The sequence below is a fragment of the Saimiri boliviensis genome, chromosome 14, assembly GCF_048565385.1.
Source record: "Saimiri boliviensis isolate mSaiBol1 chromosome 14, mSaiBol1.pri, whole genome shotgun sequence".
Classification (NCBI taxonomy): Eukaryota; Metazoa; Chordata; class Mammalia; order Primates; family Cebidae; genus Saimiri; species Saimiri boliviensis.
Genome location: NC_133462.1, coordinates 78,598,953 through 78,887,310, shown reverse-complemented (window position 1 = coordinate 78,887,310; position 288,358 = coordinate 78,598,953). Strand labels below are relative to the sequence as shown.

At 42.9% G+C, this 288,358-nt stretch overlaps 5 protein-coding genes, 1 long non-coding RNA gene, 1 other non-coding gene and 2 pseudogenes across 11 annotated transcripts; 6 read left to right on the top strand and 3 right to left on the bottom strand.

Moving 5' to 3' along the window:
- The first annotated feature begins 25,332 nt into the window (after positions 1-25,332).
- Positions 25,333-25,831, top strand: LOC101038722 (high mobility group protein B1 pseudogene; annotated as a pseudogene).
- Positions 25,832-63,489: 37,658 nt separating this feature from the next.
- On the bottom strand, positions 63,490-98,701 carry URB2 (URB2 ribosome biogenesis homolog). The gene is made up of 10 exons (XM_003940765.4): positions 98,589-98,701; positions 97,097-97,235; positions 92,910-93,086; positions 87,106-90,433; positions 81,195-81,355; positions 78,760-78,870; positions 76,981-77,223; positions 73,358-73,445; positions 69,691-69,830; positions 63,490-64,949 (listed from the first exon to the last, which is right to left on the bottom strand). Exons 2-10 carry the CDS (start codon positions 97,220-97,222, stop codon positions 64,752-64,754), a joined length of 4,572 nt encoding a protein of 1,523 aa, XP_003940814.3. The 5' UTR covers positions 97,223-97,235; positions 98,589-98,701; the 3' UTR covers positions 63,490-64,751.
- Positions 98,702-98,794: 93 nt separating this feature from the next.
- TAF5L (TATA-box binding protein associated factor 5 like) lies at positions 98,795-130,328 on the top strand. Of its 5 annotated transcripts, none has more exons than XM_039464315.2 (5): positions 98,795-99,032; positions 110,261-110,405; positions 114,518-114,622; positions 122,052-122,776; positions 128,847-130,328. In XM_039464315.2, the coding sequence occupies exons 2-5, from the start codon at positions 110,264-110,266 to the stop codon at positions 129,642-129,644; spliced, it is 1,770 nt and encodes a 589-aa protein (XP_039320249.1). In that variant the 5' UTR covers positions 98,795-99,032; positions 110,261-110,263; the 3' UTR covers positions 129,645-130,328. The 5 variants fall into 5 exon arrangements, with proteins under 5 accessions (XP_039320249.1, XP_039320250.1, XP_003940813.1 ...); XM_039464316.2 differs by having other exon boundaries at positions 98,809-99,032; positions 110,199-110,405; XM_003940764.4 differs by lacking the exon at positions 98,795-99,032 and adding an exon at positions 99,269-99,316.
- Positions 130,329-146,140: 15,812 nt separating this feature from the next.
- Positions 146,141-189,317, top strand: ABCB10 (ATP binding cassette subfamily B member 10). The gene is made up of 13 exons (XM_003940794.4): positions 146,141-147,005; positions 155,608-155,808; positions 157,480-157,682; positions 163,131-163,265; positions 165,728-165,874; positions 166,891-167,026; positions 173,694-173,789; positions 175,007-175,216; positions 178,057-178,136; positions 179,913-180,093; positions 184,416-184,459; positions 187,354-187,388; positions 187,850-189,317. Exons 1-13 carry the CDS (start codon positions 146,489-146,491, stop codon positions 188,079-188,081), a joined length of 2,217 nt encoding a protein of 738 aa, XP_003940843.2. The 5' UTR covers positions 146,141-146,488; the 3' UTR covers positions 188,082-189,317.
- On the top strand, positions 171,614-171,762 carry LOC120362101 (U4 spliceosomal RNA; annotated as a pseudogene).
- Positions 189,318-193,264: 3,947 nt separating the features above from the next.
- Positions 193,265-197,904, bottom strand: LOC141581199 (uncharacterized). Its single transcript, XR_012513725.1, has 3 exons — positions 197,668-197,904; positions 195,917-196,032; positions 193,265-193,373 (listed from the first exon to the last, which is right to left on the bottom strand). It is a non-coding gene; the product is annotated as an uncharacterized LOC141581199 (long non-coding RNA).
- Positions 197,905-197,981: 77 nt separating this feature from the next.
- Positions 197,982-284,738, top strand: NUP133 (nucleoporin 133). Its single transcript, XM_039464189.2, has 26 exons — positions 197,982-198,272; positions 200,843-200,961; positions 205,975-206,078; positions 207,832-207,939; positions 208,893-209,027; positions 210,832-211,002; positions 213,363-213,518; positions 213,844-213,914; positions 219,158-219,305; positions 221,962-222,109; positions 229,272-229,429; positions 232,827-232,918; positions 240,650-240,813; positions 241,984-242,078; positions 246,630-246,854; positions 250,670-250,792; positions 252,429-252,528; positions 253,068-253,319; positions 254,289-254,422; positions 257,807-257,965; positions 260,386-260,521; positions 266,469-266,587; positions 268,489-268,569; positions 270,146-270,210; positions 273,399-273,487; positions 276,861-284,738. Exons 1-26 carry the CDS (start codon positions 198,091-198,093, stop codon positions 276,995-276,997), a joined length of 3,471 nt encoding a protein of 1,156 aa, XP_039320123.1. The 5' UTR covers positions 197,982-198,090; the 3' UTR covers positions 276,998-284,738.
- LOC120362098 (U2 spliceosomal RNA) lies at positions 210,050-210,242 on the bottom strand. The gene has a single exon (XR_005578095.2). It is a non-coding gene; the product is annotated as a U2 spliceosomal RNA (small nuclear RNA).
- On the top strand, positions 284,638-287,470 carry ACTA1 (actin alpha 1, skeletal muscle). The gene is made up of 7 exons (XM_039464188.2): positions 284,638-284,738; positions 285,596-285,736; positions 285,842-286,166; positions 286,272-286,433; positions 286,518-286,709; positions 286,822-287,003; positions 287,082-287,470. The coding sequence occupies exons 2-7, from the start codon at positions 285,608-285,610 to the stop codon at positions 287,223-287,225; spliced, it is 1,134 nt and encodes a 377-aa protein (XP_039320122.1). The 5' UTR covers positions 284,638-284,738; positions 285,596-285,607; the 3' UTR covers positions 287,226-287,470.
- Positions 287,471-288,358: the final 888 nt, after the last annotated feature.

Below are 288,358 nucleotides of genomic sequence, written 5' to 3'. Positions count from 1 at the left end.
GGTGCACACAAACTCATTCATTCATTCATTCATTCATTCATCTATTCTTTCATTCAACAAGTGTTTGTTAAGCACCTATTATAATATTTTCAGTTGGAAAAAAAGGAAAAGGGAGGCAGCAGCTATTAGCATCATTCAGTCTGTCAGAATTTGTAGCTGCAAAATTCACTGAGTCGTAGTGAAAGCAAAGGGTTGTATCAATAGATATAAGGGGCTTACATGCACTCTGCAGCCAGGAGTGGGCCTGACCACCTGGAAGGACTGCTCCAGCAGAATCTCCCCACTTCCCTCTGAAAGCTCCCACTCCTCAACCAGCTTCATCGCCATAACCTGGGCTGCTGGAGCTCGGGCCCAGTGCCAGCAGCTACCCAGAAAGACACTCTCTTCTTTCCTGGCACTTTTGTCCCTGCCTAGCATGAGCCCTAGTCCTGCTCACCAGCTGCAAAGCAGGCCAGGATGTTAAGTCCTGACTTTGCCTTTGGAGAACTGGAACTCATAATGTGGGATTTTCCCTAAAATAGAAAAGATATTCAAGCGATGCTGGCCAGTAATCTAAACAAACTAACTAACTAACTAACTAAATAAATCAGGCAAATGTGTGAGGAATTGTCTGTGGAAAATCCTTTATTAAGAACTGCTCACCAATTTATTTGAAAGTCACCTTCTGTTAGAAACTTGTGACACAGTCTTTTATTTTTATTTTTATTTTTATTTTTATTTTTATTTTTATTTTTGAGACGGAATTTCACTCTTGTCACCCAGGCTGGAATGATGTTGAGCATTTTTTGATGTGTTCCTAGTGGTCATTAGTGAGTCTTCTTTTGAGAAATGTTTATTCTGATCCTTTGCTTCTTTTTCCGTCAGGTTATTTGCTTTCTTACTGTTGGGCTGCATGAGTTTCTTACGTATTTTGGATAGTAACCCCTTACCAGATGTTTGAAAATACTTTCTTTCATTGTGTAGGTTGTTTCTTCACTTTGTTGGTTGTTTCTTTGGCTGTACAAAAGCTTTTAGTTTTATGTAATTTCATTTGTCTATTTTGAGGGGTTTGTAGCCAAAAAAAATCATTGCTCAGACCAATGTTGTAAAGTTTTTCCCTTAAATTTTCTTCTAATGGTTTCATAGTTTCAAGTTCTACAGTTAAGCCTTTAATTTTGAGTTGGTTTTTATATAGGATATGAGATAAAGGTGTAATTTCAAATGCTAACTTTAAAAAAAAAAAAAGTAATCACTGTAAAAAGAAAACAGGCCACTGGCTCCAAGTAAGCACATGAAGGAATACTGCCACCCCACTCCAGCCAGTGCCCCGCCCCAGCCAACATGCATGTACCCCACCGAACTGCTGTAGCTGCTGGAATGTGCCTGTGAGCATGGATCCTGCTTCTACCACCCCAGTGAAGTGCTTTGGCAGACATCCCCAACTGGAGTGTTATGGCCAGTGGACCGAGAACGCCTCTTCCCTCCAGTGCAGCAGGTTCCTTACCTCAAGAGGCCAGAGAACAAAGCCAGGGACCCAGCACTAGCCCCCAAGAGTTGGAGCACACAGCCTCAGCATGCTGAACTGAGCCTTGGCCCCCTGAAATCTTCCATAAATGAAGCCAGTTCACTGAGTCAACAATCAAATTCCCAAGGGAATCATAGAAAATATTTTTTTTTAAACCAGCAACCTCAAAGATTGAAGGAACATTACACAGAGCTCAAAGATCACTTCTGCAAAATAACTCAGTCAGACCATGTACAAAAATCAACTCAAGATAGATTAAATACTTAAATAGAAAACCTAAAACTATAGAAACCCTGGAAGATAACCTAGGAAATACCATCTGGCCATAGGCCCTGGCGAAGATTTCAGGATGAAGACACCAAAAATAATTGCAGCAAAAACAAAAATGGACAGATAGGACCTAATTAAACTAAAGCACTTCTGCACAGCAAAAGAAACTATCAACAGAGTAAACAGAAAACCTACAGAATAGGAGAAAACATTTGCAAACTATGCATCCAATGAAGGTCTAATATCCAGAATCTTCAAGGAACTTAACTAACAAGTAAAAAACAAACAACCCCATTAAAAAGTGGGCAAAGGACATGAACAGGCACTTTTCAAAAGAAACACACAGCAAACAAGCGTATGAAAAATGTTCAATGTCACTAATTATTAGGGCAGTACAAACCAAAGCCACAACAAGATGACATCTCTCACCAGTCACATGAGCTAAAAAAAATAAAAGACGCTGGCAAGATTGTGGGGAAAAAAGAGAATGTTTATACACTGCTGATGGGAATGTAAATTAGGTAAGCCATTTTGGAAAGCAGTTTGGCGATTTCTCAAAGAACTTAAAACAGAAAATACCATTTGACCCAGCAATCTCATTTTTGGGTATATATCCAAAAGAATGTAAATCATTCTACCATGAAGACACATGCACATCTATGTTCATCACAGCACTATTCACAATAGCAAAGACATTGAATCAACCTGAATGCCCATCAATGGTAGACTGGATAAAGAAATATGGCACATATACACCATGGAATACTATGCAGACATAAAAAAGAATGAGATTATGTCCTTTGTAAAAACATGGGTAGAGGTGGAGGTCATTATTCTAAGTGAAGTAATGCAGGAACAGAAAATCAAATACTGCAAGTTCACACTTACAAGTGGGAGATAAACACTGAATATTTACAGACACACGAAAGGGAACAACAGACACCATGGCCTACTTGAAGACAGAGGGTGGGAGGATGGTGAGAATCGAAAAACTACCTATCAGATACTAATGCTTATTACCTGAGCAACAATATTCTGTACACCAAACCTCGATGACATGCAATTTACCTACATAACAGACTTGCACATGTAACCATGAACCTAAAAGTTAAAAAGAAGAACCACTTTGGCTTGCTGAAAAAAAAGAAAACATTAATTTGTAAGAAAAATATCAACAGAAAAGAATTGTGCAAAGAAAAAAGAAAAAATAGTCACTATTTCCATGCTATCCATTGCCACTCTTACTCTTAATGATTTTGTCTGTGTTATTTCATATGGTTTATGCATGCACATGAATATATAATATACTTTTTTTACTCAAATGGGATCATGCTATATCCCTTTACAACTTGCTATATTCATTTCACAATAATTATAAAAATATTGTGTTAGTAAATGCATATTTACCTTATTTATAAATATTGTATCATACAAATTGTCAAAAATACATGAAAGTAGAGGAATTATAGTGTAATAAACCAAAATTGTGAACTCAAATTTGACAATTATGAATATATACATAGTCAATTCTGTTTCATCTATATTGTCACTCATTCTTCCTCCTCTTATTTGGGAGTTCAGTCAGGGTGGTGTCAAAAATATTAAGGGAAAAATATTAGAGAAAGTTACAGAATATAGTCTCAAACCCTTTTAGAAGGCCTAAAGGTTTTATCTATATTTCTTGGCTGAAGGCAGCCTTCTCCCCTTAGTTAAATAAATTAGAGTAGAAACAAAGGAACATGGGAACTTTACCTAACTAACTTGTTTACTCATGCGATCTTAAAACTAACCTTTGAGCTGGATGGTGCTGTCAGGGTGGGGAGGTCGACCAGGGAAATTACCCTCTAACGGTATTTGCTTTGGGCTCAGAACCTGGCCTTTAATCTCTCTCCATGAGTATGTTGACTTAGAGCCTCTGCTATTAAATCCATGATGAATAAATGTGAAGAGGGCCAACTAGTTAGGGTCGTATCACTGTGATCTCTCTCTGTGAGTGGCTCACGACCCCTTAGCCCACTCATTCACTGGAAATTCATGTCTGAGTACATTTATTCATCCATTGTGCAGCTGGGGCCTGTGGGACAGACCCTGACACTCTGGAATATTTAGAAGCAAACCCAGGCATCACCTCATTTCATCTGTGAACATATCTGTAGATATCTCCAAAAAAGGGGTTAGCAAAGGGTCAGATAAGATCTCTATTGCAACTACAGAAATCTACCATTGTAGTGCAAAAGCAGCCATAGACAACATGTCTACAAATGGAGAGGGCTGTGTTCCAATCACACTTTATGTAACAAGCTGTGGGCTGGATTTGGCTCGCAGGCCATAGTTTGCCAACCTGATGTTCTAAAAGATGAGAAATTTTTTAAAATCACAATCACAGTATGATCACATCTAAAAATGCTATAATTCCCTAATATTGTCAAATCTAGTCAGTGTTTACTTTTCCCTGATTGCATTATAATTTTCTTTATAGCTTATTTAAATCAGAATCAAAATAAGATCCACATATTTCAATTATTTATTATATCTCCTAAATCTCTTTTAACTTACAGTTTATGCTCCATCTCTCTTTTTCCCTTTAAGTTTTTTGTTGTTGTTGTTGCTAAAGAAACAGTCTCATTTGTCTGAAACTGTAAAGTCGGGAACTTTAAAACTGTGAAGTTTGAAACTTTGGAACTGTGAAGTTTGAAACATTTGTGGAAACTGTGAAGTTTTCCACAGCCTGGGTTTTGTTGATTATATCTCTGTGATATTACTTAAAATGTTCCTCTGTCCCCTGTATTCCTTTTAAATCAGCAATAAGGTCTAGAGGCTTGATCAAATTGGATTAATTGTTTTCTTTTTTGCCAGGATGATTTTGTCAAGTGGTACAAGATGTCTCATGGTCTCTCTCCCTGTGACACTCTCAGTCACTGAAGGTCATTGCTTAAGGATATCCTAAGTTTGCTATTTTGTCTTCATTTATCAATTAAATTTATTTAAAGGGAAATTTTCTTTTTTTCCATTATTTGGTTACTCTGAAGTAGAGATCGTATGGAAAACCAAAATAGATTTCTGACTTTTTCCTTTACTTACTTTGGAAATAATGAGATGGTTCTCTGAAACCCTCAAAGATGACTCAACAAGGTGGGTTTCTGTTTTTTGTATCATATGAACCTATAGATTTTGACATTGTTTTTATTATCTTTATTGGTGCTAAAACTGTCTCATCTTTAGTCAATGCAAAATTACTCAGGCTAGCTCTTCAGTTCTTTTTACATAATTCTAGTAATATTTAATAGCTTCTTTCCTTTTCGGTATGACAAAATTTCCTTGCCCATTTATCTCTGAACCTGGAACCGACTATTTCTCAAAAGAGCTCTGATCCCTTTTAGTGATAAGCAGTATTTAGAGAACAAATCTAGATGGTAGAGGATTGTTCACTGCTATTGGGTTGGTCATTGTTTCTGGGCATTTTTGGTGGACAAAGCTAAGACGTGTTTTGTTGAAGAAAAAAATGTATCATAAGTTCATTTTGATTTATCTCATTTAAATTCAAAAATAACAGGGTTTTTATAGAACCTCACTGAATTCGTTCCTCCCATTCAAGGATACCAAAAAATCTCATTTCAAATCAACACCATAAATTACTTTTCATACTATAACACACACAACAGTCCCCAAATAACAATATGAACGCTATCATCAACAATATGATTACTAAGATAGTTTCACATTTTAGAGTTGTGGGAGTTTTTTGTATTTGTTTTGTTTTGCTTGTGTCTTCTGCATATATCTCCATGAGGGATATACAGTCAAATTATTGTTTTAAAGCCATTTGAAATACTCACTTTTGGAAACTATGTCCCATCTAAAAACAGGTTTATTTGTTTGATTTTGTTTTCCATTCCTATGATTGCTTTTCTTTTATTCATTTAACTTTATTTTAGAATTTTTCATAATATTCACATGATACCAAAATTAAGTATACAAAATAACATATATTTAAAGTAGATAAATTTTTGTCTATGTTTCGTCTACGCCATGGTCCCCTCTTTTATAGATAGCCATCCATCTTTTTTAAAATATAAGAAAATGTGTACTTTCTTATTCTCCTTTTCTTGGTTGAATAACCTGCATGTGTCTTCTTGTATTTTTGTCACTGCATATTTGAAATCAATTCCCAAAATAGAGATTAATTAATTAAAGGGAAAATGTCTATGCAATATTTGTTAAGTGTTGCCAAATTCTCTTATAAGGATTGTGCTTTTTTGCATTCCTGCCAGCAATACGTGAGAGAGCCTACTTCTAAATATACAATGTTGTCAAGCTTTTAGGATTGTTTTCTGACTCTGGTAGGTGAGAAATGACATCTTAGTGGGGTTTTCAAATTCACTTGTCTAGCAAAGGATTTCAAAGTGAAAGCTGAACTCAGCACCTCATCTACCTCTTCAGCTCTCACTTTCTTTATTAGGCATCCCTCACCCTTACCTTCTCCCCAGATTGATCCACATTTTAAAAGCTCTGTTTTATCCATCACTGAAGTTGTTTTACAATGCGACATAAAAATAATCTTTTAGAGTTGAAGTCAAGGTAGATAGTCTGCCATATTTTAAAAACAAAAGATTTTTCTGTCTACAGATCTGTGGGTTGCTGTGGTGTTTTTTTAAAACATGGTTCTCTACTATCTCTATCAGTATCCCTAGGAATAATTATTTAAAGTACAGGGCTTTTGAGAGGCTGAAGTGGGAGGATTGCTTGAGGGAAAGAGATCGAGACTAGCCTGGGCAACATAGCGAGATTTCACCTCTACGAAACAAAAAAAAAATTTTTAATTACCTGGGAATGGTGGCACACACATGTAGTCCCAGCTACTTGTAAAATAGCTTGAGTCCAGGAGTTCAAGGCTTCAGTGAACTATGATGACACCACTGCACTCCAGCCTGGATGACAGAAGGAGACTTTATTTCTTTTTCTTTTTCTTTCTTTTTTTTTTTTTTTTTTTTTTTTGAGACGGAGTTTTGCTCTTGTTACCCAGGCTGGAGAGCAATGGCGCGATCTCGGCTCACCGCAACCTCCGCCTTCTGGGCTCAGGCAATTCTCCTGCCTCAGCCTCCTGAGTAGCTGGGATTACAGGCACGCACCACCATGCCCAGCTAATTTTTTGTATTTTTAGTAGAGACGGGGTTTCACCATGTTGACCAGGATGGTCTCGATCTCTTGACCTCATGATCCACCCGCCTCAGCCTCCCAAAGTGCTGGGATTACAGGCTTGAGCCACCGTACCCGGCAACTCCATGTTTTCTAAAAGGCCTAGAGAGCATATATGGGCTGCGTCTCCTCTTTCCTTTTGTGTTTGTCATTTTGGCAAATTACTGGAAGATGGCGGTTCCGGCCAAAAGGCAAAGTCAGCTTTCTAACTGTTACCAGATAACTAGTAATCTTGGTAATTGCAGCATTTTGATGGTAACTGCTAACTGTTGCATGGAACCTGGAAAAGGGAGAAAGCACATTTTGCCCAGTTTATCTAGCACTTCCCAAAGTAGAGGGAAAATGACTCTGAATTCAAAAGTGCTAAGAAATTATAGTTACCCCAACAGCAAAATCTATAGCGGCACTGAGATAACGTTCCATGGTTTTCCCTAGACTGGATGAAATTACCCAGAAAAACTCCCTTGGCTTTGATTCTCTGCCCAATCTCCCAATTACTCTTTCAGATAACTCGCTAGGGAGGAAGTGTTTTGCACAGTGCATCAGGATGCTTTTGTCCATATAAATGCCTAGCTATTTGTCTCCCAGCTCATGCCCTCACTCCCCAGTGCAAATCAGTGGTCTGGGTTCCACTCCAGTCTCTGGGGCCTTAGTTGGTGTGACTTACTCTCTCTAGAGGCTGGTCTTGGACCCGCATCACCTCTAGGGTGCCTCAGCTGAACTAGCCTATCAACTTATTTCTTTGCTCTCAGTTACAACATTAGAGAAATCCCAGATCACCACCACAGAGATTAAGAAAAAAAAAAATGAAAAAAAAAAAAAGCACTATGAGACAGCGCAGCTATTTTGGAAACAGTGCAAATACAAATGTCAGTAACCTTATTTGCAAATAACCAGGTCAATTCAAAAGGGCTGTTGATGCGGTAATTACAAGCCTCTGCCATCCATCACCTGGATCTGAGATACACGTGCACTGCTGCAAGGGGAGGCCTCTCATTGCACCTACAATGCTGGAGGTTTTTTCATTTAAAAACCTCATCCCCTCACCCTGCCGAATGTAAACCACACTCATTTATATTAGCGAGGATTTTCCGTGCCTCTGGGTTTCTTGCTGGCGTCTCTCAAGACTGCTCCTCATGTTAGCTAGGCTGTGATATGCTTCCAAGCAAAAGGAGCATCTCTGCAGAAACAGATGTTAACCTCCCCAGGCACAGCGTGCCCTCTCCCTGTGATATGCTCTCTCAATTTGCATTTGTGCTGTCAGTCAAGGAACTGCACAGAATGACAATTGATGCCACCAGTAAAGGAAGTTAGGATGGAGGTGAAGGATGGGGAAAAAGAATAGAATCATTAATGAATGACTCCAGAGTGGGAAGTGGGCTTTCTCAGCTCACATAAGCTTTTGAACTCAAGCAGGGTTAATTGTTTCTGTGCCAGCCCCACGGTAGCTTTCATCTCAGGAGATGGAAGTGAATGAGTCTTAATTAGCCAGCCTGACCTAATCTCATAGTCAGCTACATACAGGACATCGCCCAGTTTGTTCTCAGTTCTTCCAGAATGAGAAGAACTACACACACACACACACACAGAGAGAGAGAGAGAGAGAGAGAGAGAGAGAGAGAGAGAGAGACGGAGAGACAGAAAGAGAGAGAAACTCAGGAAAGTGTATAGTTATCCCCTCATGGAAGGGTGTGAGAGGAAGTGTTGGTATTGTCACTGTAATGCAGCTGAACCCAGCCTTGCTTGAGGCAAGCGTTATGTGGGAGCGGTGGGGTGCACCCTGGGTTTTTTGCTGAGAGACAGCCTCTGTGGTGTAGGCTGTGTTCAGAAGTTTGCTCTGGAGAAGCACCAAGAAGGGAGAAAGGGAGGGAACAGAAGGGGAAACTGAGCTGTGATACGGTTGCAACAAATGACTCATTCGACCTCACGATGGCTCTGCAACTGGGATAGCCCACCAAGGTATCCTAGAATAAGACTAGGGCTGGGCCTCTGTACCCAGCGTAGGCCAGCCATTGAATGTGGCTGTCCCCAAGGAAGGGGCATAACGGGGTACGTCGGCACTTCCTTCAACCAAATTCTCAGAGAGGGATTCAGGTGGGGACTCTCAGCAGTCAATCTCCTGCTGGTCTTTACCTAAAGGCGGGACTGGAGGGCCCTGTGGCTTCTGCCCTACAGCTGCTGGCCCGTTAAGTAGCCCAATGTGCAGGTGGGTAATTACCTCACCAGCTCACCTCCTGCCAGCTTTCTGACCAGAGCAGAATCTAGAAAGGGTTCCTGTAATCAGCAAAAGGGTCCAGCTGCTTGCCACTTGTGAAAAGAAGTCAAAATAATAATGGGCTATGATCAAAGGAAGTGAGATTTTTCATATTATCCATGCTACAAGGGGAAGAGTAGAAAGCAATTTTACTTTTCCATTTGTGGAGGGAACACAGGTTGTTAAAAAAGGGGTTTGGAATGGAGAAGAGGAAAGAGGGTGCAGGAGGTGCCAGGTGGCGTGACTTGCTCCAGTGGCTCATCTTGAGTCATTGTTCCATTTGGTGAAGGGGCTGTGCCACTGTAGATCCTGTCAGCTAATAAATTAATCACAGTCAATCTCGTAGTCAGTCTTCAGCCGGGAGTGGGTTCCAGCTGTGAAGTAATCTTTTGTTGGAGAGGGAATTCTGGAGGTGTCTGGTCCCTATCAGGATCTGACTCCTGAGGCTTCTAAGGAAATAGATGACCAGATAAGAGAGGATGGTGTGTGCTTACAAGCATCTAGGGGGCGTATGCCTGTAATTCCCATGTCTTGGTAGGCTAAGACATGGGAATTCCTTGAACCCAGTAAGTGGAGTTTGCAGTGAGCCAAGACTGCACCACTGCACTCCAGCCTGGGTGTAGAGCGAGATAGCGTCTCAAAAACAAACAAACAAACAAACAAAAAAGTTATTTGGCCAGGCCCAGTGGCTTACGCCTATAATCTCAGCACTTCGGAAGGCCAAGGTGGAAGAATTGCCTGAAGTCAGAAGTTTGAACCAGCAACCTAGTGAGACCCTATCTCCACAAAATAGTAATACTGTTAAAGTTTGCCAGGAGTGGTGGCGCACACCTGTGGACCTAGCTGCTCAGGAAGACCACTTGAGCCCAAGAGTTCAAGGCTGCAGTGAGTCATGAACGTGCCACTGCACGCCAGCCTGAGAGACAAAGTAAGACCACGTCTCAAAAAAAAAAAAAAAAGTTATTTTGTAAAGAATGAGGAAGGACTCATTTGCAAATGTGAGTTTTCCTGTGCTGTGGCTTACTTTAAATCCATCTCAAGCTACCAGCAGAGAAGGACCACCCAAAGGGTTTCTAGGCTCACGTTCGTCCTAGAAAGTCCGAGTAATTGAAAAACAAAGCAGTTGAAGTTCATTCCCAATTTGCTGCCCTGCTAGGAGCAGAAAGAAGGGTTTTAGGGTGTTCCTGCTGGTTTCGGATGACACAGATCCCTGCTGTCCTTGTGGGGCAAAGCAGGCTGCCCAGCGTGAACCTTGTGGTTTAGAGAGGGAAGAAGGAAGCAAAGGAGCAGGAAGAAGCAGCGCAGGAGTTCGGGTAAAGTTCCTGGCACGGCACGCAGGGCATTACCTGCTCACAGTGGCTGCGGAGTCAGGCAGCAGCAGAAACTTCAGTCTCCTCATTCCTTTACACAGTTCTATCCCATCCATGCCTTTATTCCCACACCCTTTCCCCTCCTCCCTCTGGCCACCTGGGGTTTCATCCTGAATGCCATCATCCAGACCCTTCCAAGGGCACTGAGTACACAGTAGCCGCCCGATAGACATTGGTAGATGGTATTTCGGTCCCACGGGCTCTCCAGGTTGGGCCCAGAAGAGACCACAGGATCTCGTCATCTTCCCTCTTTATATTGTCTGTGGCCAACCCGTATTGGCTCCTCAGATGGAGCTGATGTTCACTTAACTTTTCCTCCAAAACACAAAACAACAACCCCCATAGTGTACAAAGTCATGATTTATTGCCAACCTCCCTAAGTTGTGGCCACATCTCAGGAATATGGGAAAGGATGAGTGGGAAGGAAGCAAATGGGAGAGGTTCCTCAGGACCAAGGAGTCCTATTTTTTTAAATGATGGGAGGCTCCACATGGGTGGGCTGCCTGTCCCGTATGCAGGACTTGCTGAGGGCAGGAAGAGCAGGATCTTCTGAGGAGTTCATCTCTAGGCCTCAATCCTTCACTGAGATCAGGCTGTTTCTCTAGGATTTTCCCGTTGTGGGGGGTGGCAGTAAAGGTGCATGCAGGTGGCCTTGGCCATGGCTTTTTTCTTTGCAAAACAAGTTATCAGTCAATGCAGCAAGGCTGCGGATGACTGAGATTTTTCTTTTCTTTCTTTCCTTCTTTCTGTTTTTTTTTTTTTTTTTTAAATGGAGTTTCACTCTTATCACCCAGGCTAGAGTGCAATGGTGCTATCTCAGCTCACTGCAACCTCTGCCTCCTGGGTTCAAGTGATTCTCCTGTGGGCTGAGCTTTTTTTTTTTAACCAATTGAGAGACTGGAGAAATGAAGTGTGATGAATTATTACCTGCAGTATCTCTTTTCCAGGTTTTCTCATGAAAGAGGAAAGATACACATGCCCATGCACATGCAGACACACACACACACATTCACAAATGTGCATACACATTTTATGTAAAAGTATTGTGGTCAGAAAACACACACAAGTTCTGGAGAAAAAGCTAGGCCAAAAGACCTGAGACCAGGGCACACAGCTGGCAATCCCTGCAGCGTGGAGTCTCACCCTGTCATTCCTATTGAGTACTGCCTTCAACAAGTCAATTAACCTTCCTTCCTTCCACTCCCTAACCTTCTAAGTAGAAAAGAACAATGTGGATGCAGCTCAGAGGGGTGTCAGGAGATTAACCTACATCTTCAAAGGGCTCATGATCATTAGAGTGCTGTGGAAAGGGTGGACGCTGTTATTTTTATTAAAAGCTGGATGACTGCTCCTGAGCTCTGCCTGCACTACCACCTTCCCCAGGCCTCTGTGGAGTCTGCTGAATACGGGGGTGAAGCTGTTTCTGAAATGTGTGAAATGGAAATGTCCTGGGCCTCTGTGCTCTAAGGTTAAGCAAATGTTCTCTGCAAATAGCACTGGTTTGGTGCAATGTGGAGGCACTCGTACTTACTGATAAAATGCTAAAGAACAGAAATGGCATTTGGGTGTGAAATCGAACTCTCAAGGTGGTGGTAGGGTGGTGATGGGGGAAGGAGATAACATTTAGCCAGCGCCAAGCGCTGTGAAAGCTCCCTATCCAGTGTGAATGGAACTGGCATTTTGGTCTGCTGAAAAGTCAGCTGAAGCGGGGAACCACACAAAGTGATATACGCATACCTTAAGCGTTTTGCTTCAACTTAAAATATGGAGATGTGCATTTCTTTACCATCTATTGATTAAAGGTCAGAACCCCTCCTTTAACTACAGGTCCCTGACCAGCATCCCAAATCATTATTCTTGTGTAAACCACCTATGCAATCCATCATCTAAGACCTCCAGTTTAAGACTCGTTAAAGCGGAGCAAAAACGTACAGATACGTGTGAGCAGTGGAGAGTCTTCCCTGATGTTTGCTGTTCCCCCAACTCTTTTATAGTTGTCTCACATCCACATAATCTGATAGTAATTTATTTTAGCCACTTGCTTCTATGGAGACTCTCCCAAGTGTTCGAGTTACTGTTTCATAAAAACAATATGCTCTCTTTTTTTGCACTCGTATTTCATAGATTTGAGTAACATTGAATTAAATTACATATTATGCATTGTAGTTACAATTACCAAAACAGGTTTGATAACAGATGCATCTGATTTTGGAATGCCTCTGTCTCAGCAGGTGAGGGTGGGTGTGTAGAAAGGGCACAGGGGCCATGGCCTCCTCTCTGGCCTCACTCAGGAAGACGGAGATGGTTGAAAATGACAAGTGCGTTAGGTAGAAATTGGGTAAAGAGAGCTTCTATTTGTGACTTACTCTACTGCATGTAATCCTTATGATGAGTTTGCTACTATCATCTCTGTTTTACAGCTACAGTATTTGAAGTCCAGAGAAGTTGGATACAGCACCCAAAGTCACACAGCTAGAGAGCAGTTAATCAGGGTCTGTTTGGGCCCACATGCAGGCTCACCGAGGACTAAGTTTCTTTCAGGGAGTGATCTCTTCACTTGCAGCCTTGGATTTTTGAAAGAACATAGAAGTTTACATATTGACTTGGAAATGTGAACAGAAACCTGGTCCTTCAACTGTGGCGATTGTTCCTTCTAAATCAGCGGTTCTCAACGTGTATCTCCTGGAACAGCAGCAGCAGCAGTTAGAAACTTGTTGGAAATGAGAAATCTCAGGCTGTATCCCTGATCTGTTGAATCAGTTCTGAGTCCAGCAAGCTGTGTTTTCACAGCCCTCCAGAGATTCCAATATGTGCAGATACATTGTGATATTATATATTATGATACATGTTGAGACCCACTGCTGTGTATATTTTATTAAAACATACTGCTTTGTATGTTTTATTCATTCATTTATTCATTGGAAAAATGCCTATTGAATGCTGTGTGACAGATAGGGCCTGGCGATAAAACGATGAATGCAGAGAGGGCACCTGCCTTCCTGGAGCTTACATTCTACGACGTGCTTGATTCTCTACCACTGACCAGGTCCTGATGCTCCAGGCAGGCCCAGCCCGCAGCCTGCTCCACAGACCCCGGAAGCTCTTCTCACACTGCCAAGCAGAGAACTGCATCTGCTACTCATGGAGTCATCCAAACAAACTGTGTTCCTTACTGTCCTGGTAAGAGGCATCAGCTTCCATTCCTTTCTTTTTATGTATATTGTGATCAACTATGCCTAACAAAATTTACCATTTTGACCATTTTTAAGTGAACTCTTCAGGGACATTAACACATTCACAATATTATGTAACTATCACCACTATCCATTTCCAGAAATTTTCATCATAACAAATAGAAACTCCACACTCATTAAATAATAACTCCAGGGCCAGGTGCCAGTGGCTCATGCCTGTAATGCCAGCACTTTGGGAAGCCGAGGCGGCCGGATCACTTGAGATCAGGAATTCGAGACCAGCCTGGTCAACATGGTAAAATTCCATCTCTACTAAAAGTACAAAAAAATTAGCTGGACATGGTGGCACATGCCTGTAGTGCCAGCTACTCAGGAGGCTGAGGCAGGAGGATCGCTTGAACCCAGGAGGTGGGGGGTGCAGTGAGCTGAGATCGCACCACTGCACTCCAGCCTGGGTGACAGAGTAAGACTCAATCTAAACAAATAAAATAAGACTTTAAAAAATAAATAAATAGTAAACAATAACCCCCACTCCCCCCCGACACACACGGCTGCAATCACCTTCCTACTTTAGGTACCTCAATAGGTAGAATCATCTGATATTTGTTCTTTTGTCACTGGCTTATTTCACTTGGCATAATGTTTTTGAGGTTCATCCATGTGGTCGTATGTATCAGAATTTTCTTTCTTTCTATGGCTGAATAATATTCCATTGTATGTATATACTAAACTTATCTGTTGGTGAACACTTGAGTTATCACTATCTTTGACTATTGTGAATAATGCTACTATAACTTTTGACGTACATTTTTTAATTGAGTTGTTTGATTTTTGGGTTGTGGTTTTTATTTGCCCTTTATATATTCTAAATATTATTCCCTTATCAGATAAAGGACTTGCAAATATTTTCTCTCATTCTATAGGTTGTCTTGTCACTCTCAATAGTATTCTTTGATGCACAGTTTTAAAATTTTGATAAGTACAACTTATGTATTTTTTATTTTGTTTCCTGTGCTTTTCGTGTTATAGCCAAGAAATTATTACCAAACACAAACTCATCGTATTTTTTCCATTATGTTTTCTTCTAAGAATGTTATAGTTTTAGCTCTTGAGTTTAGACTTTTGATCAATTTTGAGTTAATTTTTTAATATGGTATAAGATATGAGTCCAACTCATCACTTTGCATGTGAGTATCTGGTTTTCCCAGCATCATTTGTTGAAAAGACTGTCCTTTCTCCATTGAATGGTCTTGAAAATCTTGTCAAAAAACAATTGACTGTAAACATGAGACTTTATTTCTGGTCTCTCTATTCTATTTTATTTATCTACATATCTGTCCTTATGTTAGTACCACACTGTTTTAATTACTGTAGCTTTGTAGCAAGTTTTAAAATCCCAAAGTATCGTATCTGAAACTTTGTTCTTCTTTTTCAATATTGTTTTGGTTATTGGAGGTCCTTTGAGATTCTATATGAATTTTAGTTTTTCTATTTCTGCAAAGAATGCCCCTGGAACTTTGGTAGGGATTACAATAAACCAATCACAAAAGGACAAATACTTCATGATTCCACTTATATGAAGCACCTAGATCATTCAAACAACAGACAAAAAGTAGAATAATGGTTGACGGGGGATAGGAGGAGGAGGGAAATGTTAGGAGTTACTGTTTAATGACTACAAAATTTGAGTTTGGCAAGATGAAAAGAGTTCTGCAGATTGGTTGCACCATAGTATGAATATACTTAACACTACTGAACTGCACAGTTAAAATAGTTAAGATGCTATAGTTTATGTTATATGTATTTTATCAGTTTTTAAAATCCTCAGAAAGACTGGGCAACATAATGAGATCCAATCTCTACAAAAAAGTTTTTAAAAATTAGACCAGCATGATGGCTCATGCCTGTAGTTCCAGCTACTCATGAAGGCTGAAGTGGGAGGATCACTTGAGTCCAGGAGGTCAAGGCTGCACTGAGCCATGATCGTGCCACTCACTCCAGCCTAGGTGACGGAGTGAGATCCCATCTCAAAAAGGAAAAAAAAGGTCCCCAGAGACCAATCACTGTGGAAATTTACTAAAAGATGTAATTTGGAGAAAAGATTCATAAAATATTACTGAATATCTTTTAAAAGTATATAGGCAGGGTGGGCATAGTGGCTCACTGCTGTAATCTCAGCACTTTGGGAGACCAAGGCAGGAGGATCACTTGAGCTCAGGAGTTCAAAACCAGCCTGAGCAACATAGCAAGACCTTATCTCAATTTGTTTTTTTTTTTTTTTAATTAGCTGAGCATAGAGGCACATACCTGTAGTCCCAACTACTCGGGAGGCTGAGGAAGGAAGATAATTTGAACCAAGATCGCACCATGATGCTCCAGCCTGGATGGGAAAGCAAAACCCTGTCTCAAAAAATAAAAAATAAAAATAAAAACATATAAGCAAATTTATAATTAATATAATCACTGGGCAAACAATTGATTTTGTTAATGGAAAAATGCATATAGAATATAGCAGCTTAAAAAATCTGCTAAGGGCAAACACAGTGGCTCACACCTGTAATCCCAACATTTTGAGAGGCTTGAGTCCAGGAGTTGGACACCAACTTTACAAAAATAATTAATTAATTGGTTAATTAATTAAAATCAGCTAAAAAAATATTGTATTACCAAAAATTAATTAAAACAATAAAATTCCTTGTTGGCAATATTTTGTATAAATAGTTATCCTATCACATACTACTATTATACTGGTTTTTTTTTTAAATCACAATTCTATTATAAATTGGTATTTTTTTTTCTAGAGAACAGTTTGGCAACATGTAATAAGGTCTTAAAAAATGTCTAGCTCTTCCAACCTTGTTATTCCACTTTGGGGAATTTATTCATGCAGCCAATAGTCACTAAGCATTTTCCTCTATGCATTAGGCACTGTTGTGAGTACTGTGAATACAGTGGTGAAGTCCATATAATCCCTGCCCTGAGAGCTTACAATCCTATAGAGGAAAAGAAAAACATTTATTGTTGTAGTGAATATATATTTTCCATGCCTACAATCCAGCTGGAGCAGGAGAATACGGTTTGGAGGTAGGGAACCTGAGGCTGTTTCATGCCAACTTCCTAGAACTAAAAGGAAAACCCTAACTTTCCACATCTAAGTAACAAAAAGACCAGAGGCTACTCCCTTTACAAACCCCCCATCTTTTCTGCACAGCAGTTGGGAAATTGGCTTTCTTCAACCAATCAGACTGATTGCAGGCCACGTCTTTGTTTGCATTGAAGCATAACTTTGTGACTTCACCCTAGCCTCTGATTGGTTGCAAAGGGAACCAATCAGATGTTTGCACAGGAGTGTGACCTTTGTAACGTCACTCTGGTTGGCTGCTTTCTGCAACCAATCAAACTGATTGCTGACTTCCACTTCATTTACATGAGGTGAGCATGAATTGGCCAATGGGAAACTTCCAGGGGGTATTTGGACCCAAGAAGATTCTGTATCTGGGCCCTTGAGCAGCTGCTCAGGTCTGCTCCCACACTGTGGAGTGTACTTTCATTTTCAATAAATCACTGCTTTTGTTCTTTTGTTGCTTCATTTTTTCTTTGCTTTGCTGGGCATTTTGTCCAATTCTTTGTTCAAAATGCCAAGAACCTGGACAACTTGCAGCCACAACCCTCTACCAGCAACACATGCTTCCTCTTTGTGTTAAATGTACTCCAAATCTTCTTTAAGAAACACCTCTTCTGGCTGGGCACAGTAGCTCACACCTGTAATCCCAGCATTTTGGGAGGCCGAGGCGGGTGGATCACATGAGGTAGGGAGTTCGAGACCAGCCTGACCAACATGGAGAAACCCTGTCTCTCCTAAAAATACAAAATTAGCCAGGTGTAGTGGTGCATGCCTGTATTCCCAGCTACTCAGGAGGCTGAAGTAGGAGAATCTCTTGAACCTGGAAGGCAGAGGTTGCAGTGAGCCAGGATGACACCATTGCACTCCAGCCTAGGCAACAAGAGTGAGGCTCTGTCGAAAAAAAAAAAAAAAGAAAGAAAGACCCCTTCCTCATTTTCCACCCTGTGAATGGATGGTCCACTCATCCAGCTACATCTATTTCAAGTCTATTACTGTATTTCACCTGCCAGCCACTATGATTGGTTCAGAGATAGCACATAACTCATTTGGAGCTAATAAGATGAATAAGGATGTTTTCTGGGGCTTGTGGTAAAGATACATTTTCTTCTGCCGTATTTTGTAAAGGTTCGAGGCTTGGCGCTACTGTAGGCATCTCCAGTCCCTGGGCTGTGTCAGCCTAAAAATGAAATAACCCCTGGAGAAAGCCAGGGCAAAGACATTAGAGAAACGGCCAGATGGTGTCCTCTGAGCCTCAGGACTGAAAGACCTGTAGCCAGCTCTAGCCTTGGACTTTCAGTTATGTGAGCCAATATATCCCCTTTTGTGTATAAGCCAGTATGAACTTCACATTGTCACCTACAACAGAAGGAAAACCAACTTACACACATTTGGTATCTGGATGGGGTATCACAATAGTGACAGGCATTGAAGTGGTAAATCAAAGGATAGTATAAGAGGGAAGTCTAACCCAGACTTTAGAGGGGTAACAAAGGCTTTCCATTAGTAAATGCCATTTTAGTTGAGACCTGAAGCATATACCTAAGGAAATAGCTAAGAAGAAAAGTAGAGCAATTTATACCAATTATAGCAAGCTTGTTTCTAAATATGTATATATATAGGAAATAACCCAAATGTTCAACATTAAGTGCATTATTAAGCACACTATTGCATATAAATATAATGTAATACATACCAATATGGTGACAAGCCATGACAAATGTGTGCACAAGTTGGATACGTAGTAATACTCAGTCTGGTTTTGTTAAGCCTCTCAGCTCAGTGGGATATTAGCTCAAAGTAGTTTAATGTTTTTCCAGTCACTGCTCTGTCAATTCCCCCCTTTCTTTGCCTTAACAATATTTTTGGCAGAGCCGTGGGTTTCCAGTCACTTTGAGTTATTCAAATTCCAGGCTCAGATCGGATTTCAACCTGAACTCATCCCTCCCCCACAGCTCGGGGGCCTGTTCCCAGGGAGGATGTGGGCTGCTCTCACTGGCTCCTCACTGCCGCATCTTGGAAGGCAGGTGTGGGGAGGAGCACGGGTCTGATTTGAGGATTATTATTCTCTTGAATCTCACTTATTCTCAAGGCCTAATTCCCTTGGTGGTCCAGACCAGAAGAGGAAGAGAGTTCAGGACTCTGCATTGAGAGTGGCCTCTCTTGCCCCCAGGCTTACTGTGGCCTCTGTTGTCTGTCTCCTCCATCCTCTGGCTCCTTGTATGTGGGGCCAAAGCAACTGTGTTATCCCCTCCCAACTCTGTGAGTTGCCTCCAGCATTGGGAGGGGGTACTAATAACCTCTACCCAGGCCTTGCTTACCCCTTCGCCTTTAGCTGCTCCTATAAGCTTTTACCTCCAGAAACTTCCAGAGAAGAAAGTGCCTTTTTGTAAATTCACAAGTGCTGCACGGCTCGAACTACAGACCAGTCTTTTCCAACAATTCTCCAGTTGCTGCCTCTCCTGCTGACTGTATCGTTATGGGACTGCTGGTTTATAGTAAGTCAGCAAGGATCCCTCCTGGAGAGAGGTGGTCATCTTCCCTTTAGGCAGGTGACCTCAAGCTCCACAAGGAATTTTCTTATGAGTCGCTTCTAAAGTTTACGTTTTGGGAAACTGAATAGGATAGGCAAGCCTCCAAACTGGAGCTTTGCCCAGAAAGGTTCTTGGCTTCACCCAGGGAAGAAGTCAAGGGCGAGCCAGTGGTGTTAGACAGCAATCCTTTACTGAACTGTATTGCTTTTTGTAGAGCAGCACTACCTCACTGGCATCATGCCCTGAGCCAGCAACATGTGGGCTCTTGGCAACTGTACTTATACTCAATTTCAATTATATGCAAATTAAGGAGCAGGTGAATGCAAATTGAGGGGTGAGTTATTTAGAACTTTCTAAGAAAGGATTGATAACTTCCAGATTGTTGCCACGGCATTCATAAACTCTCACGGTGCTGGAGAAAGTGTCTCATGCTAATGAGCAATGAGGGCAGCTGGGGATCACTTTTGTCTCTATCTGCTGGCTCCTGATGTTTCTTTCGCTTCATCCTGTCTGAATCAGATCCTGTTTGGGTCAGCAGATTTATGACCAGAAAACAAGTCTTTTCTGGTCTCCAACCTCAAAGGCTCGTTGCTCTGAACTTTGGACACTTCCCAAGGCCCAAAGACTTTCAACTTTCATTCTCCCAATTGTTTCCTCATATGGGTTGGCAGTAAGGCGGGTAGTTGTTGGAATGATGGTAGGGAGGAGTAGTTCATTGCTCTTTTCTTCTAGAGTGTCTGATCTGTAAATTCTACTCAGTAAAATTTTATTTTCAGATGTTATTCTTTTCACTGGCTTCTCATTCATAGTCTCCATTTCTCTCATAATTATATGCATGTTTTCCTTTGTTGGAATTCACTCCACATGGCTGGCAAAATATTAGCAAAATATTAAGGAAAGTTATAGATTAGTCTCAAACCATTTGGAAGGCTGAAAGGTTTTACTGGGGCAGGCTGAAAGCTGCCAGCCAATTACATTAGCATAGGAAAGAGAAAGAGCCGATAAAAGGCTTTCCCAGTTTAAATCTGTTTAACCCACATCCCTTTGTCTCTACTCTGTTTACTCATGTAAACTTTGTGCTGAATGGTCCTCTCAGGGGGCTATCAAAGGGAAATTACCCATTAATAGTGTTTACTCTGGACCTGGAACCTAAAGATTTTATCGTTCGTAAAACCACTCTTTTAACCATGTTAATTCTCCACAAGCAAGTTGACTTAGAATCTGTGTTATGAAATCTTTACTGGATAAATGTGTGGATGTACAGGGGGTCTTGGTTGATTGGCTGCATTGGTCTCTGAAAGCAGCCAACGACCATCCCTAGCCCACTTGAATCACTGAACCAGCTGTGAGAGTGCATTCATTCATCCATCATTGAGTCAGGGTCTGCAGGACAGGCCTCCACAGGCGGTGGTTGATGTTTCGTTCCTTTACATATTTTAGCATATCAATCCCATTTATAGTATCTGTTTTAATGTTTTTGTCTGATAATTTCATCTTATTATTTCAAGGTTTCTTATTGACTGATTTTTCTACTGATTATGTGGCAAATTTTTCTATGTCTTATAAATCTAGTAATTTTTTATTGATGTAGGCATTTCTTTCATTGCTGAGTGCTAGATACTTTTTATTCCTTTACAAATTGGAGTTTGTTCTTGTGGATCAGGTTGGCCCACTCAAAGCTTGTTTTTAAGCTCTTATAAAGCAGATCTAGAGTAGCCTTTATTCTAGGGCTCATTTAGTCACATTCCTAAGACATGATCTTTCTGGAGTCTGTGCTAAGTGGGATCTCTGTAATTCAGTGAAGTCTCTCTACCCTATAGCTGGTGGACATTCAAATGATTCCCACTTCTGCATAAGTGCTGGAAACTTTTTGGCTTACAGCTCTCTGGTAATTGTTCTTTTCCTAGAAATTGTTCTTTGCCTTACCTTGTGGAGTTTTATCCTAACAATATTCTGACTGGTTTTTCCGAGTCAAGGGGCCCCTATTCAGATTTCTGGAATTCTTTCTCTGTGTAGTCCTCTCCTGTCTGTTCTCTGCCCCACATTCTAGCTGCTTTGACCTCCATGAATTCTGATATCTTCTGTCTCAATTCGGTGAGATTTCTAGAATCTGTTTGAGTTCCCCTTCCCTGGACTGCAGTTCAGGAACTGCTTCCAGGCAGCAACCCTGAAGGACTGTACAACTCAGTCTCCCTGCTTGCCTTCTCTCAGGGCTCACAGTCCCGTACAGTCTGTTGCCCATTGTCTGAATGCCATTGTTTCACATGTTTTGTTCAGTTTTCTAGTGTTCTAGCTAATTTTGTACTCTTCTTTTTTCTCATGCCTATAAGTGTAAGTCCCTTTTGATGAGAGCTAGGAAAAAAAAAAGCCAGAAATATGATAAGTTGATAGGACTTTATTTGGGGATGGGGGTGTGGTAAAGAAAATTACAACATGGTGTTTCTTAGTATGAGTATTAGTATTGAGACAGATGAGACTAATCTGCAAGTATATAAAAGACTTTCTTATAAAGAGAAGCAGAAATGAGCTGAGGTTCTTCATGCCCAGCAGGCAGATCTATAGGTAGGAAGGGCTGGACCAGCTGTTCTAAAACTCAAATGCAAAGAGAAACATTTGGGTGTTTGTTAAAAGGCAGATTCTGTGCTTCCTGCAGGTGATCCAGTGGGCCCCCCTAATTTGTACTTTTAACAGGCACCCTAAGGTGGTACTGATGCAGTTGGTCTGTTGCCCATTCTTGGAGAAATATCAGCTGAGACTCCTAGGTAGGGAATCCTCATATGAACCCAGACAACTCCATCTCAGGCACACAAGTAGGGCCCTCTATGGGAATAAAAGGCTAGAAGGGGAATCATTATGGAGTGAAAAGAGAGATGTCATAGAGGAAGCAATTGGCCCTCAGGACCAGGTAGAAGTGTAAGGGATATGGAGAGTGGGAGCAAGAGGTGACAGGGTATTGGCTACAAGAATTGCTTTCCCTTGGCCAGCTGCATAGACCATCTATGGAAGGTGCACCTTGGGATTAGGTAGCAGAAGGCCTCCAACAGGGAAAGCCTCAGACACATGAGCAAGAGCAGCCCTGAAGAAAAACAGCTGGAGTCAAAGCAGAATGAAAACCTCACTTAGCTGGCTGCCCATCAGCAACTACAAACACTGATTTAGATGAACCTTTTGCCTCTGCAGTGATCTAGCCTTTCCCATGAAATACTCTTGTCCGTTTCAGTGAGCTCTCTAGGGACACAATTTCAGCTTTGTAGTGATTCACGGTGGGCTGTTACATTGGCCAAATTGCCTTAGTGCTATATTGTTGAGCTCAGTTGAAACAGAGAGAGCTGAGTTTATCTCTTCATCAGGGTTCCTGAAAGCCCAATCTCTGCAAGAATTCTAGATTCAGGTCGCTGAGCACTGCTCAGAATCCTTTATTAATTTCCTTTTGATGTATCACCAGCAAAAGTACAATCTTCCTACCTCTGACCAAGCCCATTAGATGCCACTAGCGCTTAAAGCCCAGAAAAAAGCCTTTTAACTCCAGATGAAGGAACTACACCAGAGGCATCCTTAGAGACAGGGGATGTGTATTCTGACAAGCAGGCCCCCCACACTGTCCCTCAGGGCAGGACATGCACTTGGACCAATGGGGAAGGAGAAAACATGGAACGTTCATGTTAATTAATAATAGTCAAGAGGACGTGAACAGTGGTTTAAAAACGGAGCAAAGTCTTCCTGGCTTAGTTTATGTTCTTTGGTGACTGAGAACAGCTCACAGTGCCAGAACATGACCCTCTTCAAAGGGACAGGCATGAAAGAAAGAAAATCTCATTTCAATGGAGAACCAGGCTTTTGTGTGAGAAGTCAAGGAATCTCAATGTCTTGGACTTTTTAAGTCAATTGCAGTTCCGTGGTGGAATATCTCAGAAGAGTCACAGAAATCTTATTCTTAAGAGGGTCAATAAATTAAGAAGGAGACTTTCTTAAATGAAAAAGTTCACTTTGTAGAGAAGAAAAACTGTTTTTAGTTAATGCATGGTTATTGAGTATCCACAGATTATTTTTCTTCTTTCTGTGAATGAGAGCAACATTTTCCAAATGAGTTTTGCCCAGCATTCAACCTTTGAAATGCTCCATAGGCAAAGAGTTTTATCTTCAAATATCAGGGGAACACAGCCTACGGTCTCTTCCTGTGAACAGTCATTATGTACGTATTAAAGATATTGGGTAGTCTTGTAGCATGGAAATTTACTTAATTAAAGAAAAACTTTCTGGGTCCTAAACTTAATTGATAATGGAGTCCCTTTCTTATATGATCTCTGATAACATCCTGAAGCTCTTCTGAGATCTGGAGTACCCTCAGAAGTGTTAATAAATCCCAACAACAGAAGATGAATCAGACTCTTTCATGCTTGGTCAAAACATCATCAAAGGTTGGCTTTAACAATGAGATACCATTCCACACCTATTGAGATGGCCAAAATAAAAAAAAAAATTACTGATAATGCCGAATATTGGAATACATGCAGAGCAATACAAACTCTCATCAATTGTGGATGTGAATGCAAAATGGTCCAGCCACTCTGGAAGACAGTTTTGTGGTTTCTTAAAATATTATGCATGCATGTGTGTGTGTATGTGTGTGCTGTATCACCCAACAAATCTACTTCAAAATATTTTTTAATTTTTTTGATACATAATAGTATATATGTAATAGTACATATTTTGGGGTACATTTATGGGGTATTATTACAAATGTAATACTACATATTTGTGAGCTACATGTGATTTCTGGCATAGTTATTTACAGGGTACACACATAGAAGGTATAATGATCAAATCAGGGTACTTAAAATACTATTTTTGCTACAACAATGAAAACTTACATTCACAAAAACTCGTCTGTGAATGTTTATAGCAACTTTTCTTACAACGGCCAGGAGTTTCAAACAATGCAAATGTTATTCAATGGGTGTGTGAGTAAACACAATGCTTTACATGTGTACAACAGCATGCTACTAATTAATAAAAGAGAGCAAACTATTCATACACACAACATAGATGAATCTCAAATGTATTGTAGGTGAAAAAAATGCAGTTCAAAAAGTTGTACATGGTATAATTCCTCTCGTGACATTCTAGAAAAGGCAAAAATACAGGAACAGAGAACAGATGGGTGGTTGCCAGGGACAAGAGGGTCTGAATATATAGGGAAAGCAGAAGGGAATTCTTGTTTTGCTCTTATCGTCCAGGCCGAAATACAATGAGCGATCTCACTACAACCTCTGCCTCCCAGGTTCAAGCGATTCTCATGCCTCAGCCTCCCAAGTAGCTGAGACTACAGGCGCCCATCACCACGTCCAGCTAATTTTTTGTATTTTTGGTAGAGATGGGGTTTCACCATATTGGCCAGGCCGGTCTCGAACTTCTGACCTCAGGCGATCCACCCACCTCAGCCTCCTGAAGTGCTGGGATTACAGGTGTGAGCCACCATGCCCAGCCTGGAATTCTTTAAGGTGTTGAAATTGTTCTGTATTCTGCCCGTGCTGTTAGTTTCAAGACCCTATGCATGAGTAAAACTCATAAAATTTTACATCAAAAAAAGTAGATTTTACTCTATGTAAGTTTTTAAAATTAAAATAAAAAGATGATGCTGTTGGCAATATTTATCTACACAAGGGTATTTTAACCCTGTAATATCATTCTAGGAATTTACCTATGAATAAGTACCTAAAGATTCATGTACCTGGTTACAGAGCAAAGAAAGTGCGGAGCCTGCATCTGGCTCCCACTCTCACAGCCATTGCAGTACGTCGAGCTTCATAGGGACAGCGCCAGGGCAAGGGAGAGCTGGACTGGCCATATAGGCACTGGGCGACTCTGTGCCTCACTGAGGAAAGATAACTAAACATGGGCAAAGGAGATTCTAAGAAGCCGAGAGGCACAATGTCATCATCTTCGTTCTTTGTGCAAGCTTGTCAGGAGGAGCATAAACAGTACCCAGACGCTCCAGTCACCTCCTCAGAGTTTTCTCAGAAGTGCTCAGAGATATGAAAGACCGTGCATGCTAAAGAGAAAGGAAAATTTGAAGACATGGCAAAGGCGGGCAAGGCCCTTTATGAAAAAGAAATAAAACCCCATCTCCCTTCCAAGGGGAGAGAAAAAAACCTGTTCAGGAAACCCAATGCACCCAAGAGGCCTCCATCAGCCTTTTTCCTGTTCTGTTCTGAGTATCGCCCCACTATCACAGGAGAATATCCTGGCCTGTCCATCGGTGACGTTGCAAAGAAACCGGGAAAGATGTGGAATGACACCGCTACAGATGCATTCTTTTCAGATGCCTTCTCAAAAGAAGTCTGCAAAGCTGAAGGAAAAATATGAAAAGGATGTTGCTGCATATTGAGCTAAAGGAAAGCCTGATGCAGCAAACAAGGGAGCTGTCAGGACTGAAAAAGAAAAAAAAAAAAAAAAAAAGGAAGAGGAGGAAGGAGATGAAGATGAAGATGACGATGATGAATAAGTTGGTTCTATCGAAGTTTACTTTTCTTGTCTTTAAAACATTTAACCTCCCTGTACACAACTCACTCCTTTTAAAGAAAGACATTGAAAATGGAAGGTCTGTAAGATTTATTTTTAACTGTACGGTGTCTTTTCTGTATAGTTAACACATTACTGAATGTGTCTTTAGATAGCCCTGTCCTGGTGATATGTCCAATAGCCACTAACCTTGCCTGCTACAGTATGGGGCTGTGCACTGGCATGGAAATTTACAGCAGGTTGTTGTTGGTGCCCAGCACAACTCAGTGGTAGTTTTTTTCATTGTCCGTTGTTTCTGATGCAGCTTAAATGAAATAATTTTTGTTCTGTTAACTGGACACCACTCTGTAATTGCAAAAAACAAAAAAATTACAGTTATTTTGTTGACATTTTAAATGCTTCTAAGTAAATACAATTTTTTATTAATGAAGATTCATTTGCCTACGTATTCATTCATTTCATCACTGTAATAGCAAAAAAAGAAGAAAAGACAAGAAAAGAAAATCATCTAGGAGGAGTCCATACATACGGAACTGCTTAAGTAAACTTCTAATAATAAAGGGCAAAGCGGTCATTAAAAATAACAAAATACTCAACGTCTGAACTGAAAAGTGAGGAAATATTCCAAATTAAAGGAACCAAAAAGACAATCATTGAGTACAACGTGGGATCCTGGACTGGATACTAGAGAAGAAAAAGGACTTGAGTAGTAGGACAACTGGCAAAATTTGAATATGGCATGTATATCAGAAAATTGTATCATGTAAACATCGATGTCTTGCTTTTGATCATCGTAATGCAGTTATGTAAGATGTTAATGTTTATGGAATTTGGGGAAAGCATATGGCAATTGTCTAATTTTTTTGTAAGAGAGAAAGTAGCTTAAACAAAAAGCTTTAAAATATAGAAAAATAAGAAACCATCATAATAAGACAGAAACTTACAAAGTTTCAGGTTTTACACCCCAAGGGACGTAAGACACAGAAGACAAAGACCAAGGGCTGCCTGGGGGGGAAATGTACTAAGAGATACCTTTGGGAGCTGAGCTATGAGAACTAAAAGGCATAGAATAAGAATGATGCAATGGACTGTGGAGACTCGGGGGAAGGGTGGGAGAGGGGAGGGATGGTGACTGCGCACTGGGTACAGTGTAAACTACTCAGGTGATGGGTGCACCAAAATCTTAGACATTGCCACTCAAGAACTTATTCATGTAGCCTAAATAAATAAACAAAAGGCATAGTGTTCTTGTAAAAAAAAAAAAAAAAAAAAGATGGCTTTGGCTGGGCATGGTGGCTCATGCCTGTGGTCCCAACACTTTGGGAAGTCTAGGCAGGCAGATCATCTGAGGTCAGGAGTTCAAGACCAGCCTGGCCAACATGGTGAAACCCCATCTCTACTAAAATACAAAAATTAGTTGGGCATGTTGGTGTGCACCTGTAATCCCAGCTACTCTGGAGGCTGAGGCAGGAGAATCACTTGAACCCAGGAGGTGAAGGCTGCAGTGAGCCGAGAATGCGCCATTGCACTGCAGCCTGAGTAACAAGAGTGAAACTCTATGCCAAAAAAAAGAGAGAGAGAGATAGCTTCAAAGCATTTGTGCAAGGTCATCAAAGAATCTCAATGGGGAAACTAAGTATGCAGGAACTCTCTGTACTCTTTGCAACTTTTCTGTAAACTTCAAACTACTCTCAAATGACTATTATTGTTGTTGTTATTAAACAGCAAAGAAAGTAAAAAGATATCCTCGTAATGCTAGGATCCCGAAGGGCTACACTCTAAGTGCAAGAACAAATCAGAAGGAAGTCTGTACTCACCCAGAGAAGACTATGAAGAAAATTGCTGCCTCATAAATTGGCATTACATGAATGGGGAAAAAAAACTTCTCAGGGATTCCTAATTTCATGATATTTCTCAGATTGTTCTGTACCCCAAATCCATACCATTTGTGTGGCTAGAAAAACTTCAAACTGAGTCTTTTCAAAAACCAGTTTCTGAGTCAATAGTATCCATCTAGGCCAAGCACAGGGGCTCACATCTATAATCCCAGCACTTTGGGAGACCGAGGCAGGCAAATCACCTGAGGTCAAGGGTTCAAGACCAGCCTGGCCCACATGATGAAACCCTGTCTCTACTGAAAATACAAAAATTAGCTGGGCATGGTAGCTGGCGCCTGGAATCCTAGCTACTTCGGAGGCTGAGGCAGGAGAATCACTTGAACCTCAGAGGCAGAGGTTGCAGTGAGCCGAGATTGCACCATTGCACTCCAGCGTGGGCAACAAGAACAAGACTCCATCTAAAAAATAAAAATAAAAAAAATAGTGCCCGTCTAGCAGATACAAATCTTCTCTGAAGGAAACTACTTTCAATAGGGGACGCAAAGAATTCCCACAGGTAAAATTCCAACAAACATGAAGTCACAAAAAATACTTAATAACAAGAAAACAAATCTCCATGAAATGAATCCAGGAAAAACAACAGAATCAAATCCACAAGGACTTTTGAAATTTAAATTAGACATAGAATAAAAAATAATATATGCAATATTTTCAAAGAATAAAAGGTTGCACGGCCAAGATTTGGAAAATTAAAAACATAATATATATATTTTTTGAGACAGAGTCTGTCTGTCTCTGTCACGCAGGCTGGAGCCCAAGCTAGAGTACAGTGGTGCAATCTTGGCTCACTGCAACTTCTGCCTCCCAGGTACAAGCGATTATCATGCCTCAGCTTCTCACGTAGCTGGGACTAAAGGCGTGTGCCACCATGCCTGGCTAATTTTTGTATTTTTAGTAGAGATGGGGCTTTGCTATGTTGGTTAGGCTGGTTTTGAAATCCTGGCTTCAAGTGATCTCTCTGCCTCAGCCTCCCAAGGTGCCAAGCACGGTGGCTCCCAGGGGCCCCCGGTGAAAACATGATCATCGAAATTAAAAACTCAGTGTTGCTTTAACAGCGGATGAGACACAGATGAAGGGAGAATTCATGGAATGAAGAATAATATGAAGAAATCATATCGAATGAAGTATAAAGAACAAGAGACAGAAATTTTGAGAGTCAGGCACAGTGGTGCGTGCCTGCAGTCCCAGCCACTCGGGAGACTGAGATGGGAGGATCCCCTGAGCTCAGGAGTTCCAGACCAACCTGGGCAACATGGCAAGACCTCATTTCTAAAAAAATTCATGAACACAAATAAATGAATATTAAAAATACAATAGATTTTTTTAATTTAAAAAATAAAAGAGCCGGGCGCGGTGGCTCAAGCCTGTAATCCTAGCACTTTGGGAGGCCGAGGCGGGTGGATCACGAGGTCAAGAGATCGAGACCATCCTGGTCAACATGGTGAAACCCCGTTTCTACTAAAAATACAAAAAATTAGCTGGGCGTGGTGGTGCGCGCCTGTAATCCCAGCTACTCAGGAGGCTGAGGCAGGAGAATTGCCTGAACCCAGGAGGCGGAGGTTGCGGTGAGCCGAGATCGTGCCATTGCACTCCAGCCTGGGTAACAAGAGTGAAATTCCGCCTCAAAAAAAAAAATTAATTAATTAATTAATTAATTAATTAAAGAAACTTTAAGTATGATATGAAGGGTACTACACATAAGTGTGAATACCACTGAAGGCCATGTTGGAGTCCAGCTCCCACAATTGTGTCATTCAAGTCTTCTATATTCTTACTGATTCTTTTTATCCACTTGTTCTGTCAATCACTTGGAGAGGAATGTTGACGTTTCCAGCTGTGGTTGTGAATATATGTATTTCTTCTTTAGTTCCATCCTATTTTGCTTTATGTATTTGGAGCTGTGTTTTTCCTTATCTACACACTTGAGGTTGTTATAGCTCCTTAAGGAATTGACCCTTCCATCATTATAGAAAGGCTCTTCTTATCCCTAGTAAAATTCCTAGTTTGGAATTTGATGTTAATATAAGCACTCCTGCTTTATTTACTGTTCTCATCCATTTACTTTTATCCTATATATGTCTTTATATTTAAAGTGGGATCATCTGCATTCCTTGGCTCGTGACTCCCTTCTACCATTTTCAAAGCCAGCAACAGTGGGCAGAATCTTTTAGGGAGCTATTTCTCTGGTTCTGAGCAGCCAGGAAATGTTCTCCACTCTTAAGCCCTCGTGTGATTAGACCGGATCCACCTGGATAATCCAGGCTAATCTCCCCACGTGAAGACCCTTAACCTAGAAGACCTCAACCTCTGCAAAGAGCTTTATGCATGACTGAGTACTCTAATCTTTCTCTCTTTCTGAGGTCCGAGCATGAGACTGTGCAGTCACACCTTTGATTTAGCACATTTGAAATTCGGTCCCCTGGTTGCTTTGTAACTTACAACCTTGAAAAAATTATTTTGCAGATTACCTGGATTTTTCTTGTCAGGTAGGAGTGACATGTTCTTGCAGTATCCTAAGCAACTGTGGAAACTCTACATAATATTTAGTGAAAGCATTTTTTAAGAAACAAGGAAAAAACAATGATTGTGAGGTGAGTGAGAGTAATTGCTAGTCATAACAGAGAAGTTGGTTACAAGACATCCAAATACATAAAGGGAAAGATAAGACCTGTGATGGACTTTGTTTTTTAACTTTTTGATGAAAAACAGAAAAAGCCAATGTACAAAGATATGATTCCTGGTTAAATCATCCCCAGGCCCTCACAAAAATTGGCATATTTGATACCACCTGGTAAGCAAGATAAACGGACTCTGGAGTACCCTTGGCTCAGGTGACCTCCATTACCAGTCATTAGCACAATATGGTCAGAGATTAACACAACACGTTTTTCTCTCTCCCACCACCATGGGCACCACCACCATCCGAAGGCCGAGGCCAGGGCAACTCCAGCATTTACACTCAAGGGCAATATGTATTGGGAGCTAGCAAAATCAATCCAAAGATCTAGGGGGAAAAAAAGATATCTTCTTTGGATCCTGTCTCTTGCCCTAAATGGCGAATAAACATGTTTCTAGTTCAGTATTTTAAAGGGCAGGGATTTGTCTCTGTCACAGAACTGGAGACTTGGAAGAAACTCCAAATGTAGCTCCTCACCCTGGGGAAAACCAGCATAAAGTAGTTTGTGGGGCATCTGTCAAGACGACAGGAACAGTGCCCTACATATATATGGAGAAGATGTGTTCCTCCCTTGAGTCTGGGCTGAGCCTATGTGTAAGAACTATTTATTCATTTATATGGTATCTTTTTCTCTTATTTTTTTTGACATTTAATAAAACTAACTAAAACTTATATAAAAGATTTTAGTTATTACATGATCTTAAGTAATTTCTACATGGTGAGGTTTTTTGTTTATTTTGTTAGAACTCCTGAGACACTGTTGGGTCAAGCCAAAATACCAAAGAAACAGCATCAAAGTGAAAGAGCAAGTTTAGTTTCTGCCAAGCTCACTCCTCTCCGACAAGTCACAATTGGAGGGTGGGGAGCTGACATAAAACCAATAGGTACTTCTCTCCCATTGGTGTGGAAATTTTTCTGGTTTTTTTTTTTGCATTAACGCATCTGCTGAAAATATCTAGCACTAGGGAGACTGTCTTCTCACAGAAGTTCTGAGGGATACACGATCTTGTACATATGTTTACAAAACTGAGGCCAGCGAAGTGTGAGGGTTTTTGAGGTCACTTGGATCTGTGCACAGCAATCATTTGGAGGATGTGTCTTTGGTTCCTTATTTGTACCTGTTTAAGTCTGACCTTGAATGGGAGTCCCAGAGGAGCAAGAAAAGCAAGAGAAAGAAGATACAGAAAAGAATCCAGCATCCCTGTGACATCATGAAGGGTCTGCTTGCTGCTGACCAAAATAAATTGGCTTAGCTGTTGAAGTTCCTGACACGTGTGGTCCCATGCCTGTAGGAAGAACGCACGCCCTGTAAATGAGGAAGAGAGAGCCTGCTCTCTGCCAAGATCTAGTTGCACGTGAACCTGAATCCTAACACAACCCAGCAAGATTAATATTGTATCCCATTGGGCCAATACTAAAACCAGATCACAAAGGTTAAGTAACTTGTTTAAGGTCATGCAGCCAGTAAGTAGCAAAGCAAAGATTCAACCCCATTAAAGCCTTACCTCCTTTGAGGGCACCACGCTGCCCTCAAAAAGACACATCCTGAATGAGGATGTGTCTACCCTCACTCTGGGAAGCAGCTCTACCCGACAGATAGAAAAGCAGAATACAGTTGACCCTTGAACAACATGGGCTTACACTGTGCAAGTCCACCTAGATGTGAATCTTTTTTTAATACAAGTTACACCAAGTGCACCTGCCTCTCCTGCCTCCCTTTCCACCTTCTCACCTCCCCCTCTAATACCCATGAGACAGCAAGACCAAGCCCTCCTTCCCTTCCTCCTCTTCAGCCTACACAACATGAGGATGAAGGGCTTGATGATGATGTTCCACTGCCACTGAAAGAATAGTAAATATATTTTCTCTTCTTTATCATTTTCTTTTCTTTTCTCTTCCTTTCCTTTCTTTTTCTTTTTTCTTTTCTTTTCTTTTTCCTGAGACAGAGTCTTGCTCTTTTGCCCAGGCTGGAGTGCAATGGCATGATCTCAGCTCACTATAACCTCCGCCTCCCGGGTTCAAGTGATTCTCGTGCCTCAGCCTCTCAAGTAGCTGGGATTACAGGCGCCTACCACCAGGCCTGGCTAATTTTTGTATTTTTAGTAGAGTAGGGGTTTCACCATGTTGGCCAGGCTGGTCTCGAACTCCTTACCTCAGGTGATCTGCCCACCTCAGCCTCCCAAAGTGTTGGGATTACAGGTGTGAGGAACTGCGCCCGGCCTTTATGATTTTCTTAATAAAACTTTGTTTATTCTAGCTTACTTGATTGTAAGAATATGTGTTAATTGGCTGTTTATGTTATCGGTCAACAGTAGGCTATTAGCAGTTAAGGTCTGAGGATCAAAAGTTACGGGAGTCTTTTCAACTGTGTGGGGGTCAGTGCTCCTAACCCCACATTGTTCAAGGCTCAACTTGACAGTTCTCTATGGGCCTCACTAGGCAGGTCAGACTCAGCCTTGGGAAGCTTTGGTGCCTCTGACTATGCTGTCTTCACCTGTCCTGTTCCAGGCGGTCTGTCAAGCAGTCAATATTTCTTCAGAAGACGTAAAATGCTGGTTTTGTCCAAGCCCTCAATGAAGAAACATAAGCACAGAAAGTTTCAACATCTTGCCCACGGTCACCTGCTTTTAGGGAGGGAATCTGTCCTGGGGCCCTTGGCTCCTGGGCGCCATCTAATGCCTCTCTTTCCATGTGAGAACAGAGTCAGAGCATCTCAAGCTTTGGGCTGGCTCCTGCTCACTGTGAGTTGTCTACGTCAGATTGAGTTGGGAAAAAAATGTCCATTCAACGTAAAGACGTTGCGTAGTCTCAGTTTTGCAGTTCCTGCTGCAGTAGATTTGAGATGCCTGAGATTTGCAGAGAGCCAGTACCTGTGAAACAGAATTCTGCCTTCCTCCTTTGGTCTGGGGAATGGACATGTCAGCAGGGACCCACCCATGAAGCACAGACCAGCCATCAGGTGGTGCCACTGGAACACCTCTCCCAGCTTCTCTGCCTACCTGAGTCCCACCCATTCTGTGAGGGCTAGGTCAAGTCCTCGCCCTCCTGATGTCTCCCTTGACTACTTACCCCTTTCCTGTGATTCTTCCATCCTCTGAAATGGACAAGCCCTCATTATAGCTCTCATCCCTTTGGCAGTAAATCAGCCCCTTCCATTGTTGTCATGGCTCTTCTCCTGAGGCCTGAGGCTCTTGTTTGACAGTGAGCATGACTTTCTGAGCCAGGGTCATGCTTTACACATTTCTGGTCCCTGTGGATCCTAACACATGGCCCCCAGAAGGAACTCCTACACACTTGTTGATTAGACCCTTGCCATTTTCCTTGGGCACTGAATCTAATTCAGTATCTGCCAAAAGTTAGGCACAAGAAAAAGGGCAAACAGTTTAGTGGGGCATTGGTGTGGCTCCCGCCACCCCCTGGTGTGTGTGTGTGTGTGTGTGTGTGTGTGTGTGTGTGTGTGTGTATGTAGGGTTTTGTTGTTGTTGTTGTTTGTTATTTTTGATTTTGTTTTTGGAGATGGAGTTTTGCTCTTGTTGCCCAGGCTGGAGTGCAGTGGCACAATCTGGGCTCACTGCAACTTCTGCCTCCCAAGTTCAAGCAATTCCCATGCTCCAGCCTCCCTAGTAGCTGGGATTATAAGCACCCACCACCATGCCTGGTTAGTTTTGTATTTTTCATAGAGATGGGGTTTCACCATGTTGGCCTGGCTGGTCTTGAACAACTGACCTCAGGTGATCAGCCCGTCTTGGCCTCCAAAAGTGCTGGGATTACAGATGTGACCCACCGCTCCTGGCCTGTTTTTTAGATTTTTTGAAACGGGGTCTCACTCTGTTGCCCAGGCTGGAATGCAGTGATGCAATCATAGCTCATTGTAGCCTCAACTTCCTGGGCTCAAGCAATCCTCCTGCTTCAGCCTCCCAAGCAGCTAAGATTACAGGCACAGGTGTATGTAAAACCATGTCTAGCCTTGATGTATGTAAAACCCTCAGAGCTGGCGGCTCAGTGGGGCTTGGCAGTTTTGCAGCATGGTGAAGATACGCAGAGACATACATCAGCTAGTCAAGTTCAATTTCAGCTCTGCCTCTCCAGCTGGGTGCCTTTGGGCAATACCTCACTTGAGTTTCCTCCAGTGTAGACAGTAGATATTAATACGATTCACCTAATAGGCCTAAGGGAGTGAATGGGCTAAGGGAGATAATCCACAGAGCAGGCTGCACAGAGCAATGCATGATCAATGTTAGCTATCTTGACTTTTCTTCCTTGCATTTACCATCATTTGCATTTGCATATTCATTTGTGTGACTCTGACTAATAGCTGTCTTTTTCACTGAAAGACATGGTTGGTGAAGCCAGGGACTGTGTCTGTTTTGCTCACTGGTGTATCTGCAGTAACTCCCAAGCACAGTCTGGCACCCAGTAGATTATTGGCAAATATGTACTGAATAGGTAAGGATATGAGGAATAAAAGGCACTTAATACATGTTTGTTGGATTGTAAAAGAACGAAGTGCTCTGGAAATGGCTGGTAAGGTTGTTTTTCAACCTTGGTGCTGGTTATAGCATGCAACCAGGGCACCTTCCAGTGCATATGTGTCAGCAAAAAGTGCACACAATGACAAGTACACAAAACAGCGTTTCTAAAGCCACACGACATTGCGAGAGATGCTTGATATCTCAGGATCCCAAAATGGGAGACAACGGCTGGCAGGGGTCTAATTTTAAGAGGCTATGCTCTCAGCTGGTGACTGAGGCCGAGGGAGGACCCTGTGGGACTTTCTGTGCCTCTTCCAGGGGAGGGGACTAAGCCTCTGTTCTCCCTGCCCAGCCCTGTCCCCCCACACGCCTGTTCCCCTGCCCTGTGACTTTCGTGAGGGGCCTGTTTTGAGAGACTTCATCGGAGAATGTTGGCAGGTGGTGTTTTCCTGGTCTGTGCTGCCTTCTCTGACAGACATGCTTTTCAAAGCCCCCTCCACTCTGGCCTCCAGGGATCTGAGCTTGGCTGGGCCTTTTTCACTCGGATGAGCTTTCATTGTGTTTCTAGCAACTACACTGTGGTGTAGCGATTAGAGCCACCAATTCTGGAGCCAGGCTGCTCCTCATTTGCAAAATGTAAATAATAAAGTTAATAAGATTTGCCCATAGGGTAACTATATTAAGTAAGCTACTCTACCTAGAACATGCCACTCACACAGAAAGTATTATATAAATGTTATGTTTGCATACATTATAGCACTGCCTAATAATTAGGCAGAAATAAATGCCTAATAATTACAAAAAGATGATTATAATCACTGATCATTATTACAAGTTTATCAGGTTCTTCGTTTTGCCTCCTTCTCCCTCAAGTATTCCTTGTTTACTGGGCCCACAATAAGTGCAGGGCCTGAGCTAGCCCCTAAGGCAGATGTGGAAACCTGTCATCCCTGAAGAGGAACAGTAGCAAGCATTTGTTGAACTGTCAGATGGCATTTTAAACACTTGGTACTGGGCCAGACATGGTGGCTCACGCCTGTAATCCTAGCACTTTGGGAGGCAAAAGCAGGTAGATTGCCTGAGCCTGGGGAACATGGTGAAACTCTGTCTCTACTAAAAATACAAAACATTAGCCAGGCATGGCAGTGTGCGCCTGTAATCCCAGCTACTCAGGAAGCTGAGGCAAGAGAAAATCACTTGAACCTGGGAGGCAGAGGTTACAGTGAACTGAGATCGCACCATTGTACTCCAGCCCGGGCGACAGAGCAAGACTCCATCTCAAAAAAAACTAATAATAATTAAGGGATGGATATTACCAGTCCCATCTTACATGCAAGGAGAATGCAGCTTAGGGAGGCTCAGTATCTGCCCCCTCTGCAGCAGTGCATGGCAGAAGGGACCCAAGCAGGCTGCACAGGGGATCTTCTATGATGGAAATTCACACAGGGTGGAGGCAGAGCACCTGCCTGGAAAAGTGACTCTTGAACTGAGTTTTGAAGGTTATACAGGAGTTGGCCCAGCAAAATGGGTAGTTAGGATAAAGTCAACCTATGCAGAGATAAAAACACGTGCCAAGAAGTGGAAGTATGGGGTGGGCCCATACCTGGAAGATGCCAGTGTGTCTGTGAGGTGTAAGACATGAGGCTGGAGAGGTAGCAAGGGCCAGGCCATTCTCTAGAAGATTCTAGAACAGTCCAGAATTTATTCTCAGGGGCTAAATTCATTTTGTGTGTCCCCTAACCATTTGAAATAGCCAAAATTCCAATCAAACTCATTAAAAAAACCAACAACTTTTCATTATTTGTCTTTTCAGAGGCCAGAGGTTAAATCTTAAAACTATCTGGCCTGCCTTTGACCTTCATGGGAAAAACTAAAGTACTCTGTCTCCATAGGACTAGATGTTCGTCAAATCCAATTAGCTCTCCCAGCTGCACTGCTCACCAGGAGGCAGGGCTCTGCTGAGGACAAAGAGAGGCAGAGGAAGCAGACCATCCCCAGCCCCGCTTCCTGCTGCAAATTAAGCCAGGCATCAACTGTGCCGAATCACCACCTGGCTCCTGCCACAACAGCAGCTGCAGCCTGTTAGCGCTGAAAAGTTTCTCTCCTAACCATTCCCATTAGTGTGACCAGCGAGGGGGAGGATGAGCATGTGCCTGTGTTCAGCTGGGCGCTCTCGCTCCTGCTGTCTCTTCGTTGGGCTCTGACCTCCCGGGGCCCGGCCGGACATCCAAGCACCAGAAGCCAACATAGGCCTGCTGCCTCCCAGAGTTGTGCGCCCAACTGGGAGACAGGGCAGCAGAAGGGATTCTCAGCCCTGGCCGCCAAGCATTGATCAAGGAGCTTTGGATTCAGAGAGACTGGGTAAGGCGGCCCCTCTGGGTCTGTAAAGCACCACTGCGATTCCAAAGCACAGCCAGGGGCAGCGCTTCAACAATCTGTATTCACCAGCTGTCCCGCACATGTGTCTTTGATAGGACATGTGGGAAAGAAGTTAGCCCCTTCCAGCTCCCAGTAACCAAATATAGTCCTTTACATATCTCAGGGTAAGGTACTCTGTACTTTTTCAAAGTGCTTTCACATACCTTGTCTCATTTGAGCCTGTGAGCAAGGGGAGGAGGCCACCAAAACCCCAAGGGGCACTGAAAGCCCCGATGCCTTTAATCATGCAGCCAATTAGAGGCAGAGTTGGAGCTATGCATCTTGTCCCCCTGACTCCTGGTCTGATATTTTTCATGGCCTATCATGTAGCCAGACATAGATCCTATTAGTATGATTATGCTCTCAATTATTTAATATTTCTGTGTTGCAATGCACCGCCTATGTGGAACTGCCTGTAAGCGGCCATCATTGACTTCCCCAGTGAATCTGCTCCCCCTCTGTGGGAGAAGCTGCAGAGTCATTGCCTCTAACCCCTTGCAAATGTAAAATACCTTTGCAACAGCTGAAAAAAGAAAATCACTGATGCCGACAGAATCTCTTTCATTCTCATAGACTAGGTAACAAAAGGGGAAGAAATCATGTCAGCTGGAAGGCCTGGGAGAGATCGATTTGGGACTGCTAGAATCGCAGGAAGTTTTTGTTGAAGGATCAGAAACCCATGCGAGCCAACTCAAGCAAAAGGTTTATTGAACAAGTTACAGAGCGATCTAACAGAACCCAGCTGTAGGAAGTGCAGCTGGGTCTCAAGGAAACCAGAGAATGAATGGCAGCCGTTTCTCAAGCCATATCATCTCTCATCTTGGCTTCTCTGCACACCTGCTCCCATACCCTCCCTATGGACTGGCTTCCCCTTGCTGTTCAGGGTTTCTGCTCCTTCACAGCTTCAGTTTGCTTATTGCTTTGCATAAGTAAGCCTCACCATGAAACTTGGCTCTACATAACTGTACTTGGAGCCTACAGCTAACCAAGTCAGTCCCCAGATTTGGAAGCATCCCTATTCCAGATTCTCATGGAGAGGGTCTGACTGTTCAGCTAGGCTGGCAGAGCCCACCCCCAAGTCCACTCATCTGATTTCAGGGAGGATTGAGTCACATTGAGATGCTGCCTAGGTCTAACCCGTCAATGGGGATGACAGGTAAAGAGACCAGTCACTTAGAACTGAGCCTAGACAAGCACTCAGATGATGCTGTCCCAGGAAGAAAGGCAAAACCTCACTTCTGAAAGCCACTCAACAAGCAGGGCATCAAAGCGTGTTGGAACACAGGTTAGAACAATAAATAATAGGCTGGGTGTGGTGGCTTATGCCTGTAATCCCAACACTTTGAAAGGCCGAAGTGAGTGGATCACCTGAAGTCGGGAGTTCAAGACCAGCCTGGCCAACATGGTGAAACCCTGTCTCTACTAAAAACGTAAAAATTAACTGGGCATGGTGGTGCATGCCTGTAGTCCCAGCTGCTTGGGAGGCTGAGACGTGAGAATTGCTTGTACCCGGGAGGCAGAGGTAAGCCAGATGGCACCACTGCACTACAGCCCGAGTGACAGAGTGAGACTCCATCTGAAAAAAAAAAAATGATAAATAATGTGTGAAAGACCAGGACACAGAATCTACTGGACCACATTCTCACTGAGGAAGTGGGTGTCTAGAGCAGTGATTACATCATTCTTTTAACAGGTGAATACGTCAAGCAGGGCAAAATACCTCATTTCCCAATAAACCTCACAAGAAAAAAAAAAGCCCTGCCAGATTAAACAAGAATATGAATCTCTCCTAGATGAGATTTCGAAAACCCAGATAAGTAAGAAAAATGCTAGACCAGGACTCAGAAATCCTGAGTCTTCATTCAGGCTTTGCTGTGAATTTTTCATCTGGTGGCCCTTCCTTCTTCATCTAGCTAACTGTTAATCAAGACTCAGCTCCAAGGGCTGAGGCCAGCGACTTACTCCTGTCATTCCAGTGCTTTCGGAGGTCAAGGCAAAAGAATTTCTTGAAGCCAGGGGTTTGAGACCAGATGGGCAACATAGTGAGACCTCTCTCTACAGAAAATTTTAAAACTTAACATAGGTGTGGTGGTGTAAGCCTGTGTTCCTAGCTACTCGGGGGGCTAAGGCAGAAGGATGGCTCGAGCCCAGGAGCTGGAAGTTACAGTGAGCTATGATGGCACCACTGCATCCAGCCTGGGAAACAGAGCACGTCTCTGTCACAAACAAACAAACAAAATGCTCAGCTCCAGGGAGTTCCTGCTGTGCTCCCACAGGAACATCGACATGACTCCATCATAGCAGCTGCCCATTGGCCTAAAATTGCCTACCATCTGTCTCTCTCACTAGAAGTACATTCCTCTAGCACGGAGCCTCTATATCCTCAGTCATACCCCCATGCTTTCTGCCATACTTGACATATTATTGAGTACTATATCGTTGTATATATATATATACAATATATATAGAACTCAATAAATATTTTTCAGATGAACTGATTGTTAGACGATATTTATCTGAGCTGCAAATAAAGGCACACACACTGTTGTCTGGCTGAAAACATTGAGCCCTTTGTGGTAGGAGATTGGGTACCACTTGATAAACAGTACCGACCACAGGGACAGCCAGTGCTCTAGAGCACAGCCAGCCCCACCTGGGACACTGAGGAATCCACCTGCCATATATGAAAAGAGATAAAATTTTAGAACCTTCCAAATGTAATATGCTAAGGAGAAAAGCCCTGCAAACTGAGTCACGTAACATGATCCTTTTTTTCCCTCTGGTGTGTGACCATTGCTCCCTGACTTTTGTTGAGATGTTGTACGTCAGCCAGACTTCCTATTCTTCATTCAAACCTACACAAAATGATGTTGGAGACCTTGTGGTTGTTATCTCCTTACGACAGGATGTTAAGGCACCCCCTTAGAGTGTAATCAATAGCAGTCCATCAAGTCTTATACCTCTATGTTAGCCTCTGTATGGAAAATGTTGTGATTCTGTTCAACACCTCCATTTTTGACCTCATAAGCGACCCTCACTTTTCCCCACACTGGGACACCAGGAGCAGGGATCACAGTTCTTTGGTGTCCATGTGTCCTGAGATGGATGGCTACCCTCACAGTGCACTTGAATAAACTCTCTTAACTGGATCCTGAGTCTTTTGATTATTTTAGATTGCCAAATATTAGGAAGAAAATGTATACATTCTCAAACTAAAAATAAACAACCACCACTGATGCTTTTCAAGACGTATTTTATTACAAAGGAAAGTTTGAATGTAAAAACAAATAGCAAAGCAACATCAGCACAATGGCAGAGTATGAAGCCCCAAGCTTTTGTCCACCCAAAACTTTTTTTTTTTTTTTTTTTTTTTTTGAGACAGGGTCTCACTCTGTCACCCAGGCTGGAGAGCAGTGGTGTAATCTTGGCTCGTTGCAATCTCTGCCTCCTGGGCTCAATAGAAACATTTTTTTTTTAAGTTTCTGCTTTTTTAAAAAAATATTTCTGTTGAGCTCAGGAGGCAGAGGTTGCAGTGGCTCACGCCTGTAATCCCAACAGTTTGGGAGGCGGAGGCGAGCGGATCACTTAAGGCCAGGAGTTCGAGACCAGCCTGGCCAACGTGGTGAAACCCTGTCTCTACTAAAAATACAGAAATTAGCCAGGCATAGTGGCAGGGCACTTGTAATCCCAGCTACTCGGGAGGCTGAGGCAGGAAAATCACTTGAACTGGGGAGGCAGAGGTTGCAGTGAACCGAGATCGCACCACTGCACTCCAGCCTGGGTGACAGAGTGAGACTAAGTCTGAAAAACGACAACAAAAAAAAACATTTGTAACAACTTTAAAAAGTAGTTTAATGTTTATAGCAACCAGTAAGGGCTGAGTCCAAAAAAAGACACTTCAAAACTGTAGCAGGTGGGCAGTGTTGTCCGGGAGACCATCGGTGTCGCCGCTGCTCTCACCATGCCTGGGGTCCAGTCTGCCCCAAGCAGCACTCCTCACTCTCCCCCTGGGCAGAGGCCCACAGGCTGCTTCGCACCTGGTTCTTCCACAGCTTACCTGGCTCAAATCCCAGCATCGTGGATTCTGGAAGTGGAAATCAGGATGGAAACTTGTTAGATAAGTGGAGCCTCTTTGGACCGAGATCACTTCAGAAGTATAATTCTGGAAGTTTTGTCACCCAGACCTCCTGAGGAGCCCAGAGGCCCTCTCCCATGGAACTGGTCCATGCCCAGGCCAACCACGACTGCAGATCCAGCAACCTTGAGGCCACCCAAGATGGACATCCCAGTGATGGAAGGAAATAAGCAGCTGCCATGACCCGTCATCTCAAAACCCGTGACTTGAATGCGTTCACACCCACTGACTTCTAGAGGGCTTTCTATTCCTCTGACAAAGTTTTTAAAACCTGTTAAATACAGGCTTGAGCTGGAGACATCAGTGGTTTTTGAGAGACATCAGTGGTTTTTGATAAACATCGGTACAAAGCTTGCCCTTGCGTGGAAGAAGCCATTTTGTACTGCTTTGAAGCTGGACTAAATCATCATGGCAGTGATGTATGGGGAACCTGATTTCCTATTTTTTCATCATTTACTCTAGAAAAGAACTTGGAGAGGTGCTCAATGACTCGCTGACATGATGACTCTGGCCCTCTTGATGGCTGGCTCTGTGCTCCAGCCTTGTCACTTAGGGGACCCAAGATCTGTTTGGGACCTGGGTACGGGTAGAAGCCCAACTTGGTGGGGATCCCTCTTCGTAGGCTGAGTGTGGAGTCCCTTTGCTTTTTGGGACTGTCCTACAGCCAGTTCTTTGTGCGGGGCCTCTTAGGCCAGTGCCGGTAAAGGCGTGCTCCTCTTTCTATGCCACAGAACAAACACTAGTCTTCCAAAGCTTTTCTTGCACTTTAAAGTGAGGTTAATTTCATTCCAATTTGGTTAAAAACTTCCTAAGAGAGAAAATTGAGTCTACTGATTTTGCATAGGTAAATGGATGCTAAACTTTTTTAAAGAAGATGGTAACAGATGATAGTCTTGAGCTTCCTGTGAAGCCAGTGTGACCGTATTTTCATTTCCTTGTTCAGAGCCTGAAACATCTGTAAGAGGAGGTGAAAGAATTCAAACTTTACTGTATGAAAGCATTTTTCACCACAATAAGCCTCATTCCTTTATGCAACACATAACCTCACTGAGGAAAGGAAATAGGGAAAATGCCTTATTTCCCCTCACTGTGGACAAGTTCAGTCATTGTCTTGAACACTGTCTCAAATACCTGTTTTTGGTTTTGGATAGTATCTTGTCTGCATAAGAAGCTGACCTTTCCATAGAAAGGCCCTGGAGTCTGAAATTATCAGAAGAATTAATTTGTGTCTTCTAGTATGATCTCTTATATTGACCATAAAAATTCTTACTACTTTCTTTTTTTTGAGTTGGAGTCTCGCTATTGCCCAGGCTGGAGTGCAGTAGCACGATCTCAGCTCACTGCAACCTCCGCCTCCCAGGTTCGAGCAATTCTCTACCTCAGCCTCCTGAGTAGCTGGGATTACAGGTACCCACCACCACACCCAGCTAATTTTTGTTTTTTTTTTAGTGGAGATAGGGTTTCACCATCTTGGCCAGGGTGGTCTTGAACTCCTGACATTGTGATCCACCCGCTTCGACTTCCCAAAGTCGAGGGATTACAGGCAGAAGCCACAATGCTCAGCCAAAAATTCTTAGTACTTTCTAAAAAAAAAAAAAAAAAAAAAAAAAGTGTAGAAAGTCCAGGAGTGGTGGCTTACACCTGTAATCCTAGTACTTTGGGAGGCTGAGTGGGGTGAATTATCTGAGGTTAGAAATTTGAGACCAGCCTGGCAAACATGGCAAAACCCCATCTCTACTAAAAACACAAAAATTGGCTGGGCATGATAGCACACGCCTGTGGTCCCAGCTACTCTGGAGGGTGAGAGAGGAGAATTGCTTGAACCCAGGAGGCAGAGGTTACAATGAGTCAAGTTCCCACCACTGTACTCCAGCCTGGGCAAGAGAGCAAGACTCTGCCCCACCCCCCACCCACACAAAAAAGAAATTACAATCTGATTATCGTCTAGATTTATCCCATATTGTCTTGATTGGAAGCCAAGAATAAACCAAGGAATTTTAAAGATTCCTATCGGCAATGCAAAAAAGGAAAAAAATGCATTATAAGAGTCATAATATCATTAAGATTAAAAACAATTCAGGATGGCCCCAATTTTTTTGATACCTCTCAATACCCCATGAATCTTTATAAAGAGAATAGTGTGTGATGTCATGAATAATGTCCTTGACAACATCTTTACCAAAAAAATACCATGATGAGTTTCACACTCATGCAATTTGCAATTCACCCACTTAATCACATTCAGCATAAAGTCAAATAATGTGAGTTTAGGAAATTCTGTATGAGGCCAAACCAACGTAGTCTCATTCACAGCTCTCTAGAGAACTGGTTTGAACCAAGGTTGCATGTGTGGGTGTCTGTGTGTGTGTGTGTGTGTGTGTGTGTGTAAGAAAAGATGGATTGTATTTTCTTCAGGTAGTTTACCATACATATTTTAATAAGAATTATACAGAGAGTCATAGTTGTGATTTCTGAGATAAAACCTGAAGTGCAGGTAGTCTATGTTGCTAATTAAAAACAGAGCCCCAGGCTGAATGCAGTGGCTCATGCCTGTAATCCCAGCACTTTGGGAGGTTGGGGCAGGTGGAATTACTTAAGCTCAGGAGATTGAGACCAGCCTGGGCAACATGGTGAAAACTCGTCTCTATGAAACACAAAAATGAGCCAGGAATGGTGGTGCCCACGTGTAGTCCCAGCTACTCGGGAGACTGAGGTAAGAGGATGGCTTGAGCCTGGGAGTGCAGAGTTGCACTGTGCTCCAGCCTGGGTGACAGAGCCAGGCCCTGTTAAAAAACAAAACAAACAAAAAAAAACAGAGCCTCAGAGAGAGATGGAGGTTAAACTTAAAGAATGAATAAAGATGTACTTGGATGGGGTCACCCCACGTAGATGTTATAATTTGGTTTTGATCAACAGGAATCAACATTATCTCATAAATATTATTTTTAAATGTCAATAAGCAAAATTCTAACCTATTCTAACCGATTTTAAGAGAAATATGTAAAATGCAAATCTATATGCCAATGCTATTTTGGTTTCCTTCCATTGTCTTCAAAACATAAAAAGGAGTGACTCTTACTGTTTAATTATAAATAGAAAAAACATTTTAATCTTAAAAATAATGACTAGGACTTGCAATCATATTATAGGTAAAAGCGAATGAGACAGCTCCCTTTATAGCTTTGATTATGCAATACAGCATTGTGGTTTGAAAGATTTTCTTCTCTTTTTTTAGTGGAAATAAAGTGCCTTATAAATGAAGATTTTTATTAGGTGTTGAAAAAAAGTAAGAATAAAAAGAATTTGGAATAAAGTGGGATTGGTGAGAAAGAAGTATTAGTAGAACATACACCAAAATAAAGTTGTCAAATAAAATATTACTTGGAATGTCAGCTAGGTAATATTCATCATGTAGCTTAAAATATAGAACAAAATATTCAGATGTTTCTATTTAAGTCAGAAATAAAATGAAAAAACTAATGTGCCTACTACCATAAAGTTAAAAAGTCACAGTTTGGCTCATCAGAAGATATTCCTGGGTTTCAACATAAAAGCAAAACTAGTAAATCCATTTGAGAATCATCTATGATCATTTTTGTTCATGAAATGGTTTGCATAATATAGAAGGAAATTAATGGTAGCTAAGATCCAAGGGATCCGCAAAAGTGAAATATATCAAGTGCACATCTTAATGAGAAAGAAAATGAAATGATAATTAGGGAGAATGAGCTGATGTTTTCAAAGGACTAATTACAAAAACCGGAGAAAGTTCACTGAAGAAAAATGTGAACCTGTATCAACTTTGTAAGCAGCATTTTTACTGCTGTTGTGTATGGTAAAGAAATTGTATATGGATGTTTAAATTATGATGCTGATTTTAGGCAAATTCTTTAAATTCAGTTTTAACTAGCATTAAAATAATTGGGTCAAAATACTTCCCTTATAGCCTCATTCACATAGTACCTTTGTAATTTTAGCTGAATGGCACATTAATTTTCATGGCATCACTAGAACGTAAGCTCCATGAGGGCAGACTTGTCTATTTGCTTCACTACTGTACCCTTTGCACCTGTAACAGTATGGTACATAATTGCTGCTCAAGAAGTATTTGTTAAACAAATTAGTGCATTTTCTGTAAGAGATGTCATTTAGACACAGAAGTAAAACTGGGAAATAAGGTTAACCCTGGGAATAAAACTCACAGTGAGTAGGACATATGAAAAGACAATAGCTGTCTGTAAAAATAACTTAAAAGATTATTTGTACATATGAAAATGAGGAAACTTAGGGCTCCTGAGTATAATCAGATATAGGGTATAGTATCAGTGAGACATGATATATACATGATTGTAACCAAGAAAATACAAGCCTATTTTTTTTTTTTACATGTTGTTAGAAAACTATATCTAATGGAATAGAGTCCTGGGGAATAGGGAATAAGAAGCCAAAAAAAAATTTTTTTCCTGAGACCAAGTCTCACTCTGTCATCCAGGCTGGAGTGCAGTGGCAGGATCCCGGCTCACTGCAACCTCTGCCTCCTGGGTTCAAGCAATTCTCCTGCCTCAGCTTCCCAAGTAGCTGGGATTACAGGCTCGTACCACCATGCCCAGCTCATTTTGTATATTTAGTAGAGACAGAGTTTCACCATGTTAGCCAGGCCGATCTCGAACTCCCAACCTCTGGTGATCTGCCCTCGTCGGCCTCCCAAAGTTCTGGGATTACAGGCATGAGCCACTACGCCCAGCCAAGATCAAAAATTTGTTATTTCTCTGGCTCCTTTACCAGTAAAAAGATAAGCTCCATGAGGGCAGATATAATTTTTTTTCCTGTTTGGATGGAGGATAGATGGATGGATGAATGGATGGATACATAGATGGTTGGGTGGGTGAATGGAAAGAAGGGTTAAGACAGGCGTCCCCAAACTATGGCCTGCCGGCCGCATGCAGCCCCCTGAGGCCATTTATCCGGCCCCCCGCCGCACTTCAGGAAGGGGCACCTCTTTCACTGGTGGTCAGTGAGAGGAGCACAGTATGTGGCGGCCCTCCAACCATCTGAGGGACAGTGAACTGGCCCCCTTTGTAAAAAGTTTGAGGATGCCTGGGTTGAGGGAAAGAGGGATGGAGGAATGAATGGATCAACAAGGGATTCATTCGATCATCTATTCATGTATCAAAGAACTTGCCCATGCTAATCCAGTATGATTCAGGAGAAAATCATTAAGTCTGGCAGATAGGGGGCTCCATCACCAGAATGATATACTCTATTTTAGAAGAGAGGCAGGCCATTCGGTTTTACCATGCCTTGGTTCCATTAACAAACAGATACTGAGGACTTGCTATTGAACAGTTCTCAAATGAGACATCAAGACTCCTGGGAGTTCATTAGGATACAGGACCAGTGGCTGTGATAAGAAAACAAAAACAACAGTGGGGTGAACAGGGAAGAATTCTATTTCTCTCCTGTACGTATGTCTAGAATAATATGGTGGCTCTGCTCCATGAAGTTACTCCACAAAGAGTCAATGTGCTCTTCAGGTTAAGTTAAGCTATGTTGCAGGAAAAACAACCCTGAAATCTCAGTGGCTTAACAATGAAACACTGTTTGGTTCTTTCCCTTCTCATGCAAATGGTTGCTGTGGATATGACTGGTCCTTTGGAAAGCTCATTCAATAGTGATGCAAGGATCCACATTGATTCTGCCTTTTTATCAAGCACAAGGCTGAGAGGCAAAGCCCAACCCCAGGCAAATTCAGCCAGGAAAGCAACAAGAAGTGCGTTTTTGATTTTGATAGTTTACTACTTACATAGGCCATGAAAGGAAACACAGCCAAAGGTGCCCACTCCAGAAGTCCTTGTCCCACACACTAAAAGGATGGCTCTGAAACAAGGCCCAGTGAATATAACATGAGTGGTAGGACACTCAGTTGCAGAGGAGCTAATTCCCAACTCTAACCATTTGGTTTTATAGTCTGAAGCTTTATTCTGAGAGAGATGGTGCCCCACACCTCCTCGGAACCCAGGAGGCAATGGGAAACTGTGTAACAGCTGAGCAGGGTGACAGGGAGCCTCTTGGGGGTTGGGGGTGGGGGTCAGAGCAGCTCACACAAGCCTGCCAACTTCTTGTGTTCTGAGAGGGTGGTGAAGCATTCTGGCAAGACTCAAATTCACTGCAGGGCAAGCCACTGCCTAGGTGGTCAATGTGAATAGCACGAGTTCACCAGGGTGCCTGTGGAGCCATGACCCACACCTGCATCTCCATCAGCCCCACCTGCATCAGAGGAGAGGATCAGGCTGGAGAGTTGTGTGTGCTCCAGCCCAGAAGCCATCTCTGTCACAACTGAACACAGCTCTGCCTGACTGACGGAGGGGAGTGGGGGAGTTCGAGGATGTTTAGCAAACTAATCAATGTGTCTGCCTCAGCAGGTACAGCACTCAAGGCATGGGACCCAGGCTGCTTCTCCCTGGTCATCAGCCATCCCCCAGGCATTTTCAAGGTGGCTGCACTCCAGAAAGCCTGAAGCACAATGTATTTCCCTTCTTTTTGAAGGAATGACCCTGAAGGTGTGTGCATTACTTCACCTCACATCCCGCTGGCCACATGACCACAGAGCAGCACCGTAGACTAGGAAATACAGTCTTTACGTTTGGTAGCCATGTGCCTGGCTTAAACTTCATTACGCTGGAAGAAGAGGACAGATCTCCAGGGGACAGTGTGTAGAACTGGTCACAGGTATGTTGGGATCCCTTGTAAGGTGTTCTCCAGGTAATATGGCACCCATAAAAGCTAAAATATTGTGCAATTTGCAATTTATATATCTCTCATTGTGTTTCATTTTGACATGGTTTCAAAGAAAGAGTAGAGCCTCAGGTAGCACATTCAAGAAAATGAACCTAATCTTGGTGGAAAGGCCTACATGAAATACCCTTTAGAACAATGCAGCTCCTTTCATATAATATCATCCTCTGCTAACAAACCCCACAACGACATATCCAGCTTCCCAAGGATTCTGAAACCAGGTAGAACTGGTGCCTTAGTGAAAAGCTTCAATAGTGCAGTCACTGTTGACGAAGCTTGCCCATGGTGAAAACTTACTTTGTTTCGTTATCATGATATTGTGAGTTAGCTCTAAGTATCTAGTTGATACTGATTTACTGATACAGTGAAGTTTCTAAAACTGCTAATAAGCTGAATCGAGTCCCCAGGAAACAGGGACTCTGAGTCAGGGGCCTGCCACACCGTAAGCCCTGCCTGTGCATGCAGCCAGCTAGCTTCCCTCTAAGTGGTTTCTATAGCAGGCATGTCTCAGAGCAACAGACGGTGATTCTGATACTGTGCAACCTCATAGCCTGAAAACACATGTTTATACCAGAATGAGTTCCAACCAGAAGCCTCACTGTAGAGGCAGAGCATGTTCATACAGCATCCCTTTGGGATAGGAGGCATTACTCAAGTCACGAAGAATCACAGAAACTCTTAGGGCAAACAAGCACAGGAATTCCCAAATGCGTTTTCCCCAGCTCTGAAAACTAGGACCATTCCGGCATTTCTGATTTGACATCTGATTTGAGATTCATTGACCACGGGAGAAAAAAGAAAGAGATCTTGTGGTAACACAGTACCTTGGAAATAAAATATTGAAGCTTTACCAAAAACCCAAGTCAGAAATACACTGCAAATATAATAAAAGGTGTACAGCACCCTGCCTTTCACTGTTCTTAAATGATCTTTTCATGTTCTGTGGAAATTATAAACAGCTATTCTCAATAAATGTGTAATTTGGATGAAGAAAAGCCCAGAGCTGGCATAAAACTCATCTCTATCGGTAGGTTTTCAGATGTTTCTAAAATGAAATAGAGCAGAAACAATTTCAAAGCTCTGAGAAAGTGAGCTGTTTCAAAGAGGCAGCAAATAAAAATGAAACACCTGCAAATCCTGCAGAGAGACATGTACAGCATCATCAGCCTCTGGCTTCCAGGCTCAGTGGTGGGTATTTTGATTCCAGTAGATTGTGTCCACATTAGAAACTCCGAAAGGGTTTCTCTTTCCTTCCTTCCTTCCTTCCTTCCTTTCTTTTCTTTTCTTCCTTTCTCTTTTCTTTCATTTCTTTCTTTTCTCTTTCCTTCTTTCATCTCCTTCTTTCCTTTCTTTCTTTCTTTCTCTTTCTTTTCTTTATTTCTTTCTTTTCTCTCTCTTTCTTTCTGTGCGAAAACATTTTTTATTGCTTAGAGCTACAGATAGCAACTCAAGCTTAATGAACCGATGGCAAAGACCATAAAGAGATAGGTAGCTAAGGTCAGGGTTTTCCTTAAATTTCATTATGTATTTTATCATCACTGATTCTGCTGTAAACCCCAGCTTCTGACCTTTGAGACTAACTTCAGTGTCCACGGAGACAACCCACCGAACCCTGTCTCCAAGCTCTGTGATGTCCTTCTCCTGTGCCACTCTGTCACAAGTGGGCAGAATAGATCTTGTCTGAGTACCTCGTGTTGAGATTCACTTGGGGTGGTTGGCAAAATATTAGAGAAATATTAGGGAAAGTTAGATTAGTCTCAAACCTTTTGGAAGGCTGAAAGGTTTTATTGCAACAGGCTGAAGGTGGCCAGGTCCATCACTAGGGAAGAGACAGGGACAATAAAAGGCTCTCCCAGTTTAATTCTGTTTACCCCACATCCCTTTGTCTCTATTCTGTTTTCTCATGTAAACTTTGTGCTGGAGGGTCCTTTCAGGGGCAGATCAAACAGGAATTACCTGTTAATAGTGTTTACTCTGGGCCCAGAACGTAAAGCTTTTATCATCCATATAACCACTCTTTTATCCCTGTTAATTATCTACAAGTGTGTTGACTTGGAACCTCTGTTATGAAATCCTGACGGAATAACTGTGTGGATGTACAGGGGGTCTTGGTCGATTGGCAGCATTTGACCCTCTGAAAGCAGCTGACAACCATCCCTAGCCACCTGAATCACTGAACCTGATGTGAGAGTGAACTTGCTTATCCATCATTAGGTCAGGGTCTGCAGGACAGACCTCCACAGGTGGCGGTAAATGTCTCACCTAGAATCACTCCAACCTTGACATTTTAAGACATCAGCACCCACTTTCCAAACAAAACCTCCAGAAGAACCATACCTAATAACAGCCTTCTCTCCAGCTGCCTAGATTGCCCTCATCGAAGCACACAACGTACCCTTCACCATCTAGTTGTTGCTTATCTTTAATACTAACAGCTGCTAAGAACGTTTCTTATGGCTTTTGATTTAGTGATGGTGGAGAGGGGGAGGTTTAAATATTGTTGGTTTTATCTCATACTCCCTTAATCTAAAATAATCCTTTCACTTTTTCCTTTCTTTCATGACACTAACTTTTTGAAGAGTTTCAAAAATGCCCCAATTCTGGTTTTATCTAATTGTTTCCTTGTGATATCATTTGCCTTGATCCTCCACCCCCTGACTTTCTCAAAGTTAGGTCTACAGCAGTGCTGTGTAATAGAAATTTGTAAACCGGCCTGGCACAGTGGCTCACACCTATAATCCCAGCACTTTGGGAGGCTGAGGTGGGTGGATTGCTTAAGTCCAGGAGTTCGAGACCAACCTAAGCAACATGGCAAATCCCCATCTCTACAAAGTACAAAAAAAAATAGCTGGGTGTGGTGGTATGTGCCTGTAGTCCCAGATACTCAGGAGGCTGAGATGGGAGGATCCCTTGATCCATGATCACACCAATGCATTCCAGCCCAGGTGACACAGCAAGACCCTGTCTCAAAAAAAAGAAAAAGAAAAAAAAAAAAATCTGTGAACCACATATATCATTTTAAATTCTCCAGTAGCCACATGTGAAAAAATGTAAAACAGGTAAAGCTAATTTTTAATAATTAACAGTAACTCACAAAACATTAATTTAACACAATATTTTCAAATTATCAATGACAAGCTGGGTGTGGTGGCTCACGCCTAGAATCCTAGCACTTTGGGAGGCCAAGGCAGGTGGATCACCTGAGGTCAGGAGTTTGAGACCAGTCTGGCCACCATGGTGAAACCCCGTCTCTACTAAAAACACAAAAATTAGCCAGGTGTAGTGGTGGGTTCCTATAATTCCAGTTACTTGGGAGGCTGAGGCAGGAGAATCGCTTGTAGCCAGGGCAAGTGGAGGGTGCAGTGAGCCAAGATGGCACCACTTCAGTCCAGCCTGGGCAAAAGAGTGAAAGTCCATCTCAAAATAAATATATATATATATATATATATATATATATATATATTTTACATTATTTCCTCATCCTGAATCTTTAAAACTTAGATAATACATGCTTACAGCACATCTCAGTTTGGGCTAGCTACATTTCAACACTGAATGGCCACACCTGGCTAGCAGCTACCATATTGAACAGTGCGGGTCTACAGGCTTGATTAGATGACAGGTAAAGTTTTTGGCAGTGATACATCTTAGGTGGTGATATGCACTCCATATTACACTGCCACAGACCACTACTTAATGGTATTAGGTTTACTGTTAACAGGGACCGATATTTCTCTAATTAAGATACTTTGCTCCCTAATTGCGCTCAGTAAGTAATCCTTGGGATACTTCTTTGGCACCTTGCAAATATTTACGGAACAAGTTTAAAAAAATTGACTATAGACTGGAAAATAGAGGGTTTTATGGAATTTGATTTTTCTTAGGTAGTAGATGGGCATTATGGGATGTAGGAGAAATGTCCTCTACTAGGAGCAGAACGAAGTTTTTAGGAGTGAAATATAATGTTGGCAACTTCTTTTCACATGCATTAGTGAAACATATAGTGTGTGTTTGTGTGTATGTGTGTGTACAGAGAGAAATAAGACAAATGTGTCAAATAGTAACAATTTTTGAATATAGAGTATATAAATGTTTATTGTACTATTTTTTCAACCTCTATAATTTGGAAATTTTTCACAATAAAAAGTTGGGGACAAAATTTTTAAAACAATAATAACAGCACTTATTCTCTATCTGGTACTGTACTGAAGGATTTTTGTGCATTTCAAATCTAATCCTGGAAACAACAATACAAGGTGGTTACAATTATTACCCCATTTTTCCTGACAATGAAACTAAGGTACAGAGAAGTTAGGGGTTTTCCCAAAGTTACACAGATAATTTTATCAATGACCAGTGAGATTCAAATTGAGCATATCTAACTTGGAATGCATGTTCCGAATAACAAAAGTATGTTGCCTCCTGAGCATTCAAAAGAAATATTTCAAGTTCAGAAGTCATTTTACTAGGTCTTGTTAAGCTCAACTTTTATTCTAAAGACCAAGCAGCATGGGAGGTGAACCCAGAGAGACTAAAACCCTAATTCAAGACCCCAGATGACAAGGCCATGCACCATGACTGTAGTCCCGGGCATCTGCCTGTTCACAGGACCAGATTCACTGTGTTCTTACATCAGGAAACCTTGGCACGGGCTCAGTCTGTTTCCAGGAACCAGACCAATGGTTTTCTCCAACCATCCACAAAGGGCCAGCACAAGTAATTTCAAATACATCTGGCTCTTGGGCAAGGTTGTATTTCAGCTCACTTCTCTCATTGGCTGCAGAATGATGAGGATGATGACAGCCACTATTTATTGAACCCTTATTGTTTATGTGCCACACACTGTTCTAAGTTCTCTTCACATACCACCTACCTTAATTCCTTCAACAACTCTGGGAGGCATGTTCTAGAAAAAAAAATGAAACACAGATGCTGACGATAGTATGTAGTGCTGAGATAAGACAATTCCGGAGTGCTTACTTCTCACCACTGCATGGCAGAGAGCTCATGTACACTGGAACTGAGCTCCTGGGTGGCAGCCATTTTGTCATATTCCCCACTGGGAACCGGCAGGACAGGGGGGATGGCATCAGGGGAGACATTCACACCCATTGGACACCTTCTGCTGCTGGAGTTCGATAAAGCCCTTTAAAATCCACTACGTTGTTCAAGGTGCAGGACCACATGGAGCCAATCATCATTACCTCCATTTCACAGAGAAGAAAATGCCATTCAGGAAACTAAGTGACTTATCCAGAGTCTTACAGTTATGAAGTGGTTTCTGCTATGTGAAAAAGCTAATAAGTGTTGGTTAATGAAAGCATGAATTAATGTATAAGCATACATGTAATTTCATAAATTTACAAACACATATGTTTTAAAAGCCATACATACTTACGAAAGAAAACCTATGGCCCCAGTGCCCAAGGATCCTCTGTCAATAGAGGTAGCTCTGATGCTGGGGCCTGCAGGGAGCCCCTGGCAGAAAGGAGGGAGAGAGCTGAGGAAACCAACAGGAAGAAAGACGAAGGACCCAGTACCAAATTCGCACATCTGAGCAGGCACAAGAAATCCAAGGCAACACCAACTCACCACAAGAAATCAGAATCTAGACTAGAACGTGGGGCAGGTGAAGAAAGGAGGACCCGTGAGCAGTGGTTCTGTTCACGAGGAGGGACTGGTACATAGTTCAAAATCTCTACCCATGCCACCAGGCCGTGGTCTGGGCCACAGGGCCTGGTGGCATGGGTGGAGATTAGAATGTGAAGGGAGCTAAGGAAAGGCAGGCTGAAGGGAGGGATGTGGTTTGGCTGTGTCCTCACCCAAATTTCTTCTCGAATTGTAGCTCCCATAGTTTCCACATGTTGTGGGAGGGACCCAGTGGGAGGTAATTGAATCACGGAGGTGGGTTTTTCCCACACTGTTCTTGTGGTAGTGAATAAGTCTCACAAGAGCTGATGGTTTTATAAGGGGAAACCACTTTTGCTTGGTATTCATTTTCTCTCTTATCTGCCACCATGTAAGACGTGCTTTTTGCCTTTATGATTGTGAGGCTTCCCCAGCCACATGGACCTGAGTCTATTAAACCTCTTTTTCTTTATAAATTACCCAGTCCCAGGTAATTTATATGCTGTCTTTATCGGCAACATAAAAATGAACTAATACAGGGGGCAACCTACCCCTGACTGGTAACTTTGGAAAACCAGGTGAAAAGAGCTCCCTGTGAGCTAATTTTAAAAGGCACCTGCTGTGGGTGACAAAGGTACAAGACTCTGTAAAGAGAGCTCAGGTCAGATTCTGGCCCAACTTGTTCCCTCTGCCAGAAACCTTTGAGCAGTGCACAAAACATACACTTGTACAAAGCAGCCCTGAAGTTGAGCAGGTAGCTGGAGAATCTGCATCGTATAACTCCTTGCCCCACTGCAGAGCCTCTGGACCTCACCTGTCTCTCATTCCAGCTCTGTGCAGATTGTGACCTCCTACAGACACAACTGGACTGCACCAAGCCTCCTGCCCCAGTTCTCCTACCGACTGAGGCCTCCTCCCCACTCTCCCACCAGGTGCCCAGACAATGCAGGCACAGCCCACAGGACCAGGGTGAAACATGCTCTCCTATGAGCTCTTTCTACGGTTGCCGCCCATGCCCCTGCTATTCCTGCTCTCTGAGATTGAACTCCATAATAAAGTAATAGCGCCTATGTCCTCTGTCTCTTACTTTGCTTTCTAGAAGCCTATGCTAAGGTAGAATAAATGGAAGCCATGAGCGCACTCAGAATAGTGCACATACAAGCAGAAACTAGCACGGGGTCTCAGCCGGTTCGTGGCTCCCCTAAAGTCCAGCTTAAAAACCTCAGCCTTCAGGAAAAAGGTAGAAGCTACAGTTCCTAAGTAGAAGCATATTAGCATTTTCTTGTTCCTGGACACACCCCAGGTCTCTGATTCTGAGGGTGTTCCAAAATTGAACATGGAGAAGGGGACTCAACCCAGCAGAGGGCAGCCTTCAAACACTTGCGAGAAGCCCAAGCCTGGCCAGAGTGAGGCAGCCGTCAGGTTTCTGAAGAACTAGATGAAGATTTAAAAGCAATTCTGAGATGAGAGAGGGTATTTTGCTCCCCCCCCCGCCACCAACTCTGGGTTTTGGGCAGCCATCTCCTATACTGCTTATACAGTCTTTTCACAAAAAGTCATTTGCATCTTAGCAAGAAGTTACAAAATTGGTCAATAAGATAAACAAGGGCTGGACGCGGTGGCTCAAACCTGTAATCCCAGCACTTTGGGAAGCCAAGATAGGTGGATCACCTGAGGTCAGGAGTTCGAGACCACGTTGGCTAACATGGTGAAACCCTATTTCTACTAAAAATACAAAAAATTAACCAGGCACAGTGGCACACACCTGTAATCCCAGCTACTTGGGAAGTTGAGTCAGGAAAATCACTTGAACTCTGGAGGTGGAGGTTACAGTGAGCAGAGACAAAACCATTGCACTCTAGCTTGGGCAACAAAAACGAAACTCCATCTTAAAGAAGAAAAAAAGATAAACAAAAGGTTAATTACAAAAACTTGCATACTCCAGAAGCCCACAGGCAAGAACAGCTATTTATTTCCTCAGCTCACAGCTCTGTCTGCCTGGCTGCAGGTCTGTCCAATGCAGGCAGCCATCTGAATCACCGCACCTGCTCCCACCAAACAGCAAAAGAAAATACCACCTGGGATTTGGACAGTTTTCCATAAAGCATTCCAAAATGAGTGTTCCAGAGACAGAAACGTTTGCCCTTTCGGAGACCTTGAAAGGAAGCTTGGCAGTTCTCCCCATGTCTTCTAGGGAGGGAAGAAGAATCCCCCAGACTGATGACCCAGCTGTGATGAATATGCATTCAAGCAGCTGGAGGAAACCATTAGCAATTGCTGCATGCACACATAAGGCGCCAGCCTTGGACACTCATGCTATCATTTGACAACCTGCAATTAAAAGTGGCATCCAAATGCCACCCTGAGAATCCCAGAAGAAAGTGGACATTTAAGTCTACCCAGTGCCCTTGCTGCATGCAGACATGCTGTGGATGGACAGCTGCTATTCACCAGCCCAGCTCCTCCGGAACTTCCGATTGGAAAGGGAGTCACCAGACCCTGCATTTCCAGCAGGACAAGCCAGCGCCAGCAGCAGAACGTGTCACCGGAGCCTCATCAGAAAGTTGGATCTGGCAGGGCTGGGTCTCTAGTCCCAATGACGATCAGAACTAGGTGCCTGGCAAACAGGTGCTGAAAACCTCAGCCCCCGGGCCATAAAGCAGCCCTCCTGACATTTGCTGGATTAGAGATGAATACATCTGGAAATTGAGACAATCAGGAAGTTAAAAAGTATAATGCTAATGTCACATTTCCCGATTTTCTGAAAACGTAAGCTGTGGGTGTTTAGTGAAACAATGATGCATTGTAAAAGAGAGCATCAGCAACACCTGACTATGGTAAATGGCAGCCTCCGTAGTCAGACCACGCAGCTGCACACAGTGCATGGAAAATTTAATTCACACAGTCACTTGTTCTTCAAATATTTATTCTACAAAGACGCATTCATTGACATTTATGGAGGCAGGCGGGTGGAGCACAGTTTTCAAACTGTTCTCTGCTGGAAGCCCAGTGTTCCCAGTGCATTTTTCATCCAACAAGTATTAATTGAGCACCTACTATGTGCCAGGTGCCCATTCCAGCTCCTGGTTGTGAGTAGCACAAACAGGATCCGTGAATATGCAGAATTTAACTTCTGCTGGCAGAGAGGACACCAGACAATGTGAATAAGCAAAACACCTAGTAAATCGGAGAGCAATATATACTAAGGAGAAAGTAATGAAGCAAGGAAAAGGGGACAGGATGGTCAAGGCAGGTGGGTGGGATTTTAGATGGAGTTTCCGAAAGAGTCATCATAAGCCCGGGCTCAGTGGCTCACTCCTGTAATCCTAGCACTTTGGGAGACCGAAGCGGGCAGATCATCTGAGGTCAGGAGTTCAAGACCAGCGCAGCCAAGATGGCGAAACCCTGCCTCTGCTAAAAATACAAAAATTAGCCGGGCGTAGTGGCACATGCCTGTAATCCCAGATACTCAGGAGGCTGAGGCAGGAGAATCGCCTGAACCCAGGAGGCAGAGGGTGCAGTGAGCTGAGATTGCACCACTACACTCCAGCGCGGGCGACAGAATCAGCCTCTGTCTCAGAAACAAACAAGAAAAAAAAAAATGAAAAAACAAGAGTCATCACGGAGAGAGACTTTCAAGGAAAGTCCCAAAAGAACAGAAGACCCTGGAAGGTGCTGCAGAGCCAGGGAGGAATGGGGTGGGAGAGGAGGAAAGAGCTGTGGGGGAAGGAAGGGAGGGGAAAGAACGGGGTGCGGGGTGCGGGGGAGAGGAAGGTAGGCAAGGAGAGCTGGAGGGAGGGATGGGGGAGAGGAAGAAAGGAGGGGAGGAGGCAGGGCTGGAAGGAAGGGGAGGAAGAGGAGGAACATGGAGCAAGAGAGGGCAGATCCAGACTGGTGGGGAGAGGGGCAGGGCAGGCTGTGCCAGGTGATGGGGCTCTGGTCGGCTTCAGCTGTGATTACCCTGTTTTTTATCTGTCCAAAACACTGGTGTTCTAGATCAGATTTTGCTTTGTAAAAATTCTTCACAGCGGGGCATGGCAGCTCATGCCTGTAATCTCAGCACTTTGGGAGGCCGAGGTGGGCAAATCATAAGTTCTGGAGTTCAAGACCAGCCTGCCTAACATGGTGAAGCCCGTCTCTACCAAAAACATACAAAAATTGGCCAAGCATGGTGGCACACACCTGTAGTCCCAGCTACTCAAGAGGCTGAGGTGGGAGAATCGCTTGACCCTAGGAGGCAGAGGTTGCAGTGAGCCAAGAACATGCCACTGCACCCCAGCCTGGGCAACAAAGCAAGAACCTATCTATCTCAAAAAAAAAAAAAAAGAAAAAGAAATTAATTTTTTGAAAGAAGACACTGTGGAGGTTTTAAAGGAACGTGGAGGTACAACCTCCAGGACTATTTGGAAACAATCTCTAGGATGGGTGACCACAGGCAGTAAGAGAAAAGAGGGAAGACGGCTGCGAGTGAGAGCTGGGACTGAAGGAGAGGTGGACGGCACGCTAGACGACCACGTGAGGAATCGGTTCTGTCCTCCAGATTTTCAGCTCTATTCAATGAGCAGAAATTGGCAAGTTTGAGAAGGACTTGCCCAGAGGCGGTGACGTTGGGGAGTGGAAGGCCAGGAGAGTTAGGAGGTCTAGAGAGAACTGTCAAGAACTAATCCTTGAGTGCATCAGTATTTTAGGGGAAGGGAGAGAAAAACGTAAGCAAGGGCATCAGAGATAGTCAAGGCCCTAGAGGGTGTGGAGAGCCAGCAGGGGCTCTGACCAGCCAAGGGTGTCTAGCGATGGTCAAGGACCTACTACACGTCGGGGAAGCCGGGTGGCTGAAGTTGACCCAGTCATCTCTCTGAGGGCAGTTTCAATGGAAAGGATGACCAAGGAGCAAAGGTAGACTCTTGTGATTGTTGGGTAGTCAAGAGAAGAGGCTGCTGGAAACGTGGGAGGATAACAGGATCGATATTCAAGATAAATTAAGAGTATTCTGTGTGTGTCTGTAAACAGCAGGGAAAGTGACAGCAGAGACTCGAGACAGAGGGCTATGGTTAGACGGCAAAAGAGATTGTGTGCCTGGTTTAATCTGTAATAAAGCTCAAAGAGGGCTTAGAGAAAATACCAGTGGAGGCTGCATGCCAAGTCAGAGAATACCAGACGCTGGATGTTACCACACCCACAGTTGTCTCCACAAGAACAGCCATTCTCCGTCTTTGAAATGGCCACAGCTGGGAAGTGCTGGCCATGCCCTCCAGCATGACCTTAAGGTACGGGAAGGCGCAGGGCTGTGTGCTGATTTGTGACTCCTGTGGGTGCTTCTTTATCACCACTTTGGCATCCAGCCAGGCATTGCTGCTGGGATTTCTCGCGGCCGGATTTTTCTGAATTTTTCCTGTGCTTCTTCCCCCAGGCCTCAGCACTCTCTCGCCTCTGTTGAGCCTGGTCTGTGCCCATTTCTACTGAGTCACATCCCCCGATCCTCCTTTGTAATGAGAAACCACTCCCACTACTAGCTGTTTTCATTATGGAGCATCTCACAAACCTCTTCCTTCCTCTCATCCACAACATTTATGTTCTATGATCAACCAGAACTTCACATTAAAACCATTATAACAATCCAGTCTCCACAAGTTCGTAACATCCCAAAGCTATGCTGCCTCATCGATGCTTCTCCCTCCGATGAAAACAGAGATTCTCCTCCCAGTAGGTGGACCCAGCAGAAGAGAGAGAACAGGATTGTGTGGAGACCCAATCCCCATGACTCCATTCCTTTCTCCCACAACAGAGCTGGCCCTGGAATTGAGCTCGGGTAGAACAATCAGGGGACTCCAAAGCCGAGGAAGGAGGTACCAGACCTGGAGATGCCAGTGAGTCACAGCGGTCATGGTAGCAATGGAGAACAAGCTGGGTACAGGGACAACAGGGCAAGCCAGAGAAAGGACATTACAAACAGGCTCATTGGGCCAGGCATGGTGGCTCACATAATCCCAGTACTTTGGGAGGCTGAGGCAAGAGGATCACTTAAGCCCAGGAGTTCAATTCCAGCCTGGGCAACATAGCAAGACCCCATCTCTAGCTAAAAGATTAGCCAGGTGTGGTGCCATGCCTGTAGTCCTAGCTACTCGGGAGGCTGAGGTGGGAGGAGCACTTCAGCCCACGAGTTGGAGGCTACAGTGAGGTAGGATCACACCATTGGACTCCAGCCCAGGTGACAGAGTGAGGCCCCATCTCTTTAAAAAAAAATGAAGGAATAGGAGTGTTCCTTGGAGCAAAGGAAGCCAGGAAGAGTCCAACAAGGAGGCTCAAGTGTGGTCACATCAGTGACAACAGATGGGCAGGGGTGGCAGTCTTGGGAACGTGGGGCCAGGACGTTTCACAGGAGTCCCCATTGTGGACATGAGGCTACAAAAAATGTCAGCAGGAAACAAGAGGGAAGGCTGGGAAAGAAGTGGGGTCACCAGCAAGTAGGAGTGATTAGGACGGGTGGCCCAGACAGGCCAGGAAGAGAGCGCAGAGAAGCCAGTGAGCGGGGATGGCAGAATGGGGTCGGAAGGACATGGGGACAAGAGGGCACAGGGCAACAGAAGTAATGTCCATTAGAGAGACACGAGAGAGAGATGGCCGGGCGTGGTGGCTCACGCTGTAATACCCGCAATTTTGAGGCCGAGGCAGGCGGCCCACGAGGTCAGCAGTTTGAGACCAGCCTGGCCAAAATGGTGAAATCCCGTCTCTACTAAAAATACAAAAATTAGCTGGGTGCGGTGGTGAGCACCTGTAATCCCAGCTATTCAGGAGGCTGAGGCAAGAGAATCACTTGAATCCAGGAGGTGGAGGTTGCAGTGAGCTGAGACTGTACCACTGCACTCCAGCCTGGGCAACAGAGCAAGACTTCGTCTCAAAAAAAAAAAAAAGAGAGAGAGAGAGAGAGAAAGAGACACGAGAGACATACAGGCTGAGGGGAAAGGGCGAATATCACGTCTCCCTCCAGCCACTCACCTTGTCTGCTGAAGAGCTGGAAAACGTAAATGACAAAGTAAAATGAAAAAAAAAAAGGAGCGTGTTGAGAAGTTGCACAAGGGAATGAGGAATCAAAAACGACACCGCTGCTGCCTCTCAGTGGCTTTTATGAGACATAAAGCAGAACTGTGTGCGCTTATCAGACAAAAGAATTGAGGCTATAGCCTGGCACGCCGGCAATACATCAAAGTAACCTCTATGAGTTATGAGAAACCAGGGCCGGGTGCAGTCGAGAACGCCTGTAATCCCAGCACTTTGGGAGACCAAGGAAGAGAGGACTGCTTGAGGCCAGGAGCCCCAGACCAGCCTGGGCAGCAGAGTGAGACTGTCTCTACTAAAAACTTCAAAATTAGCTGGTTGGCGTGGTGTGCACCTCTAGTCCCAACTACTCGGGAAGCTGAGGCAAGACGATTGCTTGAGCCCAGGACTTGCAGGCTGCAGTGAGCTAAGACTGCACCACTGTACTCCAGCCTAGGCAATAGAGCGAGACCGTCTCCAAAGAAATAAAAAAGAGAAACCAGGAAAAAAAAAAAAAAAAAAAAAAACTCCACTCAAATCCCTTCAAAGTACACAGCCCCTCCTTGCAGTCTTTTCTGGAGCCTTCACATCACTCCTTAACACTGGGTAGTTTCCACAACTACTGTAGGAAGCTGAGTCTGGGGAGCTGCAGAAGACAGGCTGGGAAGGAGATCCACCCACTGTGGTCCCCAAGCAGCGGTCAAGGGCAAGGTCGGGAAGCGGCTGTGTATTGTCTGTGCCCTGTTGGGGGCCCCCTGATGTACTACTGTCCAGGGCCACCTAAGGCAACATCCCAGGCAGAGTCACCCCACTGAGCCTTCTCTCATCCAACTCCCCTTACACCCAACCCCTCCCTTCAGGTGTTGGCTCTCAGCCAAAACCAGGCTGCCACATGGATTCAGGGCAGGCATTAAGGATCAGCACCCCAGACCTTTCCAGGGGCGCCTCTCACCGCCCAGGCACGTCTCAGCTCGAATACCACCTCTTTCTCCAGCTGCCGAACTTGTCTGCTTTACTGCCAACCCCACGACCACCCTCTGGCCTATTTGTTTCCTGGCTTGTTGGCAATGTCCCTTGCAGGAAAGCTCCCTGAGGACTAGGGCCATGTCTCCGTGCCTGGTACAGACAGATGATTCATGCAGCTCTGTCAGGTGACGAGGGGTCTGGAGTCACAGCAAGCCTCAGAGGGACAGGCTCTCTGAAGCCCAGCATTTTGCCGTCCCCCCAGCTGAGTCCCCAACTCTGACACGTGGAAAGCTGGCTGGGCCAAATCTCTTTGCCTGTGCAGGCTATTCTAATCAGATAAAAATGAACAACAGAGCCTCCATATTTGCCAGTCGGAAAAATGTTTCTTCTACTCTATGAATTGGCGAAATGGAGTTAAAACAAATTCTTTGCTGAGAAGTGTTCAGAGTTCAAATAGAAATGATTGTGAGGAACCTGTGACCACTTCCCCAGAAATGGGAACACAGCAGAGAGCCCTTCAGAGCTGTGCAGGGAGGACACGGAGGCCCAGCCTTCTCTTCCTCCTTCCCTTCCTCCAGGGCTGACTGCCTGGCAGCCCATTGCCGACTCCCTTCTAAAGGCCCTGCAGTGCCACCCCCAGGACGCCTGAGGAACTGCTCCATGTTTGTCAGCTCCCCCAGCATTCCCAGGACGGGGGGAAAGGACTGTCCCCTCACCTCTGGCCTTCGGGAACGTCCAGCACAAGAAAAACTAGCCACAGCTCCCTGAGGGCCTCAGAGACAGTGAGTTTCTGGTCTGGGTACTTGAAGCAGGGGCAAACCTAAGACCTTGATTTTAGCTCCGGCTTGTTTACAGCTCCTGTCCCTGGAAGGTCACCCGCTCACACCAACACCCATCTCCAATTGTGAACGAGAAATAGCGCCACCGGCCTCTCTTAGAGGCTCCTGCAGGGAGTTTAACCACAGAAACAAAACTCTGTCAACACGAAACGTTAAGTGAAAGGATGCCAGACCAGCCGAACCCATTTCTGGGTCCGCACGCACAGTCTAGATGAGGAAGGGAAGGGAACAGATGAAATGCACAGCGCGTAAGGCAGGACTGTCCCCTAGCCCCCACAAGACAGCACAGGAAATAAAATCAAATGTGGGGCTTCAAACACAGGTGATTTCTCTTAGGTTTCAAAAACATTCATTTTATATTGTCTGCTCCAATCACATCTGCTTGAAAATGTAGTGTAAAAATAAAAGGCTTTGCTTAAGGATGATCCTTCAAATAACTTTAAAAGTCTACATTTTTGACTAATTAAGAAGGGAATTCCAACATGAATCCCACAAAGATAGTGAAGAAGAAAAATAGTAAATATCCCAATTGAGAAATGTGCTATTACAGAAGATAATTATATAAACATAATTTACATAAGAAATAAAAATGGTAAATATGAAAAATGTATAATCTCTTAGTAATTAAAGAAATCTAAAACAAACTATCTCTCTCCTATCAAGGAAGCACAAAGAAACAAACAAAACTCAGTAACATTAAAGTTGACTCATTGGTGGGAAAATAAATTAGTACACATTCTAGGGGGTAATTTGGCAATATTTATATAAATCCTTTAAAAATTATGTGGTTTTTTGACAAATGATACAACTCATGAGAATTCATCTTGTGGAAATAGTTCAGCTGCAGGTACCACCTATAAAAGGGAATTTGGAATACCTATGTCTAACCATGGGGTACTTATTAAATAAAACAATATTATCTACTCAATGGACTACTATGCATCCAATAAAAAATACATGTCCAATGTTTTCACTGACCCAAAGTTACTTAAATATTACACAGGAAAAAAGGTGACTTTAAAAAAATGCATTTATGACTCAATTTAGCTAAAATATATTTATTTCTATGTACAGCTATATACATACACATAGTAAAAGGACTAAAACAAGACACTCCAAGGTGACAACAGAGGTGGTCTGGGTAACTGAGACTATGAGTGCGTTTTTTAAATTATGCCTTTATTTTTCTTTTCTGAGGTTGCTATAATAAAAATACACTGCTTAGGTAGTAAGGAAAAACCATTAGGATTACTTCTTAAACTGAATAGGAAAAAAAAAAATTCCTAAATGAACTTCACAGGGCTAACACAGAAGGAACAGGCAAGACCCTGGCACCTGTGCTAAAGATCACCCACCTGCCTGAGGTGCCCGCTATCCCTGCCCAGAGCAGACACCTCAGGCCACAGACAAGAACTCCCCCCCGCTTCTTCAGAAAGCATACTTAGAGGGAAGGCAGAAAAAGTGACATTTCAAAAATACTTCCCATGTGACTTGAAGAATTTAAAAGGCAAAGATATTTAAACAGGGATGAATTACATACCCATGTACCCCAAGTAAAAAGCCAACTTTTACATAGTTCCTAGTGTAGACTAGGGAACACCAAACTACTGAGCCAAGACTAGAACCAAACACAGAAAGGTTCCAGGAGTAAGACATTTTTCTATTGAATTAATCTCATTCCAGGGTCTATTTTCATGATTCTACCATAATACTTACTGCATAAAACTATGTATTAAAAAATAGTAAGAAAAACATGATATAAAATACGTCAAAATATACCGCATAAACCCCAAAGGATTTTCCATGCATACCAATATTACAAATTAGAACATCTGAAGTCTTGCATTCTCCAGCTCTTTCAGACCACAAAGCCAAACAAAGCCTCACTCGGAACAATATCCCTGGTGGCACTCCTGTCCCATGGCCTTAGGCGGTATATCTTTTCTCTCCTTCATGTTTGGCCTTGTGGTACTTGAGATAGTCATTATGTAGCTCCTTAAAGACGTCTCTCACTCCCGGCTGCAGGGAGGCCCGCAGGAACTGGATGTCAGGCTCAGTGCAGAGGTCCAGGATGAGGTAAATGCCCTCCTGCAGCAGACTTTTCACGGCTGGATATAAGGTCACCTGGGGAAAAGGCAAACCTCTGTGAGAACAACTGGGGGCAGAGATCAAGCCCCACTTCCTGCCGACAATGTCTTGGGAAGCACTGACAAGTAATTTCAAAGTGGTCTCCAACTTGAGAAAAGATTGACATTCACTTTAAAAATATAATTTTGTTGCTAAGTCAAATATTTAAATACACATATTTTTTAAGTTTGTATTGTGGGGAAATAGAAGCTAACTCAAGCAAACATAAATCTGGAATAAAACTCCAGGAAAGCACAAGGGTGGCTTTGCTATTCAGTAAATGATGCTTATGTGTTTACCAGGGGCATTTTAAAAAGCTGGAGTCTTTACATTTAAAAACCTTCTAAGAAGATAAGCTGCCTGCCCATTGTGTCAAATTTTTCTACACTGTCAATCACCTTGAAAGCTCCGCCAACCTGTGGGACAAGGACAACAACGTGCACTGTGAGACCATGACCCCATCTCACCCCAGGGCAAGGCGGCAGGTTCTAACGCTACCAAAACAGACCGCTGATAAGCCCACAAAAGTAATGAGATCACATCGTATCACCCAAGAGCAGAAATGATTCATGATTGCCATTTAATAGATTCTTTATTTTTGTCAAGAAAGCACAATATGCACTTAATTTCTAATAGCCCTGGAATGGTTGAACTGGTCCTCATGCCTAAAGCTGCCCTTCTCCCTGAAGCTCAGGGTTAACTAAAATCTGGAGCACAGGAATGGGGGTGGCAGCCATCTCCAACCTGGCTATATCTGATGCTCCACCCAAACTTCCAGAGAAGAGACTCAGACTAATATCAAAACAACCAAAACGGCCGGGGAAGCAGGTTCTCCTTGCTCTTACCACATCCATTCAGGTTTCAGCCAAATGTGGGCTGAACAGAGTTTGAAACCCTAGTAACTGAAACTAAAAAGCAGTCGTAATGAAGAGGTCTGGGAACAGATGGTGGTGACGGCTGCACAATATTAGAATGTATGTAATACTACTGAAGTGCACACAGAAAACAGTTAAGCTGGTCAAACTCACCTTATACTATATGTAATTTACCATTAGAAAAAAACCGAAGCAGTGGTGAAGTACCAGCAGACAGGCCAGGAATTTGGCTGATCATCATTTTTGCTACCCTGATAACCTGAAAGAGTTAATGCACCTCTGCAAACGGTTTCTAATGAGGACATATTTATTAACCAGAAGAAGTTCACAAAGGCAACCACTGGGAAGTACATTCCTAAAGAGGCAATTTGTTTCTGTCTTTAAGATGATGCTATTCTTCAAAGTTATGATCCTTTTCATGTGACAGTTCAGAAATTTCTGACAAGTGATCATCTTAAATTTTACCATTTTATAGAGGATAGGAACATTCAAGGACCAAAGACAGGATGGAACGTCTGTGAATTTTACAGCAAGCTAATTGGGAGGGAAAGGAAAAAAACAAAACAAAACAAAAAACAGACAAAAATACAAACAAAGTCCTTGATCATACTGGCAGGGTGAGGGCTTTGTAAGTGGACTACTTGTTCATTCATTTAATTATCGCTTACTAAATAAATAATTCCACTTCCAAAGGTTAAAAAATGAGGCTCCGTGACCACCCCAAGGTCACACAGCTAATAACTGGCAGCACTGAGACTTGAACCCAGGCAGCCTGAGCCCAGAGCCCATGCTTTGAACTACCGCTTCACACAGTATCTCAGCAGTGAAAATGCAGCCAGTCAGCCTCCAGCAAAAGCTCTGGGGGTAGGAAGGAAGGCCAGCAGGTTTCAGACAACATAACCACTTTAAATCTTTAGGTTTCAGATTACTTATTTCTAAAACGAGGAAAAAAAGTCAATTTCTACAACACTAAGATCACTGGCCAACAAATGAAAACATCACTAAGTAGCTTTAAAAAAATCTTAGGATAAGCAGCACAAACTATTTATTCCAAGCTATCAACATACAAATGGTCCCTGACTTCAGACAGTTCAACTTAACACTTTTCGACTTAACACTTTTTGAATTTACAAAGGATTTATCCAGATATAACTGCATCATTAAGTCAAGGAATAATCTGGACTTAATCATGGTTCAGCTTATGATTTTTTCACTTTTACAATGGGTTTATCAAGTACTGAATGCATTTCAACTTATGATATTTTGAACATAGTATGGTTTTATCGGGACATAGCCCCATCCTAAGTCAAGGAGCATCTGCAGAGGACATTGTAAATTTGGTCTAGGGGCAAAAAAGAAGATGAAAGTAACCATAATTTCCTGCATGTTTCCACAGGGACCCATTACTCCTTGGAGGAAAGAAGATGAGCAGGCCTCTGCAGCTGCCCCTTCTCTTGACTAACACATCTCACCAGGTCGTCTTCCCTGACTACTGACAGGTCCCACCAGCAATACTCAACTCTGCAGAAGTACAAGGAAAATGCAAAGGAGATCTACTTAGCATTACATCTAGCATTTAATTAAACTTCAACACGCTGGTCTAGAAAGATTTATGGCTCTCTCAGTAGAAGCCTCTAATGCATATGGAATATTTTCTTCATTACTAAATTTAAAAACAAATGAAAGATAAAACATAGAATATGGTGCCAGTGGATTCTGGAAGGCTATGGCCCTAGATAATTCCCAAGGCCTTTGGCTTTCAAGATTAAAAATAAAAATATAACTGATGAGCATGAATTACACATGAATAATGAGGCCAGGAAGCCAGAGACTTTTCATAAAGTAAATCTCAGAATAATTAGTGACTTAAGGGTTCAAATTACTGCTTCTCTTCTTGGACCTTAGTGAAGTGATATGACTATGTCTCATTTCATTATTCAGTAAGACAGAAAATAATGCCAGCTTTTCTTTCATCAAAAGCTTACGTATTAATGACTGATGTGCTTGGGAAATACCAAGATTCCATAAAAAGGCTAAATAACTGACTGCAAGGAAATCAAACTACAAGCCCACATCTTGGTCACAGAACAACTGGAAGCGGTGCTCTCAAGATCCACGGCTCTTACCAGGTGTGGGCCCCACACAGCCCTGCACTTGCACGGCCAGACTGCCCCCAGCCCCTACCCACAGGACAGGCACTGCCGTCTGCCCAGGTGAGCCAGGCCAATGGGGTAGAAATTATTTAGTATTCTAGATTTACCTAAAACAGGAGCAGGGATGAAAACTGATGCAGCTCCAGGTTTTCAGCCCAACTTCCCTGAAGAAATGCTGACATCTCTACCCTAACAAGTTTACTTGTGATTTTACTACTGTTCTTACAAGATTTACAAAGGGGACCTGGATATTTTCTAGACAGATTGAATACAATATAAATGTATATCAAATATATACAGAAGACTGACAGAAGAATACACCACACTTTGCTCAAGCCTGTCACAAACAATTTAAACCAAGATTTATACAGCCTAGATTTACAAAGTTCTGTAGTGAACTTAACTATGGCTCACACAGGGTCCCGTGGAATTTTGAAAACAGCACAATGACACTTCAATGTAAGATAACTGTTGAACGGCCGGGTAAGGTGGCTCACACCTGTAATCCTGGCACTTTGGGAAACCAAGGCAGGTGGATTATCTGAGGCCAGGAGTTCAAGGCCAGCCTGGCCAACATGGCAAAACCCTGTCTCTACTAAAAATACAAAACTCAGCCATGCATGGTGGTGGGTGCCTATAATCCCAGCTACTCGGGAGGCTGAGGCAGAATAATTGCTTGAACCCAAAGGACGGAGGTTGCAGTGAGCCAAGATCATGCCACTTCACTCTGGCCTGGGTGAAAGAGCAAAACCCCATCTCAAAAAAAAAAAAAAAGGGGGTAACTGATAAATAATGAATTATCCAGAACACTGAATTAAAAGGTCAGATTAATTTGGACAAAGATATTTTTCCTTAATCTATCTGAACAACTACTGTATCTCCACCTTGTCTGAAAGCAGCTGAGTCACATGAATGACAGACCCCCAGAGTAAAGATACATGAACCCTCTTGCAGTTGAGGGGACCCCGGAACCCTGAGATCTAGAATCCCTCTTTTTATTCTTTCTTTCTTTTTTGTTTTTTTGAGATAAACTGTCGCTCTGTTGCCAGGCTGGAGTGCAGTGGCATGATCTCAGCTCACTGCAACCTCCCTGGTAGAACCGCTCTTTCTAGTCTCCATTAAGCTTGGTCCTATGAGAGCTCCTATTCTTGGATCTGGGTAACATTTCCTCTCCTTTTATATGACACAAAAAATAGACCCCAAGGTTTGCACTGGAGCAAGACAGATATTCAAGCCTTTTCTGTATACAAGGCACTGCTGAGCCTTCTGTATGTCATTTCATTTGGTCCTTAAAAAAACCCTGTAGGAATGCTGCTAAATACCTTTAAATGGGACTCCAGAGACCGGGGAGGCTTAGGAAGGAGGAATGCCTGAGGCCAAGAGTTTGAGACCATCCTGCACAACATAGCAAGACCTCATCTCTACAAAAATTTAAAAATTAGCAGGATGTGGTAGTATGTGCCTGTAGTCCTAGCTACTTGGAAGGCTGAGGTGAGAGGATCATTTGAGCCCAGGAGTTCGAAGCTATAGTATGCTATCATCGTGCTACTGCACTCCAGCCTGAATGGGGAAGCAAAACCCTGTCTAAAACATGCACACAGCAACAGAGAACTGTCATACCCACAATACTGCTTGCCATTTTGGTTGAGAAACCCTGCTTAAGAACCATAAACAGAAGCACTTGGTGAAAGACATCGAACCCAATTTTACCTTCTGTACCTCCAACACGTACTGGGCCACCATAAATGGGGAAAACACAGTTAACTCCTCAGCTTGTGTGGCAATGTGGCTGTACATCCTTTCAACCAGGCGTGCACACTTCAGAACCACGGGCAGGTCATCTGTGCTTCCTACAGAGAGCAAAGTGTTCCCCAACCAATTAGTTCAAAAAACGCACATTTTAACTCTTCTATGTTATACTCTTAATATGGGTGAAAATTATCTCAAGTGTTACATGTTTTCCCAGACTCTTTAATTGGCTTATTTTGCAAACAAAATATGGGAGAACAGGTATGTTCAAATAGTTATCTACACAACAAAGGGATGGACACTTAAAAAACTGAAGTGTGTGTGGTTGTTTTTAAGAGTCTAACCAGAATAGTAATCAATATTTTTAAGATAAAATCTAGAATTACTAAAAAAAGATTGAGTTCTACAAGAAAAGCATAAACTGGAAAAAAATTGAAAATTATCCTAAGGGGAGAAAATCATTTACTGACGTCATATGATTTAAAAAATGAGATACCCTGAATTATGTCTTTGCCTCCTTAAGTTTCAGAAATTGTTTCTGTATGTGCCTTTTATAGGTGGACAGACATAGGACTCAGTTATCATTAGTAGACATTTATCTGTCTTCTTAGATTTACTTATGATTCCTAGTTCTTCCCACCATATGGTGTCAGGATCATCCAGGGATTCTTAACAAACTCCTCCCAGGAATCCTAATTGCATGTGTGTCTCCACAGCTTGAGTTACAGCCCATGGGGAAGTTCTCTCTGCCATCAGTCAGCATCATGGTAGGCACAGTTTTATTTATTTATTATTATTGTTTTTTTGAGACAGAGTTTCACTCTTGTTGCCCAGGCTGGAGTGCAATGGCACAATCTCAGCTCACCGCAACCTCTGCCTCCCAGGTTCAAGTGATTCTCCCGCTTCAGCCTCCAAACTGGGATTACAGATGTGTGCCACCATGCCCATCTATTTTTTTTTTTTTTTTTTTTTTGTATTTTTAGTAGAGACAGAGTTTCACCATGTTGGCCAGGCTGGTCTCGAACTCCTGACCTCATGATCTGCCTGTCCTGGCCACCCAAAGTGCCAGGATTATAGGCGTGAGCCACCACGCCAGGCCTAGTAGGCACATTTTTATAAAACTCCAGAAAACACAAATGAATCCATAATGGCAAAAAGCAGATGGCTGACTGGGGCTGGGACCAGAGTGGAGACAAAAGTGCAAAGAAGCCGCCGGGCGCGGTTGCTCACGCCTGTAATCCCAGCACTTTGGGAGGCCGAGGCGGGTGGATCACGAGGTCAAGAGATCGAGACCATTCTGGTCAACATGGTGAAACCCCGTCTCTACTAAAAATACAAAAATTAGCTGGGCATGGTGGCATGTGCCTGTAATCCCAGCTACTCCGGAGGCTGAGGCAGGAGAATTGCTTGAACCCAGGAGGCGGAGGTTGCAGTGAGCCGAGATCGCGCCATTGCACTCCAGCTTGGGTAACAAGAGTGAAACTCAATCTCAAAAAAAAAAAAAAAAAAAAAAAAAAAAAAGTGCAAAGAAGCAAAAGGAATCTTTTGAGGATGATGGAATATATTCTACATTTTGATTGTGGGGATGGTTTCATACATACATAAAACCCATTAAATTGCATACTTTAAACAGATGCAATTTGTTATGCATACATTGTACATAACTCAATAAAGATGATTTTTAGAATGCATGATACCTTTTTTAAAGACCCTGAATAAGCATACAAACATTTTTTATGTATGCAATTTTTCTAGATCAATGTAATTGTGTGAAATTATGTCAACTGTTACCATTCATGTAGCACTTCATGTAGTATTCAACAGACAATATACTCTGGTGATATGTTTTAATATCTCACATCAACTGTTCTCTTTTCAGACTGTTTAACATATACATGCTATTTGCAACACAAATACATGGCACTTGTCATGTCGGCCACCAATTTAATGTGTGCTCATTAAAAAGAGCACACTGAATACCAATAAAAGAGAGAATAAAAGTTAAAACTCTACTCAGTTAAGCCACAAATACATCTGAGAACCAGGTCTTAACAGACAGTATGATGAAGCCACACTCACAAGAACACTGTACAGAGTCCCAGAAGTGTGATGTACTCCTGCGCTTCCTCAAATACATGACAAAAGACATGCCTGTGGCAGTGTGACCAAGCTGTGCTCCACCCCTGCTGAGCAAGGCCCCGGCCTTTGGTCCAGGCAGACATGACTGCAAGAACAGGGATTCTTTCTTGCTGAGCTGGGACATGACTGGAGAGGCCTTGACACAGAACTGCAGGCAGCCACCACCAACTGGCTGAGGCTGGCATGGGAGGGGAAACTTGTTTACTAAGGCTGCTCCTAAGTCAATTCACAATATTAAGCTGACATGCTCTGCATCAGACAAAGAAGTGAAATACCTAACCGTGCCACTGATCCCAAAACCAGGCAGAGGAAGTGAAGCCTAGTGTTAATGATGCCCTTTCCCTTTTCTCAAAAGTTGTCTGGTTAAAGGGCTACTGCTTAAGTGTACAAAACTGAACCACAATGATAGGAGAGAAATTGAGCAGCACTCACGTATTTCTAGTTAGTCCAGAACTACTGTCACAGGGTCTTCTGACACCATCAAAGTTGAGTTATGGTCCCAGAACATCTGAGCTGACACCCTAACCTACTGCTTAGCACATTAGACAGTAAAGGACTGGTACGTGTTATGCAATTTCAAAATACTGCAATATAAAATAAAAATAAGTGCAATTTTTTTTTTCTGGAGATAGAGTCTCACTCTGCTGCCCAAGCTTGGAGTGCAATGTCGCGATCTTGGCTCACTGCAATCTCCACCTCCCAAGCTCAAGCAATTCTACTGCTTCAACCTCCCAAGTAGCTGGGATTACAGGTGTCCACCACCACACCTGACTAATTTTTGTATTTTTAGTACAGACAGGGTTTCACCATGTTGGCCAGGCTAGGTTTGAACTCTTGACCTCAGGTAATACACCCACCTCAGCCTCCCAATGTGCTGGGATGACAGGCATGAGCCACAGCACCCGGCCAGCAATTTTTAAAATAATAAAAGTCTCCCTCAAATTAGAAATTTAGCCAGAATCTACAAACTTCAAAGGTGAAAAATGAATTGTACACATAACATACTATAATGCTACTGCCATATGGCAGTTCGTATTTCCCTAGCAAACAAACACACCCTTGCCAAGCTGAGGCTGAACAGCGGCGGAAGGACCTCATCCCTTTTATGAGATTGCTCTATACTTGCCTGTTCCTCTTCATCTCCCTTTTCAACTATAAGCTCCTTAAGGGCAGGAATGGAGTTGTAGTCATTTTTATATCCCCTTTATATGATATACATGCTCAGCAACTATTTCCTAAATCTGATTTTTTTTCCCCCAGAAAAGGAACTATGTGAATAAGGAGATGCCTGATTCATCCACTGTTTTACATACAATAAAATGTGACCACTGGAAATTTAAACATAGAAATTATTTAGAGTATTCACTTGATATCAATGCTTCTCTTATTTAAACACAACTGAGTAGTTTTATTTTCAGTAACATGTGGCTAGCAGCAAAACCCCATGATAAATACATTTGAAACTGTATCTGATGTTACTCAAAATTACCTCTGTCTTTCTGCCGCCCTTCGCGCATAACTGAAAACACCAATCTATTGAAAGCGTTCAGGAAAGAAGGGATGGCTTTCAGCATTACCTGTAATGACAGATAACGGAATGTAAAAGTACACACGTGATTATTTAAGTTTTTCTACTTTAAAGGAGCTCATACTTATTTCCCTCTTAGCCTTGTCTATCGGGACACTCAAAACAGTTGTGTGTGCTCAGGGGTAGCCACATCCTTTTGCCTAGGGGTGCTGGTATCACTGTTCACCCATCTTGTATTGGACTCTTTGACCCTTGTTTTAACTATCTGGGACACAGACTCCACATGGTATAACTTCAGGAGTCTATGGGGCAATCCTGGTTTGGAATTTGGTGAGTCTATACCTTTCACTCTAAGCTGGTGCTAATCCAGTCTAGAAATGGGTAGAAATAAACAATAGGAACAGTACTAATCAATATATTCAAGTATCATTGGTACTAAAAAAAAATTACGTAAAACAAATGCACTTAAAATGGGGACCAAAGCCTCTTAATTAATAGTGGTGAAAAGGTCTGCTTGAAAACTTCATCTTGAAAAATGAGATTTCAGCCAGGCACAGTGGCTCATGCCTATAATCCCAGCACTTTGGGAGGCCAAGGCAGGTGGATCACCTGAGGTCGGTCAGGAGTTCATGACCAGCCTGGGTAACAAGGTGAAACCTCATTTCTACTAAAAATACAAAAATTAGCCAGGCATGGTGGTGGGTGCCTGTAATTCCAGCTACCCATGAGGCCGGGGCATGAGAATTGCTTGAACCCAGGAGGTAGAGGTTGCCATGAGCTGAGATTGTACCACTGCACTCAAGCCTGGGCGACAGAGCGAGACTTCATCTCAAAAAAAAAAAAAAAAAAGAAAAAAAGAAAAGAAAAGAAAAAGAAAAATGGGATTCCAATGACAAAACATGCTTCTTTTATATTCAATCATCTTTAGGTCTGAATCACAATCATACACTGTCATCAACAGAGCACCACATGCCACATGTGACTACATACATTAAAATTAACTAGAATTAAATCCAATTAAATATTCAGTTCCTAGTCATACTGGCCACATTTCAAGTGGTCAAGACACCAGTGGCCACTGGTTACCATGCTGGACAATAAAGACACAGCACACGCCCACTACTGCTGAACACTGCTGGACAGCGCTGCACCACGTATTAGAGTGAATAGAGAGGAAATCAAGTGTTGAGATTATTCTCTTTGGTATAATTCGTCCAACAAAATTTTTGATAGCATAATACCACATTCTTCATGTCAAATTATTGACTTTTTGCAGCATGTTCAGAAAAAGGTGATTTTTGCAAAAGTATTTCAGCGTTTCATACAGTTCCCCAAGGACCCTCTCTCAATCCTTTGCTATCATACTGATGGGAAACACACAAATCCTTTTGGAACTATCTGGGTTCACACTCTGGCTCCTTATGTAGTCTTCAACAAATCATCTAGCTTTTTTCTATATGTATGCACCTCAGTTTCCTCATCTGCAAAATGAGGATGATAGGTTGTCATGAGAATTAAATAAGCTAAGCCATGTACAGTGCTTAGAACAGCATTCGCTGCTGGTGGTTCTGCTGGGTATGCTGGCTGTGATGACTTCTTGCTATACCCTTTAGAGGCACCTAAGAGGATTCTAGCTGGATGTTTATGTCAGTGTGGGCCTACTATGCACACAGCTGACACTGATCACTGGTCATGCATCAGGTTCCCTACCCAACCCCAGTAAGATGAGAGTGAACTATGATTAATCATATCATTTTTACTGTAATGCCACATCATTACCCTTGTCAATTTTCTACATTTATTAAACAATCTAATTCCACTAAATGGTCATCTGCTAATGGTTTTGTGGAAGAATCAAGCTGCTTTCTAATATTATTTTCGTCAACCTCACGAAATCTTGTACCTTTTGCAAGATCTGTAATTTCAGTTTGCAATTTATGTGCATTGCATTTATACTGTACAGTCACATACAAATCCAACATCAGCCAAGAGATTTCATAACAAAGATACTGACAAGATAAACAGGGCCAAAGGCAATTGTTAATGGGGGAAGGCTTCAGAGTTAGACCCAATTTCATGAGTGTTTAGCTTACTAGAGAATGTTTTTCTTAAAAACCGTACTCCCGGCAGGTTTCTATCCTTAGGACATCAAAAGACTTAAAAATATCTGAATACGCATGAATATATGACACACAGCCATGCACTACAAAACAATACCCTGGTCAAAGGCACACTGCATAAACAACAGTGGTCCTATAAGATTATAAGATTGTATTTTTAATGGAACTTTTCTCTGTTTAGATGCACAAATACTTACCATTGTGTGACAACTGCCTGCAGGATTCAGTACAGTCAAGTGCTATATAGGTTTGTACCCTAGAAGCAACAGGCTATACCCCATAGCCTAGGTGTGTAATATGCTGTACCATCTGGGTTTGTGAAAGTATTATACGATCTATGGTGTTTACACAACAAAAATGCCTAAGGACACATTTCTCAGAACAAGTCCCTGTCATTAAGCGATGCATTAACTCTCTTATTTATGAGTTCCTACACATATAGTCAGCCACACATATAGTGGTGGCACCATGAAAAGAACACTGCTCAAAGATAACAACAGTCTCGAGTCTAAGGTTTAGACCCAGCTAAGTAACTGGTCAAATCATTTGGTGGCAATGAGCCTCAGTTTATTCATCAATAAAATTGGATTACCACCTCTTTCACAGGCTTGCTATAGGAGTGGAGCATAACAAATGTTCACTAAATGTTAGTTGAACTGCAATTTTTTTCTGTAGGACATTTATCGCTAGTTTCAGTTTAACTTAAAAAGGAGCATACTCTCAAACTGGAACTCAGGATGCCTCATTTCCTACATCCATTTGAATTATAAGCCCAACAAGAGATCTATACAAGTGAGTGACTTATTTAAATATGTGGTGAGCAAAAACAGAATAATTTCTAAAGAGCTCCCTTAAATAGCACAGATTGTATATCCCTTATCCCAAAGCTTTGGGACCAGAAGTGTTTCAGATTTCAGATTTTGGAATATTTACACATATGAGATATCTTGGAGATGGGACCCATCTAAATATAATTTAAAAATTCATTTTTGTTTCACCTTATATACATTTTATACATGGCTGAAGGTAATTGTATATAAGCATTTAAAATAATTTTGTGCATGAAACAAATTTTTGACTGTGTTTTGACTGCAACCAATCACATGAGGTCAAGAGTGGGATTTTCCACTTGTGGCATGATGTCAGCACTCTAAAAGTTTCGAGTTTTGGAGCATTTTGGTTTTGGGATTAGAAATGTTCAACCTGTAATATCCAAACACTATTCCAAGCACCAGATCCAACGAAGAAAAACATCACTAGAAAAGCACAGTACGAAGGTCGAGTGTTTTTGTGCTTGAGAAACCACTCAGCTCTGAAATTTACTAGAACAGAAAGTTTGCCTAGCAAATCATTAATTTTATTATTATCCTGCAACAGTAAAGCTTTGCTGCCATCTTTCTATAGACTTAAAAGTACCCTGCTCACAGAGGAAACGCTGCCTGACGCTGTCTCCCTCCTTCTCACCTTAGGATGACACTGGAGGATTGAAAAGAGCACGTTGTGCAGCCTCGGGAAGACGCTTCCAAACTCCAACGGCTTCAGATGGTCCAAAGGGACAGTGAGCAGGATGCTGAAGGCCAGGCTGACGTGGTGGGGGTTGCTAATGGCCTCCTCCCCCTGCCGCAGCAGCGCAGCCAGGACGTCTAGGACAGGCTCGACCACCGTCAGGGACACAGGCTGCTCCTGACAAGCTTCTCGGTTTAGGAGCTAAAGGGCAAGATGAAACAGAGAAAAAATGAAAGTACTTCTCCAGGGAAATAACACAAACACTGCAGCACTGAGTGACTGCAGTAAAAATGTGCTCCTAAATCAATCGATGTGGTCAGTGGGCAGTTAAATACCATTTGTTAAATTTCTGACAAATCAGTTCTAGCTGAAGATATTCATCTACTGCTGATCTAGAAAACAAAGAGAACAGGCCCAAGAAGAAGAATGCTCAAAGTCTTACCTACGTAACCTGGGAGAGCTCACCTGTGACCCTCCTTCTGAGACACACAGCAGCACTGGTGAGACCTTTCGGGTCCTGTCTCTCACAGTGTTCACTGTTCTGCTGGGTATTCTGGCTGTGCGGGCCCCTGCTCCACCGTTTGGGTGGATGTAAGCGGATTCTAGCCTGGTGTTCTTGTCAGTGTGGGCCCACCACGCACATCATCAACACTGTGCCCGCTCGTCAGCATGGGTCACCTCCTTCTACAGCCCACATGCCTCTCCTGATGCTCACCACACACACTTGGTTACAATGACCTCTGCTATCGACCAACGTGGATGCTCAGGAAAATGATGAGGCAGCCAAATTGAAAACGAGAGAGAACATTAAGTCTGTTTTTTAGGCCCTTTTGCCCCAGGAATATGCTAACCCAGGCCAGTTCTCTCAGGTAGCAACAGCTAGAATTAGTGCAGAAGATGATGGTAAAATACATACTGCTCCTTCCCATCTAAGTGTAAAAACACTCATGTCAGGGTTTTCAGAGGGCAGGAGACAGTCCCAATCTGAGCCAGGCTTTTGTTCTAGTGAAACAAACAGCCTAGCAACAACTGGACACAAATTTTAACATTTGAGTAAGATTGTAACAAAATAACCTCCTATCTGCAACATTGCTATGCCATCCTATAAAGCATTTAATTCTCACCGTATCATAGGCCTTAAACACACACACAAAACTCCTACAAATAAATGAGTACATTAAACTAATCACAACATTTTGTGGGGACAAAGAAAGCCCAGAATTCCTTCTATTATCATCTGATTAAACAGGGATCTACAATGCACCTATAATCCTGGTGACTTGGGAGGCTGAGGCAGAAGGATCACTTGAGGCCAGGAGTTTGAGGCTGCAAAACACTATGTTTGCACCTGCAAACAGCCATGTCACCTTAGCCTGGACCACACAGAGAGACCCCATTTCTACAAAAATAATAAAACATAAAATTTTAAAAATTAAACAGCCTCCACAATAGCCTCCCTTTATCATTACAGCCCTCTTTTTACTGCCTGTCTGATGCTTCCCAATGCTACTAAATGTCCCTTAACAGCACCTCCCTTCCACTGCTCCAACTATTAATACCAATGTGTTCAGGCAAGACACACAAACCTGGCATCCTGCTCACTGCCGTCCTCAGGAAGCAGCAGCCCACACATGCTCTGCATAAAGCCACATGGCAGCAGACCCCAAAAGGCTGACTTCTGTCTTTAAGGCAGAGGGAGGGGAGGAGCTGGAGGACACCTCTCCAGAGGGTACTCACTGTTAAAGCCGTGACTATCTGGGGACATGCACGCCACAACAGACTTGCTTTCTCTCCACCGAGTGGGCAGTTCAGTAGCAGCCTCAGCAATGTAACAGCTGACACAACAGCCTGAGGAAAAAGAAAAAACTTAGCAGGAGAGATAGCCCGTTCTCTCCTAAGAACTCTGCCTGAGGACGAAGCCTGTTCCCTGGGAATGCAGCAATGGAGTGGAGCCCTTGAGAGCCCTGGTGTCAGGGGACATGGACAAGGTGTGCTTAGGGTTAAGTCCTGAGGGGGACGCCCTTCACATCAGCAGGCAGACAGGAAGAAAGTAAAGACGATGGGCAGAGCTGCGGCAAACGCAGGGTCTCTCAGCAGTGTCTCACTAAACCGAACACATAAGTGGGCCAGGACAGCGGACTGCACGAGGGTCACACACTGTGACCTAATCAGAGAGAGCTGTGTTGTCAAGGTTCTGTCCACGCAAAGGATGCTGGCTGTTACTTCACTGAGCAACAACGCATGCTTACAGATAGGAGGGGCGGGAGGAAAACATGGGAACAATGAGGTTAGGTGCTGTGGTCACAGGTGTCACATGTTGACATGATGGCAGTATGGCCCAACTGGGTCACATGTTTCAAAGTGGATGGTGGGCGTCTTAAGCAAAGAATGAGGAGAATTTAACTTTTTTTTTATTTTGAGACCACGTCTCACGCTATCACCCATGCCGGAGGGCAACGGCATGATCTTGGCTCACTGCAACCTCCACCTCCTGGGCTCAAGTGATTCTCCTGCCTCAGCCTCCAAAGTAGCTGGTATTATAGGCAACTATCACCACGCCTGACTAATTTTTGTATTTTTAGTAGAGACAGCTTTTCACCATGTTGGCAAGGCTGGTTTCAAACTCCTGACCTCATATAATCTGCCCACCTTGGCCTCCCAAAGTGCTGGGATTACAGCATGAGCTACCACACTGGCCAGAATTTAACTTTTATACGTATCAGTATTGTGAATAGGTAGTACTTAGTATTTCACATAAAACCACACATTTATAATTTGAGAAACTTCCTCTTTGAAAAATAAGGTTTTAAACAATGAGGCATGGGCTGAGCCCGACCTTTACTGGGTGCCTATATGAAAACACTGACCCAGTGCCAGGCATTTCACACTGTCAGTCAGTTTCTATTTCAGCCTCACACCAGCCTCTTCTCCCCTAATGCTGTGTAGCACCACAACCCTAGCCAAACTCGACTTCCGCCCTTCGCTCTCTTCCCTTCCCTGCTCCCTCTCACTATGCACATCCCAAGGTCCTGTCTCCACTCCCGCCCTCCTGTCCACCTACAGGCTGTACCTCCCTACCAGGCCTGCCTGCTGGCACTTTTCCCTGTCCGTCTTCTCACTCTTGCACATCCCCTGCTCCTGGCAGCCCAACACGCTTCCTGCACTGTGCACACCTCCCCTACCCTCCCCCCTGCTGCCCCAACCAAGTCTCCTGCGTTCTTCAGTGCACGCTGGAGTCACTTCTTCCAGGAAGTCTCCTGACTGACTGGTCCAAACAGAAATTTGGGTTTGTTTCCTCTTGGCTTGCTGAAGGGAAGCCTAGAGGCCTGGAGTCCTTCTCAGAGCTGTCGCCCAATCATGCTGCAGAGGCACATGACAAAAAGGACCAGAGAGAAGACCAGGTTCTCCCTGCTGCCGCCCTTAGACCTGACCTACACCCCTCCCTGTAAGCTCCCAGATTAGCCTCTTGAGCTCTTCTCCTGTTCAAATCAGTACCCAATACCAGTGGGCTATATATGACCAGGAGTCACCAAGCCATTCATGAGGCAGAATATGCCTAGACCAGAGACCTTGGCTGGAGTCTCTGCCCCACCGACCACTGGCTCTGTGGCCTTCTTCCTTGTGTAAGCGTCGGGATATCTGACTGGTTCAATGCCCAGGGGCACTCAGAGAAGCAAATCCCAGCACGTGAGCTCTGTGCAAAGGCACTCAGCAAATGCAACAGCATGCAGGCTGTATTAGAGACTTCCATGGGAACTGAAGCGGGTAGGCTAACCTAAGCGCTTCTCAAATGCTGGCATGAGGGCAGTATGGCCCAATCGGGCCACATGTTTCAAAAACTATGGTGCAAAAGGTCTTCAGCAAAGAATGAGCAGAGTTTAACTTTTTTACGCATCAGTTTTGTGAATACGTAATACTTGGTATTTGACATGCTAAGACCACACATATGTAATTTGAAAAACTTTCTGTTTGAAAACAAAGGCCTCCCTACACTGCAGCCTGGGCTGTCCCAACCACAGCGCCCTCTCACAGCCTCCCTCTTCGCTTAGAGTCTTTACTAGTTAGAATGTGTTTGTTTAGTTTTAGGGGTGACACCTCAACTCACATCAGTTTTCCCATTTGAGCTGACACGGTTTCTGAGCCTGCCACACAAGGAGGGAACAGCCACCCACCTGTACGTCTGCTTTCCACATGTTACTGACGTCCAGTCCCTGGAGAACACACTGCGTCACCAGCCTCAAGTCCTCTAGTGTCCCAACCTCTAACATTTGGGTGAACAAGGCTCCCAAATGAGGCTCAATATCCTGAGTGACCTGAACAGGAATTTCAGGATCTGTGTGGGAAAGAAACCAAACCTGTTAAGATGTGACAGATGGGACAGGTGAAATAAATTACCAAGTAGCCATAGGATGAAATTGTGCACAGCTGTGGCAGTCATCAAAAATCACCAAGTCGGGGCATGGTAATACAAGCACTGGTGGAAAAAGCAGGTACACGTTATTTATCGTGATGCCATGTTCTCACACACAGCTGTACCTGTGCAGTGTGTATACACACACAAACACAGAAGATGACAGCCATGCTTAGGAGGTAAGCTCCGAACCACAGAAGACAGGTGGCTATTACTTTGTGCTGTTGACCCTTGAACGTTTGAACTGCACGGATCCACTTATACGTGGGATTTCTTTGGCCTCTGCCACCCCTGAGACAGCAAGACCAACCCCTCCCCTTCCTCTTCCTCAACCTATTCAATGTGAAGACGAAGACGATGGAGACCTTGATGATAATCTACTTCACTTAATGAACGGCTTCTTTTCTCTAGCTTACTCGATTATAAGAATATATAAATACAGCCGGGCGCGGTGGCTCAAGCCTGTAATCCCAGCACTTTGGGAGGCCGAGGCGGGTGGATCACGAGGTCAAGAGATAAGAGACCATCCTGGTCAACGTGGTGAAATCCCGTCTCTACTAAAAATACAAAACATTAGCTGGGCATGGTGGCGCGTGCCTGTAATCCCAGCTACTCAGGAGGCTGAGGCAGGAGAATCACCTGAACCCAGGAAGCAGAGGTTGCAGTGAGCCGAGATCACGCCATTGCACTCCAGCCTGGGTAACAAGAGCAAAACTCCGTCTCAAAATAAATAAATAAATAAAGAATACATAAATACATATGTGAAATACGTAGTAATCGACTGCTCATGTTATCAGTAAGGCTTCTGGTCAATGGTAGGTTATTGGTAGTTAAGTTTTGGAGTGTCAAAAGTAATACATAATTTTTTTTTTTTTTTTGAGACGGAGTTTTGCTCTTGTTACCCAGGCTGGAGTGCAATGGCATGATCTTGTGATCTTGGCTCACCACAACCTCCGCCTCCTGGGTTCAGGCGATTCTCCTGCCTCAGCCTCCTGAGTAGCTGGGATTACAGGCACGTGCCACCATGCCCAGCTAAATTTTTGTATTTTTAGTAAAGACGGGGTTTCACCAAATACATGATTTTTTAAATAGAATTGTTTCAGAATGATATACATGGATTTTTTTTTTTTTAACTGTTCCAGGGGTTGGTGCCCTAACCCCTATGTAGTTCAAGGGTCAATTGTATTTTTTTTTTCTGTTTTGTATTTCTTTTATAAAATTGGTAGGGGCGCAAGAGTGGGTGGTATTTTAAACAGATGGGAAAGTTAAAAAGATTAAGAAACTCACTTTTTAGGACTGCATGACTGTCAGGAAGTCACCCGGCTGTTTCCCATCATCCCCAGTGTCCCTGGGCCCACAGTTTCACAACAACGCCCAAAGCCACTTAAGGCCCTTTATCACCTGACCCCAGGTCATCTTTCCAGCCAGCACTCAGCCCCATCTGACTATTCCACATTGCCAGAATACCTTCCTGCTTTCCTGGCTTTGCTTACTGTTTACAGCACTGGGGGAAAGGGGACCAAAGGCTTTGAGAAGTAAAGATCTAGGTCTGAGTCTCCCACAAGCAGTAAAACCCTGACTCATGATCTCCCTCATCAATGAGGCTCCCTTCCTGAGCCTCAACACCCTCACCAGTGAAGTGGGCATAACAGTACCAACTCTTGTGACTGGCAAGTTTAAAAAGACCACAAAGCTCACAACATAGTGCCCTCACATGAAAGGCTCCCATTTCCACCTGCCCTGACTACCCTTCAAGGGCCACTCAGGCTAGGCCTGTATGTGGCCTCTCTGCCCAGAGTCCCATCGCTCTGGTTCGATTTATGGCATCTCCCCCACCTTTACCCTATGATTGGTGTGAAGGTCTGTTTACTTAATTACAAAGGCCAAAATCAACACCTCACTCTCCTCCAGAGCAGGATACAGGCTCAAACATATAAGAAGCATTTTAATTTTTTAAAAAATTTTTTTGGAGACACGGTCTCACTCCATCACTCAGGCTGGAGTGCAGTGGCACAGTCATGGCTCACTGCAACCTCAACTTCTTGGACTCAAAGGGTCCTCTCGCCTCAGCCTCCAGAGTAGCTGGGACCACAGGTGCATGCTACTGCACCCAACTAACTTTTTGAAGAGACGGGGTTTTGCTTTTTTCCAGGTTGGTCTCAAACTTCCAGCCTCAAGTGATCTCTTGCCTCGGCCTCCCTAAGTGCAGGATTATAGATGCTAGCCACCACTCACGGCCAAGAAGCATTTTTAGAAGTGTTGGTTTCTGTAACTGAATTCAGGTCCTCTGCTCTAATGTCAGAAGGTATCTTTATAAAAGCCCACCTCTGAACCACCCTCGAGGAGGACACAGGGAGGACTCCATGGCTGGGGCACCTGTACAGCCCCTCCTCACACTCTCTCTTTCCCTGCCTGAAGCCTTGGGCCACTCCTCACTTGGCATTTCTTCTACAGCACTCACAACTCTGGCACTTCCCTGGACAGAGCCTAACAGCTCGGGTGGAAGAGGCCTGGACACCACACCCCAGGCCAATGAGCTGAGGGCACAATAGTGTGGCAGGCTGGCCTGGCCCAACCTTGACCACGCTGTGACCAAGGGGCTCTGTCCCTGGGGAAAAGATACCAGAAGTCCAGGGACATACAGTCAGGACTTAAAGATTGCCTCAACTCGGCAAGGCGTGGTGGCTCACACCTGTAATCCCAGCACTTTGGGACGCTGAGGCAGGTGGATCACCTGAAGTCAGGAGTTTGAGACCAATCTGGCTGACATGGTAAACCCCATCTCCACTAAAAGTAAACACAAAAATTAGCCAGGTGTGGTGGTGCATGCCTGTAATCCCAGCTACTTGAGAGGTCAAGGCAGGAGAATCGCTGGAACTCAGGAGGCAGAGGTTGCAGTGAGCAGGGACCATGCCACTGTACTCCAGACTGGGTGACAGAACAGGACTCTGTCTCAAAAAAAGAAAAGAAATAAAAGAGAGAGACAGATTGCCTCAACTCATCAGGGTTGAAGAGGAAAAGGAGGTCAAAGTATTTGTTTAACTAAGGGGCACAGGGGCAGAGCTTCAGACCACCAGCTGCCGTTTCTCGGGCCATTGATTTAGAACACCGTAATTAGACTTAATAAAAGACTCGATTTTTGCTCCCATTAAGAAGGTGAATACCGTTCCCTAAAAGAGTCACTGACACGGTAAGACAGAACAATGTAATATCAAAGCCTATCAGTTAATCCACAGTCAAGCCAGAAACACAGAGGTTACTGAAAGGGAGACATCAACAGCGTGATTTGGGCCACGGCACTTCAGTTCTGGTGCTTGCACAGGCAGACCAGGTGACTTCACTTTCCGAGAGAACCCATTTAACCCTCATGTACTGAAAGGCAGGCCCGTGGCCCCATCCATCACAGCTTCTCCACCCAGAAACACAGAGGTTAACTTGTGCTCCAAGGATCAGATTTGCCTGATTTCCAGACCTCACCTTAAAAGACTGACCTGACCCCAACCCTTTCATTACCACCAAAACAAAAAAAGGTCCCCCACAATTGCGGCATGTGCCATCCCGAAACAGAAGACATCTCTTCTTGCCTGTTTGTTTTTTGGGAGGAGTAAAAGTGTATTTTATTTGTATACCCTAATAAAGGTAACAAATCTTAACCACCTTTTACTATATTTACAGGAAAACCTCAACTAACTCTAAATGGGCCTCCAAAGACATTATAATCTATCCCCTGCTATGGCAAGTTTAATTAAACCATAGACAAGTATTTTGATGTATTATTAAAATGCAACATTAGTGGTATAATGAAAATAGCAACAACCACAACATGTTAATACAATGATTATTTTAATTTTTGCATGCATTTCTAGCCCTTGTCTGCATGCATGCATATTTTACATAGTTGTAATTGTGGCCTATTTAACATTTCATATTGTACTTTTTTTGCTTAATATTTTCTAGATATTTCTAGCTCATGTCTTCATAAGAGTTTTGACAATTTTTTTTTTTTTTTTTTTTTGGACACAGAGTCTCACTCTGTCACCCAGGCTGGAGTGCAATGGCACGATCTCGGCTCACTGCAACCTCCACCTCCCAGGTTCAAGCGATTCTCCTGCCTCAGCCTCCCGAGTAGCTGGGATTACAGGCGCGTGCCACCGTGCCCAGCTAATTTTTTATTTTTAGTAGAGATGGGGTTTCAACATTTTGGCCAGGCTGGCCTCGAACTCCTGACCTTGTGATCCACCTGCCTCAGCCTCCCAAAGTGCTGGGATTACAGGCATGAGCCACCGTGCCCGGCATCAATTATAATTTTAATGACTGCACGGTAACCCATTAACCTTTGACCAAGGGGACTGTAAAGGTCGACTCTGTGCAGGAAGACATGAGCTCTCGCTTCTAGGCTGTGTATGGGGTCCTAGTTTGCTGCCTGGAATACTATGATGACATCGAAGGTGAGCCTTGGTCCAATGAGTACCTGCACCTGGCAGCATCCTAATATGGGGGGAGGGCAGAGGGGCGGTGGGGGAAGAGAGGGTCAGGGGGCAGCGGGGTGAACTAAGGAAGGCACAGTCCTGCCCTCAAGAAACTGTAAAAAGCTCTTTAGAAATTAAGTAATTTGTACTTTTTAATTTAAAGTTTACTTTATTGGCTGGGCACTGTGGCTCATGCCTATAATCCCAGCACTTTGGGAGGCTGAGGTGGGTGGATCACAAGGTCAAGAGATCGAGACCATCCTGGCTAACATGGTGAAACCCTGTCTCTACTAAAAACACAAAAATTACCTGGGCATGGTGGCGCATGTCTGTAGTCCTAGCTACTCAGGAGGCTGAAGCAGGAGAATTGCTTGGACCCGGGAGACGGAGGTTGCAGTGAGCCAAGATCATGCCACTGCACTCCAGCCTGGGGACAGAGTGTGGCACAACAGTGTGGCTCAAAATAAATAATAAATAGTACATTTTATTTATTTATTTTTGTGAGACAGGGTCTCACTGTGTCACCCAGGCTGGAGTGAAACGACAGGATCAAGGTTCACTGCAGCACCAACCTCCCTGGGCTCAGGTGATCCTCCCACCTCAAACTCCATGGCCAACTTCAGTATTTTTGGTAAGATGGGGTTTTGCTATGTTGCCTGGGCTCAAGCAATCTGCCCCTCAGCCTCCAAAGTGCTGGAATTACTGGTGTGGGCCACCATGCCTGGCCCTGTTTTGTACTTTTTTTTAAGTTGGCAGATTTTTATATCTTTTTAAAGTCAACTTATGGCATTGAAAGTCTGATACTAAGAGCCTACTAAGGACGCAAGTATCTATGTATCTCACTGCAGCCAAGAGAAGCTAAAGGCTAAAAAACTGAAGAAGAGTAGATTTCAAAATTGTAAACTTACACAGAACAACCTCCAAAATAAGTGAGCAACTGAGGCACAGAGTAACCTACAGAGGAGGCTGCTGTTTGCACAGTAAGTAAGGTAACAGTGGTAAGGGCAATTGCTTAAGTGTGCCTAGGATGTAAATAAAAGGCATGAAGGTGTGGGTGCTGGGCCTGGGAGGGAGATTGTCTCACTGTCTGCATGTGGTACCTTTTCAACACACCGCGTGTTTGCTTATGCCCGGTTCCAAAAAGGGGAGCAGTGGAAACTAGGCCTCTATAACACAGAATTAACTCAGGAGAAAATACTTTACCTGCAAGAACTTTTCTCACAGAATGAAACATGGAAGTAAACACGGAGTCCTTTTTGGGATGGAGCTCTGGGGCCAAAAAGAACAGAGTCAAAAACTGCAAGGCTGCTCGAAAAGACTGATCATGTCCTGCGAGAGCTGGCAACTCCTGCAGTATCTGAGAGTAAACACCCTGGTAGAGGGCAGCATGAGAGAGCAGTGTCCTGTCCGTTACTTGGGAAATGTTGGCCTCTCCATCCCTGCAGTGCTGGCCCAGGTCGGCTTCCAAGAGCATGCTGACAGATGAGATGAGGACCGAAGGCAGGCGGCAGCCCTGGGCCCCTGGCACTGAGCAGAGCTGCAGCACAGCTCCTGTCTGCAGCATGGCCTGCTGCAGCAGCTCAGACAGAGCTGCTGGGGCCTCCTGATCCAGCTTCTGCTCTTTGAGGAAAGGTCCCAGGACATGGCACAACCTGGTTAAAGACACCAGAAGGAGCTGCCTGCCCTGAGGGTTCTGATTTTCCAACCGTTTGCCAGAAGCTGCCTCCATGTGTGCTTTGGAGCTAGAGAGGAATGCGGTGATTTTTCTAAAATTGAGCACCAAGCTCAGCTTCATTTGGATGAGCATCTGCATTAGCTCCTCTAAGAATGTCCCTATCACTTGGAGGAATTCCAGCCAAGCGGGATCATCCATCTCAATAGGGAATCTACTACTAGTTCTGAACAATGAGGTCAGTACAATCTCAAAAATATCACTAACATACATGATCTTGAACACAGACCGAACACTTTTCCCCCTTTGCAGGTAACCAAGAAGCTGGTAGCAAGTCATCAAGAACTTGAGAGCCAGTGAGGAGGAGCAAGAGCATCCTAGTTTGGTGACAGCCATGGACAGTAACAGAAGAAAATAATGCACATGATAGGGCGGCAAGAGGCTGTCCAGCTGTAAAGTAGACATCACTTCCAAAAACCCCAGGATGCTTTCCAACTGTTCTCCCGCCAGCTGGATGGGGAAGTCACTCTTGACCAGGGATAGTAAGTTCTGGGCAATTTCTCCTCTAGGTTCTATACCTTCAGGTCCAACTTTTGCAAATCTGTTTTCCCAATGAGCCACAACCATGTGGTCCTTTTCAAAAAGCCAGGGAAGCTGCTGACTGACAAGATCTGAGTCATGCTGGGCACCAGAACACAGAATGCTGGAACATCTTGCAGCTAAACACATTAAGAAAGCAGAATGAAAGGACTGCATCTCTGGAAAGAGAGGGCTGTTAAGGATAGCTCTGGATATTTTTTGCAGTGTGATGTATGGCTCTTCATCTACTGAGCCGTCCTGGGCTCTGCCCACTGGTAAAGTTCTCAGCAGGACACTGGCCAGGTATCTCACATCATCTGGACACAGATAGGATATTAAAATGGTGAGATTTGACACAATCAAGTGCCAGTGTGCTACAGGGTACGTGAGTCCACTCACCGTCCCTACTTGGCTGTCCCAGGAAGCTGTCGTTCTTTGATTCAAGTTTTTTCTGCCAGAACCAATAATAAAGGCGGCATCACACCTCAAACTCTGGAGGGCTTCTTCAGACCAGAAACTAGTTTGCATTAAAGTTCTTTTCATTTTCTGCAGGTACAGCTGTTCTAAGCAGTATCTACCAAGAGAGTTAAACTGAGCTGTAAACTTGTCTATCTTCTTCCAATGCTGTGTTTCTATACCTGGGAGCAATGAAGGGAGGTCCGAGATCTCCAGAGCAACACCTGTAAGGGCCCCAGACATAGAGTGATATTGGCTACAGTTCAAACTGAACGTAGCATCCACCTGGGCCCAGGTGTAAGCGAGCAGGAGTGCAGAGTCACTGACCTTCTGCAGCCACAGCTCAAGCTCTGGGCCTGGGGGGTCTAGAAGGGCCAGCAGGGGCTGCATGAGCTCCCTCAGCATCCTCTCCATCATGCACTGTGTCCGTCTGATGATGGGCAGGGGCGTGCTGCTGTCCAGGCTCCTCATGTTGAACATGATGCAATGCAGTAGCGAGCTCAGTGACAGTGACTTCAGGGCCATGTCAGCATCACTCTCCAAATAGGGCAAGACTAAAGACTGGAATTTCTCCAACACAAGGGACCACGTGTCCAGGATCTGATTCAGAGGCAGCTCCAGGAGGCACGCACAGAGCACCGTGGACGGGCCTGAGGCCAGAATAGGCTGCCTCAGTGCCTCAGCAGCTGGACGACAGATCACCCCCAAAACCTCTTCAAACAACCGTGGCACTTGTCGGAGTTTGGCATAAGTCTGGAAGACAGTATGAATAAGCGCTTCCTGGGCTTTCTTGGTTCGAATCTCTGTTACTTCTGCATCGATCCAAGCTGAAGCCAGCAGGTCATCCAGGTCTGGCTCCAAAATCAAATGATTCAGTGATATCAAAGTCTTCAGGCAGCGGAACCAGGCCGGTATGGGTGCTTGCACATGGTTTATCAGCAGCTCAGCCACACGGCGGTAAAAGTGGAACTGAACCTCTTCATGCCGAATCCTGTCGGCAGCGATGTTGTAGATATTGTTGTTGGCCACTGAGTTTAGTAGCTGTTCCACAACCAAAAGTTCTGTGGTCCAGTCTGATGTGGACAGGGCTTTTCTCTGCTCCTCCTGCAGGTGTGAAATCTTTAAGCAGCCGAACAGCCTGGGGAGAACCTGGAAGCAGAGAAGCTGATTTCCCTCCTTGAAGTAAGAATCTAGAAAGAGCTTATACAACAAAGCCACTGAGTTGGCCACAACCGAGGTATGAAGGGATGCTGCACAGTAGCCAGCATCGACCAGCCTGGTGAGCACGGTGTCCATGGGAGCCAGAAGGTTCTTCAGGGCTCCTGTCTTTGTATCCCCTTGCTGCTGGTCCAAGAGCTCCTCCTTGTAGGATGACAGCAGCTCAGGCTGAAAAACTCCTCCTCGGAGCATGGCCTCAATCTGACTCCTGATGTCCCGGCTCAGCACCTGCCTCAGCTGGCCCTGACCAGCCTGCGACCATGTGCCCCCGGAGAGTAAGTGCCTCAGGACCAGGCCTGGTTGAAGCAGGTGAGCAGTCACATCCCCAAAGGCACGTCTTGGGTTGACCTGCTGCTGCTGGATCAAGAGATAATGGCCAAGGGCCAGGTGAATGACCTCAAACAACTGGACTACCAAGGCTCCTTCCGGCTGCCTGCAGGCCGACCAGCAAAGGTGGCTCAGCAAGGCCACCATCAGCTCCTGTTTGGCCGTGTAGATGACAGCAAGAGCAGGTGTTGACAAGATGCCCTGGCAGCATCGAAGGACAGCACAGATGTTTCTTTGGGATCCCGAAATAGAGAACTCAGCTATTCTCTCATTTATGATCTGCACATTAAGAAAGAAAGAAAATTCATTACTTATCTTAGACCCATACATATGCAAGAAAAGTATTTAAAAAAAAAAAAAAAATCAACAAACTCACCCATTACCCTCACCTTGGTAGGAAATACTGTTATGTCAATGAACTTGACATAAGCTTAGTGCATCAAAAACAAGGCAAAGCACCTGTTTTAATTCCTCTACCTATCCATCTTCTACCAATGCAAACCGAAAAAAAATCCATGCCTTTGTAAATTTACTGTCCCTTTTTTTAAAAGCTGGGTTTTAAAAGGCTTAAGTGTCAAATATCACTTTCCCTTAGATCCTAAATCTGCAATTGAGCTTAAATGTTACCAGGCAGGGAGTCAGTAGCACTTGAGTTATGACCTTGTGGTCCAAAATACATGTTTATAGGCCAGGCGTGGTGGCTCACCCCTGTGATCCCAGCACCTTGAGAGGCTGAGGTGGGCGGATCACTTAAGGTCAGGCAATCAAGACCAGCCTGGCAAACATGGTAAAACCCCAACTCCACTAAAAATAAAAAAAAGTAGCCAAGTGTGGTGGCGGGCACTTGTAATCCCAGCTACTTGCGAGGCCGATGCAGGACAACTGCTTGAACCTGGGAGGCAGAGGCTGCAGTGAGCTGAGATCAAGCCACTGCACTCTAGCTTGGGTGACAGAGCAAGACTCTGACTCAAAAAAAGAAAAAAATACATGTTTATAGTCAATTGTACTTTTTCTACTTAAAAAGCCAAAGCAAAAGGCACTCTTTTAAAAAGGAAAGCAGCTGGGTGCAGTAGCTCATGCCTGCAATCCCAACACTTTGAAAGGCTGAGGCGGGTGCAGATCACTTCAGGCCAGGAGTTCGAGACCAGCCTGGTCAACATGGTGAAACACCACCTCTACTAAAAATATAAAAAATCAGCTGAGCATGGTGGCACAAAACTGTGGCTACTCGGGAGGCTGAGGCACAAGAATCACTTGAACCCAGGAGGCAGAGGTGAGCCAAGATCACACCACTGCACTCCGCCTGGGTGACAGAGGGAGACTCTATCTCAAAAAATGTTTAAAAAAGGGAAGCAAATGTTATGTTACTACTGCTTATTATACAGCAAATCTATTGTCTACTGCTCTCAAAATTCCAAAATTCACAAACACCAGAAATTTTGAGAACCAGGCAGATTCTATAATTCATTCAGAGGTTAAGTGACTTGCTCTCAGCCTTATGGAATCTGGGAATCAAACCTATCTCAGGTGCTAAGTTATCAGTGCCCTAATGAGATAGGTATTATTATTTCCATTCAAGTAATTGCTGGCCATGGACTCTTAAAAGTTAATCTGGAAAAGCTGTAACAAAGATGATAAATCCTTAAATGTCAATGCACTATTACGGTGATATCCAAATTTTTTGTTATATAGCTCATCAATTCTTCCTGCACTTATACTCAATAAGTATAATTTATTTATAGATTATACACATATGCTACAGTACTAACATTTTATATAACTATAAAGCATATATAAAAATAAAAATTGAGTAAGGCTTTTTAAACAAGGAGACATTTTCTTCCCATATTCCAAAAGACCATTTGAAATAAGCCACTTTGGTGACCACTGGTTTATCATTTTAAAAACTGACCCAGTTTGGAACATAATCTCAAGAACCGTTAAAGTCTATGTGCCATCAGGCAGCTCAGTCTTGGTTTCTCTCCGTTCCCACCCTCTAATGATTTTCTCTCTGCCTGCACACTCATGAGGGTGAGGCAGTGTGATGGCTTCACAACCCAGGCTTTACACTCAGGCAGAGTGAGGTTCAAATCCCAGCTCTGCCACTAACTAGCCATGGGACTTTAGGAAAGTTAAACTTCTTTGAGCCTGGCACACATTAAGTGCTCATTAGTAGCAGTTTTTATTCTGTCTAGCTATTCTCATGGTATTTAAACACACTCCATTTTGACAATGAAGTTCATACTTCTGATCCGAGACTTCAAAATCACTTTCAGTCAAAAACTGAGGAGGTCCCCGGGTTGCCGGCCAAGCCACTAGTGGCACTTGTGGCTCAAAGGCCATAGTAAAAAATTAAAATTAAAAAAAAAAAAAACCCTTTGAGGGAATTCCTGTCTGGTTTTTGGCCTTTGATCTCCCTCCAGACCAAAAGAAAGGTGAAGAAGAAGAAAAACAAATCAGAGTAGCATAACTTGCTAGCTACCTTTTCCAATTAAAAAGGTAATCAATAACCTGTTTATGAAATAGTTCTAAGCTTTATTTTGAATATTAAATAACAAAGGGTTTAGCATGGTATAGAGTATATGATAAGCATTCAATAAACAGTAATTATTGTAATTTTAATATTACATCCTTCTCCCCTACCTTGATATTTCCTGTATCTTCACAAAATTGACACTAAAACAAGTTTCCAGCATTAAGAAGAAATCAATGGAGATGCATCCAATGCATATAGAACAACAGAAGAGTTAATTACCTTGACGAGGGAAATCTGAAGGTTAATGGTCTTTCCATTCTTGAGGAGATTCTGCAATTTTCTGCTATGTAAAATGTTATCTATATAGATCCAAAGCCTTTCAACAATATCTTCCTTCAGTTCAAGTTTCTTCTTATAAAATGCAACCAATGATTGTCTTGCCCAATCAAGTAACACCTGAATTTGAAGGAAACACACACTGAAAATAAATTTATTTGCTAAGAGAGAAAGATAGTGCCCGTCATAGGGACATTATGGATATTACCAAATCCAATCACCATGGGGAAAAAAAAAACTTCTTTTAAAACTTACCTTTAGTAATATGACGTAAGTGTTTTGGTATTTTTAAATGTTTATTATTAAAGGATAATGAGGGTAAGACAACAAATTTGTCTTCAGCAAGGGCAAATAAAAAGTTTCAGGTGAAACTCAAACATGTCTTACCCCCTTTGCTGAGGTTATACAGGCATATCTCATTTTATTGTGCCTTGTAGATACAGATTCTGCATTTTACTAATCTGAGGTTTTATGGCAACCCTGTGCCAAACAAGTCTACTGGATCCTTCATTCCAACAGCATATGCTCGCTTCGTGTCTGCCACACTTTGGAAATTCTCCCACTATTTCAAACTTTTTCATTCTTATTATAATCGTTATGGTGCTCTGTGATCAGTGATCACTGATGTTACTACTCTAATTGTTTTGGGGAGCCATGAACTGTGTCCTTCTAAGTCAGCAAGCCTAACCAATAAATCTTCTATGCCTCCTGAGTGCTCCATCAAAATGCTATTATCCTGAAAGGGCTATTTCCCCCTCTCTCCCTCTTCTCTGGCCTTCCTATTCCCTGAGATAAAATAATAATGAAATTAGGCCAATTAACGCTACAATAGCCTCTAGGTGTTCAAGTGGTAGGAAGAGCTACTTGTCTCTCACTTTAAATCCAAAGCTAAAAATAATTAAAATTAGTGAAGCAGTTTGCTGAAAGGTGAGACAGACCAAAAATCAAGCCTCTTGAGCCAACTACCCAAAATGTGAACTGAAAGTGTTACTCCAGTGAACACACAAATGATAGAAAGTGAAACAGCCTTATTGCTGATGTGGAGAAAGTTTTAGTGGTCTGGATAGAAGATCAAACCAACCACAACATTCCCTTAAGCCAAAGCTTAATCCAAAGCAAGGCCCTAACTCTCTTCAATTCTATGAACTGAGAGAGGTAAAGAAGCTGTGGAAGAAAAGCTAGAAGCTAGCAGAGGTTGGTTCATGAGGTTTAGGGAAAGAAGCCATCTTCATAAATGTGCCAGGTTGAAGTTATCTAGAAGATCTAGCTAAGATCATTGATGAAGTTGGCTACACTAAACAACAGATTTTCAATGTAGAAAAAACCATCTTCTATTGGAAGAGGCCATCTAGGACTTTATTTTTGTTTTTTGTGTTTTTTAATTTTTTTGTGTGTGAGACGGAGTCACACTGTCTCCCAGGCTGGAGCACAATGGTGCGATCTGGGCTTACTGTAACCTCCACCTCCCAGGTTTAAGCAATTCTCCTGCCTCAGCTTCCCTAGCAGCTAGGATTTCAGGTGCCTGCCACCACGCCTGGCTAGTTTTTTGTTTTTTTGTTGTTTTTTTTTTTGTAGAGACAGGGTTTTGCCATGTTGGCCAGGCTGGTCTCGAACTCCCAGCCTCAGGTGATCCACCGGCCTCAGCCTCCCAAAGTGCTGGGATTACAGGCATGAGCCACTGAGCACAGCCTCCACCTAGGACTTTCATAGCTAGAGAACAGATGTCAATGCCTGGCTTCAAAGATTCAAAGGACAGGCTGACTCTCTTATTAAGGTCTAATGCAGCTGGTAACTTTAAGTTGAACCAATGCTCATTTACTATCCCCAAAACCCTAGGGCACTTAAGAAGTATGCTAAATGTACTCTGCTTATGCTCCGTCAATGGAAAAACAAGGCCGGAATGACACCACATCCATTCACAGCATAGTTTACTGAAGATTTTTAAGCCCATATTGAGACAGATCAGAACAAACAAGATTTCTATCAGAAGATTACTGCTCTAGGGTGACCAAGAGCTCTGATGGAGATATACAAGGAGATGAATGTTGTTTTCATGACTGCTAACACGACATTTACTCTGCAACCCATAAATCAAGTACTTTTGACTTTCAAGTCTGATTATTTAAGAAACACATTTCCTAATGCTACAGGTGCCATAGTGATTTATCTGATGAATGTGGAGAAAGCCAAACTCAAGATCTTCTGGAAAGAATCACCACTCTAGATGCCAGTAAAAATATTCATGAATCATGAAAAGAGACCAAAATATCAACATTAACCGGAGAGTGGAAGAAGCTGATTCCAGTCCTCATGGATGACTCTGAAGGACACTTACATCTCAAGATGTAAGTGGAGAAAGTAACTGCATGTACACCGGAAATAGCCAGGGAAACAGAAGTGGAGCCTGAAGGCGGGACTAATAAAACCTGAACAAATAAACTGTTTCTTAGAGATGAGCAAACAAAGTGGCTTCTTGAGATGGAATCTACTCCTGGGGAAGATGCTGTGAACACTGCTAAAATGACAACAAAGGATTGAGAACAGAACTTAAACTTAGTTGATAAGTAGTGGCACGTTTTGAGAAGTCCAATTTAGAAAGAAGTTCTCCCATAGGTAAAATGCTGTGTCTTTCACGAAAGGAAAGCCCATCAACACAGCAAACTTCCCTTTTGTCTTGTTTTAAGAAGCACGGTCACTCTATCCTTCAGCAATCACCACCCAAGTCATCAGCATTGAGGCAAGACCCTCCAGGATGAATGATGATTCCTTGAAGGCTCAGATAACCAATAACCAATAACATTTTTTGGCAATAAAGTATTTTTAAATTAAGGTACATGTATCTTTTAAGCATAATGCTACTACATTCTTAATATAGTATAAACATAAATTTTATATGCACTAGGAAACCAAAACACTTGTGTGACTTGCAATATTGTGATCTTAATTTTATTTCACTAGTATGGAACCAAGCCTGTAGTATCTCTGAGATATGCATGTACTAAGTTTTAAAAGTTAGAACAGATCGTATAAGAAAAAAAAAAGAAAAAGAAAAAGTTAGAAATACAACTGCTCAGAATAACCACATAACAAATCAGACACAGAAAGCAAAAAAGCAAGAAAGAGTTGAAAGTCTGGGATTTGCATCCTGGCATCCCCCCCATTACCTGCAGCTTAACCTCTAACACTATTAATATTTATACTTCATCCAGGAGATAGCCAAAAAAGCTTGAGAAATTCTAACAAAATGCAATGCCTTTCTTGGTACCTAGCCTATTTCTAAAATGGCTTTATACTAACATTTCTCTACTTCCCAACCTTCAATTTATCCATTCTGAAGATTTTTAACAAAGCACCAGCCAACTGCTTATGAAAGATCATTTTGGATTCATAAGCAAATGCAGCTACTTTCAGAAACTAACTTCATAACTTAATTCCCAATGTGTTCATTAATGCATACACATTAATGCATATAATATAATGTCTCCAAACAAAAGAAAAGCTAAATTCAATGGGTTTATTTATTTATTTTAAAGAGACAAGGTCTTGCTCTATCACCAGGACTGAAGTGGCACAATCATAGTTCATTGCAGCCTCAAATTCCTTGGCTCAAGGGATCCTCCCACCTCAGCCTCCTAAGAAGCGGGGACCACAGGCACATGCCACCATGTCTAACATATGTGTGTGTGTGTGTGTGTGTGTGTGTATATATATATATATATATATATATATTTTAAAGTTAGAGGTTAAGCTGCAGGTAATGTGGGGGGGAAGCCAAGAAACAAATCCCAAAACATAATGAGATCCCAACATAAAGGGATCTCACTATGTTGTCCAGTCTGGTGTAGAACTCCTGGCCTCAAGTGATCCTCCTGCTTTGGCCTCCCGAAATAGAGATTACAGGCATGAGCCACTGCCCCCAACCTAAATGAGGTTTTTTAACAGAAAAAAAAAAAAAAAATTAATGAAGTATCTGACTCATTACTTATTTCATTGACATCTCATTTACCTTTCAACAAAGTTCCCTCCCCAACCTTTTCTCTATTTTTTAAATTTTAACCAATTGCCAATATGCAATTATCTTGATAGACTACAAAACTCATATAAAAATATGAGTTTCACATTAAACTTACTTGTTCTTTATTTGGAAGAAAGCACTGATGAGAAATCCAAGCAAAGTGAGCTAGTTTTAGTTTATCTTCCCAGGAAGTTGTCTTGCTTTTAAGCTTAAGGGAAATGCCAGAATAAACAGCAGCCATTGCTACAAGTTATCTACAATTTTGAAACAATGAAAAAAATATATGTTATAACATGGTCAGACTGAGCAGGCACCAGAAAGTCAACAGTATTGCAATATTGCACTTATTGTTCACCTAATATGTATTCTTTTAAAAGTTTTTAATGAATCAACAGTTCGGTTGCGGTAAATCTACATACAAGATACTAGACTCCATGAATTTTCAGACAAAAGCATGACTCCCTGAAGGCTCAGATAACCAATAACCGATAGCATTTTTTGGCAATAAAGTATTTTAAAATTAAGGTATTACATTTTTAAGGTATGTAGATGAGATACAAAAGCAGGCAGAAGATACATGGTACACACAGAAGATGGACTATATATATTCCAGCTGTGATCAAACATCACATCCACAAAGGCGAGTGTGCAGGAATCCAAGAAGGCAAAAATCAGTGTTTACGTTACTTGTAGAAAGAGTCATTCATACATTGTTTCCAGTTGAAAGAGGAAAAGATACATAAGCAATACCTGGAGAAAGTAGTATGTCTCCAAGTGAAAAGGAAATCCCCAAGGGAATATTGTTATTTCAGCTGCAACAGTTACCTCCCACTAAGACTTTTATTCATTCATGTATAAATTTACAATGCACAGCACACTTCAAAAAAGACTCTACAAGAGATACTTGCACAAGGAAAAGACTAAAAATACAAAACAAAAACGTCATGAAGTCTCGGGGGAGCAAACATATCAAACACCTACAGTTACTATAAAACTGGGTACACTTGGCTTTGAGTTTCCTGAAAGTTATAGTAAAAAGGAAGGTTAAGCCGTTTTCATTTTAGAAATTAAATCATCCTTTACTGCAGAGAAAAAGAATCAAGTGCTGTCAGTGTTCCCATTTTGTCAAAATGTCCAAAACGAATTCAACGATGCCTGACTTCTAGGTTGAATACCACAGACCGCCACTGAGACAGCTACAAAGTGCATAAAAAGTGTTTGTTGAACTGGCTGCAAAGACGACCAAGATGCTGTTCTCGGCTACGCCAGAGTTCCGCTTTCCTGGCCTCCAGCCGCCTTTACCCGGCAATGCAAAGTCCAGGGCGCACAGCAAAGCCCTGCCAGCACTCCCTGCCCAGCAGAAACAGACAAAGCAACAAGGACCAGAGGAGAGCATTAGGAGCCAGGAGGGAGTTCGCCTTCACAGATGGAGCGCGTCCAGTCGACTCTCGCCCAGAGTCTGCTGGCGACACTGGAACTGGGCCGGGTGGGGGGCCCCGTCGGGGCCCAGCCTCAGGTAGGGGCTCTCCTCAGGACTAGCGCCGGGTGGGGGGACTCACCTCGGTAGAGAGCTCCAGGTAGAGAGCTCACCGAGGGTAGGGACTCACCTCGGGACCCGGGCCCGGTAGGGGGCTCAGCTTGAGACAACCCCGGGGAGACGACGGAGGACAGCGGCGGCGGCGACCGTCCCGGTCCCGCAGCCCCACCACGTGGGCCCGGCCCCCGCGCTTCTTCCGCCCGACGCCGGCGGCGCAGCGGGGAGGGGCGGCACGCACGCCAGGCGTCGCCAGCCGAGCGCCGAGGCGCCTCGCCTATTGGCGGAGACGGTTGCGCGTTGGAGGCCCAAGCGGCCCAGCCCGCGGCCCGCTCCGTGTCAGTCAGTCATGGAGCGGCTGCCCAGAGCGGCGGCGGGGGCGGCGGGGCGCGGGGCGCGGGGGCCCAGCTGAGCCGGCCGTCGGAGCGAGACCCTGCGGCAGAGACGACGGAGGCGGAAGCAACCCGATCCCGGAGGCGGCGGCGGCGGGGGGAGCCGGAGCCGCCTGGGATGTTCAGTGAGTGCGGGGCGCTAGGGCGGGGAGGGTCGGGAGGGTCGCGAGGCGCGCGCGCGAGCGGGCGGGGACCAGGGCGGCGGGGCCTCGGCCGGGCGCGACTCGGCTCCCGCCGGCGGGCGGTGGGGGTGGGGCGAGTGGGGGCGGGGCGGGGGGGCGGCGGGCGGCTCTGCGCGGGCGCGGCGGCCGCGCCTCCGCCCTCGGCCTCCCGAGTCCCGGGCTGCGGCCGGCGGCGTGGCCTGCAGTCGGCGGCTACACCTGGACGGGCGTCGCGTTCCTGCGCAGGGGTGGGTCCTGCGGGTCGGATGCTGGGCTCGGGGAGGAGGTGGCGGGCGCCCGCGGGGCAGGGATCTCAGTGCCCGGCAGCCCGGCGGGGAGCACGTCTTCACGGCTCCTTTGCATGTAGGGGAAAAGGAAATGTCTTTGCGGCGAAGTCGGGATTCAACTTTGCACATGGTGATCGTGCGTGGGTGGGTGTGGAGTCGGTCTCCGCGTGTGACACGGGGGAGCCAGAGTTAGACTAGCTGCTGCGGGAGCGTGCCGACCTGCAAGGGTGTCTCGGTGCTCTTTGCCTCCTGACAGCAAGGTAAGGCTGGTGCGCGCATGGCGTGGGACGGGTTCACCACCTCCAGCTCGCGAAGCTGCCAGGCTTTTGAAAATGTATTCGATAAGGCGTTGGTTCGGAGTGAGTGGAAGATTAGAAACGGTGGTGTCATTTTATACTTAGCGGAAGTGGAGTGCAGAAACGCTGCATGCAGTTCTCCCATCAGTTGTGAAAGCCGTTGTCCTGCGGATCTCGCAGTCTGCTTGGTTCTGGGATCAGAAGGTAAATGCTAGTCCCATGCGGTGTTTGTCTTAAATTACTGTACCTAAACTGACCTTGCAGATTGGAATCTCGGAATGGTAACTCCGGCGAAGAGACAGTTGGGAGCGGTGCTGAGAGGAACAGTAAGGGCGGAGCATGTTTTCTATTAGGCGATTCAACTGTGCCAACACCTGAGTTGGGGGTGTAGGACAGGACACGGAGGCTGTTCTCCAGTTCTTGATCACAGCCCTACTTCGAAGTGGGAGTAGGAAAGGGAGTTTTGTGCTTAATAGATTAAATAGGTTAAATGTGCTTATTAATAAGTTAAATAGGTTAAATGCATCTAGCCACATGTTAAACTTTGGAACAGCTTAATGTGGTGGATAGGGCTTGGTGACAGTAGACCTAGGATGGAAACCGCGTAGCCGTCTGTGTAACCTCTCTGAGCTGTAGTTTTCTCATCTATAAAACCGGATGATGAGGAATAACTTAAACGTGGAGTTTTGTTTTATTTTAAGAGACAAGGTGTCTCTGTGTTGCCCAGGCTGTTCTCGAACTCCTGAGCTCAAGCAATCCTCCTGCCTCAGACTCCCAAAAAAGGACCTTTTTAAAGGTACCCAGAAAAAGAATGATGTATATGAAAATGGCGCCGGGCGAGGTGGCTCACACCTGTAATCCCAGCACTTAGGGAGACTGAGGCGGGCGGATCACGAGGTCAAGAGATCGAGACCACTCTGGCCAACATGGTGAAACACCGTCTCTACTAAAATACAAAAATTAGCTGGGCATGGTGGCGCACGCCTGTAGTCCTAGCTACTTGGGAGGCTGAGGCAGGAGAATTGCTTGAACGCAGGAGGCAGAGGTTGCAGTGAGGCGAGATCCCATCACTGCACTCCAGCCTGGCAACAGAACGAGACTCTGTCTCAAAAAAAAAAAAATAGCTAAATGTTAGCTATTATGATTTCCTTTTGGCAAAATACCTTCTAGGTTCCCTGAAGTCTGAAGTTTTTTTTTTTTGTTAAATGGAATATGTGCTAATTTTTTTTTAATGAATTATAAATCCTTCTGGCCTTGAAAATCAGTGTTAAGCTAGAAAATTAAAAAGTGGGTTTGTTTCAAGTATTTTTCTTTGTCATCAACAACAAATTAGATTAGTGTATCTTGGAATGGTTTTCTTGCTCCTGCCTCTAAATGTGAGGTTTATGTGTGCTTCTGCCACTGAAACTAGGTAAAGGCCTCTCTTAACTACTCAGTAATTCGTTTTTGGTTTTGCAAGCACCTGTGTTAGCACCTATAAAGGACATCTCTGGGGGGGAAAAAGGGGGGTTTGTTTTTGCTCGTTTTGCTGGAAGGGGACTCTAGGGACCATCTGTTAAACCAGCATTACTCAATGGACAGTACTAGAAGTCAAGTTTCTGTTCTATGTTCTATGTGGCTGAAGACTTCTCAGGTAGTAAGTGTTCTGATCATTCTCAGCAAGCATCTGGTAAGCACTCACTGTTGTGCTCCCTCAGGAAGCCCCTGGTCATGTGTAGAATCCTTTGAGCAGCAAGATGCTGTAGAAGGGAAGAGCGCAGACCCTTCAGCCACGTGGCCTGAATTCCCATCCCGGCACTGTAACTTCTTTGGGCCTCACCTTTCCCATCTGAAGAATGTTTCCTACCTAATAGGTTTCTTGTGAGCTTAAAGAAGACAATCTAAGCCGGGCGCGGTGGCTCAACCCTGTAATCCCAGTACTTTGGAAGGCTGAGGCGGGCGGATCACAAGGTCGAAAGATCGAGACCATCCTGGTCAACATGGTGAAACCCCATCTCTACTAAAAATACAAAACATTAGCTGGGCATGGTGATGCGTGCCTGTAATCCCAGCTACTCAGGAGGCTGAGGCAGGAGAATTGCTTGAACCCAGGAGGCAGAGGTTGCAGTGAGCTGAGATCATGCCATTGCACTCCAGCCTGGGTAACAAGAGTGAAACTCCGTCTCAAAAAAAAAAAAAGAAGACAGTCTATGTAAAGCACTTAATTTTAAGTGCTTGAAGTATCTTAGCACCCGGTATGCTCAGTAAGCCTTAGGTATTTGTAGTGGTCATATATGAAACAGACAAGAGTTCTACTATAGAGATTTGTTCCTGAGTCTGTATGTGGAAGGGACTGTGATCAAGGAAGCTTTTAGGAGGAAGAGATGACTAAGCTGAGCTGCAAAGTATGGTTGGAATATAGCCAAACCAGGTTGTAGTGCCAGTGTGGCAGTGCCTCCAACTACTGGAGGACCCTGAGGGGAGAAGGTGGAGTGGGACTCACTGGTAGAGTAAGAAGAACCAAGGATTGGTCCAGTGAGGTAAACAAAGGCAGATCAGAGTAACCTGGAAATGACACAGGAGACACTGAATTTTTCTATTCTTCACACTAGCGGAGGCCGTAGAAAGTCTTGTTTCACTCTTGTCTCCCAAACCAGAGTGCGATGGCACGATCTCAACTCACTGCAACCTCTGCCTCCCAGGTGCAAGTGATTCTCCTGCCTCAGCCTCTGGAGTAGCTGGGACTACATGCACTACCACACCTGGCTAATTTTTGTAAGTTTTTAGTAGAGATGGGTTTTCACCAGGTTGGCCAGGCTGATCGCCTGACCTCAGGGGATTCACCCGCCTTGGCCTTGGTGATGAGATTACAGGCACCAGTCACCACGCCCAGCACCAGTAGAAAGTTTTAGAGATAACATAGATAACATCAGATTAGCTTTTTGGCAAGATTATGCCTTTAGTAATATAGTATTATGTTGAAAGTAGGTTCAGGTGTGGTGGCTCATGCCTGTAATCCCAGCACTTTGGGAGAATCAGTTGAGCACAGGAGTTTGAGCCCAGCCTGGGCAATATAGTGAGACCCTGTCTCTACCAAAATAATAATGATAATTAATTAACCAGGTGTGATGGTGTGCATGCCTCTGGCCCCAGCTCCTGGGGAGGCTGACACAGGAAGATCTTTGAGCTCAGGAGGTCAAGGCTGCAGTGAGCTGTGATTGTGACACTGTACTCCAACCTGGGTGACAGAGCGAGACCTTGTCCCAAAATGAAAGTCTTCTATTTTACTTTTATTTCGTTTTACTTTTATTTTATTTTCTGTTAAAATTAAAAAGCAAATCTTGGCAGTTCCCTGTCTGCCTGTGATTTCAAAAGGAATATGGCGGTAGAGTTGGGTATTTTAATCCAAATCTCAAAGCTTAGACAGCACTTACAGAAGACGTGAAGAAACCAGGCAGTCTTCCCTCTTAAAAATTATCTTCAAATATGTATTGTATATGCTTTATCACAAGCAGGGTTTCCCCCCAAAAGCATCACGTTTGGGCTCCCCCGTTACAGGGCACTCTTTCTCAGACACTATTTTGAACAACAAGGTGCTCTTTGGGAAAGACATAATGGGCTAGAACAACGGGAACAACCTCAGCTGGTGCTACTTTGGGATATTTATTCAATCTTACCAAATAAGTGAAACAAAAAAATAGGAGAGATTCAGTCATTATTCCTGATAGGGGTGTGGGGTATCATGAAGTGCAAATGTTAAATGCAAAAACTAATTTTTCCAGATCTCAAAAAAAAAAGTGTGTCACTGTGTGCATAAGGTCAAAGGATCGAGACCATCCTGGTCAACATGGTGAAACCCCGTCTCTACTAAAAATACAAAACATTAGCTGGTCTTGGTGGTGCGTGCCTGTAATCCCAGCTACTCAGGAGGTTGAGGCAGGAGAATTGCCTGAACTCAGGAGGCGGAGGTTGCGGTGAGCCGAGATTGCACCATTGCACTCCAGCCTGGGTAACGAGTGAAACTCCGTCTCAAAAAAAAAAAAAAAAAAGGTATTCGTGGATAGTTGGAGTAAACTTGTTTTGTAAATAAATATATTGCCTTATATATTTTAGATATGTGTAAATTAACAAATTATAGTTAGACATTTGATTTTCATCTATAACCCTCCAAGTTTTCTCTTTTTTTAAAGTTGACTAAAAAGTTTTCTTTTTTATTTTCTTATTGCAAGGGTTAGAGTTAGACGTTTTATAGAAGGAAATTAACTGCTTCTCTGTTTCTCTGCTGAAGCAAATTGTCTTTTCCCTTCTTATTTTTTAATTAAAAAAATATTTAAGAGATTTTGTAATTAGTAAGCAGAAGTGTTATCAAAACAATTCAGTTCCTTAGTTGCACTAGCCATATTTTCACTGCCCAGTAGCCCTGTGTGGTAGTGACTACTGTTCTGAACAGTGCAGACTTAGAACACTTCTAGCATTGGCCAAAAGTCCTCTTGGACAGTAGTACTGCTCTAGAATGAAAAATTGCAGATGATTCCATCCACTCTGAGACACACACACACACACACACACACACACACACATATAAATGTTTTAATGTCATTAGACCATCTCCAAATCCTCATGTACTGCATTTGAATTCAGTTTCAGGAACAGTGATAAGCATAGGAAAACATGTTACCCCTTATTTTCAGAACAGGACATCCTATTTCTTTCTGCAGTGGTGTTTGCAAATAGAGCATTTGTGAAAGTTTTCTTTATGTGGTCAAGCATAGTGTGGTGAAGCACAGTAAGTAGTGTAGATAGCCATTCTGTAGATTGTGCCACACTCTTCCATGTTGATAAGATTTTGTACAGAAGCAATTTTTCTATGCTGTAATATAGTATTAAAAGTAAAAATTCAAAAAGATCATGAGCTTAAAATAAACTCTCAAGAATTCCAATAAGAAGCTAGATAACACTCACTTTGTTTTTAAGATGAGTTTCAAAGATAAGAAAAGCCCTGTCCTCAGGGAACTCTCCATCTGTTTAGGGAAACTGATCAAGAGTGATGGCAAGAGGGGACAACCTGCATGAGGGTTGGGGGTGATTTTGGCTTGGGTGTAACATAATTAGATTTGTCATATGCTCTGGTAGAGTCGGGCATAGTGTCATGCACTGGTAATTGTAGTTACCTGAGAGGCTGAGCTGGGAGGATCAGGAGCCCAAGAGTTGGAGCCTGGGCAATACAGCTAAACCGCATCTCTAAAGAGGAGAAGCAATTTGCGCATCGGAAATGGTTCAGTTGCACTAGCCACATCTGTTTTTTTTTTTTTTTGAGACGGAGTTTCTCTCTTGTTACCCAGGCTGGAGTGCAATGGCGCGATCTTGGCTCACCGCAACCTCCGCCTCCTGGGTTCAGGCAATTCTCCTGCCTCAGCCTCCTGAGTAGCTGGGATTACAGGCACGCGCCACCATGCCCAGCTATTTTTTTTGTATTTTTAGTAGAGACGGGGTTTCACCATGTTGACCAAGATGGTCTCGATCTCTTGACCTTGTGATCCACCCGCCTCGGCCTCCCAAAGTGCTGGGATTACAGGCTTGAGCCACCGCGCCCGGCCGCCACATCTGTTTTTTAAGTTCAGAGAGAATTCCCATTTAGAATAGGAGTTGGTGTCCTCTTCGAAGTAAGGGAGAAAACAGAATCTTAACATGACTGGCTTTTTGAGTGTTTTGTTTTCTTTTGTTTTGGTGGTTGTTTTAATGATGGATGATGGCACCATTAAGCTGGCTAAGAAAACTGGGAGAAGGAAGAGGTATTGCAGGTGGAAATGTCTGTTAATTGACTGAGTTCAGGAAGGTGGTCTGACTGTAAGTCTTGCATAAGTGGTGAGATGAAGTAGGGAAAGCAAAGAAGCAGCGGCAGACAGAAATGGGAGGGAAGAGCCACCAGAGAGGCTTGCAGTGGGAGAGGCCAAAAGAGTTTCAGGTAGAAGGTGAGTTCAGCAGCATCACATCCAGCTGAGAGATCATGAAGGGTGGTGCTGGAAAGTGACCAGTTAGATCAGACAAGCGTTAAAGAACCCAAGTCTCAGTAGCCCACTGAGGTCAGAAGCAGGGTAAGCTGGCTGGGTGGAGACTGGTGAAGGTTTAGAATCGTGTAGGTGGAAGGCTCTAGGGTAAGTAGTTGATGAAACAAGACTTTTAGAAAATCATGGAGGTCACAGCTGATGTTGGAGAAAATCCATTTCTCATGACATCTGTTTGCTGGATTTCATGATTTCCACCTTCTTTCTACCACTGCTGCCATCCCCACCAAACCTCTACATTCTTCACTGCATCCTGAGCCCCAACTACGACCTTATTCATGTGCCATTTTATTTCTTAGGACACCATGGGAAAAAACACAGCTTCTAGTTCAAGTGTATTTCTGTCAGTCTGAGCAAAGATGGAATATAAAAGGCTATCATAATTTTTAAATTCTGTGAGGTGTGACTGAAACTGAAAGTAGTATGGTTCATTTATTTTTCAGCTGTGATTTATATTTTCACAAAGCTAATTGAATACACTTTATCATGATGATTAATGCAAAGCTAGAGTTTTAGGTCCTACTTAGACTGATTTTTTTGAAAGGTATGACAACTCTTTCATTACTGTTGAATGAAGAGAACTAATAACTTGAGTTACCTAATAGACACCTTACAAAAAATACAAAAATAATTTTTTTCATCTGTTTTAAGCATAGATTTACTATTGGAAAAAAAATACAGTTACTCAAAACAAACAAACAAACAAACAGTGGCCAATGGTCAGAAGCCTCAGTTGAAGAGCTGATTTGAGGTTTGTGTAGTGAGTTTGCCTGAATTTATCTTGAACTCACCCCTACTCAAAGCTGCCATCTTACTGAGGCAGGGGGAGGGATAAGGGAGACAGGTAGTATTCTTCTGGCATTTCATGGAACTATGTAGTGCTTTAACCTGTGACGGTGGGTGAGGGTACCTCCCGGCACTCTTCTACGCACCATGTACATTAGAGCCTAAGGTGGGTGAGGGTGGAGGGGTAGGATGAAGCATGTAACCACTGAAGAGATTGACCAGACCAGAGTTCCACAACGATAGCATCTTAAGGTGTGCCAGGATTCCGTGAATCTCCACCTCCCCCTATTTCTGTAGTTGAATGTTAAGTGCGGCTGTGGTTTTCCCTGCATAGTTGTTACATTGAAATGATCATGTGAGATTTTATATAGCAACTTTGTTGAAGTATCTGGCAACTGTTAATATATGAGAATAGATAGATATCATCTCAGAATTCTTTTGATTTCCAGAAATACTAATAATGTGATGTGAAGAACAGAGTATTTGACATCTGTTTTTACCTCTGAAAGTTGAGTATTTTATGTAAATTGAAAATTATGAGAAATTCTGAAATGTTAACAAAGCATAATTATATCTAAACCCAATTTAAGTTTGAAAAATGTCATAATTATAGGAAAAGCTAGGCAGGTAACAAAATTGCAGTGTTCGTCTCATGTATGAGCCTCTCAAGAGACTTCGATCTAGTTTAAAAAAATTTTTTTTCTTTCCATATCCCTTTTTGGTTATTAGTAGTCTGGAAATCAATCTGGGTAGAGGGGACCGATTTCTCTCAGGTTCATTAATTATCCATGTCACTTGAAATATATGTGTATTGGAATAAAACCCAGCTAAGTTGATTGGGTCGTGCCTCTAGTATTTGAGTTCAGTGTGGTTACGCAAGAGCGTCACTGCCAGAATTCCTGCCCTTAAGACCCATGGCCCTACAGTTGGCTCACTGTCCACCCTCAGGAAAGCTCCCTTATCATAAATCGTGGTTTGGACTCAGAGAAACTGCTATTTGGGGCAGCTAATTTAAGCACATGTGTTAGACTCACTATTACAAACTATTGTCTAGCAATCTTAAATATGGTCCATGTTGACTATCATTCATGTTTACTCCGTTCTGTTTACTCTTTCATAACTTCACATCTTTTCCCTTCCTCCTAAGACACATATGTATATTGTCCCACCTTGAAGACACTGTGACATCGCAAGGTCTGTTTTCCTGAGCAGTCATTCCCGTGTCCTTCACACACAGGGTTTTTTCCTGTCAGAGGCAAACTGGTAGATCAAGTCCCATCTGATTTGAATGCAAATGGACATACATTAAAATGTATATCCATTCCCAAATTAGCAAAAGATTGGCAGTGTTGAAGCCAGAAAGGTTTCGGTCTCAGCTAGAGTAGGGAATTGGGCTTGTTTGGGAATGTCCGCAGACTAGGAGCTCTTGTAGTTAGGTGAAGAGCAGCTTTATAGTAAGTGATGGGAAGAGGCACTGATTGGGTTGATTCGTCTTGACTTTGGGCCACACTGGGAAAGGGCAGTACTGTCACAGCCTCTGTGTGCATGTAATTTTTTTTCTCTAAATATAACACTGAGCTGGAATCTGCAGAGCTGAAATAATATATACATATTCACACACTCGCAAGGGATTCTTATGTACAGCCAGGTTGGAGGATCATTGATAGAGCAGTGCTGATCAGTGGCCACAGATAATGGAGCAGGGACCCCACTCTTAAAGTATCGGAATCCCTGTTTTAGCAAAAAAAAAAAAAAAAAAAAGCCCAATTAAAAAGTAACCTAAGCCATCAATAGAGTGAAAGGATAATACACCATACCCAACCAAGGTAAATTTCATAGCAAGGAGAGTTCAGTATATGGAAATTTATTATTGTGTTTCATTATGTCACTGATTCACAACCACAGTGTTCTTCTTTTTAACAATCACAGACCTAGTACCCCTTCTGTGTAACAAATATTTTAACTCTTTGGCAATCTAGAAATAAAATGCACAGATAATGTAATCCTTCTGTGCATACAGTTTAAAATATATATGTCTGTATACTTGTATGTCTCTAGCCTTCACAGTTTGTTCTGTTGTATAACTTGTAGGGAATTGAAGAGTAGGTCTTCAGAGTATATAAGACCAGGCGTGGTAGCTCATGCCTGTAATCCCAACACTTTGGGAGACTGAGGCAGGAGAATTACTTGAGACTCTGGAGTTTGAGACCACCCTGGGCAACATACCAAAACCCCATCTCTACTTAAAAAAAAAAAATAGTAAAAATAAATAAAAAACAGATTTCTGGAAAAGGTGGAATTTTACATCTTAAAAAAGAATGGAAGGGCTGGGCATGGTGGCTCACACCTGTAATCCCAGCACTTTGGGAGGCCAAGGCAGGCAGGTCACTTGAAGTAAGGAGTTCCAGACCAGCCTGGCCAATGTGGTGAAACTGTGTCTCTACTAAAAATGTAAAAATTAGCCAGGCATGGTAGCATGGGCCTGTAATCCCAGCTACTCAGGAGGCTGAGGCAGGAGAATCACCTGAACCAAGGAAGCGGAAGTTTCAGTGAGCTGAGATCTTGCCACTGTACTTCAGCCTGGGCAATAGAGCGAGACACTGTCTCAAAAAAGAAAGAATGGAAGAACTCTCAAAGGAAAATTCAAATGCATGTAACTGAAACTGAAAACTTAAACACATCCAAATAAATGATCAAAAACAGATCTCCCACACAAAACAACTGGGAAACCTTGATTTAGAGAATGTTACTTTGGTAGGGATGATTGTGTGTGTATGGGTATATGCAATGCATTTCAAAATGGGCACCATATTTTGGTCCTGGAAGGGAATGTATGTTTTACATGACAAAAGTGAACCCACAAAATTCATCAAGCTGTCATTGGTCATCTGGACTTTTTATTTCTGGCAAAGTAGTGTTTGAAGCTGTGGCAATACTCAGGGCTCCTGTCGTTCTTGATAAACTCAATAGTCAAAGGAAACAACGCCTCTCTTTTTTTCTTTTTCTTTTTTGTGAACCCACAAATTAGCTTGAATTATTCAAAAATAATTTACTTCTGTTTAGTTCACTTCCTACCACTTTCCTTTCTTACAGGAATTTATGAGACATATACATATTCTCTTAGTATTGTGCTGCCTTTCTGTACCTGTGGTTTAAATAAAGAGTGAAAAAGGTAAATAATATTATACAATTAAAATGAAAACACATTTTGCAACTCCCCTACTTAGAGCTGGCAGCCTTTTCCTTGCTATTAAGAAAAAATATCACAACCCCCGTCACCATTGTTAACTTCATACTTTGTTAACATCTATTTATCTAGTTTCTGTGGTCTTTGATTTGGTACTGCCTCCTGCCTGCTTTTTTGGCTGGTTCACTGCTAATTAACACCTCTCTCAGAGAGTGGGCAGGAGAAATCAAAGGCCCTAAATTTCAGACTGACCCTGTTTGCTTTTTGTTAGCTTCTCTAACGAAAAGTTTCATGGGGCTGATTGGAATCTTGGTATTAAACAGTTTAGGGGGTGATCTAAGGACTTTGTTATCGATGCTTTTCCTCTTTTCTGTAATTGAATTTGGCTGTATTGTCATTGAAGAAACAGACAAAGTGGAAGCTTATACCACGTTGGTATTAGGGAACTTAGATTTGCGTCTTTACTAGGCCACTTAGCCACGTGGCTGGTCTTCCTCTCCCTTGTATCCTGTCCATCTGCAATGGTGCAGTTGGATGGGTTGCTTCCACAGGCCCCTGATGTCTCTGCGTCCTGTGGTTGCCTCCCTCGAAGGTCATGAAACGAGTGCGTACCGAGCAGATTCAGATGGCAGTGTCCTGCTACCTCAAACGCCGGCAGTATGTGGACTCAGATGGTCCCCTGAAACAAGGACTGCGGCTGTCACAGACTGCTGAAGAGATGGCGGCCAATCTCACGGGTAATGATCGGGGCTTGTCTGGTGGGGTGAGCCTGGAACAGGAGAACTCACGTCAATATCCATGTGGAAATACTTTCCTTCTTCTCAAGATAGTGCCAGAGAGCAGACCAAAAACCTCAGTGAGCTACATTAAGTGAATGATGTTGGCCTCAGAGACCCTGTCAGTCATTCAGAGCCATGCTCACATGTCACTTCTAATAACCTCTGGTTCCCCTGGCTAAGTCATTTCTTTCCTCAGAACTCAGTTACTTTATCTGTACCTGATGATATGTGCAACTTTTTCCTTCTGTAAACAATTAACCTTCAAGACCCTTAGGGCCAGGATCTCCCTCTGTCCCCTTGTACAGATTCCCTCTCCTCCAGCATGGAGCCTCGCATGTGGAAGTCAGGTTCGTTGAGTGAATTAGTACTTCAGGATCTGTGGTTGGAATATTAGTATTGGAGACACATTCCTGAGGTTTTTAAAATTTGTTTTTGTTTTTTGTTTTGGGATCAGATTCTATTTTAGAAAAACTTGAGGTGACTCCATCTGGACTGACAACTACAGTCATCTCTCAGTATCCATAAAGGACTGGTTCCAGGACCGTTCCGTGGATACCGAAGTCCACAAACACTCATGTCCCTGATAAGACGTGGTATATTTGGCCTAGTAGGTTACATCTACACACATCCTCCTGTAGTCTTTAAATCATCTCTAGATTACTTATAATACCTAATACAATACCTACATATTACCTTGTTCACGTGGATTCATCATAGTATTCAGTACCTGGTAAATTCAAAATTTGCTTCTTGGGACTGAATTTTTTTCCTTAAATATTTTCAGTCTGCAATCATTTGAATCCATGGATGTGAAACCCATAGATGCAGAGGGCCAACTGTAATTGTTAGCTATTTTGTGAGTTTATGTTTTTATGTAATGTATTTTTTCTTTCTTTCTTTCTTTTTTTTTTTTTTTTTTTTTTTTTTGAGACAGGGTCTCTCTCTCTATCACCCAGACCAGAGTGCAGTGGTGCAGTCACAGCTCACTGCAGCCTCAACCTCCCAGGCTCAAGTGATCCTTCCATCTCAGCCTCCCAAATAGCTTGGACCACAGGCATGCATAACCACCTGGCTAATTTTTTTGTTGTTGTTGTTATTCTTGTTAGAGATGAGGTCTCACGATGTTGCCCTGGCTGGTCACGATCTCCTGGCCCCAAGTGATCCTCCCACCTTGGCCTCCCAAAGTGCTGGGATTATAGGTGTGAGCCACTGCACCCAGCATAACATGACTTTCTTTTACTCAACTTATTTACTAGAGATTCTGAAAAAAAAAAATGTTGCTGGGATGCTTTAGGATTATTATAAACTACTTTAGTGACTGTGTGTGGAGGTGGAGTTAGCAATGATTTCTGCAGCTCAGCCCCGATTCCCTTTCTTATATGCTCAGACTACATCCTTCTCTCTTCTTTGTTCTTGGACCTTCTGTGCTCTTCCAAATATCTGTCACCACCTGTTCCATTTCTTAATGGTTTCATCCTCCATCTTAGTAACAGCAATTGCCTCAGCTCCCTCTTTTCATAGACCTTCGAAGTCAAGGACCCAAGGTTCATTGGCATTGCTATAGGAAGAGAGTGCTAGGACAGTAACAACCTGAGGATGCTCCCAAAGGAGTGGGTTCTGACTCCCTCTGAAACACTAACAGAAGCCCAGTCAGCAGTCTGCATTCACCTATTTCAGGGTCAGATCCACCCATTCTTCATTTCCTTCAAACTCCTCGGAGATACCCTTGATCAAAACAGGGCCAGATGATGGCCTTGGTATAGAATACTAAGTGCCTTATTGTTCAAATAGGGGAGTTCATTCACAAGGCCTCTGTCCCACTGTAGAGTAATTCATTCTGAACTTGCTATCCAGCCGTTTAAAAAAATCTCCTGCTGCCCTGCATCCTTTGGAACCAGAGAGCAGTAATTCTTGTTGTTGTTGATAGAAAGTAGGAATGAACATTATTAAGCAGTCTTCCAGAACTTTGCTCATCTAAGTTGTCTTAGTTTCAATAGGATAGCTTATTAGGAGAAAGCATTGTTGCTGGAAAACCACCAGGAAAAATGAGAAACATGAAATATGATTATCAGAAGATTCTGTCCTGGATTTTTCCATCAATCAGGTAATCAGAAGAATCTGTCTTTATTCAGCAGACATTTAGTGAACATCTGCTTATAGGCCAAGTGCTGAAAAGTTCCGTAGATAGCTACGATTTGACCCTAGCTCTAAGAAGCAAAGTGTTCTAGTTGGGAACTGAGGCAGGTAAATAAGTGATGATAGAAAAGCATCAGGTAGAAAGTTCTGTGAAGGAGGAGGTTCAATGGTAGCAGAAAAGATGATCATCCAAATTAGGCTGGTAAACCAAGGAAGTCTCCCCAAAAGGTCTTGTGGTTCCTGATGTATATTTGGGGGTCAGTAAATAGTCAAAGGAACAAGCTGAGTTTCAAAGGAAACCGAGACATTTACCAGGGAACAAATTGGAGGAGGGTATCCAGGTTTTCACATGTGAATTTTAGAAAAATTAGTCCAGTGGCAGTACTGATAGGGCCCAGCCCAGAGTAGAATCAGGAAGAGTAGTTAGAAGGTGCAGTCCAGTGAGAAGTGAGGACAGCCTCAGTTGAGGAAGTGGTCGTGAGAGTGGAGAGGAGAGGATACATTTAGGAATCCATAGGATGTAGTGATAGAATAACTAAAGGTGGGGGCAAGAGGAAGGAGAAGGAGGAGTCCTTCCCCTACATGTGGGCTTGCAGCAAGTCCTCCATTTCTGGCTGTTTCTGACTTCTCATGGCACAGGTTGACTTTCCTCTCACCTGTGTTTCCCTTTCTGCGTGTTTCCTGTTACAGCTCCTCAGTCCTGCTGTATTCATCGTCATTTCTCCATCCATATTCCATTGTCCAAAATGCATTAATGTTTCATTCAGGACACTGTTAAAGGTGGCTTCACTTGGTTTTTAGTCACCTTCTTTCCCCAGTGTTCCCCACTCCTTCTGTAAACAGGAGGAGAATGGTTTTTGTTTTTTGTTTTAAGAAAGCATAACCTCACAGATGGGAGGTCTGTGAGTGTGTGTTTACATACTGAATATTGAGACTTTCCCCCGTGCCAATTCATCTGCCTAGAATGCTGCAGCCAGCACACATGCTCCAGGAAGGCAAGTAAATGATCCTTCGCTGGTGAGTCCAACTTGCCCAGGAAGAAAGACCAAAAGACAGTGATGTTAGGGCATTGGTCACCCTGGAGGATGAGCCTCAGCACCCCAAGTTTCCATCAGCACTGGAGTGCCTCACTGTCAGACAGCCAGGGGCCATTGGACTCTCGAAGTTACATCTCATAAGAAGGGCAGATGGAAAGAAACGGAAGAAAACTTCAAAAATACCTTGTTTCTAATACTTAAGATTCAAAAATCATATCCTGTTGGGGGGAAAAAAACATTGAGAATGAAAAAAGTTGTCCATTAGATACATGATAGTAAGAAATAAAAAATCATTAGGTATTATAAGTAATCTAGGGGGAGATAATCAGTAAAAGGGTTGAAAGGTGAGGAAGGTTTTCAGAAAGTTAGTAAAAAAGACAAGAAATGGAATCATGGGAGAAAAAAATTAAAGGATTGGTTCACGGGATCCGACCTTGAAATTGTAGGAGTCTCAGAAGATAGGAAGGAATTATCAAAATGTTTCAAGAAAATCTCAGAACTAGAAGACATGCATTTCTAGATTGAAAGGGCCTGCTAAGTGCTCAGTACAATGGTTGACAGTGGACCCACACCAAGGCACCTGTGAAATGTCAGAACATAAGGTCAAACGTTTCCTGATGAATCTTTCATGAGTTTATGCACCTGTCCACTCTCTTTCACCTTGTCATGTGCTTTATGCCTTTCCTTCCTTGGCCCTCATTTTATTGGGCTTCAGGAGGGCGAGGAGAGAATCAAGTGTCATCAGTCATATTTAACCCAGCACACTTTGGAAACCTGCTGAAATGGCAGTTGCTGTGCATGCACACACAGCACCCTCCTCCACCCATCCTGCCACATACTGGATTAATAATCATCTCTCTGTTTCCTGCCCTGCCTTGTGTATCTTCTTCTCTTTAGTGCAATCAGAATCTGGTTGTGCCAACACAGTGTCTGCAGCCCCTTGCCAGGCAGAACCCCAGCAATATGAAGTACAGTTTGGACGACTGCGGAATTTTCTCACCGGTAAGTACGCAGCTCTAGAACCTTTTCTTATTAAGAAACAGAGTAAGCTGGGCGTTTGAGACCAGCCTGGCCAACATAGTGTAACCTCGTCTCTACTGAACATACAAAAAATTAGCCAGGCCTGATGGCAGGCATCTGTAATCCCAGCTACTCTGCAGGCTGAGGCAGGAGAATCGCTTGAACCTGGGAGGCGGAGGTTGCAAAGAGCCGAGATCACACCACTGCATTCCAGCCCTGGCAACAGTGCGAACTCTGTCTCAAAAAAAAAAGAAACAAAGTAATACAGACCAACACGGGGCACACTGCTTATGAGTTAGCCCTGCTCCACAAGGAGCAGTAAAAAGAAAAATTAAAAAATAAAGTATTGTAAATTTCCCTCAGAACAAGCTATCTTCCACGATTGGTGTTAGGTACTAGGGATTCGAAGGTACTTTTAGCACAGTTCTTGCATTCAAACTTATGGTCTATTAGAGTTCCTGAGAGAGTTCAATCGTGAGGTTTAAGTTTACAAGGGCAGAGCTCTGGGTGTTTTATTCATGGCGTTCAACACAGTGACTTGTGACTTGTATTGAATAAGCAAAAGCTGTCAGCTATGCAGAGAAACATCCTTAAATACAGCACATTTGAAATGTACGTTATATCGCTACTAATAACATAGTACATTTCACAATGGTCTTTGCCCCTTATTTCCAAAAGTGCAAGTAAATAGTCCTTATGAATAAACAGGCAAAAATACTAGAAGTTGTCATTTAGACCAGTTTCTGAGTGGGCAGAATGACCACTTGAGATAAGAATAAAAATGTACTAGGCCGGGCACAGTGGCTCATGCCTGTAATCCCAACACTTTGGGAGGCCAAGGTGGGTGGATCTCCTGAGGTCAGGAGTTCAAGATCAGCGTGGCCAACATGGTGAAACCCCATCTCTATTAAAAAAAATTTTTTTAAAGGAGAATATAAAAGGTACTGTACCCTCTGTTAGGAAGAAAACCATTAAGAGCCCAGAAGATAAGTGGGAAAGGGATGTGAATATAAAAATTTACACCAGGATAACTCACTTTAGCAATCAACTGAGTCTATTAATACTTCACTGCAAAAATCATTGCAATTCTGTAATAATAAAATTATGCTAATGAGTTTATTTTATTATACAGCTATGCTTCAATGATTTTTTTAAAATGTATGTAATGTCATTAGGGTCATCTGAGTGTCACTCATAATGGAAATAAGTCATGTCCATGACAAGAGCCATCTCACTGTCATGAGTCAGAATATATCACTATTATAATTATACATGTGGTGATTTACTTTTTTGTCTGTTTTCCTCATTAGACTATATGCTCCATGAGGGCAGGGACCATATCAACATATCTTATGACAATATCTACCCTGGCATGTAGTCAGCACTTAACATAAATATAGGTTGAATGAATGAAGGAGACAGGCTCAAAGAAGCCAGATAATTTCCTTCTTTTTCTTTTTTTGAGACAGGGTCTTGCTTTGTTGCCCAGGCAGGAGTGCAGTGCCATGATCTTGGCTCACTGCAGTCTCAACCTTCTGGCATCAAGTGATCCACCCATCTCAGCCTCCTTAGTAGCTGGGACCACAAGCGTGCACCATCACACCTAGCTAATTTGTTTTTATTTTTTTGTAGAGACAGGGTCTCACTGCATTTCCCAGACTGGTTTCAAACTCCAGGCCTCCAGCAGTCCTCCCATCTTGGCCTCCCAAAGTGCTGGGATTATAGACACAAGCCACCACACCCAGCCAAGACATTTCTTCTCTACCAGCTTCCCTACCCATAGTGTGGTGAAGTAAATCCATCATTGAGAGATAAATATCATATTTTTTTAACTGTGTAAAATAACTTTCTAAAAACTGAGTTAGAGTTGCTTAAAGCCTCAGAAACCAATGCCAATGATAAAAAATATCTTTACATTTTTATCTCTGAATGAAAAAAACCCTTCTTATTATAAATTCAGTTTTTCTTTTTTTATCCTTAGTAGAAATTGAGCACTGCACTGAAATATTCAACATTTATATAATGTGCAGAATTAATGGGACTTCCTTCTTTTCAGTTTAAACATAATAGACTCATTTTACTAAAGCCTTAATCTTCATGATTTTTCACAAGATTGTTTGGTCAGAACTTTATATTTCAAAAAATTATAATCTATCGACCATTTCCTTTAAGTTCTTGTTTTGTTTCAGAACTGAGAAAGTTGTCTGTTATTTTGTCTCTAATTTAATTCTTTAATCTTTTGGTTTAAAAGATCATTATTTAAAGGTGGTTAATATATGTTGATCACTTTGTACTGCTTCTCCTGGAACAATTTTCTGTACCCTCAGGTCTCTGAAGAGCAGTCAACCAAATCAAATGAACAGTTATTTCCTGAGCACCAAGATAAAGTAAAAGATATACTCATTAATCTATTTTGGAAGCAGTCCTAACGTAAAAAGACTATAGGTAAAAGTTTTTAAATAAAATTTGAATATCACAGAAGCACTTTCACAGACCAGTATGAGATCAGTTGCTGAATTATATACATATAAGAATTGCATTCAAGTCAGCACTTGAAGAATGGGTTGAGTTTCAGTGGATTGGAAGAGGAGGAGGAAGAAGAGTGATTTGGTTAGGAAATAACATGAGAAAAAAGGCAGGCTTAACAACTGTACAGAAACAACTAAGGCTTTGTTAAGAATGGGGCTTTCAGACTGGAGATAAATGAATATTAGTTTGAAAGCAGTTTGTAAAATTACTTGTAAGAGGAATGGCAGGGAGACTGACATGTTAATTAAAGTGCACATCAATCTTGAGAAATGAAGTGAGGAAGCACCAGAATTTGATGGCATTGTGGAAATAGAAGGCAGGGGCTTTATTTCATAGTTAAATTACCAAGGTGGAATCTCCAAGGCTCAGGAGTAAAGGAGGAATGGCTCCTGACAATGGCTCAGGAGTGGAGATTAAGGTTTGAGACTGGAGTGGAGATTAAGGTTTATTGAATAGGAGTAAGTCAGAAGAGTTTATATTTTTTAACTCGTCATGGCAGTGGCATCCTACTGCATAGCTTGCAGTGGGAACTTTGAGGCTAGGATTTAGGAGAAAGGTAAAGCCTTGTGATAAAGAACATGCAGCATCAGCTACATGAAGATGCTTATTAAAGTTTGAAGAAATGATAAAATCTCAAAGGAAGATACTAGGGAAGGGTTTATAAGAGTATCTAAGCCTGTTTCCACCTGAATGTATTTTTCCTCCATAGGTTGTTAATGGATGAGAGACTCTGTGAGCTCACCTATTGCTATAGGCCCTTTTCTTCAGGAGGTGTAGTGGGAAGAGCACGGACTTAAAGTGAAATGAGCATTTGAGGAATAACAGGAGGAAGAGGAACTAAAAAGGGAATTATGTTAAAAGCAGGACCAAGTAGTGCGAGATTTCAGAATAAAGGACAGAGAAATACTAGTCAATAGATAGGATCTATCTGAAGAGAGGTAGAGGAGAATGAGGACTGACAGGATTAGTGTTTAATTTAGTATCCTTTTTACTACCAATTTCCATGAACTCCATGAAAAACTCCCATTTTTTTCTCATTTACTGCCAGTACAGTTCAGCACCAGGTAGGCATTCGTTACATTTCAGTGGGTAGATAGAAGGAAGAAAAAGTATACTTTCAGAGGATATGTTTGTTACTTTTGCAGCTAGAAAAAAAATATATTTTAAGTGAGCACACTTTCAGTAAAATGTAGAGTGTGTTAATGATTGCAAGGAACAGAATTAAAAATGGGAGTTAGAATTCTGAATCGCACCTTCTTCCAAATTGATCAGTTGTTTTGTTTTATACCCAGCACACTATTCTCTTCAGACAAGAGAGAGCAATTAAGCAATTTTGAAACTATGAGCTGAAGCAACAGTGAATTTCAGTAAGTTTTAACGCAGTACATCACTATTTGTTGATAGCTAGATTTTTTTTCTAAACTTAATTAAAATGCCTCTCATTTTAGAAAACAAGCCTGAAATTATGTTTCTAAGGCATTGAAAACAATCCTTCATCCCAATAAAATACAAAAGAAATAGGATGAATATATAGAGGTTTACTTTAAGGAATTGTCTCATGCAGTTGTAGAGGCTTGGCACGTCCAAAATCTGGACAGGCCAGCAGGCTGGAGACCCGGGAAAGAGTTAGTGTTGCAGTTCAAATCCAAAGGCTCTCTGCTGGCAGAATTCTTTCTTCCTAGGGGAAGATAAGTCTTTTTCTATTAAAGCCTAAACTGATTGATGGATTGATTGAATGAGGCCCACCCAGTTTATGGAAGGTAATCTGCTTTTACTCAAAGTCTACTGACTTAAACGTTTTAATCTCATCCAAAAACAAAAACAAAATCCTTCACAGAAACATTTAAATATTTGAATATCTAGGTACCCTGCCCACTCCCTCCCCCCACCTCTGCAGTTTGACATGTAAAAAGTAACCATTGTAAGTCCACCCCTTGTTAATTTGGCACCTGTATGCATCTCCTTATTCCATACTTAATCTCCAAATAAAGAGAATAAAAAGTTCATGCTCCACCTAACCTGATAGCATTATCCTGTGTACAACCAAAAAACACACTAACCTTTTCCCTGGAGGAGAATGCAAAGTTCTTGGATGATGTTTACTCCTCTCTGTGATACTCCATAATTTAGATACTGTGGGGTAAAATTAATAATACTTAAATAATACTTAAAATTAATAATACTTAAATAATAATACTTAAATACTATGATATGAAGTCTGGCTCCACATGGCAGCTCACACCCTTATCCCAGCACTTTGGGAGGCTTAGGTGGGCACATCATTTTGAGGTCAGGAGCTCAAGACCAACGTGGCCACCATGGTGAAACCTCATCTCTACTTTAAAAAAAAAAAAAATACACACACACAACACACACACACACACACACTAGCTGGATGTGGTGTTACACACTTATAATCCCAGCTACTCAGGAGGCTGAGGCAGGAAAATCACTTGAACCCAGGAGGCAGAGGATGCAGTGAGCCAAGATCACACCACTGCACTCCAGCCTGGGCAATGTAGCAAGACTCCATCTCAAAAAAATAAAGTCAGTAATCCAATGTTATATGATAAGGGGAAAAGAAAGGAAAGAAAGATATTTGCTTAATATATATCTATATATAGATATGCATACCCAAACATTCATAACAAAGTAAGAAATATAACAATTAGAGTTCTTGTTTCTGTAGCTGATCACATGGTAGTTGCTATATTCGTGGCTGCCTTCTTCCGCTACCCATTCTGTATTCCCTTTGCACTCAACTAGCAAGCTGACGTGGTTCTTTACCTGGTGGGGTGACCCAAACCTTCATTCTTCAGGGGTGTGGGCCATTGGTAGTCCTGTATGGAGTGTTGTCATTTTCATTGACTGTAATCATGGGGCAGGGTACAGAGATGTCCTAAGGGATCTTCTTAAGCCAGACATACTCCTCCTTACCCCCATTGTCTAGTAGTTCCAGTTCCTCTTGGTCAGGATCAGTCACCCCAGCCAACACTGTAATTCCCTTCCTTGCCTGTTGATTCAGAGATGTGAGAAGAAAGGGGCTGTGTGGCTATCTTAACTTCCAGTTTAGTGGAATTATTGTAATTTTTCATCTTCTAAATAATGTATTTGAGTAAGGATACATTTATTCTGAAATGCATATTAGGAATATTATACAGATTGATTTACCTTGTGATAAAGTAAAATAGGATATTAAGCAGAGATCATATGCAGATATCTTTTATCATCAAATTAGGGAGCAGGATTCTCTGATGCAGTGTTCCTCAGTCTTAAACCCTATATTAATAATGCTTTTTCATGAAAAAGAGGTTCCAGAACATAAGTGCTGGCTTTAAACATTTTTATTTTAATTTATTTAAATATGTACAAACCTTATACTAGATATAAAATGTTTATGCTTATTATATTTCTTTATGAAACCCAGACTTTTTTTTTTTTTTGAGACGGAGTTTCGCTCTTGTTACCCAGGCTGGAGTGCAATGGCGCGATCTCGGCTCACTGCAACCTCCGCCTCCTGGGTTCAGGCAATTCTCCTGCCTCAGCCTCCTGAGTAGCTGGGATTACAGGCACGCGCCACCACGCCCAGCTAATTTTTTGTATTTTTAGTAGAGACGGGGTTTCACCACGTTGACCAGGATGGTCTCGCTCTTGACCTCGTGATCCACCCGCCTCGGCCTCCCAAAGTGCTGGGATTACAGGCTTGAGCCACCGCGCCCGGCCCGAAACCCAGACTTATTACGGATAAGGGAGAAGCAAAACCCAAAAGCAGTGAAGTTGAAAATAACACTGAGTGAATATAACGGATGGATTTTGCTGGAACTAACTTGCTACTGCAAACAGGCATCTGGATACCACCGGTGACTGTGACGCGGGCTTGGCTCAGCTCAGCCCCCCCGGGGGGCTTCTGCCCTGCACTTGGCCCTGCTTTCTCCCCACTGTGTATGAATCATGTCGAAACCTTTGCTCTCTCGCAGCATGCCTTGAGCACTTATTTAGGTGTCAAATAGACCTCTATTCTTTTATCATTAGCCATGACTTCAAGCTGTACACCTTTTAAATAACATTCTCTTGTCTTACAGTTTAATGGTGCTAAAGTCTCAAATTAGTAAGTAGTTTAGTCTTAATGACATAAATATTTCTTATTTGTAAAGTATCACTGCAAAAGAGAAATTTAAGTTGTGAACCAACAAAATCAGAGTGAATGCACTGACGAGACAATTGTGGATGAAGGCTGTCATGTTAACATAGGACACGCCAGCCTGTGTAGCCAGGCATAATAATGAACCCACTAAAATAAGTACTTTGATTTTACTTCAGATGATGGATGCCAAATGTAATCACAAAACACAAATTCTAGAGCACTGAAATCACTTGTCAATACTTACTTGTTAAGCCGACATCCAGCTAATTCTGAATATATTTGTGTTAATTATTTTTTACATTATCATCAAGTTTTAAAAAATTGTGAAGAACTGAGTCTTCCAAGAATATGTCTAAGTACCCTCAGATATCGGAGGTCCTCAATTTGAAGAAACACTAATGTATTGGGAAAAAAATACTAAACCTTGAAGACCTGGGTATAAGCCACTATACTGTTGTGAACTCTGGCAAGCCACTTAATCACTCTGGGTATTAAGTTCCTGGGTTATGCCCAGCTTCAAGGCCTGATTTGCTAGACTTTGGAGTTCATGCTCTTCTTTACTCAATCAAAAGGCCTTTGGAATTCCAGAATCCTGTGTTGGGCTTATAGTTCAATCAGTAATCTTAAAAAATGGGGTCCTGGCAAGAGAGTGTTACGTGCCAGTGGGTCTCTCAGGAGGAATCACATTATTCTGTAAGATGATGCTGATTATAAAGGCCTCATTTTCTTTCATTATAGATTCTGATTCCCAGCATAGCCACGAAGTGATGCCTCTCCTCTATCCTCTCTTTGTCTACCTCCATCTCAACCTGGTCCAGAACAGTCAGAAGAGCACAGTGGAAAGTTTTTACAGTCGCTTCCATGGAATGTTTCTGCAGAACGCTAGCCAGAAGGATGTCATTGAGCAGCTACAGACCACTCAAACCATCCAGGACATCCTGTCTAACTTCAAGCTTCGAGCATTCCTAGATAACAAGTACGTGGTCCGTCTCCAAGAAGACAGCTACAACTACCTTATCCGCTACCTCCAAAGTGACAACAATACTGCCCTGTGCAAAGTCCTCACCTTACATATTCATCTTGACGTGCAGCCTGCCAAGAGAACAGACTACCAGCTGTATGCCAGTGGCAGCTCCTCCCGCAGTGAGAACAACGGCTTGGAGCCCCCTGACATGCCCAGCCCTATTCTACAGAACGAGGCTGCCCTGGAAGTCTTACAGGAGAGCATTAAGCGCGTCAAAGATGGGCCTCCCTCCCTCACTACCATCTGCTTCTATGCCTTCTATAACACAGAGCAGCTGTTGAACACTGCAGAAATCTCCCCTGATAGCAAACTACTTGCCGCTGGGTTTGATAACTCCTGTATAAAACTTTGGAGTTTACGATCCAAGAAGTTAAAATCAGAGCCCCATCAAGTAGACGTGTCCCGCATCCATTTGGCTTGTGATATTCTGGAGGAGGAGGTATGAATACCATTTTATTCTTCTCTGCACCTGCTTTCCTAATTTGCTTAGAATGTCCTTACCAAACACGATATATCTTGGAATGGACTTCCTAGTTTTCCTCATCATACAGCTAAAGCCAGACTAATGTCATGTAACCTGTAGCCGTTGAATTCCTGCACATGCCTAACCTAAGACATAAAAACAATTTTTAGCAACATTAACATTATTAGTGAATGGTCAGTATTTATACTGTATGAAATGTGGATAACAACACTGAGCCTAATGAAAGACCCTTAGCTAATGTTTTCTTTAGCTGAGATTTGCAGTAAATATGCACTTACATGTGTGCACATTTGCTCAGGTATAAATAATCAGAAGTCGGATTACTAAGTTGAAGGGCCTGCATTGTAAACTGTAATGAATATCACTTTACCCACAGAAGGTTGTGCCATATCAGTCTCAGCAGCAGTAGTGTGAACACTGGCATCCCTGCACCCTCGCTGCACTGGATGGTATTAGCTTTCTGAGGCTAGTGCATATTCTGTGGCTTGATGTACCCCAGGGTACTCCCAGACCCCACTTCAGAAGTAACACAGGAAGTAGAGTTGCCAGCTCCCCCCGTCAGTCAGTTTTCCCTCTAGTTTCGTTTGTAACCATTTAGGACAGTCACTGAAAAGGGCAGGCACAGCTTGGGTTTCAGGTCACCAAAAATCACTACCTTAGAAAAAAATGTGGGCCAAGGAAGACAGAAATTAAACTTCAGAGTTAACTTGTCTTCAGAGTGTTCCTGCAAAAGCTGTGGGCCAAAATATTTTTGTCTTATCACCACTGTAATTCAGGTAGTTCTGCCTCATGTTACTTTGGATGCAAAGTTTTTTACAGTGTTGAAAAATTAAGGAGCAAAAAAAAATCACTCTAACTAAATTACAGTTAATGATAAGGATATCAAAAATATTTGGTGCACTAAATTAAGCCATTGTTTTCCTGTTCTTGTTTTCTGAGTCTGCTTCCAATTAGGATAGCCTTTGAATTTTTTATTCTTGCAACTGAGACAGTATAATTGAAGGATTTCCTTATGATGAGTAAAGAGTCTAGATTCCCACGTAGAAGCTTTAATTTCTAGAATTTTATAGTATTCTCGAAAATATTTTTTATTACATTTGTATTTGAATTTTCAGACTTTTCTTTTCTTTTTGGGAGTTCTTCTGATAAAACTGAGAAATACTGCCTGCATTTGCTCTTAATTTTCTGTAACTACAAAAAAAAAATGTATTTATACTGACCTTATTAGCTTTGATGATACAGAGTTTAGAGATTATTCTGGGTATTAAAAATTAATATTAAGGAAGATAGCATTATGACATCTTAGTAGACCAAAATAAAACATTTTAAGACTCTGGCCACTACTGAAAACTAGCTCTGTGACTTGTCCTATGTATATTTCTGGACATCAGAAGTGTATCCGAAGACTCAGAAGTGAGGAACAGCATGAGGAATTCCAGGAACTGAAAGAAATTAAGTATGGCTGGATTTAGGAGAGGGACTAAGACAGGAAGTGATGCAGTGACACTGTCTTATACAAGCAATTACGGCAGCCAAACTAGGGTAGTGGCAGTGGAAAAGAAGATGTGGACTAAGAAGAGCTCAGTTATTAGGTGACTGTAGGGGAGAGGGAGAGGAAGCACCTCCGCCTCCTGGGTTCAGGCGATTCTCCTGCCTCAGCCTCCAGAGTAGCTGGGATTACAGGCACGCACCACCATGCCCGGCTAATTTTTTGTATTTTTAGTAGAGACGGGGTTTCACCATGTTGACCAGGATGGTCTCGATCTCTTGACCTCGTGATCCACCCGCCTCAGCCTCCCAAAGTGCTGGGATTACAGGCGTGAGCCACCGCGCCCGGCTGTTATTCTTTTTGTAGGAAATATCCAGATAAGCACATCCATAGAGACAGACAGGAGAGGAGTGGTTGCAAGGGGCTGGGCAAGGAGAATGAGAGTGACCGACAATGGGCGTGGTATTTCTTTGTGAGGTAATGAAAATGCTCTATATTAGATAGTGGTGATCATTGCACAACTCTGTAAATGTACTAAAAAGTCATTGAATTGTACACTTTGAAAGAATTAATTACATAGTATGTAATTATATCTCAGTTTAAGAAAAAACAGAAAAACAATAACCAAAATCTTCTATGTAAGCATAAAATTTCCTATGTTAATTATGCCAAATAAAACTGAATTCACAGCACTGTCCTGTAGCTTCTATTGTTGCCCACTTGGAGATCATCTAGGTTAACCTCTGGAAAGGTGTTAAGTGGCATAGCAGTCCCTTGCTTTTCACCTCGGCATGAGCAGCCCTCCTTCTGTTTCAGACACTGAGGTGAAGAGTGACACCTTCATTCTCCATCTTTTGTTCTGTATGAAATGGAGGTAGAAATGATATCCAACTTTTACCCCCATTGATTGATACCTATGTATTTTTAATATTTGAGTAATGTGACAAAACCACAGAGATACCAAACCAAGGATTTGCTCTTCTTTCTTTTCAGCTGTGTGTATGCAGCTACCTTCATCACTACCAGCACCCTCCCCCTTAACTCAATAAAACAGCTGTGTGCAATTTCATTTATATGTCATATGTCTGGTGGTTTTCCCGCCAATCTGTTCTTCCTTAGGTTTGAAAAGTAAAGAAGACAAAATTAGCAATACTCAATTCTATAAACGATGTATAAAATTTTCATCTGGATTAAGGCTATCCAATAGGAATATAATGTGAGCCATTAAGTAATTTAAATTTTTCTAGTAGCTGCATCTAAAAAGGTTAAAAAATTGTTAAAATTAATTTTAATGATGTGTTTCATTCAAACTAATCTGAACAAATTACCATTTCGGCATGTAAGCAATATAAAAAATTATTCATGAAGTCTGTTATATACATCTCTTTCGGTCCTAATTTTTAGAAATATGATGTGTATTTCACACAAATAGCACATGTCGATTCATGCTAGCCAGTACCCAACTTTTCTGTTCTAGTTCAGGCTGCCATCATCTCTCACATAGATAACAGTGATTCACTTGCTTCCAAGTCTAACCCAGATAGTCTAACTTCACAAGTCCAGCCAAATTGAATGTCTTCCTGTTCCACTAACAGCTAATTAGAGAATAGATGGAGGCTAAATTTCAGACCCCAAGAAAGGACCCCTGGTTTGGGGGAAATGTGAGTGTGAGCTCCGAGGTACTTGGAGCCTCCCAGTCCAGTCTAGGAGCAGACAGCTATAAGAAATCTGAGGTTTTAGGGCCCCCATAGTCCAGAGTAGGGGCAGCAAACTACAGCACAAAGGTGCACGAGATGATACTTGATCTCTTTGTTTATGTTTATTTTTCTTACTTTTTTTTTTTTTTTTTTTTTTTTGAGACGGAGTTTCCCTCTTGTTACCCAGGCTGGAGTGCAATGGCACAATCTCGGCTCACCGAAACCTCTGCCTCCTGGGTTCAGGCAGTTCTGCCTCAGCCTCCTGAGTAGCTGGGATTACAGGCACGCGCCACCATGCCCAGCTAATTTTTTGTATTTTTAGTAGAGACGGGGTTTCACCATGTTGACCAGGATGGTCTCGATCTCTTGACCTCGTGATCCACCCACCTCGGCCTCCCAAAGTGATGGGATTACAGGCTTGAGCCACCACGCCCGGCCTTTCCTTACTCTTTAAACTTCTATTTCATTTATGTTTCATAATGTACATAATAAGATTGATTATTACATGAATATGCTTTACAAATCAAACATTTCTATTTGGGATGGATACCCAATTACTGTGGGGTATTCAGGCTAAATTGTAGGGTATGGTATTATCCTGTTGGCAGGAGAGAGAATAGAGAACCCATGGGGCTAAGCCCTCCTGAATCAGCTGCTTGACTGCGCTGAGGCCCATGTGGGACTGGTTGAGCCACACAGAGAATGTGGCTGGGTTATTTTAAGCTGTGGTCCTGGCAGAGGGCTGACAGTGATAGCCAGCAGGAATGTTCTGGTTTCTCCATTCCTTGGTCTACAGAGTCAGCCAGGCACGTTTCCACCAGCCCGGGACAATGATCAAGATCCCTGGGGGGTGCCAGCTGCACTCCCAGGTCATGTACCTCTCTGACTGCAACTGTGATACCTTCACCACTGAGGAGGTAAAGGCCACTCCCGTAGCTTCCTGTTCCAAATGAAGATCACTTATACCTCAGAGATAATAACATGTCCTTTCACAGTTAACTTTCAGAAGATCTTTGTTTAATTCATCTGGTGTCATTTTTGTTCCCATAGTCCTTATATAAACTTTCTGGTGTAAAGCAGTGAGTCATCCTTGAAATTTTAAAGTGTTGCTGTAACTTCTTTGGAAAGGAAAATTATTAATGTTCTTGGTAGCACTCAGTAGAAACTTAAGCTCCCAAATACTTATGTATTTTTAATGTTGATTGTTTGGAATGGCCATTTTGAATATTCATCAACATAAGTGTTTATTATCTCAACTCTTCCTTAAATATGTACACATTGGAAGCATTCATTTTATTTTGAAATTAATCATTTTCAAGTAAGAAAAAAAAGGGTGCCCTTTTGTTACACAAGAACCTAAGGCTGCTGCAATGAACCAGCAAAGCTGACTGGTTCAGGAATCTTCATCATGCTCCTTTATTCTAGTGTTTAAATGAAACTCATTTTAATTGATGAATTCTGGGACAGAGACAGCTATAGTTTTGAGGAGTTTATCTGTGAGAGAATAAAGGGAAATGAATTTTGAAAACAGATGGTATACTTGTGGGGAGGGGACCGGGAAAGGGGACTCTTTGAGTATCATTAGTTTGCTGTCTTTTCTGTCCTGACACACAGGAAATTATTTCAAAGAATCACATGAATCACTTGGCTTTGCTTAAAGCACTTCTGAATCCATGCCTTGTTTTGTTACTTTGGGGGAAATGTTTTTTGAGATCCTCCAGAAAGTCACTTTAAAAACTTCATTCTTATTTATTTTGAGGCACCAAGCAGTTTGTGAGTTTGTAGCTGGTCACCAGGCAGGGGGACTACGTGATTTACTAGTAACTGTACCTTTCTAGTTTACTGTTAATTCTTAAACATCCAGGTTCTGTTTTGGCTAAACTCCTCTGATAATTCTGGGTTTTGTTTGTTTGTGTTTGTTTTTGTTTGGGGTTTTTTTGTTTTGTGGTTTTTTTGTTTTTTTGACACAGGGTCTCGCTCTGTCCCCCAGGCTGAAGTGCAGTGGTGCCATCACAGTTCACTGGAGCCTCAACTTCCCAGGTTCAAGTGACCCTCCTACCTTAGCCTCCCAAGTGTCTGGGACCACAGGCATGCGCCACCATGCCCAGCTGATTTTTTCAATTTTTTAAATAAAGAATCTCCCTATGTTGCCCAGGCTGGTCTCCAACTCCTGGGCTCCAGTGATTCTCCTGCTTTGGCTTCCCAAAGTGTTGGGACCATAGGGTGAGCCACCATACCTGAACCAGTAGTTGTGTGTCCATCTTGAAATGATACCACATCTGCCTTTATGTGTTGCTGCCTCCATCATTAACCCCCATCATGGGAGCAAGGAACGTGTCAGGACTTGACAAAAATATTGTTGTCAGTTAAATGAAGTAAAAACAGGGAAGTATGGCTTATAAAGCAGCTAAAACTGATGGATGAAGGGAATGCCTATAGAACAGAAGAATCTGAGAGCCTCACACAAATTGAAAAGTAACTTTTCAAATGGCTTGCATCGGAATTAACCATATAAGCTATCCTCAACTGAAGGGTAAGGTCCACAGTCATTACTTTGTAATGGCCTTGCATTTCTGCATCTTTTAATCTGCTGTAGTCTGAGCTGCAAGGTGAATTTAAGGAGAGCAATTTGTAAGTTGTAAGAGACTTCATATTCAGTTATGAGTTATCTTCCTGGGGTAGTGTTGAAGGGCAAAGCCAATGTCATTTGCTGGATAGATGCTACTTCCCTAGCAGTCTCCATTTTCCACTTTTTTTCCTCCTGGATTTGTTTTCCTTGTCAGATCACTGAACATTTTTTTCTTGTGTTTCTTTTCCCACCCCACCCTGATGTTCCCAGGATGATGAGGATGATAATGCAGGCACAGAGATGAAGATACTGCGGGGACACTGTGGACCAGTGTACAGCACGAGGTTCCTCGCGGACAGCTCAGGGTTGCTCTCTTGTTCTGAAGACATGTCCATCAGATACTGGGATCTGGGGAGTTTCACCAACACTGTGTTGTACCAAGGACATGCCTATCCCGTGTGGGATCTGGACATCAGTCCATATAGCCTGTACTTCGCCAGCGGGTCCCACGACCGCACCGCCAGGCTGTGGTCATTTGATCGGACGTACCCGCTGAGAATATATGCAGGACACCTGGCAGATGTGGACTGTGTCAAATTCCACCCTAATTCAAACTACTTAGCTACGGGCTCAACCGACAAGACCGTCCGGCTGTGGAGCGCTCAGCAGGGGAACTCGGTGAGGCTTTTCACAGGCCACCGTGGCCCCGTGCTTTCTCTCGCCTTTTCTCCCAACGGTAAGTACTTGGCATCTGCTGGCGAGGACCAGCGGTTGAAGCTGTGGGACTTGGCCTCTGGGACCCTTTATAAAGAGCTGAGAGGCCACACAGACAATATCACCAGCCTCACCTTCAGTCCAGACAGCGGCTTGATTGCCTCTGCCTCCATGGACAACTCGGTGCGCGTCTGGGACATCAGGAATACTTACTGCAGTGCACCTGCCGACGGCTCCTCCAGTGAGCTCGTGGGCGTGTACACCGGGCAGATGAGCAACGTCCTGAGTGTGCAGTTCATGGCCTGTAACCTTCTTCTAGTGACTGGAATTACACAAGAAAATCAGGAACATTAATTTTTTATCTTTGGAACGGACTGGGGTAGCGGTGGAAAGCCTCCAGTTGCAGTCCTTTGATGAGCTGAGATTGAATCACTGACTGACTGTGAAAGAGCCCCCTTCTCCCCTCTTTCCTGGGCCCTCATTCCGGGCAGGTCCGCCTTCACTCAGCACCCCACTATCGCAGGCCAGGGTTGGGGAGGGGGACAGAAGCCAGGCAATGATGAGTGATCAAGAATTAGGATGCCCTGGAGGTCACTCACAGGTTCTCACGGAGACCCTGCCATGACCTCACGCATGCAAGCACCTTCCTGTCTCTGTCTCCTTTTCCCCATCTGACCGGGGCTGGGTTTGGTTAGAGGGCGGCTGCAGAGCACCCTCAGAAGAAGTGGCGCCACAGGGGTCATGCGTGGTCCAGCCCTTGGGTGGGAGGAAAGGCTTTGTTGGCGGAGGGATGTGGGTCGGGAACAAGGAAAGGGGAGGGGATGATCCTGGCAAATAGTCTTTCCTTTTCCTTAATTACAGAGAACCAGGATTTTTTTAATTATTGTTATTATAATTATAATTATTATTATTATTGAGAAGAGGAAACCTAGCACTGGCAGAGGGAAACTTCTCTGCTTTTATCTTTCAGGTTTGACTCCTGGCACTGGCTTTGATACTTGGAATTTTGAGGTTCAGGGAATTCAGAGAATTTGGTAGCACAGTGTACTGGGAGAAAGGGAAATTTCAGGTGACAGATTGGTCACCCTGGTTGACATGTTTCTGGAAGTGGGTGGGTGGGTTTGACTGAGAACATTTTGGGCTCCTGCAGTGATGGTGGGAAAGAAAAATTCTTTCCATGGCTGTACTTCTCTTAATAATTCTCTCCCGTCAAAAGAAAGATTATGACAAAAGAATAATTTGAAGTAATAAGTAACAAGATAGAATTAGAAAACTCTTGAATTTCTGAATGACCATTCAGAGGTGTGGCTTTTTCCACGTCGTTTCCTCCTGCAATGAACTGCTCCCACATCCTGCACTGCAGCGCCAGTCTCACGAACACTTTGTGAAACGTAAGTATGTGCGCACGCATATCAAACTATGCTCTGAGGATAAAGCAAGTTCTAATTTGTGGAAAAAGGATTAAATATTTCTGTTTTCTGAAAAGAGTTATTTTGTATTTTGTTTTCTATTAAAATGTATTTAGTTTCAAAAAAAAAAAAAAAGTGTCGGCATCTCATTTCAACTCTAAGGACAGGCAGGTGAGTATTCTGTCCTGGGACGGTGTGCCTCTCACCTCTCATCAGGGCAATAACGTGTCGGTTACCTAGGCCACACTATCTCCAATGAAGGTACATTTTTACCTGTTCTTCGGTTCTGTTTAGCTTACTTTGAATCATGATTCCCCTTAGTATTCACTTGGATTATTGATGGCATTTAATGCTGTTTGTACATCCAAGATTGATAGTTGCTGACTGGAGACAACATATATTTCACCATCTAGAGTCATTTGATGAGATCCTACTTCCCACTTCCTTTGAAATCCCACTACAAAATCTCCAAGGTGCACAAGAGCTGGGTTGTTTAATAAACTCAAACTATGAGATTCCAGATAAAGCAGTTCCAGATAAAGGATTCATTTAAAGTAAAGTGAACTGAAAACAATTTTCTTGGCCAGGTGCAGTGGCTCACGCCTGTAATCCCAACACTTTGGGAAGCCAAGGCAGGCAGATCACCCAAGGTCAGGAGTTCGAGACCAGCCTGGCCAGCATGGCGAAACCACCATGCCTGGTTTTGGTTTTGGTTTTGGTTTTGGTTTTTTCTGAGACAGAGTCTCACTCTGTTGCCCAGGCTGGAATACAGTGGCATGATCTCGGCTCACTGCATCACCTGCCTCCCAGGTTCAAGCCGTTCTGCCCCAGCCTCCCGAGTAGCTGAGACTACAGGCGCCCACCACCACACCCAGCTAACTTGTATTTTTAGTAGAGATGGGGTTTCACCATATTCGCCAGGCCGGTCTCAAACTCCTGACCTTGTGATCCTCCCGCCTCCACCTCCCAAAGTGCTGGGATTACAGGTGTGAGCCACCGCGCCCAGCCTGAGACCCTATCTCTACAAAAACATTTTTGAAAATAGCAGGGCATGGTGGCTCATGACTGTGGTCCCAGCTACTTGGCAGGCTGATCTCGGAGGATCACTTAAGCCTGGGAGGTTGAGGCTGCAGTGGACCATGATGACACCACTGCACTCCAGCCTGAACAACTGTGCAAGACCCTGTCTCAAAAAAAATTTTTTTTATAAAAAAAGCACTAACCAAAGGGGAAAAGATGGATTCAATTGTAAAACATCTTACTCCAAAGACACCACAAAAAGAATGAAAAGGCATGCTACAGAACGTGAAAAGATACTTGTAAAACATGAGCGGCAGCAACCTCATGTGTAGAGGGAGCAAGCCCAGTGGGATATGCTGTGGTTGTGGAATGTTCTGCAGGTCTGCTCCTTCCTGTAGAAAGCGATGTGAGGAAGGAACTGTTCTGTTGTTGCATGCCTTCCTGTAGAATGTGACTGCAGGAGGGGAATGTTCTACAGCCCTGTCCTGTCCTATAGAATGTGATGTGAGGATGGGAATGTTCTGGAGTTCTGTCCCATCCTGCAGAATGTGCCATGAGGATGGGATTGTTCTGTACTTTCTGCTGTCCAGCAAAATAGCCACTAGCCATGTGTAGCTACTGAGCACTTGAAGTATTGCTAGTACAAGTGAGGAACTGATTTTCTTATTTTATTCATTTAAATTTAACACATTAGGTCAGTGGTGGTGGCTCACACCTGTAATCCCAGCACTTTGGGAGGCCAAGGTGGGCAGATCATCTGAGGTCAAGAGTTTGAGACCAGCCTGGCCAACATGGTGAAACCCCGACTCCACTAAAAAAAATACAAAGATTAGCCGGGTATGGTGGCATATGCCTCTAATCCCATACTCGGGAGGCCAAGGCAGGAGGATCACTTGAACCCGAGAGGCGAAGGTTGCAGTGAGCTGAGATCGTGCCACTGCACCCCAGCATGGGCAACAAAACAAGACTCCGTCTCAAAAAAAAAAAAAAGAAGCAAAAGGAAATGAGGCTTGGAGAGAGGATTTGGGGTTGCAGACAATTTCAGGCAGTTGAGGGGAGCAGAGAAGACATTACTGAAGGTGGTACAGAAGCAAGAAGTAATTGTACTGTCTGCTCATTGGTTTTGTTTTGGTTTTATTATTTCTTTTAATGAAGGTTCCTAGAGCAGGGGCTTTCACACTTGTGGACTTCAACCCACACTTTTAGACTTCAACCCACAGTAACAAATCTATTTCACGCTATGTACTGGCATACACACATGCTGCATTTACCGAATCTGAGACTCCTTTGATTAGAAGATGCACCATTATTTTAAAACTGTCAATTAGATGATGTAGAATGCTTTCTCTTCACCTAAAAGTTATATTTTGTGTTAGTGTCTGGTTTTCTTTGTTTTGTTCTAAGAGACAAGGCCTTACTAGTTGTCAAGGCTGGTCTCGAATTCCTAGGCTCAAGCACTCCTCCTGCCTCAGCCTCCTTAGTAGCTGGGACTACAGATGCACTCCAGCACACCCAGCTTATTTTATGCTTATTTAAAGCTTTTGCTTTTAGAGCATACATCATTTTTATAATATAAGTGAAATCCATTGGTATTGGTGTTCCTAAAACTTCACACCAAGTCCAGTTTTTTGAGTTGGTCATCAGTGTCTAACTATTCCCCTCTGTTCTCCCAGAAACCTTGATCTTAGCAGAAGGTGTCAACAGAGACTTTCAGGCTTTATATTCCTTCCTTAAATTGTCATTGAATATTTTTCTGACCAAGTTGATGAAGACGGCAGTGGTGCAATCCCGCCACCTAGACTAACAACCCACTTCAGATGTTACAACCACCCTCTGGCAAGATGCCATCCCTTTGTAAGTCCTATCCTCTCCTGATTTCAGAAATGTTTCCCCAAATTTTTAAATTACATATGAGACTCAACAAAGGGTAGTATATATAAAAAACATTTCTGGCCAGGCGCAGTGGCTCACACCTGTAATCCCGGCACTCTGGGAGGCCAGGGCAGGTGGATTACTTGAGAGCAAGAGTTTGAGACCAGCCTGGCTAACATGGTGAAACCTTGTCTCTACTAAAAATACAGAAATTAGCTGGGCACAGTGGTGCACACCTGTAATCTCAGCTACTTGGGAGGCTGAGGTACAAGAATCACTTGAACCCAGGAGACAGAGGTTGCAGTGAGCTGAGATTGCGCCACTGCACTCCAGCCTGGGTGACAGAGTGAGACTGTCTCAAAAAATATATAAAGAAACCATTTCTAGGCCGGGCGCGGTGGCTCAAGCCTGTAATCCTAGCACTTTGGGAGGCTGAGGCGGGTGGATCACGAGGTCAAGAGATCGAGACCATCCTGGTCAACATGGTGAAACCCCGTCTCTACTAAAAATACAAAAAATTAGCTGGGCATGGTGGTGCGTGCCTGTAATCCCAGCTACTCAGGAGGCTGAGGCAGGAGAATTGCCTGAACCCAGGAGGCAGAGGTTGCGGTGAGCCGAGATCGCGCCATTGCACTCCAGCCTGGGTAACAAGAGGGAAACTCCGTCTCAAAAAAAAAAAAAAAAAACCATTTCTATGTGAGATGTACTGTGAGGTAAAATTTTTAATATTAGTCACTGCCAACTAATTAATTCCATGGCCCGTTAGGCCATTATGTGCAAACTGGAAAGGGCAGTGGGGACCAACTGAATACTGATAAGCAGCATGCAGAGTGGAGAGGCGGGTGGGGACAGGAGGCTGGTAGTGGAGTAGGCTGGGCTCAGAAGTCCTGGGGGCAGGCCTGGCCTTGAATTACCAAGGCTCTTCCTCAGTGTTATATGTGGGAAGAATGAAAGAAAAGAGACAGGGAGCGTAGGTTGTTAAAAAAAAAAGCTTATGAACCCATTCAGTCTACACTCACTTTAGCCAATGTGATTTATTTTGGTTCACTCAGATTAATATTTATGCATCAGGCTTTGTTCACAACACTCAGCTTTGACAACAGTCTTTTTTTTTTTTTTTTTTTTTTTTTTTGAGACAGAGTCTCACTCGGTCACCAGGCGCCAGGCTGGAGTGCAGTGGTACAACCTCGGCTCACTGCAACCTCTGCCTCCTGGGTTCAAGCAATTCTCCTGCCTCAGCCTCCCGAGTAGCTGGGACTACAAGCGTGCACCACCACGCCCAGCTAATTTTTTGTATTTTTAGTAGAGACGGGGTTGCACCATGTCTGCCAGGATGGTCTCGATATCTTGATCTCATGATCTACCCGCCTCGGCCTCCCAAAGTGCTGGGATTACAGGCATGAGCCACCATGCCCGGCCAACAACAGTCTTTTTTAAACAAGAGGTTGGCTCAGGCATTGTGGCTGACACCTGAAATCCCAACACTTTGGGAGGCCAAAGTGGGCTGATCACTTGAGGCCAGGAGTTCAAGACTAGCCTGGCTAACATGGTGAAACCCCATCTCCACAAAAATTAGATGTGGTAGTGTTGTGCCTGTAATCTCCGCTACGCAGGAGGCTGAGGCAAGAAAATCACTTGAATCTGGAAGGCAGAGGTTGCAGTGAGCCAAGATGGTGCCATTACACTCCAGCCTGGGAGGCACAGAGAGACTGTCTCAAGAAAAATAAATAAATAAAACAATAAGGTGGTGGGCTCTAGAGAGTTCAACTGATGCTGGCTATTGTCTGGTAAAAGTCACAGTAATTCTAACTCCTTTTGCCTGGACTTGATTTTCTCATAGCTCAGCACGCTTTGCTTTCAATCTGGTCTAGGAAAAGCATAGTATGCACAATTTACTCTCTGCAGCACTGCAGACACCGAAGTCAAATATTATGTGCACATCTATAGAAAGAAAGCTGGGTTTTTTAGGGAGGAAGGGAGAGTGTTTTCATTGGCTTGCTGAGTTTGGGCTAGTGCAGGGGGAGGGATCCAGTGTTTATTTGCAGAGTATGGAATGCTAAGGTCTGAAGAGGTGGCATGTGCTGTTGAATTCCAGCTCCAGTGAGGTGTGCCATGGCATTGGGTAAGTTCTCAGCCTTCCCTGAGCCTGTTGGCTCACCTATGAATGTGGACGTATTTATACCTACCAGGTGTGTTGACAAGGTTAAATGACAAAGAATATAGGCCTCACCCATAGCACATACTCAACGTTAATATTTTCCTGCTTTACAATAACTCAAGTCATCTGGGGAAACTTCAAAATGTAGAGGTGGAGCTGTGCCACAACAGTGCTAGAGGATAGAGCGCCAGCTGGGCTTGACTTGGCCCTCTCTGGGATCTTGCTGTCCTTCCTGACCTTGCTGGCTGAGATCCACCACCATATTCACTCCCCTGGTCACCAGATATGTCAGGCTTTCTGCTGGGCAGCAGGGATTCAAGAGCAGAACGGGCCCTGGCCTCTGGTTCTGCTGAGCTGCAGTCTCACCTCCCTCCTTTCCTCGGCGCTTTGCTCTATGCTTGGCTATGCAAGAAGATGCTCAGTCTCAATTGACAGTGGGTTCAGGAGGTGGGGAGAGTGGCAATATTTTGAGAAATCGAGTGAGAAAATGAAGAAAATGGTTAAAATGGTAATTATTATGTGATTATATTTCCGAGAATAAAAAATTTAAAAAAGATAAAGCACCCTTCATAGGTATGCATGTAGTTATTATGTAAAGCCCTCTGCCCTTAATCACATAAAAAATTAAATTCAAGTCTGAGGGGAGAAAATATTTGAAGTAGCATTTAAGAGGGTTAAACTTTTTTTTTTTTTTTTTTAGAAATGGGGTTTCACCTTGTTGGTCAGGGTAGTTTCGAACTCCTGACCTCAGGTGATCTACCCACCTCGGCCTCCCAAAGTGCTGGGATTATACAGGCATGAGCCACCATGCCCAACCTTAAGAGGGTTAAACTTTAATAGTTAAGTGGCACCATAATGTAACTCAGAAATAGTAACTGAAAAGTCTAATCTCTTACTAAAAATATGGGAAAGCCAACAATTTTGCTTTGGGAAAACGTTAAAATGAGAAGGTCATTTGAGGTAATGAAAATTGATTTTGGTGATATTTGTGCAATACTGAATATATTTAAAACCACTGAGTAAGGCCGGGCGCGGTGGCTCAAGCCTGTAATCCCAGCACTTTGGGAGGCCGAGGCTGGTGGATCACGAGGTCAAGAGATCGAGACCATCCTGGTCAACATTGTGAAACCCCGTCTCTACTAAAGGTGCAAAAAATTTGCTGGGCATGGTGGCGCGTGCCTGTAATCCCAGCTATTCCGGAGGCTGAGGCAGGAGAATTGCCTGAACCCAGGAGGCGGAGGTTGCGGTGAGCCGAGATCGCGCCATTGCACTCCAGCCTGGGTAACAAGAGCGAAACTCCGTCTCAAAAAAAAATAAAAAATAATAAATAAATAATAAATAAAACCATTGAGTTGAATTTTTTTTCTTTTTTTTCTTTTTTTTTTTTTTTTGAGATGGAGTCTCTCTCTGTCACCCAGTCTGGAAGGCAGTGGCACGATCTTGGCTGACTACAACCTTTGGCTCCCTGGTTCAAGCGATTCTCCTGCGTCAGTCTCCCTAGTAGCTGGGATTACAAGCATGTGCCAACACGCCCAGCTAATTTTTGTATTTTTAGTAGAGACAGGGTTTCGCCATGTTGGTCAGGCTAAAAACTCCTGACCTTAAGTAATCCACCCGCCTCAGCCTCCCAAAATGCTAGGACTATAGGCGTGAGCCACCGCACCCAGCTGAGTTGTACATTTTAAGAAGAGGGGCTGGGTGCAGTGGCTCATGCCACTGCACTTTGTAATCCCAGCACTTTGGGAGGCCAAGGCGGGCAAATCACAAGGTCAGGAGATCAAGACCATCCTGGCTAACACAGTGAAACCCCGTCTCAAAAAAAAAGAAAGAAAAGGAATTGTATAGTATGTGGATTTGATCTCAATAAAGTTGTTACTCCCCAAAATTGAAAAAGTAAGATGCCTATAATTGGCAACAATTCAATCATGCTTATTGAATGAGTGAGAAAATGAATGTATGGCAAAAGATAGCTATTCATTCATGAAACAAAACTGCAGTCTGAGTTCCTTTTGACTTTGAGGAGACTTCAATTCAACCTGGAGGACATTTAAGGATGAATTTATTGGAAGAGGGCCACAAATATTAACTCAATGCACCAGCTTTTGTGTTTTGAATTATTCTTGTTTCTTTTGATATTTTTTTAAAAAATGAGACTTATGCTTCTAAAAGTATGTCCAGAGTTTTTTTTTGAAAGGCAGTTTTTAAATGCCTACCTACCCAGTGCCATAAAATGCTCTTTCTTGATTAAGCTAATATTACTGGATTTATGAATGTTTCAAAGTTTGTGACTATCTATAAAACAAAGTTTGAATCTGAATTAACTCACAAGTTGTTCTGATGGCTCATAAATTTATGTTAGTAAAATACTTTTGCCTCGCAGAATAAAACGAGGCCAGGTGAGCTGGCTGATGCCTGTAATCCCAGCTCTCTGGGAGGCTGAGCTGGGAGGATTGCTTAAGGCCATGAGTTCGAGACCAGCCTGGGCAACATAGTGAAATCCTATCTCTCAAAAAAAGAAAATTAAAAATTAGCCAGGCATGGTGGCATGTGCCTGTAGTCCCAGCTACTCAGGAGGCAGAGGTGGGAGTAGCATTTGAGCCCAGAAGTTCAAGGCTGCAGTAAGCCATGATTGTGCCACTGCATTCTAGCTTGTGCAACAGAGTGAGACACTGTCTCTAAAAATAAAATTTACATTTAAAAAAGAAGAATAGGCCAGGCCTGGTGGCTCATGCCTCTAATTCCAGCACTTTGGGAGGCTGAGGCAGGTGGATGGTCTGAGGTTAGGAGTTCGAGACCAGCCTGGTCAACATGGTGAAATGCCATCTCTACTAAAAATACAAAAATTAGCTGGGCATGGTGGCAGGCGCCTGTAATCTCAGCTACTCAGGAAGCTGAGGCAGTAGACTCATAGCTTGAACCTGGGAGGTGGAGGTTGCAGTGAGCCAAGATTACACCATTGCACTCCAGCCTGGGCTACAAGAGCAAAACTCCATCTCACAAAAAAAAAAAAAAAAAAAAAAAAAAAAAGAATAAAATATAGGTAAGTATAATGAGGGATAAGATACTACAATTTCTGCAAAGCTAAGAAGACTAAAGCAACTTGGGGAGATATCAAGCTCTAAGTAAATGCTTAGAAACACAGTGTGCTGTACACACGGTACTGTGCTACTTCAATCACTACCTTTGTTAAGGGCTACTTATATAAAGGCACAACAGATAATTTTTTAAAAAAACCTGCCTCCTAAAAGACAGAAAACAGTCTTCTTAATTAGAAACATTTTTCTTTAATTATAAACCTTTTCAAATCCTAAAAAAAAAAGTTCATAGATTTTGGTACTATTGAGAACCTGTCACAACTGAAGTTCAGCTCACTCTTTGGAGAGCCCTCTTTATTCCTTATCTTCCTCTCTTTCTCAGCCATTTCCCACATTGTTTTCAAGCTGTATGTCTTGTCTTTTCTTGCTGAATTCCCAAATTGTGATCATCGCTTAGTATCTGACTTGAGACTCTGTTAAGGATAGGGTCCTGCTTCCTGAAGCTCAGAGAATGGCAGGGTCAGGTTTTGGCGTGTGGTTCCCAGCAAGGGTGCTGAAGACAGGCAGCTCCTCCCTGGCGTTCTGCCCTAGCACAGAGTGCACCATAGGTCCTATGAATGGCTGTCCTGTGAACAACGAGAGGACAGAAGGGAGCTGTGCAGGCTTCCTTCCAGCTGCAGACGCCAAAGCACACAGAGGGCCTGCTGACTGCAGCTGGGGAGTCCTGAAATGGCCTTGCATTTACGTGAAGTGCCCATCCAAGCCATGATCCAGAACAGTGCCATTAAAAGGACACCTGAGATTGTCTCATTAATTGTAGCACAGCCTCTCGTCAGTGTCTCTCATCCCACTCTGCTGAGCTCTGAGCAATATTTAAATGAATTGGAGGCAAGCCAGGAGTTATTTTCCCTTCCCCTTTTCTCCATTTTCTGACTTATTCTCCCAGGGCTGTCGGTTCTTATGACACAGTTTTCACAGCCAAAGGTCAGTATATTTCTTTTCAAAAGTCCTGTAGATCCCACTCCTGGCATCCTTTCACCTTCTGGTGAATGATGAAGGTGAAATAGAAAAGGTGAACCTTTTGGGAAGGAGGAAACACAATTTCTCTTCTCTGCCAGACACTTCATTTCCTTGCTGCCACACTGTGGCAGCAAATTTGCCCTTAAGTTACAATCAATGTTAAGCCAAAACAAAGCTAAGGTAAACTGCTAATAGACTGTTGGGCTCTGGGACATTATCAGAGGGAGGATGGGAGTAGACTCAAGAAAAAAGAAATCGCCGGGCGCGGTGGCTCAAGCCTGTAATCCCAGCACTTTGGGAGGCCGAGGCGGGTGGATCACGAGGTCAAGAGATTGAGACCATCCTGGTCAACATGGTGAAACCCTGTCTCTACTAAAGGTGCAAAAAATTAGCTGGGCATGGTGGCAAGTGCCTGTAATCCCAGCTACTCGGGAGGCTGAGGCAGGAGAATTGCCTGAACCCAGGAGGCGGAGGTTGCGGTGAGCCGAGATCGCGCCATTGCACTCCAGCCTGGGTAACAAGAGTGAAACTCCATCTCAAAGAAAAAAAAAGAAAAATAAAAAAAAAAGAAAAAAGAAATCAGGGGCTGGGCATGCTGGCTCAGGTCTTGTAATCCTAGGACTTTGGGAGGCCAAGGTGGGCAGATCACCTGAGGTCAAGGGTTCGAGATCAGCCTAGCCAACATGGCAAAACCCCGCCTCCACTAAAAAAATACAAACTTTAGCTGGGCGTGGTGGTGCATGCCTATAATCCCAGCTGCTTGGGAGGCTGAGGCAGAAGAATGGCTTGAACACAGGGAGTCAGAGGTTGCAGTGAGCTGCGATCACACCACTGCACTCTGACAGAGTGAGACTGTGTCTCAAAAAAAAAAAAAAAAAGAGGGCCGGGTGCGGTGGCTCAAGCCTGTAATCCCAGCACTTTGGGAGGCCGAGGCAGGTGGATCACGAGGTCAGGAGTTCAAAACCAGCCTGGCTAAGATACTGAAACCCCATCTCTACTAAAAACACAAAAATTAGCCAGGAGTGGTGGTGGGTGCCTGTAATCCCAGCTACCCAGGAGGCTGAGGCAGGGAACTGCTTAACCCTGGAGGCAGAGGTTGCAGTAAGCCAAAATTATGCCACTGCACTCCAGCCTGGGCAATAGAGCAAGATTCTATCTCAAAAAAAAAAAAAAAGAAATAAAGAAAAAATTATGTCTCACAGTTCTGGAGGCTGGAAGTATGAAATTACGATATCAGCAGGGCTGCAGAGGAGTCCTTCTGTGTCTCTTCACAGCCTCTGGTGACTTGCTGGCAATCTCTGGCAATCCCCTTGGCTTGCAGCCACATAACTCCCACCTTTGCCTTCCTCATCACATGCGTTTTCCCTGTGTGCATCCGTCTTCGCATAGCTGTCTTATAAGGACACTCTGCTCCAATATGACCTCAACTTATGTGCACTAATTGTATCTGCAATTACTCGATTTCCAAATAAGGTCACATTCTGAGGTCCTAGGGAGTTAAGAACTTCAACATATTTTATTTGGGGACACAATTCAAACCATAACAATCTTGTTTGGGCTCTTTTGGGAGAAGGTGAGAGAAATGTAAAATCTGAAGATGCTGAAGTCTTCACCTACAGTGCACTCACCTGCCTAAGTCACAGTGCTAAGAGGCCAAGTTACAGCCTCAGCATTCACTGTAAGCACACAGCATGTGAGTTACCAAAAGCTTCAATCCTAACCTCTTCAGAGAAGTTTAGACAGCACTCCTGCCCCATGTGAATTCCATACCTTTGCTGTGCACACTTCACTGAGCTGCTTGCTTCATCTTCAACCACAGTCCTGACACCCTGCCCTTGACATGATGAGCTGCACTCTTGAGTTGAAAAAAAAAAAAATGGCCCAGCGCAGTGGCTCAAGCCTGTAATCCCAGCACTTTGGGAGGCCGAGGCGGGTGGATCACGAGAGGTCAAGAGATCAAGACCATCCTGGTCAACATGGTGAAACCCCGTCTCTACTAAAAATTCAAAAAATTAGCTGGGCATGATGGCACGTCCCTGTAATCCCAGCTACTCTGGAGGCTGAGGCAGGAGAATTGCCTGAACCCAGGAGGTGGAGGTTGTGGTGAGCCGAGATCGCACCATTGCACTCCAGCCTGGGTAACAAGAGTGAAACTCCGTCTCAAAAAAAAAAAAAAAGTACCAATAAGGGTCACATGTACCTATAAGGGTCAAATGACACCCCCAATCAGCTTACAAACTCCAACCAGAGAGCCTTTGTTTTGCTTCTTATGCTATTGTGTACCCGTTCCTGCTGCCCACATGGCTCCCTCCCTTGCCACCCTTAGAGAGGGACAAGCACCAGCAGGTAGAATTGCTCTTGAAGTAATCCCAACGCTTCTCAAGTTGCATCAAAAGAAGTTCCTTTTGAATTCAATACCTGTTAGCCACTAAACCTATTAAGAATCTATTCAGAGGGCCGGATTTTACCTCTTGGTTTAGTCACACCTCCACCAAGAGCCTTTTCTGTCATTCCTGTGGGCAGGACTTGAACTTTTGTTTGTTATTCTCTTGGCATTAATACGCAGCCCGTTCTTGCTTTACTCTGGTATTTTATTAATCCAGTCACATCTAACTGGCTTGTTTTATTCTTTTCCAAACACGCCTTAGAGCATTTGGGTTTTTTTTGTTTTGTTTTGTTTTGTCTTTTTCAGAGGCCAAGGAACTTTACCCTAATTTCTAAAGAAACTGAAGAGCCGGGTGTGGTGGCTCATACCTATAATCCCAGCACTTTGGGAGGCCGAGGTGGGCAGGAGTTTGAGACTAGCCTGGCCAATGTGGTGAAACCTCGTCTCTACTAAAAATAAAAAATTAGCCAGGCATGGTAGCGCCCACCTGCCTCAGGGGGCTGAGGCAGAAGAATTGCTTGAACCTGGGAGGTGGAGGTTGCAGTGAGCTGAGATTGTGCCACTGCACTCCATCCTGGGCAACAAAGTGAGACTCCATTTCAAAAAAAAAAAAAGAGGCAGTGAAAAGTTATTCTTATTTTCAAGTGAGAAAAGAACATCATAGAAATGCCAAGCAATAATTCATATATATATGAATTATATATGTTATATAAACATACATATATATATATTTAGAGTCGGTTATCTTTTTGTGTGTGTGTGTGTGTGTGTGTGTGTGTGTGTGTGTGTGTGGTGACTATATAGGTCCTGGTGATCCTTCTGCTAATATTCATTCCCCATTGTGCTGTTAAAAGCCATAGCCCTTCTTTTTTTTTTTTTTGAGATGGAGTCTTGCTCTGTCACCCAGGCCGGAGTGCAGTGATGCAACCTCCGCCTCCCATGTTCAAGCCATTCTCCTGCCTTAGCTTCCCCAGTAGCTGGGATTAGAGGCACCTGCCACCATGCCCGGCTAATTTTTATGTTTTTAGTAGAGATGGGGTTTTGCCGTGTTGGCCAGGCTGGTCTCCAACTAGTGACCTCAGGTGATCCAGCTGCCTCAGCCTCCCAAAGTGTTGGGAGTACAGGCTTTTTTTTCTTCTTCTTCTTCTGCTTGAGACAGGGTCTCACTCTGCTGCCCAGACTTGAATACAGTGGCTTGATCACAGCTCACTGAAGCTTTGACCTCCCAGGCTCAGGAAATCCTTCCACTTTAGCCTCCCAAGTATCTGGGACTACAGGCACACACACCACCGCACCCAGCTAATTTTTTACTTTTTTATTTTTTATAGAGGTAGATTCTCCCACTGCACAGGCTTAAACTCCTGGTCTCAAATAATCTTCCTACCTCATCCTCCCAAACTGTTGGAATTACATGCGCGAGCCACCACACCTGGCCAAATTTTTTTTTTTTTTTTTTTTTTTTTTGAGACGGAGTTTTGCTCTTGTTACCCAGGCTGGAGTGCAATGGCATGATCTCGGCTCACCGCAACCTCCGCCTCCTGGGTTCAGGCAATTCTCCTGCCTCAGCCTCCTGAGTAGCTGGGATTACAGGCACGCACCACCATGCCCAGCTAATTTTTTGTATTTTTAGTAGAGACGGGGTTTCACCATGTTGACCAGGATGGTCTCGATCTCTCGACCTTGTGATCCACCCGCCTCAGCCTCCCAAAGTGCTGGGATTACAGGCTTGAGCCACCGCACCCGGCTCAAATTTTGTTTTTTAATCAGCTACACTTGAGTTATTTTTCTATTGACTGGAGGCCCTAGAGAGCAATGGCAGAAAAAGCCGGTGGGATGCCATTCTGGGGAAGGCAGGAAGGGGAGGCCAGTCTGGCATTTCCTGGCCCTTGCAGCAGCAGGTGTTTTCTGGAAAGTGGGTAAGAGAAAGATGACGCTTAGGTCTGGGTTAAAATTGTCACTTTCTCTCTAACTGGGAGGGTGATGTTCACTGATGCTTCTTCAGCTGGGCTCAAAGAACAGGCAGCAGGATGCATGATGAGGAATGATCCCACTTCTTTTCAGAAGTCACTGCATAACATATTTGCTAAAAGGAATATGCTTACTCATAAATATCAGTGGAGTTGATTTCACACTACACCTTCAATTCTAGAACATCCACACTGATGAGAGACTAGCTTAAATTGTAGTCATTCTGGAGGCAGGAAAGTGAGGTGGGGCGGGGGAGGTGGGACTCCATGTACCCTGGGTTTAAGATGTTGGACTTTAGAGGATTACATGCTTACTGCTCACTTCACAAGCACATTTTTTTTTTTTTTTAATGAGACGACGTCTCCCTCTGTTGCCAGGCTGGAGTACAGTGATGTGGTCTCTGCTCACTGCAACCTCCATCTCCCGGCTTCAAGTGATTCTCCTGCCTTAGCCTCTGGACTAGCTGGGACTACAGGTTCGCACCACCACACCCCACACTCTACACCCAGCTAATTTTTGTATTTTTAGTAGACACAGGGTTTCACCATGTTGGCCAGGATGGCAGGTGATCCACCCAACTTGGCCTCCCAAAGTGCTGGGATTATAGGCGTGAGCCACCGTGTCTGGCCCACAAGCACATTTAAGTGTTTACTTAACCCCTCCCACATTTTCTATTATTGATCCTTCCCCTTCAATCCTTACCTACCAGGACCATATACTTAAGGTACTCTCCTAGGGGCAAAATTTAAATATGTGCTAAGAAGTCTCAGTAATCAAATAATGCAAACTTTATTTAAATTGAAAAATCTTTAAAAGTCAGATTTTATAAGATTTCTGAAAAGAAAATGGGATAGTTTTCATCATGCATCTTGCTAACTTCTCTTTGTTTTTTGAGACACAGTCTTGCTGTGTTGCCCAGGCTGGAGTGCAGTGATGTGATCTCAGCTCACTGCTGCCTCCACCTCCTGGATTCAAGCGATTATCCTGCCTCAGACTCCTCAGGTGGGCGAATCACCTGAGGTCAGGAGATCGAGACCAGCCTGACAAACAAGAAGAAACCCCATCTCTACTAAAAATACAGAATTAGCCAGTAGTGGTGGCGCATGCCTGTAATCCCAGCTACTCGGGAGGCTGAGACAGAAGAACCGCTTAAATCCGGGAGGCGGGGGTTGCGGTGAGGCAAGATCGCGCCATTGCACTCCAGCCTGGGCAACAAGAGCGAAACTCCGTCCCCCCCCAAAAAAAAAAAAAAAAAAAAAAAAAAAAAAAAAAAAATTGCACTAAAATGTTTATGTTGATTATTGAGGTTTTTTGTTTTGTGAACCTATATCATTTGCAACGGAGGCCAGTACCCTGTCCAGGTCCAGGAAAAATACCTACGAGTCTGCAAAAATCTACCCACCTTCTTCGACCACGACTCACTGTGCCCCAGGTACAGATTCCCCCAACCATGAAGTCTCCATAAAGTGTCCCAGTTTTAATGTCCTCTCCTGTCTTTCCTTGAACGTGTATTAAGATACATTGCATTCTGATTGGTCTTCTACACTTCTGGCAGCGAGAACGCCTCCACTGCGTCTGCCTTCAAATTTCTGCTCTCGTTAAGAAACCATCTCTTCCCTTCTCAAAGTTACGCACATTTCACTATCCGCCAACCACCTCCTCCACACGCCGTCCACAGGTGAACTGACTCGTACTGAAGTCCTCTCAGTACGCCCTCCGCACCTCAGCCCTGTGCTTGGCAGCGAGACCGGTGACAGGGCCGCTCCAGCACGGGTCTCCCGGGCCGCGGACCCGCCCCACGCCGGGTCCAGCACGCTGTCCTCCCGCCCCATCCTTGTGCCGGCCATCGTGTGGTCGCGTCTGCGCGCTCCGCTGGTCTGCCAGCGTGAGAAAGAGCTCGTGCCGCTTCCAAGTTCAGACCAGAGGGGACGGTGAAGCGCGAAAAACTCCCCGCGCGCAGTACGCAGGCGCAGCTGTGCTCCAAGGCTTCCGGGGCCTCGTCCCGGGAGGCGCGCCAGGCGCTCCTCAGCTAGCGGGCAGTTGGGGGCGCTGCGGGGAGGGCACCCGAGCGGGTGGGGGGCGCTCGGAAGGGTGGCGTGCAAGGTCAGGGTCGCAGTCCCTGGGGTGGCGTGGAAGGGCGCGGCACCGCGCGGACGAGGATGGGACCGGCGCGGCCCGAGCCTGCCGGCACGATAAGGCGGGTGACAGCCAGCGGGGAGGGGCGGGCGCCACCGCGTCCACGCCCTTTACTCGGGGCCGGGCCTGGAGGGTCCTCCGGCTTTGCGCGCTCCTGGCCGGCGGACTGAGGCGTACGGGTTGGACGCGGCGCCATGCGCGGCCCCCCTGCCTGGCCGCTGCGGCTGCTCCCGCCACGGGGCCCGGCCGCTCCAGTGCGGCTCCTGCCGGTAGCCTGCGTGTGGGCCCCGGCCGGCCGCGCCCCCGGGTCCCTGTCGCCTCTCACTGGCCTGAGGCCGGCGCGGCTGTGGGGCGCAGGGCAAGCGCTGCTCGGGGGCTTTGGAGCCACGCGCCGCTGGAGGAGCTGCTGCCGGGGAGGGAGTCTGGGCGGCTCAGGGGGCGGCGCGGGCCTCGCGCGGCTCCTGAGGCTTTGGGCTCCGGCCCCGGGCAGCGGCAGGTGCGGGGCGTTCCCCAGGCCGGCAGCTCCTCGGCTTCCGCGCGCAGGGTTCCCGGGCAGTCCCGCAGCCACTGCCTGGGCGGGGAGCGAGGCCTGGCGGCGCGGGCCGCCGGCGCCTCCCGGGGACGACAGGCGGCTGCGCCCCGCAGCGGCCGGACTCTCAGAGGCCCGGAAGCTCCTGGGGCTGGCGTACCCTGAGCGCTGGAGGCTGGCAGGTAGGGCCCTCCCCGGCCACTTCCCTCCCTTTCCTTCTCCACTCGCGGGATCCCGGAGCACCGAGGGGGACACAGCCGGGCCGCAGAGCGCCTGTCACCACCGCCTCTCCTGGGCCACTCTGAACCCTGGAGGAGGGAGAGGATAGCTCACCTCAGAGTAGCCCTGTCAAGGTTTCACCTTAGCTGGGGACTTCATTCGCAGATTTGTGGTACACTTGTTTTCTTGTTGACACACATTATACATGTCACTATTGGAATCTTTGAGTCTGCTCCGCCACCAACTTAGTGGGAGCATCTGTTTCGGCTCAGGCAGTAAAATAAGCTGGACGTTTGTCCTTCGAAAAAAATATTCTAGCCAAAAATGTGCCTATTTTGTTATTAGGCATTTATACTATTTATTTTATTTATTTGTTTTTACCAAAAAAAAAAACCCCATTATTTGCTTTAAGCGAGTCAAGCAGTCACCAGTGTTTTTACAACGGAAAACAAAACTTTCAGACGTATCTCACGTGCTGTAAGCAGGAAGTTACAGCACTGTGTTCAACAGTCCACACCAGCCAGTGATCTGTTCAGTAATTGAGTATTTTTTAAGAAACCAAAATGAATGTTTTTAGAAACAAAATTTAAATAGTTTTCTATAGCTCCTCGTTTTTTAGTTATACTTGGAGGAATGTTTAGACGCAAGGACCTTGTAAGGTCTAAAATGTTTTAGATTTCTCTAAAATAAATCTTCATCCCTTCCATAAACATTTGTTGAGCCCTCATTCTGGACGGCCCTGGGGTTCCATTGCTATGCACAAGGAAACATGGTCCCTGCTTCTGCTGGGGCTTCCAGCTTAGTGGGGAGAAGCATCTGTGAAATACTCGTATGTAGAGAGGTAAACCTGTAGGCTGTAGTGATTTGGGATTTAGAGTACATTTGCACAGTAGAGGAGAGCAGTTAGAGTGACAGCTTTTTTTGGGGTGGGGGGAGAGATGGAATCTTGCACTGTTGCCTGGGCTGGAGTGCAATGGCCGATCTTGGCTCACTGCAACCTCTGTCTCCTGCGTTCATGCAATTCTGCCTCAGCCTCCCAGGTTGCTGGGATTACAGGCTCACACTACCATACCAGGCTAATTTTTGTATTTTTAGTAGAGACGGGGGTTTCAGTATGTTGACCAGACTGTCCTGGAACTCCTAACCTCGTGATCCACCCGCATCGGCCTCCCAAAGTGCTGGGATTACAGGCATGAGCCACTGCGCCCAGCCAAGGTGGCAACTTTTCATCTGCCACTTACTGTGAAAGCTTAGGAGAGCTCTTGGTATCACTTGAGTATAAAGAGAACTATTTTATTGTTCAGTCGGTTGAGTGTAGATTTTCCTGTAAAAGATCTTTTCCTGTTTCTTCCTTTTAAAAACATTTGAGACTAGGAGCTCTCATTGGACTTTGAGCTGCTTGAGACGGGGCAGTTCTCTGATTCATGTTTCTGTGTCCAGTTCTTAGCATGTGCGCAGCACAGAGTAGGCACTCAGAGTGCCTTAAGAGAAGAAATAAATGACCATACCACCAGGCACAGAGGGAGGCCTTAAGAAACCCTAAGCATCATAGGGTGCACCCACCACTTCTGTATGTGACTCAAAGTAAGTGTAAGGAAATCCAGTTCTGTTTTGTTTCTGAAATATTAGATGTCAGGAAGGGTGTTTAGGTGTCAGGCTTTGGTGGTGCCTGCATGTGCCCAGTCCTGCCTATCCATGACCATTGTTCCTGTGACCCCTCACCCTATCCCCAGATATCCTGCCATGCTAGTATGGTGACAGCCTTAAACAAGTCAAGACTGCCTCTTTTTTTCTTTCTTCCATTTGTTTTTCTTAGATGGGGGTTTCACTGTGTTGCAGAGACTTGTGTTGAACTCCTAAGCCCAAGCAGTCTTGCCTCGACCTCCCGAGTAGTTTGGACTACAGACATATGCCACCACACCCAGCTTGCACCTCTTTTTAAGAACAGGAGATACTTTGTTTCACCACACTGAAAAATTATGAATATATAATTTGAAGAAACAAGCCTAAAGTTGGCACAGTAATTTTTTTTTTTTTTTTTTTTTGCTTCTCAAATAGATAAGTGCATATTGTATGTTATGAGGAAATCTGATGAAAAGCCCTTGTTTAGACATATGATTTCCTGAGAAGTCATTCTATATTAAAGCCAGTTTGGATGGTTGTATTTACAGAATTAAGAGGAAATAGGGGTCATTGTTAATTTGTAATTTTAAAAAAATGTGTAATTTATCATTCTAAGAGCAGCCTCAGATGTTGGCATATCTCTTTGAAATGCTGGAGATAAAGAGCAATTGTGTGTGGGGTGTGTGTGTGTGTGTGTGTGTTTGTGAGACGGAGTTTCACTCTTGTTACCCAGGCTGGAGTGCAATGGCGTGATCTCGGCTCACCGCAACCTCCGCCTCCTGGGTTCAGGCAATTCTCCTGCCTCAGCCTCCTGAGTAGCTGGGATTACAGGCACGTGCCACCACGCCCAGCTAATTTTTGTTATTTTTAGTAGAGACGGGGTTTCACCATGTTGACCAGGATGGTCTCGATCTCTTGACCTCGTGATCCACCCGCCTCAGCCTCCCAAAGTGCTGGGATTACAGGCGTGAGCCACTGTGCCCGGCCGTGTGTGTATTTTTTAATTAAAACATCAAAAACACTAAGCTGAAAAGGAATTCTGGTGTTAATTCATTAATTTTTAGAAAAACAAGTACAAAAATCCTTTTTCAAAAACACAGCTTTATATTTTAATAATAATACCTCCATCTGTCTCAACATTTTGTAAACTGTGTGAACAGAAAACTTTCATAAATAGTTTGTATCAGAAACTTTAAAAACACAGACTACCATGAAATGTGTACACACCTGTGCCAATAGCAGTTTTAGCGTAAGTGTATTTCATTCCTCTCCTAAAGGAAGGCCTAAGCCGCCCTTTGTCTCTTGGGAGGAATTTGCAGCTATCTTCATACAGAAAGGTCCCTTTTCACTGATAACTCTCTATCTTATCACTTTGGCCAGAAGGAATCTTAAAAGATGCAGGTGCTTGAGGAGAAGGGATGTGGACTGATGGGATAAGTGGCACTTCATCAGAACCCTCTGGCTGTGCCTGGCAGATAGAGGAGGCTCTGACTTCAATGAGTTAGGGGCAGGGTTTCAGGAGCAAGTGTGGGCCCGTAGGGTACTGTGAGATTAGAGCAAAGCTGCCTCCTGGAGGTTCTTTATGTGGGAGGTTTCAGGGGTGGGGCAGCATGCCTTCCCCACATCTCCTGGGCAGGCTCCTCATTAGACAGTGGACTGTACACATCTGCCCCCTCTGGTGCGGTGTGTGCAGTTGGTGCATGTGTGGAGGACTCGGAAGGGCTCCTCTCACTTCGATTACTGACAAGGGGTTGGTGTGTGCTTTGTGATCAGGACTACTCTGTGAACCTGAAACCTGCTGGCAGCTTTAGCTGAGTTTATAGTTATATTTATGAGGATGGACCATGAGTGGCCACAGTGAATATAGTGAGAACAGCAGTGGGTACAGTAGGCAAGGAGGCCAGAGTAGCTGCTTCCTGAATCCCAGTCAAGAGAGAGATCCCACAGGGACAGTACCCTTGGGGGCCAGGGAGGATGAACCTTTGAAATTGGAACTGCCCCCAAAGCCAGGAATGTGCACGTGCTATGGAAATACCTTGTATCGGAGAAAATGTGAGCACTCTGTAGCTGTGCTGTCACATCAGGTTCCAAAAGGACAGTAGAGAAAAAAATGTAAAATATATTACTAGTTTCTTGTGTTGATCATATGTGTATAGTATTTTAGATACATTGGGTCAAGTAAAATGTTATTAAAATTAATTTTACCTATTCCTTTTTTAATGTGGCAACTAGAGAAGTTTAAATTACCTAGGTGGCTCCCATCATATGTCTGTTAGAGTCCATGGTGAGCCCCACTGTGGTTCATGAGGTAGGTACCCCAACTCTGGTTTTTGTTTTTTTGTTTTTAATTTTGTCTTTGGGGTACCCCTAGCTCTAGAGCATGCTGATAGCATGGACAGAGTCTGATCTCGCACCAGACACATGGGGGCTTGGATATTTGTTCTCCAGATTTCCAGAACCTAGAGTCTTTGGCTTCTTCCTCTACTCGCTTCTCATCTGTCAGGCCCTCATGTCCTCAATTCTCTGCGACTCCTGTGTTCTCCATCACACCACGTGCATCTGTGGAAATGTGTCCCAGACTCCAGCAAACCCAACATGTCTAAAAACCAAAGTTACCTTTCTCGGCAGAGCATCTTTCCTCTTGTGTCTCTTAGCTCAATGAGAGAGACTGCAGTGAACCTTTTGACCCTGGCAAGAGACATGGGCCATTCCTGTAATGATAACAATAGTAATAAAGATGATAGTTAATATTTCTTGTGTACTCAGCACTGGGCATTGTACCAGATGCTTTGCACATGGTTTACTGATAATTCCATGAGGGAGGGATTGTTTTTATTGCCATTTTACAGATGAAGAAACTGGGCACAGAGAGATGGAGTGACTCATGCAAGGTCAAACAGCTAGATTCAAGGCTTAAAGGGAGGATTTAAGATGGTGAATGCCTAACTTAGGAGGGCCAGTTCTGAGGTTGAGTTAGTCAACTAACCCTCATCTTATACTAATTTTTCAGAGAGGAAAAATGCTCATATCCAACCAGTCATCACGTCCTAGTTCTTAAAAACATCTCCAATCCTCACTGTCCTTTATCCCTCTGCTACCAACCTACTTCACCCTAAGTTTGCTTTTCACCCAGGGCACTAGAACAGTGCTCTGTTGGCCTCTCCTTTCACTCTGTAGCCAGAGTGGATCATTTAAAAATGCAAAAATGACTATATCATTCCCAGTGTAAAGCCCTTTTAGGCCTGCCTTGCCACAAAATTCTTCTGTTTTATCATCTAGAGCCTTCATTTCATTTCTCAGTTCTCCTTCCTGCGGATCCATGAGGTCTCTGCCCCTGCTCCATCCTGCCAGGCTTTCTGCTCCCTTCCCTGACTCCCAAGTGAGGCCGGTCTGCTTCCTCTCTTTGGGATGTGGGAAGATGCGGAAGACAGACCTTGCCGCAGAATGTGGTTCTGCGTTGTGTGAACTGGTAGACCTTGCGTAGGCTTATTTTCTCTGTGCTTGAGATTCCTCTCTGAAAAATGAGGATAAAAAGAGGATGAAAGGAAGGATTTAGGATGATGAATATCAAATCCTTCAGCTAGTGGTGAGGACTCTGGAAGTGTTGCCTTTTGAGTGCTTGAATGACAGTGGGGGTAGCTGTACCTGCCTTTACAACCAGATGGTTGCTATGTTCAGCAGTGGGCAGGTGGTAGGCACACCTTCCTCCACCCACCCCCAACCTCTGTCCTATCCAGCCCTTTTCTCCCGCAATCTGCATTTCAAATTTTCCTTCCCCTTTCTTTTGAAGGATATTTCTTTCCACCTTTGATGCCACAATTCAGTAGAATGAGATAACAGAAAGATACTTGAAGGTATCTGTCAAGAAATAGATAATGGTAGAAGTTGCTGGGGCTGCCTCAGGCAAGGGTGGGGGCAAGCAAGAGACTTAACTGTGGAGAAAGGTATGGGAGAATTCAGAATTGCAGTGTGCTCAGTTGTGTCCAGGGCTTGTGGTGGAATCTGAAATGATGTTTATGCGGCAAGTCTAAAGTATTCATTAATATCAGAAGACAATGGTATGTAGTCACATCTTAGTTAACAAGAAGCCAGTTAACTAAAAGCTGAAAAAGATCTGTAATTTTACTTTTCTTACATTCAAATTGGGCAAAGAAGCAAATGGCAATAAAACAAGCTGATAATTTTTAAATTATTACTAAAAAGTAAAACTGTGAGGGGGATATTCTGAAATTAATTTGGATTCAACAAAATTACTTCCTCTTTGTAATCATCATTACTATGTGAGAACAAGACTCAGAATCATAATTAGGGGGCATTTCATTCATGTCACGCAGATTCTTATTGTAGAATCATAACTGATTTAGAAAACTGACGCGGAGGGAAGAGGTGGACCTTTATATAGCAGGTCACATACATTATGCTTTAGGAATTATTCACCGAGGCGAAAGAATAGAGATTAGCTACTGGTGAAGGACAAAAAGAATTTTCTGCTGATTCCCAAATTCGCTAGGATGACTCCTTCTGGAACTGCCAGTTCATCGAGGCGGAGTTATTCGGAACCTCAAGTTAGACACTCTCCCTATCCTTTGGGCCCTCAGGCCCCCTTGGGCACTGTTGTAAGAAACATGGTGCTTTGAAACAAGACCCCAGGCTTTACGTCAAAATAAAGTGGCTCCTGCCCAACTTCCTGTTATTCAGTTAGATTGTGATTATGGGTTTTTAAGCCAGGCATATGGACTTTGTGAGCTGCCAGAACTCACATTTCTCTTTAGGCTGTTGAAGAACTTTGATCTGATAGACATTGGTTCCGTTGCAAAGGTTCTATCTATTGGTTTATTCAACAAATAGTGATTGAGATTTTCCTATGTGCCTGTTACTGTAGGCAATCGGTGACACACCAGACCAGTCTTTTATGTCCTAATAGAAAAACTAAACAACTGAAACATTTAGAATGCTGAAAGGTGAAGCATTTAGAACACAAATGGAGAGGGAGTGAGGCGGGCAGTGTAGGGTGTCTGTGTTTCAAGTCAGGCTGTCAGAGCAGGCCTTTTTGGGGAGGGGACTTTAGAATAAAGACCTTAAGGAGGAGTAAGAGCAATTGTTTGAAATGTTCCCCACTTAAAAGACTCTTGTTTTTCCTAGAACTCTGTTAACTAAATGTCAGTTGGTACTGAATTTGCTCTGCACTCTTTATTAAGGTTATATAAAAGTAACACTTTTGGCTGGGTGCGGTGGGTCATGCCCACAGTCCTAGCACTTTGCAAGGCTGAGATGATGGGAGGATTGCTTGAGGCCAACAGTTTGATACCAGCCTGGGCAACATAGTGAGACACTGGTCTCTATCTTTAAAAAAAAATGCATTTCTCTTACTATGAATGCAGTTATCTGTTATATGCTATTACTAATTGGGCTTTCTTTTCTTTTTTTTCTTTCTTTTTTTTTTTTTTTTTTTTTTTTTTTTTTTTGAGACAGAGTCTTACTCTGTCCCCCAGGCTGGAGTGGACCAAAGCAGCGTGATCTTGGCTCACTGCAACCTCCCTGGGTTCAAGTGATACTCCTGCTTCAGCCTCCCAAGTAGCTAGGACTACAGGTGCGTACCACACCTGGCTAGTTTTTTGCATTTTTTTTTAGTAGAGACAGGGTTTCACCATCTTGGCCAGGGTGGTCTTGAACTCCTGACCTCAAGTGATACACCTGCCTCAGCCTCCCAAATTGCTGGGATTACAGGTGTGAGCCGCCATGCCTGGCCTGTTCATAATGGATTTTCTAAATTATTTTTTTATTTTTATTTTTTTTTTGAGACAGCGCCTTCCTGTATCGCCTAGGCTGGAGAGCAGTGGCACAATCATGACTCACTGCACTCTCAACCTCTGGACTCAAGTAATCCACCTCAGCCCCGTGACTAGCTGGGACTACAGGTGCTTGCCACCACCCCGGCTAATTTCTGTGTTTTTTTGTAGAGATGGGTCTGATCTCACACTCCTGGGCTCAAGTGATCTGCCTGCCTCAGTCTCCTGAAGTGCTAGGCCTTTTTGGGGAGGGGGCTTTAGAATAAAGACCTTAAGGAGGGGCAAGAGCAATTGTTTGAAATATTCCCCACTTCAAAAGCTCATGTTTTTCCTAGAACTCTGTTAACTAAATGTCCAGTTGTCACTGAGTGCGTGAGCCACTTTGCCTGGCCAATATTTACTCTTCTGATAAGACTCTATCTTGTTTGCCTGTTTTTTATGTGCATGAACAATTGTGTTCATATTTATTTTCATATCATGTTGATATTTCCCAAAGCAATAATATAATATTAAGAAGCAATATATTACATGTGTAATGGATCCTTGAAACTGTTTTACAAAAGTTATCTAGAGTGGGTTGTTTGTTTAAAGCCTACAGCACCTTGTATTTCCAGGCGGTCTCCCATCCAAGTAGTAATGAGGCCTGACCCTGCGTAGCTTCCAAGGTCAGACAAGATTGTGTGCGTTAGGAGTGTGTGGCTGTAGACAGAGTGTAATCAAGGGCTTTAACTGGGCAGCTTGATCTTCAAGTTACAGTGCAGTTAGATGCCAAAGAGTGTAGTATAGCTTGAATGGAGGAAAAATATGATCGGAGATGAACACCAAAATCAAGAGATGGGAAAGGAGGGGCTGATCAGAACGGGTTTCCATAGTTGCCTCCCAGTTTTTCTTGGTGAGGAAGAGTTGATTAGCCTAAGAAATAATTTTCTCTGCTTCGGGTACGATCACTCACTCCCTTAGTGCCCCTGCTTGTTCTCACCTGGAACTATTTGGTTCTTCCCTTGAGTCAGGGGTCAGGGAGTAAAAGGGAGGAAACTGCTAGAGACAGATCAACCCGTACTCTGAAAACAGCTTATTTGGCAAGGAAGCCTCCAGCACCCTAGCCCCTTTACTGAAGTGCCCTGAGCATTGAGAGCATTTGGTTGTTTCCTAGCTGCAGTTGGATTTCTCACGATGTCCAGTGTTATCTCCATGTCCGCCCCTTTCTTCCTGGGGAAGATCATCGATGTCATCTATACCAACCCCACTGTGGACTACAGTGACAACCTGACTCGCCTCTGCCTTGGGCTCAGTGGTGTGTTTCTGTGTGGTGCTGCTGCCAATGCCATCCGTGTCTACCTCATGCAAACTTCAGGTAAAAGTCTCTCTCAGGGATGTGAGTCATACCAAAGATGATGTGGAGTCCTGTGGGTTTGTTCGGGCTCAAATCTCATGTGCTCCAGGCTCCATTCTCTTCCTTTCTTCCTGGCATCCTGTTAAGTGGGGATAGCACCCAGTGACTGCCCACGTGTTGGAGTTATAGATTATTTTAGATTAAGCACTCTCTTTTGAACTCTTCTTTTATAGTTGGAATTGAGCTCGTGTCTGTCTTATGGGAGGTTTGAAAATAAGGTCCCTGGCCATGCAGCTAGACTTCTGAGACTTCCTGAAGGCTTCAGAAACCCATTTACATGCCCCATGCTTGTGTTTCTCCTTAAGTAGCAGCTGGGATAAAAACTTTGTCAATATTTCTGTGAAGAGGCCTTGTTGTTACAGGCAGGTCACTGCCACAATAATGAGAGAACCCGGGACACCAACTCCAAGTCTGTTGCTCTCCATTTAGTTCTGTGGATAATTAACCAGTTCTTGTCATTTGAAGGTTCAATACAAGAAAGGGTTTCCAGGGAGGAACAAAATGAGCTTTTGGAGGTTAATGTAATACAACTTCTTTATAAATAATATTTAAAAATCTCATCCAAGTGTGATACTCATGCCTGTAATCCTAGTATTTTGGAAGGCTGAGATAGGAGGATCACTTGAGCCCATGAGTTTGAGACCAGCCTGAGCCAAATAGCAAGACTCCATCTGTATAAAAAATAAAAATAAATTATTGGGTGTAGTGGCACACATCTGTAGTTTCAGCTACCCAGGAGGCTGAGGTAGGAGGATGGCTTGAGCCCAGAAGGTTGAGGCTGCAGTGAACTATGATCACGCCGCTGCATTCAAGCCTCAGTGTTAGAGCAATACCCAGTCACCAAAAAAAAGAAGTAAAAATTTTAAAAGCCTCTGAGACGGGTCGGGTGCGGTGGCTCAAGCCTGTAATCCCAGCACTTTGGGAGGCCCAGGTGGGTGGATCACGAGGTCAAGAGATCGAGACCATCCTGGTCAATATGGTAAAACCCCGTCTCTACTAAAAATACAAAAAATTAGCTGGGCATGGTGGCACATGCCTGTAATCCCAGCTACTCTGGAGGCTGAGGCAGGAGAATTGCCTGAACCCAGGAGGCGGAGGTTGCAGTGAGCTGAGATTGCGCCATTGCACTCCATCCTGGGTAACAGGAGTGAAACTCCGTCTCAAAAAAAAAAAGCCTCTGAGACATGTTATATTTATTTATTTATTTATTTATTTTTTATTTTTTATTTCATTTATTTTTTTTTTGAGACGGAGTTTCGCTCTTGTTACCCAGGCTGGAGTGCAATGGCGCAATCTCGGCTCACCGCAACCTCCGCCTCCTGGGTTCAGGCAATTCTCCTGCCTCAGCCTCCTATGTTATAGTTATTTTATCCCTGTATCCTCTCATTACTACCCACAGTCGGTAGTTAATAAGAGAAAAGTAGCATTCATTAGTAGTGCATGACAGTTGTTGTGCCAGGTTTGGGAAAGTCTCTTTCCACCCATGGGATACAGTGCAACAGACATGCTCAGAGGCTGCTTTGCTCAGAAGGGTTACAACTCCAGGCCAAGCTGCTGCACAGTAGGTGGTTGCCCCATAATGGTAATGGATGTCTTTACTCCAGGTGAGACTGTTTGTGTTTGCTTTTGCAGGTCAGCACATTGTGAATAGGCTGAGAACTTCATTATTCTCCTCCATTCTGAGGCAGGAGGTTGCTTTCTTTGACAAGACCCGCACAGGAGAATTGATTAACCGCCTCTCATCAGACACTGCACTCCTCGGGCGGTCAGTGACTGAAAACCTCTCAGATGGGCTCAGGGCTGGGGCCCAGGCTTCTGTAGGCGTCAGTATGATGGTATGTTGGCCTGGTTCCCCTTGGTACCTTCCTGCCAGGGCCTGGCTTGCACCAGACCTCTCAATTGTGAGATGAGCTCAAAGTGATCAGTTTGCATCATTCTGTAAGTGCCTAGAGCCAAAAGTGCTGTTGTAGAGGCTGCTGGGACGTGGGCATTGCCTCCACATGCATGGCCTCTTATACCTTCATTTCTACAGGATGAATGATTATCTGGAAAATGGATTCTTGTGTTACTGTTGGGTATTCTGAGATGTGTGAACCTGGGGTATTAAGGCAGAAAAGAGCATCAGGTAGAAGGAGCACTGGGTACTCCTTCTGTGGAGTGTACCAATCAGTGGGTAGTACCAATCTATGGACTAAATTCCATTCCTTGGTATGTATAACTCGACCTGTGTTCTTTTAAGGAGAGTGCTTTTCACTCCCAGAGCCTTTTTTCCTTCCCTTAACTGGGTGGCTTGTGCCTGTCCTGTCTGCTTGCCTTTCTTCTTCAGCAAGTGTTTCTATTTAGCCCAGTGCTGCAGGTCAGTAGAGAAACAATGCAAGCCACGTATGTTATTTTAATGTTTTGGTAGCCACATTTGAAAAAGCAAAAAGAGCCGGGCGCGGTGGCTCAAGCCTGTAATCCCAGCACTTTGGGAGGCCGAGGCGGGTGGATCACGAGGTCGAGAGATCGAGACCATCCTGGTCAACATGGTGAAACCCCGTCTCTACTAAAAATACAAAAAATTAGCTGGGCATGGTGGCACGTGCCTGTAATCCCAGCTACTCGGGAGGCTGAGGCAGGAGAATTGCCTGAACCCAGGAGGCGGAGGTTGCGGTGAGCCGAGATTGCGCCATTGCACTCCAGCCTGGGTAACAAGAGCAAAACTCCGTCTCAAAAAAAAAAAAAAAAAAAAATTAAAAAAATGAAATTAGTATCATTGGCTTTTTTCTTTTTCTTTTTCTTTTTTTTTTTTTTGAGACGGAGTTTCGCTCTTGTTACCCAGGCTGGAGTGCAATGGCGCAATCTCGGCTCACCGCAACCTCCGCCTCCTGGGTTCAGGCAATTCTCCTGCCTCAGCCTCCCGAGTAGCTGGGATTACAGGCACGTGCCACCATGCCCAGCTAATTTTTTGTATTTTTAGTAGAGACGGGGTTTCACCATGTTGACCAGGATGGTCTCGATCTCTCGACCTCGTGATCCACCCGCCTCGGCCTCCCAAAGTGCTGGGATTACAGGCTTGAGCCACCGCGCCCGGCCAATGGTCTCAATCTCTTGACCTCGTGATCCACCCGCCTCGGCCTCCCAAAGTGCTGGGATTACAGGCGTGAGCCACCGCGCCCGGCCTTGCAAATATATTTTTGTAGAGGCAGGGTCTCTCTGTGTTTCCCAAGTTGGTCTCAAACTCTTGGCCTCAAGTGATCCTCCTGCCTCGGTCTCCCAAAGTACTGGGATTACAGGCTTGAGCCACTGTACCTGGCTGAGAGCAATTTTAATCATGTTTTATTTAAGCCAATATAAACAAAATATTGTAATCTCAACATGTAATTAATATAAAAATTATTAATAAGATATTTTACATTATTTCTTTCATGTTATAGTTGACCCTTGAACAATGCAGGGGTTGGGACACTGAACCCCACACAGTCAAAAATCAAAGTATAACTTTTGACCCCCCAAAAACTTAACTACCACTAGCTTACTGTTGACCAGAAGCTTTACTGATAGCATAAACAATCAATTACCATGTATTTGGTGTGTTATATATATTATATACTATGATCTTATAATAAAGCAAGCTAGAGAAAAGAAAATGTTATTAAGAAAATCATAAGGAAGAGAAAATATATTTGTTATTTATTACATGGAAGTGGATCATGATAAAAGTCATTATCCTCATTGTCTTCACATTGAGTAGGCTGAGAGGAGAAAGAAAGTTTGTTTTTACTGTCTCAGTGGCAGCAGAGATGGAAGAAAATATATGTATAAGTTGACCCATGCAGTTCAAACCTATGTTGTTCAAAGGTCAACTGAATTTCCAAATCTGATCTGTATTCTCTACTTATGAAGCATCTTAATTCAGATGTTAAATTTTCATTGAAAGTACTTAATCTGGATTTAGGTTTTATAAAATGTACAACTGAAAAAGTAGTTTGACACACTCAAGTTTTCCAGACATAATAGTTTGACAATAACTGGATGGAGTTTAGGCTTTTAAATTTAAATTAATTAACCCTAAATGCAATTTTTAAAAGTATCTCAGTCATACCTGGCACATTTTAAGTTTCCAGTAGCCGTGTGAGGCTATCGTTTTGGTCAGTGCAGTTCTAGACCTATGGAATAAGAACTGTAAATAATCCTTTCTCACAAATGGAAAGCTTGGATTTTGTCCTCTGTGTCCCACGAAGCATTCAGTTCAGAGAGGAAGGGTGTGTTGCCTATTTGATCAGACTTATAGAATGAAAAACAGATTTGAAATCTCATGATTTCCAGCTAAGACAGAAGCAAACCTCTAGAAGAGGACCCTTCCTGAACTAACATGCTGTTTTTCAAATATGAATAGTTTTGGGGATCAGGAAGAATTCAAGCTGGGAAAAATCACTTGGGGTACCTCTTTTTTTTATTTTTTTAAGAGATGGGGTTTCACCATGTTGGCCAGGCTGGTCTTGAACTTCTGACCTCGTGATCCACCCACATTGGCCTCCCAAAGTGCTGGGATTACAGGCATGCGCTACTGCACCCAGCCTGGGGTACCTCTTTCTGTTACAAGGAAAGGGAATTCAGTGTAGGTCAGATGAGCAATTCAAAAGGTTTGTTTGGGCTGCTGTAATACCACAGACTAGGTGGCTGGAACAACATAAATGTATTTCTCATGGTTCTGAAGGATGGAAGTCCGGGATCAAGGTGCTAGCAAAATCGTTTCATTCTGAGGCCTCTTTTCTTGGGTTGTAGGCAGTTGCCATCTGGCTGTGTGCTCACATAGTGGAGAGAGGGTGCTCTAAGAGTGTCTCTTCTTATAAGGACACTAATCCTCTTGGATCGTGGGCCCACACTTACCTCATTTAGCCTTAGTTACTTTCTTAGCGGCCCCATCTCCAAATACAACCATGCTGGGGGTTAGGGCTTCAACATGTGAATTTCAGGGTGAAACATTCCGTCTATAACAGCGCCTCAGGAAGTGGCTTCACGTAGGATCTCATCTTTGGCTCTAGAGAGTCAGAAATGTGACTTTGTTTCTTCTACACAAACTTATGGACCTGACTTAGGAGAAGTCCAATTACGAGAACCTCATACTGTGTATACCATGCTGCCAATTTATTAATTTACGTAGTGGGCCTTCCTTCCTACCATTAAGATGTGTTTCTGCCATTACAATTTTTTTTTCAGTTTTGTTTGTTTTGTTTGTTTTTTGTTTTTTGAGAGAGGGTCTCAATCTGTTGCCCAGGCTGTAGTACAGTTGGTATGATCTTGGCTCACTACGGCCTCCATCTCTCGGGCTCGAGTGATCATCCCACCTCAGCCTCCTGAGTAGCTGGAACTACAGGTGTGCATCATCATTCTGGCTAATTTTTGTATTGTTTGTAGAGGCAGTGTCTCACCGTGTTGCCCAGCCCACTGGTTTTGAACTCCTGGGCTCATGTGATCCACCTGCCTCGGCCTCCCAAAGTGCTAGGATTACAGGCATGAGCCACCATGCCCAGCCCATTTCTGCTATTCCAAACACTTCATTATGGTGCCAGGACCCTGTATTAGTCATCAGAAGGTTATTCATTAAGTATGGAACCAGAGTGAAGGGATGGGGGTGGTTCTGGGACAGTTCTGGGAGAATCCTGATGGACTGTGCCTGCCCTACACAGAGTATACCTGTTCAGTTGGTTCTTTTGAGATCAGTTGTGTTCAGGCCCCAGAAGTGTTAGACTTGCCTGTTGGTCTTGTGTCCTAATGGTGACCATCAGAGATAAGATTATGCCCCCCTCCAGGCTCACCCCAGGTGTCCTGATGGACTTGTCTTCCCAGGGTGGAACATTCCTATACACATCTGCTTGCTCCTCTGTGAAGGTGCCAAGCTCCTTTCTGCCTCAGGGCCTTTATCCATTGGCTCTTACCTCTTGATGGTGAGATCTTCCAAGATCATGTTACATCTGAAGTGATACTTTCTCTCTCTTTTACTTGTTTATTATCTAAGTCCGACCTCTTCTTTCTTGCATGAAAACTCTCTGAGGGTTGGTTAACTCCCAGGTGCCTGGAATAGTGCTTGCGCTCAGTAACAACTTGTTGAATGAGTGAATGAATGAATGATTGGTTGATCCATTCACTACCTTATGTTTAAGTTTGCAGCTTCTCCTCAGCATCATTTAGGAGAGCCTTGTACTGATTATACTATTTTCTGTGCGAAAGAGATATGGTAGATTTTAGTAATTTGTTGAAGAGATGCTAGTACCATTGAAAATACAATCACCAAATCACAAGGTTGACAGGAAAACCCTCTGTTACTTACTTCTAAAAGTTAGGCTCTGCTTTCAGCAGTTCAGTTGCTAGAAGCTCCTCAATATATTGAGCCCAGATGCCTCTTGCTGACTTCAGTCCACTGAGCCATGAAAGCAGCTCTTCTTTTACTGTTAGCTGTGTCCCCCAAGTCCTCTGTTGACTGTTTGTCATACGATGTCAGATTTTTTGTGTGGGTTTTTTTTTTTTTTTTTTTTTTTTTTGAGATGGAACATCACTCTGTTGTCCAGGCTGGAGTGCAGTGGCTTGATCTTGGCTCATTGCAACCTCCGCCTCCCACGTTCAAGCGATTCTGCTGCCTCAGCCTCCCGAGTAGCTGGGATTACAGGCATGCGCCACCACGCCTGGCTAATTTTGTATTTTTGGTAGAGATGGCGTTTCTCCATGTCAGTCAGGCTGGTCTCCAACTCCTGACCTCAGGTAGTCCGCCTGCCTCAGCCTCCCAAGGTACTGAGATTACAGGCGAGAGCTACCACGCCCAGCCCAATGGGGGACTTTTTGGTGACTTCACCATCTTGGTCATTGCAGTGGGACCTGTTGCTCTGGTTGTTCAGTGCCTGCAGGTGGTTCAGACTTGAATACACAACTGCTGATGTTGTCTGGCAGTGTGGAGCAGAATGGGCCTCTGCCACAGTCCCATCCTGTCTCTTCCCACTCTGTTGTTGAACAACATGATGTGTTCTACTACTGGCCTGAAGATTCTTTCTTTAGCAACTGCTTGTCACATTTCTTCTATGTGTCATGCTGAATGTTTATGGGGTTTTGTGAAGAATGAAGATGTCTGCAAAATTCCACCAAAACAGGATGTAATAACTTGGGACAGTACCTTCAAGCCTGCTATTAATTTAAACACATTCACACAAAGACACACTCACACACATACTCCTCTACTGTAGGTAATAAGAATGTCTTGCCACCTGTCTAACAAACACCTCTCATTTTTTTTTTTTTTTTTTTGACAGTTTTTTGTCTCACCTAATCTGGCCACCTTTGTTTTGAGCTTGGTGCCTCCAGTGTCAATCATTGCTGTAATTTATGGACGATATCTACGGAAACTGACCAAAGTCACCCAGGATTCCCTGGCACAAGCCACTCAGGTAAAGGCCCCTTCCCGTCCGTGTGGTCTCCAGCAGAGTGGGGTTACAATCAGGGTCCTAGAGGGCAGATCCTAAGGGATGTGCGTAAGTTTTTCAATAAAGTGCCTTCCTTTCCTTTCATTAGGAATTACCCCAAGATCCCAGAAACTTAAACTACTCTGTTTTCTAGACTAGATTTCTATCTGTATCTCAAAAGTAGATCCAACTGGACTAAACATTTTATGGAGTCCTCACTTCTTTTTTTTTTTTTTTTTTTTTGAGACGGAGTTTCGCTCTTGTTACCCAGGCTGGAGTGCAATGGCGTGATCTCGGCTCACCGCAACCTCCGCCTCCCGGGTTCAGGCAATTCTCCTGCCTCAGCCTCCTGAGTAGCTGGGATTACAGGCACGCGCCACCATGCCCAGCTAATTTTCTGTATTTTTAGTAGAGACGGGGTTTCACCATGTTGACCAGGATGGTCTCGATCTCTTGACCTTGTGATCCACCCGCCTCGGCCTCCCAAAGTGCTGGGATTACAGGCTTGAGCCACCGCGCCCGGCCTTGGAGTCTTCACTTCTTACTATCACTATTTCTTTTCTTTTCTTTTTTTTATCAGACAGGGTACATGAAGAAACTTTTTTTTCATGCACTCTAGAAGAGTCCTCACTTCTTTTTTTTTTTTTTTTTTTTTTTTGAGACGGAGTTTCGCTCTTGTTACCCAGGCTGGAGTGCAATGGCACGATCTCGGCTCACCACAACCTCCGCCTCCTAGGCTCAGGCAATTCTCCTGCCTCAGCCTCCTAAGTAGCTGGGATTACAGGCATGCACCACCACGCCCAGCTAGTTTTTTGTATTTTTAGTAGAGACGGGGTTTCACCATGTTGACCAAGATGGTCTCGATCTCTTGACCTCGTGATCCACCCGCCTCGGCCTCCCAAAGTGCTGGGATTACAGGCTTGAGCCACCGCGCCCGGCGAGTCCTCACTTCTTACTATCACTCTTTCTTTTCTCTTTTTCTTTTTCAGACGGGGTACATGAAAAACGTTTTTTTTTTCATGCACTCTAGGCTGGACTGCAATGGTCCAATCATATCTCAATGAAGCTTTTACCTCCCAGGCTCAAGTGATCCTCCCACCTCAGCCTCCTCAGTAGCTGTTATTATAGGCACATGCCACCATGCTCCACTAATTTTTAAAATTTTTTGTAGAGACAGGGTCTTACTGTGTTCCCCAGGCTGGTTTCAAATTCCTGGGTTCAAGTGATCCTCCCACCTCAATCAGAGTGCTGGGATTATAGACGTGAACCACCACAGCCACCCGCTATCACTATTTGTTATAGGATGTAACAACTAATTATGTTTTGTAAATAGTTACTGGATAACACTATGTTTTATTAATGTAATCTAGCTTTTCAGTGCTGTGCAACATTATCCTTTCAAAAATTAAAAATGGCCGGGTGCGGTGGCTCACACCTGTAACCCCAGCACTTTGGGAGGCCAAGGTGGGTGGATCACCTGAGGTCAGGAGTTTGAGACCAGCCTAGCCAACATGGTGAAACCCCGTTTCTACTAAAATACAAAAATTAGCCAGGCATGGTGGTGTGTGCCTGTAATCCCAGCTACTTGGGAGGCTGAAGCAGGAGAATTGCTTGAACCTGTGAGGCATAGGTTGTAGTGAGGCATAGGTTGTAGTTGATGTCATGCCATTGCGCTCCAGCCTGGGCAACAAGAGCAAAACTCTTCCAAAAAAAAATTTTTTTAATAACCGTTATACTTTCATGTTACAAAAACCATGCATGTTTATTGTTGAAAAATTTGAAAATATAAACAGAGAAAACAAAAACAGGCATAATCCTGTCTTTTAAAATTAACATTATTAGAATTTTGAAGTCTATCTTTTTCTCTGCATAAGAATGTATTTCTGGCTGGGCGAGGTGGCTCACGTCTGTAATCCTGCACTTTGGGAGGCTGAGGTGGGTGGATCACCTAAGTCAGGTGTTCACGACCAGCCTGGCCAACATGATGAAACCCTGTTTCTACTAAAAATATAGAAAATTAGCTGGACATGGTGGCACGTGCCTGTAATCACAGCTACTCAGGAAGCTGAGGCAGGAGAATTGCTTGAACCTGGGATGCAGAGGTTGTAGTGAGTTGAGATCCTGCCACTGCACTCCAGCCTGGGCAACAAGAGCAAAGCTCCATCTCAAAAAAAAAAAAAAAAAAAAAAATTGTATCTCTGCATCTACACACTCTCCTATTTTTCTGTCTACATATATGCTATATTTAGGTATAGGTTTTTTTTCCCCCCCAAAACTAGGATTTTTTTGTATACTCTGCTTTGTCACTCTTTTTTGACTTAGTTATGTATCAGGAGTGGCTTTCCATTGATAGTGTCTTAAAAATGAGAACTACATTTTCGGTTTGCTTTTAGAAGCTCTTGAAATAGGACCCTTCTCCTCCTGAAATGTATTTATTATTCTCCCAGATAGCTGAGGAACGTATTGGAAATGTAAGAACTGTTCGAGCTTTTGGGAAAGAAATGACTGAAATAGAGAAATATGCCAGCAAAGTGGACTATGTGATGCAGTTAGCAAGGAAAGAGGCATTCGCTCGGGCTGGCTTCTTTGGAGCAGTAAGTAGATCATTTTGGAAAAAGTGAAAGTGGCAGATGTTAGAAATGTGAGAGTTTTATTCTGTGGTGCTCAGCATAAGTAGAAAATAATTTTAATTTTTAAAATATTAGTCTTTAATTTCAAGGCTGAGAATGACTTTCTTTAAAATATTTTTGTGAGAAAGGAAGAAACAAGTAAATGTCCTTAGAGAAAAGTCAGTGCATGTTGCGATTGGGCATTAATTATCTGTGCAGTGTAGGCCAACGGCATTAGCTTTGCCTGGGCGCTGGTCAGCCTTGCTGAGACTTAGTTCCACCTCAGATCTGCTGGGCAGGAAATTCTGGAGCTGGGGCCACTGATCTGTTTAGCAGGCTTTCTGGGTAATTTTGATGCCAGCAATGTCTGAGGATTAACTGAAATCTCCTCAGTGTGTTTCAAGAAAGAAGTATAAAAAATCAATCACAGTGCATTCAAGTAGGCCATGAAATAGAAAATCACCATGAGGGCAAATTCAAGATATGTGTAAACTGAAAAAAACTTCAGAGGTGATTCCATCATTGCCATGATTAACAGTTAAGGAACAGCAGCTCAGAGAGGGCTGCCCCTGTACCTAAGGTGACCACACATGTAACCAAGGTAAAAACAGGCCACAGGTACAGGACTCCAGCTCCTCAGGCTGGTATCCTTACCCAGAACATCTCATTAAATTATATAAACCTATGTAGTAGATATTTGTTTCCTCTAGTTAGGGAAGAAAGCTTTAATATTAGTGTTATCCTTTGAAAACAGTAGATTGAATGAAATAGGGATCTGATAGGAGACTTAGCTTAGAGGTTTTCATGGTGATGAGATTGTTTTCTTCAATATTGCAATATTACAAAACCATTTTAAATTTGAAACTCAGGTGAAGTTAATATTTTGGAAAAATCTTGCTGTGACAATTAAATGCAAAAGGGACATTACATGCTGTGTTCATGTTTTTTGCATTCTGGGTCTTTGGTTCCCACCTGACTTCTGTGTTTGTTTCATTCGACAGACTGGGCTCTCTGGAAACCTGATTGTGCTTTCTGTCCTGTACAAAGGAGGGCTGCTGATGGGCAGTGCCCACATGACAGTGGGTGAACTCTCTTCCTTCCTAATGTATGCTTTCTGGGTTGGAGTAAGCATTGGAGGTAAATAATTTAAATAGGCTTGGGGCATCATAAATTAAAAATCAAAGCATCATTTCTGAAATAGAAACAGAACTTTCACATTACTTCAATTAACTTTTACTGAAAAAAGTATTTCTTAAAATGTTATTATTCCAACTGAGTTTTTTTTGTTTTTTGTTTTTTGAGATGGAGTCTGTCTCTGTCACCCAGGCTAGAGTACAGTGGTGTAATCTTGGCTCACTGCAACCTCCATTTCCCGGGTTCAAGTGATTCTCCCGTCTTAGCCTCCTGAGTAGTTGGGATTGCGGGCGCACATCACCATGCCTGGCTAATTTTTGTATTTTTAGTAGAGACGAGGTTTCACCATATTGGTCAGGCTGGTCTTGAACTCCTGACTTTGTGATCCACCCAACTGGGCTTTTAAAGAATTAAAATGAGTGTGACCCTCCCACACAAGGGAGCAAGCAGCTCCCTGGATGGGAAGTTTGGGGATCTGTGCAGGCCTCTTGCAGCTCAGCATCACTCTGGAGTGGTATTTCCCACCCTGCGTGTTCTGACCCTTTGTTCACTTGCTCACAGGTGCAGGCAGGAGGAGGGCTGTGCTGAGCAAGTGTGGACACAGAAATCCGTAGTCCTGTGTTAGTGATGGTTTTGCGATGGCGAATTAGTAGAGGATAAAATTCCTTTTGTGCAAAATCAACCATATTCCAAACTAATGAGCAATCAAAACAATATTTATAAATTATTAAACTATGTTTTTATTATTTATAAATAATTTATAAATAATTTATAAATTATCAAAATCAAGAATTGCTTGATTTTATCAAAGATCTCTTAGAGTTTAGCTTTTATTTTTCCTTTCCAGATGAAGTAAAGCAGGAATGCATCCCCAGTCAACTTGGTGCAAATGATTACCTGCTTTTTGTTTTCCTTCTTGTCTTTGAAAACCAAGATGGAAAGATCAGGTGAATAGCTTGAGGTCTGATTAATGGAACATCATCAAGTATCCTTTGGTGTTGCCTCAACCGGAGAGTTTTATTTTCAGGGGTTTGTGTCTAATTGTTGAAGGTAGGGCATTTCCTTAGACATCTGCAGGCAAGTGAGGATTTTTTTTCTGGAATGAGATTTGCAGAGACACCTTAAGAAAAGCATTTTAGTTCTGCTGGCTGGTCTTGAATACAAACCTGATTAAGATGTTTTGGGGTGCTGGATGGTTTGGGAAGTGAGAAGGTGGTCCAATTCAGGAGACCCACAGACAGACAGTATGTAGGTCTTTCCTGTTCATTTCCTGGATTGAGCCCACTGGGCTGGAAGTTTCACCCCCTATTGTGGTCCTGTTCTCTTAGGTCTTCTGTCTTCTTAGGTCTTCTCGCCTCCTTCTAGTGGACTGCCTACTCCACTTCCCCTCCCTCTGGTCTTTCTGTTCACATTCCAGGTTTCCTCCCTGGCCTCCCCTCATCTTAGTGTTTTTTGCCACATTCGACATGATCTTTTTCAGCCCCTCCTCTTCCCTCCTCTACCCTACTTGGCATGATAGAAGTTATTTCTGTTTGTGGTTGTTCTATTGCCCTCTCTGTTCACAAGAGACAAGTTCACAACTGTGCCTTGCACAGAATGGGTTGGAAAACACAGTTCTAATCCATCAGTGTAGTCAGGTACTACCACTGGTTATTGGAGGTATGGCTAAGGCTTCATCTGCATGCAGATTGGGTAACTTGGTTTTCTTAACCACAGGCTAGCCCACAACTCTGGTCAGCTGTCTTGTTCAGGATCTGCCATCTGGTGTGAGGAGAGATAAGAAAAAGTAAGGGGGCCAGATGTGGTGGCTCACGCCTGTAATCCCAGCACTTTGGGAGGCTGAGGCGGGCGGGTCACAAGATCAAGAGATCAAGACCATCCTGGCCAACATGGTGAAACCCCATCTCTACTAAAAATACAAAAAAATTAGCTGGGCGTGATGGCGCGTGCCTGTAGTCCCAGCTACCCGGGAGGCTGAGGCAGGAGAATTGCTTGAACCCAAGAGGTGGAGGTTGCAGTGAACTAAGGTCACGCCACTGCACTCCAGCCTGGCGCCTGGTGACGGAGTGAGACTCTGTCTCAAAAAAAAAAAAAAAGTATGGGTATGTTAGTGTACCCCTGTTGCCACCGGTTTCCTCCACATTTATAACTTAGGTGCCTAAGGTGATAGGAGTTTAATCCAAAAACCTGAATAAGCAGGTGAGAATTCTACCACTGAACCACCAGTGCCCAACAACTTGAATAGGATTTTAAGTGCTGTTCTTAAAGTAATCTTACACTTTTATAGAATCACTGTCCAAAGTGATTCTATAATAAATCTACAAAGCAAGAAATCCTATTTTATTAATTGAATAAATAAGAATTTTTATTTTGGTTTCTGCTTAGAAAGGCATATTGGGGGGAAAATCCCCAATGATTCTAAGCACATTCTCTTCTAAGAAGAGGTCAGAAGAACTGTATGAAGAAAAGCAAAACCTAACCATTTTCAAGTTTACAATTCAGTGGTATTTAGTACATTCACAATGCTGTGCAAACACTACCTCCATCTAGCTCCCCTACAGTTTCATCACCCGAAAAGAAAACCAATACTCATTAAGCAGTCTATCTGCATTACTTCTTCCTGCCAGCTCCTGGCAACCACAGTTTGCTTTCTGTCTCTATGTATTTACCTATTGTAGATATTTCATGTAAGAGGAAACATGCAATAAATGTCCTTTTGTGTCTGGCTTCTTACACTTGGCATAATATTTTCAAAGTTCGTCTACATTGTAGCATGTATCAGTACTTCATTCCTTTTTTTTTTTCTTTTTTTTTTCCCCAAGACAAGGGCTTGCTCTGTCACCCAGGCTGGAGTGCAGTGGCACAGGCTTGACCTCCTGGGCTCAAGCAATCCTCTCACCTCAGCCCCCTAAGTAGCTAGGACTTACAGGCATGTGCCCACCATGCCTGGCTAATTTTTCTATTTTTTGTAGAGACAGAGTTTTGCCATGTTGCCCAGGCTGGTCTTGAACTTATGGACTCAAGGAATCTGCCTTCCTCTGCCTCCCAGAGTGTTGGGATGGCAGGCCTGAGCCACTGCAACTTGGCTAGTATGTCGTTCCTTTTTATGGTTGAATAATATTCCGTTATAGAGAGAGATTGCATTTTGTTTATCCAGGGCCATTTTGCTTTTGTTCTTCAAAGTCAAAGCTCTTTACTATGTTAAACTACTTTTCACTTTCACTTTACTTCTTTTTAGTTTTGTTTTGTTTTAGAAAAAAGGGTCTCACTTTGTCTCCAGTCAGAAGTACAGTGGCATAATCCTAGCTCACTGCAGCCTTGACCTCCTGGGCTGAAATGATTCTTCCACCTGGGCCTCCTTAGTAGCTAGGACTACAGGCATGAGCTGCCATACTCAGCTAATTATTTTTATTTTTGTAGAGACAGGGCCTTGCTATACTGTGTTGCTCACGCTGGTCTCAAACTCATGGACTCAAGTGATCCTCCTGCCTCAGCCTCCCAAAGTTCTGGGATTATAGTTGTGTGCCACCATGTCCAGCCTTACTTTTTTCTTCTTTCTTTCTTCCCTCCCTTCCTTTTTCTTTAAAAAAATTAATACCATTTTCAAAGTAGTTTTAGGTTCATAGCAAAATTGTGTTGAGATAGGGGTGTATACCTCTACCCGCATACACGCATAGCCTCCCTCACTATCAACATCCTCTGCAGAGTGGTACATTTGATACAGTTACTGAACCTACAGCGGGTCACAGTGGTTTATGCCTTTAATCCCAGCTCTTTGAGAGGCTGAGGTGGGCAGATCACTTAAGTCCAGGAGTTCGAGGCTAGCCTGGTCAACATGGCAAAACCCTGTCTCTAGTAAAAGTACAAAAATTAGCTGGGTATGGTGGCACACACCTGTAATCCCAAACTACTCAGGAGGCTGAGGCAGGAGAATTGCTTGAACCCAGGAAGCAGAGGTTCCAGTGAGCTCAGATCACACCACTGCACTCCAGCCTGAGTGACAGAGTGAGACTCTGTCTCAAAAAAAAAAAGAACCTACATTGACACAGCACTACATCCAAAGTCAAAAGTATACGTGAGGGTTCACTCTTGGTGTATATTCTATGCGTTTGGACAAATGCATAATGACATGTATCCAACATTACTGTATCATACAGAGTAGTTTCACTGCCCTGAAGATCCTCCGAGCTCTGCTTATTCATCCCCCTTATGCAACCCCTGACAACCACTGATGGTTTTACTGTTTCCATGGTTATGCCTTTTCTAGAATGTCATATAGTTGTAATCATACAGTATGCAGCATTTGATTGGCTCTTTTCATACAAATATACATTTAAGATTCCTCCATGTCTTTTTATGGCTTGATAGCTCATTTATTTTTAGCAGCGAATAATATTCCATTGTCTGGATATACAACAGTTTATTCATTCACCTACTAAAGGACATCTTGGCTGTTTCTAAGTTTTGGAAATGATGAATAAAGCTGCTGTAAACATCCATGTGTAGGTTTTTGTGTAGATAGAAGTTTTCAGCTCATTTAGGTAAATACCAAGTAGTATAACTGCTTGATTGGATGGTAAGAATATGTTTAGCTTAGAACAGTGGCAGTATAATAGGCAATGAGATTTATCTGAGGCATGATTATTGCTAATTGAAAACCTTTCCCAGTACCCCTCTGTGATGACTTGCAATCTAGTCAGCATTAGCAAGTTTTTTCTTTTTTTTTTTTTTTTTTGAAAGGGAGTCTCATTCCGTTGCCCAGGCTGGAGTGCAGTGGCACCATCTCAGCTCACTGCAACCTTCACCTCCTGGGTTCAAGCAATTCTCGTGCCTCAGCCTCCCGAGTAACTGGGATTACAGGAGTCTGCCACCATGCCCAGCAATTTCTTTTTTTTTTTTTTTGAGATGGAGTCTTACTCTGTCACCTAGGCTGGAGTGCAGTGGTGCAATCTGGGCTCAATGTAACCTCCGCTTCCCAGGTTCAAGTGATTCTCCAGCCTCAGCTTCCTGAGTAGCTGGGACTATAGGCATATACCACCGCATCCAGCTAGTTTTTCTGTATTTTTTTTTTTTTTTGAGACGGAGTTTCACTCTTGTTGCCCAGGCTGGAGTGCAATGGCGCGATCCCGGCTCACCGCAACCTCCGCCTCTTGGGTTCAGGCAATTCTCCTGCCTCAGCCTCCTGAGTGGCTGGGATTATAGGCACACGCCACCATACCCAGCTAATTTTCAGTATTTTTAGTAAAGACGGGGTTTCACCATGTTGACCAGGATGGTCTCAATCTCTTGACCTTGTGATCCACCTGCCTCGGCCTCCCAAAGTGCTGGGATTACAGGCTTGAGCCACCGCGCCCGGCCTTTTCTGTATTTTTAGTAGAGATGGGGTTTCACCATGTTGGCCAGGCTCGTCTTGAACTGAACTCCTGACCTCAGGTGATGTGCCTGCCTCAGCCTCCCAAAGTGCTGGGATTACAGCCATGATTAGCCTAATATGTGTGTGTGTGTGTGTGTGTGTGTGTGTATTTAATAGTAGAGACAGGGTTTCACCATGTTGGCCAGGCTGGTCTTGAAATCCTGGCCTCAAGTGATCCTTCTACCTTGGCCTCCCAAAATGCTTGGGATTACATGTGTGAGCCATTGCATCTGTCCAGCATTGGCAATTTTTGACATCTCTGTGGAGACTGAATGAATTATTTTTTGTAGAAACAAGGTTCTCTCTGTGTTGCCCAGGCTGGTGTTGAACTTCTGGGCTCTAGCAATCCTTCTAGCTTGGCCTCCCAACGTGTTGAGATTACAGCCATGAACCACTGTGCCTGGCCTCATTGTTTTTTGTTTTTTGTTTTTTTTTACATAGCATTACGTTGTATTGGGTGTTATAAGTAATCTAGAGATTACTTAAAGTATATGGGAGAATGTGAGTAGTTCATCAAAGTTGTATTTACTGAGTGCCTGAGGTTAGGTATTATTTTGTGGATTTGTCTTTAAAATCAACTTGAAGTATTTTATATTTTTTAAAATTACGAGGTAGTGTTACATTTTATTTAAATTGCTATGCTTTTAACTAGGTAGACTTACTCTGCAGCATTATGATTTTAATCCAGTGGTTGATGAATATGACTGTGTTTTTTTAATCCTTGATCAAACATTAAATCCTTATTAGAAATCAGTGAAATTTGGCTGGGTGCAGTTGCTCATGCCTGTAATCTCACACTTTGGGAGGCTGAGGCAGGTGGCCCGCCTAAAGTCAGGAGTTCAAGAGCAGCCTGGCCACCATGGCGAAACCCCATCTCTACTAAAAATAAAAAAATTAGCCAGACATGGTGGCGTGTGCCTGTAATCCCAGCTACTCAGGAGGCTGAGGCAGGAGAATCACTTAAACCAGGGAGGTGGAGATTGCAGTGAGCCGAGATCATGCTACTGCACTGCCTGGGTGACAGTGAGACTCTATCTCAATAAAAAGAAAGAACGAAATCAATGAAACTGGAGGAGGAAGCCAAAGGAAAACTAGGAGGCAAGGGAATTCTTAATATCAGTTTCCAGGAAGTTGCCTCAGGTTATTTTTTGAAAGTGTTAATAACAGATTCTATATTAAAAGCAATCATTGTCACTACTCTCAGAAGAGAAATGGCCAGTGATGGAAATGTGTGTGGATTCTGTTTCTCATCCTCAGGTCTGAGCTCTTTCTACTCGGAGCTGATGAAAGGACTGGGCGCTGGGGGGCGCCTCTGGGAGCTCCTGGAGAGAGAGCCCAAACTGCCTTTTAACGGTGGGTCTGAAAATCTTTCTTTGCTAGGATTAAACAGATGTGGCTTTGAACAATGAGATGAGCTCTTCCCTGCCTGTGAGGGAGTGAGGGATGAGCCACATAAGGATGTGGCTCCTGCTGCATGGCAGGCTGGGCAGGGGTGGTCAGGTTTTCTAAGAGAGCAGGTGGGACAGCTGCTGGGGCACTGTTGTGGGCCAGGATGCCTCTGGATGCATGGGCTGATCACATAGTGTGCTGCCCACTGTTCCCCTCCCTGCACCTGGGCAGGATGGAAGCCACTGTGGCCCCGGGCTGTGACTAGGAAGGGTCTACCAGCTAGTCTACCAAATTGATCCTCCCTAGTGATTCTGACATCTCTGTGGTGGAAAGAAGGGAGGACGAATCAGACATATGGAAGTTTTAAGTATCTAAGTTTCTTGGCATTTTGGGGTGGGGTAGGGGAGGCTGGTACTCATTGGCTGGAGCCATCTCCTTCCTTATCAATGACTTTCCTGGAGCTGTAGGGCCTAGACCCACTAGCCAGGGCTCAGGAGAAGTGGCTATGAGTAGTAACCACTCCCAACTGCTTATTGACTCCTAGGACATTGTTGGGTAGCCCCAGGTCCCTAAGTGAAAGCCCAATATTCTCCAGATGTGTTAGGCCTGGGAAATAGGCCCAACTGAGAGAGGTTGAGTGGTGTATCCCAAATCAGAGAAGGTGAATGCCAGGGCAGAACAGACCTCTGACCCCATCCAGTTCTGTGGCTGTTTTGCAGTCCTTCCCCATTCATCATAACTCTTTCAAAATATTTATTCCTGGTAGGCAAGATAAACTCTGGAGCTACACACAGGCAGTGTCACAGGGAGAAGGCTATTGGCTTTGAAACCAGACTGCCCCAAGGGTGGATCTTAACTCCACTACTTGTTAGCTTAAGCAGGTTGTTGTCTGTGGTCTTCAGTTTCCTCATCAGCAAAATTGGAATCATAATTTCTACCTCTCAGGGTTGTAAGGATCAAATAAGACCGTCTATGTATAGTACCTTGGACATAGTAGGTGTGGAGTTGGCACACAGTAAGCATCTAGCCTTGGTCTGCTTCTGACTTACCCTTTAAGAGCTCATATGCCAGGGTTAGCTGTGGTGGAGTCACCATCCGTAGACAGGTAAGTAGGAGAACCGAGTTCAGCTATGAGTTTAATTTTTTGCTTTGAGTAATTAATATTCCGTTTTATGTTTCAGAGGGGATCATCTTAAATGAAAAAAGCTTCCGGGGTGCTTTGGAGTTTAAGAACGTGCATTTTACCTATCCGGCTCGCCCAGACATGCCCATATTTCAGGATTTCAGCCTTTCCATTCCATCAGGATCTGTCACGGCACTGGTTGGCCCAAGTGGTTCTGGCAAATCAACAGTGCTTTCGCTCCTGCTGAGGTTGTACGACCCTGTTTCTGGTAAGTGGTTCACTACACGGTAGCACCGGGGGACTCTCCGGAGCTCTGCTCCCACTTTGTGTCCCTGGGAGATGCTCAAACCATGCAGATACCTTCTTTTGTGAGAGTTCTAAGTGCCAGTGAAAAGAAATCCCTCAAACAGAAGTTGTCATTTGCAGGGGCATGACAGCTCATACAGAGGCCTTTAGAGCATTTTGTATATGATGTGTCCTATCTCTTCAAGCCCAGAGTGACTTCCCCAATTCTACCTCCTCATATCCCATGTGGGTATCTCCTCTGGACATGCTCTCTACTGGGAGCAGGTGGATGAGGCTGTGCTCAGTGGCCAGGAGAAGGTGCCTGAGTGCTGCTGGACATCCCTACGCTCCAGGAGCACCCTGGAGAACCGCCATGTGCCAGCAGGCGTGCTGGGCGCAGGTGTGATGGGGAGCTCCTGGAGAACCTCTGCCTCTGCCTGTGACCCACTGAGTGGTTATTGTGCACACGGTTAACTTGGCAATCAGTGATTCACTTCTATGTGACTGTTCCGTTGAAACTATTTTGAGCTAGTAGGGATTTTCTTAATGGATGATTTTTCTCATTCTAGTTTTTGTTTTATTTTTAACTAGATTATAACATCTTTAAGAGCAAAGAACACATGATTTTACTTCTTATTTATTTTTTTTTTTTGAGACGGAGTTTCGCTCTTGTTACCCAGGCTGGAGTGCAATGGCGCGATCTCGGCTCACCGCAACCTCCGCCTCCTGGGTTCAGGCAATTCTCCTGCCTCAGCCTCCTGAGTAGCTGGGATTACAGGCACGCGCCACCATGCCCAGCTAATTTTTTGTATTTTTAGTAGAGACGGGGTTTCACCATGTTGACCAGGATGGTCTCGATCTCTTGACCTCGTGATCTACCCGCCTCGGCCTCCCAAAGTGCTGGGATTACAGGCTTGAGCCACCGCGCCCGGCCGATTTTACTTCTTTATATCTTCCCTGGAGTAGACAACAGTGTCAGCAAGCAAACGACTCTTAGTAAAAATCAAATCATGAATTTAAAAAGAATATTTTGACCAGATGTGGAGCCCCACACATGTAATTCAAACACTTTGGGAGGCTGAGGTGGGAGGATCACTTGAGGCCACAAGTTGGAGACCAGCTTGGGTAACATAGTGAGACCCTGTCTCTATTTTTAAAAAATTAATAATTTTTAAAACGAAAAGAATGTTTTGTGTCTTTGTGTTTATGCTTTTTGGTTAAAACAGTGAGAGCTGGTTACATGTCAGATAAATGGACTTGCAAATCCTAACCCACAGAATCACCACCTATGTTAAAATGGGGCTCACTACACTGTTTGCCTCTGGACTCATCATTGATTTGCTATACAATTCGGAGTTTAAAAACATCCTAGTTAGCTGGGCACAGTAGCTTATGCCTGTAATCCCAGTTCTAGGGAGGCAGAGGTGGGAGGATAGCTTGAGCCCAGGCATTTGAGACCTGCCTGGGCAATATAGTGAGACCTCATTCTCCACAAAAAGACAAAAAACAATCCTAGTTAGGTTGCTGTAAATCAAGTAAAAATACTGACTCTCTAGTTTCTTCATCACAATGAATAAGTCCAGGACAAAGCAAACTGCAATTAAATGTTTGCCATGTGTAGTCTACAGAGTGCTTTGTGCTTTTTAGTCAAAGATCTCAAGTTTTTGCCAGGTTATGAAAGTTTCTGGCTGGCTTCTATAATTCCACAACAGTAATCAAGAAGAAAGGGCATTTTTTATGCTGTCACTGTTATCATTATCACCAAGTATTGTTGATCACCCTCAATGTGTAGAATTCTGTTAGTGAAAGTCATAGAGATGGCATCTGATTATTTAAAAGCTCTGCCATAGTATCGACCAGATTCTTAGTTGCAGACAACAGATTCCTCACCATCTAAGCTTCTACAGAAAGGGATATTTAAAGGAGTAATAAAAGAACTCAAAAATCACTGGCAGGGATGACAAAATAGATTCTAGATTGGACTTCCAGGACAATTCCCAGAATTCTTTTTTTTTTTTTTGAGACGCAGTTTTGCTCTTGTTACCCAGGCTGGAGTGCAATGGCATGATCTCAGCTCACCACAACCTCCGCCTCCTGGGCTCAGGCAATTCTCCTGCCTCAGCCTCCTGAGTAGCTGGGATTACAGGCATGCACCACCACGCCCAGCTAGTTTTTTTGTATTTTTAGTAGAGACGGGGTTTCACCATGTTGACCAGGATGGTCTCAATCTCTCGACCTCATGATCCACCCGCCTCGGCCTCCCAAAGTGCTGGGATTACAGGCTTGAGCCACTGCGCCCGGCCTAATTTCCAGAATTCTATCCTAGAACCAGGCCTTGAAGGAAACTACTGACACTGGCATGGTCAGCTGGAAATTTAGGCAGTTGCCGTCATGAATGCCAGCTTCAGAACTGTGCCACGTCTGCTAATATTCGTGCCAGCAAGTGGATACCTCATGGCTTGCTCCTCCCTTCTGAATCAAAGCTTTGCACAAGGGCATCTTATCGGTGGAATCCTAAGTCACTCTATGGAGTTTTGGGGAACTCCCTACAACCTCTGGGGTGCAGGAAGGCAAGCTGGACAGATGAACTAGGTGAGATAGTCATCCAGCCACTATTGGGAGACAATAACTTGGGCAATCCAGAAACTCCCTTTTAACTCTGAAATTTCATGAAATATGTTGGTTTTAGAGTCCATTTGGAGATTTTCAGTACATTTTTTATCTTTGAAAAATAAGAGTCTGGAATTTTCCCTCTGGATCCTTTCAAGGTATTGGTCATCAGCCTCATCACACTCAGTGACTCTTTCCTTTCCTCTCCACAAGGAACTATCAGTCTTGATGGCCATGACATCCGTCAGCTAAACCCAGTGTGGCTGAGATCCAAGATTGGTACAGTGAGTCAGGTAAGAAGAGAGGCTTCCATTTCTATTTCACTTTCTTTTAAAATTACTTTTGTCACTGGGCACGGTGGCTCATACCTGTAATTCCAGCACTTTGGGAGGCAGAGGAGGGTGGATCACCTGAGGTCAGGAGTTCGGGACTAGCCTGGCCAACATGGTAAAACACCATCTCTACTAGAAATACAAAAATTAGCCAGATGTGGTGGTACACCTGTAATCCCAGCTACAGGAGAGGCTGAGGTGGGAGAATTGCTTGAACCTGGGAGGCGGAGGCTGCAGGCTGCAATGAGCCGAGATTGTGCCATTGTACTCCAGCCTAGACAATAGAGCAAGACCCCACCTCAATCAATCAATCAGTCAGTCAGTCAATCAATAAATAAAATTACTTTTGTCTTTTGCATTTTTTTGTCTCAAACTTCTCAAGTGAGAAGGAATGGAAGTCTTCTCGGTGTATTAAGTTCATCTCACATGGCAGGCTGTTAAGGTTTGCAAGTAGTGCTGTTCCCTGAAAACCCTATACAGTTGAGCAAGGTGAAGCCTTGACTTTTTATTGAAAGCTGGAGACTGCCGTTACTACATAGTCTAGAGGATGGGGAGGAAATGATAGAAGTTTTTATTGACTCTTTTTTAGCTTTTACTGATTCTTCCCCACTTCTGATTTTCATCACCAGCCATAGTCTACTATTCTGCTTAATGAGTTTCAGGGACAAGTGAGCAAAGACTATGGCAAGAGCCAGAGCCGCCCTTGCAAAGAAGTTGCAGATTTCAAAGCAGAGTGTTAATGTAATGTGGTCACTTTGATAAGGCCATTTTCAGAAGATCCTTTGGGGCAGGGAAATGTTGCCGCAACTGTTCTAATTTTTATTACCAGGCTGTGTACACAGCATACAAACCTAAGCCTCCCCCCATTTCTGAATCGCTCTTTTTTTTTCTTTTTTTAATTGCATTTTAGGTTTTGGGGTACATGTGAAGAACATGCAAGATAGTTGCATAGCTACACACATGGCAGTGTGATTTGCTGCCTTCCTCCCCTTCATCTATATCTGGCATTCCTCCCTATGCTATCTCTCCCCAACTCCCTAACCCCACTGTCCCTTCTCTATTTCCCCTCAACAGACCCCAGTGTGTAGTGCTCCCCTCCCTGTGTCCATGTGTTCTCATTTGAAACACTCTTTCTAGTTAGCTCACCTTCTCTGCACTCCACTTGGGTAAGAGCAGGTGGACAGTGATGGGTGCTCAGGAGTGTAGGGACATCAGTGGTGTATATTATTGGGGATGGAGAAAACAGCCTGGAAGTTTGCTTGCTTTTTAGGACCACTCCATAGGGTTCTGTCAAGAATTTTTTATTCCTGCCTGGTTTGCATGTATTTCCAAAAGTAATGGATAGAGATGGATTCCCCTCTTTGTCCGGAGTGGAAGCCAGGCAGCTGGAAAGTGCAATTGGACTTAAGGTCTCCCAGTGCCTCCTGATTCCTACGATAGGGGACTGACATTTATGAAGTTCCTACCGTGTGCCAGGTGGCTTGTGGGCACCTGCCGTGAGGTCTCATTGCCTGCAGCATGGTGAGAACTACAGGTGATAAAATCAATCCTGTGTATGACAAAACATAAATTTTAAAAAAGACTGCTAGGTGAATTTATGGAGAATGAGGAAGAAACCAAGAAAATAGTCTGTATTCTTGGATAGCACTTTAATAGTTTCTTGGATGTAACTGAATTTACTAGACACATTAGAAGTCTGTTTTGAAATTTGTGATATGTTTTATTTCCAATTTATAGGAACCCATTTTGTTTTCTTGCTCTATCGCTGAGAACATTGCTTATGGTGCTGACAACCCTTCCTCTGTGACCGATGAGCAAGTCCAGAGAGTGGCTGAAGTGGCCAATGCAGTGGCCTTCATCCGGAACTTCCCCCAAGGGTTCAACACTGTGGTTGGAGAAAAGGGTGTTCTCCTTTCAGGTGCATTTTTTTTTTTAACTGCTTTTAGCAAAAACTCTATATTCAAAGAACTTTTTACACATTTCCATGTTGCAGTATTATTTTCTAATTAGGCTTTCATCTTTGGAGTTTTTGAAATTAGCCTTACTACTTGCTAAAATCTCTTATATGTAGAAAACCACCCAGTATTTTTTTTTTCACTTTCTACCTCAAATGTGTTCCAAAAATTGATAGTAGTACTCAAGTTGCAGCAAGCTTTTTTTCATTTGAAAAAAAAAAAAAGAAAAGTGTGCTTTGCAAACTGAGACCCTCAAAAATTAAAGAAAATAAGGTAAGTGGCAGGATGATTTGCCCAGGGAGTCAGGGAATGTGCATCAGGAACGAAGCTGAAATTGAAAGAGTTCTTCACTCCCTACATACTAGCCCAGGGGTTGGCAAACTTTTCTGTAAAGAGCCAGAGAGTAAATACTGTGAGTTTTATGGGTCACATATGATCACTGTCACATATTTTTCTTTGCGTATCTTTTTAAAACAACTCTAAAAATATAAAACACATTCTTAGCTTGAGGGCCGTGTAAAAACAAGTCATGATTCAGGTCTGGCCTGTAAGCCATAATTTGCTGAATGGACTCACAGCTGTGAGGCAAAGTGAGTGGTTTCCTGTGATGTCAGACCACACGCATCATCCTGGATCACATCATGGGTACTGTATTTTCACGAGGGAGAGAAGACTTCTTACATATTTCTTTAAAGTGCAGAAATGGAACCAATGAGTAGAATTAAAGAGAAATAAATTTTGAGATAAACACCTTTTTTTTTTTCTCAGTACAAATACTGAAATGTTTCCTTGCAAGGTAACAAGCTCCCAGCTGGGCCTGGTGGCTCACACCTGTAATCCCAGCACTCTGGGAGGCCAAGGCAGTTGGCTTGCTTGAGCTCAGTAGTTTGAGACTAGCCTGGGCAATATGGTGAGGCCCCCCCGCCCCACCAAAAGTACAAAAAAATAGCTAGACGTGGTGGTATGTGCCTATGGTCCCAGCTATTTGGGAGGCTGAGGTAGGAGGGCTGCTTAAGCCCAGCAGGGCAGAGGTTGCAGTGAGCTGAGATTACACCACTGCACTCCAGCCTTAGTGACAGAGTGAGTGAGGCCCTGCTTTAAAAAAAAAAAAAAATCTGAAACAGCTTATGTTGAACATAAAAAAATCCTTGCCTCTGCTTGAGCAGCGAGTGGGTGCCTCTTTGTTAGAGTGAAGGTTGGCAGATTGGACTAAAACAATAGTCTTTTCCAATGCTAAACTTTTCATTTGAAGTTAAACCACAGAAAATATAAGAGTTTTAAGCTTATTGTATAACATATACATATATATGCAGTAAATGAAAAGGTGTCTTTGATAGATTTGAGATGTTCCAGGAGTAGAATTCCTGACTGCTGTGTAAAAGTGAACTGCTACTCCATCTCTGAAACATATCTGAGAAATGGGGCAGAAAACCAGTTTAAACTGCTTGTGATGAAATTTTTGAAAATTGAAGTGTGAGGTTTGTCCCAAGAGCACATCACCTGCCTTGAAACAGATTCTGCATATCCTTCCCTCTAGTAGGATTCTCCAGCTCTGTTTCTTAGTAAAGTAACTGGAGGTTCCAGTCTGCTCTTGCTTTCTGGAAGACAGAACACCTAGTAATAGATTCCCAGCGTACTCATTGGCACCACAAATGACTCAGAGGGGACCATGCTATCAGCTGGCTGCTCTAAAGACCTACCTCAGGGTACTCAGACACCCCCACCAATCAGAGGCTCAGAAGGAGAGGGTTTTCCTCACTGCCCTTCTTGTGTGCACTGGTTTCCTGTTTGAGAGCAGCATTTAGCAGCACCACACACCTCAGCTGTAGAAGATGAACCTCTCTTATATGAAATGAAAGGATGTCCAGCAACTACTGTTGATAAGTATGTTCAGCCAATAAAATCAACCAAAAAGGAATATTTTTTTATCCCCCAAAATGGAATTGGGTTTTATAAACAATGTAAGTTGGGAGGAGTGAGCATTCTGAGACTTTCCAGGTGTGACTTAGGAGTAGCGTCCCTGGAGGAAAGGAGGGAGGATGGGGTAAGACAAAGATAGGGAGGGAATCAACACAGATTTCCTGCTGACTCCACTCCATCCACCTTCCCTCCAGTCTGTTTCTTCACTTTTAGTAGAATTTGAGCTTTAAAAGACGGGGAGGATTAGAGTGCTTACTGTAACTTTCAGTGTCATACACACGTTACTATTCATTCTTCTAAGAGGAGGGAAAAAGGGACACCATAAAGAATAAGTGCTATGTTAGCTGGGCATGGTGGCACATGTTGTAGTCCCAGGTACTGGGGAGGCTTAGGTGGGAGAATCACTTGAGCCCAGGAGTGAGAGAGCTTGCAGTGAGCCATGATTGCACTGCACTACTGCACTCCATCCTGGAAGACAGAGAGCAAGACTCTGTCTCAAAAGAAAAGAAAAAAAAATCACTCTAATGTGGCAAAATTAGAATTCTCAGCCTCAGCACCACTGATGTCCTTTGCTCCCAGACATTTCAAGGGTTCTTTGGAAACCTCCAAATATCTTGAGTCTCTGGTTTCCTTGCTACACTGGATATTCTGTTAGGGAGGAAGTATGTGGAGTGATGAACAGCATAGCTCTTTATATGCTTTTAAGTGCATACCCCTTGCATTGTGTAGGTTCAGATCTCAGTTCCACTGCTTACCAACTATGAGATCTTGGACATGTTACTTTATATTTCAGTTTATCATCTGTAAAATGGGAATAATTATAGGGTCTGTCTCATAGGATTTTTAAAAAGATTAGCCAGGCACAGTGGCTCACACCTGTAATCTCAGGCCTTTGGGAGACCAAGGCAGGAGGATCTCCTGACTCCAGGAGTTTGACACCAGCCTGGGCAACACAGCAAGACCATCTCTACAAAAAGTTTTAAAAATTAGCCAGGTGTGATGGTGTGTGCCTGTGGTCCCAGCTACTCAGGAGGCTGAGGTGGGAGGATCACTTGAGCCCAGGAGGTTGAAGCTGCAATGAGCTGTGTTCATGCCACTGCACTCCATTTGGGTGAGAGAACAAGACCTTGTTTGAAATTATTTAAAATAAAAACATTAAATGAGATAATACATGCAATGCAAATAGAAGATGCGTGGTATTGGATGGGCACTGTGGCTCCCGCCTATAATCCCAGCACTTTAGGAGGCCAAGGTAGGTGGATTGCTTGAGCCCAGGAGCTTGAAAGCAGCCTGGGAAACATAGTAAAAACCCACCTCTACCAAAAATTAGCCAGGTGTGGTGGTGCACACGTATAGTCCCAGCTACTTGGGAGGCTGAAGTCAAAGGATTACTTGAGCCCAGGAGATTGAGGCTGCAATGAGTCATGATCGTGCCACTGCACTCCAGCATGGGTGACAGAGCGAGACCCTGTCTCAAAAATAAAAAGAAAGAGGCCAAGCATGGTGGCTCATGCCTGTAATCCCAGCACTTTGAGAGGCTGAGGCAGGTGGATCACGAGGTCAGGAGTTCGAGACCAGCCTGACCAATATGGAGAAACCCTGTCTCTACTAAAAAAGAAAAATACAAAATTAGCCAGGTGTGGTGCCGGGTGCCTGTAATCCAGCTAACTCAGGAGGCTGAGGCAGGAGAATCGCTTGAACCCAGGAGGCAGAGGTTGCAGTGAGCTGAGATCGTGCCACTGCACTCTAGCCTGGGTGACAGAGTGAGACTCCCATCTCCAAACAAACAGACAAAAAATAGAAAGAAAGAAAATCAAATACCTGGTATATAGGAAGTCCTCAATAAATGTTAGCTATATGGCCGGGCGCGGTGGCTCACGCCTGTAATCCCAGCACTTTGGGAGGCCGAGGCGGGTGGATCACGAGGTCAAAAGATCGAGACCATCCTGGTCAACATGGTGAAACCCCGTCTCTACTAAAAATACAAAAAAAAAAAAAATTAGCTGGGCATGGTGGCGCATGCCTGTAATCCCAGCTACTCAGGAGGCTGAAGCAGGAGAATTGCCTGAACCCGGGAGGCGGAGGTTGCGGTGAGCCGAGATCGCGCCATTGCACTCCAGCCTGGGTAACAAGAGCAAAACTCCGTCTCAAAAAAATAAATAAATAAAAATAAAAAAATAAATGTTAGCTATAATTATTAATTTTGGGATTGATAGACAATATATTTTAAAATAGGTTTCTAGTCTATCTCAGCTATGACTGACTGGAAGAAGTTTGCCTTCAAATTGCCATGTGACTTATCATAAAAGCCTATTACTAAGAATTTTTGTTAAGGCTCTCTTTTTTTAAATATTGTCTTTGTCAGGTGGGCAGAAACAGCGGATTGCAATTGCCCGTGCTCTGCTTAAGGTAAGTCTGAAGCTACTTGGCTGTTTTTTAAATTAGGGATTATTTTTATTAGGAACTTTGTAGTTTGTAATTTACTATTTGTCTTCTTCCATTTCTTGTTTTTTGTTTGTTTGTTTCCCGAATGGGGAGGGTGACAGTTCTGGTGAAAGGTAAGTTAGTGCATATTGTCCAGATTTAACAAGTATTTCTCAGGTATCATGAGCCCAGTACTGTGCTAAAGATGTTTGAGGTAGAGGAATTTAACACATAGCCCCTCTATCAAGAAGCATACAGTCTAGCCAGTGAAACAGTGATTATTAATGCAAAATATAAAACAGCACAAGTATGCATATTTGTACAATCTGTAATCAGCTGCTAAAGTGAATAGTACAGACTTGAAGTACTTAGACAAGACTCCTAAAAGGAGAGGGAAGAGCCATTGTAGTTGAAAGGCAGGTGTTCTATTTTTAAGGAAGTGATAGTCTTCCCATTGTTACACAACTATTCTCCTGAGGTGTATAGGTGATTTTTACTGAAGCATAATTTACATACATAAAATTCACTTAAGTATACTTTCCAGTGACGTTTAGTAAATTTGCAAAGTTGGTTGTACACAAAGTCCAGTTTCAGAACATCTCTATCACCCTAAAAAGATCTCTCGTGCCCACTTGGAGTCTTTTCTTGTTTTCCAGCCCCAGGATGCCATGAATCTACTTTGTCTGTTTAGATTTGCTTTTCTAAGGACATTTAAGATAAGTGGAGTCCATCAGTATATGGTTTTTGGCATCTAGCTTCTTTCACTTAGTACAGGTGGAGTGTTTTTGAGATTTCTCCAATTTGTAGCTTGTATCAGTACTTTATTCCCTTCTACTGTTGAGTAGTATGGATGGATCCCGATTTGTTGATCTCTTCACGAGTTGATGAATGCTTGGGTCATTTCCAGTTTGGGGCTATTGTGAATAATATATGAATGAATAGTGGCTACCTTTTTATGAGGATGTATGTTTTCATTTGCAAAGCTAGAATTTAATGTTTTACCTACATCATATTAGTCTTTTTTTTTTTTTTTTTGGTCTTATGTGTTTTAATTTAATTTAATTTTGAGACAGAATCTCACTCTGTCTCCCAGGCTGGAGTGCAGTGGTACAGTCTCAGCTCATTGCAATCTCCGCCTCCCAGGTTGCAAGAGATTCTGTGCCTCAGCCTCCCAAGTAGCTGGAATCACAGGTGCATGCCACCACACCCAGATGATTTTTATATTTGTAGTAGAGGTGGGGTTTCACCATGTTGGCCAAGCTGGTCTCCAACTCCTGACCTCAAGGGATCCACCTGCCTTGGCTTCCCAAAGTTATTTATTATTTCTAAATTAACTATAAACAGGGCCTTGAAAGTTATGAACTATTTCTTTTTAATATTATTAATTTTTGGCCGGGCGCGGTGGCTCAAGCCTGTAATCCCAGCACTTTGGGAGGCCAAGGCGGGTGGATCACAAGGCCGAGAGATCGAGACCAACCTGGTCAACACGGTGAAACCCCGTCTCTACTAAAAATACAAAAAATTAGCTGGGCATGGTGGCACGTGCCTATAATCCCAGCTACTCAGGAGGCTGAGGCAGGAGAATTGCCTGAACCCAGGAGGCGGAGGTTGCGGTGAGCCGAGATCGCGCCATTGCACTCCAGCCTGGGTAACAAGAGCAAAACTCTGTCTCAAAAAATATATATATATTATTAATTTTAAAATTTATGACAAGGTCTCATTCTGTCACCCAGGCTGGAGTGCAGCAGTGTGATCATGGCTCACTGTAGCCTTGACCTCCTGGGCTTCAGTGATTTTCCTGCCTCAGCCTCTTGGGTAGCTAGGACTGTAAGGGCATACCATACCAAACCCAGCTAATTAAAAAAAAAAATTTTTTTTTGTTAGAGATGGGGTCTTGCTATTTTGCCCAGGCTAATCTTGAACTCCTGGGCGCAAGCAGTCTTCACCCCTCAGCCTACCAGACTGCTGGGATTACAGGTGTGAGACACCACAGCCAGCCTTATTCATTGTATGTATGTATGTATATATATATTTTCTGAGATGGAGTCTTGCTCTGCTGCCCACATTGGAGTGCAGTGGTATAATCTCAGCTCACTGCAACCTCCACTTCCCAGGTTCAAGCTATTCTCCTACCTTAGCATTTGAGTAGCTGGGATTACAGACATGTGCCACTAGAGATAGGGTTTTGCCATGTTGATTAGGCTGGTCTTGAACTCCAGATCTCAGGTGATTCACCTGCCTTGGCCTCCCAAAGTGCTGGGATTACAGGCATGAGCCACCATCTGTCTGCCCACCTTACTCATTTTAGATTCCCACCTCCCTAACTAACCAGCAGGATAAAATTGCTCTGTTGATCGTTTAAAATAATCTCTAATCTTTCATTTATGTACTAGTGATTGTTGATCGTTTAAAACAGTCTCTAATTCTTTCATTTATGTACTTAAACCTGACACTTAGTAATTTATGTGTTTTTTTTTGTAACAACTTTGAGATATAATTCAAATACTACATAATTTGTCCATTTAAAGAATACAATTCATTGGTTTTTAGTGTATTCAGTGTTGTGCATCCATCACCACAATTTTAGAACACTTTCATCACTCCCACCAGGGACCCTCTAATCTTTAGCAGCCATGCAGCTCCCCTTCCTTATTTCTTACATTGAACCCAGCCCCAGGTATCCACTAATCTTTCTGCATTTCTATATTTCATACAAGTGAATTCATACAGTGTGTGATCCTTTGTGTCTGGCTTCTTTCACTTAGCATAAGTTTCCAAGGTTCATCCACATTGTAGCATGTGTCAGAATTTTACTCCTTTTTATTGCTCAGAGTTTGTGTTTTTCCAATAAAATTTTATCTTTTTTTTTCCTTCTTCAGAATCCCAAAATTCTTCTCCTAGATGAAGCAACCAGGTGAGGATATCTTAATAATTTATGTCATTGTATATAGTAAACCAAATTCTTTCTTCACCAAAATGTTTTAATTCTATACCTCAAAGTGGATGCAACTGAAAATGCTTCCCCCCCCCGCTCCCCCCCGCCCCCCGACTTTACTTTAAAGTGATGGAACCTGAATAAATAATGAGAGTTGAAAAGCAGTGAGCAGACTGAGTCATAATCGAAGGTTCTAGGTCCACTTCAGACATGGTTGCCATCAATCCTAATCATTCTGTAAGCTGCAACTTTACAGAATGCCTTTCTCCTTATATCACAGTATAGTTTTCTGGAGATCAAGGAGTCCCAAACAGCTGAAATTTTGATCTTAGTAAAAACTCATTGCTCAGGAAGGGCCACTGTGTATCAGGAAGCACATGAGCCTGGAGTATGGCTGGCACTGACGTCTTTGCTTTCTTATGTGTGTGTTCCTGTGTCAGTGCACTGGATGCTGAAAATGAGTACCTTGTTCAAGAAGCTCTAGATCGACTGATGGATGGAAGAACAGTGTTAATTATTGCCCATCGTCTCTCCACCATTAAGAATGCTAATATGGTTGCTGTTCTTGACCAAGGAAAAATTACTGAATATGGAAAACATGAAGAACTGCTTTCAAAACCGAATGGGATATACAGAAAACTAATGAACAAACAAAGTTTTATATCAGCATAAAGAAGCAATTATTGGTAAACAATATGAAAGACTTTAATACAAAATAGTGATGCAGGAAAAAAAACCCGAGAGACTATATGAAATATGTAAACTATGTATCAAGTTATTTGAAAAATACTTATTTTTTCCAAAGTATGTAAAATATTATTTGAAATGTACCTGTTCTCAAGATCTTTTTATTCAGAGTTTTAATAATTGCAAGTTTTTAAATGTCTATAGCACTGAAGTTATTTTCAGGTTTTGTATTTTCCTTTATTGTGAAATATTTTAATGAATATAGCATGGCACCTCATTTTCTTTTCCGTGCTGTTAAAGATTGAAGTTATTGTCAAATGACAACTTTTAAAAGGGAATTATAAATAAAAAGCCTGATTATTTTAGGCCAGTTTACCAATCACTGTGTAATTCTTTTGGTAGTATTCCACCTGCGTTGTCTAATTTTACTAAGTAAAGTAATGGAAAATGAAAATTTAACCCTTTATTTTATTCTGATAATCTCATGAAGCAAACCTGGTTAACTAGTTAAAGTCAGCTGGAAAGAAGGGAATATTTATGTTGCCCATCTCCTGTGTCTTCAAAGGTGTGAGAGTTGAGGAATATGTGTTCCTATGGGAACTATGTTTGAGTATGTGCAGTTTTCAACATTTTGGCACATGAAAGCCTGACATGTTTTTAAAAGGGTAGAAGCTGCATCTTTTAAACAGAAAAACCTGTTTTTTTTAATTCACATGTTTGTATGAGTACTTTTGGGAAGCAAGGCATTAACTGTTAGGTATTAAGAATGAATGAATTTTGCATTTAAGTTGTTTGAAGGCATGTATTTTGAAAAACATCTGTTACAAATTTATAATTCCAAGATAAATTGAATCTTAGTTTTTTATAATACTTTTAGAATTTCATTAATAAGGCTAAAATCTGGCCGGGCGCGGTGGCTCAAGCCTGTAATCCCAGCACTTTGGGAGGCCGAGGCGGGTGGATCATGAGGTCGAGAGATCGAGACCATCCTGGTCAACATGGTGAAACCCCATCTCTACTAAAAATACAAAAAATCAGCTGGGCATAGTGGCTCATGCCTGTAATCCCAGCTACTCAGGAGGCTGAGGCAGGAGAATTGCCTGAACCCAGGAGGTGGAGGTTGCGGTGAGCCGAGATCGCGCCATTGCACTCCAGCCTGGGTAACGAGCGAAACTCTGTCTCAAAAAAAAAAAAAAAAAAAAAAAGGCTAAAATCTGAGGACTATAACTAACATTTAGCCTTAAGACATTTAAGTTTGGAAGTTCTTACTATTTAACAGAATAACAAAAAACCTTCAGAATGTATCACCCTCCTGAAAAGAAGACATTAATAAGCCCTTTTATTTATGGTTATAATTTTATTTAGTCTCAAAATTCCTAAAGCAACGCTGACAACCATTGAATTTGCTATATTTTGTTATCAGTGCTATTATTTGCTGTTGCCTTTAGAAAAAGTGCTTTTTCTCCACTGATGAGGCTAGACTCCAAGAAGTAATTATGTCAGTGTAAATAAAATGGAAGTATTTCCATGAACTAAGCATTTATTAGTTCCCTGATTAGACTGGAAGACGAAACCACTATTTCATGAAAAACATGGAATATTATATTTCATTCTTCATAATTTATTAATGAATAAAATTGATATGAATGAATGTAGTGTTCTTTGAATTAGTAAATAGTATGCCATACCTGTGACAATCATTTTAACAAGTTCTACTTGTGTTCTTTATAAACCGTGATTTTTAGAAAGCAAAAAAAACATAATTACAAGGTTGAATCTGAGAAAAATAATCCTTGTACCATAGAAGTATTTACAAAATTGCATTTCATTGTTATGTTTTATTTTCTGATACATGATGTTCAATTATATCTTTAGGTAATATTTTATATCATAGATTAAAATTTATAGTGAACTTTATCTGTCTGTCACTTTTTTTAATGACCTAGGAAGCAAAGCAGCAGTCTGTCACTTCTTATAAAACTTCTTACTGCATTGCTGCTTACTAGAATTTGGCTGTGGAGATTCAGGAATAAAGAAAAGACTAACATTACACAAATAGAAACACATGGTGTAATTAAAAGTCCCATTGATTCCTCCTGATCAAAATTTGTTAATGTCATCACTTGTTTCCTATTTAAAAACATTCTGTTTAGCTGGGCACGGTGGCTCAAGCCTGTAATCCCAGCACTTTGGGAGGCCGAGGCGGGTGGATCACGAGGTCAAGAGATCGAGACCATCCTGGTCAACATGGTGAAACCCCGTCTCTACTAAAAATACTAAAAATTAGCTGGGCATGGTGGCGTGTGCCTGTAATCCCAGCTACTCAGGAGGCTGAGGCAGGAGAATTGCCTGAACCCAGGAGGCAGAGGTTGCGGTGAGCCGAGATCGCACCATTGCACTCCAGCCTGGGCAACAAGAGCGAAAACTCCGTCTCAAAAAAATAAAAAATAAAAATAAAAATAAAAATAAAAACATTCTGTTTAGTTGTTTCAGTGCAGTAAATAAGTATCTTCTACCCCCAGCAGGGACAAGGAACTGTGCTGTGGAGTTGATGATAGATGAGTAAGGCACAGTTTCTGCCCTCAAAGGACTCTAGTTTTGAAGGAGCTGTAAGGCAGGGAAAAATTAATAACAAGAATGCAGCTAAACATCATATAGAGGTGTATGTTCTGGTTATCACTGTTTTGTTTCCAGAGTGTTTGCATGTTACATTTGATACTTCTACAAGCCTGTAATTTAGACAAATATTTATCATCCCCATTTCAGAGAGGAGGAAATAAGCACAGGCAAGTTGTGAATTAATTCAGCATTAATGACATACTCAATTTCAGGCAGGAAGTGGTGAAACAAGATATTAGTGAGATAGGCAGGGGCCAGCTCAAAAATCTTACCTTTTGTCCTATGTGCATGGAGAGCCTTTGAAGGGAAATGTATCTTCATGTAAACAATTTAGAAAATAAGCAAAAAAGAAAATTTAAATGACCTGAAATCCTACATGTGAAGACAAAATTTCACATTGTTGAGCTCAGCATTTTGTTATACACCCTCTCAGGCTTGTCTCTATGTCCAAGGTCTCCCCTGACCCGGGGCCTGACAGGTTCCCAAAGAATAATCACAGGTTAAACCACTGTAAGTGAAACCCTTGTAAGTGCACTCTTATAAAAGTACGGCTCCATTTTAGGAATCCATCTTTTTTTTTTTTTTTTTTTTTTGTTGTTGTTGAGATGTAGTCTCATGTCACCCAGGTTGGAGTGCAGTGGCACGATCCTGACCACTGCAACCTCTGCCTCCTGGGTTCAAGTGATTCTCTTGCTTCAGCTTCCCGAGTAGCTGGGACCACACATGTGCACCACCATGCCTGGCTACTTTTTGAATTTCTAGTTGAGAAGGTTTCACTGTGTTGGCCAGGTTGGTCTCGAACTCCTGAGCTCGAGCAATCCTTTCACCTCAGCCTCCCAAAGTGCTGGGATTACAGGAGTAAGCCACCGCACCTGACCTGGTTTTTGTTTATTTTTGGTAAGCTTTGGCAGTTTTATAAAATAAGATGAATTCCTGGCCAGAGTTGTGGCTCATGCCTGTAATCCCAGCTACTCGGGAGGCTGAGGCAGTAGAATCACTTGAACCTGGGAAGCAGAGGTTGCAGTGAGCCGACATCGCACCACTGCACTCCAGTCTGGGTGACGGAGTGAGACTCCCATCTCAAAAAAAAAGTAAGTGAAAACCAGTATAAATGTTACAAAACATATATAGATGAAAGAATTATGTGAAAACCACATTGTGAATGTTCCTTTGGAGTATATTCTGAGGCATCATGGGGTTTTCCTGGTAATCTCTGTCCACTGAATTCATTCAATAAACATTTACTGAGCATCTTCGATTGTGCCTAGGACCTGTGCTAGGTGCAGGCTCTGCCTCCCTCACAAAGCTAGTGCAAGGGTCAGCAAACAGCTGTTTTTGTATACCCTGCAGGCTACAGATAGTTGTTACACTTTTAAATTGTTGGAAAAATCCAAAGAATATCTCATGACACATTAAAAATACAAGAAATTCAAATTTCAGTGTCCATAAACAGCCTCCTTGTTCCTGCAGGAATTGTCTACGGCTGCTTTCACCTTATGGCCACAAGGGGGAGGAGTTGTGACAGAGACTACACGGCCTACAAGCTGAGATACCTGACAGAAACTTCGCTGATGCCAAAGACAGTGGAAAATTCTGCACTACTTGAAGGACTTCTAAACTACACTGAGATTTAGAGCCATCTCAAAAAGTTTCATTGACAGATAAGGATTAGATGAGTGCCCTGAAAATGACTGGGTGTGGGTAATTTCCATGAGTTTTTCATGGTTCCTGTGCCTCTCTGTTCCAACACATTCATTACCATGCTGTGGGAATTGGAGCCTAATCATTCCACCACATCTGCAGGGAATCATTCTGGCTGCTTTCCTATTGTTGATTGCAGTTGTTGGTCCCACATAAATCAAAGTTTGATCTTAACTGCAAAGGTAATACTTTGGGAAGGATGTACAGAGGGGAGGCACATCTCGAAGCGGAACTGCAAGTTGGCTGGGCACCTCACACATACAGGAACAACAATTCCTGCAGGAACAAGGAGGCTGTTTATGGACACTGAAATTTGAATTTCTTGTATTTTTAATGTGTCACGAGATATTCTCTGGATTTTTCCAACAAATTAAAGCTAAAAACTATCTGTAGCCTGCAGGCTATACAAAAACAGCCATTTGCTGACCCTTGCACTAGCTTTGTGAGGTAGGCAGAGTCTGCACCTAGCACAGGACCTAGCACAATCGAAGGTGCTCAGTAAATGTTTATTAAATGAATTTAGTGGACAGTCTACATTGGGGAGGTATTCTTTTATTTATGTTAATAAAATTTAAATGTGTTTGTATTTCACGTAGGGGAAAAGAAATATCTTTTCTTCCCATCTTAGGTTCATGGCTAAGGCCCCTATAACAAAAAGAAGATTCACAAGAGAAAAGCTTGCAAATTTATTTAAAAGTTTAAGGTGACCCAGAAGTCTCTGAAAGAAATGAAGACCCAAAGAAACAGGGAAACTTGTGCATTTTTATGCCTAGGTTTGATGAGTGCACAACTTGCAGAAAGGTGAGCGGACAAAGGTCTGATCTAATGGTAATAACTGAGAGAACCTGGTAAAGCCTGTTTGTTCAGACTCTTCTCTGTGGCCCTGTGTTTTCCGAGATAAGGATGTTTCTTTCCTCCAGGTATGAGGAAGGCATCTCTCAATGCGGGTCTGATGACCTGCTTCAGGGGAGAAGGGTGGAAGACGGTCAGAGAGTGATCTTCCTGCTTCTACTGTGTTCTCAAGTGCCCAGGTGCCACATTTTGGGGAAGCACTGCACATACTATTTTTTATTCTATATATTCTATATATTTAAGGTGTACATGATGTTGATATGTATATGCACAGTAAACTAATTACAGTCAAGCAAATTATTCTATCCATCACCTTCTATAGTTACTAAAATTTGGGGGAGTTTTTTGAGGAAAGTCTCTAAAATCTCCTGTTAGCAAATTTTCAGGATATAATACAATGTTGTTAACTATAATCCATATGCTGTACATTAGATCTCTAGATTTATGCATCTTACATAATTGCAAATTTGACCTAATTCTCTGCACATACTATTTTTAACCAAACTGCTTTTCAGAAATTTGCATGAATATTTTCCTACATTTTTAGGTGTTCATTATTCACATCCATATGTATTCTTTTAAATACTGCTTTCCATAATGCTTTTTGTTCTTTTTTTCTTTTTAAGACTCAGGACCTCTGCATTTTCTTTCAGTTTTCCATATGTGGATGCACTATAAATCTATAGTTGGCCATTTATGTTACTTTCTACTTCCTTCACTATTGTAAACAATACTGTCTTTGTTTTTGATTTTTTAAAACATAAATTTCTAAGGTGAAATTGCCAGGTAATCATAAGGCTTTTTGATAGAAACTGTCCTCTTAAAAGATTGTACTCATTTACAATCCACCAGAAGGATATGTAAGCAGTGCTAGTTTCTCCGCAGACTTTTCAACATGGAACTGTTACCATTTTAAAAAACATCTCTGGAGCCAGGTGTGGTGGCTCAAGCCTGTAATCCCACAGCACTTTGGGAGGTTGAGGCGGGTGGATCACAAGGTCAAGAGATCGAGACCATCCTGGTCAATATGGTGAAACCCCGTCTCTACTAAACATACAAAAAATTAGCTGGGCATGGTGGCACGTGCCTGTAATCCCAGCTACTCAGGAGGCTGAGGCAGGAGAATTGCCTGAACCCAGGAGGCAGAGGTTGCAGTGAGCCAAGATCGCACCATTGCACTCCAGCCTGGGTAAGAAGAGCGAAACTCCGTCTCAAAAAACAAAACAAAACAAAACAAAAAAAACATCTCTTGGAGGGTCAGGGGAGGAAGATCATCAGGAAAAATAGTTAATGCATGTGGGGCTTAATAACTAGGTGATGGGTTGATAGGTGCCACAAACCACCATGGCACGTTTTATTTATTTTTGTGACAGTCTTACTCTGTCACTCAAGCTGGAGTGCAGTGGCACAATCTCAGCTCACTGCAACCTCCTCCTCCCGAGTTCAAGTGATTCTCCTGCCTCAGCCTCTTGACTAGCTGGGACTACAGGTGCACACCACCATGCCTGGCTAATGTTTGTATTTTTAGTAGAGACAGGGTTTCACCATCTTGGCCAGGCTGGTCTCAAACTGCTGACCTCAGGTGATCTACCTGCCTCAGCTTCCCAAAGTGCTGGGATTACAGGTGTGAGCCACTGTTCCCAGCCCTTAACAGTCCTTTATTAAATTCTTTTAACTAGCTAGCTTGAAGGTGCCATCTGTTTTCTCTAGGATCTTATTTGACAGTGCCTACAAGGCCATTCATGGTCTCTCCTTATTTCTCCAATTTCCTCTACTTTTAGTCTTTGAGGTTGATTTATTTGCCTGAAGTCCCTGGCTCTAATCCCAGCTACTCAAGAGGCTGAGGCTTGAGGATCACTCAAGGCTAGGAGTTTGAGACTAGCCTGGGAAATACAGCAAGACCCCATTTTTTAATTGTATTTTTTTAGAATTTAAAATTAAGTTTCTTGGGGAGACAGGGTCTCGCTATGTTGTGTAGGGGCTGGTCTTGAACTACTGGCCTCAAGCCATCCTCCTGCACTTCAGTCTTGCCAGGTGCTGGGATTACAGGCGTGAGCCACTGTGCCTGGCTATGAGACCCCATTCCTAAAAATAAAAATAAAAAAATAAGCAGGTGTGGTGGTACATGCCCATGGTCGCAATTCAGAGGCTGAGACAGAGGATCACTGAAGCCCAGAAGGTTGAGGCTGTGGTGAGATTTGATCATGCCACTGCACTCCAGCCTGGGCAACAGAGTGAGACCCAATCTCTAGAAAAATAATAAAGTAAAAGAAGAATAAATAAAGTCCCTTAGAACATACCAAGGCTTTGCTGTTTCAGGAAACTTTGCCCAAGGATTCTCTGCCTGAAACATTCTTCCTCCTATTCTCTTATGCTTCATGTCTCAGGTTAAATGTCCATTTCTCCCAGAGGCCTTTATAGACCTCCATCCAAAATTAGGTAACTCCAGTGATTCTTTCTCATACATCTTGCTCTTTTCTCTCATAGTACAGATCTCAGCTTGTAGCTGTATACTTATTTGTGTTCATTTGTTCAGTGTCTGTCTTTCTCATCGGTCTGCAATCTCCATGAGGGTAGGACCCATTGAGCTTTGTTTAGTTATAAGCCTTAGCAGTTATCACATAGCCTGGCACATAGTGGGCACTCACTAAATCCATAACAAATGGATGAGTTCTAGTGCTGTCGCCTCACTATCCTTTAATAGTCATAGATTTGGACTCCAGGGAAGTTCTCACTCAAAGATGCTGGCAAGTCATTCTATCTCCTGCAAACAAGAACTTTTATAATAGGATGGTGGGGAAACCACTAACCAGTCCAACAAAGCACAAGAATAAAACTGATCCCACCAATCCTCCCAGATACAACTATTAATATTCTCTATTGCCTATTTCACACCCCTCCTTGTAAGAATGAAACAGGAGGAATGCACTGGGCTCTCAGAGCTGTAAGACTCAACAAGCTGCCAAGCTGGGTTAGACACCCAGGTGGGAGAAGGGGTAAAGCAGCTTGCCTATGTAACCTTGGCAGGATGACTGCTCAGATGCCACTGACATGCACAGATAGACGAGTGGCTTCCCAGGGGAATGGCAACAGCTGACACCCACACTGTGGGCTCCCACATGTGGATACATCAGTGTTTGCTTAACCATTCCCTTATTTCAACACATGTTGAATGAAAGTTCACCATGTGTCTGTTACTGTGTGCCACAAAGGTAACAAAGCCACTGCCCCTGCTGTCAAGACATTTAAAAGGGGGTGCTTGAGCCACAGTTCTGAAAACAAACTATTATGCAGGATAAAAATAGTCTACACACAGGAGCAGAGAGAACAAAGGATAAACGGTACCTAATCCTGTGGAAGTTTCACTGAGAAGGCAGCACGGAACTGACTTGATGCATAAGGTAGGCTCTTGATGCATAAGATCTGGACCAGGCGTCCCCAGACTTTTTACACAGGGGGCCAGTTCACTGTCCCTCAGACCGTTGGAGGGCCGCCACATACTGTGCTCCTCTCACTGACCACCAGTGAAAGAGGTGCCCCTTCCTGAAGTGCGGGGGCGGGGGCGGATAAATGGCCTCAGGGGGCCGCATGCGGCCCGCGGGCCGTAGTTTGGGGACAGCTGATTCTGGACCAACAAGGCAGGGAGTGCACCGCAGGTGAAAGAAACATGTACATGGGCATTGGACCGGGATTTGGGTTAAGTTCCTGGAAAGTGGAGTGCAAGTGGGAAGTGGTGGGAAGTACAACACAGACAGAAAAACCAACCTGAGTTGTATCACATAGGACCTTGTAAAGCAGCTTAGAAAATAACCTACTGGCGACAGTCAGCCACGGAAGCATTTACAGGCCCAAGTGCAGCATTAGGTTTGCCTTAATGCATTGTGTTGGCAGTGAGAAGATAGAGTAGAGTAAGACCAGACAGAGGTAAGGAACCCTCTCCCCATCTCCCCACTTCCTCCCACTGGCAGAAAAGAGGCTGCGCGGTGGTTAAGGAAACGATAAGTACCAGAACCAGGGCAGAAGGAGCGCAGACGTGTGCTCTAGTACAGATGCGCAGGAGCCACAACGTATACCAGGATCTCAGAGTGGAGGGAAGCGTGAGGGATGACTGCAGACAGGGCTTGGACAACTGGCCAGTTTTACCAAGCTGGAACAGAGATGGCGGTAGGAGAAGGGTCCAAAAGGAAAAAATGAATGCGCTTTTCATGAGTGGCTCGTGTGGCCTCCGCAGCACATGCAGGTCGAAGTGTCCCCTAGGGAGCTGACTGATAGGGGTCTGGGGGTTTTGAGCTGAATGCAGGTTAGAGACACGGATTTGTGGCGTCATTAGCGTGGATGAGGCTGCGCAGAGTTAAATGGGAAAATGGCAAACCAAAGAACAAATTTAACAGTGCGACACCAGTGTCAGCTTGACAGTTTTTCTCCCTCCTCAGCTTGGACTGCGGAACATCTTTCATTTCACAAGAGGCTCAGGAACTACCAGTGTGCAAAGAGGCTGCGTTCAAGCTGCTGGAGGGCCAGTTCCACCTAAGCGCAGTCAAGAAGAGCGCCCGGCTTTCCGGCTTCCCTTCCCCAGCACCTCGGCACTCCCACGGTTCTGGATCTGGGGCCGCCTTCCCAACCTCCCCCGCGGGCTCAACGCCGTACGTAACGTCACGACCGCGCTCCCGCCGGTGCTTCGACCACACCACGCGGGAGAGACTGCCTTCGACGTCATCATCGCGCGCCCTCCCGCCCCTTAGGGGTTCAAGCTCCGCTCGCAGGCCGCACTGCAACCCGGCGGCCACATCCCGCGCTGTCATCGTCGCTGCTTGCTCAGAGCATGTTTCCAGCCGCCCCCTCTCCGCGGACCCCGGGTCCCGGGTCCCGAAGGGGCCCACTGGTCGGACTCGGGCTCGGCTCCACGCCCCGGACGGCAAGCAGGAAGGGTCTGCCCTTGGGGTCTGCAGTCAGCTCCCCAGTGCTCTTCTCGCCAGTCGGCCGGCGTAGCTCTCTGAGCTCGCGGTAAGTGATCACCGTGGGTGGGTCTAGCGACCAACAGGCTCACGGGCTTCGGTGAGCCGGGTAGGTTAGTGTCGTCAGAAGCCTTCTGAACCGGGGCCGGCGGAAGAGAATGCCAGATTATTGGAAAATAGACCTTTTCCACTCTGGCAGGTCATATCCACTTCACTTTTATCAGTCTAGTCCCCACTTTGCATTTTTCATGGATACCTTTGTGCAGAAGTGAAGTACAAACTGGATTCGAATCAGTGGTTACCCACTTCCCACCTATTACCTCTGTGATCTGGTGTAAATCAGTCGTGATTTTCTTCATCTGTGGAATGGCGATAATATGTCTCACCTGAGGCAGAGGAGTTAGTATGACTTGCCACGATGCAGATGTAAGGTGATGGTGATAATGAGGATCTCTAGCCCTGAAAGATCATTGTTTAATGCTTAACATACTAACTGACATTAATATTTGATGATTGATAATTAAAGGTTTTCTAGCTACAGGATTTAACTTTCTAGGTAAATTATAGGGAAAAGGCTTTACGTACGTGACATAAGAGTACTGTGATAGTTATGTTACTAAAACTGCTGATTTGGAGCACACCAGTAAAATCATCACACATACACACACACACACACACGTTCATAATTAACCTAAAACTTTAGAAGATAACATGTTTCTGCATAGTTTTCTTTGAATTCATCTATAAAAAGTGAATTTTCCCCTGCAGGGAAGCAGATTATTGTATCTTGAAATTATGGTTAAAATTTATCTGTAAAATTTTGCAATACTTTAAAGAAGTTATTTTGAAAGAATACACTGTATTTTTGACTAATTTTGGGGCATATTTCAAAAGTACTTTTCAAAGTGCTGATCTTGTCAGTGTTTTATTTTTCTTTTGAGAAAAGTTGGAGAAGAGAAGCGTTTACTGTTGTGTGGTTGTTTTTCAAATCTCTTCTTTCTGATGATTTGAAGAAAAACCTTTGTTACCTGTCAGGAAACAAAGCCCTCAGCCATTCTCTGTGTACATCTCATTTAATTCTCATGATGAAAAATATAATAACTTTTATTCTGGTGATTTTACAGTATTATTCTAAATGTTAAGAAAGTGAGGAGGAAGTAAAGTTTTTATTGTGATATCTTGTGTTGAAGGCCATGTAACAGCTGATGCTCATAACCTGTTTGATTTCTTGCTTGGTTGTACAGATCTGAGAGGTGTTTTTTTGTTTTAAGAGACAGGGTCTTGCTCTCTGTTACCCAGGCTACAGGCTGGTGCCACAATGCCCGGGTAATTTAAAAAATTTTTTGTGGCCAGGTGTGCTGGCTCACACCTTTAATCACAGCACTTCGGGAGGCCGAGATGGGCAGATCACTTGTCAGCAGTTCAAGACCAGCCTGACCAACATGAAGAAACCCCATCTCTACTAAAAATACAAAACTAGCTAGGCGTGGTCTTGCATGCCTGTAATCCCAGCTACTTGGGAGGCTGAGGGAAGAGAATTGCTTGAACCCAGGAGGCGGAGGTTGCAGTAAGCCAAGATTGCACCGTTGCACTCCAGCCTGGGCAACAAGAGCAAAACTCCATCTCAAAAAAAAAAGAATTTTTGTAGAGACAAGGTCTTGCCATGTTGCCCAGCCTGGTCTTGAACTCCTGGTCTCAAGCAGTCTTCCTGCTACAGCCTTCCAGAGTGCTGGAATTATAGGCAAGAGCCACTGCCCTGGCTAGATATGATAGATTCTTAAAAATAAATGAATAACCCTAAAGCCAAATGAGAGCTTGAATCTCATCTAAGCCAATATTTGTAAAATATATTTGACCACTACTGCTGCATCATGTGATAAAAGTAACATATATATACATATATATATATATATTTTTTTTTTTTTTTTTTTTTTTGAGACGGAGTTTCGCTCTTGTTACCCAGGCTGGAGTGCAATGGCGCGATCTCGGCTCACCGCAACCTCCGCCTCCTGGGTTCAGGCAATTCTCCTGCCTCAGCCTCCTCAGTAGCTGGGATTACAGGCACGCGCCACCACGCCCAGCTAATTTTTTGTGTTTTTAGTAGAGACGGGGTTTCACCATGTTGACCAAGATGGTCTCGATCTCTTGACCTCGTGATCCACCCGCCTCGGCCTCCCAAAGTGCTGGGATTACAGGCTTGAGCCACCGCGCCCGGCCACATATATATTTTTTAACCACAACATATGGTATAAGCTGATGTTCTATATTCTGGCTTTCAAAAATGTTGATTGAGATCTGCAAAATGACCTGCTGTTTGAAAAAAACACTGGTCTAGTTCAGCCTTTATTATTTCACAGCTAAGGAGGCAGAATTATAAGGAGTTTCAGTGAATAGAGGCATGCATTTCATTACTAGAGCATATGGGATTGAGGCCAAATTTTCCTAAATTGTATCTTGTGTTTTTCTTTACATGAAAAATATTATGTTTAATTACATGGTAAATACAAGCCAGTGTTAATTTCTTTCAAAGAACTCCTTATTGTGAAAATATATACATAAAAAATTAGAATAATGGAAAATTTTAAGTTATAAGTAAGGTACTATAAACTCTTTCTTTAGAGGAACACCAACACGAATGTTCCCACACCACTCCGTAACTGAGGCTGTGAACTATGATGTGAAAACATTTGGATCTTCTCTTCCTGTTAAAGTCATGGAAGCCCTAACATTGGCTGAAGGTACGTGTCATCTTTCCATTTACCTGTATTAGCAATTAAAAATGGAGCCTAGATGTGGCATGGAGTTAAATTTGTGTTTTCTCTAGTATACCTTTACCTAAATGGAGAAAGATGGGTAGCCTGTCTAGTTTTTTTTTTTTTTTTTGGAGACAGTCTCACTATGTCACCCAGGCTGGAGTGCAGTGGCATGATCTCAGCTCACTGCAACCTCTGCCTCCTGGATTTAAGGGAGTTTCCTGCCTCAGCCTCCCAAGTAGCTGGGATTACAGGAATGAGCTACCATGCCCAGCTAATTTTTTCTATTTTTAGTAGAGATGGTTTCACCATGTTTGCCAGGCCGGTCTTGAACTCCTGACCTCAGGTGATCTGCCCCACTTGGCCTCCCAAAATGCTAGGATTACCGGCATGAGCCACCGCGCCCAGCCAACTGTCTAGTTTTTTACTGTCATTGAGATATAAATTCGAGAAGGAGAATGAGTTCATTTGAACACAAATTCTTTAATTTTTAGGTTTTAGGTACTGTACCGTAGTCCCCCATTATCTTTGGGGTATATCTTCCAAGACCCCCAGTGGATGCCTGAAACCTTGGATAGTACCAAACCCTATATATACTATGTTTTTTAAATATGTGCACACCTATGATAAAGTTTAGTTTATAAATTAGGCACAGTAAGAGGTGAACAACATAACTAATAATAAAATAGAACAATTATAACAATATACCAGCAGCACTACTATTGTACTTTGGGTCATTAAGTAAGAATACAAACATTGCATTACTGCAATAGTTGATCTGATAACTGAGACAGCTTCTAAGTGACAAACAGCTGGATAGTCTCGGGGTGTCCAATCTTTTGGTTTCCCTGGGCCATTTCAGAAGAAGAATTATGTTGAGCCACATGTAAAATACACTTAACACCAGCAATAGCTGATGAACTTTTTTAAAAAAAAAAAGGTCTGTGCGTCAATCTCATAATGTTTTAAGAAAGTTTATAAACTTGTGTTGAGCCGCATGTGTCCCTGGGCCATGGATTGGACAAGCTTGGTGTATACAGTATGGATATGCTGCACAAAGTGTTGATTCAAACACCTGTAGACAGGACAGTATGAGATTTTATGACATGACTCAGAACAGCATGCAATTTACAACTTAGGAATTGTCCATTTGAATTTGCCACTTACTATTTTCTGACTAGGATTGACCACAGGTATTTGAAGCTGCAGATAAAAGGGGGAAATATTGTATATGCAAAATTCAGTTCCATTTGAAGAGTTATCAGGTTTATGAAGTTTAGTGTTAAAAAATAAAACTGGCACCTCACATTATTGGGTTTAATAATACAGTGCAATCAAATCCTACTTCTATCTTTGGATCTTATGTAGCATCCCAGAGGCTGTGTGCACAAATTTGTGATGTTACCATTGTGGTGGGTACATTTAGAAGTGTGTTGGCAGAGAGTTAGTGTGGAATTTTGAAAAATAAAATCAACCCAAGCCTAGAAAGGCAACTTTACACTAGAAGAGCAAAGTTCAAAGCACCCTAAGTATCTGCTGAAGTCATTTTTGTTAAGAAGTGAATTCTAGGCTGGACACAGTGGCTCACCCTGTAATCCCAGCACTTTGGGAGGCCAAGGCAGTCGGATCACAAGGTCAGGAGTTTGAGACCAAGCTGACCAACATAGGGAAATGCTGTCTCTACTAAAAATACAAAAATTAGTTGGGCATGATGGTGCTTGCCTGTAATCCCGGCTACTCGGGAGGCTGAGGCAGGAGGATTGCTTGAACTCGGGAGGTGGAGGTTGCAGTGAGCCTAAGTCATGCCACTGCATTCCAGCCTGGGTGACAGAGCAAGACTCCATCTCAAAAAAAAAAAAAAAAAAATTTTTGTATCTTTGTGATTTTTCTGGAACAGTGTTTTTCAAATTGTAAGTGTGACCAAAATTTAGTGGTTCATGACCAGCATTAAAAAAAAAGAAATAGAATAGAATGCATCTCATATAATGTTTAGTAAATTTTGTTTGTTTTACTTAAATTGTATGTGGCAATATCATGATGTAAAATGTATTATACTGTGAATAACTATATTTACTGTGTATATTACTGTGAATAACAGTAGGAAAAAAAACAAGCTTAAAGTGCTCTGTCTTAGAAGAAGGAATATATCTCATCCACTGGAACTTGCACATCTTGCCTGTAAGTCCTTGGGGGCTTTAGGTACAGTTGTTTTCAGACAACTAAACTGCTAAACTCTATATACATCATTCTGTTTTAAATAAATAAACATATATACATGTTGTATGTATATATGTGTATGTATATATTTTTTCTCTCTAAAATTTTAGTTTAAATTAGATTTAAGCCTTTTAACGTACTGCTGGTATTTTAACAGACTAGATTAAATAACACAGCCCCAAATCTAGAAATTTAGAGAGTCCCTAAAAGTCAGCATGTGTAAAACAAAGAGGTGTGTCAACTTGAAGAACTCTTCCCCACTTAGAAACCTGCCAACTACTGTTACGTCAGTCCTTCAGGGCACGCCAGTCGAGGATCTGGAGTTGTTGTAGTGCTTTAAAGAAAAAGAAAATTACTGAGCAGATATTTCACTTGAGCAAAAAGCCCTCGCTTAGCCTGGGCTCGGTTTGATATTTTTGCTTGTATATTATCTATGTCTTTTACTTTGCCCTTCTACCTTTCTTTAAGTAAAGAGCAAAGCTCAAATTAATAAAATTTCCAGGGCTGTTAACACATTTGTGGAGGTTTACCACCAATACTTAAGGTATAGGCTAATTTAGTTTTGTCACTTAATAGAGAATGTAACTCTTTGTCTCCATATAATGAAATAATTTATCATTCCTTTAAGGAGCTCTTATTTGAAAATTATGTGCTTTTGGGGCCGGGCGCGGTGGCTCAAGCCTGTAATCCCAGCACTTTGGGAGGCCAAGGCGGGTGGATCACGAGGTCGAGAGATCGAGACCATCCTGGTCAACATGGTGAAACCCCGTCTCCACTAAAAATACAAAACATTAGCTGGGCATGGTGGCACGTGCCTGTAATCCCAGCTACTCAGGAGGCTGAGGCAGGAGAATTGCCTGAACCCAGGAGGCGGAGGTTGTGGTGAGCTGAGATCGCGCCATTGCACTCCAGCCTGGGTAACAAGAGCAAAACTCCGTATCAAAAAAAAAAAAAAAAAAAAGAAAATTATGTGCTTTTGAAGGAAAGTTATTTTCCTTGAAATGTTTTATATAGTTAATGAGTTTATTATTTGTGTTACTTTATCGATAAAATTATAAATGTTGCTAAATATTTCCTTTTTGTTGTTTCTGTTTATTTTTTGATATGGAGTCTTACTCTCTTGCCCAGGTGGGAGTGATGTGATCACGGTTTACTGCAGCTTCAATCTCCTGGGCTCAAGTGCTCCTCCTGCCTCAGTCACCCTAGTAGCTGGGAAGTGCACTGCCACATCTGGCTATTTTTTTTTTTTTTTGAGACGGAGTTTCGCTCTTGTTACCCAGGCTGGAGTGCAATGGCGCGATCTCGGCTCACCGCAACCTCAGCCTCCTGGGTTCAGGCAATTCTCCTGCCTCAGCCTCCTGAGTAGCTGGGATTACAGGCACGTGCCACCATGCCCAGCTGATTTTTTGTATTTTTAGTAGAGACAGGGTTTCACCATGTTGGCCAGGATAGTCTTGATCTCATGATCTTGTGATCCACCTGCCTCGGCCTCCCAAAGTGCTGGGATTACAGGCTTGAGCCACCGCGCCCGGCCCACATCTGGCTATTTTTAAAATTTATTTTTATTATTATTTTTTATTTTTTTATTTTTTTTGAGACGGAGTTTCGCTCTTTTTACCCAGGCTGGAGTGCAATGGCACGATCTTGGCTCACCGCAACCTCCGCCTCCTGGTCTCAGGCAATTCTCCTGCCTCAGCCTCCTAAGTAGCTGGGATTACATGCACGCGCCACCACGCCCAGCTAGTTTTTATTGTATTTTTAGTAGAGATGGGGTTTCACCATGTTGACCAGGATGGTCTCCATCTTTCGACCTCGTGATCCACCCACCTCGGCCTCTCAAAGTGCTGGGATTATAGGCTTGAGCCACCGCGCCTGGCTATTTTTATTGTTTAGAGATGGGGGTCTCACTGTGTTGCCCAGGCTGGCCTCAAGTAATCCTCCCACCTTGTCCTCCCAAAGTATTGGGATTTATAAGCATGAGCCACTATGCCTGGCCTAAATATGTTTTACAGGAATTAAGCTACTTGATCTGTTTGTAACAAAAATTAGGAATATTAAATGTCTCAAATATACTTTTTGCCTTTGGATATATTTCTTTTTTGTTTTTGTTTTTACTTTTGGATTTATTTCTTTTTTCTTTTTCTTTTTTTTTTTTTTGAGACAGAGTTTCACTCTTGTTACCCAGGCTGGAGTGCAATGGCGTGATCTCGGCTCACCGCAACCTCCGCCTCCTGGGTTCAAGCAATTCTCCTGCCTAAGCCTTCTGAGTAGCTGGGATTACAGGCGTGCGCCACAATGCCCAGCTAATTTTTGTATTTTTAGTAGAGACGGCCTTTCACCATGTTGACCAGGATGGTCTCGATCTCTTAACCTCGTGATCCACCCGCCTCGACCTCCCAAAGTGCTGGGATTACAGGCGTGAGCCACCGCGCCCGGCCCACCTTTGGATATATTTCTAAAGGTGGTTATCAGAGTTAAATAAATCTCTTGTTTTGAGGGTTGATAATTTTGGAATATTCAAAAGTATTTGTTAGGAAGGCAGCAAACCACACTGCCACGTGTGGACCTATGCAACAATCTTGCATGTTCTTCACATGTACCCAAAACCTAAAATGCAATAAAAAAAATAATAATAATTCTTAAAAAAGAAATTAAAAAAAAGTATTTGTTATGAATTAGTCCTTCCTGAGTGTAATAATTACTTTTTTTGATAAAGCGTGTGGTAGTAAAGATTTATGTTTATACTGTAAGATTAATCACTCACCTCATTTTTTCCTTTAGTTGATGATCAGATGACTGTTTACATAGATGAAGGTGGATGGGCTTGTCTGGTGTGCAAAGAGAAGCTCATTGTTTGGAAGATTGCTCTGTCACCTATTACTAAGGTAATGGCTCTTTAGAGCGCTGTAAGGAGATAGAGGAGAGGAATACCAATTGACTTTTAATTTTTACCCTAATTTTTACAGTTGATAGAGGATAGTAAATATGAAACTACTTAGGTATTAAGGGTTTGCATTTTCATAGTGATGTGATATAATGAGCATGTGTACACATTTGTGTACTGGGAAAGAAGTTTCCCTGTATTAATAATTTTTAAATAAGATTTGTGTTTGCATTTAATAAAATTGGAGTCATTAAAATTTTCAGCGAATATAATGCTAATCAGTCTGCCTAATGAAGTATCGGACTAAATACTACCCACATAATCAAATGAACTTTGAGTTTGCATATTTCTGAGACAGTAGAACTATGTTTTGTTGAATCTACTGAATGATGGTTAATAAAATTAAAAAAAAAATGACACCAATTGCTAGTTAGGCTTGTCCACTTCCAGCAGTGGGTTATCATTTGCATGCCTAGTAATTATCCTCAGCAACCTTTTTTCTGTTTGTTACAGCTTAGATACACTACTCTCTTCCACCACTCATTACTCACTTTTTAACTCAGGGCACCTGCTTACCTAAACTCTTCATTTCTGCTGAACTTTGGGTTACTGCTGCCTAGAAAATGGTATTTGTTACCATTTGACCCAGCAATTCCATTACTGGGTATATACTCAAAGGATTATAAATCATTCTGTTACAAAGACACATGCACATATATGTTTATTGTGGCACTGTGCACAATAGCAAAGACTTGGAACCAACCTGAATGTCCATCAGTGATAGACTGGATAAAGAAAATGTGGCACATATACACCATGGAATACTATGTAGCCATAGAAAAGGATGACATCATGTCCTTTGCACGGACATAGATAAAGCTGGAAACCACCATTCTCAGCAAACTGACACAAGAACAGAAAACCAAACACCACATGTTCTCACTCGTAAGTGGGTGTTGAACAATGAGAACACATCACGTTGGGGGGAATATCGCACACTGGGACCTGTTGAGGGGTGGGGGGATAGGGGAGGGATAGCATTAGTAGAAGTACCTAATGTAGATGACGGGGCGATGGATGCAGCAAACCACCATGGCACATGTATTCCTTTTTTTTCCGCTGCCACCACCACTTCCAGCACATGTATACTTATGTAATAAACCTGCACATTTTGCACATGTATCCCAGAACTTAAAGTATAATAATCATAATAATAACAAAAAAGAAAAGAAAACCAGAAAGAAAAAAAGAAAATGGTCTTTGTGGTTAGGAGTAATAGGTCAGGGAAAAGTTCTGGGGGACATTCTGAGTTAGCTGAGGGATCCTGATATTTGACTGAGAGTCTAAGAAATAGTTCCTAGGTAACTTGGTATAATTACTCTTTGGTCATGCTAATTTTAAATGTCAGATAAACAAATCAAGAGTAGCTTGGGAAAATTCCATAGAAAACCTAAGCACTTCTCTTAACTTTAGCCTTCTCTTAACTGGACTTTTCTAGATTGGGAAGAAATTAGGATAGTTGTTCTTCAGAATTTGGTCTAGCTTTAAGTTTTCATGATTTAATATCTCTTAAGATACTTTGTTTTAAAATTACCGAAAACCTGATTAAAATGAGATGTAAGAAGAAAGAATATTTGTAGAATGGTGTTTCCAGCAATGAGTCAGAATCTAAAATATGCAGAAAGGGAAATCAGACTCATCTTCAAAATAATGGATTTGTTGTGAAAGATTCTCTGTTTGGGTTTGCTCTGCAGTTATCTGTTTGCAAAGAACTTCAGCTGCCACCTAGTGATTTCCACCAGAGTGCCAACTTGGTGGCTCTGTCTTATTCTGCTCCCTCAGGTGAAGCACCTTCTATTCAGGTAGGTGACTTAAAAGCTTATTGAAATAAACTTTTAAAAATAAGGACATTCTAAAGTTGGAGGAATCATCTTGTTTGATTTTGAGACATAGTTATAAAGCTATAGAACTCAAGACATGGTGATATTGGCAAAGAGAGCTACACAAATGGGTCAGTGTAACAGAATAGAGAATACAGTTACAGATCCACATAAAGGCATCCATTTGATCTTTGACTAAGGTGCAAAAGCAATTCAGGGGAGAAAGGATGGTCCTTTCAATGCATAGTGTAGGAACATTTGTAATTTTAAAATTACAAATGACCAATTTGTATTGTAGTGAATTTTCTGCTAGACCTTAAACTTTGTTACAAAGATTAATTTGAAATGAGTCATAGATCTCAATGTAAAACAGTAAAACTTTCCCCTGATACTGTTACTCTTAAAAAAAAAAAAAAAAAAGGAAAACTTTTAGAAGAAAACATGAGAAAATCATCATGACCTGAGATTAGACGAGTTGGAAATTACCAAAGGCATGATCCATAAAATAAAAGTTTGATAAAATTAAAATTAAAGTAAAATAAAAATTTAAAACAATGTTTTGCCAAAGACAAGAAAATGCAGAGACAAGCTACAGAGTGGGAAAAGATATTTGTAAATCATGTAGCTGGCATAGGACTTGTTTCCAGAATATGTTTACAAATTCTAAAAACTTGATAAGAAAATTGCAATTTAAAAATAGGGGATAGGACTTGAACAGACACTTTGTGAGGATATAAGGATGGCAAATAAGCGCATGAAGAGGTGTTTGGCATTTTTAGCCATTAGAGAAATGCAAACCAAAACACTGGTGAGTTCTTATTTCTGTTTTTTCTTGATTAAATAGTAAATTGTCCTATTGTATCAGTGCCATCAGACTCCTGGTTTTTGAGTTCTTCTTTTATTGTGATTGCTGATTGTTATGATCTTGTTTTGAGGCTGTTGCTGTCATGGTTGCCACCAGAGAAGGATCCATCTGCTATTGGCCAAGTCTTGCTAGTGAAGATACCCACACAGAGACTTTTGTAGATTTGGGAGGTGATAAGACTTACAGTTTCCTAACAGCAGTGCAGGTATACCATGGATATTTCTTTATATTTACTGGAAAGCTGTGATTTGACTTGAAAATGATATTTTTATTTATTTTTAAAATTAGAGATGGGATCTCCTTATGTTTCCCAGGCAGTTCTCAAACTCCTGGGCTTAAGCAATAACTCCTGCTTTGGCCTCCCAAAGTACTGGGATTACAAGCATAAGCCACTGTACTTAGCCTTGGAAATGAGATTTGATGGCTAAAAATGTGAAGTTTTGAAGAGACTACTACTATACAGGCCAGGGAGGGATCAAAACGAGATAAGGAAGAGAAGAACGTAAGGATCTATGATTTGAACAGTTAGACAATGGAGGCTTTTCTTACAGGGCTCTAAAATTTCAATATCAGATAGCAGCTAGTGATACGCATTTCTTAAAAACATTTTATGAGAGTAGCTTAAAAACCATCAGAGATGGGCCGGGCATGATGGTTCACGCCTGTAATCCCTGCACTTTGGGAGGCCGAGGGAGCTGGATTACAAGGTCGAGAGTTCAGGATCAGCCTGGCCAATATGGTGAAACCCCATCTCTACTGAAAATATAAAAATTAGCCAGGCATGGTGGCGCACGCCTGTTGTCCCAATTACTTGGGAGGCTGAAGCAGGAAAATCACTTGAACCCAGGAGGTGGAGGTTGCAGTGAGCCAAGGCTGTACCACTGCACTCCAGCCTGGGCAACAGAGTGAGACTCTGTCTCAAAAAAAAAAAAAAAAAAGATACTATAAAGAATGGTTTGCTAATACCTTCTTTGTAGGTTCACAAAGAAACAAAATCTGGCTGAGTATGGTGGCTCATGCCTGTAATCTCACCACTTTGGGTGGCTGAGGCAGCAGAATTGCTTGAGGCCAGGACTTCAAGACCAGCCTGAGCCACATAGTGAAACTTTGGTTCTACAAAAAAATTTAAAAATTACCTAGGCCTGGTGGTTTGCACCTGTAGTCGCAGCTACTAAGGAGGCTGAGGCAGGAGGATCACTTGAGCCCAGGAGACTGAGGCTGCAGTGAGCTGGGTTTTCACCACTGCGCTTCAGCCTGGGTAACAGAGCCAGACCCTGTCTCTAAAAAAATAAAGTAAAATAGCAAACGAAAAATAAAAATAAAATCTGATAACCTAATTTGTTGAATCTGCAATATGGTGAACATGTAGTTTAAAAATCAGAATTTACACTTGATCTTAGCCAAAAGGCCGAGAAGCGATTAAAAATCAGAATTTGAACATGAGGAAATTTTTTTCTGGTACAGAATTTTTGTTGTTGTTGTTGTTGTTGTTGTTTTGTTTGTTTTTATTGCGACACTCTGTGTCACCTAGGCTGGAGTGCAGTGATGCAATCTCAGCTTACTGCAACCTCCACCTCCCAGGTTCAAGCAATTCTTGTGCCTCAGCCTCCCAAGTAGCTGGGATTACAGGTGCGTGCTGCCATGCCCAGCTAATTTTTATATTTTTGGTAGAGACGGTGCTTTACCATGTTGGCCAGGCTAGTCTTGATCTCCTGACCTCAAGTGATCTACCCAGCTTGGCCTCCCAAAGTGCTGGGATTTTGCAGGCGTGAGTCACCACGCCCGGCCAGTTTTTCTTTCCTCTTATGGAAGTTTTTCTATATAGAATTAATAATATTAACTGAATGGATTCTGAAATGTATAACTTTAATGAAATAATAATGTCCTACTTTGTATTCTTTTAGATTTATTTCAATTATGGTAATTTTTCTCTGGATCAGAGCATTTTTTGTTAGTTTTCTTTATCTTAGCGTTAGATGCTTAACTAATCTCATAATATTTTTTTACAGGGAGGAAGTTTTATTTTGTCCTCATCAGGAAGCCAACTAATTCGATTGATACCTGAGAGCTCAGGAAAGATTAATCAGCATATCCTGCCTCAAGGGCAAGGCATGCTTTCAGGAATTGGTCGAAGAGTTTCTTCTCTTTTTGGAATTTTATCTCCTAGTAGTGATCTCACAGTAAGTTTATAAAGTAACTATTTTACAAGCTTATTTCTTAGTTAAATCAGTAAGTTGAAAATACTGGAAAATAAAACCTTTGATCTTTTTAGTGACCTATTTTTATTATGATCAAATGAGTTCATACTAACTTTCTCTCACAACTTGTAACATTAATATCTTTAAATCAGACAGATGATCTCACAAGTGCATTTTTTTGAACTAAAACTATTATGTAAAATTTTAAATGTGTTTCTTGAAGATTAATTTGACTTTCTAGATTTGGCCAGAAGCATGTCTCTACTCCCATGCCTCCAGCTGTCTGTGTGGATGACTGAAGTCTAGATCTGTTGGCTGGACTTCTGCACTATGCTCTAGCATAGTGAAGGGAGCATGATGGGAACTAATGTTATGGACCATCTACACTCTGCTAGATGCTCCGTAGTTGTTACATCCATATTGTGTAATCATTGTGACATCCTGTAAAGAGTGCTTTCCCTCCAGCTGACAGACGAGGAAGCACCTCAGTGAGGCTGAAGGTGTGTAAACTGCTGAGTGGCAGAGCTGGGAATCATACCCAGGCCTGTCTGAATTTACAGAACGTTCCCTTTTTACTGTGCTGTTTCCCTCTTCTTTCAGATAACTATCATCACCTGCTTCCTCAAATGTTCCTTAAACCTAAACTTAACGTGTAAAAACAAATTTATTGTATTCTTTCCTCCCTCCTACTGATTACTCAACCCTATAAAACTCATTTCTTTTTTGACCTGTTTTTGTTAAGAGTACTATCACTTTTTCTCAGTGACCCAGCTATAAAACCTTGTTATTTTTTTGTGTCTTCCTCTACTTCTATAGCAAGCTAGTTATTTGCCAGGAACAACTTCTTTTTTTCTTTTTTTTTTTTTTTTTTTTTGAGACGGAGCCTTGCTCGCTTTGTCGCCCAGGCTGGGGTGCAGTGGCGCCATCTTGGCTCACTGCAGCCTTTGCCTCCCAGTTTCAAGTGATTCTTCTGCTCAGCCTCCTGAGTAGCTGGGACTACAGGCGCATGCCACCACGCCCAGTTAATTTTTGTATTTTAGTAGAAACAGGGTTTCACCATGTTGGCCAGGATGGTCTCAATCTCTTGACCTCATGATCCGCCCACCTTAGCCTCCCAAAGTGTTGGGATTACAGGCGTGAGCCACCATGCCCAACAAGAATTAAATTCTGTCCAATCTCATTTCAGTCCCCATATTTTGGCTTTTGATGTTATGCCCTAACCTGTACTCTTGATATATTTCACCTAAGCTCCTGGGGCCTGCTCAGTTTACTTACTGTTGGCCTTTCTGCCCCATCAGTGGCCATAATCATGATGACAGAAATAGAAACAACTATAGAGTTTTAACACAAAACAATCATGCATATCCAGCTTTAAAAAGGCACATATCTATACTTTATGATTAAGTATATACTGAAGAGGCAAAATAACACTCCTGTATATGACTACACACATTCTGTCAAATGCATTCAAATACAATTCTGTGTTCAGAAGCTATTGATAATATCTCCCTTGCTCGCTACACTTACAAATTCATGTTCGACAACTCTCTGCTATATGTCCCTAATTTTTCATGATTTTTTATTTTTATTTATTTTTTAAATTAGAGACAGGGTCTCACTGTGTTGCCCAGGCTGGTCTCAAGCTCCTGAGTTCAAATGATCCTCCCTCCTTGGGCTCCCAAGGTGTTGGAATTATATGAACCACCACATATGGCCTCATTATTTTTCAAAGAATCCTTATTTTTGCTGCTTTTCGACTTGTCATCTATATTCCAATGTAACAGGATGACTTCTTATTCTCTAAAGACCCTATAACTTTCCCATCTTTCAGTTCTGCTCCTTCTGGGCCTTCTGCCTGTAGAGTCTAACCTTGCTATCAAGCTGTATTTCAGGATTACTTTTTTTTTTTTGGAGACAGAGTCTTGCTCTGTTACCTAGGCTGGAGTGCAATGGTGTGATCTCGACTCACTGCAACCACTGCCTTCCAGGTTCAAGTGATTCTCCTGCCTCAGGCCTCCCGAGTAGCTGAGTAGCTGGGATTACAGGCGTGTGCCACCATACGTGGCTAATTTTTTGTTTTTTAGTAGAGACGGGGTTTCACTATGTTGCCTAGGGTGGTCTTGAACTCCTGAGTTCCAGCAGTTCACCTGCCCTAGCCTCCCAAAGTGCTAGGATTGCAGGGCTAAGACACCACACCTGGCCCAGAATCCCTTTCTTAAGTCCTGAATGAAGAATTCTTTTAGGATTACTAATCAAATACATGAAATATGAGTTTTAAAACAATAATTCTTTAACATTAGAACTTAATCTGTGAATTTGACTTCTTTTTCTTCTCTGAATAGCTTTCAAGTGTTCTTTGGGACAGTGAGAAATCAAGTTTTTACAGCCTGACAAGTTCAAACATCAGTAAATGGGAATTAGATGATTCTTCGGAAAAACATGTGCATAGTTGGGATATAAATAGAGCCCTGAAGGAAAACATTACCGATGCTATTTGGGTAAGGAGCAATAATACTCATCTCTGTAATTCACGTTTACGGTTGTATGGTAATGCTGGTTCTCTTAAGTGTTTTATTTATTTCAACACATTTCACTGTAATAAACAAGTGTATAGTTTATCAGATTAAGTGGAAATGGGGTAGTCAGTCTCTAGAAATACTGAAATGCACTGGTTTACTTGCTTAGTGGTTTTTTTAAATGTACATTTTCATTCAGCAACTGAGCTATCATGGGTGAAGCACTTCACTAGGTGCTAGGGATATAAAGGTGAAAAGAAATGATTCCTACACTCAAGAAGCTTACATTATTGATATTTTCATGTAGGGATCTGAAAGTAACTATGAAGCTATTAAAGAAGGAGTCAACATTAGATATTTGGACTTGAAGCAAAACTGGTAAGCAATTTGTCATAAAGAACATAGATAAGAGTTTGGCCGGGCGCGGTGGCTCAAGCCTGTAATCCCAGCACCTTGGGAGGCCGAGGCGGGTGGATCACGAGGTCAAGAGATCGAGACCATCCTGGTCAACATGGTGAAACCCCGTCTCTACTCAAAATACAAAAAATTAGCTGGGCATGGTGGCACGTGCCTGTAATCCCAGCTACTCAGGAGGCTGAGGCAGGAGAATTGCCTGAACCCAGGAGGCGGAGGTTGCGGTGAGCCGAGATCGCGCCATTGCACTCCAGCCTGGGTAACAAGAGCGAAACTCCGTCTCAAAAAAAAAAAAAAAAAAAAAAAAAAAAAGAGTTTGGAAAAAATAAGTTTATGTTTATTATAAAATCATGAGCCATCTCACTGTTTTTTTTTTTTTTTTTTGAGACAGGGTCTCACTCTTGTCACCATGATATGGTGGTGCCATGATAACTCACTGTAGCCATGACCTTCTGGGCTAAAGTAATCCTCCTGCCTCAGCCTCCCATGTAGCTGGGACTACAGACATGCGCCACCACACCTGCTTGATTTTTAAAATTTTTTGTAGCGATAGAGTCTCGCCATGTTGCCCAGGCTGGTCTTGAACTCCTGGGCTCAAACAATCCTCCTGCCTCAGTGTCCCAAAATATTGGGATTACAAGTGTGAGCCACAGTGCCCACCTTGTTCTTTTAGTGCTTATCTTCTCATACTATCTATTAAGCCTTACTGAGTGGTTTTGCTGTTGTTTATCAAGCGATCCTAGTTCATTTGGGAAATTGAGGTATTTTTCAGCCTTAAATGGTATATTCTTACCTTGGTGTCTCATTATTAGAGGTATTAGGCCCATGTTTCCTACCCTCCTCCTGTTGCTCACGGAGCTTTAGGCCTACATTTGTGGCTGTGCTGAGTAAAGGATGAGGTAAGGTTTCGTCTTGGTAGCACAGGTTAGAACTTAATCATAGTTCATACTCAGAGTAAATTTCCTCTTAGAAACAGTGCTCTCAGTGGTACATAGGATCCCAGGTTAGTCTGGTAAAGCTAATTACCCATATTTTTTGAGTTTTTTTTTTTTTTTTTTTTTTTTTTTTAAGACAGGGTTTCACCATGTTGGTCAGGCTGGTCTTGAACTCCCGACCTCAGGTGATCCGCCTGCCTTGGCCTCCAAAGTGCTTGGATTACAGGCGTGAGCCACCACGCCCGGCCATGAGTTTTAATTTTTGCTGTTCTTGTTACATGTTTTGGTTAAGTAGAACAAATTCTACTTGTTCCTTTGAGGGATATTACAGTTGTACCACTTGGTGTAATTTTTCTCTCTCTAGGGCTGTTGAGACTATCAGTAGGGTCCTTTACAGTCTCTGAAAACCTTACAAAAGCTATCACAGAGGTAAAAGTAATCGTACTTGTTTGATTTCTGTAAGCATTTTAATTAAATACAGTTTACCTGTTTGTCTTTACCAGACTTTTGGAAATTCAGGACAGCCCACTGTGGGCATATAATGCAGACATTTTTCACGTAATTTTCAGAATTGGAGGCATGGGGTTGAGAATGAGAAGCATGCTCAGGAATTGCTATGCAGGGTCCACCCAGGACTCCTCTCCCTCAGTGTTGTCATGCTGACCAGTGGGATCCCTGTGAGGTGCAGCCCTCATCCTCCTTGACCTTCCTCTCTTCCTTTACTCTAAAGGATCCAGTTAGCACTCCCTTACATCCGTGAGGTCTTGCGGTCAGAACTGAACACAGAATTTCTCATATGGACACAGGTTTCTTTATTTCGAGAGCAGTGTTTGTCTTCCTCACAGTCATTCATACACTGATTCGTTGTCCATTTGGCCAGAGCTGCAGTCTGGACTTACAATTTCACTGAATAGGTTTATAAATTACTTGGCCAGGCTGGGTGGCTCATGCCTATAATCCCAGCACTTTGTGAAGCCAAGACAGGAGGATTGCTTGAAGCTAGTAGTTCAAGATCACCTGGGCAACAAAATGAGACCTTGTCTCCACACAAATAAAAATAAAAATTTATCTGGGCTGATTATGTGCACCATAGTCCCAGCTACTCAGGAGGCTGAGGCGGGAGGATCACTTGAGCCCAGGAGACTGAGGCTGCAGTGATCTATGATCCCACCACTGCACTCTACCCGGGCAACAGAGCAAGATTTTGTTTCTAAGACGATAAAACAAAAATTAATAAATTATTTTACTAGATGATTACTAATACAAATTTTAGATATCTTCATTTTAGATACAACGTTTGGAATTTTTTTTTAACCTTAACTTTATTATTTTGGATATATTCACATAAAAACTTACAGATTAAGCAGGGGGCTCACTTGAGGCCAGGAATTCGAGGCCAGCCTGGGCATGAGAGAGAGAGAGAGCACGCGAGCCAACATGTCACAAGTTTGGGCTGATAATTCTTTTTTTTTTTAATTGATTTTTATTTCAATAGTTTTTGTAGTACAGCTCATATTTAGTTACACGGGTAAGTTCTTTAGTGGTGATTTCTGAAATTTTAGTACACCTGTCACCCGAGCAGTGTACACTGTACCCAGTATGTAGTCTTTTATCCCTCACCCTCCTCCCACCCTTCCGCTTCAGATTCCCCAAGTCCATTATACCATTCTTATGCCTTTGTGTCCTCATAGCTTAGCTCCCCCTTGTAAGTGACATAGTATGATATTTGGTTTTACATTCCTGATTTACTTTACTTAGAATAATATGGACCAGTGTCCTTGAATTCCTTTCAAGAGTCCAAGCAGAAGTGATAATGTTTAGGGAGGTAGGGGAAGAGAACCATGGAGGAAAATGAGAACCATGCTTGGATTGCTTGCATTTGAGTGTCCTGTCATTAGTTACTTGCTTGGTTTCTTATTTTTAGTTGTCAGTAGAGGGTGCTTTGCCACCCTTTTAATATTTCTAAGACCTAAATGGAAGTTGCTAGTTATAGTACTAGATGTTTTAAAAGAGCTAAAATAGAAACCATTTAATTTCTTATTGGGAGTAATAGTTTTGCTAGACTTAAGGGACAAATAAGCTTTAAGATGCAAAATGGGGCCAGGTGCAGTGGCTCATGCCTGTAATCCCAGCACTTTGGGAGGCCAAGGTGGGTGGATCATGAGGTCAGGAGTTCAAGACCAGACTGGCCAACATGGTGAAACCCCGTCTCTACTAAAAAATATAAAAGTTAGTTCAGCATGGTGGCTCGTGCCTGTAATCTTAGCTACTTAGGAGGCTGAGGTAGGAGAATTGCTTGAACTGGGACCTGGGAGGTGGAGGTTGCAGTGAGCAGAGATCGCGCCACTCCACTCCAGCCTGGGCGACAGAGTGAGACTCCATACCAAGTAAGATACAAAATAGTTTGTTTTTACATATACAGCAGTTTGAAATTTCTGTAACTGATGATTTAAAAAATTTTAAAATATACATGTATATTTTTCAACATTAGAGACGGGGTTACCCTGGCTGATCTTGAACTACTGAGCTCAAGCAATCCTCCTGCTTCAGCCTCTCCCAAAGTGCTTGAGTTAAACACATAAGCCACTGTGCCTGGCCAAAAATTATTTTTATTTTTTTGAGTTAGAGTCTAATACTGTTGCCCAGGCTGGAATGCACTGGTGCAGTCTTGGCTCACTGCAGCCTCTGCATCCTGGGTTCAAGTGATTCTCATGCCTCAGCCTCTTAAGTAGCTGAGATTACAGGCACACACCACCATGCTGGACTAATTTTTGTATTTTAGTAGAGATGGGATTTTGCCATGTTGGCCAGGCTGGTCTTGAACTCCTGACCTCAAGTGATCTGCCCACCTCGGCCTCCCAAAGTGCTGGAGTTACAGATCTGCCCACCTGGCCTCTTAAAATTTTTTTTAAGAGTTAATAGGATCTCACAGTGTTGCCCAGGCTGGTATTGTACTCTTGATCCTCCCATCTCAGCTTCCCAAAGTGTTGGCTCCCAACACTTTGGTGTGAGCTATCGTGCCTGGCCATAAAAATTTTTCGTTTTAATGTTTTTCCTCTGGACAAAAGCAAATAAGCTTTAAATAACTGAGTAGATCAGGGATTGGCAAGCCTTTTCCGGAAAAGGCCAAAAGTAACTGTTTTAGGCTTCGGGGGCCATGCAGTCTTTGCTGCAGCTACTCTGTTTCACCAATGGTATCATGAAACATCCCTAGAAAATACATAAATGGATGGGTATGGTTGCCTTCCAACAAAACTTTATTTATAAAAACTAGTCTGGGCTCAATTTCACTGGAGGGCTGTACTTGCCTGGATCAGATGATTTTTTTTTCAGTCAGGTTTATTGAACTATAATTTACGTAGAGTAAAAGTTACCCTCTTTAGTGTATAATTTTACTAGTGTTTGTTTGTTTTTCTTGTTTTGTTTTTAAGATGGAGTATCGCTCTGTCACCCAGGCTGGAGTGCAGTGGTGCAATCTCAGCTCACTGCAACCTTCGCCTCCTGGGTTCAAGCAATTCTCCTGCCTCAGCCTCCCAAGTAGCTGGGACTACAGGTGTATGCCACCATGCCTTGCTTATTTTTGTATTTTTGTAGAGACAGGGTTTCACCATGTTGTCCAGGCTGGTCTTGAGCTCCCTAATCTCAGGTGGTCTGCCCACTTTGTCCTCCCAAAGTGCTGGGATTACAGATGTGAGTCACTGTACCCGGCCCTAATTCTACAAATTTTGACAGATACATAGTTTAGTCATTTAACCACAATAATCAATACAGAATAGTTTCCCCCCCAGATTCCCTTGTGCCTTTCTGTAATCAACCCCTCCATCTACCCCTATCTCCTGGAGACCACTGATGTGGTTTCTGTCCCTGTAGTTTTGTCTTTTGCTTAATGCCATAGAAGTGAAACATACAGTGTAAAACCTTTTGAATCTGGCTTCTGTCACCTAGCATAATACATTTGAAATTCATTCAGTAATTTTTTTTTATACTGAATAGTATTCCTTTATATGGATATGCCACAGTTTATTTATTCAGCAATTGGAAGACATTGGGTTGTTTTCAGTTTTAGGAATTATGAATAAAGCCACTACAGTCATTCGTGCACAGGTTTTTGTGTGAACATAGTCATTGGTTTTTTGTTTTTTACTTTTCTCTTGGGTAGGTATCCACGAGTGGAATTGCTAGGTTATATGGTAAGCATATGTTTAATTTTATAGGAAGCTGCTAAGTTGTTTTTTAGACAGGCTTTATTCATCTTTCTTTTTTATTGATTAGTGATGGGCTGGTGATTTTGGCAGCAGCATGGCACCCAGCAGACAATCCATGTCTCATCTATTATTCTCTGATAACAGTAGAAGATACTGGTTGCCAAATGTCAGATGCAGTTACTGTAGAAGTCACTCAATATAATCCACCTTTTCAGGTAAGATGTAAATTTATAAGTTAAATTATAAAGTAGCAATAATATGCTGAGTATTTTTCTAACCATTTCAGGGTCAAATTTATTTATTTATTTATTTAGAGACAGAATTTTGCTCTGTCACCCAGGCTGGAGTACATGGCTTGATCTTAGCTCACTGCAACTTCCACCTCCCCTCCCAGGTTCAAGCAGTTCTTCTGCCTCGGCCTCCCAAGTAGCTGGGACTGCAGGTGTATACCACCATGCCTAGCTAATTTTTGTATTTTTAGTAGAGACGGGGTTTCACCATGTTGGCCAAGCTGGTCTCGAACTCCTGACCTCAAGTGATTCACCTGCGTTGGCCTCCCAAAGTGTTGGGATTATAGGCATGAGCCACCACACCTGGCCCATTTCAGGGTCAAATTTCTTGAGAGATTTCATCTGCAGGGCTTGGAAATATTTTAAAGTAGCTTGTTTTTAGACATTGTTGCATTTTCTTTGCCGTCTCAGACTTGTTCTTTTGCTCAGTTTTGGCTAAAGATAAATGAAAATGGAAGCAACTACCAGAAAGCAATTTGTTTCTTCTGCTCTAGATCTTTGCAGGGATATAAGATTATTAAGTAGAAAGAAGGGATTGATGATTAATTTCAGGGTGAAAATAAGGAAGAAACCAAGCTGGGGATGATGAGTATATGCCTGCAGTCCCAGCTGCTCGAAAGGCTGAGGCTGGAAGATCACTTGAGCCCAGGAGTCTGAGGCTGTTGTGTGCCACAGTCACACCTGTGAAGAACCACTGCATTCCAGCTTAGGCAACGTTGTGAGACCCCGTCCTGAAAAAGAAAAAGGAAAAGAAAGAAAGAAAGAGAAAGCTGGGTGAAATTAGGGTTTGGTTTAGAGTCCTGTATGTCATATAAAAATCTCCCTTTTTACCCCAAAGCAAGATTATATTGGTATTCAACAGTGTTAAATACTCATCAAAGTTCTTGTAAACAACTGAAAGACAGGCTTTCTAATTTTAAGTTCATTAATAGCAATTAAACATGTTTAGTAACTGATATTCATGAGGAAAAACCTGAACATTTGTAAATTCATTTTATTTAATCTTTTTTTTTTTTTTTTTTTTTTTTTGAGACGGAGTTTTGCTCTTGTTACCCAGGCTGGAGTACAATGGCGCGATCTCGGCTCACCGCAGCCTCCGCCTCCTGGGTTCAGGCAATTCTCCTGCCTCAGCCTCCTGAGTAGCTGGGATTACAGGCACGTGCCACCATGCCCAGCTAATTTTTTGTATTTTTAGTAGAGACGGGGTTTCACCTTGTTGACCAGGATGATCTCGATCTCTTGACCTCGTGATCCACCCGCCTTGGCCTCCCAAAGTGCTGGGATTACAGGCTTGAGCTACTGCGCCCGGCCTTATTTAATCTTATATAGTACCTAATTCTATGAAATTGTTGTTTATTTTTTAAAGAGATAGGATCTTGCTGTGTGGCTTGGACTGGAGTACAGTGGTATTCACAGGCCCATCATAGTACACGGTAACTTCCAACTTTTGGGCTCAAGCAGCCCTCTCAAGTAGGTGGGATTACAGGTGTTAATACCACCATTCCTGGCTTAAATCCTTACTTTAAAAAAAAAAAAAATCTTTATTCTTAACATGGCTTGTTTAACTGAATCCTGTAAGAAACCTTTTAACTTGTTTTTTTATGTCAAACAGAAATAAACCTTATCATGTGTTCTGATTATGCAAGGAAAACATGCTAGAAAAAAATCCAGGCAGGGCAGAAGGCTATAAAGAGAATTTGAGGATTAAAAAAAATTCTAGGGCCTCACATTTAATGTTTCTGTAAAATTACTTCTTTAATAACAGCTTATTATTTTTAGCATATTCTAATTTTGTCACTTAATGAGATTTTATTTCTATTTCTGCCTCTGATTTTATTTGTAAACAAATTAAGCTTTCTTATCATTAATATCTTAGCATTAAGATAAGAACCAAAATGTTTATCAGGGATCATTTATAAAAAATTGCCAGTTCTTAAATAATATAATGAATTAGTGCTTTAATTTTCTCTATTGAATTTGTCATAGGCTTCTAGTTAGAGCCATCATTGTGAAAATGTTTTCAAAATTTGTTAATTTAAAAATTAACAAATGAGACTAGGTGTGGTGGCACGCCTGTAATTCCAGAACTTTGGGAAGCTGAGGTTGGTGGATCACCTGAGGTCAGGAGTTCAAGACCAACCTGGCCAACATGGTGAAACCCCATCTCTAGTAAAAATACAAAAAAATTAGCTGTTTGTGGTGGTGTGCACCTGTGATCCCAGCTACTCAGGAGGCTGAGGCAGGAGAATCACTTAAACCTGGGAGGCAGAGGTTGCAGTGAACTGAGATTGTGCAACTGCACTCCAGCCTGGGCAAAAGAGTGGGACTCTGTCTCAAAATAGTAATAATAATAATAATAATAAGCAAATTATAAGCAAGTCAACAAAATATATGTCTACTTGATGTTTATAAACTTACCTTGTCATGTTAATCATCTCATGGGTAGTTTTTAGATTTTTACTAAGAATTGGTGAATTATTTTATCATTTTTATGAAATAATATACAAAAATGAATTTTAAAAATCGTACAAATAGTTTTGTTTCACTTTTTGTTAAATATAATCTTAAATTTAACTTTCAGTCTGAAGACCTGGTTTTGTGTCAGCTGATGATCCCAAACTTTTCAAACCAGACTGCATATCTGTATAACGAAAGTGCTATCTATGTGTGCTCCACAGGAACTGGGAGATTTTCTCTTCCCCAGGAGAAAATTGTCTTTAATTCACAAGGTATGGTAGCAGTTTTAGAAAGCATGATTAGTGAGCTCATTAGGCATTCTGAGTGCTTTTTTCTTTTTCCATGAGTGTCTCTTCAAGCATCCTGCCTTCAGATGTTACTGAGACATTTCATACCACAACTACAGCGGCTGATGCCACAACCCTACTAAAAAACCAAAAGGGTACTAGAGTTCCCAAACTATTATGTTTGCAGGCAAAATAGTAACATTGGTTTCAGGAGAGGATGCCAAGAAGGAAAGAACTAACGCTACGACAAGTAATTACTTATTCCTAGTTAGTAAAAGTGACTTATTCTGATTTGATGCTCTTAACTTTTTCACACCCCTGGATAAAAAGAGCCCCAGGTGCTGGACTCATGCAGGGCGTCTGGTCAGGGCTGAAGAGAAGCCAAGCAGATATTTAGCTGAAGGGGTTGGGTAGAGGACAGGGTCCAGGAAGGCAACAGCATAGTTGGAACCCAGGTTTTCCTAGTCCCAGCACAGGAACCTTGACTAGGTGGGTAGGAAGTTACTAAGGCACTAGGTAGGCTTAGACTTTTTCTTTCTTTCTTTCTTTTTTTAATTGTATTTGGTCTCTGGGGTACATGTGCACGTCCTGCATCCTGCAGGATTGTTACATAAGTACATACATGCCATGGTGGTTTGCTGTCTCCATCACTCCCCCTCAAACCCCCCTCCCCACGTCGCCTACATCAGGCATTTCTCCCGGTGTTATCCCTCTCCATCCTCCCCACCCACCACCTGCTGTCCCCGTTCCCTCCCTTCTACCTCCCCAACCTAGCCCTGTGAGTGTTGTTCGCTTCCCTGTGCCCAAGTGTTCTCATTGTTCATCACCCGTCTATGAGTGAGAACATGCGGTGTTTGGTTTTCTGCTCTTGTGTCAGTTTGCTGAGAATGATGGTTTCTAGGTTCATCCATGTCTCTACAAAGGACACAAACTCATCGTTTTTTATGGCTGCATAGTATTCCGTGGTGTATATGTGCCACATTTTTTTTGTCCAGTCTATCATCAATGGGCATTTGGATTGGTTCCAGGTCTTTGCTATCATAACAGCACCACAATGAACATACGTGTGCATGTGTCTTTTGATAGAATGATTTATAATCCTTTGGGTATATACCCAGTAATGGGATTGCTGGGTTAAATGGAATTTCTATTTCTAGATCCTTGAGGAATTGCCACACTATCTTCCACAATGGTTAAACTAGTTTACACTCCCACCAACAGTGTAAAAGTGTTCCTTTTTCTCCACATCCTCTCCAGCATCTGTTGTCTCCAGATTTTTTAATGCTTGCCATTCTGACTGGCATGAGATTGTATCTCAACGTGGTTTTGATTTGCATTTCTCTAATGACCAATGATGATGAGTATTTTTTCATATGTTTGTTGGCCACATATTTGTCTTTTGAAAAGCATCTGTTCATATCCTTCGCCCACTTTTGAATGGGTTGGTTTGTTTTTTTCTTGTAAATCTGTTTTAGTTCTTTGTAGATTCTGGATATTAGCCCTTTGTCTGATGGGTAGATTGTGAAAATTTTTTCCCATTCTGTTGGTTGCTGGTTTAGTCTAATGATTGTTTCTTTTGCTGTATAGAAGCTCTTTTTTTTTTTTTTTTTTTTGAGATGGAGTTTTGCTCTTGTTACCCAGGCTGGAGTGCAATGGCGCGATCTCGGCTCACCACAACCTCCGCCTCCTGGGTTCAGGCAATTCTCCTGCCTTAGCCTCCTGAGTAGCTGGGATTACAGGCACGCACCACCATGCCCAGCTAATTTTTTGTATTTTTAGTAGAGACGGGGTTTCACCATGTTGACCAGCATGGTCTAGATCTCTCAACCTCGTGATCCGCCCGCCTCGGCCTCCCAAAGTGCTGGGATTACAAGCTTGAGCCACCGTACCCGGCCTAGAAGCTCTTAAGTTTAATTAGGTCCCATTTGTCTATTTTGGCTTTTGTTGCCAATGCTTTTGGTGTTTTAGTCAAGAAGTCCTTGCCTGTGCCTATGTCCTGAATGGTTTTGCCTAGGTTTTCTTCTAGGGTTTTTCTGATGTTAGTTCTTATATTTAAATCTTTAATCCATCTGGAGTTAATTTTTGTATAAGGTGTAAGGAAGGGGTCCAGTTTCAGCTTCCTGCACATGGCTAGCCAATTTTTCCAACACCATTTTCTGGAATCCTTTCCCCATTGCTTGTTTTTGTCAAATTTGTCAAAAGATCAGATGGTTGTAGATGTGTGGCATTGCTTCCGAGGCTTCTGTTCTGTTCCATTGGTCTATATCTCTGTTTTCGTACCAGTACCATGCTATTTTGTTTATTGTAGCCTTGTAGTATAATTTGAAGTCAGGTAGTGTGACGCCTCCAGCTTTGCTCTTTTTACTTAGGATCGTCTTGGCTATGCAGGCTCTCTTTTGGTTCCATATGAAGTTTAAAGTGTTTTTTTCCAGTTCTGTGAAGAAGATCAATGGTAGCTTGATGGGGACAGCATTGAATCGATAAATTACTTTAGGCAGTGTGGCCATTTTCGTGATATTGATTCTTCTTAACCATGAGCATGGAATGTTTTTCATCTGTTTGTGTCCTCTCTTATTTCCTTGATCAGTGGTTTGTATTTCCCCTTGAAGAGATCTTTTACCTCCTTTGTTAGATGTATTCCTAGGTATTTTATTTTCTTTATAGCAATTGTAAATGGGAGTTCACTCATGATTTGGCTCGCCGTTTGTCTGTTATTAGTGCATAGGGATGCTTGTGATTTCTGCACATTGATTTTATATCCTGAGACTTTGCCAAAGTTGCTTATCAGCTTAAGGAGATTTTGGGCTGAGACGATGGGGTCTTCTAACTATACAATCATGTCATCTGCAAATAGGGACAATTTGACTTCTTCTTTTCCTATTTGAATGTCCTTTATTTCTTTTTCTTGCCATGTGCCCTGTCTAGAACTTCCAATACTATATTGAATAGGAGTGATGAGAGAGGGCATCCTTGTCTAGTGCCAGTTTTTAAAGGGAATGCTTCTAATTTTTGCTCATTCAGCATGATATTGGCTGTGGGTTTGTCGTAAATAGCTTTTATTGTTTTGAGATACATTCCATTGATACCTAGTTTATTTAGAGTTTTTAACATAAAGGGCTGTTGAATTTTGTTGAAGGCCTTCTCTGCATCTATTGAGATAATCATGTGGTTTTCGTCTTTGGTTCTGTTTATGTGGTGAATTCGTTTATAGATTTGCATAAGTTGAACCAACCTTGCATCCCCGGGATGAACCCTACTTGTTATTGGTGGATAAGCTTTTTGATGTGCTGTTGGATTCAGTTTGCCAGTATTTTATTGAAGATTTTTACATCAATGTTCATCATAGATATTGGCCTGTAGTTTTCTTTTTCAGTTGTGGCTCTGCCAGATTTTGATATCAGAATGATGTTGGTCTCATAGAAAGAGTTAGGGAGGATTCCCTCTTTTTGTATTGCTTGGAATAGTTTCAACAGGAATGGTACTAGCTCCTCTTTGTATGTCTGGTAGAATTCAGCTGTGAACCCATCTGGACCTGGACTTTTTTTGGTCGGTAGGCCATTAATTGCTGCCTCAACTTTAGACCTTATTATTGGTCTCTTCAGGGTTTCAGCTTCTTCTTGGCTTGGTATTGGGCATGTGCAAGTGTCCAGGAATTTATCGATTTCTTCCAGATTTACTGGTTTATGTGCATAGAGTTGTTTGTAGTAATCTCCAATGGTAATACATATTTCCGAGGAGTTGGGGGTGATCTCCCCTTTATCATTTTTTATTGCATCTATTCGAGTCTTTTTTCTTTTTTTATTAGTCTAGCTATTGGTCTATTTTGTTGATCTTTTCAAAAAACGAGCTCCTGGATTTATTGATTTTCTTGAAGGGTTTTTTTGTGTCTCTACTCCTTCAGTTCTGCTCTGATCTTAGTTATTTCTTATCTTCTGCTTGCTTTTGAGTTTTTTTTATCTTGCTTCTGTAGCTCTTTCAATTTTGACTATAGGGTGTTGATTTTAGATCTTTCCTTGTTTCTCATGTGGGCTTTTATTGCTATAAATTTCCCTCTAGACACTGCTTTAAATATGTTCTGTAGTATCTGGTACCTTGTGTCTTCATTCTTGTTGGTTTCAAAGCACATTTTTACTTCTGCCTTCATTTCATTGTTTATCCATTCGTCATTCAGGAGCAAGTTGTTCAGTTTCCATCTGATTGTACGATTTTGAGTACTTTTCTTAATCCTGAGTTCTAATTTGATTGCGCTGTGGTGTGAGAGACTGTTTGTTATGATTTCCATTCTTTTGCATTTGCTGAGGAGTGATTTACTTCCGATTATGTGGTCAATTTTGGAGTAAGTGCAATGTGGTGCTAAGAATGTATATTCTGTGGATTTGGGGTGGAGTGTCCTGTAAATGTCTGTTGGGTCCGCTTGGTCCAGATCTGTGTTCAAGTCCTTGATATTCTTGTAGACTTTCTGTCTCCTTGATCTGTCCAGTGTTATCAGTGGAGTGTTAAAGTCTCCCACTGTAATTGTGCAGGAGTCTAAGTCTCTTTGTAGGTCTTTAAGAACGTGCTTTATGTATTTGGGTGCTCCTGCGTTGATTGCACAAATATTTAGGATAGTTAGTTCTTCTTGTTGCACTGATCCTTTTACCATCATATAATGCCCTTTGTCTCTTTTGATCTTTGTTGATTTAAAGTCCATTTCATCAGAGACTAGGATTGCTACCCCTGCTTTTTTTTGCTCTCCATTTGCTTGGTAAATCTTCTTCCATCCCTTTATTTTGAGTCTGTGCGAGTCTTTGCATTTGAGATGGGTCTCCTGAATACAGCACACTGATGGGTCTTGACTTTTTATCCAGTTTGCCAGTCTGTGTCTTTTGTTTGGGGCATTTAGGCCATTTACATTCAATGTTAATATTGTTATGTTTGAATTTGATCCTGTCATTTTGTTACTGGCTGGTTGTTTTGCCTGTTAATTGACGTGGCTCCTTCATTGTGTCCTTATTCTTTACCATTTGGTATGTTTTTGCAGTAACTGGTACCGGTTGTTCCTTTCCCTGTTTAGGACTTCCTTCAGTAGTTTTTGTAAGGCAGGTCTTGTAGCAATGAAATCTCTCAGCAATTGCTTGTCTGTAAGGGATTTTATTTTTCCTTCGCTTTTGAAGCTTAGTTTGGCTGGATATGAAATTCTGGGTTGAAAATTCTTTTCTTTAAGGATGTTGAATATTGGCCCCAACTCCCTTCTAGCTTGCAGGGTTTCTGCCGAGAGATCCACTGTGAGTCTGATGGTGTTTCCTTTGTGGGTGATTTGACCTTTCTCTCTGGCTGCCCTTAGGATTTTTTCCTTCATTTCAACCCTGGTGAATCTGACAACTATGTGCCTTGGGGTTGCTCTTCTTGAGGAATATCTTTGTGGTCTTCTCTGTATTTCCTAGATTTGAATGTTGGCCTGCCTTGTTAGGTTGGGAAAGTTCTCTTGGATAATATCCTGAAGAGTGTTTTCCAACTTGGATTCATTCTCCCCATCACATTCAGGTATGCCGATCAAGCGTAGATTAGGGTCTTTCACATAATCCCATAGTTCTTGGAGGCTTTGTGCATTTTTTTTTTCCACTCTTTGTTCTCTAATCTTGCCTTCTCATTTTATTTCATTGATTTGATCTTCTGTTTCTGATATCCTTTCTTCTGCTTGATCGATTCAGCTGTTGAAACTTGTATATGCCTTGTGAAGTTCTTGTGCTGTGTTTTTCAGCTCCATCAAGTCATTTATGTTCTTCTCTAAGCAGGTTATTCCGGTTAGCATTTCGTCTAACCTCTTTCAAGGGTCTTAGTTTCTTTGCATTGGGTTAGAACATGGTCTTTTAATTCAGAGAAGTTTATTATTACCTATCTTCTGAAGCCTTCTTCTGTTGATTCATCAGATTCATTCTCTGTCTTTTTTTGTTCCTTTGATGGTGAGGAGTTGTGATCCCTGGGAGGAGAAGAGGTGTTCTGTTCTTTGCTCCTTTTTGCGCTGTTTTTTTCCCATCTTCAAATCTCCCTTTAATCTTTGAAGTTGATGATTTCAGGACGATTCTCTGAGTGGACGTTTTTTTCTGTTGAGGTTGGAGTTGTGTCTTTTTTTGGCCTGTAGAGGGCGTTGCTGGACTCTCTTGGGTTCAGTCAGGTTGTTGGGTGGGTGGTCCTTCCCTGGAGTTTGTTTGCAGGTGAGATGGGCCCCGCCTTCCCCATGGCGTCTCTCCTTCCCCAGCTGGATCTTCCTGGTTGGGGTCAAGCTGGTATATTTGCTACCAAGCTCTCTAGCGAGGGCTTCAGTTTGATTTCTGTGGAGGTGGGGCCTGCCAGGCCTTATGGTCTGTTTCCCTGCTTTCAACTTTGCCTCCCTCTGTGGGATGGTCTGTCTTGCCGGCATTAGTCCAGACTCCCGCCCAGGTCCCTGCGACAACTTGCCCCGCCTGGCGGTAGGCGCTGCTCAGATTTGCGTGGACTACCCACGGTGCCCCACCATCTGGCAGGGATCTCGTGGACCGTGGGTTGCAGGAGGGATGAGGTAAGCGCAGGATCTGAAACGGAGCACCGAGGGGGTTGAGTCCCCCGACCCTCCAAGCCAGCCGCACGTCCCTGGGCCTATTTTCAGTGCCCTATCAGTCCCACAGAAACGAACCTGGCACCTTGTTTGGAACTGTGAAGTCCTCTAGCCCTCTGCGTCTCATTTGCTGGGAGCTGCATTCCGGTGCTGGCTTCTCTCGGCCATGTTGGCGTCCCCTTTTCTTTTCTTTTTGTTAAATCCCCATTAACTGATGTGATAAGTTAAAGACAGAATTAAGCAAGAGAACACCACAGGATTGAAAAAGCTCTTATTCTGAGTTTTGCAGAATGAATAATTTCCTTTTTTGGCTTACTAGACTGACTGCTCTCTGGCAAGGCTAATTTTTATTGTCCTTAAAGCTGAAGGGACACAGTTTGCTTCTTCAAATAGTAGGTGGTTCTCAACATTTGATTCTGGGATTTAAAGGATAAGTTTGAAGTAGGAATAATATTGTAAAGAAAAAAACGTGCTTAATATATCAGCAAGATTGTTTTCTTAGGGTGGTAGATTTTACAAAGCATTTTTGTTGTTGTTGTTAGATGTATTTGACTCTATCTTTTTGTCTTTTAGGAGATAGTGTTTTAGGTGGTGGTGCCTGTGGTGGTGTTCCTATCATTTTTTCTAGAAACAGTGGACTAGTGTCTATTACTTCAAGGGAAAATGTGTCCATATTGGCAGAAGACCTGGAAGATTCCTTAGCATCTTCAGTTGCTGGACCAAACAATGTGGTAATGTGATTCTATAAGATTTTAAAGTTTTTGTGTTATTGATTTCTTAGAGACAGGGTCTTGGCCGGGCACAATGGCTCATCTCTGTAATCCCAGCACTTTGGGAGGCCGAGGTGGGCAGATCACCTGAGGTCAGGAGTTCAAGACCAGCCTGGCCAACATGGCAAAATCTCATCTTTACTAAAAATACAAAAACTGGCTGGGCGTGGTGGCTCACGCCTATAATCCCAGCACTTTGGGAGGCCGAGACAGTTGGATCACGAGGTCAGGAGATCAAGACCATCCTGGTCAACACGGTGAAACCCCGTCTCTACTAAAAATACAAAAATTAGCTGGGCATGGTGGCGCACGCCTGTAGTCCCAGCTACTCAGGAGGCTGAGGCAGGAGAATTGCTTGAACCCAGGAGACGGAGGTTGCGGTGAGCCTAGATTGCGCCATTGCACTCCAGCCTGGGTAACAAGAGTGAAACTTCGTCTCAATAAATAAATAAATAAAAATACAAAAATTACCTGGGCATGGTAGTGCACACCTGTAAGCCCAGCTACTCAGGAGGTTGAGGCAGGAGAGTCGTGTGAACCCAGGAAGCAGAGGTTGCAGTGAGCCCAGATTGCAACAAGAGCAAAACTCCATCTCAGAAAAAAAAAAGAGAGAGAGATAGGGTCTCATTTTTTAGAGATAGGGTCTCACACTGTCACCCACACTAGAGTGCAGTGGCACAATCATAGCTCACTGTAGCCTCAAACTCCTGGCCTCAAGCAGTCCTCATGCCTCAGACTTCCCAGTAGGTGCCTATTTTTTTTTGGTTTTGTTTTGTTTATGAGATAAGAGTCTCACTCTGTTGCCCAGGCTGGAGTGCAGTGGCATAATCACCTCATTGCAGCCTCACCTCAACCTCCTGGGATCAAGCAGTCCTCCTCTCTTAGCCTCCCACATAGCTGGGACTACAGACACATGCCATCTCACCTGGCTAATGTTTTATTTTTTTGTAGAGACAGGATTTCCCTGTGTTGCCTAGGCTGGTCTCAAACTCCTGGGCTCAAGCATCCTCCCACCTCAGCCTCCCAAAGTGCTGGGGTTACAGGTGTGGAGCCATCGTGCCCAGCCAAATTTTTATTTTTATCAGAGTGTGTTAAACAAAAGGTCCCAAAACCGAGACAGTTTTCAGAGATTTATGATGCAGACATTAGTTCTTTTTATCTTCCTCATCCCTTCTGCCCTCTTTGCCTGAAGCAGTTACTTTTAAGCCTTTTAGTGATTTATTTTGGCATTTTTCTCCATATTACTAAGTAATATACATATATTCCTGTCTCCTGATTCATCTGTTGATTTTCTACTGTAGAAAATGAGGTTTTGAGTTACCTTATACTCTTTCCTCTGCCTTTGTCATTCAAACATAAATTTTTTTCCATTATAATGACAATGTGAATATTGTTTATGGTTTGCTGAGCCAAGTAATATACTCATTACATTTATTATACAACTTTGTGTGACTCTTGGAGTGTATAATGACCTCATTTTATATTTGCTCACTTTCCTTTCATTTGTGACTTAATCTTTTTACACACTCCAGGAGCTCTGTAGAGTGCCCCTCAGTATAGTTTTTCCCAAAATCAAGTCTCCAGAACCTGTCCATCTGCACGGCTATCATCCCGGAGCTTCCCTTTTCCATTGTCCCCAAATCCTCAGGACCTGTCCCCTGCACAATGCACAGGTGGCCTCATCTCCTGTCATGACTGCCATTTCCCACTCCTTCTGCTTTCTGTCTTCCTTTGTTGTAGTTAGTATCACAGTATTTCCATGAAGCTTTTATTTTTGTTTCTTTTTATTCTGGGATGATTTTTTGAGAGGAATAGCCAGGTAAAAATTACCAATTTTTTTCTGTTATCTTGAAACCTGACATATCCCAGCCATAAGATTTTTATCATTCTTTTACAGAAGACTAAAAGTAATTAATACTGTTTGGGGTAATTTCCACTTGAATAGTGTATGAAATACATAGACTACCTCTAATTCAAAATTAAAGCGATTGAGTACAGTTTTAAAGGAAAGTAACAATTTTTTACTTTTTTTATTTTCACAAAAAGGATTAATACTTTGATTATTTTGTAATCATATTGTTATTGTAATACTGTTATACCTTCTGAAGCTATTTTATAGTATTCCATTTCTTTAAAAATTTTCTAAATTCTTGTATAAACTTGTAATCAGCCATTATGTTTAGTAGTATACACTAAAAGCAAACCTCTTGGTGTATACTTGTGTAAGAGCAAACCTATAAAAAAATTCTGTTAATTATGATGAAATTTCCAAATTATTTTACTTACAACATAATCCCTGAATACCTGTGCCTTTTCTCTATGACTTTGGTTGATCATTTGGTGCTATTTATAGTGTTTCAATAAGTATATGAATAATGGATTCAGGCTAAGCTTGTCCAACCCACGACATGGGCCGCATGCAGCCCAGGATGGCTTTGAATGCGGTTCAACACACATTTGTAAACTTTGTTGAAACATGAGATTTTTTTTTTTAACTCATCAGCTACCTTTTTATTTTATTTTTTTTGAGGCAGAGTCTTGCCTTGTCTCCCAAGCTGAAGTGCAATGGCATGATCTCAGCTCACTGCAACCTCTGCCTCTTGGGTTCCAGCAGTTCTCCTGCCTCAGCCTCCCCAGTAGCTGGGACTACAGGCTCATGCCACTACACCTGGCTAATTTTTGTATTTTTTAGTAAAGACGGGGTTTCACCATATTGGCCAGCCTGGTTTTGAACTCCTGACCTCATGATCTGCCTGCCTCAGCCTCCCAAAGTGCTGGGATTACAAGTGTGAGCCACCATGCCCAGCCAGTCAGCTCTCATTAATGTTAGTGTATTTTATGTGTGGACCAAGACAATTCTTCCTCCATTGTGGCCCAAGAAAGCCAAACGATTGGACATCCCTGGTCCAGACAATATGGTAAACAGTTTGTGTATATGCAGAATTGCTATCATAGGTTGGGTGCAGTTTTTAGTCCAATAATTAAGAATATTCAGGGCTGGGCGCGGTGGCTCAAGCCTGTAATCCCAGCACTTTGGGAGGTCGAGGCGGGTGGATCACGAGGTCAAGAGATCGAGACCATCCCGGTCAACATGGTGAAACCTCGTCTCTACTAAAAATACAAAAAAAAAAAATTAGCTGAGCATGGTGGCACGTGCCTGTAATCCCAGCTACTCAGGAGGCTGAGGCAGGAGAAGTGCCTGAACCCAGGAGGCGGAGGTTGCAGTGAGCCGAGATCGCGCCATTGCACTCCAGCCTGGGTAAGAAGAGCGAAACTCTGTCTCAAAAAAAAAAAAAAAAAAAAAAAAAAAGAATATTCAGATACCTTTATCTCTAAACTATACTTTGTTATTTTGCAGAGTATGGTTTATGAGACCACTCCGAAGAATGAAACTATAGCCCAGGAAGATAAAATCAAGTTGCTGAAAGCTGCCTTTCTGCAATACTGCAGGTATAACATGTTTTTTAAGTTATGAATTATTTTATGTGTGAGGATATGTTTTACTGACATGTGCTACTTATTTCTTGACTGGCGAGAGCAAGTTGGAGGAATGATGCTGTCAGGAGGAGAATGTTGGCTGGTCGCGGTGGCTCACGCCTGTATTCCTTGCACTTTGGGAGGCCAGGGGAGGTAGATCACAAGGTCAGGAGTTCAAGACCAGCCTGGCCAAGATGGTGAAATCCTGTCTCTACTAAAAATACAAAAAAAAAAAAAATTAGCTGGGCATGGTGGTGGGCACCTGTAATTTCAGCTACTTGGGAAGCTGAGGCAGAGAATTACTTGAAGCCAGGAGGCAGAGGTTGCAGTGAGCTGAGATTGTGACACTGCACTTCAGCCTGGGCGACAAAACAAGACTAATAATAATAAAATAAAAGGAGAAATTTTTTTGAGCTTTAGCATTTTAATAAACTGTTCTAAACTTAGTAAGCTAGTTCCAGCTAGCTAGGCCAGGGAAAAAAACATGGGATCTAACATACTCTCCCCACTTCATGAAAAATAATGCACCATTGAAAATGATGATCATTAAGACATCTTGCAAGGGTCTTTTATGTATAATGTTAAGGTGTAAATAAGTTGCTTATCAAGGGATTTTGTGTGTTTGGTTTTTTGAGACAGTCTTCCTCTTACTCTTACTCTGTCACTCAGACTAAAGTGGCATGATCACAGCTCACTGCAACCTCTGCCTCCCAGGTTCAAGCAATTTTCCTGCCTCAGCCTCCCAAGTAGCTGGGACTGCAGTTGTGTGCCACCAGGTCTGGCTAATTTTTTTTTTTTTTTTTTATTTGAGACTTGGTTTCTCCATGTTGGTCAGGCTGGTCTCGAACTCCAGACCTCAAGTGATCTGCCCGCCTTGGCCTCCCAAAGTGCTGGGATTCCAAGTGTGAGCCACCGCGCTCAGCCTAATTTTTTTTTTTTTTTTAGACGGAGTTTCGCTCTTGTTACCCAGGCTGGAGTGCAATGGCGCGATCTCGGCTCACCGCAACCTCCGCCTCCTGGGTTCAGGCAATTCTCCTGCCTCAGCCTCCTGAGTAGCTGGGATTACAGGCACGCACCACCATGCCCAGCTGATTTTTTGTATTTTTAGTAGAGATGGGGTTTCACCTTGTTGGCCAGGCTGGCCTCAAACTCCTGTCTTCAAGTGATCCACCTGCCTGAGCCTCCCAAAGTGTTGGGATTACAGCGTGAGCCACCATGCCCAGCCGCATACAAAGTTTTATTGGTAATATAAAAGAATTATGGCCTGGTGTGGTGGCTCACACCTGTAATTCCAGCACTCTGAGAGGCGAGACAGAAGGATCGCTTGAGCCCAGGAGTTTGAGACCAGTCTGGGCAACATAGAAAGACCTCATCTCTACGAAGAAAATTTTAAAAAATAATTAGCCGGGCATGGTGATGCACGCATTTAGTTCTAGCTACTCAGAAGGCTGAGTTGGGAGGATCATGTGAGCCCACGAGGCCAAGTCTGCTGTGAGCCGTGATCACACCACTGCACTCCAGCCTAGGTGACAGATCAAGACCCTGTCTCAAAAAGGAAAAGGAATTAGACCTGGTCTATTAGTTGATAGTTGAGTTTTGCTTTATGCAAAATCACCACAAGCCTTAATGACTTATTTAACTTAACTCACAATTTTGCAGTTTGGCTGTTTGAGGTTGGGCTCTGGTGGCATTTTTACTGTTCCTTAATAGGCTTATTCATTTTGGTCCACTGTTGGGCTGGCTGCTCTCTACTCACATTTCTGGGCCCTTGGCTGGCCAGCTCTCTGTCTGCTTCCGGTGGCGTTTCCTCAACTAGCAGGCTGCCCTGGGCTTGTTCATGTATCACAGGATTGCAGAGTGGCAAGAGGGCAAAAGAGCAAGTGTCAGTGCACAAGTACTCTTTAAGTCTTTGCTTGGATGGTATTTGCTAGTGTCCTTTTGGCCAGAGCAAGTCCAAGGGGTGAGCTGTAGTGAAAGGGTGCCTAAGCAGATGTGTGTTTGGGTAGGGAGTGATTGTCCTCACTCGGTCACACTTGCTGCTCTAATACTCTTCTGGTTTAAGGCGAATGCAGATTTCAGTTTATCCAAGACATATATTCTGCTTATCGTGTATTCTGGCACTTTCCTTAAAAGGTATGGCAAATTCACATTTGAATAAATACTCAGGAAACTGGTGATCCAGCCCCTGCTCTGCCCCGTGTTAGCTGTGGGAAACTTTGGACAGATGCTGAATGATTTCTGCCGTTCTGCTTCTGTGTCTTCCTTGTCGAAGTATTGAGTGGCATGAGAGTTACAATTGCTAAAGGATCATTAATTTATCATCAGATCTTTGTTTTGAAGGAATATGCTGAGTTTACTACTTTCTTTTCCTGCTGTTCTCAGCCTGTGATTCCATAATCCCACTCATCCTGGTGTCTGATGCATAAAGGCCGCTCACAGAGGCAACAGATGAAGTGCTTTTACAGTTCTAACAGTCTGCGCCTCGTGATCTACTAAGCTTTGTTTCTTACCAAAAGGGGGCGCCAGTAGGCAAGGTTTTCGTTTCCATTGAAACTGTATTCTTTTAATCTTGTTCTTTTACATGGTTCAATCTTACTTCAAAGATTTGGGTTAAAATGCTGTGTTTTTATCTTTCACAAGTTTATCCTGTAATTATAATTCTGTCAGATTGATGGCATCTCAAAATGTAAATGATAATGCAGCAGGTCACCAGTCATTAGATTTGTTTCCTGTGGCTGCCGTAACACATCACCACAAACCAGGAGCTTCAAACAACAGAAGTGTCTTCTCTCATAGTTCTGGAGGCCAGAAGTCTGAGAGCGAGGCTCTGGGAAAGGATTTGTCCTTACCTCTCAGCTCCTGGTGGCTGCTGGCAATCCTTGGCTTATAGATATGTCACTCCAGTTTCTGCCTCCATTGTCACATAGCTGTCTTCACATTCACATGACCTTCTTTTTTTTTTTCTTTTTGAGACAGAGTCTCACACTGTCACCCAGGCAGGAGTGCAGTGGTGAAATCTCAGCTCACTGCAGCCTCCGCCTCCCTGGTTAAATTTTGTCTCAGCGTCCCAAGGAGCGTCGTGCACTGTCATGCCCAGCTAATCTTTTGTATTTTTAGTAAAGATGAGGTTTTGACATGTTGGCCAGGCTGGTCTCAAACTTCTGGACTCAAGCAATCCGCCAGCCTCAGCCTCCCAAAGTGCTGGGATTACAGGTGTGAGCCACCATGCCCGGCCCATGTGGACTTCTTATGAGGACATCAGTCATTGGATTTAGACTCATCATAATTTAACGAACTGTATCTACAAAAACCTTATTTCCAAGTAAGGTCGCATTTTGAGGCACTGGGTAGATATGCATTTGTGGGAGACACTATTCAACCTGGTATAGTCATTCATCTTAAGATGTTTTACTGGAGAAAATTATTAGGCACAAGAAAGGACCCCGATCTAAGTCCTGAGCAAGCAGCAGCCTCAGGGATAGTGTCATGGGGCCTGTAGCACAGCTGTGCTAACTTATTCTGCCCAGCATGGGTGAAGTACTGTGGACTTCATGAGGGATGATTTCTTGGGGAGTATCAGCTAGCTCTCTTAAAGATGTAGACTCCTTACAAACACAATTGTGGTACCTTTAAAGCAGGACTTCTCAATCCTGTTAACATTGACATTTGAGGCTGGGCGTGGTGGCTCACACGTGTAATCCCAGAGCTTTGGAAGACCAGAGCAGGTGGATCATTTGCGGTCAGGAGTTCGAGACCAGCCTGACCAACATGGTGAAACCCTGTCTCTACTAAAAAAAAAAAAAAAAAAAAAAAAAAAGTTACAAAAAATTAGCCAGGTGTGGTGGCACATGCCTGTAATCTCAGCTACTTAGGAGGCTGAGGCAGGAGAATCGCTTGAATCCAGGAGGCGGAGGTTGCAGTGAGCTGAGATCCTGCCCCTGCACTCCAGCAGTACATCGTACCCTGTTTGTGGCATCACCAGCAACTTCCTGCTAGATGCCAGTAGCACCCTTTCCCCCAACTCGTGATAACCAAAGTTACCGTCAGACATTGCCAGATGCCCCCTGGGGTCACAATTGCTATATAACACTTTTTTTTTTTTTTTTTTGAGACGGACTTTCACTCTTGTTACCCAGGCTGGAGTGCAATGGTATGATTCCGGCTCATCGTAACCTCTGCCTCCTGGGTTCAAGCAGTTCTCTTGCCTTGGCCTCCCTAGTAGCTTAGCTGAGATTACTGGCCATGATGCCCGGCTAGTTTTTTTTTTTTTTTCAGATGGAGTCTCACTCTGTCACCCAGGCTGGAGTGCAGTGGTGTGATCTTGACTCACTACAACCCCTGCCTCCTGGGTTCCAGCAATTCTCTTGCCTCAGCCTCCTGAGTAGCTGGGACTACAGATGCGTGCCACCACACCCAGCTAATTTTTAAAAAAATTTTTTAGTAGAGACAGAGTTTTACCATATTGGCCAGGCTGATCTCAAGCTCCCAACCTCAGGTGATCTGCCCAGCTCGGCCTCCCAAAGTACTAAGATTACAGGTGTGAGCCACTGCGCCCAGCCTATAGCACTTTTTAAAGTGTTACCTATTTAATTTTTTGCTAAGGTAATATTACTGTTTTTGTAGCATGGTTTCTTTGAAATTAATTTTTATATTATTTTGGTTTTCATTTTACTTAACCCAAAAAATACTAAATCTTTTGTTGATGAGAATTTTAGGGAACTTTTTCTGTAAGTTTTTATTAAATCTTGCCATAGTCATCTTTGTAATTTCCATGACTAGGTCACTAGCTTTACCCTGGTCTTTCAGGCTTTCAAGAGTTTTTCTGCATTTCACCAGTCAGCTGTGTCTCTTGTTCCACCACGGGACCATAACAGCCCTTTTCCAATCTCCTCCCTCTCCCCATTTCTCTCCCTCTTCCCTCACACTTAGCAGAGGACTTAACTTCCTACTTAACAGAGATCACAGAAGCCGTTGGATAAGAACTCCCTGTACTTCCTAGCTTTTTAGCTATGGAGGTATCTGCATCCCAAATCCTTTTCCTCTTTCCCTCCCAATAAAGTAGGAAGGTGTGCCCTTCTTCCTATCAGACTGTTCTTTGTTTCGAAGGCCACTCTCTCCTCCTTCACTTGAGACTACATCCTTTTAGTTCTGCCTTTCCTCTGCCCTTTGACCTTTCTTGTGCTGGCTCCTTCTCCCCAGCAGTTAATCATTTTAGTCTGCCATTTGTAAAAAGACCAGTCTTTGACTTTGCTTAGTTTGAGCTACCACCTTGTCTGTCTTTTCCTGTTGACGGCTAAACCACCTGAAAGGTTGTCCACATTCACTATTGTTTGCCATATTCCCTCTCTCTGCTCCTTCAGTGATCTTTTCTCCTCCTTGGCTTCATTTGCTGAAGAAACAGATGTACCATGACCTGGCCCATTATATGCAAATGGAGAGTGTACAGCAGCAGTGTATATTTCACAGGCACCTGAGTTTCAGTGTATCCAAAACCGAGCTTATCTTCTCCAAAGCTTATTCTTCCCTCCCTACCCCCTGCTCCAGTGACAAGCACTACCATCTCTTCAAAGCAACAGCAGAGGAGTCATTCTTAGACAGTTGTTCCCCCTTGCTCACAGGGGGATATGTCTTAAAACCCCCAGTGGATACCTGAAACTGCTGGTAGTACTGAATCATATGTATACTATGTTTTTCCTATACATACCTATGATGAAGTTTAATTTATAAATTAGGCACCGTAAGAAATTAAGAACAATAGTAATAAAACAGAATGATAACAATATACAATTAACCTTTGAACAACATGGGTTTGAACTGTGTGGGTCTACATATATGCAGGTTGTTTTCAACCAAATGCAGACCAAAATTCGCAGCATGTTTTCAACCAAGTGCAGATCAAAAATTCACCTGCCTATACAGAGGGCCACCTTTTTGTATACTAGAGTTCCACAGAGCCAACTGCCGGCCTTGAATATGGGTGGATTTTGATGTATGTTGAGGGTCCTGTAACCACCCCTGCATATACTGAGGGATGACTGTACAACAATAAAAATATGTGAATGTGGTCTCTCTCTCTCCCTTCCTCCCTCTCTCTCTGTCTCTCTCTCTCTCTCTCTCTCTTTCTTTCTCTCTCTCTCTCTCTCTCTCTCTCTCTCCCTCTCCCTCTGTTCCCCCCCACACCCCCATCTGTCTGTCTCTATCTCTCTTTCTGTCTCTGTCTGTCTAGGTCATCTGTTTTCAGACTGTGGTTGACCACAGGTAACTGTGACTGTGGGAAGTGAAACCATGGATAAGGGGATGCTACTATACATCAGATCCAGCAGTAACCTTCGAAGTGGATATTTTCCCTACCTTTTCCTTTCTGCAGTAACCTCCTAACTGGATTTTTCTCTTGTATGATCCCCTCTCCGTATGTTAGAGCTGTCTTTTGGGACACTAGAACAGACTGTGACACTCCTTTACAGTGCCTGTTCATTGTCCTTAGTATTAGGTTCAAACTCCGTAACACGGTTTATAAGACTGTGTGCTCTAATTTTGTGATTTATCCCTTCTCAGTATCCCTCATTTCTCCATATGTGCCATAGTTAATCCTCTGGCGGGTCCACTGACACGCTGGTTGTCCCCTAATGTCTCTAAGTTGGAAGAGTCTGCTGCATTTTATGGGCTCCCCCTTCCTTTAATTGGTTGCCCTGCAAGCTTTTTTCCAAACTCTTGTCCCCTGGGTGATCTCAGCCTCTTCCGTAGCCTCAATTCTCTCCTGAGATAGAGACTTACTGGCTGACGGATGTGGATCTGTGCTCTGTGTGCAGCTGTATACCCCTCCCCAATTCTCCCCAGCCTTTCATGACCTCCTCTTTATCTGTCAATAAGTTTTCTCTATCTCTGTCAGTGTTTATCACCTGTGTCATTGCTTGCTCAATTGTCTGGACTATTTTTTAAAGTCTTTTTATCCTTCTGTGTCTAGAGCCTAGCATGTTGTAAGCATTCTTTGTATATTTGTTGAATTAATGAATGTATAATAGTTTTCTCCCTTTTAATTAAGTAAATTTTATTAAAAGTAATTTTCACCTAAAACCTATAAATGGCACTAGGTTTAATTTCACAATTAACTTAAAAATTTTTTTTTGATTTTTAATTTTTATGGGTACACAGTATATGTGTTTGTGGGTTACATGAGATATTTTCATACGGGCATACAATGTGTAATAATCACATCAGGGTAAATGGCATATCCATCACCTCAAGCATTCATCATTTTTTTTTGTGTTATGAACATTCTAATTATACTCTTAGTTACTTTAAAATGTGCAGTAAATTATTGTCAACGGTAGTCAGCCTGTTGTGCTATCAAATACAAGCTCTTCTTCAATCTATGTTTTTTTTTTTTTAAACCCATTAACCGTTCCCACTCCCCGCCACTGCCACTACTCTTCCCACCCTCTGGTAACCATCACTCTGCTCTAACTCCGTGAGTTCAGTTGTTTTAGTTTTTAGCTCCCACATGAGTGAGAACATGTAAAGTTTGTTACATGTTTTTGTGTGCCTGACTGACTTCACTTAACATGTTCCAACCCTGCTATTGTAAATGACAGGATAACTTTTTTTTTTTTTTTTTTTGCTAAATAGTACTCCACAATTTTTTCTTGGTGAGTTTTGAAAATATTTTGCCTCCCTTAGTACTTATATTTTCCAATTTTATTTCAGGAAAGATTTAAGTCATGCTCAAATGGTGGTTGAAGAGCTCTTTTCTTCTCACTCTGATTTGGATTCTGATTCTGAACTAGACAGGGCAGTTACCCAAATCAGTGTAGACCTGATGGATGACTACCCAGCGTCTGACCCACGGTGGGCTGAGTCTGTCCCTGAGGGTAAGAACGTTTTAATTATGGAATGGTATGTTTTGAGCATATTCTGATTTCTTTATTAGAAGCATCTCTTAAAGTATATGTTTAGCTTCTCAGACAATTTAATATTAATTCAACAGTTTTAAAAATATTCTAACCTTCCTTATAGTATATTTTGAAAAAGGCTCACAACAGGTCTAGATAACAGAATAAAAACTAAAGGAACGTTGGAGCAAATCCTAATTGTTCTATCTGAGGCAGATTAATTAGCCTTACTTAGCTTTCCTGCCTTTTATTTCCAAATGAGAATTGGTAGCATAGGTAAATATTTGGCACTTAACCTGCCCCCAATTTTTTTTGAGACAGTCTCCCTTACTCAGTCACCCAGACTGGAATGCAGTGATAAGATCTCAGCTCACTGCAACCCCCACCTCCTGGGTTCAAGTGATCCCCACACCTCAGCCTCCCAAGTAGCTGAGATTACAGGTGTGTACCACCACGCCCAGCTTATTTTTGTATTTTTAGTAGAGATGGGGTTTCACCATGTTACCCAGGCGGGCCTCGAACTCCTGATCTCAAGTGCTCCACCTGCCTTGGCCTCCCAAAGTTCTGGGATTACAGGTATGAGCCACCAAGCCCAGACTACTTACCCCCAAATTGAGTAATTTTGGCATAATCAGTATATTTGACTAATAGAAATGATCCATTCCCCTAAGAGCAGCAGTGATCAAATGTCAATATGTAGAAGTAAGCAAGAATGTCTGCCTCCCTATCCCAGCTGAGTGCCCCTCTTGTGCTTCCATCTCAGCAACTCGAGGGGAACTATCCCAAACATGTTTCCCTAATTAACCTACTTCTTAGCAAGTTCGCTAAGCTGCATTAGAGATTTAAAAAGAAAACATTCAAGCTCATCTCCTTTCTTTGTTTCGTTGGCACTGTCAAGCTTAAATTGTTATAAATGATTAACAGTAATGTTTTACATTTTGAATAAATAGAGTATGAATTGTGTCAAACCTCCAAAATTTTCTCAAACATTTTTAAACTCCTGAGTAACATTATAAGTAATTGTATTATGAGGTTGATATTTTTCTTTTGTATAGACTTTCTTTTTGTTTAATAGCAGTTAGCCACTAACATTAAAATAGCATAGTTGTAAAACCACTATGTTGTAAGATTATCACTGTGTTTTAACAGAAGTACCTGGGTTCAGCAACACGTCACTGATTATTCTTCACCAACTAGAAGACAAGATGAAAGCTCACTCTTTCCTTATGGACTTTATTCATCAAGTAAGAGGCCAGGGTGGTAACACAGCAGGGGCCAGGCTGTGTCTCTGCTCTGCTTTTGTCAGTCTAACACAGTGGGAAGTCCCTTCTCTCTGTTTTGAGGTGTTTCGTTGGGTGGGGCATGACTAGTGTTTTCCTTTTTCTGTGCTGCTTTAAAAGTCCATAATTCCAGGGCTGTGTGCAAGCCTGTTAATGCAGGTATAAGAAGCAGACTTCATTCTGATTTCCTGTATACATTTATGTAAAAACTTAAGTTTTCATGAGTCAATTTTGTATTAAACACTGAAGAATATTAAGACAATGACAGATTTTTGTATTTGACTTTTAATTTTGAGGTACCGTTAGAATCAAATCCTCATTTAAAGTATTCCTTTTCTTTTTTGTGTAAAGGTTATCCTTACATACATTGCGCCTAAATTAGATGCTACTGGACAGAATTGTTGCATAAGTTCATCCATTCTTGCCTTGTCAATAAAAGTGGCTTGCAGACATATTACATAGCCAAATGAATGAATTTCCTCCTGTTTTGAGTTTGTTTGTTTGTTTATTTATTGAGACAGGGCACTCTGTCGCCCAGTCTGGAGTGTAGTGGCATGATTTTGGCTCACTGCAGCCTTGACCTCCTGGGCTCAAGCAGTCATCTCACAGCCTCCTGGGTAGCTGGGACTACAGATTTGTGCCACCATGCCCACATAATTTTTTTTTTAGTTTTCGTAGAGACAGTCTTACCATGTTGCCCAGGCTGGTCTCAAACTCCTGGGCTCAAGCAGTCCCTGCGCTTCAGCCTGCCAAGGTGCTGGAGTTACAGGTATGAGCCACCAGGCCCAGCCTCTTCCCTGATCTGATTGTTTTCAAACTCAGTAGTGCCTACTCACTACCACACCCGGCTAATTTTTTATGTTAAGGAGACTGTAGTGAGTGCTGTCCAATACAGTGCTTTCTGTGATCATGGGAATGTTCTCCTAGTGTGTTGCCAGTGGGACACCTGCTGGCCGCATGTGACCACTGAACAGTTAAAAGGTGACTAGCAACTAAAGAAGTGAAGTTTAACTTATTTAAATAGCCACTATGGACAGTGGCTTCCTTATTGGCCAGTGCAGCACTAGATAATTTCAGAAATGACTTGATTGTTCCTAATCCCACAGTCATGTTCATTTTTGTGCATGGTTTGTCTCCTGTCTACTCTTATTGCCTTGGCAAGAAAACTCCAATCATTCATTGAGTCTGTCTCTGTCTCTCTGTGTCTGTGTCTGTCTGTCTGTCTGTCTGTCTGTCTGTCTCTCTCTCTCTCTCTCTCTTTTGTATTTTAGGTGGGCTATGGATTAATGGGGAAAAAACACATTTTCTCCTGATATGGTCATTTAGTTAGCCAAGTGTATCCAGTTAACTATTACTGCCTTAACCACCCAAAACCAAAAACAGTGGCTTAAAACAATTCTGTGGGTTAGTCAGACAGTTCTTCTGTTGGTTTCACCTGGAATCACTTGACCTGCTTTTAGGATGCACTGAGCTGGAGGGTCTGCAAGCCTTTACACCCTTTCTGGCAATTGGTTCCAACTGTCCACAGAGGTTATGTGGTTCTCCATTTAGTTGCTAATCCTGCTCTGGTCTGGACCAGCTTCCTCTGGTCTCAGCAGATGAACATAGACACTATAGGCTTCTTAAGGGCTCATGTCAGATGTCACATAATGTTACTTCCAGTAAAGTGGCATTGGTCAAAGCAAGTCACAAAGTCAGGTGGGATGAAAGAGATTAAAGAATTGATTATACCTCTTTTCTTTTTTTTTTTTTTAAATATGCGTGTGACAGGGTTTCCACTCCCATTACCTAGGCTGGAGTGCAGTGGTACAATCTCAGCTCACTGCAACCTCTGCCTCCTGGGCTCAAGTGATTCTCCTGCCTCAGCCTCCCCAGTTGCTGGGACTACAGGCACATGGTGCTGAACCTCTCTAATTTTTTGTATTTTTTGTAGAGAAGGGGTTTTGCCATATTGCCCAGGCTGGTCTCGAACTCCTAAGCTCAAGTGATCCGCCTGCGCCTGCCTCCCAAAGCACTGAGATTACAGGTGTGAGCCACTGTATCCAGCATGATTGTACCTCTTCATGGGAAGAGTGGCAAGTCATTCTCATTGGAACAAGATGTGCATACTTGGCTGGGAGGTACTTGCCCTGACCTGATTTGCCACACTGAGAGGCCGGAAAGCCAGTAGAGCATGAGCACTTGGCTCTCAGCCTTCCTGGGTTCCAGAGAACCGTCGCAAAGTCTCACGGCTATTGGTAGCAGCATCCATCCCAAGGCAATGTCTAGCTAGTTCTGAAAACCCCATTCCAGTTATGCGTTTTATATTTCTATTTCCTTTAATATTTAGAACTGATTTTACTAATTGGGAAGAATTTATGTTAATAATCAGGAAAAAGGTATAACTAGATACTCCTAAGGAAAGGTCTCATTCTGTTGCCCAAGGTGGCGTGCAGTGGCACAATCATAGCTCACTGCAGGCTCAACCTCCTGGACTCAAGCAGTCTTCCCACCTCAGCCTCCCCAACAGCTGGGACTACAGGTGCTCACTGCCATACCCGACTAATTTTTTTATTTTCTGTAGAGACAGGGTCTCACAATGTTGCCCAGGCTGGTTTCAATCTCCTGGTCTCAAGTGATCTTCTTGTCTTGGCTTCCCCAAGTGCTGGGGTTACAAGCCTAAGCCACTGTGCCCAGTCTTAGGGAATATTTCTAAATATAGAGAGATATTCCTTTTCTCCTTGAGCCAAACTTGGCATTCACATGTCCATATCTTCATTCTATAGTGGGTAGAAGTAACACCAATGCCTCAGAACAGGACCTTTGCCTCTAGTTTTCTGATGTTGAAGAAGCCTTTGTGCTTATACATTGTATCTCCATACAGTACATAGGCAGGGAGATAATCTGATCATTTTCATTGTGGGACTAGAATGATTGTATTTTTAAAAATTTTCTTTAAATTGTTTTGAGGCAGGATCTTACTCTGTCACCCAGGCTGGAGTGCAGTGGGCCGATCATAGCTCACTATAGCTACAGTCTGCCCGGACTCAGCCGATCTTCCCATCTCCGCCTCCCAAATAGCTGGGACTACAGGCATGCGCCACTAAGTCAGCTAATTTTTGTATATTTTTTAGAGACAGGGTTTTACCACATTACCCAGGCGATACCCCTGCCTTGGCCTACCAAAGTTCTGGGATTACAGGTGTGAGCCACCACGCCTCACCTAGGAAAGGTGTGATCTAGAGCTATTGCTTCACTCTCAGTGCCACAATCAAAGCAAAGTAAAGCAGGCAAGTGGGATGACCTTGCTGAAAACTACACCTAAAATATTTTTGAAGGAACCAGGAAGTCAATTCAAGTCAGGAAAGACTATGTAATTGCTATTTTAAAATAATAAGGTGAACAGGTTGAATACATTAGGATTCAGTGAAGTATTAAAAATATTGGATATCTAAATGTGTTAGAAAAATAAGATACTATCAAAACAAGCTACAGAACAATATATATATAGTATGACCCCTTTTGTGTTATAAAAGAGATCTCTCCTAGCATGTAAATACTACAAAAGCATATACAAAATGAAGGATAGGAAATCAGATCATTTATTAACAAAGGGAATTTTACTTAAAGTGTGAAAACGTATTCATTATTTATGCCTGTCTTTTGGCTTCTTCTAGTTCAGTTTATTGTAATGTCATATGCAGCGAGAAAGCTTGGGAAAACCCCTAGAACACATAACATAGCACAGATGGGCATCAAGCAACTCAGTAGGAGATGTAAAGGGTTAAAGATGCCCCCACCCTCCCCGCAGGGTTAGGGGTATGGAAATCAGTCCTTGAAGGTGGAGGTTGCTGAGTTTCTGATTCCTGAAAGTCTGGAATCTAGTGGAATTAATTGATATGGCTAGTAAAGGGCAGTATGAGGCCACACGTGCAGTGGTTCACACCTGTAATTCCAGTGCTTGGGGAGGCCAAGTTAGGAGGCTCATTTGTGGCCAGAACTTCAAGATCAGCCTCCTGGGCAACAAAGTGAGACCCCCATCTCTACAAACATAAAATTTAAAAATTATCCCGGTGTAGTGGTATGTTGCTTGGGAAGCTGAGGTGGGAAGATGGCTTGAGTTGAGGGTTCAAGGTTAGGGTGACCTGTGATTGCACCACTGCACTCCACCCTGGGCAACATGGCACAAAAGACAAAAAGAGCAGTGTGACTGTTTTGCTAACCATAAACAATAATTTGGGAAACATCCTATGTAGAGACAATAGAAGTGGGCAGAAGCCCAGGAGTGACCCTGGTCTTAGAACAGGGATGTCTGTCTGTGCTTTCTTATGGGTGTTAATGGCCTGGCTGAAGTGTGTTTGTGTGTTAGAAACAGCCAAAACAAGAGACAGCTGAAGGGACTTGCTGGGGGAGAGCTGGGGCCAGTGACTGCCCAGGGTGCATATACAACTTATGCACCCTGGGGAAAATACAGCTATGGTATTTTACATGTTACCGCAATTGCTTTCTAAGAATGTGTGTTTGCCTTTTTGAAAGGTTGGCTTATTTGGACGTCTAGGCAGTTTTCCAGTTAGAGGGACACCGATGGCCACTCGACTGTTGCTCTGTGAGCATGCGGAAAAGCTGTCAGCCGCCATTGTTCTTAAGAACCACCACTCCCGGCTTTCTGACCTCGTGAACACAGCCATATTGATCGCTTTGAACAAGAGGGATTATGAAATCCCATCCAACCTGACTCCTGCAGATGTCTTTTTCAGGGAGGTAAGAGGAGTCCTCTTTCATGTGGCTTTATAGAACTGTGCCATTTACTGATCATGCCCTAGGCAGAAAAGAGGGTGAGGACAAGTTAAATCACAAAAGATCTCACTGAAATTTTAAGTTGGACTCCATATTTTCTAGCTTAACTGTCACTCAGAAGTATCATTTATCAGTTACCTGTAAAGAAGAGCTTGCAAAGTTGACTAAGAAGTGCTCCCTGTTTACTTTTTTATTCCCCTAAAAACTATCTGCAGGTACCTATTTGCTTTGTGTGCTGATCGTCTCCTTTTTTTTGTTGAGATGGAGTCTCACTCTGTCACCCAGGGACACCTCCGCCTCCCCAGTTCAAGCAATTCTCTTGCCTCAGCCTTCTGAGTAGCTAGGATTACAGGCACCAGCCACCATGCCCAGCTAATTTTACTATTTTTAGTAGAGACGGGGTTTCACCATGTTAGTCAGGCTAGTCTCGGACTCCTGACCTAAGGTGATCCACTTGCCTTGGCCTCCCAAAGTGCTGGGATTACAGGCGTGAGCCACTGAGTCCAACCTGATCTTCTCCTTTGTCTCTCCAGATCTGCTCTTGATTCTGCCACAAACTGGCCTTCCTGAGTGGCTTCCCTTGCCATCTGGCTTCCGGCCAGTGTGATGAATGTGAGGCCCTGCCAGAGGCCAGAAGTTGGAGTAGTTATTCCCCCAGCTTTCTTCCTTGCCTCTGCCCACTTTACGTTGGCTGAGCCTGTCTGTTGGGGATGGTACCTCTTGTCCAGCTGCTTTCTCTGTGTTTCTAATAGCTGCCCCTCCTCTTGCCTCTTCAGGCCTGAGGTTGATAATGGCTCACCCTGGGTGCTGCCCCATCCCTTGTTGGACCCCTTAATCTTGCCCATACCTTTGTAAACAGTCCCTTCACTGAATTCCTCAGCTACCTCTTAGGATCGCATTGCTACATCTTGCTTGTAAAATCAGATTTATTTTCAGAGAAAAAGTAAAGTCTGCTATAAATTTCTTTTATTTATTTATTTATTTATTTATATTATAAAGACGGGGTTTCGCCATGTTGGTCAGGCTGGTCTTGAACTTCCAACCTCAGGTGATCCGCCCCGCCCGCCTTGGCCTCCAAAGTGCATGGATTACAGACTTGAGCCACCACGCCCAGCCTGCTATAAATTTCAAAGACAAAAATGGTTAAGATGCTGGTTAGCCAGTGGCAGCTGGACATTGTGGAAATAGTAACGCAATCTTTATGCTTTTGTGAGGCTTCACAACCCTTTGAGGCAGTAAGGTAGACTTCACTGTCTCCCTTTAAAGGTGTGTCATTAGGACTTAAACCTGTTGTCTTAACTGAGACTGCAGAATTATCCGATTTTAGAAACAGGGCCAGCTCTTCCTTCAGCTCTGTGAAACTTGGAATTTCTTACACATTTGAGGAACTTCAGACTCTATTGGTGTCTCAAATTTTGCTTCCTTCCTCCTAGAGCCTCACTGTATTCTAGCATGTAACACACAATGCCGACAGGTCCTTTTTTCTTAATGTTTGATGGACTGTAACCTAAGTTCAGTCTTTCTGTTGATTCCATAAATGTGTTTAGTTTGAATTCTTTGTTTTTATACATTTGGGTTAGTTTCTAGGGAGTGAAAGGAAAAGCACTCTGTTATGTTTTGTTTTTAATCTAGGAAATATGCCAGAAATCTGAAAGAAAGAAAAACGAATCACCTCAAGTTTCATGATCTAACAAATCAAATTGTTGTCATTTTTGTGTCCTTTTTGGTCTTTATTCATATATAATTTTATATAATAAGACGAAGAGTTTTTAAGAATTATTAATGACAGATTACTTGTAAGAACAGGGCAAGAGCCTGGTTCATTCTGCATTTGGATCAAAGGGCAAAGCATAATTGTCAGCTCAGTATGCACACGTTCAGTTAGCTGAATTATTAGAGAAAGGTCTGGAAATTATCATTTGATTACATAATATAGAATATTACTTTAGGAATAGGCTTTAGGAGTATGATACAGGAAAACTAAAAATGTGATTGGCTTCTCAAAAGAATGTTCCCTATGAAAAATGGTAATATTTAGGACTATTCACGTCACCATTTATCGTGATTTCTCATGATGTTCATTGGTCTTCAGTTTCTCTGGGGTGTAGTTCTAAAGGTCCTCTCCCATGCCATAACCATCGTGAAAAGGCAATACAGCAGATACATGCATATAGTAATTTTTCTTTCTCTTTACCTGTTCTTCCACTTATGGGTGACAACTTAACCTTTCTAAAGGTTATTTATGTTTTGGGACAAGCTGGTTAACCGAAATCAATCTCTGTTGGTGGGCCATATAGAAAGATATTTTGATTTGGCAGCCCTGATGGAAAGTAAAACAACATAGAGCCTGCCTGAGGGTGCACTTTCCACTTTGCCTGCCTCCAGTTTGGGAAGGGCTCGTACCTCACAGGGCTCTGGAAAAACAGAGAGCTCACTGCTTAAGGAACAGACTATGTTGGCATGGCATATGAGCAATATTTGAAATCACTGAATATATACATGGTAAGAGAATTTAACAAGTGTTTTGGCATTTTATGCTCTTTATATTCTGTCTTTCTTTTTTCTTTTCTTTTCTTTTCTTTCTTTTTTTTTTTTTTTTTCAGGTGGAGTCTCCCTGTTTCTCCAGGCTGGAGTGCAGTGGCACGATCTCAGCTCACTGCATCAACCTCTGCCTCCCAGGTTCAAGTGATTCTCCTGCCTTGGCCTCCCAAGTAGCTGGGACTACAGGCATGTGCCACCGTGCCCAGCTAATTTTTGTATTTTTAGTAGAGATGGGGTTTCACTGTATTGGCCAGGATGGTCTCGATCTCTTGACCTCGTGACCCACCTGCCTCAGCCTCCCAAAGTGCTGGGATTACAGGCGTGAGCCACCTCGCCTGGCCATTATTTATGCTTTCATTGTGTTTTTCATGTTAGAATGTAAAATATTCTTACACTTAATCTTACAAATTAAATATGCTGAAGATTTCTTGCCTAGGCTGTTAGGATGCCTTTGGCTAACATCAGAAATGCAAAAGGAAGAACCAGGTTTGCAAAAGGGAGGGATTTGGTTTGGGTCATGTTTTATCTGTGCCTGTATATCTTGTTTTTTTTTTAGCTACTTTGTGAGGTCCTTGAGGGCAGCTAATCTGGTTTTTCTTTCTTCTTATCTCTGAGTATCCATTGCCTTGCAAACTCTAAATAAAGGGGGAAGGCTTAAGTGCAGACTTGAACTTGAAATAAGAGTTTCAGTGCCTGAGGATATATTTGCACTGTTGTCTTTATGTGTTAATAAAGGAAGAGTTAGGAGTTATGTATTTAGTTCCTTATTCTCTTATGTTGCTTCTATTCTGCAAACATTTCTGTTATGTCTGAAAATGGGGAATTCTCAGAGAAATTAGCAAGTTCATTTTTGACATCATTTTAATCTATTAGTTCATTAGTTTGAGGTCTTATATTTCGAAGTGACATCACCTGTAACCTAATGCTATTTAAAGGTGCACTGAGCAGAGTAGCTATAATAAACAAATAATACCATTGTTTAAATAAAAAAAATCTACTTGGTAACAATTCAGAATTTGCCTGTTTACAAGACTTAGTTATTTGGGCACTGTTAACTTTTAAAAGTTAGGAGATCTGACCTGTCTTGATTTTTAAACTTATTTTGACCACCAACTGTCAATAAATTTTCCTTCATCTATAGGTCTGAAGATATGGCTTAATGAGTAAACTCAGTGGGAAGTTGTTACCCATCACCATAATTTTTGTTGTAAGTAGTTGACTTCTGTGTATTCTCTCAGGTATCCCAAGTAGATACCATCTGTGAGTGCTTACTGGAGCATGAGGAGCAAGTCTTGAGGGATACACCTTTGGATTCCGTTGAATGGGCTGAAGTGGTGATCAATGTGAACAATATTCTCAAGGTACAAAAATAAGGGAAAGGTTTCAGCAAATCAAAGCCCAGAGCATGGATGGACAAGGAAGTGGTTTCCATATTCCTACTCTGTATTGCCAATAATTTATAAGGTTGTAGACATTTTGTTAATCCCCCCAAAATTAGAAAAATGTCAGTCATTTTAATCAGTTAATGAATATTTCAAATGTTAGCCTGGTGCCTATTAATAAATTTCTGTAATACTCAGTTTCCATTTGGTAGAACAAGAAACCTTTCATTTGGGAAGGTGCATTTGTATCTTTGCAGTTCTTTTTGTTTGGTTAGTTTTTTTTTCAGAGACAAGGTCTCATTGTCACCCAGGCTGGAGTGCAGTGGCACCATCATAGCTCCCTATAGCCTTGAACTCTCGGTCTCACAAGTTCCTTCTGCCTCCGCCTCCAAGAGTGTCGGGATTACAGGCCTGAGACACCATGCCTGATTGCAAATATATTCTTTATTTTTTATTTTTTATTTTATTTTATTTATTTATTTATTTTTGAGATGGAGTTTCGCTCTTGTTACCCAGGCTGGAGTGCAATGGCACAATCTTGGCTCACCGCAACCTCCGCCTTCTGGGTTCAGGCAATTCTCCTGCCTCAGCCTCCTGAGTAGCTGGGATTACAGGCACGCGCCACCATGCCCAGTTAATTTTTTTATATTTTTAGTAGAGACGGGGTTTCACCAAATATATTCTTAATGTAACTATTTACATATTTCTCATTTCTATTTTTTTAATTACTCAAAACCTTGCTACTTTTATTATTAAAATGTTCCTTTTAATTTTAGCTAGTGGACTTATAGTAATGATTTTCCTACTTTGGTTACTATTGTTTTCCAGAAAAGAAGTTAAATTGTGGAGTAAAACAAACTCTAAAAGCAGAAAGAATCAAAAAGTAATCATACAGATCTGTGCTTACCTTTTCTCTTCTTTCCTTTTCTTTTTTTTAGACGTGGTCTCACTCTGTTGCCAGGCTGGGTTTACAGTGGCTTGATCATAGCTCACTGCAGCCTCAAACCCCTGGGCTCAAGCAGTCCTCCTGCCTCAGTCTCTCAAGTGTCTGGGAATGCAGGTGCATGCCACGATGCCCAGCTAATCTTTAAAAGTTTTTGTAGAAATGGGGTCTCACTGTGTTATCAAGCTAGGAGTAATCCTCCTACCTCGGCCTCCCAAGGCACTAAGATTACAGGTGTGAGCCAACATGCCTGGCCCCTGAGTATTTTTTCTTACTAACTTTGTTCTTTTTTTTTTTTTTTTTTTTTTTTTTTTTGAGACGGAGTTTCGCTCTTGTTACCCAGGCTGGAGTGCAATGGCACGATCTCGGCTCACCGCAACCTCCGCCTCCTGGGTTCAAGCAATTCTCCTGCCTCAGCCTCCTGAGTAGCTGGGATTACAGGCACGTGCCACCATGCCCAGCTAATGTTTTGTATTTTTAGTAGAGACGGGGTTTCACCATGTTGACCAGGATGGTCTCGATCTCTCGACCTCGTGATCCACCCGCCTCGGCCTCCCAAAGTGCTGGGATTACAGGCTTGAGCCACCGCGCCCGGCCTACTAACTTTGTTCTTAAATTATCTTGGGAAATACTGTAATCCATCATTTTTTTTTGCATTGACTTTTATTCCAGGATATGCTTCAGGCTGCTAGTCATTATCGCCAAAATAGAAACTCTTTGTATAGAAAAGAAGAACCACCAGAGAAAGAACCTGAATATGTTCCATGGACGGGTAATATACTGATTTATTAACAGTTGTTCAAAATGTATTTCTAGTGACCCATCATTTTTAGAAGTTGTGTTATTCCCCTGGTGTAGGTTTGTAAGTGAAAGGAAAAAGTGCCATTTCCACATTGAGCAGCTCTTGTCAAAATCACTTTATTCTTCCGTTACTCTCATTTATAGATCTCTCTATAATTTATTTAACTGGTACTTATGCATTTATTAGGTTTTAGTTCAAATAGTTATTCATAGAAGCAGGTCCTGGCCCTGGAGGTTATGGACTGTATTTTATATTAATTTAATACAAGAAAGTAAGTGGAGTAGGATTAAAGGAATTTAGAAGGAAGAAGAATCATGTTTACCTGGCTTTGCTGAGGAAATCTCCTTAGAGAAGATGGGTTCAAGAAGGGCATTGACACGTATACCTGAATCCCTGTTCAATTTAATTTTCCAGCAGTGATGAAGAGGCATAATTTTTATGCAATTAGTCTTTCCTTTAGCCATCACTAGAGCCCTTACTTAACCATATTATTTTGTGTGATTTCACAGCAACGAGTGGTCCTGGTGGCATCCGAACAGTAATAATGCGCCAGCATGAGATCGTCCTAAAGGTGGTTTATCCACAGGCAGACAGCAACCTCCGAAACATTGTGACTGAGCAACTGGTAGCACTAATCGATTGCTTCCTAGATGGTTATGTTTCTCAGCTTAAGTCTGTGGATAAATCCAGTAATCAGGAAAGATATGACAATCTGGAGATGGAATACCTACAGAAAAGATCAGATCTTTTATCTCCTCTTCGTAAGTTCATGATACTTGCTTGGCAAGAGTTTTAAATTTGCTGAATGGATGAAAGGTTTGAGTAGTTGATGCACGATATTCAGTGTAGTAGTGTTAATCTAACTGTAATAAAGAACTTAAAGCAAATATGCACAGCTTTCTGTGCTCACCTTTTTTTCCGTTACTATCTAGGCACAAGTACCATAGATGATACTGAAGATGGTTAATAAAATAAATTAAATAAATTTATTGTAAATAAATTAAACAACATGTGGAGACTACCCTTAAAGAGCTTGGCGTCACAGACCTTTACGTGACTAACTGGATTCAAAGTAGAGCCTGATGAGGGCTGCTTGAGGGGTACAGATAAGATAGTATGGCTGTTCAGCCAACATTATACCCCAGGCTAGGATTGGGAGGAGTTTGCTTTACTCTTATATGAAGGAAAGGAATAGCATTTTGGGGAGGCAGTGACGAAAGAAGAGTCTGAATTTGCTTTTTTTTTTTTTTTTTTTTTTTTGAGGTAGAGCATTACTCTCTCATCCAGGCTGTAGTGCGGTAGTATAATCTCAGCTCACTGCATCCTCTGCTTCTCAGGTTCAAGCAGTTATCCTGCCTCAGCCTCCCAAGTAGCTGGGAATAACAGGCATATGTCACCACATCTGGCCCATTTTGTATTTTTGGTAGAGACAGGGTTTCACCGTGTTGGCCTGGCAGGACTCGAACTCCTGACCACAGGTGATCCACCCACCTTGGCCTCCCAAAGTGCTGGGATTACAGGTGTGAGCCACTATGTCTGGCCTGAGTTTGCATCTTTAAGGAATTGATGTTAATTGTGAAATTAAGTGCCAGTAAGTAGTAAGGTTTCTATTCCATTAACGATTCTTGGTTTATAATAGGAATAAAGACAAAATTTCAAGTAATATTTTTTATTATAGATTTTAAGTTTTGCTAACAGGATTCTTTTCCCATCTGTTCTCATTCCCACAGTTACACTAGGCCAGTACCTGTGGGCTGCTTCTCTAGCAGAGAAATACTGTGACTTTGATATCTTGGTACAAATGTGTGAGCAAACTGACAACCAGAGCCGACTCCAGCGCTACATGACCCAGTTTGCTGATCAGGTGACGGGCATTGGGTGTGTGGCCACTGAGTCCTTTAGTGGCCTTTTCTTGAAATGACTTTGCCATTTCAAATCTGTAATCAGGGCTTAGAATATGATGCAGTCTTTCTGTAGTTAACTTTGATGAGAAGACTACTTTGTATGTTGTGTTTCTTTGTAAATTTTGTACAGTAGCGAGGTCTTGGTTCATGACAGCCTCAACCTCCTGGATCCAATTGCTTCTCCCATCTCACCCCCTCCCATACCTCCAGTCTTCCAGTAGATGGGACCACAGGAGCTCACCACCATGCTTGGCTAATTTTATTTTTCAGTAGAGACAAAGTCTTGCAATGTTGCCCAGGTTGGTCTTGAACTCCTGTGCACAAGTGATCCTCCTGCTTCATCCTCCCAAATTGCCGGGATAAAAGGCGTGAGCCACTGCCTGACCACAGTTCTTTATATATAAATGTTACTGAAAGATTATTTGAGGCCAGGCGCGGTGGCTCACGCCTGTAATCCCAGCACTTTGGGAGGCCGAGGTGGGTGGATCACGAGGTCAAGAGATCGAGACCATTCTGGTCAACATGGTTAAACCCCGTCTCTACTAAAAATACAAAAATTAGCTGGGCATGGTGGCGCACGCCTGTAGTCCCAGCTACTCGGGAGGCTGAGGCAGGAGAATTGCTTGAACCCAGAAGGCGAAGGTTGCAGTGAGCTGAGATTGCACCATTGCACTCCAGCCTGGGTAACAAGAGCGAAACTCCGTCTCAAAAAAAAAAAAAAAAAAAGATTATTTGGCCTTTGGAAAATACATTTAACTTTCATTTCTGTTTATATATTTGCTAGTTAAAATAAAAGTACTTAGATACATGAATATTGGTAAAGTTTTTCAAAATTGGATAGAAGATACTTGGGAGCACAGAACAGTACTGTAAGAGAGCTTAGCTTACATACACCTAATATTCTCATTTTCCTTAAGGAATATTATGTTTCCTGTTTAAAAAAAACAAAGTCCCAGCCAGCCTCAATGGCTCAAGCTGGTAATCCCAGCACTTTGAAAGGCCAAGGCAGTAGGATCATTTGAGGCCAGGAGTTTGAGGCCAACCTGGGCAACATAATGATACCCTCCCTTTACAAAAAAAAAATTTTTTTTTGATTTACCAGATGTGGCAGCACATGCCTGTGGCAGCACCTATTCAGAAGACTAGGGCGGGAGGATCATTTGAGCCCAAGAGGTCAAGGCCAGTGAGCCAAGATTGTGCCACTACACCATAGCTAGACCATATCTTAAAAACAAAAGTTCCCATTGTGACACTGTCTTAAGTGAATTTAAATTGTTTCTTAAAACCAGTCTATTCAGTCAGTTGATTACTCTGAAAAGCTTATTTTTGTATTACTGTAAATGTAATTTTGTATAAAATTTAGACACTATAAACACAAAAGATAAAACTCACCACCCAGAGAGAATCCTTTTAAACATTTGGTTTATATTTTCAGTCTTTTACACTCTATCTGTTATAGACAAACATGTTTTGTCAACTGCTTTTTTCACTTGATACATTGCAAACATTTGTTCATGTCATTAAATATTCTACAGCAGCATTTTTAATGGCATTATAGTATTTCATTGACTAGGTATGACTTACTTGATCAATGATCAGTTGTTGGGCTGGGTGAGGTAGCTCACGCCTGTAATCCCAGCACTTTGGGAGGCTGAGGCAGGCGGATCACCTGAGGTCAGGAGTTCGAGACCAGCCTGGCCAACATGATGAAACCTTGTCTCTTCTAAAAATACAAAAATTAGCCAGGCATGGTGGCATGTACCTGTAATCCCAGCTACTTAGGAGGCTGAGGCAGGACAATCGCTTGAACCAGGAGGCAGAGGTTGCAGTGAGCCAATATCATGCCACTGTACTCCAGGCTGGGCAACAGAGCAAGACTCTGTCTAAAAATTAAATAAATAAATAAATAAATAAATAAATAAATAAATAAACAGCTCAGTTGTTGGATATGGCTCATTTAATATTTCAAAACATTGCTAAATAAATATTTTATGTGGCTGGGAGCAGTGGCTCACACCTGTAATCCCAGCAATTTGGGAGGATCATGAGGTCAGGAGATTGAGACCCTCCTGGCCAACATGGTGAAACCCTGTCTCTACTAAAAATACAAAAATTAGCTGGTGGCAGACTTGGTGGCGTATGCCTATAATCCCAGCTACTCAAGAGGCTGAGGCAGGAGAATCACTTGAACCCAGGAGGCAGAGTTTGCAGTGAGTTGAGATCGCGCCACTGCACTCCAGCCTGGCGCCAGAGCAAGACTTTGTCTCATAGATAGATATATAAATAAATTTTGCACTGATCATGATTTTAAAATTATTTTTGTTGCTTTACTTTCTATTTTGACATTTTTATTCATTTTTACATTTTAATGTGTTTAAATGTTATTTTAAAGTCCTTTTCTGCTTACTCTAATTATCTTTGGGTCTGTTTCTGTTGCCTGCTTTTATGTTGCTTATTTTGCTGCTTATATCTGATAATTTTTAAATTGTATTTATGACATTACATATTTTTAAAACTTTATAATATGAAAATCGATGTTATTTGTCCCTTGGCGGATTTTCCTTTTTCTCTATTAGGCAGTTTAGAGGAGAGGAAGATGACTCAGTCCATTAGGAATAGAGGTGGACCAGGACTTGATCTCAGCTCGTGTAATATTCATTTCATTTCTGGTTTCAGAAGTCTTTTGGAGAGACACCTGTATTCATGGCGGGATCCCTGCTTTAGTGGAAGTTTCTCTTAATAAACACTCTGAGACTGTAGGATGTCTTAGTCTTCCTCTCTAGCTCAGCCTCCATACTACCCCAACACTCCACAAACCCAGTGGGGAAAACTGGCTGTGCATTTGGGCCTCTCTAGATTCTGATGTATTATGTCAGCCCATGTGGCCAGCTGGCACAGAATTCTGGAATCTCAGTGCTGTCCCACAGAGCTTTGTGTGATAATGGAGATGTTGATATGCACTGTCCAAACGGGAGTCCCTGGCCACATGTGGCTACTGAGCACTTGAAATGTGGATAATGTAGCTGAGAAACTGAATTTTAACTTTCAGTCTAATTTTTTATTTAAGTTTAAACAGCTACATGTGGCCAGTGGCTTCCATATTGGCCAACACACATCTAGATTCTGCCATTAATCTTGTCAGTGATCTTGAGCAAGATGGCCTTTCTGAATCTGAATTTACACTTTTGTCAAATGAGATGATTGAATTAAGTGATCCTACAATATAGGAAATTATTGTTTAGAACACGTTTTCTGTTTTGGAGGCCTTTGGAAGAAAGTTATGTTTTGTTATCAGAAATGTATTTTTTAAAACTATTATGAATTCTGTGTACTGTTACTTATAGAATTTTTCAGACTTTCTCTTCCGTTGGTATCTGGAGAAAGGAAAGCGAGGCAAATTATTATCTCAGCCCATTTCTCAGCATGGACAGTTGGCCAATTTTTTGCAAGCTCATGAACATCTCAGCTGGTTACATGAAATTAATAGCCAAGAATTAGAAAAGGTAAGAAGGATTTTTACATGGAGCAGATGTGTGCAATTTATTTAGGCAGCTTTAATTAGTTTAGTTTTTCGTAATTAAAATACTGTTTATAGTCATACACCTAAGAAGGGGTTACTGTCCAAAATATATAAGGGAGCCGGGCATGGTGGCTTACCTGTAATCCCAGTACTTTGGGAGGCTGAGGCAGGTGGATCTCCTGAGTGCAGGAGTTCAAGACTGGCCTAGGGAACATAAATACAAAAACAGCCAGGTGTGGTGATGCACTCCTGTAGTCCAAGCTACTTGGGAGGCAGAGGCAAGAGGATCACTTGAACTCTGGAGGTCAAGGCTGCAGTGAGCTGAGATTGTGCCACTGCACTCTAGCCTGGGTAACAGAGTGAGGCCTTGTCCCAAAATAAATGAATGAATGAATGGCAAAAGACCTGAATAGTTATTTCTCAAAAGAGGACATGCAGTTGACCAGTAGATATTTGAAAAAAAAAATGTTCTGCATCACTAATCATTAGGTAAATGCAAATTTAAACCACAATGAGACATCACCTTACATTTGTTTGAATGGCTGTTGATCAAAAAGATGAAGGATAACAAGTGTTGGAGAAGACATGGAGAAAAGGGATCCCTGATGCACTCTTGGTGGGAGTGTAAGTTAGTACAACCATTATGGGAAACTGTATGGAGGTTCCTCAAAAAGTTACTGTATAATCTGGCAGTCGCACTTCTGAGTATATATCCAGAGGAGTTGAAATCAGTATGTTGAAGTGCTACCTGCATTCCCATGTTCATTGCAGCATATTCCCAGTAGCCAAGTTAGGTAATCAACCTGAGTGTCCGTCAATCAATGTAAATGGTAAAGAAGGTATTATATATAGAATACACAATGCAGTAATATTCAGCCTGAAGCAAGAAGGAAATTCATTTGCAACAACATTGATGAAACTGGAGGACATTACACTAAATGAAATAAGCCAGACACAGAAAGACAAATGCCAGATGATCTCACTCACATGTGGAATCCAAAACAGTTAAACTCATGGAAGCAGAGAGAAGGATGGTGGTTGTCAGAAGGGTGAGGGGATTTTATAGAGAGAGACACACACACACACACACACACAGACACACATACACGGAACTCAGGTCAATTGCAAAATAATAACCCAATTTAAAAATGGCCAAAAGGGCTCGAGAAGTTGGTCAAAGGGTACAAGCTTCAGTTAGGCAGAAGATTGTTTTTATTTTTGTGTTTTTAGAGATGGGGTCTCACTGTGTTGCCCAGGCATGTCTCGAATTCTTGGGCTCAAGTGATCCACCCACCTCAAGCCTCCCAAGGTGCTGGGATTACGGGCATGAGCCACTGCACCCAGCCAGGAAGATTTTTTTATATATATTGCACAGTATGGTGGCTCAAGTTAATAATAGTATATTGTACATTTCAGAATTTCCAAGAAAACAAATTTGAAATGTTCTTACCACAGATAAGTATTTGCGATAAGGGGCATGTTAATTATCTTGATTTAATCATTCCACATCACATATATATATTATAACATTACTTTGTATCCGTAAATGTATACAATTACAATTTGTCAGTATACAATAAAAATTTTTTTAATTTAAAAACATTTCTTATGGATTATTTAGAATGTGTACTCCTGTTCTCTCACATAATTTGCAAAAAATATTCTTAGTTTGCGATGGTATTGCCATTACTTCTAATATCTCAATAAAAATATGTAGTCCAGACTGGGTGTAGTAGCTCATGCCTGTAATCCCAGTACTTTGGGAGGCTGAGGTGGGCAGATATCGGAGTTCGAGACCAGCCTGGCCAACGTGGTGACATCCTGTCTCTATTAAAAATACAAAACACAGCTAGGTATGGTGGTACATGCCTGTAATTCCAGCTACTCAGGACCCTGAGGCTGGAGAATCACTTGAACCTGGGAGGTGGAGTTTGCAGTGAACCACTGCACTCTGGCCTATGCAACAGAGCAAGGCTCTGTCTCCAAAAGGAACGTAGTCCATTATGATAGTTAAAATCACAAAAAAGTTAATGATGGGTCTGTAACAGCCATTGGCCTTTTTTAAATGAGTATATTGTTGTAATAAATATTCAAATTATGAGTAAAAAATTAATTTTAAAATTTGTTCTTGACAGGATGTTCAGGTGAATATGTAATTGTTTTTAGAGCAAATGTTTTGTACATGTCTCTCTTCCCAGTAATTAGTGTGGATGGTTGATATTTTGCTCTGTAATTACTCTCAGTGTTATGGTACTGCTCAGTTTTTAGGTTTGCTAACTGTTGACTTGTCTTTCATTGATATGGCCTGGGGGGAAAAAACCAGTTTGGGGTTTACTTACCTTTTTTTCAACTTGAATTGGTACTCAGTATCTTATGATGGTTTACATATTTTGTTTATTGTAGGCTCATGCAACACTTCTGGGTTTGGCAAATATGGAAACTCGTTACTTTGCAAAGAAAAAAACCCTTCTTGGCTTGAGTAAATTGGCTGCATTAGCTTCAGACTTTTCAGAGGATATACTGCAAGAAAAAATTGAAGGTAGGAGCATTTGAACAAGAACATATACAAATTGGTCATGCTGTCAATGAACTCATGATGTGTTCCTGTCACCAGTTAGTAGGATCTATTAGAAACAGACCTGTCTCTAAGAGGAATGCATTTATTCAATGTCCATGTATAGTTACTCAATTATATACTTAGAATTTCTTTTAGAAAAAAGTAATTTGAATTTTAAATAGTTCCTAAAGAATACATTCAAATGATTTTCAATAAAGTGGTCTGATTATGTACCCTTAGTGACACCTATTCCAAGGGCAAAAAGAACTACAAAGCAATCTTGACCTTTACACAGTGGGTTTGTTATAGGTAGTGTGGTATTGGTGCAGTAATTGTGAACTATTTTATATATATTGTAGATGATGAAAACAATTACATAATAGTACAGTTGACCCTCCATATTCTTGGATTCCACATCTGCAGGTTTGACCAACCAAACAGCAAAAATGTTTGGGGAAGAAAAGAATTAAAAATAATTGAACAACAGTTAAAATTACAACAACAAAATTAAACAAAAAATTAAAAATAATGCAAAATTAAAACAAAATAATGCAAATTAAAAAAACCAGTACAGCATTAACAGCTACTTACATAGCATTTACATTGTGTGAGGCATTGTAACCTAGAAGTGATTTAAAGTATATGGGAGACTGTACGTGGTTTATGTGCAAATAACTACCATTTTTATATAGGGGACTTGAGCTTTTTGGTATTCCCAGGGGTCCTAGAACCAATTGTCATTGGATCCTGAGGCAAGGCGGCATTATATTTTAGAACCAAGGAGAAAGGAGATACAAATATAGAAAGACCGTGAATAACTCTGTAGTATTGAATTTGAATTGGAAATACTGGGGAGAAACTGATTTTTAAAAACAATATATTTTCTTGTTTGAGGTGATAGATATGCTAATTGCCCTGTGATCATTATATAATGTATACATGTATTGAAGCATCACATTGTACCCCATAAATATGTGTAATTATTATGCATCAGTTAAAAAAAATACATCAGCTAGGATATGGTTGCTCACTCCTGTAATCCCAGCATTTTGGGAGGCCGAGGTGGGAGGATCACTTGAGCCCAGGAGATCAAGACCAGCCTAGGCAACTTAGCGAGAACCTGTCTTTACAAAAAATTTCAAAACTTAGATGTAGTGGTTCATGTCTGTAGTCCCAGCTACTGAGGAGGCTGAGGTGAGAGGATCACTTGGGCCTAGGAGGTCAAGGTGGCAGTGAGATGCGATCGTGCCACTGCCCTCCAGATGGGGCATCAGAACAAAACCCTACCTCAAAAAAAAAAAAAAAAAAAAAAAAAAAAAGTCTGTCAATAGAAAAAAAATGTGTGTGTATATATAATAAAATTGTGTGTGTGTGTATATATATATACACAATACATACACATATATATACATTTTATTATGTGTATATACACACACATACATACATATTTCTTGGCTCTTTGCAGTGACACCCAGTAGCATGAGTATTCCTGGTTCCATATATTGGTTTCTGACTACCATTTTCCAGTAAAAGAAATGAGATCTTATTGAGGAAATGATCTTGGAAAGTCTTACTAGGTCAGAAAGCAAGATTAATTTAGAAACATTAAAAGAATACAAGAGCCTTGAGCAGCTCCCATTGATCACGTTTGGGGACAATTTGAACATCAAAAGAATGGTAGTAAAAGATATATTCCACAGTTTATAAAAGAAAAAAAATCATGAATCTACAGTGATTTTCACAAAGGGAGAGAGTCAGTGAAAATGCTTCTTTACAGGAGAATGCCAGCCAATAAATGTGGAAAGAATGGGAGAAGTCACTATTTAACCACAGTGAAGTCACTATTACAACCACCAAAGGATGCTGAGACCTTGAGTTTAGAGGCCAGGGAACAGGATATTCCCGTGTTTTTGGAGTATCAGTAGACTTATCTAGTAGATCCTGTTCACCAACCACAAAACAAACCCACTTTGCATACTCCTGAAGCAGTGTACTACCATAACCTGTGTCCTGTTCTTGCCAACATGTTCTCCATGATTCTAATCACGAGAGAACAATCAGACATAATCTGTTGGTAGGACATTGTATAATACAGTTGGCCCAGACCTTTCAAAAATTTTAGCAACATGAAAGACAAAGGTAGAGGCTGCTTTAGGTGAAAGGAACCTAAGAGCCATCACACAGGACAGACAAATGCAGGGTGTGATTCTTGATCCCGAATCACCCCCACAATAACCATAACAGTTGTGGTGCATGTTTTAGAAACAAGTGGGGAAGTTTGAACATACTTAATATTAGATGATATAACTGTATTGATGTTAAATTCTGTAGGCCTGATAATGGTATTGTGGTTGACTGTCCTTGTTTTTAGGCGATACATGCTGAGTATTTAGAAATGAAATGTCATGATGTCTGCAACCTTCATTTGATAAAAAATAATTACCTATATACATGGAGAAAGCAAAAGGGACAAGGTGTTAGCAGCAGGAGACTAGCTGGAGAATTTAAAGTACACCTTTGGCATTTAAACAATTTTTTGTAGATTTGGACTTTTTCTGTTTTTTATTATTTATTTTCTTTGAGACAGGGTCTCACTCTGCCACCCATGCTGAAGTACAGTGGCACAATCATGGTTCACTGCAACTTCAAACTCCTGGGCTCAGGTGTTGCTTTTGCTTCAGCCTCTCCAGTAGCTGGGACTACAGGAGCATGCTCACATGTCCATAATTTTTGTGTTGTTTTTTTGGTAGAGATGGAGTTTCACCATGTGTACCCAGGCTGGTCTCAAAACACTTAGGCTCAAGCAATCTGCCCACTTCAGCCTCCCAAAGTGCTGGGATTAAAGGCATGAGCCACCACACCCAGCCTGAAAAATTTCAAAATAAAGATTGGAGCAGGGAATCTCAGCTATGTGGTTTGGATCAAGTATATGTGGATATGGATATTTGGTTATGTGGCTTATCCACAGAGACCAGCCTAAGATCTGGGTTTAAATTATACTGCTGCCATTTTTTTTTTCCTTTTGAGGGAGTGGATATAGTGGAAAGAATTGTGATTTCAAATATTTTCTCCAGAACTTCCTAGCTTTGTGACCATGGACAGTTGATTAATGTTCCTTAGCCTCAATTTTTTCATCTATAAAGAAGGTAGTTGTAAGAATTGAGGACACTGTCTTGAGAAAAATAGCTTACACATAGTAAGTACTCAATAAATTATAGGTATTAGCCCCTTTTACTAAAAGTATTTTAAATAATTAAAATTATTTTATTAAAAGTATTGAATATTAAAATTATTGAAGGATAATCTTCCTTCAGTCTTTTTATTTTTTGCACTAGTAGTGCCTATTCTAGAAAACATGTATTTATATTCTGTAGGACTACTGACAGTCTGAGCAGGGAAGCCATATTTTAGCCTGGCCACCAGAGATGATGTTAAGCAAAGTATTTTAACACAGGGCTTTCCTATTTCTTGTTTTTCCCTGCTTTGCATTTGATCACTTCTTAGCTTTTATTTCTTAACACAGTGGGAACATTTGCAGGTCTCAGTGATTCTACAGAATGTTAGCGCGATGTATATAATCAGAGAGGATAGGCTTTTTTTTTTTTTTTTTTTTTTGAGACAGAGTTTCACTCTTGTTACCCAGGCTGGAGTGCAATGGCGCGATCTCGGCTCACCGCAACCTCCGCCTCCTGGGTTCAGGCAATTCTCCTGCCTCAGCCTCCTGAGTAGCTGGGATTACAGGCACGTGCCACCATGCCCAGCTAATTTTTTGTATTTTTAGTAGAGACGGGGTTTCACCGTGTTGACCAGGATGGTCTCGATCTCTTGACCTAGTGATCCACCCACCTCGGCCTCCCGAAGTGCTGGGATTACAGGCTTGAGCCACCGCGCCCAGCCGGGATAGGCTTTTTAAAAATAACTCTTCTCGTTATATAAATAATTCCTCATGGAAAATGTATGTATTGTAGAAAAAATGTGATAAGAAAAATAAGTTGTGTATAGTCCCACCTCCCCAAAGGGTACTACTGGTACTGTTTGCATGTATCCTCCCAGTCTATTTTTCTAGGTATAGAAATGGACAAAAATGTTCCATTTAGTTTTTCCAAAACCAGGATCAGAATGCTGCCAGTATTTGAGTGAAAGTATCTGTGCATTACAGAATGCTGTGTTTATGAGGCTACATAGCAGTTTTTAACCTTCCCTGCAACTCAGCACATTCTCTGGGGTGGAGCCAGGTCGTGAGCTGCAACCTAGAGAGGCTGTGGCGAGCAGAAGCCCCTGTGACGTCATCCAATGGAGATAACCCTTGCTGCTTAGGAGATGTGCTATTTGTTCTTCCATCCATTTCTTGTTTTTCTTGATATGCTCATGGTAGCTTTTACATCATTTTCGTTTGCGAATGTAACTGCAGTTGACCCTCGAACAACATGGGTTTGAACTGCATAGGAAAACTTATATGCAGATTATTTTCAATAAATATATTAGAATATACTTTGGAGATTTTTCAACAACATGAAAAAGCTCATAGATAACCATGTATGACCATGTAGCCTAGAAATATTTTTTTTTTAAAAATTAAGAAAAAGCCAGACAGGTCATGAATACATAAAACATATATAATCTTTTTTTTTTTATCATTTACTACCATATAATATACACAAATCTGTTATAAAAAGTTAAAATTTATCAGCACACAAACACACCTCACATGCTGCCATTCACAGTGGAGACAAATGTAAACAATGCAAATATGCAGCATTAAATCACAACTGCCTAAAATTAACTGTAATATATGCTGTACTTTAATAATTTCATAGCCGCCGGGCGTAGTGGCTCACGCCCATAATCCAAGCACTTTGGAGGCCAAGGCGGGAGGATCACCTGAGGTCGGGAGTTCAAGACCAGCCTGACCAACATGGTGAAACTCCGTCTTAAAAAAAAATAAAATAAAAATAAAAAAATAATTTCATAGCCACCTCCTATTGCTATTGTGGGCAAGTGTCCGCTTGCTCAAGTGTTATCAGTAAAAAATGCAATAGGCAATAGGAATCTCATAGTTCTCGAGTATTTTTTCCTGTGTTTAATGCAATACCATAAACCTTGAATAACACCTTGGGACTTATATGAAGTGCCACTAAGTGATGCCATACATGCTCCCAAGAAGCATAGGGAAGTCGTGACATTATGAGAAGAAGCCGAATTGCTTGATACACACCACAGATTGAGGTCTGCAGTTGTGGTTATCCCCAATTCAACATAAATGAATCTACTTAATGACCATTGTAAAAAAAAAAAAAAAAAGAAAAAAAGAAAAAGGAAATTTGTGAAGCTGTCAGCAGCAGCAGGCAAGTTTCTGGGGAGTCAAAAGTTACCCTCCCAGCACTTTGGGAGGCTAGAGCAGGAGGATCATTCAAGCCCAAGAGTTTGAGACCAGCTGGGGCAGCATAGCAAGGCCCTATCTCTTTAAAAAGTGATGCTGGGATTTCTGACAGCATGGGAGCTTAGTGGCCCAGTGCCCCTTGTAAGTCAAGGGCTAACTATTTACTATAAACTCCCGTGGGAAAAATTTTACTGAATTACAAAATATGATTGAGAGATCCCCACATTTAGAAAGCTTATACCTCATGAAATAGCTGTCTGCTCTCCAACTTCTTCAAGCAGTAGAACATTTGCTTACCTGTTCTCTCCCCTCCTATTTCTGCTTGCTGTTATAATTCATAGGACTTTGATCAAACCATGGATATGTTGTAAATATCAGCAATCAAGAATAAGAATTAAAAGCATTCTAAGATCATTGAAAAATGATGGGATTACCTTTGGAACTATTTCTTTCCTTTAAAATTCAGATTTATTTTATGACAGCAAAAATGAGAGCAAAAGTAAAAATTCCATCATTTTCTCTTTCTTTCTCTCTCATCTTGAATACTAGAAATGGCTGAGCAAGAGCGCTTTCTGCTGCATCAGGAGACCCTACCTGAACAGCTGCTAGCGGAGAAACAGCTAAATCTCAGTGCAATGCCAGTATTGACGGCGCCGCAACTCATTGGTGTATGTGCTTTTCAAATCCTTAGCACTGTTTCCTAAACTCAGAATATTGTTGGTGTTTTTTTGAGCTATGTAGTATAGTTCCTAAGAGAAGTTATCTTTCCACTTCCTGCATTCCAGAAAACTCCCCTAGAAAGAAGATGTTGGAAGCTGCTTGGGAACAGAAAGCTAATTAGAGAATAATTAATCAGCATCTGCCTCCCCATACACCTCTACTTAAAGGTGCTTTATCCAGGTGACCAGGAGAAATTACTTAATATTTTGCTTTTCTAGTATGGGACAAATAAATACAATGAGATAACTTTATTTCCCCCACAAAATTACTTTTCAAGCTCTCCTATAAGCAAAATGGATTAAGAAACTCAGTTTACATGGTCTGGCAGTGATGCCCTTTCCTCTGCAACCCAACACATCCCTGAGGGCAGAGCCGGAATATGGGCTGCAGCCTAAAAAAGATAATTCTGCTATTATGTACGTTTGCAGCCTGAACTCTGCTACTCAGAAAGCTTCTCTTTGCCAGAGTGATGTTGTAGGATCACCTTAAATTTGCCCTAACTGTATGAAAAAGAAAGCAAACAATGTAAAAACCTTACCATTTTAGCCATAATCAGTAACAGATTTCTGGGTAAAACTGAATTTACAACAGCATCTCCTGATAGAATAGATATTTAGTTTAGAAATGTAAGATACTATCTATTGTAACTCACTATTATGTATCACTAAGAAAAAGGTAGTGCCAATTTTACGCTGATAAATCATTAATTTTATTACCACAGTCCAATTTCAGAAATGAGGGAGTAAAAAGGATGTTTAAGAACAATGAAATAAAGTATTATAAGTGCTATAAGACAGTGAAAACAAGCAGCTAGCTTTTTTTCTGAAATGGTCTGAGTATTGTTGCTATTAAGTGATTATATATGCAATTTTTTAAAAATGAAATTATAGTTTTTAGAAAAAGACAGGAAAAATTCAAATTGATGTTTTTAATAAGGCAAGTATTTTTCTGACCATAAAAATTGCAGGAAATTTGAAGAATGCAGAAATGAGTATGCAGTCAGCTATAAGTGTTGATAACATGTTGATGTGTTTTTTATTTTTTAAGTAAATATAGGTCAACTGTATGCTTTATTTTTATTGCAAATCTCAATTTGCAATAAAATTTGTTTTTTTTTTTGGAGACAAGGTCTCAGTGTTGCTCGGGCTGTCAGGCTGGAGTGCAGTGGCTCTGCCGCAGCTCACTGCAGCCTTGACCTCCTGAGCTCAGGTGACCCTCCCACCTCAGCCTCTGGAGTAGCAGGACCACAGGTGTGCACCACCATACTCAGCTAATTTTTATACTTTTTGTCGAGACAAGGTTTCTCCATGTTGCCTGAATCTGCCCGCCTCGACCTCCCAAAGTGCTGGGATTATAGGCATGAGCCACTATGCCAAGCCTAAAATATGCATTTTTTTAAAAGTTTATTTTAAGGTAGATGCAATACAGTTTCCAAATATGAGACTTTTTACTGTAAAAATACCTACAACTGGTCAGGTGTGGTGGCTCACACCTAAAATCCCAGCTCTTTGGGAGACCAAGGTGGGCGGATCACTTGAAGTCAGGAGTCTGAGACCAGCCTCGCCAATAGGATGAAACCTCTTCTCTGCTAAAAATACAAAAATTATCCAGGTGTGATGGTGGGTGCCTATAATCTCAGCTGCTCAGGGGCAGAAGTTTCAGTAAGCCAAGATTGCGCCACTGCAATCTAGGCTGGGTGCCAGAGTGAGACTCTTGTCTCAAAAAAGAAAAAAGAAAAACCCTACAACTTACTTACAAAATGTAATGACTTCTTTTCTCCATAAATGTCTCTAGTGTTAGTTATATGATGGTATACAATAATTTTCTACCTTATTTTAACTTGTCACAGCTATATATCTGTGAAGAAAATAGAAGAGCTAATGAATATGATTTCAAGAAAGCTTTGGACTTGCTGGAATATATTGATGAGGTAAGTAAAATCGCTTGAGATGATCTCAGGCAACTGAATACATATATAAAAAGAGGGAAATACCTCTTTTAGTCAGTCATGAAAACGAATTAAGCAAAACGGACTGTATCTGTGGTTCAACTACCTTTAATCCTTAGAATGTATATAACTCTTTAGAAAAGCTGTCAAGAGACTCCCTTTCATGATAATTCTCACACATTCCTGGATGTCTTTTTTTGGTGCACAAATATAAAATACTGCTTTTCAAAGTCCTGACATTTTTTTTTCTCTTTAATTTATTAAATCATTAGTTTCTGAATCTAATATGCAACTTTATCAATTTATTCTGACTGGGTGCAGTGGTTCACACCTGTAATCCCAGCACTTTGGGAGGCCAAGGCAGGCTAATCACCTGAGATCAGGAGTTTGAGACCAGCCTGGCAAACATGGTGAAACCCCACCTCTGTAATCCCAGTTACTCGGGAGGCTGTGAATTGCTTGAACCCAGGAGGCAGAGACTGTAGTGAGTGGTGATCCCACCACTGTACTCCAGCCTGGGTGACAGAGTGAGACTCTGTTTTTTTTTAAAAAAAAAAAAAAAAAAAAAAGGCCGGGCACAGTGGCTCAAGCCTGTAATCCCAGCACTTTGGGAGGTCGAGGCGGGTGGATCACAAGGTCAAGAGATCGAGACCATCCTGGTCAACATGGTAAAACCCCGTCTCTACTAAAAATACAAAAAAAATTAGCTGGGCATGGTGGCATGTGCCTGTAATCCCAGCTACTCAGGAGGCTGAGGCAGGAGAATTGCCTGAATCCAGGAGGCGGAGGTTGCGGTGAGCTGAGATCGTGCCATTGCACTCCAGCCTGGGTAACAAGAGTGAAACTCTGTCTCAAAAAAAAAAAAAAAAATATATATATATATATATACACACACACACACACACACACACACACTCACTCATAGTATTCACCTTAAGAATAGCTATCTTTCAGTAGGTTATAGTGAATATTCTGTAGGATAAGTAGTTCTATTACCTGTCCATGCAATTGAAAGTAACTTGGTAGATTTTAAAAATACAATGTTGACTTTTACATTGCCTTATTTAAAAATCTTACCCATCTCAGGCTGGGTGCAGTGTCTCACGCCTGTAATCCCAGCACTTTGGGAGGCCAAGGCAGCAGATTGCCTGAGGTCAGGAGTTCGAGACCACTCTGGTCAATATGATGAAACCCTGTCTCTACTAAAAATACAAAAAAATTAGCCATGCATGGTGGTGTGCACCTGTAATCCCAGCTACGCGGGAGGCTGAGGCAGAGGAATTGCTTGAACCAGGGAGCTGGAGGTTGCAGCGAGCCAAGATCACGCCACTGCACTCCTACCCTGGGCAACAGAGCGAGACTCTGTTTCAAAAAAAAAAAAAACAACCAAAAAAACCTTACCCCTCTCAAGGTTGCTGATGAAATCACTTTCACAGGGTAATATGAAAGTAATTCATAAATGTTAATTGGCTTCTATGAATGTAATATTAACATAATGAAAACTTAAACATGTATTTATTTTAAAGCCAGGATTTAATCAGAATTTTTTGTTGTGAAGGAAGAAGATGTAAATATAAGTGATCTAAAACTGGAGATCCTTTGCAAAGCTCTTCAGAGAGATAAGTAAGTGCTCATGACGTCGCTTCTTTGTAAGCATAGAAACTACCTTTCCTGTCCTCTCACAGTCAATACAGAAGACTTCTGTGACCAAATGTGTTGGGATTTCCCACCTCCCACATGAGGCAACCCATGAGTTCTGTTGGTGGACACCAGCTGAATGTTCTTTAATGCAGTTCAGTCCTGACACTATCTACAACCACAGGTTGAGGGCTCAGACTGCCCCTAACTTCGATGCCAATCTAAGCCAGGTAGTTTTGCCTGTGTTTCTCACCAACCAACTATAAATTGGGGTTCCCACAACCCTCTCCTTGGATTTGATTAATTTGCTAGAGCAACTCATAGAACTCAGGGTGACAAGCCTACCAATTTATTATGAAGGTTATTGTTACCAGAAAGGGTCCCAATCCAGACCCCAAGAGAGTTCTTGGATCTTGTGCAAGGAAGAATTTGGGGCAAGTCCACAGATGAAAGTGACAGCAAATTTATTAGAGAAGAAAATAAACAAAAGAATGGCTACTTGGTACACACAGCAGTGGCATGGGCTTCTTGACTGAATATGCTTATGGTTATTTGTTGATTATGTGCTAAACAAGGGGTACATTATTCATGAGTTTTTCTGGAAAGGTATGAAGCTCCCAGAACTAAGGGTTTCTTCCCTTTTTAGACCATATAGGTAACTCCCAATGTTGCCATGGCATTTGTAAACTGTCACGGTGCTGGTGGGAGTATCTTTTAGCGTGCTCATGCATTATAATTAGTGTATAATGAGCAGTGACGACGACCAGAGACCACTATCTTGGTTTTGGTGGGTTAGGCTGGCTTCTTTACCATATCCTGTCTTATCAGTGGGGTCTTTGTGACCTGTGTCTTGTGATACCAGTCCTGCTGACCTCCTGTCTCATCCTGTGACTAAGAATGCCTAACCTCCTGGGAATGCTGATTCTAATGCATTTGAAACTATCACAGAATACAGATGAAGAAATTATAGGGTTAGGTATGGGGGAAGGGGCTTGGAGTTTCCAAACCCTCTGTGGTCCCTCCACCTTCCAGGAACCTCCACATGTTCAGCTGTTAGGAAGCTCTTCGAACCCTGTCTTTCTGCATTTTTATGGAAGCTTCATTATGTAGACATGATTGGTCAAAGTTGGTGACCAACTTAACCTTCAGCCTCTCTCCCCTCCCTGGGTATTGAGGAATAGGGCTGAAAGTCCCAACTGTAATTATGCTTTGTTTTTCTGGTGACCAGCCCCTATTCCGAAGCAAGCTGGGGGTTGCCAGCTATCAGCCAACTCATTAGTATTTAAAAAAAAAAAAAAAAAAAAAAAAAAGAAGACATCTCTGGAGATCCTAAGGATTTTAGGAATTGCAAAGCAGGAAGTGGGGTGAGGAAGAAGACTTAAATATATATTTCACAATATCACAGGAAGATTATGATATTATATGTCAAATGGTTTTATAACCTAACCATATTGTAACACATATATTATGAAAATTTTAATGGTTCCATTAGTAATGTTTATTTAGCCCTGAGCTTATTTCTTTATTTTAATAATAAAGAATACGTTAAAGACTTAGGACCATTACTATAATAAATCACTACTTTTGATTTTAAAATTTAGACTGTCAGTTTGCATAGAAATACCCTTATTTTCACAGAAGTAAGGCCAGTCATGCCAAATGAAACTTGAAGCTATGATTTTGTTTTGTTTTGTTTTTTAAATTACTGCAATTTGAAGGTCAGTGCCCTTTTCTAAGGCATTAAGTACTACTTTCTCATAATCATATCCTTTCTGCAGATGAGGTCTTCCGCCTATGGAAATGGTGTTTATGTTAAGATGCAATGGCAAAGACTAAGAATAATCAGTTGTAGGAATGAATTCTTTCCAGGAAAAGAATTTTAAGCAAAGCAGGACTTGAATGCTAGAAGCCTTCTCCTACTCACAATTTTCCTTTTTCCTGTGGTAAAAAATTATGGAAGAGTTGTTTTTACTAAAGCATTTCTTCCCTTCTCTGAACACTCCCAAATAGTTAAAATTGCTGTTAAGTTTGGTCTTAGAGGTCAGTCTCTGAAGCTTCCAGCTTTCTGCCTACTTGATTCTTTTTTTTTTTTTTTTTTGATTGAAACAGAGTCTCACTCTATCATCCGGCTGAAGTGCAGTGGCACGATCCGGGCTCACTGCAACTTCCTTTTTCCAGTTTCAAGCAATTCTCCTGCCTCAGCCTCCCAAGTAGCTGGGACAACAGGCACACACCACCACGCCCGGCTAATTTTTTGTACTTTTGGTAGAGACGGGGTTTCACCATGTTGGCCAGGATGGTCTTGATCTCTTGACCTCATGATCCGCCCGCCTCAGCCTCCCAAAATGCTGGGATTACAAGCGTGAGCCACCGCGCCCAGCCACTTGATTCTTTGGTCCCATCCCAGTCATACAAAAGGATGCTCTCATTTTGATTAGAATTCCTTGTCTTAGTTTCTTATTTAAAAATGTTAGTTATCATGTGGGATATATCCACTAATTACAAAGCAGTGGTCTGGTATTTTTGTTTTAGTAGTAGATAGTCGAAACTACATAAAGAAAGCTTCTGGCCGGGTCCAGTGGCTCATGCCTGTAATCCCAGGACTTTGGGAGGCCAATACAGGAGGATTGCTTTAGCCCAGGAGTTCAAGACCAGCCTGGGAATGTAGCGAGACTTTGTCTCTACACAAAAATAAAAACATGGCCGGGCACAAAGTGATGCATGACTAGCTACTTGGGAGGCTGAAGTGGGAGGAACATTTGAGCTGAGGAGTTCGCAGCTGCGGTCAGTCATACTTTGGAGTCCATACTGGATGTGCTACTAATAGAATTTTCTTCAGAAAGATACCTCACTAGTTGGTTTTTGAAATCAAATACATAAGGGTTATACTGAGTCAGTAGCTACCTTGAGTGTAAACTCTTTTTTAAAATTTGTTTTCCTTGGCTTCTCTTGCTTGTTACCTGGAGTGTAACATTTTATATCTAATGTAGAAATTGTCAATGTAATGTATTCAACACCTAAAGTACCTTTATTTAAATTATTTGAAACAGTATCACAAAACTCAGATTCTCCATCCCCCACAGCCATCAAAATAAAACCATGATAGCAAACAGAAATCATTTATTTCAGCTGTATCAATGATTTCATTTTTCTCTCATAATTTTGTTTTCTAGCTGGTCCAGTTCTGATGGCAAAGATGATCCAATTGAAGTATCTAAAGACAGCATATTTGTGAAGATCTTACAGAAACTTTTAAAAGATGGTAAGTGATTTGTTACTATTGGAAATTACAATGTCACTCCCCAGTTTTAGAAATTGTAGAAGAATGGGATCAAATGACGGGGACATTTAGGATTAAAAAGTTTTATACTCGGCCGGGCGCGGTGGCTCAAGCCTGTAATCCCAGCACTTTGGGAGGCCGAGGTGGGTGGATCACGAGGTCAAGAGATCGAGACCGTCCTGGTCAACATGGTGAAACCCCGTCTCTACTAAAAATACAAAAAAATTAGCGGGGGCCGGGCGCGGTGGCTCAAGCCTGTAATCCCAGCACTTTGGGAGGCCGAGGCGGGTGGATCACAAGGTCGAGAGATCGAGACCAACCTGGTCAACATGGTGAAACCCCGTCTTTACTAAAAATACAAAAAATTAGCTGGGCATGGTGGCGCGCGCCTATAATCCCAGCTACTCAGGAGGCTGAGGCAGGAGAATTGCCTGAACCCAGGAGGCAGAGGTTGCGGTGAGCCGAGATTGTGCCATTGCACTCCAGCCTGGGTAACAAGAGCGAAACTCCGTCTAAAAAAAAAAAAAAAAAATTAGCGGGGCATGGTGGCGCGTGCCTGTAATCCCAGCTACTCAGGAGGCTGAGGCAGGAGAATTGCCTGAACCCAGGAGGCGGAGGTTGCGGTGAGCCGAGATCGCGCCATTGCACTCCAGCCTGGGTAACAAGAGCGAAACTCTGTCTCAAAAAAAAAAAAAGAAAGAAAAGGTTTTATACTCAAGGGTAGATGTGTTTACAATAAAGGAAGGGCCTTTTCCCATCCTCTGCACGTCAGGGAGCCTGTATCAAGGTGGTCATCCTCCTCCTGGGTCTCTAGGTGACCACGGGGGCTAAGTTACCATGCTGATTCAGAATGGGCAAGGAGGGAAACCTGGGGCACAAATGTTGGTTGTGACACTGACAGTCTATAATGATAGAAGTAATTATTTCCTTTAATTTTTCAATTAATTATTATTTTTCTCTTTTTTTGAGATAGAGTCTTGCTCTGTCCCCCAGGCTGGAGTGCAGTGGTGCGATCTCAACTCACTACAGCCTCTGCCTCCCAGGTTCAAGCAGTTCTCCTGCCTCAGCTTCCTGAGTAGCTGGGACTTCAGGTGTGTCCCTGGCTACTTTTTGTATTTTCAGTAGAGACAGGGTTTCACCATGTTGGCCAGGGTAGTCTGGAACTTCTGACCTACCTTCTGACCAGTGATCCACCTGCCTTCGCCTCCCAAAGTGCTGGGATTACAGGCATGAGTGACCATGCCCAGCAGTTTAACTCTTCTGTGAAGGCTGAAAATTTGAAATGAGATACAAACTTTTTATGTATTTCCTACTAAAAATTGATTATATCATGCTTAAGAACAAATTTTAAAGTATTTTTACAAATCCATTCTAAAATTTAGAAACAAAAAGAAACAAGAAGTACTTTGGGGAGCTGAGGTGAGTGGGTCACTGAGGCCAGCAGTTCGGGACTAGCCTGGCCAACATAGCAAAGCCCCATCTCTACTATAAATACAAAAATTAGCCAGGTGTGGTGGTTCATGCCTGTAACCCCAGCTACTCAGGAGTCTGAGGCACCAGAATCGCTTGAACCTGGGAGGCAGAGGTTGCAGCCAGCTGAGATGCTACTGCACTCCAGCCTGAGGGGTCAGAGCAAGACTTTCTCTTAAAAAAAAAAAAACAAGAAGCTTTCATTTGGAATATTATCCACACTGATCTCCAAGCATTAGTTTTCAGATTTTTAGCCTCTTTTTATAGCTATAAAAATGCCACAGAACTAAATTGAATCTAATTAAGTATTGAGTGCTAATATTTAAGGGAAGCATTGCAATTTTTGTTATTCTTAGTGGATTATAAACAGGTGAAAAACAGGAATTAAAAGTCATAATTTTATATAGGACAAGAATAGTAGAACTTTTTTTTTTGGAGACAGAGTCTTGCTCTGTTGCCTAGCCTGGAGTGCAGTGGTGCAATCTTGGCTCGCTGCAACTTCTGCCTCCCGGGTTCTATTGATTCTGTTATCTCAGCCCCTCTCAAGTAGCTGGGATTACAGGCATGCACCACCATGCCCAGCTAATTTTTGTATTTTTAGTAGAGGGGGGGTTTCACCATGTTGATCAGGCTGGTCTCAAACTCCTGACCTTGTGATCTGCCCACCTCGGCCTCCCAGAGTGCTGGGATTACAGGCATGAGCCACCGCACCTGGCTGAAACTTTTATTTAAACAAAAATATAGGCAGGTGTAGTCGCTCACACTTTGGGAGAGCAAAGTGGGAAGATCACTTGAGCCCAGTAGTTCAATACCAGCCAGGAGATCCTGTCTCTATTTTTTAAAAAAGTCGGGGGCCGGAGGGGAGCGGCGGGCAGGGTGGTTTACGCCTGTAATCCCAGCACTTTGGGAGGTGGAGGCAGCGGATCACCTGAGGTCAGGAGTTCGAGACCAGCCTGGCCAACATGGTGAAACACTGTTTCTACTAAAAATACAAAAAGTTAGTGGGGCACGGTGGGATGTGCCTGTAATCCCTGTTGCTGGGGAGGCTGAGGCAGGAGAGAATCACTTGAACCTCGGAGGCAGAGGTTGCTGTGAGCTGAGATTACACCATTGCACTCCAGCCTGGCCAGCAGAGTGAGACTCCGTCTCCAAAAAAAGAACCAAAAGTGTTAGATGAGATAATGAGATAAACACACACCAAAGAGAAAAAAAAAATAACCAAGAAATGATGCAAGTCCCTTTGAGGATTTTTTTTTTTAAATCAGTATTTGATTTTGAAAGTCTTATGTAACAAATTATAAAATATTGTTGGCTTATTAATTTGAAATTTTTCATCTAGTTTTCTCTGTTTGTCAAATAAGAAAATTGTATATACTTGTTTGTACCTACATAGCTCTCAATCCATTTGGTTCATGTTCACTGGCTTTTCAGCTCTATGGATGAATCACTTGTGAAAAAATGATTCTTTTGCCTATCTAATTTTAGATCTATACTGTAATACATTTTGAGATACTATCGCTAACATTCATAACAGGGCTTCTACTAAATTATTCCTTAAATAGGGGGTCATATAAGTGTTTGAAATACTTGTTTTCAAGCTTGGGAGTACATGAAAACATTTCAGATCTTCTTAAACACTTTAAATAGAATGGCTGTTTTGACCACTGGAAGGAAAAACAGTCAGGCAGCGTCTGTGAAGAACATCACATTGTTAGACTTGAAAGTATGTTTGACAGATGGAAGGAATTTGGAAGAGAATATTTCCCAACAGCAAAGTGCCATTATATTTTAAATAGAAGCACAGGTGTTTTTGTCATCAATCATCTTAATTCATTTGAGAGCTTTATAATAATTGAAAAATGACTTTCTATGTTTGTGTTTATAGGCATTCAGCTCAGTGAGTACTTACCGGAAGTGAAAGACCTGCTACAAGCGGAACAGCTTGGAAGCTTAAAGTCCAATCCTTACTTTGAGTTTGTTTTGAAAGCGAATTATGAATATTATGTTCAGGGACAAATATAACTTCTAAAAATGGCCATTATGAAGTTTGTATAAGTGTGTACTTATAAAAATTTTTGGCCTTAAACAGGTCAAGTTTGTACAATTTTATAACACGTATAGCTGAGTTTTTGTGCTTTATACATAGGAAGCTAATATAAAACAGTTATGTAACTGGAATTTTGGTTTTCAGTTATGCGATTTGTTTTTTCCACCTGAAATGTATCAGTTGTTGTTCCTGTACTCGGTGCTCTTCCTTTTCACTCTGACGTGGTCCCAGGTTCTGGAGTTTTGGTCCTGGTTCTAGCTACTCACATGCACAAATCACTTCTAGGCCTCAGCTTCTGTGACTCTGAAAATTACTTGATTGCGCTAGCTTGTGTCTAAAATTGCTGTGACTCCAGATACTGTGCACCATAAAGAATCTAGAGTGGTATCTGTTTCAGTTAGGGCTAATGGGAAATGTCCTGTAAGATAAATGTCAACTTTTGCTGACTTTTGAAGACGAAAAACCAAAGCAGAGTGAGTCTAACTCATGTGAGTTGGATAACTAATGAACTCATTGGGAGCTTTTTAAACTTTTCTACATAAATAATGAGTATCAATGAGAGTATTTTAGTGAATGAAACATTTATGTGGTTTTCTAACCTATCTATAAATTCCTGTTGATGAGAAGTTTAGTTCTGATCTTTCAGTATGAGGATTCAGTCAGCCTCATGTATTTTCAGAATGACTTTCATGAATTCCAACTTTACACAGTCTGCCTAGCTAGTCAAAAGCATGAGTGATACTAGGAACCATTGTAGGTTTTCCTAATGTGGCAACTGATGAGACGAAAAGGTACTGTTCTCTCAGAGCTTTGTCCTGACCAGTGTCATTGCTCACACAGTGTTTATCTGATTTTTAAATAAAGGCCAGAGCTTAGACAGGGAGTTTGCTGGCATGTCCGCTCTTTGGCCCAGTCGAATGCCCACTAACCAGCTTGCTCCAACAGCTGAAAAGGTCAGAAGTTAAATGTGGTGAAGAGTCCTGTTCCTAGATTCACAGAGTCCAGCATCAAGCCCTCTCCCCCAGCAGGCTGTAAGGCCAGCCCTTGAGTATGTTTGGAAGAGCAGGTTAACGGAGCTGTTTGTAAATCAAAGGGAAGGAATTAACAGCCTGGTCTTTTTTTCTTTGTAGCTTGCGTGTTAGGATAGCATGAGGGTCTGGGTTAGGAACATGTTGGAAGATACTAAGAGAAGTTAGGAACAGCAGCTTGTCAGATGGCCAGTAAGAAACCACTGAGTACTTGTAAGATGAGGCTTTGTTTTTACATGGACGTCAGCTGTCAGTGTTCATGTCTCACCTGTAGGACCCTATCTGGTGATAATGTGCTCTGGGTCACACAGGCTACCACCACCTTTGTGTGCTGCTGCACACCTAATGATTCCTGTGCATGGGAAGGTACCGCAGGGAAGCCAGACTGATCATGCCCCAGACCCCACGGATTGTCTGGATGTAAAACGACTGCTCTTACGTTGTAAAGTAGAGTCATCTTATTTCAAGTGACTTTAAAGCTCAGTCTTTTAATTTTTATTCTCTTTGTATCTTGTAGTTAGTAGCTATAGCACCCAAATGGTTGAGATTATTTTAACAGTAAAAATGAAATTAAGACGTAGGATTTTGAAAAATTTTTTTCTCTAGAATTTTAAAAATTGGTTTCACAACATAGTCTTCATCAAAGAATTATTTTTTTATATAAATCAAGTAGCAGATAATTACGAAGGTGCCATGTGACATATTTTCTTTGAAAGAGCTACTTTATTGACTTGGAAGAGGTTTGTGATCACACCTGTGTTTAAGTGCTGCTCTGAGAGTCCAGTTTGGTACCTGGATAAAATACAAGAGTAAAGTGTTGTTTTTGATGGTGAGCAGAGGGGAGTGGGCGCAGGCATGGGTAGTGGCTTTTCTTAGAGGATTCTTGAACATATTGGTGTCAAGGATTGTGGCAGAGCTGGAAATACACAGTAAAACCTTGCTCAACTCCTGAGTGAGGGAAAGGCTAGTGACATCTCTCTTTGAGAGTTTTCATTTTCAATGATTGAACTGTGTTTCTATTTTTTTACTTTAGGGTCTGAATTGTAGTTTTTCTAACACATCACCCACCTACATCCTACGCACCTGGGCATTTTGAGGCTCACTACAGAAACAGTGTACCCCACCTGCCTGTTCTGACATTTTATCCTGAGAATGCCTGAAAAGAAAATGCATACACCCATGTGAACAAATCCATTCATTAAAAGCCAACATACATTTAAAAAAAAAAAAAAAAAACTGGATCAGGCATGGTGGCTCACACCTGTAATCCTAGCACTTGGGGAGGCCAAGCTGGGAGGATTGCTTAAGCTCAGGAGTTCCCAACAAGCCTGGGCAACATAGCAAGACCCTGTCTGTCCTAAAAAAAAAAAAAAAAAAAAAAAAAAAAAAAAAAAAATTAGGCGTGGTGATGTGTGCCTGTAGTCCCAGCTACTTGGGAGGCTAAGCTGGGAGGATTGCTTGAGCTTTGGAGTTTGTGACTACAGTGAGCCACGATCACACCACTGCACTCCAGTGTGGTGGCAGATTAAGACCCTGTGTCAAATAACATTATGTAATTCTACATTTTAAGAAAAACACTGTAGAAAAAGAAAATAGACCTCTATAATCCTACCAGCCAGAAATAACTTTAGTCACCATTATGAAATATATCTTAGAATGTTTTTGACTATATATGCTTTTTCACTTTGTGACTTAATTTACTCATGGAAGATACTGTGAGCATTTCTCTGTATCCTTAATCCAGTGTTTCTTGACCTTTGTTTTAATGATCACCCCTCCTGAGGAGCCTTTTTAGACAGTTTTTCCTAATCACCTCCCACCCCAATGAAAGTGTAATACCACAGACCTACTATATATCTTTATTTATTTATTTAGAAATAGAGTCTTGCTCTGTCACCCAGGCTGGAATGCAGTGGTGCAGTCTCAGCCCACTGGAATGTCCGCCTCCTGGGTTCAAGTGATTCTTCTGCCTCAGCCTCCTGAGTAGCTGGGATTACAGGCACCAGCCACCATGCCTGGGTAATTTTTGTGTTTTTAGTAGAGACGGAGTTGCACCATGTCATTCAGGCTGCTCTTGAACTCCTGACCTCAGGTGATCCACCCGCCTTGGCCTCCCAAAGTGCTGGGATTACAGGCGGGAGCCGCGGCATTTGGCCAACTATATTTTAAATGTACTGTGGCCTTTGGAAGCCACAAATTACTGTTCTATCTGAATTTTTTTCACTCCCTAAGAATCAAGTTTTTCCCCTTTGAGAATGCCCATCTAAAATACTCTTCGGAATACAATTTAATGACTGTGTGATACTTTATCATGGCAGAACCATAATTAATGTAACAGCCCTTACCCTCTTGATGTATCTCACTCTCTGTTTCTTAAAAATTAAGATACATGAGTTGAGTGGTTTGTTTTGTTATTTGCCATTTTAAATGCTGGAATAAATCTTTGTACAAAAATCTGTGCCCTCCAAATATGGTGACCATGACACTGACTCTCCCTGCTCAGTTGCAGTGACATTGATGTGTGTACTGAGCAGGCCAGTGACCTCTAACGTTCTTTACTCACCTTTCCTGCCACCATACTGTATGCAGCTGCCCCAAGCCCTTGGTCATTGGAAGCAGGACATGGCACCATGTCCTAGGTACTCACCTAGTTTTTTTGTTTTTGTTTTTGTTTTGTTTGAGACGGAGTCTTGCTCTGTCCCCAGGCTGGAGTGCAGTGGTGCAGTCTCAGCTCACTGCAACCTCTGCCTCCTGGGTTCAAGCAATTTACTGCCTCAGCCACCCGAGTAGCTGGGATTACAGATGCATGCCACCATGCCCGGCTAATTTTTTTGTGTTTTTAGTAGAGACCAGGTTTCACTATGTTGGCCAGGCTGGTCTCGAACTCCTGACCTCAAGTGATCTGCCTGCCTCTGCCTCCCAAAGTGCTGGGATTACAGGCGTGAGCCACTGCCTCCAGTTCTCACCTAGTTTTAATCCTCAAAACAGTCTTCAAAACAGGAGTATCGTGAGTTGAGAATGCTTTCTGGAAAATGACTTGTCCAAGATTACATAGCCAGTGGAGAAGGTAAATGCAGCTCTGCTTGATTCCAGAATGGAAGCTGCTAACCAGTTCATGAAATTCTGTGTATAAAGGAGGTTGGAGAGGGGGCACTGCTCCAATGAATCATCAGGCTCTTAGAGGTGGCCATGAGGGCAAAAACCACCAGCTTCAGGAGGAAGAAAAAGTAGAAAATTCAAGTCCTTTCTTTGTAACTGTCAGCGGTTGACCCAACCTTTTCTTCTTCTTCTTTTTTTTTTTTTTTTTTTTTTTTTTTTTGAGACAGAATCTCTGTCCCTAAGCTAGAGTGCAGTGGTGGGATCTTGGTTCACTGCAACCTCCACCTCCGAGGTTCAAGCGATTCTTCTAGCTCAGCCTCCTGAGTAGTTGGGATTACAGGTGTATGCCACCACACCTGGCTAATTTTTGTATTTTTAGTAGAGACAGAGTTTCGCCATGTTGGCCAAGCTGGTCTTGAACTCCTGACCTCAAATGATCCACCTGCCTCAGCCTCCCAAGTGCTGCTGGGATTACAGGCATGAGCCACCATGCCCAGCCAACTCGACCTTTTAAAGTAGCTTGTGAAGAGAATGCATCTGTCTTTGTTCACCCCATCCCTGGAATGTCTCTTAACTGAGTGACCAGCCAGCCCCTCAATGCTGAGTTTCTGGGGAAGCCATGACTTTTCGTGCCAGGATGTCTGTGGCTTATTGTTGGAAAAGATTCCTTGAGGGTCTGTTCTGTTTCGAACTGTATACAGTGTTGGGGAAGTTTGGAGAGAGGCAGCCCAAGCCCATCTCCTCCACTGGCTGCTGTGGAACCTGGGGTGTGTTTTAGCTCATTAAGCCTCAGTTTTCTTTAAAATAAAAAACTGGAATGAATAATACCTATCTTATTTACCTTAGGATGGTTAAAAGGTTAATGGAAACATGAAAGCATATTACAAAGTGTTTCCCCAATTCCTGTTTAAATTGATAGGAAACAGTAGGGAAGACGGACTGAGCAAGATTGGTGTGTGGAGTGTTGAGGGCACAATTGGAGAGAAGGGAAGTGTGGGACACACTGGCGTGGTGGCAGCAGAAGTGTCCCATCCGGGTAGGAAGAGCTGAGGCTGCACCCGAAAACTTAGAAGCAGGAACTCTCTGTCTAGCATACCCTACATGGCTGGCCTTTAGTGACAATTCTCAAAAGGCTGTGCAGGGCACCACTGCGCTCCCCCTAAACGTACATGTATGGAGACATGGCTCTGCCTCCCACTCATTCAGCCTATTCTCTAAGCCAATGAGAGTGCAACAAGACCAGAATGAGAATGAGGGTGGCCTGTGGTGACCTGTCAGGGACTATTTAAACCAGCCACAAATCATGTGGGCAGGGAACAGATGTCCGGACTGGCCACCTCAGGGCCCATCTCCCACAGTTTGCTGTACTAGCAGGTCTCTGTTCGCTTGCGAGTGTTTTTATTCATGGTCAACTTTTACTGTGGGTTTGAGTGTAACAGACTGAGAGCTTAGACAAGCTTGCTGCGAGGAAAGGTAAGAGATGAACTGAGCAAGAGTTTTGAAACATAGTGACAATCCCATTCTCCTTTGGAATGCCAGCAAACACTGAGGTAACAAATGCCCGGCAGCATGTTACCTGACCGCAAGGCCCAGATGTGAGCTAATCCCCTTACATTACAAGCAGCTCATTTGCCAGGTGTTTTTTTCTAGTATCTCCACTACTCGTGGACACAGGAGGACACAGGATATTGAAAATGAAATACAGTTCTGTCAGGTATTCACTTATTCTCCAAAATACTTGAAAGAACCAAATATGAAATCATAGGAGCCTTTATACTCACCAAATAGGCTCTATACTAACCAAACTCCTTATTTTTTAATTGACTAATCGTTTTTAGGAAGGTAGTAATTTATTTACTAAAATATTTTTGTTAATACTTGTTTATTTTTAGAAGGAACTGCGGTGATGCAGGCTGCAGAGGAGGGTCACATATGCTTCTATCCCCCGTTTAGAGAATCCACACCTGTCCCAGTTGCTGAGTTCTGCTACCAAATGTGAAATTGCAACTATTTTGGGAGCACTTAAACACATCAGAAAAACGAGTGATTCTGTTCTGGCCCACACCACGTCACGGATGTACCCCCTTAAAGCATGCCACTGATTTCATCACAAAAGACTGCTCCTCCACAAGGTTAGAACTGTCCTTGACTTAGGGAAGAAGAGAGAGAGAGAGAGAGACAGGCACCAACTGGGTAACCTCTGCTGACCCCCCCCCCAACTCCACTTTACCATAAGTAGCTCCAAATCCTTCTAGAAAATCTGAAAGGCATAGCCCCATATATCAGTGATATAAATAGAACCTGCAGGCTGTGGTAGGTGATGACTCCAAGGTGGACTGGGAGGCCGCCCGGCCTTGGCAGACATCATCCTCTAAATATAAAGATGAGTTTGTTCAGCCTTTGCAGAAGGAAAAACTGCTACCCATCCTAGAGTGCAGCGTCCTTGTCCTCTTTATTGGGAGGAAAGACCCCTCACCCATCTCCACCTCCATAGTTGTGACCCTTGTCTTTCAGCCCCAGGAGAGGGACACACATAGCACCACCAGAGAGGTTGGGGAGGGGCCTCAGCCCACCAAACCCTGGGGCCAGTGCGTCCTAGAGGAGGGGAACCCGAACTCCTTCACTCCCTTTAGGAGACCTAAGCGCGCTGCGCGTCCCTGAGGCAGACAGTTCCGTGTGCCCAGGCTCTGCGCCTGACAGTGCCAGAGCTACCGTTCAGGCCTGTCCCCGGGAGCCCCAGCGCTCCGCCCTCGCCTCCCCCCACCAGTTGTCTGTCTGGCGACAGCTGCGCACCCTCCAGCTGCTTGTGGCCCTCTTTGCGGTGGGGGAAGGGGTCCTCGTGGCTCAGCTTTTTGGATTCAGGGAGCTCGGGGGTGAGAAGAGAGAAATGGAGTTCCAGGGGCTTAAGGGGGAGGGAGTTCGCTTCCTTCCCTGCCTGAGGCTCAGGAGTGACTGCTTCTCCAATCCTCCCAAACCTCCCCCCCACCACTCCACGTGTCACCCTCTTCCCGATAGTCGCAAGTGGGAATTTGGGGATCTGAGCAAAGAACCCGAAGTAGAGTTGCAATATTGGAGGTCAGCAGTCCCGCACCCTCCCGAGCACCGAGGGCGCTCAGAGTGAACATGGGTGGGGAGGCCTTTGGGACAGGTGACGTTCCCGGAGCGCAAGAACACACATGAACCCACCCGCGCACGCGGTGACCCTCGCCCCACCTCATCCCCTCCAGCGGGCAACTGGGTCGGGTCAGGAGGGGCAAACCCGCTAGGGAGACACTCCATATACGGCCCGGCCCGCGTTACCTGGGACCCGGCCAACCCACTCCTTCTTTGGTCAACGCCGGGGACCCGGGCGGGGGCCCAGGCCGCGAACCGGCTGAGGGAGGGGGCTCTAGTGCCCAACACCCAAATATGGCTCGAGAAGGGCAGCGACATTCCTGCGGGGTGGCGAGGAGGGAGAGCCCGCGGGCTATATAAAACCTGAGCAGAGGGACAATCGGCCACCGCAGCGGACAGCGCCGAGCGAAGCCTCGCTTCCCTCCCGTGGCGACCGGGGCCGAGCCGAGAGTAGCAGTTGTAGCTACCTGCCCAGGTAGGGCGGAAGTTGGGAGGGGGCAGAGGGACAGGGCACTACCGAGGGGAACCCGAAGGACTCCGGGGCAGAACCCAGTCGGCTCTCCTGGTCAGTCTTAGGCCTGCGCCCTGCGCGCTGTGCCTCGTCCCCGGAGCCACACGAACTTTAAACAAGAGACAAGACAGTCGGCCTCCGGAAATTGGACGTCTCCTCATTTTTTTTTTCTAGCGCCTCTTGGTTGTTTTACCTGGCATGTAGGATGTTCCTAGGGAGATAAACGGTTTTACTTCAGTTGTTTCCCTTCCAAACTAGCGCTAGAGCTAATGAGCAGCCAGGGCCACCCACTCTGGGTTTCCAGCAGGCCCTTATTGAGTTTAAAATGTGGTAGGGTTCCTAACAGGCCACTCTTCCCTGCATGAGGTGCCAACCCTTTCCCTTGGGCCTCTCCTTCCACCCTCACGCTGGTCCAGCGAGCAGGCAGTGCCCAGGCCTTATCCCCCTAGGTGACAGATGTGGTTAGGGAGGCTCAGAGAGGATGGGCACTAGGGTCCAGGTCTTGGAGCAGATGTCAGGCAGGGAAGGCAGGTCTTGGGGGACATGTTCCCCTGGCTGTGCAGGGCAAAGGACTTCTTAGTCAGTGTGGTCTCACGATGCTGTGCCCCTTTTCCTGGTGCGGAACAGCCCTTAGCCTGACTAAGGACAAAGCTTGGGAAGAGACCCCCTGGTCGCCGCCCTGGCAGAATTTGAGTGGCTCGACAGGGGATGTCCCTAGGTTCCCAGGGAGCGGGGATGTTGGTGCCGGCCGGGGCTACCCGCGCCGCTGAGGCTTCTGCGCTGCTGCACAGCGCCTCTTCACCGTCTCCCTGTCCTTGCAGAAACTAGACACCATGTGCGACGAAGACGAGACTACCGCCCTCGTGTGCGACAATGGCTCCGGCCTGGTGAAAGCCGGCTTCGCCGGCGATGACGCCCCTAGGGCCGTGTTCCCGTCCATCGTGGGCCGCCCCCGACACCAGGTCAGGCTGCCCCTCCGCAGAGGGAACCGGACTCGGGTTCCCGCATAATCCAGCCGGTGCCACCCGGAGCGGCGTTAACGGGTGCGTGGTGTCTCCGCTCCGCAGGGCGTCATGGTCGGTATGGGTCAGAAAGATTCCTACGTGGGTGACGAGGCTCAGAGCAAGAGAGGTATCCTGACCCTGAAGTACCCTATTGAGCACGGAATCATCACCAACTGGGACGACATGGAGAAGATCTGGCACCATACCTTCTACAACGAGCTCCGTGTGGCTCCCGAGGAGCACCCCACCCTGCTCACCGAGGCCCCCCTCAACCCCAAGGCCAACCGCGAGAAGATGACCCAGATCATGTTTGAGACCTTCAACGTGCCCGCCATGTATGTGGCCATCCAGGCCGTGCTGTCCCTCTATGCCTCCGGCCGGACCACCGGTGAGTGCCCGCAGCGCCCAGGCCCTTCTCGAGCCTCCGCCCCTGCCCCTAGCGCCCAGCCCCGGCCTCGCGCCCAGCCGCTCACTCTCTACCCCGCGCAAACAGGCATCGTGCTGGACTCCGGGGACGGTGTCACCCACAACGTGCCCATCTATGAGGGCTATGCGCTGCCGCACGCCATCATGCGCCTGGACCTGGCGGGCCGTGACCTCACCGACTACCTGATGAAGATTCTCACTGAGCGCGGCTACTCTTTCGTGACCACAGGTGCGCGGCGCCCCGGGACCCCAGGCGGGAGGGCCGGCGGCGGGCGCTGAGTGAGGGCTCCTATCCTGCTTCTGCTCTCCGCAGCTGAGCGCGAGATCGTGCGCGACATCAAGGAGAAGCTGTGCTACGTGGCCCTGGACTTCGAGAACGAGATGGCGACGGCCGCCTCCTCCTCCTCCCTGGAAAAGAGCTACGAGCTGCCAGACGGGCAGGTCATCACCATCGGCAACGAGCGCTTCCGCTGCCCGGAGACGCTCTTTCAGCCCTCCTTCATTGGTGAGCCCCGCGCGCCCGCGCCCGCGCCCGCGCCGGGGCCCTCCAGGCCCCCGGCCCCGCGGGCCCCGGGCGCCCCGAGCTCCAGCTCACGTTTCCGTCTCGCGGCCCCCAGGTATGGAATCGGCGGGCATTCACGAGACCACCTACAACAGCATCATGAAGTGCGACATCGACATCAGGAAGGACCTATATGCCAACAACGTCATGTCGGGGGGCACCACGATGTACCCTGGGATCGCTGACCGCATGCAGAAAGAGATCACCGCGCTGGCCCCCAGCACCATGAAGATCAAGGTGGGCGGCGGCCTGCGCGGGCTGCCGGCGGGGTGGGCTCCGGGGTGAGGTCTGCCTAGCTCACGCGCTGTTTTGCAGATCATCGCCCCGCCGGAGCGCAAGTACTCGGTGTGGATCGGCGGCTCCATCCTGGCCTCGCTGTCCACCTTCCAGCAGATGTGGATCACCAAGCAGGAGTACGACGAGGCCGGCCCCTCCATCGTCCACCGCAAATGCTTCTAGACGAACTCCACCTCCAGCGCACGACTTCTCAGGACGACGACTCTGCTCAATGGGCGGCTGAACTCCAGCCACTCCGCAGTCACTTTCTTTGTAACAACTTCCGTTGCTGCCATCGTAAACTGACACAGTGTTTATAACGTGTACATACATTAACTTATTACCTCATTTTGTTATTTTTCGAAACAAAGCCCTGTGGAAGGAAATGGCAAACTAGAAGAAGCATTAAAGTCATTCTGTTAAGCTGAGTACAGTGGTTGTGTTTATTTGCTTGAGATGGGGGGAGGGAGTGGAGCAGGAAGAGGGATTCCCATCCCCTGCATCCTCTGAAATCACTCTTCACAATACCCCAAATGAATGAGCTCCTTGGAAGACAAAAGTAACACTTCCCACGCTCCTTTGCCGGTTTCCCCCCTGGATCAGATCCATTCCAGATCACTGGCGGCTGGTGGTGGCCTGACCTGCCCCTCTGAGGTGTGGGGAGGCAGTTTTCTTCCACTGCGCAGCTCTCCCAAGAGTTGCCCCCACTGCCAGGTCGGCCTCGGCTGACGGCCCTGGGTCCCAGCAGGCAACGGGCGCTGACCATGGTGCTGGGGCCAGAGAGCTGTACCTCAGAGGGCATCTCAGCTCCGCCTTCGGTGTTCTCTGACTGAATCTCCAGATCTGAGATGGGGGGTCGGGGGGGGGGGTGTTTGTATTTAACAAGTCATTTTGTTTTCTGTTTTCAACACAGACAGGGTCTCGTCCTGTCACCCGGGGTGGAGTGCAGTGGTGCCATCTCAGCTCACTATATCCACTAACTGAGCTCAAGGGATCCTCCCACCTCAGCCTCCCTAGTTGCTAATATTTTAGCATGTGCCACCACATCCAGCTAATTTTTAATTTTTTTTTAATTGTAGAGACAGCGTCTCAGGGTCTCATTAAGTTGCCCAGGCTGGTCTCGAACCCCTGGCCACAAGCAATGCTCCTGCCTTAGCCCCCTAAAGTTCTGGAATTGCAGGCCTGTGCCACTATGTCCAAGCTTAATAAGCCAGTTTTAATTTGCAAATGAAGACTGTCACTATCTCTCTCCTACTGGGAAATCCTTTGCTTCACACCAGGTGCTGCTGGTAGAAAGAAACACCCCTTCATACAGG

What these genes read in the sequence shown, in the direction of transcription:
- ACTA1 (XM_039464188.2), top strand. Translation starts at nt 285,608, where the DNA reads ATGTGCGACGAAGACGAGACTACCGCCCTCGTGTGCGACAATGGCTCC. An exon ending in TGGGCCGCCCCCGACACCAG is followed by an intron (nt 285,737 to 285,841) that starts GTCAGGCTGCCC and finishes TCCGCTCCGCAG; the next exon opens with GGCGTCATGGTCGGTATGGG. An exon ending in CTACTCTTTCGTGACCACAG is followed by an intron (nt 286,434 to 286,517) that starts GTGCGCGGCGCC and finishes TGCTCTCCGCAG; the next exon opens with CTGAGCGCGAGATCGTGCGC.
- URB2 (XM_003940765.4), bottom strand. Translation starts at nt 97,222, where the DNA reads ATGGCTGCTGTTTATTCTGGCATTTCCCTTAAGCTTAAAAGCAAGACA. An exon ending in TGTGAGAAAAGTTCTTGCAG is followed by an intron (nt 81,356 to 87,105) that starts GTAAAGTATTTT and finishes TTTCCCACACAG; the next exon opens with ATCCTGAAATTCCTGTTCAG. An exon ending in ACGTGTTGGAGGTACAGAAG is followed by an intron (nt 64,950 to 69,690) that starts GTAAAATTGGGT and finishes CCTTTTCCCCAG; the next exon opens with GTGACCTTATATCCAGCCGT.
- TAF5L (XM_039464315.2), top strand. Translation starts at nt 110,264, where the DNA reads ATGAAACGAGTGCGTACCGAGCAGATTCAGATGGCAGTGTCCTGCTAC. An exon ending in GATGGCGGCCAATCTCACGG is followed by an intron (nt 110,406 to 114,517) that starts GTAATGATCGGG and finishes TCTTCTCTTTAG; the next exon opens with TGCAATCAGAATCTGGTTGT. An exon ending in GTGATATTCTGGAGGAGGAG is followed by an intron (nt 122,777 to 128,846) that starts GTATGAATACCA and finishes TGATGTTCCCAG; the next exon opens with GATGATGAGGATGATAATGC.
- ABCB10 (XM_003940794.4), top strand. Translation starts at nt 146,489, where the DNA reads ATGCGCGGCCCCCCTGCCTGGCCGCTGCGGCTGCTCCCGCCACGGGGC. An exon ending in CTACCTCATGCAAACTTCAG is followed by an intron (nt 155,809 to 157,479) that starts GTAAAAGTCTCT and finishes TTGCTTTTGCAG; the next exon opens with GTCAGCACATTGTGAATAGG. An exon ending in CTGTAGGCGTCAGTATGATG is followed by an intron (nt 157,683 to 163,130) that starts GTATGTTGGCCT and finishes TTTTTTTGACAG; the next exon opens with TTTTTTGTCTCACCTAATCT.
- NUP133 (XM_039464189.2), top strand. Translation starts at nt 198,091, where the DNA reads ATGTTTCCAGCCGCCCCCTCTCCGCGGACCCCGGGTCCCGGGTCCCGA. An exon ending in TTGCTGGACCAAACAATGTG is followed by an intron (nt 229,430 to 232,826) that starts GTAATGTGATTC and finishes GTTATTTTGCAG; the next exon opens with AGTATGGTTTATGAGACCAC. An exon ending in ATGTGAACAATATTCTCAAG is followed by an intron (nt 250,793 to 252,428) that starts GTACAAAAATAA and finishes CTTTTATTCCAG; the next exon opens with GATATGCTTCAGGCTGCTAG.